General features: G+C 37.6%; 3 protein-coding genes across 5 annotated transcripts; 1 reads left to right on the top strand and 2 right to left on the bottom strand.

The window, feature by feature from the left end:
• Window positions 1-85,621: 85,621 nt before the first annotated feature.
• Window positions 85,622-96,707, top strand: LOC106055907 (exosome complex component MTR3-like). Its single transcript, XM_056016509.1, has 9 exons — window positions 85,622-85,811; window positions 89,660-89,717; window positions 90,582-90,660; window positions 91,765-91,939; window positions 92,875-92,935; window positions 94,173-94,258; window positions 94,712-94,780; window positions 95,834-95,944; window positions 96,536-96,707. Exons 1-9 carry the CDS (start codon window positions 85,710-85,712, stop codon window positions 96,635-96,637), a joined length of 843 nt encoding a protein of 280 aa, XP_055872484.1. The 5' UTR covers window positions 85,622-85,709; the 3' UTR covers window positions 96,638-96,707.
• Window positions 96,708-106,627: 9,920 nt separating this feature from the next.
• On the bottom strand, window positions 106,628-233,311 carry LOC106055885 (regulating synaptic membrane exocytosis protein 2-like). Its single transcript, XM_056015929.1, has 26 exons — window positions 232,839-233,311; window positions 222,147-222,760; window positions 196,781-197,009; window positions 194,427-195,109; window positions 164,377-165,098; window positions 160,274-160,539; window positions 157,885-157,902; window positions 146,709-146,823; window positions 141,684-141,701; window positions 134,678-134,785; window positions 133,700-133,823; window positions 132,957-133,009; window positions 132,130-132,254; window positions 130,702-130,832; window positions 129,264-129,429; window positions 127,786-127,893; window positions 126,255-126,378; window positions 120,559-120,763; window positions 118,168-118,307; window positions 115,221-115,487; window positions 114,069-114,198; window positions 112,738-112,973; window positions 110,561-110,699; window positions 109,958-110,175; window positions 108,501-108,640; window positions 106,628-107,595 (listed from the first exon to the last, which is right to left on the bottom strand). The coding sequence occupies exons 2-26, from the start codon at window positions 222,275-222,277 to the stop codon at window positions 107,377-107,379; spliced, it is 4,815 nt and encodes a 1,604-aa protein (XP_055871904.1). The 5' UTR covers window positions 222,278-222,760; window positions 232,839-233,311; the 3' UTR covers window positions 106,628-107,376.
• A 16,632-nt stretch (window positions 233,312-249,943) lies between these two features.
• Window positions 249,944-288,098, bottom strand: LOC129923769 (uncharacterized). Of its 3 annotated transcripts, none has more exons than XM_056016377.1 (3): window positions 287,994-288,098; window positions 252,768-252,927; window positions 249,944-251,088 (listed from the first exon to the last, which is right to left on the bottom strand). In XM_056016377.1, the coding sequence occupies exons 1-3, from the start codon at window positions 288,057-288,059 to the stop codon at window positions 250,658-250,660; spliced, it is 657 nt and encodes a 218-aa protein (XP_055872352.1). In that variant the 5' UTR covers window positions 288,060-288,098; the 3' UTR covers window positions 249,944-250,657. The 3 variants fall into 3 exon arrangements, with proteins under 3 accessions (XP_055872352.1, XP_055872354.1, XP_055872353.1); XM_056016379.1 differs by lacking the exon at window positions 287,994-288,098 and adding an exon at window positions 254,266-254,532 and having other exon boundaries at window positions 249,945-251,088; XM_056016378.1 differs by lacking the exon at window positions 287,994-288,098 and adding an exon at window positions 286,179-286,483 and having other exon boundaries at window positions 249,947-251,088.
• Between the last annotated feature and the right edge of the window lie 260 nt (window positions 288,099-288,358).

Below are 288,358 nucleotides of genomic sequence, written 5' to 3'. Positions count from 1 at the left end.
CGAAGTTGTCAAGGTCTAGAATCTAGAATATCTAGATATCTAATGTTTTCAGGAGTATTTCTTAGATCAAGATTCTGGGTATTTAAAAAAAAAAACATTATGGGAAACTGTTAATTATAGTTGGCTGCTTGTTTGATTCCATGTTATATTATTATTATTTTTTTATTCATCCAAATTTGATACTACTGTATTCTAGACTATATAGATCTAGTATTATATACAGTTAATACAGGTCTAGATGATATAGAGTCTAGATCTATAGACCTAAGACTATTCTTCCAATGTTAAAGCTAGATATTTGTTTTTATAATAGATCTAGATTTAATATCGTATAGAATGTAGACAGGCTAGACTCTAGTACTAGATCTAGAAAAAATGACTAGATCTAGTCTAGATCTAGATCTAGTAGAGTGTCTCTAGTAAACTCTAGTCGAGTCTAGTAGTCTTAACTCTAGACTAGTAGATAAGACTCATTAATTATTAAAATTAAATGATTAATCATTAGATTAATAGTATTTTTAAGAGTCATTATTATTAGATCTAGATCTATATAATAATATATAAATAATAATAATAAGCCTAGAACTCAGAAGTAGAAGTAGAATCTTAAACTTAATCAAGTAAGTTACGATCTTATCATTATGATCTTACTTACTTAATTAATACTTATTCTTAGTCACTTAGTTGACTTAGTGAAGTGTACTCAGGACTCAGTGGGTCACTTAAATAGATCATACTCAAGATTTTACTGATCTAGATCTAGAATCTAGACTCTAGACTTCTAGACTAATAATAGATCTATTAATAATAATTAAAATACAAACATTTTGAAAAATAGATAATTAGCATTACTATTACTAGTAAGTAGTAGTAGTAGTATTAGTATATTACATTAATAATTAGATATTATATTTATATCTTAAATATCTAAGTTGTCTAATCTAGGACTAGATCTATCTGAATCTATTAGTAAGACACTGTGAGTGTGACTAGTGACTATCATCAATCATTTTGATTTTACTTCTGTTGTCACTGTAAAAAGTGATTTTAAAGTGTAATCACCTTTGAATATAGATCTATTCATTTTTTAATGCAGGTAAGTAGGTAAGAGATTGAGAAATTAACTAATTCGACTCGACATTGTCACACTATAACTCTACTCCTAGATCTAGATTCTAGATCTAAAATTACTACTATTACTGTATATATCTCTACTACTCTACTAGATCATATCTAGATTATGATAAGATCTATATTTTTATTCTACTAATTTAGTAATTATAAGTGTAACTAAGTCTAGACTCCTAGACTGAGTGACCCTCTAGTCACGCTAGTCAAATGCTCCTTCTTCAAAAGAGCTATAGAAGAGTCTAGTAAAGTATTAGTATACTAAAGAAGAGCATGGAATGGGTTGCTTGAGTCAGCCAGTAAAACCAGTGACTTGGCAGAATTTAAGTCATGTATGATGCATAGGACATAATTACAAGGTGGCCACACTTTGTCATCGGTGAATATATAACAATCAATAACAATGAGATGCCCTTGTACCTTAGCGAACTAATCTCCATATGTCCCTCAGAGAGCTCTGCGCTCAACAGACTCATCGCTTCTAGTGGTGCCACATTTTTCCCTCAAAAGCTACGGTCTGCGTGCTTTTTCAGTGCACGGCCCAAAGGTTTGAAACTCACTCCCCATGGATCTCAGACAGACAACATGCTACACTACTTTCAAGAAGAACATTAAGACCTACCTGTTTAAAACTTTTTTAGATTAGTTTCTAGTACTCAGTCTAGTCTAGGTATATAGTCATGCATGATGCGTAGGACATACTCATCTTCTTGTTTGAAGTCACCTCTGTATTATATAATATAAAAGATAAGAATTTTCTATATAGATCAAGGTCTAGTAAAGTGGAGTCTAGTGATGAGTTAGATCTAGAATAGATTCTAGATATAGATATCTCTAGAATCTAATCTAGCTCTAGATAATAGTAGATCGAGATGATAGTGCTAGTACCAGATTCTATGATAATCTAGATCTAAAAGAATCTAGATCCAGTACTCAGTCTAATCTAGAGTACTCTAAACTAGGTCTATAGTCTACAGTGATTTTCATCTAATGAACTGGTTAAGCCCTGCTGCAGCAATTTTTACGTTTAATTTTTAAAGCTCTGTTATGGTTAGTCCTAGAAAAAAAATGCAAACATCTTTAAACTAGTCACCCATTTGCAACAAACAAACACTTCAAAGTTATTGTATTTAAAAAATGTTATTTTCTTCAATTTTCTTTTTTTATATCAATTTCTTTTTACAACTCAAGACAGACAGGTCAGTGTTACTTTTCCCACTCTCAATTCACGATAGCTTCCTTCTCTGTTTATAACGGATGCCACAACCATTCCATTCGAGACAAGTTTTACCTATACTTTAACTTACCTAGTTGATCCAAAAGAAAAAGGGTATCATAGCAAAGTGCAGGATAGGCCACTATCCCATTTGCATATATTTTGCACGGCACATGCCAAACTTCGACTCACTGTGGCCTAACTGCAGGTAAGATGAGGAGACCGTGTCCCATATTCTTTCCAACTGCCCATAGGAAACCACAAGTTTTTATGACCCTAGTAATGACATACATGCACTATGCATAACAGCAGGGTTTCAAGCCTTCACTCAAATGGAGTTTGATGATGATGATAATGAAAAAAAAATGTTTTTGGGAAGGTTGAACTTGTTTCTGTTTCACCAAATCAGGAATTCTAGGACAGTCTGTGCAAGATCAGAATGAATGTCCTGCAGAGCAAACATAAATAAAGTAATATCTGACGACAACAATGAAAACTTATGGTCATACATTAAATTTAAAAAAATGGAAACCACAGGAGTATCCCATTAAAGAACGAAGATAACTTTATCTTTAGATAAAATATCATGATAATAAAATTAAACATTCATTCTTAATAAATATTTTGCATCAGCTTTCTCAACTCCAGGAGACATAGATAGATTATTAAATTTAAATTAAGTAGAAAACATCGGGAATATAAATGTACAAGAATAGTGATCCAAAAACTATTAGCTAGCATAAAATCAAAAAAAGCTTCTCAACCTGATGGTATTTCAGCTAGATTGCTCAAGAACTAAGCCACCATCTAGCACCAATGTTTAAAATACTTTTTCATGTATTACTAAGTCAGGGCAGGGTACAGAGGGACTGAAAAGAAGCTAATGTCACTACCTTATTTAAAAAAGGAGAAAAATCTGATCTGGGAAAGTACAGACCAGTATCACTTACCAGCATCACATGTTTTATATCCTACCTAAATACACAGCTTGCATCATATGACAAACTTTTTCATGAAAAATGCCTTTCTGAAACACACACAATTCTTAAAGACAATCTGCACCCACTGTTACATCAGACCTGGATGAATTGGTTGTCTCCTCTCCATTATGGCTAAAACAAAGATTTTAAAACTCCTTTGTTGCAAGGTCATTTGTCATCACCGAGAAGTATCTAGACGTCTAATTCATAAAGCACTGGTTATGTTTGTGTGAGTATTTGTTATGTTTCATGTGTGAATGCTGTTCATGTTTGCATCAATACAAGTGTGGACTTGTGCTAGTACCAATACTTGATTTTAAAAATGTTTTACATTGTATCACCAACACACGAGCATACACACACATACACCTCCTAAAATCTCCTAAAATTTTGTCAAGGAAATTTCTACTAACCCTGAATATTGTAATTGTTATAGCAGTAATGTGGAGGTGGACAATTGTAGTCAATATGAATTTAATTTTTCTGACCAATAAAATTATATTATCTTATTCTGAACATATTTTAAATATTATTGACCATCTTAACGAAGCAATGGTGAATTTATATTTTTGAAACCGCTACTTTTTAAATTCTCTTTTCTATTCTGTAGTTGGTTTCATAAATTAATAACAAAAATATTTTAGATTATTTTAGATTACTCAAATTTGTTTAACCGTAAGTCTTAAAAATGCATGCATACATATTCATTGTTTTTTATGGTATAAATTGAGTCACTCAGAATCTTGTATAAATAAAAATTTATCACTGTTTACACTTTTTTTCAAAACTCCATGACATTTTATTTATGTGAAATGAAAACCTCAACCTCGATTTTCCAATAAAGCTTATAAATTATCCAGATTGTTTCCACTAAATTGGTTGTTTTAACAAAGGATGCCAGTGGCCATTACAGTTCTTTATTGAAGACATGTTGTCAACCTCTAGTCTATGCTATGTAAAACAGTTTGGCTACATAACATAATTTCTTCATTTATTTATTGACGAAATGAGCTCAAGAGTAAAAAGAGTAAAGGATTACCTCATACTAATTCTTTTAATGAACGTTTTTTATCAGTTTATCTCTCCTATGCCTAATCTTACTCATTGTTATTTTTCCTGCTAATTACTTATAAATTTAATACATTGTCTGTTTTTGTGTTCAGTGCATGCTGCAATGGATTGAATGCTTAAAAAACTGGAGTCGGCACTCATTGGTTGGCCTTATTAACAAAGTGAGGTAAGGACAACTTGACATCTTAACACTATTTACATTTTAAGTGTACATTCTAACCTCGATGGGTTTCACATCATATGACAATTAGTTATTTTAACTTTATGTATATGCACACTCATATACATACATATATATATACATATATATATGTATGTATGTATGTATACATGTTTATTACCTTATTTTGGTCTTTTCTTTCTCTCTCTGTTTTGGCTGCATTAAAGCTTTGATTATAGGTAGTTTTAATTTCATTTTTTTTTAATGAGTATACTAAAAGCTTTCACTTTGCTTTAATAATGTCTTTGACATTGATGTAACTAGCATGGCAACATTCATACACTATTTGTAGCCTTAGAGAATTGTTGCTCACAATGTAAATAATTCATGTCTTTACAGTCTTCAGCTGGTCATTAATTTGACAGCAAAACTGCAAAAGCTACCAGCAAGTGACAGAATCCTTATTATAGGCATACCATCATTTAGCTTATATTGTGACAATCTTAATATCTCATAAATTTATGACAGTTCTCCTTTAAAATCTGTGTCTGATCCAAGACTGTTTGTCTTAATCCTGTGAATTCCCATAAGAGCATAGGGCCGCAACCACCCAGTAACTTTGTCTTCACTGATGACTGACCTTTTTGCTTGGGCCTTACAACTTTCCTCTTTCCTTGCAGATTCCAATCAACCGGACTGTCTGCTATGCACTAAATGTTTCTGTAATGTAAATAAAGCCTTGCTCTGGTCTAAGCTAAGTGTGGGAAATAGCTAAGTTTGAAATAATCCATTAGAGCATTGCTGGGGCTTAAACACCCCACCCCCAGATATCTGACATGTTATAGAGAATATTACGGAATTGTATACAATTTCTAGAAATTAAAATATCTTGGAATACTATATAGTATAACAACATTTAGTTCTTTGTTAAAGATGTTTAGAATAGATGATTGTAGCTTAAAACAGTCTTTAAGTTTACTCTAGTATTGTTTGTTTGTATATCCCAACACCTGTGTGAGTTCTCAAACTTATTTAATCACAAAAAGAACTCGTTTTAGAAATGATTAGAAAAAATAAATTAAATAAAAAAAAAATAATGCTAATGATGCATTATTTTATTTGACAAACTGTGACACTGGGTGTTTTTTTTTATCTTGACCACTTTTAAACAAAATATTATTGTTAAGAATCCCTTAAATTTTTTTTCTTTTTAAAAAATGTATACACATTATCATATCCTACGTTTCAAATACTTTCTTATTATTTTATCACCAATTGAACTGTCGTCCACTTTTTTTTTTGTATTAAGTTTCTAGATGCTGTTTTTTAAAAGAAAATTGTATGGCTGAGGTAGGCTCATCTAAATATATTCTGTCTGCTGTTGTGTTTTCCTATGTTTTTTTTTTAAATTTCTTTCTTGTGCAATTTGAGCCTTAGGGCTGGTATTGGGAGACAAAAATTAACCAAGCAGATATTGAAAGTAGCAGTTTTCATGGCCTGCTGTCTGCACAATTAGTGTGAACCAATGAGCTTCTTTTTATTACGTTACGTTTATTCTTGCTGCAGCAGTGCATAACAAGAGAAAAGGGAAACCTCACTATAGTAATATAAAGGGAAAAAAGAAACATCTTGTGATTTCCTGCTCTTGAGAATGAATTTTGTGAATGGACCAATGAGAAATTTCCATTCTAGATCTTCTAAAAACTAGGTTTCGAAAAAAAACTATACAAAGGGATGCAATCTAGTAGGAAGGAGTACAGTTGACTCTTGATAATCCGACACGCTGACACAGTAATTCGGTGCAACGCAGAAGTAAATTGATGTAATTAATGTTGATTGTGGGTGTGTGGTGGCCCAGTGGTAAAGTGCTTGGCTTCTGAACCGATGGGTCTCGGGTTTAAATCCTGGTGAAATCTAGGTAACTGACTTTAGTTTGGGGAAAATTAAAGAAAGTCAGTCATTGTTTTGGGCACATGATACCCTGATTAACTGTAGGCCACAAAAACAGATAACTTTTACATCATCTGCCCATAGATGACAAAGTCTGAAAGGGGAGCTAATGTATACTGTAATACATGTATTTGTTGAATGTAGGTGGGCTTATTGTAATTTAGTACAGTATCTGAAGGCTGAAATCGAAGGTTTTGCATTTTGACCTTTAGTTAAATTCTTTGAAGTAAAGCTAACCTTGGTAATCCAAATTTTTTGCTTATCTGACACCCCTCTTGGCCCCGACACTGTCAGGCTATCAAGAATCAACTGTAGTAGAGCCGGTTCAAGTAAAATTATCACTTCGGCTTAACTAACATATTTGCATAATTCTTCGTCGTAATTTGTATTTGTGCAGTAAGTCTTTAGAATTTCGAGGATTATTGGGAAAGAATTGGAAAACGTCTTCAGGCTCAAGAACAATGCATGACTTTTTTTGGAATTAAGTTTCTTTTGTTCCACTCACAAAAAAAAAATAAAAATTTTTTTTGTCTTTTTTTTTGTTGGATTTTTCAATTTTTTTATTTTGGTTTTATTTTCTTTCTCTTCATTTTTTGGTTTGATTTTTAATTTTATTGTTTCTTCTCCCACGCTTGTTTGTGTGCGTTTGTTCCTTTCTTTTTTTAATAGTTTTGTGTAGTTCTTGCTTCCCATGGAGCTCTTCGTATAAAACAAAAAACTTGAAAAGTCTTGCATGTCCACAGTGCAGTAGCTCCAGTTTAAACTCAGGCTACATCACAACCCCCCCCCCCCCCCCCCCCCCCCCCGCAGAGTGTTTTTTAATCATATGGAGATGTTTCTCTCTGATTACTTTAAATAGAGCAACCTTTTGGTGTATCTGGCGTACAAATTAATATTAAGTGTTGATGATCTATGTATATATATTTTTTTTAAGTATACTTTTTTTTGGGTTCACTTTTGTTGTTTTCACAACTATTCTGGTTCTAGCTTAAAATTGTATCCTCACAGACCTATATATATATTATGTCTGTGACTATCACTATCTGTATGGCAGAAATAATAGAGTTTCGCTTTATAACAGTCCGGCAGTTAAAAATTGTATTTATAAAACAACATATAGGCAACTAACTCAACTGGTAATAAAGCAAAGGGAAAACGAAGATCGGCTGCTACTCTTTGGGATATTTAGTTGGCAACAGTGATCTTTCAGCTTAGCGTCCTTGACATTGCGTATGTATCTTTCATCATCTCAACCAGCCATCCTCATTTCTCTTACACTTTTCTTTAGGGTCCCCTATCGCCTACCCTTCTTTTGTATGACACTGTAATTTGTGGCTTGAAGTCCGGGTCATAATAATCAAAAGTTTTAACAAATACAAAAACAAAATTTAAATAAAATACTCTGAAAGACACAAAGATAAAGGCACATTCCTCGTCCCATATGCTAGGACAAATTTGTACAAACACTCCTTCTTTCCTAGTACTATTAGAGCATGGAATGGGTTGCCTGAGCTAGCCAGGAAAACCAGTGACTTGGCAGAATTTAAGTCATTGGTTAATATGCATGACTAAATGCATGACGCGTAGGACGTAATCATCTTCTTTTTTTTGAAGTAACGTCTGTATTATATAAGATAAGATAAGAAGATTGCTGTGATTAACACAAATCGCTAAAATTTCGCCTCCGTTCTCGAAAATGCATATTAGAAAACAAAAGTTAATACCTCGCTACTTGGCGCTACTTGGCGTGCGGATTTTACTCGAAGAAGAGTTACAGGTAAGACGGGCGGTAACTCTTTTTTTTTTTTTTATCTTTGACCATAGACATAAATAAATATAGACTGGCCGATCAAAGAGTTTTATGAAACGAAAATTTGTGACTTGCAATTTTGTGTACTTTATTAAAAGTTAAGTATTCATATCTATTTCAGCCATAACCTATATAAGTATTACAATGTTTTCACTAGTGTTTTGTTTTATCTCTAAGAATGAAGATCATGCAATTTTTCATAATTCGGAAATCCGAATACAATAGATATACATGTTTTCAAGTTACATGAAGGTACTTCCTTCGGCCAGTCTATAGTTATTTATGTCTATGTCTTTGACATGAGTTAAAATCAAAATGGAAGGAGCTAGAGCTAACGTTTACGTCTGCACGTAAAAATCAATTTATTGCAAAGAAATCAGCTCAAAGCAACTGTCAGTGAATGGGGATTATTACAATTAGTCAAGTCATTCCAAAATAAACACGCCACTGCAAAGCTGTTAAAAAGCTAATTCTTCTGAGCTTTCTGTAGAATGCATTATTAAATACCAGTGTCCTACGTCAGTGCCAGTTAGTAATATAAATTTGAAATTAAAAAAAACAACAACAAATTCTTCTTTTTTAGATATTTATTCCATTTGGATTGGATTAGATCGGGTCGGATCTAATCGGATCTGGATTTGATCGAAACCGGGTAGAATGGGGTATGAAATCAAATTGGTTTTGATCGCATGGGGATCGTCATTGAGAAACAAAAAGACAGTATGGTGGGGATTGAAACTACGATGTCCGCGTGTTATTAGCGCGAAACTCTATGGACCTCTCTGCCAGTTTCGGGAATTTCCAGACTTCCATCCACCTAACTTTTCCCTTCCACCACCCATGAAGAGAGGGTAAGGTTAAAATTAGGAATTTAAAAAAAAATAAACCAAACTGGCCATTTTTTTTTAACCCAGCAGCTGCTAATGTATCAGATGCATATGCCAGACAAGCAGATAATGGCCAGTCTATCACTATTAAAACGAATTGTTTATAGCATATATCAGGCAAGCATGCTGGGCTTATGGGGAAAGGGGGTGAAGGTAGGGTTTTATTTAAAGACTTAATGAATGTCTATGGCGTTCAATCTTTGAAAATGTTCGGTTTTAAAATTCTTCCGAATAAAATTAACTTCAATTTTTTTTTTTATCGTTTGCTTCTCATTTTTTCCCCTCTAATTACGTAAGACAGCGGTTCTCAACCTTTTAAGTTCGGCGACCCCTTTTTACAATCCCCCACTCTGCCGCGACACCCCCCCCCCCACACACACACATACAGCAATAGAAGAATAGACAAAAACAATCCGTATTTTCGATGGTCTTAGGCGACCCCTGGCAAATGGTCTATCGACTCCCCAAGGGGGGTCGCGACCCACAGGTTGAGAACCCCTGACGTAAGACAACGGGGTTATTGCGAATACTTTTGTTTTTGTTTTTTTTTCTACTCGGACTGTGAACCATTGGCTGTGGGAGACTTAAGTGGGTTTAGTGTTGAACAAGACACGCTCATCTTTCAAGGCAGTGCTGCTGTGTGTGTATGTAGGGAGAGTTAGCTCGAGAAGTCCACACTGAGGAATTGGTGGTTCAACGCTCTGTGAGGGGGGGTTATACGTTGTGAGGGGGTCTTTGTGATTTCGGATAAGAGGATTTACAGCCATCATTGTGTGTGATCTTCAGGAACCTGGTCAAGATTTGAGTGGGTTTTAATTTTTTGGAAGAAGAATGTACTTATTTTTTTGTAAATCTATCTATCTATCTATCTATCTATCTATCTATCTATCTATCTATCTATCTATCTATCTATCTATCTATCTGTCTGTCTGTCTGTCTGTCTGTCTGTCTATCTTTCTTTCTTTCTTTCTATACATCCATCCGTCTGTCTGTCGATATTGAGTATGATAAGTCGTTAGTTACCGGTATATTCTTTGTTGGTTAGTGTCAGAGTCGGTGTTCTCACTCGTACTTAGCAGGCATGCGCAGTCTTCAAACTCGCCCTTAATCGCTATCCTCGACAAGGAACTTTAGGCTCGTAGCGTATTCTATGTCTACAAATAGAATGTGTCGGCCTTCACACAATACACGACACACGCTCATTCAAAAAGAAATGTGCTGTACACGACCCACACACACGTAGCACTCAAAGAATGAAGGGGATGTCGCTAGGAGCAGCACTTGAAAGTCACTTCCACCATTGACCAAAGTCTTAATTAGGCGGTTAGCTTGGGCTTGCACTACACGCGGCCTCGTCTTGGTTACTTAGGCTCTGTTCACTGTACCTATATATATGAAGTCAATTGTAAGGAGCGTGTATGTTGACATATGTATGTGTGTCCCGAGTAGAAATCAAAACCGTCTGACCAATCTTGATAAAAGCTGACATGAAGGTCCCTTAGATGACAACGGAGACCGTGGTGAATGTTAAATGTCCCTCCCACTACAGGAGGACCCTAAAAAATGATCTCTATTGAAGAATGAACGTTTTAAACAAAATCGTGTAAACCCTTTTTCCAGACTATTTTACATTAGCTATGAATAGGTCGACTAAACGAGTAAACCCCGCTGTCATTGTCTCTCCTTTTCGTGTGGAAATTAAGAAGTGTCATGGGAACATCTCGCCATGTTTGACACAGATCTAAATCCAATGCACTAGATCAGCGATACACAAAGGGCCACGGGTCATATCAGGCTAGTATCTATTTGTTAAGGCTTCCGCTCGGTGTTAATTCTATGAACTATAACCAGTGTAGATCTACGTCTGACTGGAAGTAACGCTGAACTCAAACTACTTCAATAACACCGGCGAAAGGCCGAAACAATCAAAATATGTAGTCGACGCTGATGTTGTTCTAAAAATATATTTAATCATCAAGAAGGGAATCGTCCGATGTCAGCTATGTCCGTAAATCCGTATGTCTATTGTACTGCTCTCCACGAAGCGTCTTCTTTGTAGCGTCACTTAGAGCGTTCCTGTTTTTTAAAGATCTGTCACGTCACTTGTCGCTAAGTAAAACTTTCCCCTTATTCCCGAAACAAATAACTAAATCCTAATCATGTCATAACACTATATATGAACAAGTTGTGTGTATTGGGAAGTGTTGGCAATACATAAACTAGTAGATGTGATAGTGCAACAAATACTAATTATTTCGTAATGTCGCAATTTGTCCATTCCTACTTTCTTCCTAATCTAAAGAAGGTGGAAAGTGGTTAAAAGCTGGACAACTAAAAAAAAAAATGAACACTCCCCAAAACTCTCCTTTAGAAGAAAAACTATAAGGAGAACCACGTGATCTGGACACCACTGCACTGTTCTTTTCAGATATACAACTACCGGTCAAAAACACTCCAACATTAAAATGAGATCAAAGAAGAAGACATTCTTCATGCTAAAATTTTGCAGATTAATCGCCATCTCTGTTGTTGTGGTGTCTTCCAGTCGTTTTGAACGCGAATGCTGTGGGTTCGATCCCCATAATGAGAAATGGAAATTTGGACGCTTAGTTCATTTAACTATTTGAGCATAAAGTATAATTATATTTAGTGAGGACATCTTTTTGAACAATTGCAAATATTGGTGCAAGCGCCACTCTTTTAAAAGTTGACCTCGACCTCAAGGAAGGGGTCAAGTAACAGACGTATATTGCGTCTTGGGCGGATCATTAATATAGCCCAAATTGCGATGTTGGCACAAGCCTATATGCAATGGAATGTTTCGCCCCGTCTTTTTCGTTGAGCTGTTGGTGTTTCATCTGACCTCTGGCTATTCTTACTCTTTGACTTATCACCTCTCGCTTGATGTCCCCCCTCTCTCTCGGGCTACCGGTACGTATTTAGACCGACTCAGGCCCGTTGGGTAGGATCAATGGTCAGCCATTGCAGGCTTACGTTTGAATTAGGTTAATGGTTCCTTGAGCATTAGTGGCACAATGTCATTGTGGCTCAGCAATGTTCCCTGCTTACTTTTCGTTTCGTTTGTCTGCGTTAGGAAAACGTGAACTGTGACCTTTACAGGCCTAGCTGAACAAGTATTATGGGAAGCATTATCTTTACCCAAGTTTTAACTTGGCAGTGGCGGCTTAAAAAAAAACTCGGATATAGTCTTGTTTCTGTTCTATACAGTATCTCCCACATTCACCTATACCTTAGTCTGTTGGGGCATCACACATGATCTGTTAACCTTCTTTCTCCATTCCTCTCTGTCTTTCGATTAGAATCTCTTTCAGAGATAGGCCCGTCTATTCTTTGATATTGCCTTTTCATCGCTTTCTCTGCTTCTTCTTCTTTTCCTGGTTCTGTTCCCTGGAGGGAAGGTCTTTGCGAGGACCTCGTGTTATGCGCATACAGTTTAAGGTTTCGTTTTCTGACGTCACCTGGTGCCAATGGCCATTGTGTTCCTGTTTCGAATTTCCTTATTTGTGATGCTGTCTTTGCAAGTGATACCAAGGATCCTTCCATGGAGTCTCTATTCTATGGCTAGGATATTCTCCTAATTCCTCAGATTGCGTCCAATATTCGCAAGCCTGCTAGAATGTCGCCATGGCCATGGGGCGCATAAGTCGGACTTAATTTTTTTCCATGTTGTTTGACCTATCTTACTACCTTCTCTGTTGTAAAGATGAGAGGCCGAGAGCCCTGCGGGTCACTCATGTTTATATGTTTTAGCACCTCCTTCGCAGGAAGACCGCCAATGGAAAGGCAGTTGTTGTAAGAAACCGGATTATTCTAGCTAGAAATAAATAAAATGATGTAGCTGTTACATTGGGTCCACCTTTAAGTATGTATTAACTTGACTAAAGTATTATTCCTTGTTAAGTTAATGAAGACCCGGACCAGTATGGAACCACGGCGTTTAAATGGCGTCCTTCGCTGTTGTCTCCATTCATTATGCTCAGCCCGAGCTCAATGAGAAGCCTAGGTTGTGCTTTTATAGAAGTCAATCGATTTTCGCCCCACATCACCCCTAAGTATTTTCCCTGCTTATTACAAGAATATACATTTTAAATTGAGCGCTGGCTCTTTTCCGCCCGGCAACATTATTTACTAGAAGAGCGCACGGCTCATTCCTTGAGTTTTTTTTTTGAGCTGTCTTCCTTTTTTTTTTCATTATCTTTTATCTTGATGCGTATCTATTCGGTTGGGGGAGCATTGGTTATTGCCTTGTACGGGTGAGTATTAGAGCGTGATTGTGGATGCCTGGTTGATCATTTCGTGAACCGTGCATATTTTTTTTTACACCATTCTTGAATCGTACACGTGTCCTTGAACCAGCCTAAATTTATCGTTTTTTTTTTTTTAAATTAAAACTTGCGTTCGAAAGGAATAAAAGTCGATAATATATCATTATAGGCTTTTCTGCCTTCTCATTTTATGTGGGAGGGTTCAGATGGCTAAGACTATACCTGAGATGACCTGCAAAGTAGTTTCCAGTTCATGCAGCTCTCTGTATAGTTTCTCTTCGAGATGGGTGTTTTTGGGTCAGTGTGTTGTTCGTGTCTCTCGATAGAGTTAGCATCTTTGAAGGACATGTTTGACATACTCTTGTGACCAAAGGAAATGTATGCTGTCTCTTCCTAAGTGTCCTGAACGTCGAAGGCGTCCTTATAGGAAACTTTGAAGGTCCTTAAGATTCCTTCATCTATCCTTTTATCTTATGACAGTCTTTCTCCATTCTTGTCTTTTGCCTTGGATAGAAATCTCTTTCAATGACAGTCCCGTCCATTCTTTAATGTTGTCTTCCTATCGCTTTCTCTGTCTGCCTCTTCTTCTTTTTCCCGGTACTGTTATCTTATCATCTTATCTTATATAATGCAGACGTTACTTCAAAAAAAAAAGAAGATGATTACGTCCTACGCGTCATGCATTCAGTCATGCATATTAACCAATGACATAAATTCTGCCAAGTCACTGGTTTTCCTGGCTAGCTCAGGCAACCCATTCCATGCTCTAAGTAGCACTAGGGAAGAAGGAGTATTTGTACAAATTTGTCCTAGCATATGGAACGAGGAATGTACCTTTTTCTTTGTGTCTTTCTGAGTCTTTTATTAAATTTAGATTTTATATTTGAAGATCATGGTTGAGTGTTTTATGTATAATTGCTACTTTACTTTTGAGTTTTCTACCCTGAAGGCTTTCTAAATGTAGTGATTTTACTAAAGATGTTAATCTAGTCAAATGTGAATATTTGTTTGTTATGAATCTCACTGCTCTGTTTTGTGTCTGATGCAGTTTCTTAATGTTTTCTTGAGTTGAGGGGTCCCGAAGGAAGATTTTGCGAGTCCTGGGGACCTTGTGATACGGCCATAAAATTTAGCTTGCGTTTTTTTGACAGTGTTCAGCTGGTCAGCGTGGGGTCCAGTAGCCGTCATGATCTCATCGTTTCTGAATACTGATACAATTTATCAGCAACACATAAATAGAGACAGACAATGTTTGGGCCTCAGTTGGAAATTGTATAATTTGTACCTTACAAAATGGGTTGACTTAACTTACGAAGTTTGATTCGAATACTGGTACATGGTTTTCACTTTTAACGTCGTTTATGAAAGCATTTATTGATTCTGAATGAAAACAAAACATCTACCAATTATATCTTTGATACATTTAAAAACAAATAAGAATTAGTTCACGATGACAACCATATTTTTTTAAGTAATTGTAAACTATTGAAAAACATCTTTGTTTCTACATTTTTAAGGTTTTTAGATAATCATTATTTTGGTGTGAAATTACTTTTGTTTTTTCGGCCATAGTATTCCCAATTGTACTACACTAGGGGAGGATACAGAATGGGGAACCTTTTTTTTTTCCTTTCCGTTTCCGGAAATGCAATTTGTTCTTGAAATTTCTAAGAGATTGAACGGGGCAACAACCTCTCCAGTTTTTTTTTCTTTTGTTCCAACGTCTGCGATAAAATGGCTGTGATTTGGTCATTTGTGTCGAACTAATGGCGGGCTCAATTTTCTATCATGCTTCTGATTGTTGTACATTGATTTCACGTTTTTTTTTATCCCCCCACCCCCCCCTCCCCTTTTTTTTTTTTAAATCCTGTTCGAAAGAAAAGGTTTGCTTTGCGTTTAGCAACACAAACAAACATTTGTGTTTTGTCGCGTTAGGCTTTTGTCCAGAACTTGCTGGCCGTTTTGTCATCCTCGGATCACTCCTGTGTTTGGCCGTCTTAACGAATGTGAATATACTGCTAAATATACGTCTTCTAGATCTAACTTCGCCCAGGAGTAGATGTAGGAGTAGATGTCATTGTGTGTGACTATTTGGGAGCCAGTGCCGGCAGTACATTTCTGATGTATTTGATTATCAGTGAGGATTTATTCTTTTTTTTTTTTTTTAAATTTTTATAATGAAAACATTTATTGTGTTTTGTTAATTCTACATATCAGATTTGTGCAATCAGGTTATTCAGTATTCTAAAGGGAAGCATGGTTTGCGATGCGGCCACACACCATGAGATTAGAAACAGGAATACTGCAGCGATTGGACCCCATGATGACCTGCTAACTGTCGTTAAAAGAAAAACGCAAGTTAAAAATCTATGGCCATATGACAAGATCTTCGGGGCTCGCAAAGACCTTCCTTCAGGGAACAGTACCAGGAAAAAGAAGTAGAGGCAGACAGAGAAAGCGATAGGAAGACAACGTAAAAGAACGGACGGGCCTGCCATTGAAAGAGGTTCCAACTAAGGCTAGAGACGGAGAGGAATGGAGAAAGACGTTCGACGAATCTGGCATGGTGCCCCAACGGTCCAACAGACTTAGGGATTGGTGAAGGTAAAAAAGCGGGAACTTTTCTTCGTCGTATTGATAGAACCCGAGCCTCGCAGTGAGTGTCCGCTAAGGGTCGAGCTTGCGCTTAACTGGTTGGTCGTTGTGCTGGCCACGTGACACCCTCGTTAACCGTAGGCCACAGAAGCAGATGACCTTTACATCGTCTGTCCTATAGACCAAGATGTCTGAAAGGGCAACTTCACTTGCGCTTTATTATGACATTGACCTAAAGGAAAGATGATACCCAGAGGCGAAGAATAAGGGGGCAGGTTCTACACTGATCCCTTCTGGCAGGAGGCCCTAAATCAACTAGATGGTCATTTAATGACACAGTCATGACAAGACACACCTCATTGAGCCCCGCCTGGGTGTCCCCCCCCCCATCCCAGCGTGCACGAAGGATGAGCCCATAAGGGATTTTTACGTATTCTTGTACCCCCACCGCCACTAAACGTGAGAGAGTATTAACTCTTTCTCTCCGAACTGACGATACCAGCGTTGATTCCAGCAGAATGTGGTAAATAATTACGGAGAGAAAGAGTTAACGAGTTTGAATCCTATAGTAGTGAGAAAGCTAAACGCACGAACTGGCGCTAAACAAAAATAAGTAGTAACAATATTTCTAATCGTGCAGATTTATTATTGTTGGACATGGTCTATTACACATTTAATTACACGACTGATCCAAACGTATTGATACAACTACGCTTAAACTTTGTTTTGTTTTTTTGTTTTGTTTTGTTTTTGTAAGATTTTAAAATATTTTCTTGATTTTCGTGTATTGGGCGTGACTCCGGGAAAACAAAAAAGTTTGAGAAACACCGGCGGACTACACTGCCTATATTTGAGCGAGCCTAGCCCCTGGCGTGCGGTAGAGATGATTAAGTTAGTGACAATAGATGCTGTGTGTGATCCAGGCATCGTCCAATGTAAAGTACCGCGTGAAGGGGTCTAATTGCGATGCTGTCTTCTAGCGGTGGTAAAAGAAGGCGAGGCCTTTGTAAGAGTGCATCTCTTGTGTGTGTATAGAAAGTGGAAATGTTGTTGTTCATACCCCGCAGGCCGCTAATGACGTACTGCATATTAGGTTGTTGTTAGTAGTCCAACTTGGTTGTTAGTCTCTTGCTTTATGTCTACTCAGCCGTGACCAAGCGTTTCAAACTTTTTTTGAATAGGTTTTAATCAGATTTCTTTTCTAAAATAGCCAACTTGATCTACGAATCTAGAGACAGTTTTTAATTTCAGATTGAAGGCTTTCTCTTTGTTTGTTTGTTTGTTTGTGTGCGTGTGTGTGTGTGTAAATTTTAAGACTTATGTTTGAAATTAAACTTTACTTTGGCAGGCTTTTGTTTGTTATGACTTTTGCCTCCTCCCCCTTTTTTAAAAAAAATCTTGATGGAAAGCCTATTTCATATTATTTGAAGTGATTGTTTCCCCCCTCGAGTTTGACAGAATGAGTAAGTCCGGTAACTCTTACGATGGACAATCTAATGCGTACATAATCTACATTAGTGGAATGTAATGTTTCGACAGTTTCTGTTTATAGCTTTCAATGATCTTTTGTTCAGACGTTGTTCCTTCTTCTTCGTTTGTTACAACATCAAAGGGGGGGGGGCAAGTTGGCCACTCGAGAGAACACTGGGTTGCATGGTCTGACAGAGAATGAAACCTCTTGGCCTCTCTTACATCTGTGTGTGACAGCGGACATAGGGAAGTGAATACGTCCAGGTACTTTCAGAAGTTCCATTTGGTGACCCTTTTTTTTTTTAATGAAGAAATAATCAAACTCTTCTTTACCAATTATAATAACTTAATCCCCAAGTTGAAATCATGAAAAGAATTTTAGTAGACTATACTTTCTACATATAGAAAGCAAAGTTCCTCTTTTAGACCTTTCGATCTGTTGAAGTAAAATGCACATATGGTGGGGACAACACATTCCATCCATCCATCCCAGTGGCGCTACAGCCCATGGAGGGCTCTGGCCTGCTTCAACACATCCTTCCATTCAGATCTCTCCTGGGCCTTTCGTCTCCACGCCCTGACCCCAAGCTGCTTCAGATCTGCTTCCACATCATCAATCCATCGCATTCGGGGTCTGCCTTTTGGTTTTTGTCTGTATACGATTTTCGCTCCTCTGTTGTCTGACATTCTTAGCACGTTCCATGTCGCAAAACAAAAATCATGTCCTTTTCCAGGCCTATGTGGGGGACAACACATTAGAATTTTAATATCCACGTTTAGATTTAACATCTGTGTGGGACAACGTAGTAGGGAAATGAATACGACCCTGGTACTTTCAGAAGTTCAGTTTGGTGACCCAATGTCCAGTTCATGCCGGGTACCCTATGTTTTTATGAAGAAATAACCAAACTCTTCTTTACCAATTATAATAACTTAATCCTCAAGTTGAAATAATAATAATAATCTTTATTGTCCTTCACGAGATATGTCTTACAATTTGTGCATTACACCAAACAAAACATTGTAACTAGAAAAAAAAATGTACATTCACACCAGATTCACTCATAATTTACATTTGAAAAGTTTATACCAGATTGTTTCTATTTAATAATTTGATTGCCAGGGGAACAACAGACTATCTGTGTCTGTCTTTGCTATCGGTGTCTTGTATCTCTTTTGTGATGCAATTCATGAAAAGAATTAGTACACTATATATGGAAGAATGATACACACTATAAATTTTAGTTCAATATTCACGTTTAGATACCCCGAAATAAGCTTGTCTCCCTTACTTGTAGGTTCTTTAACTCTTTCTCTCCGTAATTATTTACCACATTCTTGTGGAATCAACGTTGGTATCGTTAGTTAGGAGAGAAAGAGTTAACTCAAAAATTGATAGTTCTCTAATTTTGTGTTACCGGAAACCAATTATCTCCTCTTGGATTGTCAACTCTTCTGTGTAGAAACTGGAAGCTTCCAGACGACAAAATGTAAACTATCTGTTTAAAATTTCTCTGGCAACTTTGACGCTTACATCACGTGACAATATGTATTGACGAACATCGCTGGTGTTCGTTTCTGAAACACTAACGTGTAAGCGTTCACCTCAGTTTAATTTGTGTGTGCCAGCTAGTTATAGTCAGGACTCACGTTTCTATAGTGAAATGTTGTATGCTTTCTAAATCTGGGTTGGTCTGAGGTGTGTCCAGATATAGCGTCCCGACAGCTGTCCTTCTTCGTGACTCTGGCTATTTTTACTTGGCTATTAACTCGACTAGACTCTAGACTCCAGTAAGTGGCTGCATAAGTGTAGGGTCGTGTTCACCGCTTTCTTCTTTCAGGACGACATCTTGGAACTAGGAGAGATAATTATTTTCATATAGCATTCTCCCCGTAAGATCATATTACCGCCCTTCTGTTTGAGTCTCTTAGTAGTTAAAGATTTTTGTCTAGATTTATTACTGTTTCTTTTTTTTTTTTTTTCTTCTAATTTGTGTGTTATATGAAATATTGAAATAATGTTAAAAAATAATGGCCCTGCATATTATTTTTTCTATGTGATGAGGTGTTATGCTCTTTATATGTGTGTGTTTCTATGGTGACGGCCGGAAGAGGTTAGCGATTGGTTGTGAATGATGCAAGATAGGTGGCATTGTAGTCAGCTGTCTCAGGACAGACGACTCCTGAACGTGAGACGGAAATGAAGTGTTCTTGTAGTGAGTTAGATTTTGTTCAAAATGCCATTTATATTATTACTTAGGTCTGCTATATTTATTTACATTTCATACATATCAAGTTGATTTTGTCTGTAGTTTAATGGGGTTCTATTTAGCATTGTTATTCAAGCCATTTCAGGTTTTACTAGCTAAGATGCAATGCGCCTACATTGGTTGCCTATCGGCAGGCTGGTGCACTATGTCTATACAATACATTTTTGTACTTTGTTTTTGAGTTTTTAATATGGTGGTTGCTGGCTGGAATAAAAAAAAATCCTTAGATGTTTCTATCACCGGGACTCTTTTTGACATCCTAGTTACACTGGACTACTTGAGCAAACAAAAAGTCAGTCCAAAAAAAAATTATGACATTTTTCTACAAGTATTTGACTGCTGTTTGTTTCTGTCCTGCTTTGGTTGTGGGCGGGGTGGTAGGAGGATAGGTGCCCAGAGGGATTGTGGGACGATCATTCGTTTTGGTGCAATTACTAATAGGCGCCAAGACAAAAGAGTTATTAACCGGGTTTCCTTTGCACTTCTTGGCTTCGAGGCACGACCGCCTTGCGGGTAGACAGTTCAAATTCACACAAGGAAGATACCATATAAAGATTTCAAATTAAAACAAAAACCTCCATTTTCTTGAGAGATCAAAGGGGTTGGGTTTTAACGTGTGAAAAAATATAGTCACGTCATCTTATGGTCTCTTCATTGTTGGCGACATCCTATTGTGGTCCTTAATATTTAGCCACATCATAAGTGTTTAATATTTAGACATATAATAGTATTGTCTTTATGTTTATCCTTATCATATTGTGGTCTTTTTATATTCGGTCTTGCCATATTGTGGTCTTTTCGTATTCGGCCTTTCATATTGTTGTCTTTTCATATTCGGCCTTTAATATTTAGGTCTTTTCATGTTTGGCTTTTCGTATTGTGGTCTTTTCATATTTGGCCTTTCATATTGTGGTCTTTTCATATTCAGCCTTTCATATTGTGGTCTTTTCATATTCAGCCTTTCATATTGTGGTCTTTTCATATTCAGCCTTTCATATTGTGGTCTTTTCGTATTCGGCCTTTCATATTGCGTTTTTTTTATATTCGGCCTTTCATATTGTGCTCTTTTAATATTCAGCATTGTCATATCGTGGTCTTTTCGTATTCGGCCATTCATTTTGTGGTCTTTTCATATTTAGCCACAGCACTGTGTTATTTCCCTGCTACAAAGTCATCTTTTAATCTTTGAACCTTGCTGGGTACTGATTGCTAAAGTGCCTAGATGCTTTAGTGAAAGTTCCTTGCTTGAATCCTGGTCTAATTACCTTTTTTTTTTAAATGAGTTTTCTGGGGCTACCACGTGACTTGATTGGCCATCCCACATCGTGGAGCGAAAGCAGTGTTGAATAATAATTTTTTTTTCCGATTAATTTACTGCCATGTTGGCCAGATCTAAAATGTCACTGGCCTATATATTGTGCTTCTGTCTTACTAGTGGATCGCGTGCTAATTCGAGAATAGAAAACAAAGGAAAAGGAAAAGCCACAAGCTCTGACAGCAAAGATGGACGGCAGCCCTAGTGTTCAGACATTTGATCTTCTTTCCGCCTGTCGGACGAAATATCCGCGATAAATAATAATGAAATACTAGAGTTCTTTCTAGAAGTCCTTTTTTTTTTTTGGAGCTTATGTTTCCATCCTCTCTGTCTGTCTGTCTCTCTTTGCATTTTTTTTTTCGGTGTTTAGTAGACTCTGTTTTCAGCCAACAATTGTTTCATAGGGTTGCTATGAGCAGTTTTGGTGGTGGCTTTTTTTTTTATATAAATAAACCCTGCCTCATCCTCCAATTAAGTTTAAAAAAAAATGTTCCCAACCCGCACACACACACGTAGCACTTACCCATATACTAAATTGATGCTGTAATATTATAGCCGCGGGGTTCTTTTTGTCAAAACGAAAGTAATTACCTTGTTGACTTTTCAAAAACACAGTTAATTACTTCCCTTTATTAAAAAAAAATTTGGATCTTTGAAAGAAAAACAACAAATTCAAGGTTGGGTGAGATATTTAAATGTGTCAAGATTGGGCAATTTTACGTTAGACAGTCAGTGCTTCCAAACTTTCAGAAATTGGATCTTTGAAAGAAAAACAACCAATCCAAGGTTGGGTGACATATTTGAATGTGTAAAGATTGGACAATTTTACGTTAGACACAGTCAGTGCTTCCAAATGTTCAGAAATGTGTTTCCGTATGCTTAGCTCTGGTGAATCAATAGAAATGATGTCACTCTGGAGGCGAAATGTTCAAATGTTTGTTTTGTTCACATGTTGTTAGAGAACGCAACTTATTCACATAGTTCGTTTCGACACAAATAAAAAAAAAAATTTTTCAATGTCAACTTAGTGTGTCCGCATACAATAACATGTAGTTGAAATTAAAAAGAGAGAGAGACAGAGACACAGAGAGAGAGAGAGAGAGAGAGAGACAAAGACGGCAAGAGAGAGAGAGACAGAAAAAGAGAGAGAGAGAGACATATATATATACAGAGAGGGGTGAGAGAGACAGAGAGTGAGAGGGAAAAAGAGAGAGAGAGAGCCCACAAAATTTAAATTTTGCACTTGACGGTACATTTGCATCATTTCGCAGCGAAACGCTTCAAAGAAAGTTGCTTCCGTAGACACAACATTTGACACAGTCGTGCTGTCCCGAATCCGAAGCATTATAATTTTTTAAAAATAATTCCTCTAGAACTCTGCTCCACCAACAATGCCTTGCTTCCACTCAGACCTTCATCCCTCGCTAAGCTGTTGTGTATTCTACGCTTCCGATGTCCTGCTTCCGCCGCCCCAGACCAAACCTACGGAATGGCCGGGGTGGGGGGGGGGGGGTGTACAGATAGCGGCCAGGGTTCGAAATTCGACACCATCGCGACGACAGTCCGAAGCGCATACCACACCACCAGGCGGCCGTGTGTTAAAAGTGCTCGTTTCAATTTTTTTGATATTGATTTGTTATGACAGCCTCGAACTAGTGCACACGGACAGTAGGTTGTTATTGGTATTACGTTTAGCCACCCCAATCAGATCTAAATGATGGGCCCACAAAAATGATGGTGGGGGAGGGGGTGGGATAAAGAGAGAGGACTATGAAGTAACGCAGCGGTTCTCAACCTTTTAAGCTCGGCGACCCCCTTTTTACAATCCCCACTCTGCGGCGACCCCCATCCACACAGCAATAGAAGAAGAGACAAAAACAATCTACATCTTTGATGGTCTTAGGCGACCCCTGGCCAATCGTCAATCGACTCCTAAGGGGGGTCGCGACCCACAGGTTGAGAACCCCTGAAGTAAAGCAATCACTGGAAGGCCTAGTTTTTGTTGTGTTCGCCAAAGATGTTTTCAAAACACTAATTGAAACGGATGACCCACATTTCAACATACACCTCAGCCTGGGACAGTGGACGCAGTAATGAGAGCTAATTGGCTAGGCAGAAAACGTAAATGAATGGATGTTTTGGTAGAACTGTTATGTTCGAAGCTGTTCAACTGTCAGCATGGGAAAGGGGGGGGGAATAGTTTGAACACCGGGGATTCCCGTTTCTATTTTGGTCCACATCCACAGAGCTGATCGCTGTTTTGTTCCATACTTGAGATATGAACAATGGGCTGGGAGAGAATCAATGTCGTTTTGTCTTCTTTTACTGCACTGTTACATAACATGAAAAGGGGGTTCCGGGTTCGAATCCTGGTGAAGACTGGGATTTTTTATTTCGGGTTCTTTGGGCGCTTCTATGTCTACCCAGTCCTTGAGGATACATGACATTAGTTGGGGAAAGTTGAAGGCGTTTGGTCGTTGTGCTGGCCACATGACATTCTCGTGAACCGTTGGCCACAGAAACAGATGACCTATACATCATCTGCGCTATAGATCGCAAGGTCCGAAAAGGGGACTTTTTTCTTTTACTGGTTAAAGCACAGCTTATATTGAGTGAATGACATTATCATTTTGAATCAAACATGCAATTAATTTCAATAGATCTAGAATAATTAAAAAATAAATTTGTGCGTTTGGAGTTATTTTTATGATATGTTAATGTTTAGTGCAACTCCCATGATTCTAGAATGCTCGGTGCGCTATGGTCCGTTCACTTTTGTGATGAGTGGGCGGAGGGAAGGGGGTGGGAGAGAGGAGGAGGGTATCTGGGAAAGATTCCTTGCTGCTTTACCAAAATCTTCTTTTTAAATTATAAATAGTTGCTCTAGTCTGAATTGAATTTTGGGGTCTCGAGAACTTCAGATAGAAGGCCGACGCGTTAGCCACTGAGCTATACAGTTACTTAGTGTAGAAGGTTTATAGTCTAAAGAGGCTACAGTTTCAAATTTTTAGCGAACGACCTACACAAGGTTTATCTTCCCTTAGCTTAGTACATTTCTATATAAAACAAAATTAATTTATTACGACTAATTAAGTAATTGGTTAATTTTTTTTTTAATTGCGTGCATGTGTTTTCGCAGTTTCAACTTGATGATCCGCGAACGGGAAGTAGTCGAACTAACGTGTAGCCTACGAGAATGAGTTGATAGAAGCGTTGTACAATGTAACGGATACTAGATACTACATTGTTGAGTGTATTACACTTGTGAGTTTCTAGACCAGGGGGTCTCAAACCTGTGGGTCGCGACCCCTTGAGGGGGTCGATTGACGATTTGTCAAGGGTCGCCAAAGACCATCGAAAATATGGATTGTATTTAGTGTTTTCTTCTATTGCTGTGAATGTTATTGGGGGGGGGGGGGGGGGGGGGTCGCGGCAGAGTTGGGGATAGTAAAAAGGGGTCGCCAAGCTTAAAAGGTTGAGAACCGCTGTTCTGGACTGTACTATCAGCCACAAGATGGACAGGTACCAACAGGAACAAAGACTTAATAACTAAATTCACTCAGAATGAAACTTCAAACAATGTTTAATACAGAATGGGCCACAGTCGAGTCCGTCACTAACAATGATGTTAACCCCTTGAAGGTCGATCAGTTACTGATCTTTAAAAGTCTATCCTAACCTTTAACCCCAAAGTCTATGTCGTCACTATCAAATGTACGTTCACTGTCGGTCTAACAAAGTGCGCAACTCAACTAACTAAACTAGCTATCTAACAAAAAAAAATATCTCTTTAGTCTTTGAACGATTAAGGATTTTTTTAAAACTATTGTACTAGAATGTTACAACGTTGGCTGAAATTTAGTGGGGAAATAAGAAAACAGTGAAATTTTGGCTGCCTGGATATGCGGTTTGCGCTCAAGACTGTCGTCCCGATTATTCCTGCCATCCCTCGCCGTCCTGTTGGAGTCTGGGCTAGGATGTAACAGTCATCGTGTTGTGAAGAAACATCTGACACACAAGTAAAACGAACAAACATTCGGGTGGTTTAACGTACATTTAGAATGTTGAACATTTTGATTGTTGAACATTTAGAATATGGAGCAATTTTTTTTTTTACACTAGATATAGAAAAAAATAAAGGTCTACTCATTTTTATTGTGTGTTTTAGAAATATGATCAAACTAACTTCCTCTTAAAATCACCTGTTGCCGACACTGAAAAAGCCACTTTATGTCTACAGTGTGACAGAGCCTCCCGTATGCCGACACTGTGACAGAGCCCCCCGTATGCCGACACTCTGACAGAGACCGCTTATGCCGACACTCTGACAGAGCCCCCTTATGCCGACACTGTGACAGAGACCCCTTATTTCGACACTGTGACAGAGCCCCCTTATGCCGACACTGTGACAGAGACCCCTTATTTCGACACTGTGACAGAGCCCCCTTATGCCGACACTGTGACAGAGCCCCCGTTATTTCGACACTGTGACAGAGACCCCTTATTCCGACACTGTGACAGAGCCCCCTTATTCCGACACTGTGACAGAGCCCCCTTATACCGACACTGTGACAGAGCCCCCTTATGCCAACACTGTGACAGAGCCCCCATATGCCGACACTGTGACAGAGCCCCCTTATGCCGACACTGTGACAGAGCCCCCTTATGCCGACACTGTGACAGAGCCCCCTTATGCCGACACTGTGACAGAGCCCCCTTATGCCGACACTGTGACAGATGCACTTGTGTTAAGAAAGTCTATTCCCTGGCCAAAGTCGGGCATTGATGTATGTGTGCCTGTGTTTGACAAAGGCACTTCTGTCATAAAATTCTATTCCCATTCAACTCTGGTCTAATAAAATACTTTCAATGACCATACTTTTTGTTAGTCAACTAGTCGTCTGCTAGAAGATGCTCGCCTCCTTTCAGTTGAACCAATTTGATCGCGACCTATATTATTGGTCGTCAAGTATGGCCTCCCCGTGTCGTGTCGCTCTTGGGGCTGTACCGAGGCCAACCGTTATAAAAGGCCTAAACGCTGACCTACAACCTCACAATCTGTGAGCAGTTTAGACCGATATCTCGTTGCCGCGCCGTACAGACCTGTGACGTGGCAACGAACTATTGGTCTAAACTGCCCACAAGTTGTGACGTTGCAGGTCAGTGTTGAGGCCTTTTATAATGAATGGTCTCGGCTGTACGTGGTAGGAGCAGCCATGTGAAAGCGCGTCAAGGGCAATAACTGAACTACGAAACGCTTCACGCGCGACCACATTTGGAGAGGGAACAGGGACTCGTGGTTTGAACATCATGTAGGGACGTATAATCCGATTTAGTACATACTGGTAGGCCCACCACAAGAGTGTTAAAACATCTTTAAGTGGGGCAATGAAAACTTTTATTTGAGCGGTGTTTTATTTTAATTTTTTTTTTTTTTTACGTCGCTCTGGGTTTGAAATATGTTCCCCAGAGGCTTTCATTGAGGATGAGAAAGTATATTTAAAAGAAAAAAATTTCATCATGCTTTCAACGCTTGGTATTTTACCCTAGAGTTGGTTTTTTTTCCGTCCACCCCTTGTGTTTTTTTAATATCCATTTTTAAATCCCTACTATTGACTCAAACTAAAAAAAAAAAATTGACTATTTTTCATTTTCCTTTCGAGCTGAAATTTCCCACTTTATTAAAATTCCATCTTTTTAATATCTGGACATTACTATGTCAGAGGTGTATCTTATAAAATGTGAACGAGTGTCATCGAGTGTGTGTGTGTGATTGTATTGGCCGATGATTTCTGATGAAACCTTCATGTTGAATTGAGACAGACTTTATAAAGGGAATGGGCGGCTGGTGAAAGGGAGAATGAAGGACTCTTGTTTATTTTAGTTTTGAAAGAGTTTTATTTTAGTCCGATTATTTTTTACACTTGTGTCTCTACATATTTCTATGTATTGTAATTGAAAGCTGCATATGTTCTCAATCAAAGTTTTAAGTTTTTATGTTTTATTTTAAAGTTTTATTTAAGAGGTCTTTTTTAAAACAATACCACTACAACGCTTTCGTCCGAACTAGCTGTCTGGAGGTACAACCCAACCACGGCCAGCAGCCAGTAACCACGAAAAGGGCTAATTGCATCTTTGTCGACATATTGCCGTAATGGTTTGGGCATGTGCTCAGGTATTGCAGAGATTCGAGGGCTATAGATCGGCATGGGCCTCGTCAGAGAAACAATGCTCTCCGCATTTTCTGTCCCGCTCTTCTGTTATTCTGATATCCACCCACTGTTTAGTACATACTTCTAAACGGCCTGTTTCTGAAATAGCCTTCAACAGCCAAACCAAGATTCACGTCTGCTCGTGGGACACTTTTGCAAGCTGCATTTTGATGTGAAACTTTGATTCTTAACAGACGTCAGGAGCATAAAAAAACAGTAGCGCTGCAATGAAAAATAGACAACTAAATCTAGATGCCTTTTCCCCCGACAACTCCATGTAAATTGGTGATGTCATGCGATCCATTTGGACCAAACCAGAATGTCAAGAGTGGGACCGTGATACAAGGGAGGCGCCAGATACCCACATTTCTAAGGACCGTGAAAGTTCTCCAGTATGGAAACTCTCTTGACACATTTGTTGTATTTTGTAACAGAATACTGTAGCCTTTCACCAGTGGTCGTTTTGCAATATTGTCTCCATCTGAATCGCCGACACTGTGACAGAGCCATGTGTTGCGGACACACTGACAAAGCCACATGTTGCCGACACACTGACAGAGCCACTTGTTGCTGACATTGTGGCAGAGCCACGTGTTGTCGACACACTGACAGAGCCACGTGTCGCTGACACTGTGACAGAGCCACTTGTTGCTGACATTGTGACAGAGCCACGTGTTGTCGACACACTGACAGAGCCACGTGTCGCTGACACTGTGACAAAGCCATATGTTGCCGACACACTGACAGAGCCAATTGTTGCTGTCATTGTGGCAGAGCCACGTGTTGTCGACACACTGACAGAGCCACGTGTCGCTGACACTGTGACAAAGCCACATGTTGTCGACACACTGACAGAGCCACTTGTTGCTGACATTGTGGCAGAGCCACGTGTTGTCGACACACTGACAGAGCCACATGTTGCCGTCACACTGACAGAGCCACTTGTTGTCGACACACTGACAGAGCCACTTGTCGACACACTGACAGAGCCACGTGTTGTCGACACACTGACAGAGCCACTTGTTGTCGACACACTGACAGAGCCACTTGTTGCTGACATTGTGGCAGAGCCACGTGTTGTCGACACACTGACAGAAACACATGTTGCCGACACACTGACAGAGCCACTTGTTGCTGACATTGTGACAAAGCCACGTGTTGTCGACACACTGACAGAGCCACATGTTGCCGACACACTGACAGAGCCACTTGTTGTCGACACACTGACAGAGCCACGTGTTGTCGACACACTGACAGAGCCACGTGTTGTCGACACACTGACAGAGCCACGTGTCGCTGGCACTGTGACAAAGCCACATGTTGCCGACACACTGACAGAGAGAGACACGTGTCATGAAATTGTATTCCCTGGCCAAAGTTGAATATTGATATCTGTGTGTGTGTGTCACTTTAAAACTGCTGCTAGCTAAATTGTGCATCTCTAGCTGTGGGGCATCAATTACACGTTGTTTCTCTCTCATTCAGCTTTCTAAATTGTATGCTATCTTATAAGTAGAAGGGCCTTGACTGAATAATGTTTGTGTACTGTGGTTGCCATGATATAGATCGATGACATGGCGTTTATGGAAATAAATTATACAAACTGGATGTAATTGGAGAAGAGATGGATGACTCCTGCCTAACCTCGAGAAGTTTGTGTTGGTAGGTTTACCTGCACTTGGTTAATCGCTGTTTTATGGGGGGAGGGGGGGGGACGACGACACACGGTGGTTCATTGAAAAAGTGCGCGTGTGCCTAACCAGAAATACTAAGTTCGAATCTTTGTGGGTAGTGTAGTTTACAGCATTGGTCTGATGACAAAACTAAAAATTGTTTGTGCTATTCACACCGTACACCCTTGTAAATAGTTAGCGTAAAAAAAAAACAAGAAAATCATTCAAAAATACTTCAAATAAAATACCAAAATGTTGCGGTACGGTTACTATGTGTGGTCAGCCGTGACACACGGTCAAGTGTTTGGGTACCTGGGAGTTGCGGGAAGTAATGAGTGTGTTGTAAACAAGAAGAGAGGAAGTCATCTAGTATGGGTTGGTCTGTATATAATGTTTGCCGTGTATATATGTTATGTTGAAATGCTTCACAATTAAAACGCAGTTTATACTTAAAAGGACTTGTTTCTTCACACAAAACTTATACTAGTGCAACTATATCAATTAGTTACAATTGGTTTCTATTATCCACTGCCGTGACTTCATTCTGTGCGATAAGAAATATTTTTACCTATTGTTTTTGTTTAGCTTTTAGCTTTCTGAATGCGCTATGATCCTATCTCTTGTCTGGACCATTTGTGAAAGGGGAGGGAAGAAGATTGTATCTTTGGGAATGTCTATACTCTATATCAGGGGTTCTCAACCTGTGGATCGCGACCCCTTTGGGGGTCGATTGACGATTTGCCAGGGGTCGCCTAAGACCATCGAAAATATGGATTGTTTTTGTCTATTCTTCTATTGTTCTGTGTGTGTGTGGGGGGGGGGGGGTTCGCGTCAGAGTGGGGGATTGTAAAAAGGGGTCGCCGAGCCTAAAAGGCTGAGAACCGCTGCTCTATATGATCGTTTTTTAAATGCATAAAAACATGTTCACCCTAAGCTCGGGTCCTCAAGGGGACTAATTCAACTTGTACCGCCACATCTGTCAAGTACGATTTCTTTCTCTTGTTGATGATAACCAAACAAAATAATTAATTACCAATAGTTAATTAATTTACTGGTACATTTTTTTTTATATTGATTCTTGTGTTGTCCGGTAAGAGAAATAATTGTGCGAAATTTCAGCTTAATCCGAGATTGGGTGTGGGAAAAATAACTTTTCATATACACACTTTTCGTCATATAGAGTGAGTTGATATAAGGCTTATAAGCTTTGTTGACTCTATCTCTCCGAACAGACGATACCAACGTTGATTCCACCAGAATGTGGTAAATAATTACGGAGAAAAAGAGTTAAAATTGTGTGTAAAGTCACATCGTCTATCCTACTAGAACTTAGGAGTTTCAGGATTTGAATTTTAAAGAGTACATTGTCAACGGTGGTCTCTAGCTCTGTCAAATGCAACTCCTTGCATTGGAGGCGCCTTGTCTGAGAAACCAGTCTGCATGTTGTGTGAGCGCGAGTGTGTGTGTTTATACTTCTCACCTCTCTAGTTGTCTCCCATTTCCCAGAACCAAGAGCTCCTTGGAGTGTCCGTTCCCTCGTGGACACGGGAGATCGATATCGCCCGGTTTTTTCAAAAACACCACACCCTCACCCCTAACTCCTGGCTGGGATTAACACTATCAAAATCACTTAACAATACGATAGAAACAATCAGCGCCATTTAAACACGTAGAATTGTGTTTTTGTGTGTTTTGAGTCTGCGCGTAGTGATTGAAAGCCTTATCACTCCCCTTTGAGATTTCACCTTACGTGCTGGATAGAGGGGGGTAAAAAAAAGTAGTTCTCTTAAAGACTGACATTTCTTTTAGCGTTTAAACTGTTTCCCGCCACAGTGTGACAACTGTTCGATGTGTGACGTATGCTAAACTCTGCTGCGCGGATGTTGCCAACTTAGGTTGCATCGCTAAGTGGTCGAATAGACCCAGTCTCTGTTGAGGAAACAAAGAGATAAGGTTATGATAACATTTTATTAAGTAATTTTTATTGTAGTCTGGGGGGGGGGGAGGGTATACATTTTCGACTCGACCATTTCAAGTGAACAATTTCAAATAGAACCAGTCAAATAGAACCATTCCAGTAGAACCAGTAAAAAAGAACCATTTTAATAGAACCAGTCCAATAGAACCATTTTAATAGAACCAGTCCAATAGAACCATTTTAATAGAACCAGTCCAGTAGAACCAGTCAAATAGAACCATTCCAATAGAACCAGTGCAGTCGAACCAGTCAAATAGAATCATTCCAATAGAACCAGTCAAATAGAACCATTCCAATAGAACCAGTGCAGTCGAACCAGTCAAATAGAATCATTCCAATAGAACTAGTCAAATAGAATCATTCCAATAGAACCAGTCAAATAGAACCATTCCAATAGAACCAGCGCAGTCGAACCAGTCAAATAGAATCATTCCAATAGAACCAGTCCAGTAGAACCAGTCAAATAGAACCATTTTAATAGAACCAGTCCAGTAGAACCAGTCAAATAGAACCATTTCAATAGAACCAGTCCAGTAGAACCAGTGCAATAGAACCAGTCAAATAGAACCATTTTAATAGAACCAGTCCAGTAGAACCAGTCAAATAGAACCATTTTAATAGAACCAGTCCAGTAGAACCAGTCAAATAGAACCATTTTAATAGAACCAGTCCAGTAGAACCAGTCAAATAGAACCATTCCAATAGAACCAGTCCAGTAGAACCAGTCAAATAGAACCATTTCAATAGAACCAGTCCAGTAGAACCAGTCAAATAGAACCATTTCAATAGAACCAGTCAAATAGAACCATTCCAATAGAACCAGTCCAATTGAACCAGACCAATAGAACCAGTCCAATAAACCAAAAAGAACTATTTTAATAGAACCATTCCAATAAACCAAAAAAACTACTTTAATAGAACCAGTCCAATAAACCAAAAGAACTATTTTAATAGAACCAGTCCAATAAACCAAAAGAACTACTTAAATAGAAGCAGTCCAGTAGAACCGAGGCTTTTGCAGTTTCACTGTGAGTAGATATATGGAGGTGCTGGATAGCACCGAATCGCTGACCGGATATGGACCACGGACCTCAGGTTGGGGGCTCACTGACGTAATCCATTATCAGTAGCCGGGCATTGCCATCCCAACCAAACATTGATATCACGGTGTTGAATCGATTGGTTCACAAGTATTCACCGTCAACATCCAGTGTATCCATTTCTGAGGTTTAGTTTGTTTTTTAAAAAAAAATGTTTCAGTGTGTTATTTCCCTTTGCTCGATCTCGGATTTTCTGAAAATGCTTGTTTGTGGCGTCTGTAAAGCATAGTCTGTAGGATGTCCGAAGTCGTGAGTTTCGGCGATGTGATTCAGTTCAAGAGCTTATTCCTTCATTTCTATGAGTTTGACATATTTAGTCACCAAGCAGACAGATATACTTCTCAACTTTACCTACATTTCATTTTACGATACCTATAAGCCAGTAGGGATGAAAGTATTCAGAAAATGTTCATAATTTCCTTGCCTTGCACTTTTAAGCAGCAATCCATCACTTTCTTTTTCAGAAGGATTAGAATTTGCATGAAACTGCACTAAAGGGGCGGTAAGTTCCATCTTTGTTTAGCTTAGTTCTGGTTCAGGTTTATGGAGTAGACAACTGCAAAAGATAAGCCAAAAGCTAGCTAGATGAAGGGTAGATAATAAAACTCTGATATGTGGCTGCTAATGGTCTAGACTAGAACCCAAGCGCCTGAGTTTGGCGCTAATTTTGCACTGATAACAAGATTTGTAAGTAAAGTACCCCTTTCAGACCTTGCGATCTATAGGGCAGATGATGTTAAGGTCATCTGTTTCTTTGGCCAACGGTTAACGAGCAGGGTGTCATGTGGCCAGCACAACGACCAACCGCCTTTACTTTCCCCAACTTAAGTCAGGTACCCATTAGAGTTGGGTGAACTCAGGGGCGCCCTAAAAATCCCGAAATTTAAAATCTTCACTGAGATTCGAACCCAGAACCCCCAGGTTGGGAAGCAAAGCACTTAACCACTCGGTCACCGCGCTCCCCCATACAAGATTTGTACTATTTTGAATTAATATCAGTTTCTGAAACTCCATTTGAGTAGCTCATTTCTTCTCTTGCAAAAGCCCTGGACAGAAACTCTACTGTTATGTATAATGTAATGTCATCATACTGTTTTTTTTAAACGGTCGTCGCTTTGTGTCACTTTGGGGACAGGTGTCTGTAGACGGGGAAAAAAAAGTGTCTGACTTCGCAGCTCTATTTTTCTTCGTCAGCATTTCTGTTCAACGGGTTCCGGAATTGTTTCATACCGTAGTTTTGGTTCTTGGACCACTCTGCTAAAAGTACAATGGAAACCTGAAACCCCTATGTTCATGCTTTTTGCGACAATATTTCCGACTCATTAGACATTTCGGCGTTTGTTCATTCGCCTGGAAACTAATTGCTGCTACAGTTACAGGACTGTGGTTACAATACTTTTTTTTTTAGACAACGTAAATTGATGACGTCATCGGGGAATCGTTTCTCTATTGTTGAAATTTATTGCTGCCACCATTTGTATGGACTAGCGACGTGGCCCGGCGTCGACAGGGCAACTAAGAGACAAAAGCTTATAATCAATTGTGCTTTATTTTGTGTTCTTTTGTGTGATAACTCTGTATCTCTCTGTTGCTGTGTTCTCAGGGTTTTATTATGTGACATTGTTTTCCAAAGATTAATATTTTATATTAGCAGTAATGGGAATTGACAGAACATTTTTCTCGACTCAAAAAAAAAGTAAAAAAAATTCTTAATATGGTTCGATGTTTCTCAGATTATTTTTTTTTTACCGAAAAGAAAACATCATCCGAAAATATTATATTCACTTTTCGGAAAAATTTGAATTCGAATACTGTTATTGATTTAACTTTTACACATGCGCACACTCTCAGTTTTGATCTAGAAGATTTAGACAAGAACGTTTAAACCTTTAGAAACTAATCCTTTTAAATCTTATATTGCGACGTTATTTGATTTATGCTTTCAATATTGTTTGTCTTCTTACCAGTCTAGAGGAATTGGCTGGAGTGTTTCGTTTTGTGCAGTTGAATCTAGATCTTAATGCCTGGATCTAAATCTAGATTTACGATCCATAGACATAGATACCCTAGCTATCTAGATCTAGTTATAGTCTTCATTGTTCCAAACGCACCCAAGAAGATGCTTTGTACCAGTCATAGGGCGGTACTGATGTAGACCTGCTACATCATTAGTGTTGCTTGGTGTACGCGACAAAGTTACCAGAGAAATTTAAACACAATATTTTTGTATCTGTTGTCTTCTAGTAGCTACGAGTTCTACACAGAAGAATAAATAATGTAATATAAATAACAAAAAAAGAAAATGTTATAGTTTCCGGTACCAAATGTTTCTATATTTTCGAGTTCTGAGTTATAAATAGATACAACAAGCATGAATCAGGGGCTCTGGTCAGTTCACTAAGTCTCTACGTTACAAGCTTGAATCAGGGGGCTCTGGTCAGTTCACTAAGTCTATACGTTACAAGCTTGAATCAGGGGGCTCTGGTCAGTTCACTAAGTCTATACGTTACAAGCTTGAATCAGGGGGCTCTGGTCAGTTCACTAAGTCTATACGTTTCAAGCTTGAATCAGGTGCTCTGGTCAGTTCACTAAGTCTATACGTTTCAAGCTTGAATCAGGGGCTCTGGTCAGTTTACTAAGTCTATACGTTTGAAGCTTGAATCAGGGGCTCTGGTCAGTTCACTAAGTCTATACGTTACAAGCTTGAATCAGGGGGCTCTGGTCAGTTCACTAAGTCTATACGTTTCAAGCTTGAATCAGGTGCTCTGGTCAGTTCACTAAGTCTATACGTTTGAAGTTTGAATCAGGGGCTCTGGTCAGTTTACTAAGTCTATACGTTTGAAGCTTGAATCAGGGGCTCTGGTCAGTTTACTAAGTCTATACGTTTGAAGCTTGAATCAGGGGCTCTGGTCAGTTCACTAAGTCTATACGTTACAAGCTTGAATCAGGGGCTCTGGTCAGTTCACTATGTCTATACGTTTCAAGCTTGAATCAGGGGATCTGGTCAGTTCACTAAGTCTATACGTTTCAAGCTTGAATCAGGGGCTCTGGTCAGTTCACTAAGTCTATACGTTTCAAGCTTGAATCAGGGGCTCTGGTCAGTTCACTAAGTCTATACGTTACAAGCTTGAATCAGGGGGCTCTGGTCAGTTCACTAAGTCTATACGTTACAAGCTTGAATCAGGTGCTCTGGTCAGTTCACTAAGTCTATACGTTTCAAGCTTGAATCAGGGGATCTGGTCAGTTCACTAAGTCTATACGTTTCAAGCTTGAATCAGGGGCTCTGGTCAGTTCACTAAGTCTTTACGTTACAAGCTTGAATCAGGGGCTCTGGTCAGTTCATTAAGTCTATACGTTACAAGCTTGAATCAGGGGCTCTGGTCAGTTCACTAAGTCTATACAATTCAAGCTTGAATCAGGGGCTCTGGTCAGTTCACTAAGTCTATACGTTACAAGCTTGAATCAGGGGCTCTGGTCAGTTCACTAAGTCTATACGTTACAAGCTTGAATCAGGGGGCTCTGGTCAGTTCACTAAGTCTATACGTTACAAGCTTGAATCAGGGGGCTCTGGTCAGTTCACTAAGTCTATACGTTACAAGCTTGAATCAGGGGGCTCTGGTCAGTTCACTAAGTCTATACGTTTCAAGCTTGAATCAGGTGCTCTGGTCAGTTCACTAAGTCTATACGTTTCAAGCTTGAATCAGGGGCTCTGGTCAGTTCATTAAGTCTATACGTTACAAGCTTGAATCAGGGGCTCTGGTCAGTTCACTAAGTCTATACAATTCAAGCTTGAAGCAGGGGCTCTGGTCAGTTCACTAAGTCTATACGTTACAAGCTTGAATCAGGGACTCTGGTCAGTTCACTAAGTCTATACGTTTCAAGCTTGAATCAGGGGCTCTGGTCAGTTCATTAAGTCTATACGTTTCAAGCTTGAATCAGGGGCTCTGATCAGTTCATTAAGTCTATACGTTACAAGCTTGAATCAGGGGCTCTGATCAGTTCACTAAGTCTATACGTTACAAGCTTGAATCAGGGGATCTGGTCAGTTCACTAAGTCTATACGTTTCAAGCTTCATGTTAAGTCTACAACTGAGAATTATAATTGGAAAATTGAATTTTATTGAAGTTCAGCGCGTGTTCTTTATTTCAACTTGAAAAATGAAAATTGCTAGAACGCCAGGTGTACATTCGATGTTTGGTTTAACTTTTGAAACTACCAAGACTTATAACCTTTTGGTTTTCGCGGGTGGTTTTGGAACACATATCCCGTGATAAACGAGGAAGTACTGTAGTCTTAAACGTCGTTGCCCATCTCTGGCTGAAATATTTACTTGGTCTCCCCTTCTTCTTGTGTCCCATGATAAAATGTCTTGAATGTGTCTGTGGACCGTAATGTGTCATTGAATTAGAGACTTCTGATCTCAGGAACACGGAGTCACTGCGGCCAGTCGTCTCAATGGTCATCGACACATCGGTAACGGTCATCGGCACGGGGCTTGTCTTTCATTTCGATCGCATGGAGTAGTGGTCACTGTCTCCCATCAGACGTGGTTATGGGACACAATGTCAGTTGAGCTGGACTTAGGATTACTGCTCTTGGAATTGGGGATATGTCATCACTGGTACTGAAACGCGGAGTTCATCTGCAGATCAGTCCTTTTTAATTAGACGTGAATGCATGGCTTCATTATGGAATTACTATCTAAGCAATGGAGAGATAAAAAGGGTTGAAAACACACTGAGACCTTGACCTTGTAGAATGTCAATATGGCATGACCTTCGCTCTCAGTTTTTTGTGTGTGGACATACAAGGACGTCTCGATCTTTTGTCATAGTTCTGGGGTTTCTTTGGACAACTCTTTTTCTTCGTATCTCTCACTCACAGAAACACTCTCTGTCTCTCTCTCTCACACACGCTTTTTCCTCGCTCATTCATTTTTTATACACGCACTTTCTATTTCTCTGGCAGCACTTCTCTCTCAATTTCTTTCTTTCACTCTCACTTTCTCTCTCTCTCTCTCTCTCTCTTTCTCGATCTCTTTCACCTCTATTCTTCTCCAACTTTATATTTGAATATGTTTGAATGACATCTCTCAATAAGTTTGTATCGATTTCCGCCAGGACCATGCCATCAACACACAAGTACAGTGTCCTTAAATGTTGTCTTGTAGACATCCAGTTGTAAACAGGAAGTGAAATGCACGCATCAAGTAAAGTTTCCCTTTCAGACCTTGCAATCTATGGGGCAATTGATGGACAGGTCGACGAGGGTGTCATGTGGCCAGCGCAATGACCAACCTCCTTTACTTTTCCCCAACTAATGCCAGGTGCCCATTGCTAGGTTGTCTCAGGGGTGCCCTAAAATCCCGAAATTCCATATCACAGTCTTCACCAGGATTCGAACCTGGAACTTACCACTCAGCCACCGAGATTCCAAATGCATTTGTATCTAATTGAACAATTTTGCTTCGTTCAAACTGTCTAATTAACTTTCTGTCTCTTGTTCCACGACAAAAGTGTCTATTACAATAAATAAACCTTTGAGCTATACAAAGCATTCTAGTTATTATGCTTATTTTCTAACTAAGACTATATCAACTCACGGTGACTTTCTGTCAGTCTGGTACACATTTTGAGCACTCCATTTCTCCCACACCCATTCTCCGATTAAGTTGGAACTTTACACAACTATTTGTTGTACCTAGCAGAACACAAATCAATAAAGGTCAAATTAGGCAATAAATTCTACACTATTGAGATATAGATGTACATGTGGAGCTCTTCCCCTTTAGATAAGCTTTGTTATGCTGGTTAAGCCAATGTAGATCTATAACTCTACTTAGAGTCTATAAAGTCCCAATGATAGGCCTATAAATCCAGACTTAGAAGAAGGTGTCCAAAGTGATCGCCCCTTTATTTCAACTCTTTAAGCATGAAAACATGCGGGAATACCCGCTGACGTATCATATAGAATAGGGGTTCTCAACCTTTTAAGCTCGGCGACCCCTTTTTACAATCCCCCACTCTGCCGCGACCCCCCCCCCAATACGCAAATACAGAATTGTAGGGTAGACAATAACAATCCATATTTTCGATGGTCTTAGGCGACCCCTGGCAAATTGTCAATCGACCCCCAATCGACCCCCAAAAGGGTCGCGATCCACAGGTTGAGAACCCCTGATATAGAATGTCTAACAACAGACCAAATTTATTTTTAAGATTATTATATTTGAACGAAATCATAACTGTCAAACCAGAGTTTTTTCCTTTGTGGCCACTTAGCTTGTAATTGTTTTTCCAAAGATATACATAAAGTGTAAACATTTTTTTATTATTATATTTGAACGAAATCATAATTGTCAAACCAGAGTTTTTCCTTTGTGGCCAATTAGCTTGTAATTGTTTTTCCAAAGATATACATAGAGTGTAAAAAATTTTTTTATTATTATATTTGAATGAAATCATAACTGTCAAACCAGAGTTTTTCCTTTGTGGCCACTTAGCTTGTAATTGTTTTTCCAAAGATATACATAAAGTGTAAAATTTCTGGAAAAAAAATAAAAAGATCCGTTTGTTCAACGAGCTATTAATTCTTTTCACAGCTAGATACATCAACTGTTAAATTAATAGGAAAATCTTTAGCGCCTTTTTTTTTTTATTAGTATCAGCTTCCAGGTTCCTCGTTGAAGTTGTGACTTGAATCGAGTTATAGTAAAAATAAAAAAGGGTTTAAGCGTCTTAATCCTGGTATAGTCTAGTCATGTCATAATGATATCATGAAATAATGAACCACCTGCAGGTTTGAAATGTACCCAGAGTCTGCACTAGGTCGTCACACACACGCTTCATCTAGACCAGGGGTTCTCAACCTGTGGATCGCGACCCCTTTGGGGGTCGATTGACGATTTGCCAGGGGTCGCGTGAGACCATCGAAAATTTGGATTGTTTTGTCTATTCTTCTATTGCTGTGTGTGTGTGGGGGGGGGGGGTCGCGGCAGAGTGGGGGATTGTAAAAAGGGGTCGCCGAGCTTAAAAGGTTGAGAACCGCTGATCTAGACAAAACTTAAGAACTGGACTAATTCAGTTCGCCTGTTGTAAGCAGACACACACACACAAACCCAAAATATAACAAGCAGACCTTGTGACTTCTTGGAAAATTCAAAGATTAAGGAATCCCATAATAAATAAGTCTATTTTAATCTTTCCTCCCGAGCTTTTTGTGTGTGTGTGTGTATTTGCCTCATTCTCGGATGTGGCAGCTTGCCATCTTCTAGTGGCTGAGATTCGGTGCTTAAAATAAGATCTATGGAGAAGTAAAGGGAGATAAGAATTGAATGATGTGAGGGGGTGATGTGTGGGAATTTGCCAGCAGGCACAGCGGCTCTCAGCGCTTGGGGTTCAAGAACATGGAATCTTTAAAATGTTTAGGAATGTTAACACAGATGAAAGATTCCAGATCAAATTCTGTTGATGTTGCAGCTGTATTAAAAGTATTATGCCAAGGTTTAAAAAAAAAGTACCAACCATGATGGACTGTACACATTGTTCATATTACTGTGTAAATAACTTTTCACGGAGACTTTCATCTATTTATTTCTTTAAAAGCGAATTTTTTACATCGCCTCTTTTCATGCATATGGCATGCTAATTGCGCATTGGTCTATTTACCAATATATAGCACATAGGGAGGAGTATCTAGGAACAGGTTTCCTTGCTGTTTTTAGGGCGATCAGCAAAAGCTATTCACGAGTTAATTCGCTAAAAATTCATGGTCTTCACAGAGATTTAAACTTGAGTCTTCATGCCTGGTAGCCTAGCGGTTTAGACCACTCAGCCACACAGAATGGGAGATGAACACATTTCCATGCAACACAAAATTAGCCGAAGATAAAACTTTCTTGGTTTGGAGTATTGGATATGAAGCCAAGAAAAGAGAAACGCTGCTAGCAGAAAGGAAACTCTGGAGCTCTTGCAAACTGAATCAAGCCCAATCATTCTTGTGCCTCTTATGTAATCGGCTCTTAAAGGGAGAAAACCACGATTCACACAGTCTCCGTGTGCCGAGATATTGATATTGTGTTCATCTTCGATCAAGACGGAGGAACTTCATAAACTTTGTTGTTTGTTTTTTGGGGAGGGGGGGGTTGCGTCAGTTTCTGGTGGTGAGGAAGTATCAGAGAGGGGAAGAGAGAGAGAGAGAGAATGTTTTCATGATGGCTTCTTATTCGTTCTCATTATTTCTGTTGGAAGGTTCAAACGCGTAGTCCTAAATCTACGATCTCGAGTAACAAAACTTAATACAATACTCTCAAAAACACAAAGATAGAGGCAAAATTCTTATCCAATATACTAGGACTCATTGGTACAAGGGCTCGTTCTTCCCCAGTGTCGTCAGATAATGGAATGGGTTGCCTGGAGAACTGACGACTTAGCAGAGTTAAAGTAAGTGATATAACATGTATGGCTTGATTGAAACTTGAAATGCGTAGGGCGTAATTATCTTCTCTTTTGAAGTAACGTCTGTAATCTATAAGATAAGATGAACTACGCAGTAGTTTCCAGATCTCGCAGCTGTTCGTATAGTTTGTGTTTCATTAGGGTGCCTTTTTTTATTTTGGGATGGGGGGGGGGCGAACTCTTGAAAGATTTTGCAGCTTTGAAGGACATGGTCATCATTATCTAGTTCTACTCCACTAATCCCTATATTTAGCTTCTTTCTCTGATGGCAATAGAACATGCATTTTTATAAATAAGGTGTTACAGTCCATGACATTAACACGGTGTAAATTTTTAAGTTTACCAGGACAAACAGATGTTCAATAGTTTTATTGAAGCCATTTCTAGCGTGTCTTTATTTTAAAGCCTTCCACTCTTTGAGTCCTGCTCAAGATGAGGACATCAAGTTAAAGGAGCTAGATCTAGAGCTTATTTCACAGCCTCAACATTCTGAACACTGATTCTGATGCTTAACACCAGACAACGGTTCCCTCAGAATGGAAGAGCTATATTTAGATAACACACAGCCACAGTTTTTTTTTTCCTGGACTCCGTCAGAAGATAAAAATACAAATTTGAGAAGGAATTCCAATGGCCCCCCTGTATGTCAGTTGGAATTTCATCGCTCCCTCCTGTCACAGTATAAAACCATATATTTAGTGTGAGACTAGTCTGTGATATGCTAGGATGATATCTCTTTCCCAGAAGTAACATTGGTGTTATGTCTGTCTTAAATTTCCATATCCTTCTACTGTACGCGTTTATCTTGCTTCCCCCTCCCCCCCACCCCCACCCTCACCTCAAAACGAACTCCACACCTGTCCCGGAGAAGGATGTGCAAGGTAAGTGTTGACAGGTGGCGCACCATTACGTCTTGGAGTGCGTTACATCCTTCTTGCCTCACCGTAACATCCTTAAGTGTCATCATACCTTTTTTTATCTTTTTCCAAGTAAAGAAATTCCCTTCAAAGTCGGCAAATTTTAAAGTTAACCACGAGCATTTTGCGTTTTCTTAAATATATGTTTTACAACGAGGTCCTGTATATTCCGAAAACTATATCCATCTCCTTGATAGCTGGTATAATAATAAGGCTTATCTTGGTATAAGCAGATATAACTCAAATGTGTAGCTAAATTGTTATTATAGAGGACTATATCCATCTGCTTGATAGCTGGTATAATAATAAGGCTTGTCTTGGTATAAGCCGATGCCGGGGGCCATCATTATAAATGACTGTATCCATTTCCTTCATAGCTGGTATAATTATAAGGCTTGACTTTGTATAAGCCGATATGCATATTTGTTATTATAAAGGACTATATCCATTTGCTTGTTAGCTGGTATAATAATAAGGCTTGTCTTGGTATAAGCAGTTAGGGATAGTTGTAATTATAAAGGACTATATCCATTTGCTTGATAGCTGGTATAATAATAAGGCTTGACTTGGTATAAGCAGATATGAATAATTCCTATTATAAAGGACTATATCCATTTGCTTGATAGCTGGTATAATAATTAGACTTGACTTGCTATAAGCCGATATGGATTGTTTTTATTATAAATGACTAATATCCATATGCTTGATAGCTGGTATAATAATAAGACTTGACTTGGTATAAGCCCATATATACATCAAATGTGTAGTTGAAATTGTTATTATAAAGGTACGGCATTCAAAAAAGAACATTTAGACCCATCTGTTCAAAACGGTAGCCTACTGTGCAATCTTAATTCTCCCGTTCATGTCTGTTATATTATTGTCTTATCTTATTAATTACAGACGTTTTCTTCTTAAACAATTACGTCCTACGCATATCCGTGTGACGTGCATGTTAATTAGAGACTCAAGTCATTGGTTTTCCTGGCTGATTCAGGCAACCCGTTCCATGCTCCAATTGCACTCATAGCGTCTTTAACCTACATGATGTTTGCTAGCAGCGCCATATTTAAATAATATATTATTATTATAATTACTTTCTGTTACATGAATCAATCGAGAGAAACGTATTATTGAATTTTGTATCCGGTATTATATAAAGAAATATTTGAATCAAACGTACAAATATGTAGAAGAGTAGTCATTATACGCGTTGTACAAAGATACAAAGTGAAAAATACAGTGAGTGACTATAACAAATTAATATTTATACTATATAGGCGTATCTCTCCTTAGCTAAAGTACATTTCCTATATTTTCTATATAAAATAAAATCAATTAATTACGACTAATTTATTATTCTTTAATTGATTCATGTGTTGTCATCGAGCACGAGCTTGTATGCAAACATTTGATGACGATTGAATGAGTAGCCTAGAGGTGGACGCAAAAAAAAAATAAATACAAGAAAGAGTTAGTAGAAGCGTTGTTAAAAGAAGATGTACTTCTGATCTGGTATGTAGCCTGCACTGTTGACTTCATGACCTTGATCAAAACCATTCGTTACAGATTGGTGTCGCCAGGTTCTCTTTGCAATACTAACGCACCATCATTATAAACTCTATTCATTAGTTCAACGTGTTGCTTCAATGGTGAAGTGCGTACATCGAAAGATCAAGTGTGTGCATTGAAAGGTTGTGTGATGACATTACCCACGATCGCTCATATTAATGAAATCTAAATTTTGCCTGGCTTATCAAGGAGTAGTATATGGCTCCTTTTGTCTCAGAAGACAGTGGATGCGCCCAAATGAGTCAATGGTTTTTGGTTTAATCTTGAGGCGGGGCAGAATCTGGTGTGGCTAATCAAGCCCATTCTAGAGCGGCAGACTTTGCCACAATTCATACATGTGTATGCCTCTGATTCAGGGCTAGCGGACAGGGCCGCCTTCTTTTTTTTTCCCTCTTGATGAAGGCCGCTTCAATTCTTTTGTTCTCAGCAAGGGTTGTCCAAGCACTCACAGTCTTGTCTCCATGTACTCCGGTCTTTCGCTATGTATTCCCACATACTTTCGCTGATGCCTGTGGCTCTCATGGAGTAGTGGGACTTGAATAAATCTCAAAGTGACCTTGGTTAAAAACTCACACGCCGCCTTCCTCTCCTTTCTGACTGATAGATGTAGGTGTCTGTACTAAAGTATCGACCGTTTCGGTAGGGAACAGAGATTAACTTTTTTTTTGTCTTGGCTTTAAGACTTGCATACAAACTTTAAAAAATATGCTCACAAGTTGAGAACCTTCAATCTAATATACAAACATATCTATCTCTTGAGATGAAATGAAATAAACTGATATTTAAACAAATCTAACTCACAATTAATGCTCTCTCTCTCTCTCTCTCTCTCTTTCTCTCTCTCTCTCTCTCTGTTGTGACACAGTTATTATACGACTTGTGTAGCCAACTGTGACACACGGTCAAGAGAGTATACCTGGCCAGTTGGTGGACTGGAGAGTAGTCACGTGTGTTTTGTCAACATTGAGAAAGAAAAACATCGAGTGGATTTGCTTGTGTATAAATGTTAGCCTTGTGTTCATTATATTACCATTAAATTCTTTGCAATTAAACACTTAAAGGCACTTGTATCACCACAGCCAACTAACACACACACTCCATAAAACCTCGTCACGTTCAATGTCATATACATATATAGTCTCGTTTGTTTAGTATCATTTGCTTATTATAACAAGCCAATTACCAAAAACTTTTTTTTCCCATTCTATTTACTATATAAAAATAAAAAGTCCAACAATACTGATTACAATGACGGGACTATTCATTCTCAAGTTGGAAACGGGTTGAATCGAAATCTATTATTAACAAAACACTTCATAGGGTCTGGAGAATACTTTTTTTTTTTTAAAGTCTTTTTCAAATACCAGGACTTGAAATCGATGCTTCATAAAAAAATTGCGTTTGACATTTTTTTTCTTGCTGCCTGGACATCGTGTGTCATGGCCTTTTCTATCTTGGCCGCCATTAGCATTGGGTTTTAAAAAGGGGGTGGGGTCGGGAGCACTTGTGTCGTTCGTCTATTTAGAGACAAGAGTTATGTTCCTTGTGCCGACGGATGTGATCTCCGTCTTGTTTATTGAATTAGTCATTGTGGAGTTCTGCCAGTTTTTTGTTGTTATGTAATTGTATTTAATGCATGTTCACTCTACATTTAGCTTGACGTCGGTGTGTTTAACCATTCTGGGGGGGGGGGGGGGGGGGGGCTACGTCCAGCCTTGGACTTTTGAAGATCACGTGATCTCGAGTCTTGAGTTGTGAACTTCATCTTGTTGGGACATCATTTTTGTACTTGAATACGTGTTTACAAAGCTTATATCAACTCACTCTGTCTGTCTGTCTTGTAAAATATTTGTACACGTTATTTCTCCCACACCCAATCTCGGATTAAGCGGAAATTTTGCACTATTATTTCTATTACCTGACAACACAAGAATCAATAAAAAAAAAAAGTAATCAATTAGTTAATTATCTATTGATAATTAATTCTTTTGTTTGGTATCTTGAAGAAAGAAGAGATCCTACTTAACAGATGTGGTGGTTCTAAGTTGAATTAGACCCCTTGAGGACTCTTGAGCCCTGAGTGAACATGTTTTTATATGCATTTAAAAAAACGATCATGTAAACATTCACCAAGATACCCCCCTTTCTTCCCTCCCCCTTTCACAACTGGTCCAGACACGTGATAGGATCATAGCGTATTCAGAAAGCTGAAAGCTAAACAGAAACAATTGTTAAAAGTATTTCTAAGCGCACAGATTGATACGTTTAGGCTGAGCATACACATAGTCACATGACATACACCAAACTGATACAATTATACTTCACATAACCTTATTTTTTAAAACTATTTTGTTAAAAAAATATTTTGCTTGTTGTATGTTACTGTAAGTTTCATGCGTCTCGAACCCAAGCCTCCTGCAGCGGGGCAAGGGATGGCAGCCGGCAGGGTTCAAACTCGAGACCATCTTATTGACCGTCTGTCAGGGAGAAAAACCAAACAATTGAGCAGAGAGACAGCTCATAGAACTTGGAACTTATTTCTGTCGGCAGTCCCTCGACGTTCAATAGGCTGATATAGAGCCTGACTTAATGAAACTCGCTTGTATTCAAGATCAGACGAATCACACGCTGCACTATTGAAAACAAAAAACACTCAAATCAGTCTTGATGACAATGTCTCATGATAAGATTGCAGTTGTTGACAATGTTTCGTGATAAGATTGCAGTTGTTGACAATGTTTCGTGATAAGATTGCAGTTGTTGACAATGTTTCGTGATAAGATTGCAGTTGTTGACAATGTTTCGTGATAAGATTGCAGTTGTTGACAATGTTTCGTGATAAGATTGCAGTTGTTGACAATGTTTCGTGATAAGATTGCAGTTGTTGACAATGTTTCGTGATAAGATTGCAGTTGTTGACAATGTTTCGTGATAAGATTGCAGTTGTTGACAATGTTTCGTGATAAGATTGCAGTTGTTGACAATGTTTCGTGATAAGATTGCAGTTGTTGACAATGTTTCGTGATAAGATTGCAGTTGTTGACAAGTTTCGTGATAAGATTGCAGTTGTTGACAATGTTTCGTGATAAGATTGCAGTTGTTGACAATGTTTCGTGATAAGATTGCTGTTGTTGACAATGTTTCGTGATAAGATTGCTGTTGTTGATAATGTTTCATGATAAAATTGCAGTTATGACAATGTTTCATGATAATATTGCACTTGTTGACAATGTTTCATGATAATATTACATTTGTTTACATTGTTTCTAGATAATATTGCAGTTGTTTCATTCTGTGTTTTCGAAAATGATGTTTACATTTTCTGTACAAACTGTACCTAATTGTCGCTTTTTCTGTACCTAATTGTCGCCTTATCTGTACTTAATTGTCACCTTGCCTGACCTAATTGTCGCCTTGCCTGTACCTAATTGTCGCCTTGTCTTTACCTAATTGTCGCCTTGTCTTTACCTAATTGTCGCCTTGCCTGTACCTAATTGTCGCCTTGCCTGTACCTAATTGTCGCCTTGTCTGTACCTAATTGTCGCCTTGCCTGTACCTAATTGTCGCCTTGTCTGTACCTAATTGTCGCCTTGTCTGTACCTAATTGTCGCCTTGCCTGTACCTAATTGTCACCTTGTCTGTACCTAATTGTCACCTTGTCTGTACCTAATTGTCGCCTTGTCTGTACCTAATTGTCGCCTTGTCTGTACCTAATTGTCGCCTTGCCTGTACCTAATTGTCGCCTTGCCTGTACCCAATTGTCGCCTTGCCTGTACCTAATTGTCGCCTTGTCTGTACCTAATTGTCGCCTTGCCTGTACCTAATTGTCACCTTGCCTGTACCTAATTGTCACCTTGTCTGTACCTAATTGTCGCCTTGTCTGTACCTAATTGTTGCCTTGTCTGTACCTAATTGTCGCCTTGCCTGTACCTAATTGTCACCTTGTCTGTACCTAATTGTCGCCTTGCCTGTACCTAATTGTCGCCTTGTCTGTACCTAATTGTCGCCTTGCCTGTACCTAATTGTCACCTTGTCTGTACCTAATTGTCGCCTTGCCTGTACCTAATTGTCACCTTGTCTGTACCTAATTGTCACCTTGTCTGTACCTAATTGTCACCTTGCCTGTACCTAATTGTCACCTTGTCTGTACCTAATTGTCACCTTGTCTGTACCTAATTGTCACCTTGTCTGTACCTAATTGTCACCTTGTCTGTACCTAATTGTCGCCTTGTGTACATAAGAGCTAAGTCATGTTTTAGTTTTGTTTTACGTTTGTAATGTTTCGAACAGTGTCTTCAGCTGGCATTATGTACAGACATGTGACGTGGCAACGAGCTATTGGCCTCCAATGCCCGCAGGCTGCGACGTTGTAAGCCAGTGTTCAGGCCTTCTGTGACGCTTGGTCTCGGTTGACAGCGCAGTATATTAGCTGACAGAAAAGTACCGTTAAGTCTGTTGACATTTTTTTTCAGCAATTACTGTCACGGTCATTGGTCTCGGCCAATCAACACATCCAGCTGTAGGTAACTTGTCAATCACCTGCCACGTCCTAAACCAGGTATTGATTGAAGTTAATGAATAGAGCGAGGGTTCCCTAGCGTCCACCCTACCCACTTGCTCAATTTTTAAGACCTATTGCTAAACGCATAGTATAGTCTAATTATTATTATTTTACGCAAAGAAATGTCGCCGAAATTTTTTTTTACATGAATTCTAATGATAATTGTTTGTTTTTTGCGTATTCAAAAATTATGTTCATTAAATTTAAACAATTATTTTCTCAATTTGTTTTGTTTTCCCCCATATGGTCATTACAATCGTTAGTCAGTTAGTCATTACAGTATGTCGGTATTAGACTAGTGCATTGTGTTTTATGAGACTAGTAGTCAGCTTTTTTTTTTTTTTGCCCGGGGAAGTGGTTACTTAAGGTGACTATGGTGATGGTCCTGCAAACCTATTGTGGTGGCTTCATCCAATATGTACACGTATTTTGTGATGGAGCAACGACCTAGGTTCAAAGTTTGTGGATGAGATGTGGTGATTTTGGGGGGGGGGGGGTGACTAATGTCATGGATGCATTTTGTTGTAAGATCTAGTCCTGTAGTAGTACTTTCTGGGCGTTGCGTGTTTTCAAGTGTGACCCGTAGAAGCTGTGTGCAGGACAAAGTAAAGAACATTCTATTCTTGTAGCCAGTAAATGTTTCTTAGAGAATTTAAAATATAAAAAGTTCTATTGCATAATATACAATATAATGCTAACTTAATCCCGAGCACCAGGGGAGCATAGGGCCGCAACCACACCTCTCCACCGAACTCGGTTATGAGCCTCGCATTTTTCATTCGCTCCCATGGCATTCCAGTAGCCTCTTCTTCGCTGATAACTGACTTCTTCCAGGTTTGCTTGGCCTTGCCCACTTTCCTCTTTCCTTGCGATTTCAATCAAGTGCCTGCCTTGCAACATAGGCAGTTGATTTTCGTTGCTAACCCTCTACTTTCCAGGGAGTTGAAGTTGTCTGTATCAAGGATGTTCGATTCCCGTAGAACGATTGAACCATCTTGTCTGTTATTGATCCTAACTTCGGTTTTCTTTTTTTTTTTTTTTTTTTTTTTTTTTTTTTTTAATTAGAAATCCTGTCTTCTTTGCTACTTCTGAGAGTCTTGCCTGTTCGGCTTAAGCGTTTTGTCTGCGTATGAAGCGGAGGCGGATGCCGTTGGCAAAATTTAAGTTTTTCAGATGTTTGTTAGAGTCAATTTTTGATAGTAGTGCATCAGTACAATTCATTGTAGTCTCCTCTGAACAGCGTTATCTATGGGCAACTTTGTTCTTGTTTGTGATTTTCAATTAATGTTATATCTCTATTTATGACATTCAGCTCGCGTGACATTTGACGTATCTCTAATGACTTCAGTCTGATGTATCTAACTTGTCAGCCATCCTTCAACAGAACATTGTCTTATTGGTAGTCATCTCAAGCTCTGACGTCCTTCCCTTTGACCAGAGAGAGAGAGAGAGAGTTACTTCGAATTCGGGAGGTGTGTGTGTAGATGACTGGTTTGTTTTAAGAAGTTATAAATCTCAGACTGGTTTGTTTTAAGAAGTTATAAATCTCAGACTGGTTTGTTTTAAGAAGTTATACATCTCAGACTGGTTTGTTTTAGGAAGTTATAAATCTCAGACTGGTTTGTTTTAAGAAGTTATAAATCTCAGACTGGTTTGTTTTAAGAAGTTATAAATCTCAGACTGGTTTGTTTTAAGAAGTTATAAATCTCAGACTGGTTTGTTTTAAGAAGTTATAAATCTCAGACTGGTTTGTTTTAAGAAGTTATAAATCTTAGACTGGTTTGTTTTAAGAAGTTATACATCTCAGACTGGTTTGTTTTAAGAAGTTATAAATCTCAGACTGGTTTGTTTTAAGAAGTTTTAAATCTCAGACTGGTTTGTTTTAAGAAGTTTTAAATCTCAGACTGGTTTGTTTTAAGAAGCTTTAAATCTCAGACTGGTTTGTTTTAAGAAGTTATAAATCTCAGACTGGTTTGTTTTAAGAAGTTATAAATCTCAGACTGGTTTGTTTTAAGAAGTTATAAATCTCAGACTGGTTTGTTTTAAGAAGTTTTAAATCTCAGACTGGTTTGTTTTAAGAAGTTTTAAATCTCAGACTGGTTTGTTTTAAGAAGTTTTAAATCTCAGACTGGTTTGTTTTAAGAAGTTTTAAATCTCAGACTGGTTTGTTTTAAGAAGTTATAAATCTCAGACTGGTTTGTTTTAAGAAGTTTTAAATCCCAGACTGGTTTGTTTTAAGAAGTTTTACATCTCAGACTGGTTTGTTTTAAGAAGTTTTAAATCTCAGACTGGTTTGTTTTAAGAAGTTTTACATCTCAGACTGGTTTGTTTTAAGAAGTTTTAAATCTCAGACTGGTTTGTTTTAAGAAGTTATAAATCTCAGACTGGTTTGTTTTAAGAAGTTTTAAATCTCAGACTGGTTTGTTTTAAGAAGTTTTACATCTCAGACTGGTTTGTTTTAAGAAGTTTTAAATCTCAGACTGGTTTGTTTTAAGAAGTTTTAAATCTCAGACTGGTTTGTTTTAAGAAGTTTTACATCTCAGACTGGTTTGTTTTAAGAAGTTTTAAATCTCAGACTGGTTTGTTTTAAGAAGTTATAAATCTCAGACTGGTTTGTTTTAAGAAGTTTTAAATCTCAGACTGGTTTGTTTTAAGAAGTTTTACATCTCAGACTGGTTTGTTTTAAGAAGTTTTAAATCTCAGACTGGTTTGTTTTAAGAAGTTTTACATCTCAGACTGGTTTGTTTTAAGAAGTTTTAAATCTCAGACTGGTTTGTTTTAAGAAGTTTTAAATCTCAGACTGGTTTGTTTTAAGAAGTTTTAAATCTCAGACTGGTTTGTTTTAAGAAGTTTTAAATCTCAGACTGGTTTGTTTTAAGAAGTTTTAAATCTCAGACTGGTTTGTTTTAAGAAGTTATAAATCTCAGACTGGTTTGTTTTAAGAAGTTTTAAATCTCAGACTGGTTTGTTTTAAGAAGTTATAAATCTCAGACTGGTTTGTTTTAAGAAGTTTTAAATCTCAGACTGGTTTGTTTTAAGAAGTTTTAAATCTCAGACTGCTTTGTTTTAAGAAGTTATAAATCTCAGACTGGTTTGTTTTAAGAAGTTTTAAATCTCAGACTGGTTTGTTTTAAGAAGTTTTACATCTCAGACTGGTTTGTTTTAAGAAGTTTTAAATCTCAGACTGGTTTGTTTTAAGAAGTTTTAAATCTCAGACTGGTTTGTTTTAAGAAGTTTTACATCTCAGACTGGTTTGTTTTAAGAAGTTTTAAATCTCAGACTGGTTTGTTTTAAGAAGTTTTACATCTCAGACTGGTTTGTTTTAAGAAGTTTTAAATCTCAGACTGGTTTGTTTTAAGAAGTTTTAAATCTCAGACTGGTTTGTTTTAAGAAGTTTTACATCTCAGACTGGTTTGTTTTAAGAAGTTTTAAATCTCAGACTGGTTTGTTTTAAGAAGTTTTAAATCTCAGACTGGTTTGTTTTAAGAAGTTTTAAATCTCAGACTGGTTTGTTTTAAGAAGTTTTAAATCTCAGACTGGTTTGTTTTAAGAAGTTTTAAATCTCAGACTGGTTTGTTTTAAGAAGTTTTACATCTCAGACTGGTTTGTTTTAAGAAGTTTTAAATCTCAGACTGGTTTGTTTTAAGAAGTTTTAAATCTCAGACTGGTTTGTTTTAAGAAGTTTTAAATCTCAGACTGGTTTGTTTTAAGAAGTTTTAAATCTCAGACTGGTTTGTTTTAAGAAGTTTTAAATCTCAGACTGGTTTGTTTTAAGAAGTTTTACATCTCAGACTGGTTTGTTTTAAGAAGTTTTAAATCTCAGACTGGTTTGTTTTAAGAAGTTTTACATCTCAGACTGGTTTGTTTTAAGAAGTTTTAAATCTCAGACTGGTTTGTTTTAAGAAGTTTTAAATCTCAGACTGGTTTGTTTTAAGAAGTTTTAAATCTCAGACTGGTTTGTTTTAAGAAGTTATAAATCTCAGACTGGTTTGTTTTAAGAAGTTTTAAATCTCAGACTGGTTTGTTTTAAGAAGTTATAAATCTTAGACTGGTTTGTTTTAAGAAGTTATAAATCTCAGACTGGTTTGTTTTAAGAAGTTATACATCTCAGACTGGTTTGTTTTAAGAAGTTTTAAATCTCAGACTGGTTTGTTTTAAGAAGTTATAAATCTCAGACTGGTTTGTTTTAAGAAGTTATAAATCTTAGACTGGTTTGTTTTAAGAAGTTATAAATCTCAGACTGGTTTGTTTTAAGAAGTTTTAAATCTCAGACTGGTTTGTTTTAAGAAGTTTTAAATCTCAGACTGGTTTGTTTTAAGAAGTTTTAAATCTCAGACTGGTTTGTTTTAAGAAGTTTTAAATCTCAGACTGGTTTGTTTTAAGAAGTTTTAAATCTCAGACTGGTTTGTTTTAAGAAGTTTTAAATCTCAGACTGGTTTGTTTTAAGAAGTTTTAAATCTCAGACTGGTTTGTTTTAAGAAGTTTTAAATCTCAGACTGGTTTGTTTTAAGAAGTTTTACATCTCAGACTGGTTTGTTTTAAGAAGTTTTAAATCTCAGACTGGTTTGTTTTAAGAAGTTATAAATCTCAGACTGGTTTGTTTTAAGAAGTTTTACATCTCAGACTGGTTTGTTTTAAGAAGTTATAAATCTCAGACTGGTTTGTTTTAAGAAGTTTTAAATCTCAGACTGGTTTGTTTTAAGAAGTTATAAATCTTAGACTGGTTTGTTTTAAGAAGTTTTAAATCTCAGACTGGTTTGTTTTAAGAAGTTTTAAATCTCAGACTGGTTTGTTTTAAGAAGTTTTACATCTCAGACTGGTTTGTTTTAAGAAGTTTTAAATCTCAGACTGGTTTGTTTTAAGAAGTTTTACATCTCAGACTGGTTTGTTTTAAGAAGTTTTAAATCTCAGACTGGTTTGTTTTAAGAAGTTTTAAATCTCAGACTGGTTTGTTTTAAGAAGTTTTAAATCTCAGACTGGTTTGTTTTAAGAAGTTTTAAATCTCAGACTGGTTTGTTTTAAGAAGTTTTAAATCTCAGACTGGTTTGTTTTAAGAAGTTTTACATCTCAGACTGGTTTGTTTTAAGAAGTTTTACATCTCAGACTGGTTTGTTTTAAGAAGTTTTACATCTCAGACTGGTTTGTTTTAAGAAGTTTTACATCTCAGACTGGTTTGTTTTAAGAAGTTTTACATCTCAGACTGGTTTGTTTTAAGAAGTTTTACATCTCAGACTGGTTTGTTTTAAGAAGTTTTAAATCTCAGACTGGTTTGTTTTAAGAAGTTTTACATCTCAGACTGGTTTGTTTTAAGAAGTTTTACATCTCAGACTGGTTTGTTTTAAGAAGTTTTACATCTCAGACTGGTTTGTTTTAAGAAGTTTTAAATCTCAGACTGGTTTGTTTTAAGAAGTTATAAATCTCAGACTGGTTTGTTTTAAGAAGTTTTAAATCTCAGACTGGTTTGTTTTAAGAAGTTTTAAATCTCAGACTGGTTTGTTTTAAGAAGTTATAAATCTCAGACTGGTTTGTTTTAAGAAGTTATAAATCTCAGACTGGTTTGTTTTAAGAAGTTTTAAATCTCAGACTGGTTTGTTTTAAGAAGTTATAAATCTCAGACTGGTTTGTTTTAAGAAGTTTTAAATCTCAGACTGGTTTGTTTTAAGAAGTTTTACATCTCAGACTGGTTTGTTTTAAGAAGTTATAAATCTCAGACTGGTTTGTTTTAAGAAGTTTTAAATCTCAGACTGGTTTGTTTTAAGAAGTTATAAATCTCAGACTGGTTTGTTTTAAGAAGTTTTAAATCTCAGACTGGTTTGTTTTAAGAAGTTATAAATCTCAGACTGGTTTGTTTTAAGAAGTTTTAAATCTCAGACTGGTTTGTTTTAAGAAGTTTTAAATCTCAGACTGGTTTGTTTTAAGAAGTTATAAATCTCAGACTGGTTTGTTTTAAGAAGTTATAAATCTCAGACTGGTTTGTTTTAAGAAGTTTTAAATCTCAGACTGGTTTGTTTTAAGAAGTTTTAAATCTCAGACTGGTTTGTTTTAAGAAGTTATACATCTCAGACTGGTTTGTTTTAAGAAGTTTTAAATCTCAGACTGGTTTGTTTTAAGAAGTTTTACATCTCAGACTGGTTTGTTTTAAGAAGTTATAAATCTCAGACTGGTTTGTTTTAAGAAGTTTTAAATCTCAGACTGGTTTGTTTTAAGAAGTTTTAAATCTCAGACTGGTTTGTTTTAAGAAGTTATAAATCTCAGACTGGTTTGTTTTAAGAAGTTTTAAATCTCAGACTGGTTTGTTTTAAGAAGTTTTAAATCTCAGACTGGTTTGTTTTAAGAAGTTTTAAATCTCAGACTGGTTTGTTTTAAGAAGTTATACATCTCAGACTGGTTTGTTTTAAGAAGTTTTAAATCTCAGACTGGTTTGTTTTAAGAAGTTATAAATCTCAGACTGGTTTGTTTTAAGAAGTTATAAATCTCAGACTGGTTTGTTTTAAGAAGTTTTAAATCTCAGACTGGTTTGTTTTAAGAAGTTTTAAATCTCAGACTGGTTTGTTTTAAGAAGTTTTAAATCTCAGACTGGTTTGTTTTAAGAAGTTTTAAATCTCAGACTGGTTTGTTTTAAGAAGTTTTAAATCTCAGACTGGTTTGTTTTAAGAAGTTTTAAATCTCAGACTGGTTTGTTTTAAGAAGTTTTAAATCTCAGACTGGTTTGTTTTAAGAAGTTATACATCTCAGACTGGTTTGTTTTAAGAAGTTTTACATCTCAGACTGGTTTGTTTTAAGAAGTTATAAATCTCAGACTGGTTTGTTTTAAGAAGTTTTAAATCTCAGACTGGTTTGTTTTAAGAAGTTTTACATCTCAGACTGGTTTGTTTTAAGAAGTTTTACATCTCAGACTGGTTTGTTTTAAGAAGTTATAAATCTCAGACTGGTTTGTTTTAAGAAGTTTTAAATCTCAGACTGGTTTGTTTTAAGAAGTTTTAAATCTCAGACTGGTTTGTTTTAAGAAGTTTTAAATCTCAGACTGGTTTGTTTTAAGAAGTTTTAAATCTCAGACTGGTTTGTTTTAAGAAGTTATAAATCTCAGACTGGTTTGTTTTAAGAAGTTTTAAATCTCAGACTGGTTTGTTTTAAGAAGTTTTAAATCTCAGACTGGTTTGTTTTAAGAAGTTTTACATCTCAGACTGGTTTGTTTTAAGAAGTTTTAAATCTCAGACTGGTTTGTTTTAAGAAGTTATAAATCTCAGACTGGTTTGTTTTAAGAAGTTTTACATCTCAGACTGGTTTGTTTTAAGAAGTTATAAATCTCAGACTGGTTTGTTTTAAGAAGTTATAAATCTCAGACTGGTTTGTTTTAAGAAGTTATAAATCTCAGACTGGTTTGTTTTAAGAAGTTATACATCTCAGACTGGTTTGTTTTAAGAAGTTTTAAATCTCAGACTGGTTTGTTTTAAGAAGTTTTAAATCTCAGACTGGTTTGTTTTAAGAAGTTTTAAATCTCAGACTGGTTTGTTTTAAGAAGTTATAAATCTCAGACTGGTTTGTTTTAAGAAGTTTTAAATCTCAGACTGGTTTGTTTTAAGAAGTTTTAAATCTCAGACTGGTTTGTTTTAAGAAGTTTTAAATCTCAGACTGGTTTGTTTTAAGAAGTTTTAAATCTCAGACTGGTTTGTTTTAAGAAGTTTTAAATCTCAGACTGGTTTGTTTTAAGAAGTTATAAATCTCAGACTGGTTTGTTTTAAGAAGTTATACATCTCAGACTGGTTTGTTTTAAGAAGTTTTACATCTCAGACTGGTTTGTTTTAAGAAGTTTTAAATCTCAGACTGGTTTGTTTTAAGAAGTTTTAAATCTCAGACTGGTTTGTTTTAAGAAGTTTTAAATCTCATCGAGGCGCGGTCGTTGTGGTGCTAATAACCGGCAGATTTCTTGGATTCGATTGAGTTATAGGATTTGTTTCAGTACTTGAATATTCCATCCGAATAAGCGACTTTTCCGATTAACCGGATCCGTCTGTAGTTCTTTTACATCAATTCAGTGACTCTCCTCCATTTGATGTATCCCTCTCAGCGCTCCTTTCCTCTTTTTTCCGCATGTATCACCTTAATACCCTTTGAGAACTAAGAAGTGTTAATATTGATTTCCGTTGCTCGAAGTTGGCATCTCCTGTCAATATAGGCAGGCAACTTGAAAATAAGACAACAAAACACAGTCTACATCGAAGTTGGCAAGTCGCTGTGCTAAATATAGCCGACAGCCATATTCTGTATGAAGATATGTTTTGTTTCACCCCTTCCCTCCCCTAGGCTCATGTTTTATTCACTGATTGGCGTGGACGTCAAAACTGTAGGAAATGAATAGGAGCGGGGAGGGGGGGAGGTGAAGGCAGCGTTGGGTGGAATACAGGCTGTCATTTTGACGTCATCGCGAGTGTGATAGAAAGATACATGGGGCTACTGTAGTGGCGTATTCTATTTATAGAATGACGTCGGGAAATGTCTTGGAATGCTGGGACTAGGGTTGCACATTACATGAATGTTGAGTTCTTAACGAGACTCTTGCAGGTATTAAGTTAAGACCTTTGCAGCTCCCGGGGGGGGGGGGGGGGGTATTTTGAATGCTCGATAGCTGTTAGTGTTAATTCTGTCATCGTCACAAGGGTGCCGGTGCGAGTTGTTGGCCTTGCGATACATATTCCCCTTCCCTCCTTTTTTTAAAAATCCTTTATTTCTCTCCCTCCCTCCCTCCCCCTCTCTCTCTCTCTCTCTCTCTTGTGGTCGACTAACATTATTTGTAATGCATATAAAGTAGTTTTAGGACACCCGTTCAAGTATACAGCTCATGCAAACTAAGTTTAACTCAATAAAACTAATAAGTATAACTCAATAAAACTAATAAGTATAACTCAATAAAACTAATAAGTATAACTCAATAAAACTACTAAGTTTGCCTAGAGACCCCTGTTGCCGTAGCGGCCTAGCCCATTGCCACAACAGAGCGCCTATTTCTTGACCTTCTTCCCATCGACCGCCTTCTTCAATGGGGGGGGGGGGGGGGCTTTATTATCTACGTCATTATATTAATGTTTAATTCAATAGCAGACTCAAATGACTTGATTCATAGCCCGCACCTGTATAAAGCCTGACCTCCCCCCCCCCCTTTTCTGGTAGATCCAGTTCTGTTGTGCTCACTTCGAGAGCGGTGTGGCGAACTCGTGGTTATTAACTTTTTTTTTCAATGCCCCCCCCCCCCCCCCCCGCCGGCTCGACCGCGCATGCGTCCGGATCCCGAGGTGTCGCCGGTGTATGGTTACATTTTTTCACAGAGCTGATTATGTCCCTCCCCTTGCGCTGACATTTGACAGCCGGGAAGGGAAATGACGTCATCGAATCGGCGGGTCGCCCCGAGGACAATAATCTCTTTTGTCGCCGTGGAGCCTTTTGTTAAAAGATCAAATGTTGCCTTTTGAATTCAAAGCATAGTAAATGAAATTTTAAAAAAAAATATATGGGAAAGGGGGAAGTAAAGGTGGTTTCTTTTTTTTTTCCCCTTGCCTAATCAGTTATTCTGACTAATCAATAGATTGTCTCAAATTGTTGACATTTTAATCAAAGTGCCAATCAAGCGAAAGAAAAAAAAAACCATTAGACTATGTAATTCTGTAAGTCTGTAATTCACTGCTTGGTATTATGTTTAGAATATCAAATTAGTTTCAGGCCTTACTTCCTGCTGTGGACGGTCGTTGACTTTTAGCACCATACTGTTGGTAGACAACTAAACCCGCTGTAGGCGTATTGTATCTTTACTTATAAAGCTTTAAACAACTTTAGTTACTTCTTTGTGAACGAAACTAAATATAACTTTTATTACAATACAGACAGTTTTTAACTTGAGAGGAAATAAATAAATGTAGTAGACTTTAGTAATAATATTACAAAAAAAAGGTATTTTGAACAAAATCTAAATCAGTAAAAAAAAAACACGTCTTTTCAATTTGGCGTTCTCACATTAGACCTACCTTAGTCACGTGACCATACTCCACCAAAACGTGTTGATATAGACGAGGAAAGGTGAGGTTGTTAAGACAGAAAGCTATAAATACTGGCGGGGAGGGAGGGTGTTGGCTACATATTTCCTTGTGGACAATAAAGATTATTATTATTATAATTATTATTATTTGACGAAAACATCGAATATGATGACGTAATTATGGATTTTCGTCTCAAGTCCAATAGCTTGGATTGCCTAACTAGGCCGCAGCCTTTGAAAAATGCCCTCCTGCCTTTCCTATGCGGCACACTACGTCATGTTCGTGTAGTCTTCAGTGTTCGGTCTTAAGATCACTGGAACAAAAGAGGCGGTTCAGTTATTCGGTTCCACCGTTCGTTGCCCTAAAGTCGAATTTCTGGTTGGTACATACATATATGTATGTTAAGAGTTGTGGCGAAGAATTATTCAGACAGTTAAGTGCATGCAGCATTGATTGAACTTTTTATCTTTCATCATTTTCATCATTTCATCTCTTGAGCCCAAACACCCACTTCCGATAAACGGATGTTGCTAATAAGCCCTTTTTTATGTGTATTTTTCTGTTGTCTTTATATGAGAAAAGAGTCCTTGTAATCACAACAAATTTCCGTAAGGATCAATAAAAGCAGTCTTAGTCTTAGTCTTTTTATGAGACCTATCGGCAGTCTGTTTCGTTTTCTTTTTAAAATCTCAATTTTTTTATTTTGCAGCTAGTTTAAATAACATTATGTTTGTCTGAAATGGTTGAGAACCACTGCACTGGAAGTGAGTGCTGTATTCCGAACGATTCTATTCTTCGCATAACCTATGACATCATACTTGTAAAGGAGAAGAGGAAGTCGTCTCCCGGAAACGCCCACACATTCCCAGACTTGTCTTTACCGTCACCCGATGCCTCGTTATAGCATACTTAATTTACTGTTGAACAAATCAGAGACACAAAACTTCACTGTACAGAGCTTATATCAACTCACTCCTTCTGTCTAGTACCTAGTTGGGGACAAGTTATTTCTCCAGCTTCCTGTTCTTGGGTCTTGAAACTTTGCACAATTGTTCATTATCCATAACAAAGCAAGAATCAATTTTAAAAAATAACCAATTAGTTAATTATATAGTGATTGATCACTTTTGTTTGATGTCGAAAAAAAAAAGGTAATGAATCTTACAGTATTATGGTTGTAAATGTGGAGTTTTTCCCCGCAGTGAAGCCTCCTTTTTTTTTTTTACAAAGTATTTTAAAAAATAGAGCGACCCATGTGCTCATACATCACACTACATGAATAACACACTCTCAAGATGTTACATAAACATAGGGAAGTATTAACCTCTGACCCCCCAAGTACTACAAAGTATAAGTATACGCGTACATAGCAAACGGATGGGAATTGAGGAGTGAGTTTTACAGATTGAATAGCAATAAGCGGCTCTGTCCTATCTTCAAAAGAGAAGAGAATGTCGCCCTTCGCATGTCCCTGTGTCGAACTAATCGTGCATGCCACGATTTTATTTAGCTGAGTACTATTGTCTCTGTAAGTACCTTTATGCCTCTACCTAAACCGCATTGAAGAAACACAGTGTTGAATGTAGATTCCTTGAGTTTAATGCCTCAGACTGTCGTCACGGCGCGGTGGCTGAGCGGCAAAGCGATTGGCGTCCGAACAGGGGGTCCCGGGGTTCGACTGTGATTTTTTTATTTCGGGATCTTTGGGCGCCTCTGAGTCCACCCCAGCTCTAATGGGTACCTGACATTAGTTGGGGAAAAGTAAAGGCGGTTGGTCGTTGTGCTGGCCACATGACACCCTCGTTAATCGTAGGCCACTAAACAGATTACCTCTACATCTTCTGCCCTATAGACCACAAGGTCTGAAAGGGGAAAATTTACTTGCTGTCGTCACGATGATACGGAGTTCAAACCCTGCCATCAACTGGCGTCCTGCGGGAGGTTTGGACCAGGATGTTACAATCTTCATTTCTGAAGGAAAGTCTGGAACTTCTAAAACAAGATCTAAATATTTTGTGACAATTACAAACAAAACTTTGACATGGTTTTACACTCGTGAGTGTAAGGTCCGAAATGGGAAACTGTTCACTCTGCTGGTGATTTAGTGTAAATATGATGAACTGGTCAGATGGTATAGGGAATTTTTAAAATACTTTTTAAAAAGTTTTTTCTTCTAAGAACTCTTTTTTTTTTTCCGTTGCCTACACTGAATCAACTTATTGTTAGTTTTCTGCACAAAGTTTGTTTTTGTTTTTTTAATAACTTGTAGACTTTTTTTTTTTGTTTTTTTTTTTTGTTTAGAATTCTCTCACTCATATCTGATTATTATGCTTGCGTATGTTGGGAGGGGGGGGGGGGGGGGCTCTACGCACGTGTGTAGATAACTTCTTGTGGCGGGTGTCAATATCGTCTACGTCACTTATCATGACGTCTCCGGTGACTTTCGCGCCAGGCAGTGCTGTAAATTTACAGTCACGCGTGCTCCCCGTGTATGATGACGTCAAATCGCGTTATATTTCAGTGAAAAAATTATCATCATTCGCGTATACTCTTGGAGCCAAAACCATTTTCACTCAGAAAAGTGCCTGACATACCATTAGTTACTAATCATCCCATTACTCAAGTGATAAACCATTGCGATGAAAATACAGATGTGTTTTGCGTCTGTAATGTCGGTGTTTAACTGCGTCTTTCTTAAGTAACTGATAATCAAACACAGCACGTATTTCCCCTGTCTTATTGATTATAGGAAACTGTGTGAGTTTTCACTGTGCGTTGAATGCTGGCAAATTTATTACTCACCCCAGATGGTGTGTGGTTAGGACATGTTCATTACTCACTAGGAATTCGTGGTCGCCCCACATCGCTTCTCTGAGAGTGTGTGTGCGGTCATCTTGTGTTGTTTTTTTTTTTGTTTGTTTTCGTCCAAGTCGTGATAGTAGAACGATTGGCCCCCGGCTGAAAGGATCAGGATCAAATCCTAATTTATATTATTTTTTTAATGTACCCAATTTCATTTGGGGAAAATATTGTAATTGGTAATTGCGCTTAAAAAGTTAATATCTCATACACTTTTGCAAGAGAACATGCTCAACAGACTAAGTGTCAGATTTACATTACCTGAAATTCATTTAACAAGATTTACACTACCTGAAATTCATTTAACAAGATTTACATTACCTGAAATTCATGTAACAAGATTTACATTACCTGAAATTCATGTAACAAGATTTACATTACCTGAAATTCATGTAACAAGATTTACATTACCTGAAATTCATGTAACAAGATTTACATTACCTGAAATTCATGTAACAAGATTTACATTACCTGAAATTCATTTAACAAGATTTACATTACCTGAAATTTATGTAACAGTGTATAACTATGTGGATGTTAGGGGGTTGTAGTGAGAATGTGTTACTTTTTTTAAATTGAGTGTTTAAAACCGCTTCCTGGGGCTGTGAATAATTTGAACGTAGACTTGTTTAATACATTCAAATATATTGCTAGAGTTTCAGATACGTTATCGACGCTTTCAGTTCATTTTTGTTTTAATTTGTGTACGGTAACAGATGACATTAACATCATCTGCCCTATAGATCGCAAGGTTTGAAAAGGGAACTTTACTTTACTTTACGTTTTACTGTATGTCAGGATGAGGCAGAGTTGGGGAGGGAGTGGTAAGTTCAATGAACTATCACGTGACTTGTGTCCAGTACTTGAACAAGATAATCTTATTTTTTTAAAAAGTGAATACTTGTAAGTATGCTGCAGTTAAGTCCCCCTTTTTCAAGCTATACACCTCTCTCTCCCATTCTTCTTGCCCTAACCATCAAATAATCGACTCACACAGGAAAGCAAAGAACCATAACTCTTAGTAAGTGCCAACTTGGCAGACGTGACCTTGCTGATAAATGAATCTGTGTACTATGTCTTCCAAATTGCACAGAAATTGTTAAGAGACAAGGTGAAACTACGGTAACGTAACGCTTAATGATTTTACCATTTGTCGTACTCGGGAGTTTGTGAAGTGGGAACTTGCCTTTATTGTTGTCGCCCCTCAGAAAATGTGAAATTCGATAAATAGCGTGACTACACGAGAAAAGGTTTCCCACTTCACGTAGCGCTGCTATACAAGCCTGTCAACAGAAGGCGAGGGCTCCAACCTTGTAACGGTAATCCAGTTTCATTTTTGCCAGGCGTGAGGTTTGATTGTTCTTGCCTTCGAGAGCTTTGCTCTAACGTATATTCATTTCGAAACGCCCCTGTGTTAATTAACTGTAGGTATCTCTTGAAGCGAACCTGTCTATGCCATCAGCAGCTCATGTATGTTGTGTTATATACATATTGCCAGTAAAAGACATGCATGTTTTTTTTTTGGTGCTATAGTAGATCAAAGACACTTCTGATATTAAACCACCGGTCAGTAGCATCCTACAGGCCACTAAAATCTTACTGGTCAATACAATCCTACAGGTTACTAAAATCATACAGATAAATACAATCATACAGGTTACTAAAATCAGCATCGTACAGGCCACTAAAATCCTACAGGTCTACAATCCTACAGGTTACTAAAATCCTACAGGTCAATACAATCCTACAGGTTACTAAAATCCTACAGGTCAATACAATCCTACAGGTTACTAAAATCCTACTGGTTACTAAAATCATACAGTTCATTAAAATCCTACAGGTCAAGAAAATCATACAGGTCACCAAAGTCATACAATGAATCTTGAACGAAAATCGTTGAATCTTGTTTGAAAAAATTAAACGTCTGCTATTCGCTTCCGGTTCTCTTTTTTAAAACTTCAATCCCAAGGAAAGGTCTAACTATAGACGTGCCTTTTTAAAATGTGTGTATAGATCTAATAACACTGTCATGTATACACTTGTGGAAGATTTCTTCCCTTTGCATGATGTATCTTGGCTAAAGGGGCCAGTTCAGTATTATTTTTTGTTGTTGCAAAGTCTTATATCATCATTTTTTTTGTCCGGAAGTGGGAAGCAAGTGGATGCCTGTTAGAGGAGAACTCTGCCTTCATCATGCTAACAGATCACGCCATCTTCCAAATCTGTCGGCTACGATGTGGATACTTGCCTTGAACAATGGCGGGTGACAGTGTTGTAGGGGGAGGGGGGTGATTACTCGTGTTGTCAGTAGCAACGACTCTCATTCAAGGGGAAAAAAACAACAAACAAACAGTAATGACTTCCCTTTCATGACATCAACGTTGGCACTGTTCCCACCATGTCAAGGCTTAATTGATACAATCATTCCCGTGTTTTCATTTTAATTTAGCTGTGTAGTACCAGTTTTAATGAGCGCATTAGTTACGCTACAGTAGTGGCAACACATGTGTTTGTTTGACGCTCGTTACACATCTTTGTTTCATTACTTTTTTGTTCAGGGCTGATGAAATAAACTGAGCCCACATCTCCATCAAGTTGTTTCTGAATCAAAAGTCTACACGATTGCTATGTTCAAGAAATCACGCAGCCATTGAGATTATTTTGTTTATATTCAGATTAAAAAAAAATAATGTTTCTATATGTATTGCTTAACTCTTTCTCTCCGTAATTATTTACCACATTCTGGTGGAATCAACGTTGGTATCGTCAGTTAGGAGAGAAAGAGTTAAGGGCATCTTGCATACAGCTGTAGGTCAATAGCGGCAAACCGCAGTTTGCCAACACGTGACATAAATGTAAGCACGGATCACGTTGTAACCAATGACTTAATCTCTGGTGAATAAAAAAAAAAGGCCGCTTTCTCATTATCGAAGTTAAACAAGGCCTGCATTCATACCTAGTTTCTCTACCTGTAGGCGCAGTCATATGGGAGCGGACTAAGGCAACCCACACGCCTACGCAACCCAGACTTTTTTTTTCTCGCTTCTCTTTTGTCTTATCCGTTTTTTTGTATAAAAGTATTATCAGAGTCGGCGGAGAGCGAGGCAACCGCCCCAAGCTTCACGCTTTGGGGGGGGGGGGGGGGGGGGGCGCGATAAGGTGGATCTGTTATTTCGTCAGCCCAACGTATATTCGTGGTCCTAATGTGACACTCGCCCATGGCCCCGCGCACTGCTAAGGCCGCCTCTGATTAGTATGCCCCATCTCTTTTGGGGCCGACGGTGGAAAAAACAGAAACTAAAGAAATAATGTAAAATACAGATAAAACTTTTGTGTGTGTGTGTGTCACGACCCACGAGGTGGACGTTCCCTGATCGTTCCCAAAGAATCAAATCGAGGCCGAACTGGAAACGTTGTTTCTTTGACTTATCCAGGGCCCACCGCAAGTCACGGAGCCGCCCCTGTCGTAGCTATCTCTACTTAGACTTCGTGATACACGCTATTAACTTAAAACCTACCCCTGTAAGTAACAGCATCATATTAATGATAGATTTGTTACTCCGTCTGTCGTTGCGTATTTTCCTCTCACCCCCCCCCCCCCCCATTAAAAAAAACAACAACATAAAAAACTTTTTCTTTTTTGTTGAGGTTTGTCACGTGCTCTATTTCTACCTAGGCCGAGTCATTTCTTTCCAAATTCCCGGTACTCGTCATCGTCTCGGAGTTCCGTCATTCTCTCCCCCCCCCCCCCCCCCATCCCCCCGCACCTTGCCCCTGTTAAAAAGCCAGGCAGGGAAACCCGGCTCGTCACACAACGAGGTAACGTTCGTGCGTGCTACACGAGCCGCTGTTTGACTTGGAGCCGATTCGTCACAGCGCTACTTGGGGGTCCTACAAGCTGTGAAGTCGTTAGACAACGCGCTGTGTTTATATACAAGTAGATCTAGATATATAGATCTAGAGTGTACGGTTCCACTGAGTTAGGACATTTCTGGACTTGTGGGAAAAATAAATAAATACAATTAACATGTCTTTGAGGATTGGTTTATTCTTGACCGCCCTGGTAAGTGACGAATTAATATTAGATCGAAACATTTAGATGTAGTTTTAGTAGAGCTAGTGGTTTTGACTTGAGTTTATTTGTGGATGTGCGTACATAGAAATGAGTGCGAGAACGCTGTCCTTTACAGAGATCTACATTGTATTCTGGTTGTTTTATTTTGCTTATTTAACCCGGGCTCATTGTTTATAACTCTGGTACGTAAATCTCTTGTAAATCTCTTCACTAATTATGTTACAATGAACACGTGATGTTTTTACGTAGAGACCTGCAATGTGTAACTGTAAATGTATCTAGATCTATCACTCACCTGTCTAATGCAGTATTCACAAAGTCTATACCAACTCAATCATTCTGTTTGGTAAATGAATACCGTTTTTTTTTCTCTCATCTCCCATTCTCTGATTAAGTTCAAACTTTTGCACAATTATTCATTGTACCTGACAAAACATAAATCAATTAAAAAAAAAACAACCATTAGTTAATAAATTATTGGTAATTATTTTGTATGATATCGAAATAAGGGAAATAAATGCTATTTATTTTATTGTTTGTGAGAGATGGCTGTATATTTGGATTTAGTCCCCTTATTTCATTTTTTTTCACGTTTTTTCTCCCATTTCCCCTATTCTCGGATCAAGTTTAAATTATGCCTAATTATTCATAGTCGATGACAATACTCGAATCAATCCAAACATTAACCAACAAGTTAATCAGTTAGTTTTAATTAATTATTTTTTTATAGCAGAAAGGGGGCTAAACCTTGACATCTTGAGATAAATGGCAGTTATTAGCAGTTCTTTCCTTTAAAAAAATACCGCATTTGGGGGCGCGGTGGCTTAGCCATTAGGTACTTGACTTCCAAACCTGGAGTCCTGGGTTCGAAGCACGGTGAAATTGAGACGCCTTTAGTCCACATAAACTCTTTGGGGAAAGTAAAGGCGGTTGGTCATTGTGTTGACCACATGGCACCCTGGTTAACCGTTGGCCAAAGAAACAGATGACCTTAATATATCTGTCCCATAGATCGCAAGGTCTGAAAAGGGAACTTTACTACAGGAATCTTATTCTAGAGGGATCACATATTCTCACATGTAGGAGAGAGATGTGAGAGGCGCACTTGTTGGAAATGAAGTCTGCTCAAGGTGTAGTGAGAAATGAAATCTGCTCAAGGTGTAGTGAGAAATGGAGTCTGCTCAAGGTGTAGTGAGAAATGAAGTCTGCTCAAGGTGTAGTGACAAATGAAGTCTGCTCAAGGTGTAGTGAGAAATGAAGTCTGCTCAAGGTGTAGTGAGAAATGAAGTCTGCTCAAGGTGTAGTGAGAAATGAAGTCTGCTCAAGGTGTAGTGAGAAATGAAGTCTGCTCAAGGTGTAGTGAGAAATGAAGTCTGCTCAAGGTGTAGTTAGAAATGAAGTCTGCTCAAGGTGTAGTGAGAAGTGAAGTCTGCTCAAGGTGTAGTGAGAAATGGAGTCTGCTCAAGGTGTAAGTGAAGTCTGCTCAATGTGTAGTGAGAAATGGAGTCTGCTCAAGGTGTAGTGAGAAATGAAGTCTGCTCAAGGTGTAGTGAGACGAAGTCTGCTCAAGGTGTAGTGACAAACTTAGAAGCGGCTCATTCTTATCGGGGCATTGTTAGCAGCCACTCCTCCCGCGGAAAACAAAAATAAGGCGCGAAATGCGTTATCTCGTTTGATAACCAGAAGTGTCGGTGCCAGCCGTTTCAAGAGACCGCCGGAGGAAATGAAATATTGCCGTGACGCTGATGTAGCCTCCTGGCACGAAACGTAGTGACGTCATGGTCGCTAAGCTTATCAGTCTTGCAAGTGGTAATTAAAAAAAAAAAAGAGTTGCGTTCCCTGCCAATTATCTTCCCGTTTGACTCCGGGCCGTGATATTATCTGCTGACGCACTGCTTCAAGTGCTACACGCGAGGGATTCTCAAATGTTTTTCTTACTGAAGTCATTCTGTGTTCACCTGCGACCTAAAGTTTCAACTACCCGACGTCTGTAACGAACTACAGTCGAGTCCAGCTCACCGGGACGCGATAGTTTTGGGCTCTAATAACTGGCTGGTCCGATTAACCTGGACATGTGAGAATTAATTGCATTCTTTGTTTTTGATCTCTGATGCCCGGGACATGTGAGAATTAATGACATACTTAGTTTTGATCTCTGATGCCCGGGACATGTGAGAATTAATGACATACTTAGTTTTGATCTCTGATGCCCGGGACATGTGAGAATTAATGCCATACTTAGTTTTGATCTCTGATGCCCGGGACATGTGAGAATTAATGCCATACTTAGTTTTGATCTCTGATGCCCGGGACATGTGAGAATTAATGCCATACTTAGTTTTGGTCTCTGATGCCCGGGACATGTGAGAATTAAGTTCATTCTTACACACTTTTAAACATTAGAATAGCGGCTCGAGCCTTACGTCCGTGGCTAACTTTTCAAAATGAATACATATAATAACAGAGGGCCAAGAAATGTTTTCTGGAAAATGACGCAAAAAAGATTTGGAAATCGAAAAAGAGGCCAAAAAAAAATTAAAGGGAGAGGGTGCCGAGTGGTTGATGCACGTAGAAAGATATTTTCTTGAACTCCGTGGACAGAGGAATGATTTTCGATCTATCTTGAAAGGTTGAAAGGGGGGGGGGGGAGGCAGTTGGAGACTTCTTCCAGAAAATGTCTGTATTTATCTGGACATAGGAGAAGTGTGTCTGTGTTTGTGTAGCTTGCGTGAGACGGGGTATGACGCCCGCGTAAAGAAGGAAGTCCAGCACATAAGTGTGGTCATTTGGTTAGGACAGATAATAACTGCCATTTTGGCTTTTCACTAGAGAAATGTCTTTGGCACCAAAGTGATAGATTTGTCGGATTCGTTTTTTTTTTGTTTTTTTTTTGTTTTTGTCATGTTTGTTTCCAATGGTGGGACTTTGGAGAGCTTTTAAAGTTAAGTGTTAGATTTTCATCCTAGAGCTCAATCTCAACCAGAACAATGAAGTTATAGAGAACTTTGAAATTATTTGTGAAACTTCTCAATTAAATTGACATGGGGTCTAATAATTTTTTTTCTTCCATTTATTTAAGTTTCGTCTTAAAGTTTCAATGTCATAGTAAAAAAAAAATTAACCCTTTGACACCTTTTCACGATCTAATGGAGCTGAAATGTCACACATTAACTCTTGCAGTCCGACATACATTTTTTTTTTTAACTTTCAGAAAAATCACTTCATTAATCACAGTATGAAGTCCACATTTTCAGTTGCCATCAAAGTCTATCGTTGGGACTCAAGGGAACTAACAATTTTATTGTTTGTTTGTTTTTGTTACCGAGTATCAGTAATATCCGTTTTGCATATGGCCGCCCCCATGCAAAGGTTAGACACAATCTCTAATGTGATATTTTTTCGTATAACTATGTTAATTTAGAGAAGCGTTAAAAACTTATGAAAACTACAGGCTGATATAGAGTGAAATATATTATTCGTAGATAACGGAAAAGGTATATTATCGGGTACTTGTTGACAGTCTGACAGTTAATATGGGACATTCCAATGTCTGATTACTGCCCACGACACTAGCTCCAGCTGGAATAACCTGCCCAGTGTGCAGTCGAACATCCCGGGCTCTCATAGGTCTCACCAGCCACATGAGGAGGCATAAAACCCCAGTGCAAAGCCCTCAGCCCCCTGGATGACAAAAGTGGTCATCATCGAACCACGATGGACGAACTATACTGTGTCTGGCAAATGTCTGATTACGTTTCTCGCAAATGCCTGCCTTTTGTGTCCTTCTTATGTCTGCCTGCTGTGTCTTGCTAATGTCGGCTGACTGTGTCTTGCTAATGTCGGCTGACTTGTGTCTTGCTAATGTCGGCTGACTGTGTCTTGGTAATGTTGGCTGACTTGTGTCTTGCTAATGTCGGCTGACTGTGTCTTGGTAATGTTGGCTGACTGTGTCTTGCTAATGTCGGCTGACTGTGTCTTGCTAATGTCGGCTGACTGTGTCTTGCTAATGTCGGCTGACTTGTGTCTTGCTAATGTCGGCTGACTGTGTCTTGCTAATGTCGGCTGACTGTGGGGGTCTTGCTAATGTTGGCTGACTTGTGTCTTGCTAATGTCGGCTGACTTGTGTCTTGGTGTAATGTCTGCTTACGGTGATTTGATTATTGCCGCAAGAACATTTCCGCACGCTGAGCCTTGCGACTTTTAAGTCCAGATTTTCTGTCATCTTTAACTCATGAAATGGAAAGATAGGTCAACCTATTATTTCACTCAACGTCACGAGGTCAGCAGTGACCTACTTAAGTCGACCTAGTAAATCGGTTGAGTAGTGCCACTCTTGCTAAGCAAACAAAAAAAACAAAAAACATGATCAGCTTACAGTTACATCCTTTACTCGGGAAAGAGCTTCAGTTTTTGTTTCAGCAGACGTCAAACCATCCCATGGTCCGTCTTTTTCTGTGTGCGTGTCTTGAATGAGATATTGTGGTATTCATTTCAACTGTTATTCATGTAATAAAGTAGTGGTCGCGTGTATCGATCTACTTATGTAATTCTTTTTTTTTTACGATATGAATGACCTGCCCTTGGCTATGAGAGGATGAAGATAGACGAAAGGGGGCGCGATTGCAGCACAGCAGAAGTGCATGATGAAATGTAGCGAAGTGCAGTGCTGGCGTCACTTCATGGGCGGCTCCAGTTCCAGACATTACGAGAGTTAATATGTGTTTCTTTACGTGCGGCTCCAGTTCCAGACATTACGAGAGTAATCGGAGAGTTAATATGTGTTCCTTTACCTGCAAGTGTGTTTAATTATAATATAAAATTGCGCAGCAAACCAGCATTGGGCGCCAGCTAGTTGGCGACAATCTGTCCGCCACCACATCAAATGACACTTTGAAACAACGCGGGTAATAATTAATGACTGTGGGAACTACATGTACCTGTTTAATTATTTCCCATCCATCAAATTCTGGCCAGCTTACCCATCGACTTCCCGCTGATCCCTGTTAATTAATTACACGGATGATGAACCCGGGAGATGTCTGTCAAGATTCGCGGGGATCAACCAATTGGATTGGCGGGGACACCAAAGTTGGGAAGGACGTTGACACTCCTCTATCGTCTGCTACAGCTATATGTAATGCAGACGACAGGTAACCTATTGACCTACTTCAAGGCATCTGATTCTATCGATTGTAACGTAACTTGTCCGGTCCGGAGAGGAGTGGACATTTTTTTTTTATCACAATGTTTGGTGGACGAACGATTTATTTCTTTACCTCTGGCGCGCGCGCACACACACACAAATACTACGTGTTAGAAAAGTATTTAGAAATTTAGATATATGTTTATATCTTATCTTATATGATACAGACGTTACTTCATAAAAAAAAAAGATGATTACGTCCTATGCGTCATGCATTTAATCATGCATATTAAGTAATGACCCAATTCTGCCAACTCACTGGTTTTCCTGGCTAGCTCAGGCAACCCATTCCATGCTCTAATAGCGCTAGGGAAGAAAGAGCATTTGTACAAATTTGTCCTAGCATATGGAACGAGGAATGTGCCTTTATCTTTGTGTCTTTCTGATTATTTTATTAAATTTCGTTTTTTGTATTTGAAGATTATGGTTCAGTGTTTTATGTATAATTGCTACTTTACTTTTGAGTCTTCTGTCCTGAAGGCTTTCTAAATTTAGTGATTTTACCAAAGGTGTCACTCTAGTCAAATGTGAATATTCGTTTGTTATGAATCTCACTGGTCTATTTTGTGTCTGTTCCAGTTTCTTAATGTTTTCTTGAGTTTGGCTTATATATATGTGTGTCTGTCTGTCTGAATTCGAGTTCGAAAATTAGTGAGAAAAGGAGTAGGCCCACATCCTGTGGCTACGCAGCCCTAACTGTGACCTATATATTTAGCCACATCCACCGCAGGCATAACCATTGTCCGCCGGTAGTCGATTTAGATTTTCTTTTCGCCGTCTACAGTCTACAGATTATTTTTTTATGTTGAAAACTTTTGATTTCTCTGTCGAAAGAGGAGAGATAGTAAGAAATATGTAGGGAAATATTAAGAGGTTGCCCAGAGTTGTCGTTCTTTGGTGTCGTCTGCTATTTTTAGTTCCATCATTTTTTTTCCCCCCGCTTCTGTGCCTTGTTTGCTGTGACAGTCGTGTTACGGCAAGCTGTCGACCGCATGACCCCATGTCTTGTTAGGGGTTAAACGATTTCATTCTGTCTTATCTGCAGCTTGGCTTATCTCGGAAGTAAATCTGGTCTACAGTCGCTGACATACTCGTTCCGTATTATATATTTGAAACGTCTCATTGCGTTGGGGTGACGAAAGGAAGCCTCTAGACCCGTGATAGCGCACACGCACACACCTGTGGTAGATACCAACAGAGTGAAACCACCTTCTCTCCCCTTCTCTAGCTCCAAACACGCATCGACTTAATAGTCTTGAGGTGAATGGCTTGCTAAGTATTGACGTCACGACCCCCCCCCCCTCCCCCTTTTAAAACACGCACGTTGAACGGACTTGAGAGGACTAATTGAACAGGCCATAAACCTGGCCTTCTCACACGTTCGTGACTTTTGACACCAGCGCCCAATAGCCCCCTCCCCCTCCTCACCCCCCCCCCTTTAAAGTTTGTTACTTCTGTTGTCCGGTAGCGAGGTATTTCCCCAAAACGTGTTGATAAGGCGCCCACTTCAGGCGTCACGTGGGCGCCAAACAAGAACTCTCCATTGCAGAACTAAAGAGAAGTGGGTCTGGAGGGAGTAAAGCAGAGAAAGAGAAGAAAGAGAAAGAGGGCATTCATGATTGGAATTATTGGAAAACAAAACTTACGTCTCTCATTAAACATATAGAATGTAAACCAGTCCTTCGACTGGGCTGCCTGGTCGAGCAGTATGCGCGCTGGACTGTCGTTCGGTCGACTCGATGGTCCCAGGTTCATACCCCGCCCGCTGCAATCCCCCCGTCGCTCTGCGGACTAGGATGTAGATTTGTGGATCATCTTCAACTCGGAAGGAACATCCGAAACATGTCACACACTGTGTCTGGGTGGCCTATGAGCGTGTCCAGTGCCAAGTGAAACATGGAGACACTGACAGCATGCAGTCAATAGTTCTCCGAGCTCTGCACTGACCTAGATCTATAATTAATGTTTTTCTGAAAAGCCTTGCAATTGTTTAAAAGAAAAAAAAAAGCTCAACTTTTAACTATAGTGTTGACAAAGCTTAACAGGGACCACTTGGTTGAATAAAGAAACTCGGCTGTTATTTCAATGGTTTACAACTAGCACTGTAGTATGAGCTACAGTTTAGTGCCTACTTAACTGTAGTGAAATAAATACCAGTAGCTAGACATTATGACCATTCTGTTACTGTTGTCACAATGTTGTGTTTTTCACTCCCTACCCTTCCCCTTCTCTCCTTATATATATATATATATATATATATATATATTTATATATATATATTATTGTTCTTGTGTTGTTGGTGTAAATTATTTAAAGCTTCTTGCCATTTTTTTCTTATTAAAAAATATTGAAGAAGTTTTCATTTCTGCTTTTAACCAGTAAGCAACCACTAGTTTGTTTTTTTCACAATCCTTTTTTTTTTCTTTCTCCCCAGCGCCCCCCCCCCTTTTTTTTTTTTCAAACTTGTAATTCTTACGATTTGATTAGAAATGTAATTATAGCCAGATTCTTAATATACTCAATCTTTTTGTTTCAAGACCAATAGCTTTTCTCATAATGCCGAAGGCAAGAGTATGTTGTTTTATGTCCCCTTTATAACCTTTCTTGAGAAAAATATTTTAGAGAGAGTACATTAAAAGACATTCGTTTTGATATTTAGTTACTAGAAGTCTTTGCGGCTTATTTGTTTCATGTCATATTTAGTCACTTATAAGCCTACCTTCATCTGTAGCTAAATTCATTTTTTAGTAGCGTTACATTTTTTGAGAAGGTATAATATCTATTTCTCTATTTATTGTTCTGCTACTCAGCTAGAGATTCGGAGACTGAGGGTTATAGTAAAAAAAAATATTTTCCTCCATTGTTACGTTTTATTTTGTCATCTGTATACCTGTGTCTATAAAAAAAAATAACATGTTTATTTGTCTCTTTAGGCCCCAGAGAGATCCAGTGACTTAACTGATGAGGTCATGGACGGCACAGTAGCCGTGGAAGATTTTCTAAACACCGGGAGGACAGGGCGACGCAATGCAGTGCCAGATATAACAGAGGTGAAGGTTGGGACCATGTCATCGGCAGGGATGGACATTGCCTTTGATAAACTAAATGTCACAGGTGAGTTTTAACAGTTAAGATTGGCTAGACCCACATTCGTTTCTTACCTGACTTCACCTGACAGAATTTTTTTTTCTACCTCCCAAAACCTGAAATGCAAAAAAGTGGGGGGGGGGGGGGGGGGGGAATACATTGAGTGAACCCTAACTGAAGATGACAGGTAAGATTTGAACTGTGGTCATTTGGTATAAAGTCTGAACCTAAGACTTAAATGCTATGCTCTTCGAAGAAAAATGCCAATCTCTTAGCAGACAAGATTCATGCGGTGTGAGTTTGGTTCATCAACCGAACCTTTTCCACAAATATAAGATTCATGCGGTGTGAGTTTGGTTCATCAGCCGAACCTTTTCCACAAATATAAGATTCATGCGGTGTGAGTTTGGTTCATCAACCGAACCTTTTCCACAAATATAAGATTCATGCGGTGTGAGTTTGGTTCATCAACCGAACCTTTTCCACAAATATAAGATTCATGCGGTGTGAGTTTGGTTCATCAACCGAACCTTTTCCACAAATATAAGATTCATGTGGTGTGAGTTTGGTTCATCAACCGAACCTTTTCCACAAATATAAGATTCATGCAGTGTGAGTTTTGGTTCATCAATCGAACCTTTTCCACAAATATCATGACAGAGTATATGTTTTATTCTCAATAACTAAAGCGTTTGTTATGAGGAGCTGATACAGACAGCAGTGCTTTACAATAGGTGTCTAGTCTTAAAGACTTGATAAAGCTTTAAAGAAAATTAAAATTTCATGATCAAAAAATTAATTGTACCAGTATTCAGTCATTACCAAATGCCCATATCTACATTTAATGGGATGCTGTGACACAAAGAACTTCCTGGCATACTCTCTGCACATTGATATGTATTATTACTGTTGAGCTTTAGCCAGTTTTTTTAAAAAATGTTTTGAGCTTTAGCTAGTTTTTAATGTCTTAATTTTAGCCAATTTCATATGTATAGTTCGTCCATCGTGGTTCGATGATGACCACTGTGTCATCCAGGGGGCTGAGGGCTTTGCACTGGGGTTTTATGCCTCCTCATGTGGCTGGTGAGACCTATGTGAGCCCGGAATGTTCGGCTGCACACTGGGCAGGTTATTCCAGCTGGAGCTAGTGTCATTACTGAAAGGGATGCAACTCAAATAAAATTGTCAAAGAACTTTCGATTTTGTTTATTTGGACATACCATAATAAAGGGTTTCTTTTATTGAATTATTCTTTTGACTGTATCTTTGACTTGAGCACTTTATTTTATGTTCATCTAGATGTGGACAATAAAACTCCAAGTCCCTCAACTTCATCAAGTTCTGACAGCCAGAGCAAATCATAGCATTCTAAACTTGGAACAGACTGTACAACAGATGGAGTCTCCACATCTATTTCTGCGTGTGCGCTAACAAACTCAAACATGGATAACTTGTGCGTCTCTAGTACTGAAAGGTTGGCCGATCTGCAATATGATCTTTGCGCGTGCGTGTGTTTCATCTTCTAGGACGGACGCCCGCACCGCAAGATGAACGACAGCCTCTTGCCTTGTTTTCATGTCATCACTTCCTCCCCTGCTTCTCTTGTCTCACCCCCCACAGAATGGCAATATGCACTTTGTGTGCATGTGGGAGGGTCAGACAGGGATCGTGCATAATAAAACTCTTCATTTTTGACCTCGCATCTTGTGATTCTGCCACCTGTGTAACTCTGATATGATAGGGGAAAAGATTACTTTCTAAGCCACCAATGTTTTTCATTTTTATACTTGCCAACTAAAAAGTCACACATATATATATATATATATATTCTGTCACTTTGTATAAAGATAAACTCTGACACTACTATTTTTTTCATGTTTTTTTTTTTTACGTACTTGCCAACTAAAAGTCATACTTGATCGAGCCTCCATTGTTGTTTGAAACTGACTGTAGTCTAGCCAATACAAACTATATTTCGTCACTCAAGTGGACATAGGATTACTGTACAAACTCAAATGCCTTACTACATTTATGCTTTGGCGCAATTAAGTTTGTTCCTCACTAGCCTATGTAGAATAGTCTTACATTACATTGTTGCATGTCAAGATATAAAATCATTACAAAAAAAAAAAAGTTTATAATTTAGTGTTATGTATTAGGAACTTTATTTTCTGATGCATTTCGATACTACAAGCTGTATACAAGACCAATGCATACTAGGAAATCAATTACTGTGATTATTTTCAATTCGTATCGAACATTCAACTATCAGTGTCTTTAGTTAATGTTGCCGGTACAGTTTTATTCTAACGTAGAGCTAAATAAACCGCACACTTTTGTAAAGGTGTTTAAACTAGTGGTCCGCAAAGAAGGACATTTTTTTGTGTGCTATGTGAATATCAGAGAGAAATGTACTGTATGATGGCTTGGAACATTCCTTGAAATAAATTATCAAATGTTTATGTCCTACACATGTTCAGTAGAGCTCAATGTCATAAATGTGCTCCCCTCTTACAGCATTATGACCTTGTTTAGTCATATTTATTTGACAGAACCTTTGGCTGGGTATACAATTAGAGAACTAGATTTCCAAACATTGTTTTTGCAGTAAGCCTGGAGTTGGTAGTTAAGTTCAAGGCAATATGTAGTTATTAGATTTAGATCACTGGTATTAGGTTATTTTTAGTTCAGTTATAATAATGTATTTATAACTGCTTCCTGCCCGAGAAACATTCATTGTAATGTTTTATATAGAGTAACTTACATGTTAGGAAAACATTTTTTTACTGTCATTTTTTTTCTAGTCAATTAAAATTTTTATCAAGATAATTATTTGAACTACTAAACAATAAAACATTTTTCTTTCCTTGTTAAAATAAACTTGAGGTCCATTTATTTTTAGGGATCTCTTCTTTGACAAGCACATGTTTTGCAGATATTTAGTTATGTTTTTTTTTTAAATTACATTTTGCAAACAGTTAAAGTGTATTTATTTATAGTGTATTAAAAGACATTGTGGGTATAGATCTGTACATTTGTATCACCATTGGTGTCATCTAGAGAATCTAGATGAGATCAACACTCTAGAGCTAATTAATTATTTATTTTTTTTATTTTTCAATTGCCGTTACCTCCATATTTCTAAAAATTTGACACATTGCAATGCTCCAACTGCAAAGTATCTTACTTGCATCTATAAATCACCAATGTGTGTGAACTAGATACCTCCGAAATGAAACTTGAGTGCTTAACATCAGTTTTGTACAAAACATTGAAACTCAAGTGTTGGTAAAGAACTTGCGATGTTTGAATTATTAAAACAATGTTGACAACATGTAAGTTTCTCTAATGGTAAAGAAAAATGTCTGTAAACTATTGAAGAAATAATGAACTAGAGAAATTTCATTGAAAAATTTTACCTCCTCAAATGTATATTTAGCTGTCTTTAACTGTTTGATGCACAAAACTCTAGTTCAGTGGTTCCCAAACTTTTTTGTCTCGTAGACCCCCTGCCATGTTTTCTGGTTTTCGGTAGACCCCCTACTCAACTTGCAAATTTTTGCAAATTCATCAACATTATTTTTAAACAAATTTCTAACTGTAGTGCGTTGAAGAGTGAAATAGTAATTTAAAACTACACAACTACGGATATAATGTTTTATACACAAATCTGTTTTTCTATTAATTAGTCTTTCTAACATTAAATAATTAATTAATTAATGAATATGCTTTAAGTATCATTGTAAAAGGTTTCGCAAAGAGCAGTTTCTCGTGTCTTTCTTGATCTTTCACGTGTGGCTCAAATATTAAATCTGCGGAGGGGCAAAGGCGAGTAACTGGAGCCTAAACCAGGTCTCGTCGGTCAACCTTAAGAAAATATAAGGAGACGGCAACATTACCGCCATCTATCCCTGGGCCGTCCCCTCTTCTTCTTTCCTTGTGGGTTCCAGGCTAGGGCTTGCCATGTTATGCTGGATGCAGGCTGGCAAAGGGTGTGACCTATCCATTTCCAGCGTCTCTGAAGGATATCTACTTCAATGGGCTGCTGCTTTGTTCTTTGCAACTGTTCCTCATTCGAGATCTTGTCTGGCCAGCGGATTATAAGAATCTTCCTCAGGCAGCTATTGATGAATACCTGGATTTTTTTCATGGTGGTGATGGTGGTTCTCCAGGTCTCTTCTCCATAAAGTAGTATCGGCTTAACAATGGTGTTACATAGCCTAATCTTGGTGGTGGTGCTTTTTCCCTAGATCCCCAGGTGTTCTTCAGCTAATGGAAGGCTGCTTGAGCTTTACAATAGCACCGCGATTTGGAAGCAGATGCCAAGCACATGGGCAAGACGTGGAGACAGTTGGAGAGTCTCGCCCAGAACCGAGATGCCTGGAAAAGCTGGTTGGTGGCCTATGCTCAGAAAGGACCACAGGCATAGATGAGATGAGATAAGATGGTGACCATTAGACAGTTTGTAGCACACAGCACTACACCTTGTCTGACCAAACTGTATTAATATCTTTTGCAAAGATTTACATAAGAAGGTTTTAATTTTATAACTCAGACCACCGAAGCGACCTTAAACTGTATTGTCGCTTAAAGAAATTCTTTTAATAGTAACAGATGTAGGTTTTTGTAAAAAGGTAACAATTATCGACCTTTGTTTTTTTTTTCCGTATTTTGCTATAAGTAAAGACATCTTGTAAGACGCTCACAAAACAAAATCTTCTCTATATGATGTCGAACAGAGATTTTGTGGGTCTATTCTGAACTTTGAGTGTTTGAAAGTTGTTCAAATCTTAATTTTTGTCAGGGTGGCATTGTCTCAGATGATCCTCCAGCGTAACTGGTTTCATATCGTCATAAAAGTCACTTAGGCAACTGTTGTTTGACAAGGAAGGAAGGAATCCCAATTTTAAATAATTAACGCTGTACAGTCTACATTCTTTTTTTTTTTAAATATTAGTTACATGTAGACAAAATTAAGCTATTTAAATAAGTATTGAAATTGAATACAAGAATGTTTCGTTTCAATAGCAGGATAAATATTGAAAGGATTAACTAGGGTACAAATCATATATTAGTGTATGAAATAATTACACTAATGGAATGTGAAAATTAAGTTACGACCTGCTTAAATGAAATCTATTACCGTAGACCCCCGTGGACATCTCATAGACCCCCAATTTATTTTTTTACTTTCGTAGACCCCTTGGGGTCTATATGGACCACTTTGGGAATCACTGCTCTAGTTGATGCTATGAACATCATGTTGACAAATAACTGACTCGTGGGGGATTTTAGTTTGAACTTCTGGCTTTGCTGGAAGATAAGGTTTTGATGAACCGTTTTACCTGGCAAAGATTTCTGTTTTGAACTAATCTTTATTTGGTAATGCTTTCTTTTTTTTTTTTTTTTTTTAATTCACATTTGAAAACAAAATTTCCAATGTGCATTATTTGAACGATAGTAAGAATAAACTCTTGAATGTTTTAATTAAATGTTTATAGTATACTTGGATTGGCTCTTATTGCTGTGGAATGCTTTGCTATTAGGGTGGCTGCCTAGGCCTAGTTGAGTCGTATACGCTTGCGACTGTCATACAATGGTCCTGGGTTTGAGCCCTATCCTCCTTCACCATCCCCTGCCGTCCCTGTTGGATGTGAAGCCTAGGATGTAGTAATCTTAAAATTTGATGGAACACCTGAAACAAAGAAAACAGACAAAAAATGACATTGGTTCAATTTTTTTTTTTTTTTTGCCATTGTTTAAATGTTTTTAATTATTTATTTATCATTTTAACCAAAGTTTATATGTTTTAATGTTGAACTAAAGCAACTGAATGTAATCTCAGACTTCAGATCTAACATGAAAGTAAACTTCCTTGGCCACCTCTTCAATCTGAGTTTTATACTGTGCCATTGCCCTAACAGCTTTTTCTTCTCCCTTTAATTTGTATTTTTGTTAAACTTCTGAAAGGTGTACACATTGATCAATAAAATATTTGTTATTGCTTTGTTATTTTGAGTGAAATCTCAGTTTTGATGCATGGATATTTTGTGTTGTTTTTTAAGTAGCAATCTATTTTTATTTTGAAATAATCTAGATCTAGTTCTAAATGGAATCTCTGAATTATTGAGTTCATTGAAACCACTTAATGTTAATGGTACTAAGATTTTTTTCCTTATTGACTGCTATATCTGGGCAAGTAGGCCTGAGTATAGCCTGCCGTGGAAGTCACTTTCTCCTTGATTTTACATTTATTAGGCCAATGTTTTGATTAACCCTTAAAGTGCTGAGCTTTTTTTATAATGAGTGCATACACAATGGAATTACAATATTAATGTTTAAAGGCTAAAGCTACCACACACGTTTTAAGGGTTAAGGATTTATTTTTTGTATCCAGTTTCCGAAATAAAAAGGAGTTATTACAAAATCATGACTTTTTTTCATAGGTTCCAGGAATGTAAACTTGGAAATGTTTGACGCAGAAAAAAAAAATATTAACACTTTCACCTAATGTTTTCACTTTGGGATATATTTACTGTCACTTTGTTAATATTATTTTAACTATTTTGACATCCCGACACTAATGTAGGGACAAGATGAAACTTTCCTCAGGGAACAATCTCATCATTTTGTGTTCTAGAAAAACTTAAAGCAAAACATACAATTGAAAAGTATTTTCTATACATTAACTAGGATGGCAATGCTTTGAGCTCAGTCTATGTAAGTCAAAGCTCTTAGCTTTTTATTTAATTATCTGATAGCACAAATTTACTCTGTTTGTATGGACCATTGTTGTTATCATATATCTCTAGCTCATGAATTCCAATTTTTGCTGGATTGAGTTAATTAGTGAGCCTCCTCTACAAAAATATAAAGAAATTGTAACATTTTGTCACAAATTTTGTGGAAATCTTCCAGAATCATTGGTCTGTTATAAATAAATAATTTTGCTGCTTTTGCTTTAAAAATAATAATAGGTCCAATAAATTTGCATGAATAGATCTAGATATAAAAACTAAAATTGAACGAATGTGTTTTTGTATATAATTGTTTTTTTTTCTCCTGTTTTAACTTATTTTTTTTAGAGTTCGGCTTAGGTCTCTTACCATTGTATTCCCCTTGACCACAGCCAATCAATCATGTGCAATCAACCAACCAACCAGAATCTTCTATTTTCAGTCACCGAATGGATATAATTATCTCTATATATATAATGTATATGTATATTGCAATGCTTTTAATTTTAATAAATGTTTTCCTAAAAAAGAAAAGATTTACATTTAAAGAATTAACATGTTGGAAATAAAACTTTTAATTTGCTTACGTTGTTTGAGTTATTGCATTTTTTTTACAAAGCTTATGTCAACTTACTCTATTTGTATGTCTCTCTGGTAAAACGTTTGTACACGTTATTTCTCCCACACTCTCGGATCAAGTTGAAATTTTGCACAATTATTTCTTATACCTGACAAAACAAGAATTGATTAAAAAAAAAATTAACGAATTGGTTAATTAATTATTGGTAATTAATTTTTTTTTTTTTTGGTATCTCGAACAAGTCCATAAAAGAGATAGCACAATAATTGTATAAGCTCTGTCTTAGTAAAAAATAAAAAGAGATGTCTTCATCATGGCCATCAGGAAAGTTCTGCCAAACAAACTATTTATAATTTCACCAAAAAATCTGGCGGGAAGGGTTTTAAATGTGGAACAGGTAAATTTAGAATTTCTGAAGCAGTTAATGTGCAGCATACAAAAAATCCTTGCACAACTTTAGATAATTTAGAAATCTTTCTTTTCGATTTGTGTAGTATATTTTCAGGATCGATATAAATATATATATATATAATTTTAAAATCTTTAACAAAATTATATTTAAAAACTTAATGAACACAATAATTTTATATACAGAGTTAATTTTTTTTTGATTTTATCTTATCTAATCTAATACAGACGTTACTTCAAAAAGAAGATGATTACGTCCTACGCGTCATGCATTTAGTCATGCATATTAACCAATGACTTAAATTCTGCCAAGTCACTGGTTTTCCTGGCTAGCTCAGGCAACCCATTCCATGCTCTAATAGCACTAGGGAAGAAGGAGTATTTGTACAAATTTGTCCTAGCATATGGGACGAGGAATGTGCCTTTATCTTTGTGTCTTTCAGAGTATTTTATTAAATTTTGTTTTTGTATTTGAAGATTATGGTTCAGTGTTTTATGTATGATTGCTACTTTACTTTTGAGCCTTCTGTCCTGAAGGCTTTCTAAATTTAGTGATTTTACTAAAGGTGTTACTCTAGTCAAATGTGAATATTCGTTTGTTATGAATCGCACTGCTCTATTTTGTGTCTGTTCTAGTTTCTTAATGTTTTCTTGAGTTGAGGGGTCCCAAACAGAGGATGCATATTCTATTATTGGCCTAACCAAGGTTAAATAACATTTTAGTTTTATGTTCTTATTTGATTTATAGAAATTTCTTTTAATAAATCCTAATGCTTTGTTTGATTTTTTTGTTGTTTCATCAATATGTGGATTCCTTGACAGTTTTTCATTTATTATAACACCTAGGTATTTTGCGTTTTTAGTCTGTGTTACTGGTTTGCCATGAATAAGATAAGTGGAATTAATTTGTTTGAGTTTTTTTGTTACTCTTAACAACTGACATTTTTCTGGGTGGAAAGACATGCTCCAATTTGATTCCCATTTCTGTAATTCATCTAATTCTCTTTGTAAAATATCTGTGTCTTGTGTTGTTTTTATTGTTCTATATATTATGCAATCGTCTGCAAATAATCTGACTTTTGTTCCTGAAGTAATGCAATTTGGTAAATCATTTATGTAAATTAAAAATAGTAGTGGACCCAAGACTGTTCCTTGAGGTACACCTGAGTTTACTGTTGTCGGTGTTGATTTAGAGCCATTTATTATTACAGTATTTTATAAGTAGAGTTAACAGACATAGAAGTACAAGAAAAGGGAATTCAAAAACTATTAGCAAACATAAAATTAAATAAAGCATCTGGCCCTGATGGTATTCCAGCTAGATTACTCAAAGAACTAAGCAGTGTTCAAAATACTTTTTCAGGCATCTCTTAACCAGAGCAGAGTACCAAGGAACTGGAAAGAAGCTAATGTAACCCATCTATTTAAAAAAGGAGAAAAATCTGACCCAGGAAACTACAGGCCAGTATTACTTTCCAGCATCACATAATCAACAAACTACATAATAATATTTCTGCCAAACACTCTTAAGGTTAAGATTATAATCGCCCAAGAAGAGCGCAAAAGGTCGATTGTTGATGCGAATAATTTGGACTCCTTGATGCTTTCCCTTCAAGTTTACACCATTGTATTTGTAGCCCTGGACACGACAATCGGCGATGTCCTGACCAACGTTCACCAGCGCAGCAAGAAGCGCCATGACAAACCCTTTCCTGTTAACTTGTCAACATTAGGATACGTCCAAAAAACTCAATATAAGAGACATCAGCTCTTTGTGGCTAACATCAGGTGTGCAGTCAAGAATGACGGAAAAATATTTTGCAAGTTTGATTTTATCAATAATGTTCCCTTTTACTTCTGATGCCATAATGTTCATAAGCTCGTTTTGAATCCTATGCCCGATGTAATGGCCGTGAGCCTCGGCGTTCTTAATTCTTCGAAGATGTACTTGCATGGTTGGGTCGACTTCGACTATCACCGTTGTTCGTTTGTTTCTCTGTTCTCCCATGATATGCGGTGTTGTTTTCTTAGAGGTACTGTACAATCGCTAGAATTTTTTTAAGACTGCGCGCTACAGCAGTTTTACTTTTCTAATTTTTCTTGCATCACGTTATTCGTTGTGCTACCATTTGACATTCTCAGAGCTAAATCCAACCACAAAGTCACACACTTAACGGGATGTACAGAAACCTCGTGCTGCTGAAGTTTATATCATGTTAAGAGCTTACATAGAAATAGTTTTTGGTATTATAAAGATGCCTGGAAAGATATTGAGTATATATGAGAACTGTTCTGGTTTTCGAAGCATATCCCAGTACAGCAGATGTTCAGTAGACTCGAGAACCTCTTGTTTTCAATAAGGAGGAGTATCCTTACCGATCAAATTATGTGTCAAAGCCAAGTGCTATGTATTAGCTTTGCAACTTGATTATGGCGACCTAGGTAGGCATATTCCGATAGGGCTGAACATCCTGCCATTGTGTGTTCAATTGACTCACCCATATTTTCGGCATTAGTCAACAATATTGAGTCCTAGGATATGTTTCTCGTATTATATTTTTGTCCTAATTAATCTGTCTTGTATTGCTGTAACAAAGCCTTCAGTTTTAGGGGAGAGAAGCAGCCTGGTCAATGTTTTCCCCATCTAATAATGCCGGGAATTTTCCATGAAGTGTTTTTTCTTACCAATGGCGAATCTCTTTTGGTGGAGGATTTGTGGTTAAACATCGAAATTTGGTTCGTAGTATTTTCGATAGTCTGTAGGCCTAAATGTCATGTAGGTCGGTCCGGATGGCCCAGCTATTTATTGCAGTGATGAGGTTACTGCCAGACAGTTAAGTGTTGAGGATTTTATTTAATCTTTGCTTATATTTACAGTCCTTTTTAATTTTTTATGGTTTATTGTGGCATTCTGGTTTATTACAAGATATTTATAAAGAGAGGCTGAGTTTAAATGCCCTCGATGCCTTCAAATGCAATGTGGGTGTTGGCTGCCTCGCACTTTTAGGCTACAATGTTTATACCATAGGGTCTACTTATCCAGGCCAAAAGAAACATCGTCACGTACGTTTTAATTATGGTGTATAACTTTGCGTGTTTTCTGCATATAGATTTAAATCATTTCTGTATAATAGGCGAGATTTACTTTTTCTAAATTTAGTGTCTACCTTATCGTCCGTACGTAGTGCAATGGAGTAATTTAGATAGTGGGTTAAACTCAGATGTAGATTTATTTTCCAGTTATCCAGACTCTCGCGGAACTGAATCAATTGCTTTTTTTTTTAGTCGATGTAGCACATGTTAAGTTTCTTTTTTTTTTTTTTCTATTAGGTTGGTGCAATATAGTATCATATATGGTTAGATGTAGGCCTACTTTACAGCCCATCGACTCTTCAATGCAACCTTGTTGTTCCTCTGCTAGTAGCTTATGGGCAGAACAAATGTATACATTTTTTATTATCATTATTTTTATTACTATTAATACTATTACTATTAATTATTATTTTGATTAATTATTATTTTAAACAAATTTCAAACTCCAAATGACCTGTAAAAGGAAATATAAAGTACTAAGCTCTTAATGAGTTCTCTTAAGAAACTGAACAATTTAGAAACTCCCAATTGACATAAAAAAAAAATTTTTTAAACTTATGAGTTGTCAAGGGAAATGTGAACTAAATTCTAAGCCTCAAATATATGTGCTATTTAAAGAATCAAAAAGAAGCAGAGTGTCATATGTGGCAAGCACAATGACCAATAGCTTATAATGTTTTACTGCTATAAAGTTGTAATTCTTTTACTGTTATTAAGTTTATATGTTTTTATTGCTTTTTAATTATAGTTTCACTGCCAATATAAATAAATGTTTTACTGCAATAAAGGTTTTAATGTTTACTGTAGGCTACAGACACATTAAATGACATGTATATCATCTGCCTTACTTGTCCACCATTATAACTTGAGTTAAGCCCCACTCACTATGTCACTCTAGAAGTAGATTTTCAAAAATTCTACAATTCTAGATATAGAAATAGAAGATCTACACTAGAATTTACATAGAAAGTATAGTCTACTCAGTCTTATCCAGATCTAGACTAGTACGAGAGCACTAAATTTACTGCTTTTAATAAGTTTGAAAGTTACTGGTATTATAAAGTTTAATTTTTTTCACTGCTGTTATAACGTTTGAATAATTTACTGATATTATACAGTTTTAATCTTATCTTATATAATACAGACGTTACTTAAAAAAAGAAGGTGATTACGTCCTACGCGTCATGCATTTAGTCATGCATATTAACCAATGACTTAAACTCTGCCAAGTCACTGGTTTTCAATGTTTCATTGCTATTAGAAAGTTTTAATGTTTCATTGCTATTATAAAATGAAATGCTTTACTGCAATAATAAAGTTTTAATTATTTACTGTTATTGATACAGTTTTAATGTTTTCTGCTATTATAAAGTTTGAATCTTTCACTGCTATCCTACAAATTGGGTACTAGGAAATAGTTGGGGAAAAGTAAAATTGGTTGTTCAATGTGCTACCCACACGACACCCTTGTTAACTGTGGACCACAAAACAAATGACCTTTTCATCATCTTTAGTTTTTTTTTTTACTTGAGACCATTAAAAATAAAGTTAAGACCCACCTACAGCTTCATTCTATAATAAGATTTTTAAACAAGCAAATTATAAAAATTCCGTTAAAAAAAAAAGATGGGCCTCAGCTCTGGAAGAAAAGCGTGTCATACGAAAAATGCGAATGCCTCTCGAGAATGTGGCTCAACAATCACAAGAAAAAGTGTTCAACACTCTAAATCTAGATATAGAAAATAGATATAGATCTACACCGAAAGAAAGATACCAACAGAATTACAAATAGGTTTGAATAGCCAAATATTGAAAGGGAAACAACTCTATTGAAAAATAAATAAAATGTTGAAAACATAGAGATCTACAATGCTAGATTTAGTCTAGATCATGCAATCGAGTGTTTGACTTGTTAATGCTGTTTGTTAAATTTATCTCTAGAGATTAGTTTTATAACTCAACCTGTTGTTATAGATCTATATCTATTTTCTATATCTAGATTTAGAGTGTTGAACAAAGTTAGAATTTAACATGCCAACAGATACACGTCGCATAACTGGTCCTGAGACTTCGCGCAGCCCCTACGATTACTGTCAGATTGAAATTTCCAAAGAAGAGAATCAGAATGAATTGGTAAAGCAAATTTAAAAGTGAAGTATTAAAATATCTAGATCTACTTATTACAAAGCTTATTTTATATCAAATCACTCCGTCTGTTAAAAAGTTTGTACACATTAATTCTCTGATACCCAATCAGTCAGTGCACTGTCGGTAGTGACTTAACTACATTACTAGACTCTAGTGTCAGATGAAATTTCACTCAATTATTTATTTACCTGACAACACAGAGAATCAATTAAAAAAATTAACCTATTAGTTAAAATTGGTCATTAATTATTTTGTTTGGTTTTGTGAACTAGGGAAAGTAATTGTACTTGACTGAAGTGGTGGTATAAATATAAGCTGAATTATTATATTATTATTAATATTATTATAATATATGCTGAATTAGTCCCCTTTATAGGGCATCATTAGAAAGTAAAGCAAACAGTATAATAACTATACAATCTTCTCTAGTCATAAGTGATAAGTACCTCATTTGCAGAATGGTTATCACGTCTGCCTGAGGAGGCATGAGCCATGAGTTTGAATTCAGGTCATTTCCCTTTTTTTTTCTTTGTAAAATGCTTTTAAAAACCAGTTCCATCAAAATTTATTCAGATATCCCTTTCTTTCTTCCCCCCCCCCCCCCCCCCCCCCAATTTTCACAACTGGTTATGTGATTAGATCATTGCATATTTTAAAGCTAAAAGCATGAAATAGCACTAAAAAAAACTTCTATTGGTATTGGTAATTGTTAATTCTAATTGCACAGATCTATTGTTTTTTTTTTAAAGTATTTTTCATGTTTTTTTTTTTCAAGATTTATTTATGTTGTTAGGTAAAAGAAATAATTGAGCAAAATTTCAGATGACAGCTTGATCTGAGATTGGGTGTCAAAGAAATAATGTGAACAAAAAACCTCCAGCTGTTATGCTCCAATCAGAACTATGCCATCACATGCCAGTTCCCACTTTACAGCATTAACATCATTTCCAGATTACCCATAAAAATTATCACCCTTTACATTTAATATCAATAAACCATATCAGTGGTGACACTTAATCTTCTATCTAGATTAGATCTAGAGCTAGATTTTAGATCTAGTCACATTTAGTGTCCACTTATTGGGGAATTGTATTTTTTGTAAAAAAGCAAAAAGGGTTTTGTGGAACTAGTCTAGTCTAGATCTAGATTGTAGATCTATAAATATAAAGGTTGCTGAATCTTTAATCTAGAACTCATCTCTATGTCAAATTCATTGCGTATAAATTAGTATATCATATAAAAATTTATAATCTAATCTTTATTTAGACCTAGATTTATTAGAATACATCCAGAAATATCTATAATTATTGAAAATTAATGGTACAGATTTGACATTTTAAGTCTAATAAGTTAGTAAAAAATAGAAAATTAACAATTATATACATATATATATATATATATATATATATATATATATATATATCATATCTAGCTAGGTTATTTAGATCTTTTATTTTTAACTCATAACAAGGATGCCAAGCTTATAAAATCAATGTGGCATACTAACCAAGCTGGGGTTGACTAAGAAGTCCATATTTTTTTTAAATTTGTAAGTGCAATTAGTGATAGATTACTCAAAATAGGATTTTTGTGGGCTTATGAAACTAAATTTCGGTACAAAAATGAAGAGAAAGTTAATTACAGTTATAACAGGCTGATCAAAAGTCAACCTCCCAGGTGGACCCCTCTTGGAATGTCAAGGGCAAACGACAACAATGCTTTGTAACTTATATATCATCATCATCAAACTCCATTAGAGTGAGGGTTTGAGAGGCTCAAATCCTCTCTTGCAAAAGCCCTGGACAGAAACCCTGCTGTCTTGCGTAGTGCATAAATGTCGCCATACACGTCAATAATTTTTGGTTCTCCTGACCTGTCGAGACGGAGTCTGGGGCAGTCAAACAGAATATGAGGCACAGTTTCCTCTTCTTTCCCGCAGCGGGGGCACCTTGAATCAAAATTTGGCCATAGCCGCAAGAAATATGAGCCAACAGGACAGTGGCCTGTCCTGCACAGTGCTATAATAGCTTGCTCAGGCCTGGACAGCCTCCACCACAGGGAAGTGCAGTCAGGGCGCCTCATGCGCTCCCAGACTCCACAGGCTTTTTGGGACTTGTCCCAGCACTCAAACCACTTTTCCATTTCTGTTTTTTGTATTATAGCCAGGGCTTGATGAAAGCTTACAGCCTGTTCAGTGGGTGGAATTTGCCCTCCTTGGTGGGCCAAAGAGTCTACAATTGTGACTCGGTACCCACTGCATTTTTACATTGGTGCCATAGTGTTGTTTAATGTTATGTGAAGCCATGATGACAGTGTTGATATTGGGGGGCCATGGTCCAGGGTTTTGTAACTTATATATAGGCTATGTCATTTAACTTTAGATAATATGGGACAGATACATACAAGAGAAAATTAATTACTAGGGTAATAGAACAGAATCATCCCAAATCAATCTCTGAGGTCCTGGCAAAGCCATGTTGGTTTGTTAAAGGTTAAATAAAATATAATGGAAGTTCCTTCAGAAATGAATATTATTACAATGTAGCCCAAAGCGTCCTGCAGGATGGCAGGGGAGATAAAAGCTGGCAATGGTTTGAACTCATGACCACTATGATGATATATATATATATATATATGTAAGTGCATACATGACACTGCAAGACAGCTATCCCAGGAGAAATAACATTTAGTTTTTTTGGTGTATTATACATCTAGAATTTTGTTAAAAAATGTATGTAGGATTTTTTTTGCTATAATATAAGGTATATGTATAGAAAAATATGTATATTATATATAATATAATTATTTATATAATTAATATATATTTTATTCTTATAATAATAATAATAATAATAATAATCTTTATTGTCCGTATGGAAATTTGTCTTACAATTTGTGCATTACACCAAACAAAAAACATTATAACTATAAGAAACTAAAGTGTACATTCACACCAGACTCACTCATAATTTACTTGTAACAAAGTTTATACCAGATTGTTTTTATTTAATGATTTGATTGCCAGGGGAACAAAAGAGTGTTTGTGTCTGTTTGTCTTTGCTTTCGGTGTCTTGTATCTCTTTTGTGATGGTAAAATCACAAAATCCTGACACAAAGGGTGATTCTTTATTTCGAGGATCTTGTTAGCTTTTTTATAGATGTTTGTCTCAAACAACTGCCCAAATGGGGTTTGTTTTTTGCCAATGATTTTACTAATAATACAATATAGTTCAATATACAATTATTTTATTTTATTCTTTTAATAATACAATTTACAAAATATAATATCAAATAAGTAAAGATATAAATTCCTACACATGCCATAATCATTATGATCTTGGTCAGTATGGCTATATTTTTTTACCTTTACCTATCCCTTAGTTCATTGGACCGTTGGGGCACCATGCAAGATTTGTTGACCGTCTTTCTCCATTCCTCTCTGTCTTTTGCCTTAATTAGAACCTCTTTCAATGGCAGGCCCGTCCATTCTTTTATATTGTCTTCCCATTGCTTTCCATGTCTGCCTCTTCTTCTTTTTCCTGGTACTGTTCCCTGAAGGAAGGTCATTGCAAGCCCCAAAGACTTTGTAATATGGCCATAGATTTTTAGCTTGCGTTTTTTTAAGATAGTTAGCAGGTCATCATGGGGTCCAATCGCTGCAGTAACCCTGTCTCTAATCTCTTGGTCAGTCTGGCTACATCAGGCCACCTTTTTTATGCAAGAATGCCATTAAATGAAGAGAATGTTCTAGAATGTGTTTGTTGTTGTCCAGTTTGATTTTTTGTTTCTTAAATAGATGATTCTTAGTTTGTAAAATAATTTCTTTTATTAAGATCAAAAGTGATAAGAAACGCAAGGATGGAAGATTAGCAGCACAGCTAAGACCAATATGTACGTATTTATTTGTTGAAATTAAATAATGTTAACTTATTTTTAAAGAGTATTAAGATAATTATATTTTTTTTTTAGCATAGCATTGTCATTTTGAGTTCCATATCTTTTATCTTGAGAGTATAACATTTCTGGGCATACTTCTTTATGGCAGTAAGAGCTGGGCAACTTACATGCGTCAAGAACACAGATTAAATAGCTTCCACCTATGCTGCCTGCGATGCATAATGTGCATCTCCTGGAGGGATCGTGCCACCAACCAGGAAGTTTTGACACTGGCCAACATGCACAGCATCTATGCTCTCTTTCAACAGAGAAGACTACGCTGGCTCGGTCATGTCACTCGCATGCCAGATGGAAGAATCCCTAAAGACATCCTATATGCTGAGCTTGCACAGGGAGTCAGACCCAAGGGCTGCCTTAGACTAACCTACAGAGATGTCTGCAAGCGAGACATGAGAGCCACGGACATCGACCAGAGTATGTGGGAGGAGATAGCCCAAGACCGGACAGCATGGAGACAGACTGTACGTGCTGGTATGACCTTCGCCAAATGCAAGAGAAATGAAGCTGCGTCAGCCAAGAGAAAGAAAAAAAAATCTGCCCTGTCAGCTAGCCCTAGGACAGATGAATATACATGCACAAACTGTGGCAAACTCTGCCGCTCCAGAATCGGCTTGATCAGTCACTCCAGATCCTGCCCCATCTCAAGAGGTAACCAAAGCCAGTGACCCATCTGGGCGCATCCATTGTCTTCCAAGACAGAAGAAGCCATAACATTTTGTTATCGACTTTTTAAAGTGTTTTTTTTTTTCAATTATATACATCAAAAGCTCACATAACTTTTACAATCTCATTGTTTAGTTCTGAAAGCCAATGTTATAAGTCAAGCAAGAGGTTCTAGTTACATTGAAATGGGTCAAACAAAAGTCATATGTGCAGTGTAAGTAACAGTATCTTTCTTTGTACTAGTCTCTGAGTTTAGATGTCAGGTAAAAAGTAAGTAAAGTAACCCTTTTTCAGGCCTTGTGATCTATCAAGCAGTTGATTTAAAGGTCTATGACCAGCACACTTACCAACCACCTTTACTTTCCCTGAATAATGTCAGGTACCATTAGTGCTCCGGTGTCCTAAAAATACTCCAATTCACCTGTCTTCACTTGTATTTTAACTGAAGACCCTTTGGTTTGGATGTCAATCGCTTTACCATTCAGCCACCACGCCCCCCCCCTTTTCCAAATTTAGATAATCTTAAAAAAAGCAAATTAAAATAATAAAATAGTCCTTTCCTTTTAATAGGCTATTTTGGAAGTAACTATTAGGAGAGGGAATGGTCAAGGCACATCTTCATACAGCACTTGTAAGTTTACACTTGCCTTAAACAGGAAAACAAGTCTAAGCCCTCATATTTCTTGAAAATTAAGGGCTATATAAAAAGGCAGCTTATTGAGTATCGCTCCAGAATAGGGCTCTACAGTCACTTGAAAAAGTGATCCAGGAGATGATCCGTAGTCGTTCTACAACTGAAGAAGGCCAACTTTGTTTTCCATGCGCCTCTGTCCATTGCTTGGATGACCTTATAGAACTTCCTTTCCGTGCAAAAGTTAGTTTTAGTTGGCTGTAGTTACACCACAATTTCAACATTTAGGAAAGTAAATCTGGTTATGTTTGTTTATCCCCTTACCATTACAGTAGCTACACATTTGTAGTGAGGTGAGGGAGAGGGTTTTCCATGCTGCCTTTACACATCAGTGTTTCCTAACTAGGAATAAGCATGTTCCCAAAGGTATTAGACTTGGGTGACTGACAGGAAGAAGAAAGGGTACATAAAAAGAAACAGTCCACCCAAGGATGTCTGTTAAAGGTTTTAAAAAAAAAAGAAATAGTTTAACAATGTACACAAAAGCTGGTAAAATGTGACTTGAAGCGAACTTTTTTGTTAATTATACAATTAAAAAAAAATTTTTTTTTGTTTTAGTCCAGTGTTACAGGTTGTCTTATGTTCAAACAAGATCAAAGGTATTTTTTCAATTTCTTTTTTTTTCAGCTATGGTCCTAGAGAAGTGATGCGGAGGGAAGACTTCAGTTTAAAGGGTCAGCTGACATGTGATTTCAAATTCACCACATTTTCCTGTCGTCAAAGGCGGCAGCACCAGCAGGACAACCAAGAAAAAGACTTGTCAGTACAGATGCTAGAGGCGTTGGAGCCGGCAGTCTGTTTGGTATGACATTCAGTACACTACTTTCTAATGATGCTGAGACTTTTAAAGAGTTCTCCTGATGGGATGCCCAATATACTGCCCACTAGCTGCTGTAATGCAGTGCTTCTTCCTACAGTGCATGATATAATTAAAGAGGCTTGGTTCTATGAGGCATCATTTTTTTGTTTCCCATGACATGGGTGTGGGAAATACATATGGCTGAAATAGGTTGGGCAACATTGGTTTCAGGTTTCAAAGTCTCAGATTTGCTTATTGCACTCCTGCTCAGTATCTTTTGTTAGACATGCAAGTTAGAGGCGTCTGGAAGAAGATTTACATTTATACACGTAATAAGTCCAACTCTGGGGAAATCTTGCATAAGTAATTCTTAGTTTCCATCCTATTTTGACTATGTTGAGTTCACAGTGAAACTTTTTACAACTTCATCCGTCCTTTAGAATTAAGTATGTTTTAAAAAGTAAAAAAAAAAGCACCCTTTCAGACCTTGTGATCTATAGGGCAGATGTTAAAGTCATCAGTTTCTTTGGCCAATGGTTAACAGGCAGTGTGTCATATGGCCAGCACAGCAACCAACTGCTTTTATTTTTCTTTAACTTAGGTACCCATTAGAGCTGGGTGAACTCAGGGTTGCCTTAAAAATCCCAAAATTCAAAATCCCAGTCTTCAAAGAGATTTGAAGCCAGGACCCCAGAATCGGAAGTCAAGTGCTTAACCACTTAGTCACTGTGCAAATTCCCATTTTTGATCAGTAAATTGTGATAGTCCATGACCTATACAGATTTTTTATGGCTAACTCAATTTTAAACCTTTAGTTTATAATGTAAGCCCTTAGAGAACATAGCAGACTTATAGCTTAGCTAAATAAACCCATAATGTTCTTCTTGAATGTAGTCAAGCATGTTCTCATTTTGGTCGCATTCTTTCTTTGTCCTCAGCACAAATACCCAAAGTCACAGATCAATATTTATGCCACAGTTTTACAAAATGACGGTTCAGGTAAAACATTGTTTCTCATTGTCATGAGCTTCTCTCTTAGACTAAAGCTTTTGTTGATGAAAAATTTTACACTGTCATTGATGCCCAACAAGGCTGCCAGCTCATGTGATATGCACTTTGGGCTCTCAAAATGATGGTTTTTAGTTTGAACTTGCCTGCTACCATCCCCGGCCGCCCTGCATAAGGTTTGGGCCAGGGCGTAATAATCTTTTTTTTTTTGGAAGGAGTGTCTGAAACTTTTAAATCATTCATTGAAATCAATCAAATGTTAACTAATGCCTTAGACATGTATGTCACAGCTCTTAGAAACAGAAATGGTGATGCTAATATTTTAAAAAAATTCAGTGTATTAATAATAATAATGATAAAATTAATTTTTGGTATTAGAAAGTATAATTTGTGCTACCGGTATATAAAATTAGACTGCATTCTCCTATAAAGCTACGGTCTGCTGGCTTTTTCAGTGCACGGACCAAAGGTTTGGAACTCACTCCCCATTGATCTCAGACAGACAACATGCTATACCACTTTTAAGAAGAACTTTAAGACCTACTTGTTTAAAACTTTTTTAGATTAGTTTTTTATATCTCACTGTCATGTTTGTGTTTGTAATGTTATTACAGCGCCTTGAGCCTACGTTTTGTTTGTTAACAGCGCTTTATAAATAAAATTATTATTATTATTATTATAACTCTATACCAAAAGTAATGTTTTCTGATAACAAACAAAAATGTTATTGAAGTATAATCATAACAGGGTTAGAATGTACAAAGTGAAAAGTGAACATTAGAACGTGGTAAAATAATTGTGGAGATAAAGAGTTAATTAAGACAACTCCAGATTTATGGGCATAGAAATTGGCAAAGCTGATTTCTTACTAGATCTTATCTTATATAATATAGACGTTACTTCAAAAAAGAAGATGATTACGTCCTACGCGTCATGCATATTAACCAATGACTTAAATTCTGCCACGTCACTGGTTTTCCTGGCTAGCTCAGGCAACCCATTCCATGCTCTAATAGCGCCAGATGCTAAACAATAGGGGAAAAAAAAAGTTTCAAATGTAGTTTCTGTTTGCTAAAGAATGTTGAAGCAAGTTTGCAAGGTCTGAAAGGGGACACTTTACTTTACTTTTACTAATAATTTAGCCTTTTCTGTGATGCTAAAAACAAATAACTATAAATATAAACTATAAATAACTTATAATCATATCTTGTACTCTCTATATTTCCAGCTCTCTCTGCAGCAATCATGTGTGCTTCTGTGGCTTTAGCGACAGCTGGAATTGAAATGTATGATCTAGTACTCGCATCTTCTTTGGTACTCTTTTTTTTTTCTTTCTTTTTTTTTTAAAGGTTCAATTTTTTGTTGTCATAGTTTGGTGTCAGTCACATGAGAATCCAAATTGCAATCTTTGTAGTACATATCCTATGCAAAAAGAAAATAATTTACCTAAAACATTAGATTTCATTGATTTTTAAAGATTATCATTTTCAGTATTTCACGTCTCGAGAGACGATCTTTTTCCTTTTGCAACTTCAGAGATGGAGTGACCTCTCCATTGCCGGGGGAAAGCCTGGGCAGTAAATTTGTGAGTGCTGGGCTGCCCACACGTCAGCACACGCGTCGCTTCCATACTGACCGGGTCCAAATGGATGGCGAGCCATCACAATTTGGGGACAGGTGGCTGCCGAAGATTAAGGATGAGTGCAGTGCTTCAGATGACACTGTATGACAAGGCATAAATAATTAAGGCCAAATTTTGTATTACAGGGAGTGTTGAACACGGTCCTACTTGTTGATCCAACCCTACAGGAGGAAGAAAACATAGCCAATGAAACAGTAAGTGTTGATTTAGATCCCAAAGTATTAAGAGTTCACTCTAACAGAACTGAAGGGAAAGCAGCATAAGAAGACAGTGTCAATGTTTTTACAGTGAGAGTTGCACCACTATATCAGAACATATACTGAGTTTAAAGTCCAGCTTTATTTTCTTCTTAATTACTGTCAATCTCCATAAAATAAAACAAGTGTGATAATGGTGCTATGTGGTTATTACGCTGTAGTCAAGATGTAGATCTTCTGACAACAAAAATTCTAGCATAATAAAAGCCAATTTGAATAAAATTTACAGTTCAAAAAAGTAGTTTTAGAATTTGGAATAATGTAATAGCACAAACTTGAATTATAGAATAAATTGGCACAAAAAAATGGATATAATGACAAACTGAGGGAATACATCTACCCTGGCAGAATTGAAGTAAAGATTGATTTGTTTGTTTGTAAAATGTTTGACATGTTTCGAATGTTCCTTCAGAGTTGAAGATAGTTTACTTCCTAGTCCAAACCTCCCGCAGGACGACGGGGGATGGAAACGGGCAGGGTTTGAACCCTCGACCGTTGATAAATCCGAACGACAGTCCAGCGCGCAAACCGCACGACCAGGCAGCCATCCAACTGACTATCCAACTTAATTGTCTTCCGTTTTATATAGAATGCTCTAAAATGAACCTGTTGAAGAGCCAGAAAAGAGAAGCTTGCAAATAAAAAGCTCCTTTTGTCTTGTATGATTTATTTGTTTAGCTCTACTAGAAGATTTCAGTTGATTCTGCCATAATAGTCTCACTTCATTTGTTATTAGTGACGAGCATTTCATTACATGGCAGTGAGTATTATTAGAAAAATCCTGCACTGAGACTTCAGTTAAGACTAAGACAAGTCAGAAATATCCTAATAGCAGGCTATATTTTACTAGATCTTAAAATACAATGACAATTTTAGTAAGACAACACTACATCCGTGTTTTGAGTACTTTCTCACTGATGTTACCGAATCAGAAAAGTTATTAACAAATTCACCACACCTTCTGAAAACGTTGTTTTTTTTTACTCCTAGGGCAAGTCACCACAGAATGCAGGGACCATGACATTAGCATTTCTTCCATCCCTGAATCAGGTCTCCGCCATGACCTCAGATGGGCAATTTTTATTTGACATGATCAACAAGGTAGGTCGCATGCAATCAACAGCTTTTAGATTTCGTAATTCATCACCTTAACTTTTTTTTTCTAATCTTAGATATTGTTTCAAATTTAAGTACTACAAACAGCTCTTAATTTTTTAGTAGTTCACTCACAATTAATCTCATATGTATACACTTAAATGAAGATTAAATAATATTAAATGGCTAGAAGACCCAGCTTTGACATAGATATTTTGCTTATCTGATACAGATAAAGCTGTTTCCTGTTGGAGGTTAATTTATAATTATCTTTTTGTTGCTTGCACATTTCTTCAACAGTAAATTTTCATTTCTTCAACTAAAGTAGCTTTTCTCAGGGTCGCTGCATTGGTTTTGTCCTTTTTAGTAGTGTGTGTGTCCAGACATTTTCCTCTCTGCAAGCTCTGACTTCTATAAAGTGATTTCAGGCCTGTGTTACACATTCATTCATTGTGCCCAGTGGGTGTAATGGAACCAAGACAACCAAAGAGCCCAAAAACACTTTATAATACCTATATGTATATAATCTCTCTCTCTCTCTCTCTCTATATATATATATATATTTGTTACATTCTTGGCAACTGTTAATCATTCCAGAGTATGCAACAGTGTATAGAGAACTGCCAGAAACTCTATCCAGTGTTACAACAGTGCTTAGTAGAAGATGTCAAAGAAAAAGCCAATCTCACTCATGCATAAAAAAATATATTGAATTCATTATCATGACCAATTGAATAAAATGTTTTGTTGTAGACATTGCTCAAATCAATCTTGATTTATTTTGTTATTTCTAATTTAATTGCTAGATTTAAAAAAATGTTAAGTTCCCTTTTCAGACTTTGGGATCTATAGGGCAGATGATATAAAGGTCATCCGTTTCTGTGGCCCACATTTAACAAAGGTGTCAAGTGGCCAGCACCATGACCAACTGCCTTTACATTTCCCTAACTAATGTCAGGTACCCATTAGAGCTGGGTGGACTCAGAGGTTCCCTAAAAATCCCAGGATTTGAAACCGTGACCTCCAGTTCAAAAGTGCCTCTAAGACCTACTTCATGATAATTAGCCAACAAACCAAAATAGATGAGAGGATATGAGAACTGATGTACAAACTATCAAGTAGGATAGCGCTAAACCCAGGTATGCTATTCTGCCTCAATGTGGCACTCGGGTGGAATCATTTGCTAGAGGAAGTGATTAGGCTAAATGAAAAGCAACTTTAGACTTCTGTGGTGGTTTTTAAGGGAATATGAAAGTTTTCCCATTGCAGAGTCATAAAAGAGCTTCCATGACCCTGTGTTAATCTAGTCGCAGTTCCTCGCTGGCGAGTCTGTGTATGGTTAGCTTGGTAAAACAGGAAAATGTCAGGATTTCCCATAATGCTAAGCCTTTGGCCATGTATTCGAGTCCATGCCACCTGGAAATAGTGTTATATTTAGACATTAACTTGGACCTCTTCCAGACAGGGCTGTTGGTTCAATCAGGCTTGCACGCCTTGATTTTGAATAGCCTTTGGCTCAACTCGTTTGACAACAGTACTAAAAGAATAAATAACAGGAGTCGGCTATGTATTATCCAGTCATGTATTAGAATCAGTAGACAGGATCAGAGTCCAAAAAATGTCTAATAAACAAAAACATAAATGTAAAAAGTGATATTATAAGGAACAAAATTGATGGTAAATAAATAAAGTCATGGAAAAAAAAAAGATGAATTTAAAAAAGAGTCAGTCATATAATCTTGTCATGCTTCTACTTAATCATATAATCTTATCATACTTTTATTCTAGTTACATCACAGTCTGGAGCTTAGGAAAAAAAAAATCTCATTTAAACCTTTTTTTGAGGGGTCTAGCTTAAAAAACTAACAAGACAGATAACTCTTAGAGTAAAAAAAAATAGCTGACAGATAAAGTAGAGAGAAATAAACTCATGCAAAACTAAAACCTATTCAATTAGAAACATATATGGACTTGAATTCATTTTTTTGTTTGTACATGGACAAAAAATTAACCAAAGCTATTAGTATAAATGCTACTTGAAAACACATTTTTTAAAAAATCAGTTCTACTAAAAACTACTAGATTCAATTATAAAACAAACATGAAAAACACCAACTTGCAGAGATTTTTTTTTTTTTTTCAATCAAAAAGTTCATGGTGATAAACAGTTACTCCTCCCAAAGAGACACACTACAAGCCCTCAGTGTTTCATCACATGTATGTACACAAACACACAACACTACAAGGCCCTGAACTCTGCTGTTCATCACACCTCAAGGTAAGAGCAGGTGCGCATCCTCACACACAAAGCTGGTCTAAAGGGGATAAAACATAAAAAACTATGTACAGATTGACTTGTCAACAAAAACCAAACAGACATGAAAGTGAAGGATATAGGTTATTGGTAACTTGAAAAATTGTTACATTTTTTGACACTGCTCTGTTGAAAAAACTAAATATAAAGAAGCATGAGTAATTTTCTAAAAAGTTATGGACTAATCGACCTGGCCAGTGAAATTTAGAACATTAAAACATATCTAGAAAGGAAAGAGACTAACTAGTCCACAGAGAACATGACTACAATTTGCTCACATAACTAGTTCAAGAAATTTTTAGATGTCAGGTGTTCATGGCATGTTTGATGGACCATATTTTATACAAACACACTCACAAAGATGTTTCCATAAAAAATTTAATATAAAGTAGGCTTAATTTGTTTTACTTGTTTCGGATGTTCCTTCAAAATTGAAGATGATTACAAAGCTTCCCCCAGGATGGCAGTGGCCAGGGCTCCAACCAGGGAACCATCAAAATGACAGCCCAGAGAGCATACCACATGATATGGCAGCCATCCATGTTATCATAACAATTCAGAAAACTGACTAGAAGAAAAAACAACAAACAAAAAAAGACAACTAAAACATTCTTGCTACAATAAAGTGTTGTGTGAAACTCTTGACCTTTTAAAGAGCATGTACAACGGTTTAAATTTTTAATCTATCCAACTCGAATGAGCTGCTCCCTCTAACTATGAAATGTACACACACAGGTAAAACTCCATTATTGTGTCAGAATTATATACAAGGCTGCTTCCAGCTGTTTTGCTCAACCAAACAACACTAGAACATACATGAAGTTATCACAGAGCAGATGAAACTTCACAAGGAGATGCTTTGATAACACTTTGATTGTGGGCTGTGCGTCCAGGGACACAAAACAAAATGAAAAAAAAACAAAACAAAACAATTTGCGTTCATACAAAATGAACAGAAGAGAGAAATCATGAATAGAAAACAAAACCAAACACTCACACATTTCAATCCTGACACACACATACATAGGCTTACTTTGTGAACCATGACAAGCAAGAAATGAGGCCAGAAACAGTTTCAATGATGAGCTCAAAGTACCCGCAGAGATCATTCAAAGATTCTTTTTTTTTCTAGAGGTAAGTTTAGACTTTTACTGCAAGCACTCTTATTTGGTCTTTTAATTTCTGTGTACTTGACCATTTTGAAGGACTTGTTAGTGATTTTGGGTCTTTGACTGAATTGATGTATCTATATAATTTCTGACACCAGTTAAGTTATTGCTTGATGCCTAGTACTATTCTACAGTTTAGGCTTTATTCATTCCACAGAGAGCAAAAGGACTGGGGGTTATTGCCCCTATTAAGAGGATAGGGTGTTTGTCCCTATTTAAGGGGAAGTAACCAACATCAATGTAACAATTTACTCTCAAGACTAAGTAATCTAACTATATTCAAACGAAGATCAATCTAATAAAAGTGTATAGTTTATTGATTATTATTATTTCCTAATACGTACAAGCTGCCTACAGATCACATAGAATTAGATTTGGGGCTTTGATAATCTATTTAATACCTTTGAACTATTGCACCATTTGAAGGCAATATCTTGACTACTGGGCACAGACTAGGACTTCTGCTAATTAAAGGGTCAAGGTGATCAAAGTGAGCATGACCATGAATCATAAACATTCCTGTAAGGCCAAAATATATTACAAAGAAAATGTGAAAGTAGAAACTGATAGGCATGCATTGACCTTTTCCCAGCTGTCTAAAGGAAAGAAATATCTAGAGTTAAAACAGACACAGAGTCTAGAGAACACAGAGCAGCTAGAACATCATACAATACATCTTGTAGGCATGGAAATAGTAGTTGCATAAGAGAGAAAAAAAATGGTGAAAGCTTGTCTTCTCAAATGGTTTGTTTTTGTTTTGACATGTTTGGGATGTTCCTTCCGAATTGAAGATTGTTACATCCGAGCCCAAACCTGGTGCAGGATGATGGAGGATGTCAGCCTAGTGGGCAGGGTTTTGAACCCAAGACCATTGAGACAAGCACACAAACAGGCAGCCATCCACTTCAGAAGGAGGTCAAAACTAAGACTTGTTTTTCTTTAGTTTGGAGGAGGGAGGTCACTCAAAAAAATCTCGACCACATTTTTAAAGCGAATGGTGTACATGAAAAATGATGGGACATTACTGAGTAACTACTGGGTCCAAACAGGACATCTCAGTGCTAGGGACTTGCAAGTTAGTTGGAAAGGAAGGCAAAGGGAGGTAACTATGATAAGGGTGAAAGAAAAGTGATGAAAAGGTGTGCTGTAATTAAGTACAAAATTGTAATTATGCTTTACGTCTGCTTCTCAAAGAAATGACGCAACAATACGTGTTGTCATACAACATTTGACTCCATTTTTTTCCCCCTCAACATTCAATCAAGGTTGTTTTTTTTTTTAAAAAAGGAAGAAAAACATTAAGAATGCAGTCATTTCATGGAATTGGTTGGTTTTAAGTAGCAAATGTCTTTTTACAAAAGCATTACTGAAAATAAAATGACATTATCAGCATAGTGAGAACATTTAAAGGGTTAAAAAAAAAAAAAAAGACCCAGTGTTCAAGTACATTGACTAATCTATGTGAATTATTTCTACCCGCTGAATCATCCAGTTAGTCACATCACAAGTACACAGGAAGGTGTAGCAAGAAGAGATGCAACAGATTCACATCATGCTTGTTATGTACACACAACAGGTACATAATATCAAGAAAAAAACTCTTGGAATAAATTGAGGATATTAATAATAGTAATAATAGTACACATGCTAAAGGTAGGTAGAATACTAAAATACATGGGAAAATGAACTTTAAAAAAAATATTATTATTTAAAAAAAAAAAAAGATATCTTCTCGGCTCCTACAAACATTCAATATTTATAAATATGTATTGATTAAGAATGTTTAAAAAAAAATGTATGTCTGACTACTGTAAGTAGACAGTGATAACACTTGACTATATAGCATAGAGAAAAAAAATGAGAGATGGAACTCACACCTGCAGCAAGATGAAAGAGGCATATATTTGTATGTACATGTTAACTACCCTTGTGGACAGCATTAGTTACAGACATGGGCAAACAAAAGAAGAATTTTCAGAAACACTAGTCTCTAAGTGTCTGGAAAAAAAAACAGCAACTTGCAGCTATAAAATAACTTGGATTTAAAGCTTAAGAAAAACTGGCAACAACAAAAACACTTTCCAGACTGGCAAATCAAAGATTGGAATGTACAAAACTCCTCTCTTTTTTTTTTTGTTGACTATTCATCACATAGGATTGTTGCCACAAATATACCACCATCTTCAATCATGATTGACTTACACACATGCGCACACACACACACTGAAGTAAAGAAATGACAAATAACTAGGCACCAGAGAAATGGTATCATTTCATAAATAAATTACAAGTAGAAAAATGGCTAATTATGCATTTCTAATAAATATATCAAGAATAACAAACAAACAAAAAAGCCTTCAAAAAAAATGTCTTCCTCTGATGACAGATAAAGTAATTAAGTCAGTTTAGAAATGATGAAAATACAAACCAGTTAACATTTGCATTGAATGTATACATCAATAATAAACTACTACAGCTATGCCTCAAGGCGTAATGATCAACCATACAAAAAATACACCAAATATTCTAATTAGAAAAAACATTGGCGCTTTTACAAATGAAAGAAAAGTTGAGAAAAATAGAATTTAAAAATGGCCAAAAGAAAAATAGTAAGGAACTGTCAAAGTGCCATAAACTGGCAGAAATAACATTTCTTTCACCTACGAATTACAGTACTCAAAGAAAGTAGCATTTTGAAAAAGTTTATCTCAGTATCAAAAATTTGAAAAAGTTTATATCAGCATCAAAGTTAGATACAAGTTTTTGTGTAATGAGGAAAAAATGAACATTGACTTCATTATAATATTCTGGATCTGATAACATGTCAATAAAGAGTAGCAAGTTTTGTTAGTTTTTTTTTACAATTTAATTATATATTTTTTTAGCTGCAAAAAAAAAAATTAAAAAAAATGAAATTGTTCTCCATAATCAAAGATGGAGCCCAATTTCAAAATAATGTTTTAAAAATTGTCGTAAAATGTGAGCTATTGGTAGACATGCAGTCAGCTAAATAAAAGGCAAATTGACAAGAAGTGAATCTTAGAGGTCTTAACCTGCGCTGCACTAATCCAATGAAGGGACTTGAAAACTATGTGGTTTTCTTTCTATATAATCCTAAATCAATAAGCAAGAAAAAAAATCAATACAAAATACAATCAATTCAATGCTCTGATAATATATTTCAGTTTTATTCGGTTAGTAGTTCAAAAATTTTTATTTAAGCAGTAGAAATATAGTTCTTTATGAGACAAAATAAAAAAACTGAACATTTTAAGTTCATGTCTTTACCGCATCAACCAGGTATACTTGACTCACAACTTATCAAGCAAATGTAATCACAGACAACTACACTTCTACAGACTAACTAATGAATAGGATACACTAGTCAATGTCATGTCAAATACATAGGACAAAGATCAACATGTTGACACAAAAAGCTGATTCAGTTCTCAATAAACAGTTGTGCAAGCTGATTCAGTTCTGTGCAGAGAAATGTTCAAAAGGCTACTCCTCAACATAAAAGACGGCTCTGAGTAAATGCATGGCTAAAATCTAAATCTCCAATAGCGATATGAATATTAAGAAGCAGCCCATTCTCTTAAATTGTCTAGCGGGTTCCGAGGGTCGGAGGGGAGGGAAGCATTGCTATGAAGTGAGACAGAAGACAAAATTGAAAAAAAAAACAAACAAAAAACAAATGAACAAAAAATCCACACAAAAGCTGCCTCTCTACAAGTGTTTTTTTTTTGTTTGCTCATATCACAGCCTTTTTGCTGGTACATGACTTGGGTCAAAAAGTACATGACTTGGGTCAAAAAGTACACGACTTGAATGACATAGTATATGACAGACAATACTGAGTACAAAAGGACATGTAGAGAAATTCTAAATGACGCCTCGAATACACTATCAAACATGACATAGAGATAGGAGGAGCGCTAAAGGAGACATGCCACTGAAATGTTTTAACCATCATGTTCTGATTTAGTTTCAAACTATTGAATCTGTATTTGATGTTGACATAGTGCATGGAGCAGACCACATTGAAGAAAGAACATGTCAAGCTTTTTATTTTCTTCATTTGAGTCCAAACAAACCGCGCTATATTTTGATGACATTACTTAAAAAACAAATGCCTTATTATTTCAAAGTTTCCTCAAAAATAAACATCTAACTATGTTTCAAATAATAAACAGTATACACTTAATCAACAGAAAATTTGTATTTTAACAGTAGTCATGATCTAAATTTAGTCAGTATTTGAGTTTGAGCAGCTGCTTGACTATTGAACATAACTTACTACTCTAGTCTGTTCTGTTTGACTAAAACAAGATTTATTCAACAAAGTGTCCACCTATTTTGTTTACTAACAACTTTCTGCAGTCTCTAGAACTATTACATCATCAATTTCTGTCCTGAAACGTAACAATTTGGCTTCTAGATTATTGCTATAGAAATATATTCTAACACTTGCATCATGTTTGTTATTTCACAAGGACAGTTCTTTTAGAAAAACACTTTTACTTCCAATCCAATATTGTCAATAGAATGACAAAGCAGAATCTGAGCCCCAGAACTTTGTGCTTAACTGATGATCAAAGTTTTTTTTTGTTTTACATGTTTGTAGGAGTTCCTGCAGATTATTACAAAACTCTTGAAAGGCAGTAAGGGATGGTGGCAGGTAGGGTTTGAACCCAGGACAAAAGAGACGACAGCCCAGAATGTATAACCACATGACCAGGCAGCCATCCGATTAAAAGTGTGACCAGCCAGTCAATGAACATCATTCCCAACTTTAAATACATATAAAACTTTTAAAAACCAAAAATGCTGAATTCTTGCTTGTACAAATTTCTTTTTGCATTAGCATCAGACTCAGAAGTGGTAACTCTTTAAGAGCAATCTAAATGTGCAATACTCAATAGAAACAACTTAATTGAATCAAATTATGAAACAACTTAAGGATGCATTTACAATACGAAAAAAGAAATTGTCAAGTATCTCTTGAGTCAATGAATACAGACATTGGGGAAGATTGCATTGTATTGGTAAGTGTCTACATTTCTATATAATCGTTAGTTTAGCTAATGAATGCTATATTACATATAAGGAACATGTTACGCAACTGTGACAAGTATTATTGCTAAGTCAGAATGTCAAGCACTAAATGAACAGAATTGAAGAGCCCAGACAGCGGAGGTAATGTTTCCCCTTGGCCTTTATTCAATGGCTTCAATATATAATCAAACTATTATACACTTCAGTATTAACATCTCACTATCCATTGAAACAGCAAGTAAAATGGTTTGTGTGGTGGAAAGTAGCCTTAGAGGATGGGCATAGGTGTTGAGATCTGTTTTCAAAATGATACATGTCTGAAGGTTTTTAATCTTTTAAAACAGTGGCCCTATATCCTTTTTTTCTTCGAAAAAAAAAAAAGCTACACCCTAAGGGGCTTAAGACTAAGAACTTATCAATAGAATCAATAATGAACCATAATGGCTTAACAAAAACAAATCCTTTTTAAACCTTGCTGTGAGAAAACCACAAGCCAACAAACATTGATAGAAGACATATCACCAATAGAAGACACATAACCAATCAAAGACATGTCACCAATAGTAGACATATCAATTGAAGACTCACCACTGATAGAAGATACATCCCCAATAGAAGACATACCACCAACAATAGAAGACACATCACCAAGAGAAAACATGTCACAGATACATCACAGATAGAAGATACATCACCAATAGAAAACATGTCACAGATAGAAGACACACCACCGATAGAAGACACACCACCGATAGAAGACACACCACCAATATTCTCACTGAGAACCTAGCTGACTCTTAGCATTAACTAATATTGAAAAATGTTCTCTTTATAATCCTAGATCACAAGTACTCTCTATTACACAATGTAATCAAAATTATTTTCCTTGATCAATCAACTTTTTTTACTGTACAAATATAGGTCTCCATATTTCTTGGGATGTTTAAAGTGCAGATCTCATTATTGACAACTACTCCCAAGAAGTGTATCATATAAAAACTACAACTCTCTGTCTCTAATCAACACTTGCAAGACCAGCATCAAGGATTCAGATTTATGCAACAATCTGGTCTTGGCTTAGACCAATGACCACTGGGTGTTTTGTTGTCATATCACACAGCATTAACCACTACTTAATACAAAATGATACTTTATACTGTGTAGTAATAGTGATGCCTCTAGCTTAAAGGACTACCTCAAAACAAACAAGTAAATATTTAAAAAATCACTTTAAAAAAAAAAAAAAAGCTTATCTAGGGGGAAAAGTTGTTTCCCTTTTCAAAATATCAACAAAATAATTAATTACCAATAGCTAATTGACTAATATGTAAATTTTTAAATTGATACATGTTTTGTTAGGTATAATAAATAATTGTTAAAGCTTCACTTGATCCAAGAATGATTATGGGAGAAATAACGTGTACAATTACCTAAGGGGATGAAACCCCAAATGTTTAAACATATCTCTGAATACTGAAGAATTAACTTCCCATGTCGGTATCAAACAAAAAATTTAATTATCAGAAATTTATTGACTACTTTTTTTCAATGATTCATGTATTGTCTTTGCCAATGAATAATTGTGCAAAGTTTCAACTTGATCTAAGATAGGGTGGGTGAAATATTGTAATCACACTTTTTAACCAGCAAAACAAACAGAGTGAGTTGATAAAAGCTTTGTAAAAAATCCAATAAAACCAACTTCTCCATTGTTTGACAGTTCCATGAATAGAAATAAAGAAATACTGCATTCTTGTAAAAACTCAATGCTAGTAATCTCATGAGGGAGACTAATCTAAGATTTAAATGAATGCTGGAATAGGCTACTATTAAACCATCAGATAGAAGTTAAGAATCAGTAAAAACTGTGTTCTAGCCAGCTTTTAAAAATCAGAAAAAAATGTGTTCTAGCCAGCTTTTAAAAATCAGAAAATAATTTGCATCAATCTCATTTGCTTTAGCACAATAGAGACCAAATTCGATCACAAAAAAACCAACTGTATTGTATTTAACATGCTGGCCATGCTGAACAACTTTTTGAGTCAGTGCCAAAGAAAATAATTTTAAAAAGTAATCATTTTTTAAGATAAAACCTTTTGATAGTCTGATCATTGCTGGATTCTGTTTTCCTTAAAGTTAGATTTATTACAAGTCAGTTAGGTTAGGTTTATTAAGTTAGTTATTACAAGTCTGTTTCTATATAAGCTACTTAAACCTATATAAAAATGAAAGCAATATCTGACTTTGAATGATATTAAAGGTTTATATTTCATATCAAAATAAGTAAACACAATGATAAGAGGCTAACAGACACTAGATGAAAAGAAAAATGTCCATAATTAAAAAAGTATGTTAAATATGTCAGCAGTAAAACACATTTTGGGTTTTGGTACATAAACCTACTCAAATGAGGTTTTCAAACCTAAACCTCTATCAACGAGTTCTGAGAGACTACAGAGATCTTACAAACTGTTAATCCTACTTGGAGAAATCAAACTAAATTGGCTATTTTGTTTTCTAAGCTATATATTAAGTAAACCACCCACAGTTGACCCATGAGTTTATTTTTTTTTACCAGCAACAGACAATGCACAATAATTTGATATTGATCAAGAAAACCCCAGAAAAACATAGTTTTGTCAAATATTTCATATTTAGGCCTTATCTTATATAATACAGACATTACTTAAAAAAAGAAGATGATTATGTCCTACGCGTCATGCCTTATAGTATAAAGTCTAAAATAAAGCTATCAGTTCTTTAAATTACACACATTTGTCTTATCAAGAGTACAAATAACATTTTCTATTCTATTTATCAAATAGATTCTAGAATTTAAAAAAATGGACAAAAAAAAAAAGCTATAGAGAAATTGAATTAAAAAAAATACATGGTAGCTATGTCCTCCCTAATAATGTTTCCAGCGAGGTGGTGGAGCCGAGCCCTGCCTGTGACAATCCTGTTGTAGATGAATGATGTCCGAAGAGGGATGATGTAGGAAAAAGTTTATACCATCCAATGACAATGTTGCTGAGGTCAAGGTCATCGAGTAAAATCTGAGCAACGCCCATAAAAACTTTTTTGTCCATCCTGCCATAATCTCCCCAAACTGTAACCTGGAAGGAGTTGACACATGATGATTAGAAGTTGACAAGTGATGATTAGACAGTCGACACATGATGATTAGACAGTCGACACGTGATGATTAGACAGTCGACACATGATGATTAGACAGTCGACAAGGAATGATTAGATAGCCAACAAGTAATGATTAGACAGTGGACAAGTAATGAGTAGACAGTAGACAAGTGATGATTAGACAATCAACAAACTGAACAATTTTTTTTTCAATGATCACTGAGAGAAAAGCTAATAGGTCAGACCTTGTGGGACAGATAATCTGCTTCTATGGCTGACAGTTAACTAAGGTGTCATGTGACCAGCACGACCCCCCTTAACTTTCCACCAATACATAACTAATGTTGGGTCAACTCAAAGGCATCCTAAAAGCCAAGCCCCAATAGCCAAGCTTTAACAAATGAAAATACTAGGTCTAAATGCTGCTCATCAGGTGACCATTTTAAGATATAAAACTTTAAAAAAAGAACAAATATGCAATTAGAACAGTCAGTTCTTCTAAAGAAATTAGTCCTATTTTATTAAACAAGGCAATCCAGGGAATGCAGAGCACTATTATTTGAAAACGATTTAAAAAAAAATTATTTTTGTTTTCTGGGAGGGGAGGAATACAATTTAGAAGAAGGGGAGATAAAACAAAGGTATTAAATTCAATGCTGTGCTATAAAGTTGTCCAATTCTCTGATTTTCAAATTCAAGGAACTTAAACTTTATAACAGCATTATATAAATAAATAGTATATATGTTTCCAGATTTTTTCCATAAGTCAAAATATTTACATTTAAACCATCATCCTAGGATTTCAATAGTAACTGATCATCTTAAAACAAAAAAAGTAATTTATTATAAGCATAAATAAACAAAGAATTTAAAAAATTCATACCTGCAATATTCTGTTGTGATAAGGCTCACTAAAAAACAACTGTTGTTGGTAAAGAGGATCTAATGTGCGTCTGGCGGTTGTGGTCTTTTGTTTTTCAACACAATGTTTGCCTTCAATCAGGTACACTTTAACATAGGGAGCTAGGACAGAGAGAGAAACATAACTAGTTTAACATAGGGAGCTAGGACACAGAGAGAGAAATATAACTAGTTTAACATAGGGAGCTAGGACACAGAGAGACATAACTAGTTTAACATAGGGAGCTAGGACACAGAGAGACATAACTAGTTAAGCATAGGGTGCTAGGACAGAGAGAGACATAACTAGTTAAACATAGAGAGCTAGGACAGAGAGAGACATAACTAGTTAAACATAGAGAGCTTAAACACAGAGAGACATAACTAGTTTAACATAGGGAGCTAGGACACAGAGAGACATAACTAGTTAAGCATAGGGAGCTAGGACAGAGAGAGACATAACTAGTTAAGCATAGGGAGCTAGGACAGAGAGAGACATAACTAGTTAAACATAGAGAGCTAGGACACAGAGAGACATAACTAGTTTAACATAGAGAGCTTAAACACAGAGAGACATAACTAGTTAAACATAGAGAGCTAGGACAGAGAGAGACATAACTAGTTAAGCATAGGGAGCTAGGACAGAGAGAGACATAACTAGTTAAACATAGAGAGCTAGGACAGAGAGAGACATAACTAGTTAAACATAGAGAGCTAGGACAGAGAGAGACATAACTAGTTAAACATAGAGAGCTTAAACACAGAGAGACATAACTAGTTTAACATAGGGAGCTAGGACACAGAGAGACATAACTAGTTTAACATAGGGAGCTAGGACACAGAGAGAAATATAATGTTTAGCATAGGGAGCTAGGACACAGAGAGAGAAATATAACTAGTTTAACATAGGGAGCTAGGACAGAGAGAGAGAGAATAAGTAAACAAGAGTAAGCATTCTTGTTTGTATTTTATTATGCATCTTTAGTTTGATTTGTTTCATGCATGTATTATAGTTTGTTTTAAGACTTTTATATAAAAAATATATAAAAAATACCTTCCCATTACAGTATAAATGTTTACAATGCTTAATTGATTTATAACAAAACACAATAACATTCTGTTATAAACATTATATTAAATTAGTACATTTTAAAAATAATCACAACTATACCCTTTAGACTAGCGTTTCCCAAACTTTTTCATTAACTTTGCACATTCTAAGTATTTATCAGAATTTTTTTGCTTATTTTTAGAGAGATTAATTCAGGTGGTGGCCAACTGGTTAATTATTCCGGTAGTTTGTGGAACACCTATTCAAGTCTCGCGGAACACTAGGGTTCTGAGGAACACTGTTTGGGAAACACTGCTTTAGACAGATAAGCTCAACAATATGGAAACATAAGTAGACCAGCGGCTAATTCAGAAAATCAGAAAGTTTACCTGGTAAAACTCTTGCACCAGGTTTTGACATAAGTCCACGAGCTCGTATAACTTCCACTTCAAGGTGACCTTTGCGGTCATAAAGGCCAAGTTGGATTTCCCCAAGGCAAGGCGCTCCTAAAACTTGGCGACCAACTAACTGTGAAGGCCCTAGTCCATCCACAAACTCACCAAACTGACCCTCAGGGCCCAGCCGCATGCCAGTTGGAAGCCAAAGCCTACAAAATAGAGGGAAAAAAATTAACTCATGGTCAAATTAAAAAAAATATTTCTTTAAAAAGGTTCAGAGACCCATTAACAAAACTAAAGTGCATAGCACAAATATAAATGGCTGCCTGCCTGACTAAGTGCTTTAGGCAGGCTGCCTGACTGTGCTATGTGCTTTAGACAGGCTGCCTGTGTTTTGGACTGGCAAAAAAATCTAATCTTAATTATAATCTGACTACTAAAGAACCAGTCATTTAAAATATCTTTTTTTGAGTGCTTTTTAAAAGAATATTTAGTCAAGTGCCATTGTTTTATAAGAGCTTAAAATAAACTCCCTTGGCTGAAAAAAAATAAATTTAAGTCGATATATAACAGCCATGACTGTGTCCTACTTACACGCTGGATGAGTCACTGCTTATACTGCCTATACTGCCATCTGTCGAGTCTTTGCTTGCCTGCTTGGACATTCCCCCTCGCAGATCTACAGGCCCTATCTCTTCACTGCGCTGGAACGAGCTGCGTTTTTTACCCCCTCCTGTTAGTCGACGAAAGAAAAAGAACAACAAAAAAAAGGGCTGCTATTTGAAAGTTACACAATTTGTTACAGCACAGCTATGGTAGTGTGACTCCCTACTTCAGCTTTTATTTACACACATTGTAATCACATTATCACTTCAACTTGATGGATTCTTTCCTTTATACATTATCAGAACTATTTAAGTTATTCAACAAATGTCAAAGTTTAAAAAAAAAAGAAAAGATATATTGGTGTGTTACTGGAATGACATAGGATCAGATGAAGAAAGCTGCTCAAAACCGAGTTCGGTGGAGAGATGTGATTGCGGCCCTATGCTCTTCCCAGTAAAATAAATATGCATTCTTCGCTAGTGGTCTCTGTACTCCTATTGAAAGCTGAGGCTGAAGAATTCAAACCTTTGAGAGTAAATGCTACAGAAAAATGCTGGGAAAAGAAGACTAATAAGTTTGTACTTTTATAAGTCAACACTCTGGCTAACAATAAAAAAATTGGAAGAACTCCTAAATATTGTAAAGAGACAAAAGCTGAGCTGGTTTGGTCATATTGTAAGACATGACTCACTGTCTAAAGTCATCCTTCAAGACACAGTGGAGGGAGCATGAAGAAAGGGTCGTCCAAAGAAAAGCTGGCGGACTATGTAAAAGAATGGACCGACGTCTCCCTTGATATTTTGCTAAGAACAGCTGGTGCCCGGGAAAAGTGGTGGGGTTCGGTGTTGCAATTAGCCACAAAACACTTATGACGAAAGTCAAGGAACAGATGAGATGATCTATGTAGGTTTTTTAGGGAGTGCATTTATAAGTATTCTAAGTTAATCAACTAAAGGTAAGAGCACAAGTCTCTTAACTTGAAGCTTTTGGTAATTATCTTATTACATTCATAACTGTTGGCAGCACACACAGAAGAAAGAAAAACTATAAAAACACATTTGTGATGAGTGAATGCTAAGTTTTCAAATAAAATTTAAAAAAAAACAACATAAGCAAACATTCTCCATCTAATTGAAATCAAATTCTGTTATTGAGAGTATCAGAACATGTAACACCAGATAGTAACACTCTAGCTGTCTCCTCACATTTGCATCTAAGAATAACATTCAGAAAATGAGTTTTGAAAAAAAAAAAAGTTTATGCTTTCATCGCTTTTTTTTTAAAAAAGAATTTCAAACATTAAAAAAATTACAACTACATGCAAAAGTTTGACCCAATGGACTGAGAGGACCAATATGTTTGAAATGGTAAGGACTAGTCTTAAATGTGTCTTGTAAACAGACATGGGGTAAACTATCATTTTGTTTGGAAGTTCATTATTTATATAGACTTTTCTATTTATAAACTATGAAAAAATTATGTATTTTGAATATGCCCTATTTTAAAACTGGAAAAATATTATTATTTTTGCATATGCCCTATTTTAAAACTGAATCATCCACATCAATAAACAAACAAAAAAAATGCTTTTGCTTTAATCTTTTATAATTTTCTATTTTTGTTAAATTATTTTTTTTTTTTTTTTTACGATTTTGTTCAATTTTATAGAATTTTAAGTAAATAAAAAATGAAGTTATGTCCCTTGTTCAAATCTATTTGTATTTTTGCTTGTATGTTAAAGTTTCTATTCTTAGTTGGTCAGCAATTAAAAAAAGGAAACTTGTGCAGCAACTTTTAAATAGCTGAACTACAACAATAACATTTACAACTTAATTTTTAAAATAATTTGTTGACATAAAAAAAATCCAGACTCCACCAAGTCCATTGAATCAAAGAGAGTCTGTAATGCGTCCGATTATCTTCAAGTAATAAATAAAAAGCTATTGTAGACAAATATCTACATAACAACGAAAGCCTTAGAACAAAGTAAACTAATTCATCTCAGCATCTAAGGCAATAGTTTCATTTTTTTTTTGCAACAATTGAAATTCTTCCTTACTAATAAGTTAAATTATTTTTAATTTTAGCTTTAATCTTTTTTTTTTCTCAACAAGATTTAATCGTTCCTCAAATGAGTTTTATTATGTAGATATATGTATATACACCTGCCAACTGTGAAGCACTGCTACTACGTCTATTCAGGCCTACTAGTGCTGCCATTTTGTGCCCTATGCTGGGTCTCCTTTTCCTACCCTCAGTCACACTGGTGGTCACAGCCGAATCAGAGACACTGCCATCATTCTGATCAAACCCTTGACTGTCACTGGCTGAGCTTTTGCTGACAGCCTGCTGCCTCCTTTGGGGTATGGTTGTCCGGCTCTCCATTTTGGAAGCAAATTCACTGATGAAAAAAATGAGACAAAGAAATTTCTAACCTCTTGATTACATTGATTGTTCTTACTAATAAATGTTTGACTTATTTTGATTGCCAGCATTTAGAGCCTAATGATAATGGCTGCTGATCATGTAGAATATACTTTTGGACTGTCATAATTGTTTGATTACTGTTTGCCATCCCTGGGTAACATCTTGCAGCTAGTAATGTTTGAGTTAGGATGTAATGTTTGAGTTAGGATGTAATGTTTGAGTTAGGATGTAATGTTTGAGTTAGGATGTAATGTTTGAGTTTCAAATTTTATAAAACAAAAAAAAAAAACCATAAAGTAGTTAAGTAAAGTCAATGGAAAACTTTCCATTGAAGCATAAAAGACCTTAATCCTGGTGAAGACTGGGATTTTAAATTTCAGGATCTTTAGGGAGCCTCTGAGCTCTAATGAGTAGCTGACATTAGTTTGGAAAAAGTAAAGGCTGTATTGCGTTATGATAGCCACAAGACAGCTTTGTTAACCATAGGCCACAGAAACAGAAGACCTTCATATAATGTACCCTATAGATTGCAAGGTATGAAAGTGGGAACTTTACAAGTCTCCACAAGGACTGAAAACCTGAACCCTCTGCTCTATCACTTTAAACCACTCAGTGGTGCAGTGGTAAATACACAATTTTTTCTAAACAGCCATGAAAGAAACTGCTATTCATAAAGATGGTAAGGTTTGAGTTTAACACCCAATACAAGCTCTTTTGTATTACTCCAATCTCCATACTGATCACTTTGGCTTTCAGTAAACAAGAATATGAAGTCTATTGCTTTAATAGATCACAACAAAACTTATATGAAGTGTAATTGTATATCAATTAGTTTGGGTCAGTCATGTGATTCAATTTGTTACAGATCTAGACTAGAGAAATAACATGTAATAACTTTTAACCAAACAGACAGATATACAGAGAGAGTTATTGACAGCTTTGTAAAAACAGACACAAACTTCACATGTAATGTTTCATAGAAATTGTGATATGAATTTATCTTTTGTGTACTTAAAATGTATTTTTTAGGTGCACTTGTGTAATAAGCAAGAACATAAGACAAATTTACCTGAGTTTTCTCCTGGGTCTCTCTGATTGGGTGGACCTGACGCTGATTGTGCTAACCTTGCTGACCTCAGACATATCACTGGTTTCTGACACATCACTTGCAACATCATCCGACATGTCAGGACTGAATTCTAAAGTTTTACAAAAAGAAAAAATGGTGAAGAAATATAAAAATAAAGACTTTGGTACCTACAGTAATAACATTATTTACAAATTTAAAAAAATGATTTTCTATATTAAATATTATTTAATAATATATAACAGTAATTTGTCATTTAAAATGTAAAAAAAAAATGAAATGTGGACTTAAATTATAAGGCCATAACATAATATTGCCAATACTTAAAAAGGATTTAGTATCAAGAGCAAAAAAAATAGTACAAAAGAATAAAAACCTGATGCATCAAGAAATGGACCGCCATTACTTAAATTGAAACTTTTTAAAAAAGACTATATATAGAAATGGAAGACCTAAAAGTGACTTGTGATTTACCTTGTCTAGGGGACAATTAAATGTGAACTGGCTACAGCAAAAAAACTCTTTTTCATGTAAATTTGTTATTTCATAAATAATAAAATAGTGGATGAAAAGATTTATTTATCTATTTAATATTACTATCATAATAGTCCAAACTCTTAAGAGACCTCACCCCTGAACTAAAGAAAAACTAAAGAGCTGGATTCAACTATTAGCTAATGATTTAATTGTGAGTAGCAGGTCTTGGATTTTCAATAAACAATGCTAAGTGATAGAAGAAAATATTGTGCCTAAGACCTTCATACCTCAATGCTTTGAAGCATTTAGTTTTCATTTTTGTATAAACGTTAAGTCAAAAGACATATCAACATAAATTTTCGCCCTTTCAGATCTTGTAATGTATAGGGGCAGATAATGGAAAGATCATCTGTTTCTGTGGCCCACAGTTAACGAGGGTGTCGTGTGGCCAGCACAACCACCAACCACCTTTCTCCAACAAATGTCAGGTACCCATTATAACTGGGTGCACTCAGAAGTGCCCAAAGATCCCATAATATAAAATCCCAGTCTTTACCTGGATTTGAACGTGGGACCCCCAGTTTGAAAGTCAAGTGCTTTAACCACTCAGTCACCATACTGACATATATATAAACTTTTGTGACATCGATGATTTACCTTTATGTCTTCTAGATCTATGGTGGGCCCTCTCTGTGTCCCGTCCTCTCTCATAGTTACGCTCCAACGCTCTTTCACGCATTCTCTCTACCCTGTCATGTGAGATGCTACGATCATGTCCCCTGTCTCCCAAGTCACCATGGCGATCACGGCGTCTGGTAGACCTGGAATCACCCTCTGGGTGCATGAGCGGTGTCCCCTGCCCTTGTTGCGCCAGCTTCATTTTCATCTTCATAATTCTTGCTCTTTCTTCGAGGTCTTGCGTCACTGAGAAAGTAACAAAGAAACAAATAAGATTTATCTCAATGAATACCAGAGTGCATTTTCTAAGATTCTACAGCAACAATAAACAAAATTAAAGCATAAGAAAGAGGCAGGAAAGCCACATAATAAACAAATGTTTGAGAGTTTACAAAATACATTTAATGGTAAAGAATGTCTTCCCTAACATATTGTTATAAGCCTGGTGGTGGCACAGATGGGGGTAGTGGTGTGTGTGTGTAGTCAGCCGACGCAAATCGCCCCAGGCCAGCGCTAGACGAGCGGTCAAGCGGTCAACTGTGACGAGTTACGACGGTCGGCCGAGACGAGTGTCAACATGATGGTTTGGGAAGGATCAACGTCGTGAACAGAGCTCAGGAGTGTCACGAGGGATGTAGTCATCTGACCACCCAGAATGGTCGAGCGACGTTCTGTCCGGTTCTAGAAGGCCAGCAGGGACCCTATATAAAGAGCGAATTTATCATAGACCAGTCAGTCACAACTTCCCGATGTACAGTTCGCTACAACGGCTCAGTACAAGTCCGAGGCGAGACAGAGAGACCAGTGCAAGAGTTGATACGGCGGAGAGATATTTGTACAGTCTTGTGTTACGTGCTGCCAATTGTACAGTATTGGCTGTTATTTATTGACATTAAACTATTACGTTATTTTGAAGCCCAGAGTTGTCAAGTTCTTTAAGTTGGTGGTGTCGTTTGGTGCAATTTGCAGTGAGCCAGGATAGGGAGATTTGTAACAATATCATGTGTTTTAACTCTTTAAAGTAAAATGTAGTTTAAAAAATGCATGTCTTGTCATGCTATGTTTAATTTCTAGGAAAAAGTTTGTACCCAATAAGGAAGGACTCTTTCCCAAACATATATTTTTTTATTCTCAATACCAGAAAGTTTTTAAATAGTAATACCAGAAATAGTTTTTAAATAGTAATACCAGAAATAGTTTTTAAATAGTAATACCAGAAATAGTTATTAACAGTAATACCAGAAAGGTTTTAATAGTAATACCAGAAAGGTTTTAATAGTAATACCAGAAAGGTTTTAATAGTAATACCAGAAAGGTTTTAATAGTAATACCAGAAATAGTTATTAACAGTAATACCAGAAAGGTTTTAATAGTAATACCAGAAATAGTTATTAACAGTAATACCAGAAAGGTTTTAATAGTAATACCAGAAATAGTTATTAACAGTAATACCAGAAAGGTTTTAACAGTAATACCAGAAATAGTTATTAACAGTAATACCAGAAATAGTTATTAACAGTAATACCAGAAATAGTTATTAACAGTAATACCAGAAAGGTTTTAATAGGTTTCGTTAACATAACATAGAGGAACATATCACATGATCAAATATTCATGGGCAAAGAAATTGACTAAAAGCGATGATTGTAATTAAGTATAACAGTAAATGTTGATTTATCACAGCTCCAGTTGTTTTGTAATACTGACAAGGCTGACCATCACAGCTCCAGTTGTTTTGTAATACTTTAAAGGCTGACCATCGCAGCTCCTGTTGTTTTGTAATACTGACAAGGCAGACCATCACAGCCCCTGTTGTTTTGTAATACTGACAAGGCTGACCATCCCAGCTCCTGTTGTTTTGTAATACTGACAAGGCTGACCATCACAGCTCCTGTTGTTTTGTAATACTGACAAGGCTGACCATCACAGCTCCAGTTGTTTTTGTAATATTGACAGGGCTGACCATCACAGCTCCAGTTGTTTTTGTAATATTGACAGCGCTGACCATCACAGCTCCAGTTGTTTTGTAATACTGACAGGGCTGACCATCACAGCACCAGTTGTTTTGTAATACTGAAAAGGCTGACCATCGCAGCTCCAGTTGTATTGTAATACTTACAAAGCTGACCATCGCAGTTTATGTTCTGGCCAGTAATGCTTGCTGAACATTTTTTCATTGTACTTAAATCAAATTGAATTTATAAGCACCTTATTCTAAAAGAAAACTTTCTATCAAATATGTTATGGTGAAACAAATGAATAATTCCTTTCAGAACAGATAAGCAGAATGTAATAAAAGTCTGGATTCAAACAAGACTTAATTTTAAATCAGTATTCAAAGGAAAGGTCCATTGCCCAGCAATAGGTGTCCGTGTGATTGTAAATAATTCCAAGTTTGACTACCAGCTTTTGCATTTCTGCTAAATTAAGTAACATTTTTTTTAAAACCAAGATGACATTAATTTATTTAAATTATGTAGAATATAGAGGCCAGCCTTTAAAATGGGGCATAGTGGATGAGTGGCAGAGTGCTTAGCTTTTGAGCGAAGGGAGTATCAGGTTCAAATCTTGGTGAATACTGGTATTTTGAATTTGGGATTGTTTGGACGTACCTGAATCAAGCAAACTCTTATTGGTAGCTGACATGAGTTGGGGAATGTAAAGGCAGTTGGTTGTTATGCTGGCCACATGACACCCTCATTAGCCATCCGCCATCTAAATAGATGACTTTACATTATAGATTGCAAGGTCTGAAATGGGTACTTTCCTTTTTTTTTTAAACTGTTAAAATAAATGAATCAAACAGTATTGGCCAGTTATAATAAGATGATGATGATAAGAAATTTTGAGATTATTGTATTCTATTAAATTAATCAGAAATATCAAAAGCCTGTATTCTTCACAACACAAGGGCTAACAAACATACCTCTGTCCCTGCTGGCTTTCTGAGCTTCTAGTGGTATGGCGGGAAGCTGTCTCTTCTTAGGTGAGGGGGTGCTGGAGGGAGTTCCTCCCAGGGATCTGGATGATGAGGGTGGGAATGACCGAGGAGATGTGCCAAGTTGTCTGGGGGTGAAAAAAATATCTTTATATTATTTTCTTACCATTTGGCACGGTATCAATTTATTTTTAAAGTTGTTATGATAACATAATAATGAGTCAAAGTAAAATATGATGTTTGCATCTATGTATATAGGCCTAATCATGGCCACATTTTTATATGCTAGTGAGTCATGGACACTGACTGCAGAGCTAGTGAGGAGGATCCTAGCAATGAAACGGTATCAATTTATTTTTAAAGTTGTTATGATAACATAATAATGAGTCAAAGTAAAATATGATGTTTGCATCTATGTATATAGGCCTAATCATGGCCACATTTTTATATGCTAGTGAGTCATGGACGCTGACTGCAGAGCTAGTGAGGAGGATCCTAGCAATGGAACTGAAATGCTACAGAAGGATTCTAGGTATTACATTCAAAGACCGCATCACAAGCCAAGAGATTAGAGACAGGGTTGCTGCAGCGATTGGACCCTATGATGACCTGCTAACTACTGTAAAAAAACGCAAGCTAAAAATCTATGGCCATATTACAAGATTCTTGGGGGCTCGCAAAGATCTTCCTTCAGGGAACAGTACCAGGAAAAAAAGGAAGAAGAGGCAGACAGAGAAAGCGATGGGAGGACAACATAAAAAAATGAAAGCGGTCCAACTAAGGCAAAAGAGGAATGGAGAAAGATGGTCAATGAATCTTGCATGGTGCCCCAACAGTCCAACACACTAAGGGATAGGTAAAGGCAGAGCTTTTTTTTTGTGACAGTACGCACTGGTATGAAATACTGGCACCTTTTTCAATGTGGGGAAAAAATTATTACTTTTCTTGTATTTCTATTATTAATTTATTAGTAATTAAAAGTCAGGCAATACATCACTGAGTACGGGTACCTAATCACTGAGTACGGGCACCTAATCACTGAGTACGAGCACCTAATCACTGAGTACGGGCACCTAATCACTGAGTACGGGCACCTAATCACTGAGTACCGGCACCTAATCACTGAGTACGGGCACCTAATCACTGAGTACCTGCACCTATTTTTTTTTACAAAAAAAGCACTGGATAAAGGTAAATATAATCAAGTCTAGAGCTAGCTGTAATTATGTATAGGCTGTGTAGCTACTTGGCTACCAAATAAGTGCTCTTGGGATTGAATTAGTACGTAGACCAATAATATTTAATTCAGATAGAGATTGACTGGAGCTGAATTCTGTTTGCTAAGTGCACAAAAGAAGCAATGAAACCTCTCGAATACTGGCTTTCCCACATGTCCCAAAGGTGAAGATTATCAAATGGTAGAACTAGCTGTGATCCATAGATTTCAGACTGTGTCCAACATTATTATAGAAAATAATGGATAGAATTACTTTCGTAACACTCTAGAAAGTGATTCAGAGAAAAGGATTTGTCAAGAGACCTTTTATCAATAATTATCATATTTTCTTTTCACTTAGACACTACTTTTGTGCACAGGTCATTGACAATGACAGAAAGTTTGACACAAACTAATTCTAAAGACATAGTATAGTTTTATGAAAACAATTTTTTTTCTCTTTGCAAGCAGACTTAGAATAAAAGAAAGTGAAACATTTAATTAAAAGTTATTTACTTGATAATAAGACTCCATTTATCAAAATGGTGTGTCACATTTAAAAGACTTTTCTGAGTGAATTTAAATCAAATGACTTCAAAGTTGGGTCAAGTCATCATGCTATTGACTTTCAAAATGATTGGCTCTCAATGAAATGACATAAATCTTGATTTTCTGATTTTTTTCACTGAATCTACCCAGTCCTCATGATATTTAAAATTACTGAGGGTTAGCAAATGTTGTTGAGCTCTAAGTCAAGCAAAATTCATTAGTTGTAAAAAAACAACTATTTGTCTTCAGACTGTATAAAAGGAAAAAAAAACATCATTAGAGCAATAGTCTTTGTTTACACTAAGCAAAAAGCTTTGAGTGTAGAGGCATTTCATATATTAGATTTCAGTATTCACAATGATGTTGGGACTATCTCAAATTTGTTTTCATGTTAGATGTGAAATTTAAAAGCCTTGTCATAGGAGAACTATTGCTCATCTTATAGCTATGAGATGAAAGCGTGGGCATTAGCTATGGTCAGAAAGTTGCTACCCACTCAGCTATTTCTCTCTATCCCTTTGCATAGAAATCATTTGATAAGGAATTTTAGTTAAACGCATATACTGTTTGTTGAACATCAACATCAATCCTACCCTAACTACTGTTACAAGTACCTCATATCAGGGGGAGACAGTGACCTGGAGGCATCCATCATGTGCATGTGAGCTGGTGATCTTGATCGGGACCTGGAATTCTTTGCAGATCCTTCTCGAGAAGGTGATCTTGACCTCTGACCAGCTCCACCCAGGTCTGGGACTTCCAGTTTATCTGCTGCTGACTGGTGGCGCTGTCTGGTACTGAGTTCATCCCTGGCCACAACTGAAATTAGACAAATTAGTTTATAGATATATAATATATGGCAAAAATAATTTTTACCTCAATGCACATAGAAAACAAAAAAAAGGACATTTTAAAAAATTATTACAGAATTAAAATATTTTCATAAGTTATATGGAATAAAGATTCTTTCCAATATTTTACACACATTAAAATAAACAATAAAAAATTTTCCAAATGTTGTGTGCCTTTCTTAAACATTTGTATAAAATAAAGTACTACTATGAAACAGGATTCAGCATTTTATTTAAGAATTTTAACAAACATTGAAGAAAAATGTATTGTTAATTAAATAATTTTTGCATAAATTCTCCTATAATTGTTAGAATGTACACAAAAAGCAAGTTGAACCAATAGAGACAATTTTTCTGATTACTGGTAGAACAAATAGCTTGCAACCAATAACTAGAATCTAATATTGTGTCATTGCCTATAACAGTGACTCGAGACTCACGTGTAGTGAGTCCACAATATTTGGGAAACACTGAACTATGACTAAGTCTTTTTTTTTTCTACCAGGCATTAACTAACTAAATTCTACAAACTAAACAATTATGTTGAAAACCATACTATGAACTATTATTAAACAATATACTGCTCAATAAGAGAAAACAAAATAATGAAAAAAAAGATCTCTACAAAAATGTCCAAAGTTGACAACTCTTTTTCTTTAAAGCTTGGTAAATTACAGTCCATTCAAAATGGGTTTTAAACTAAATAACAAGCATAATCTTCAATGACCTTAGCTTCCATGAGGATGTGTTTGGCAGAATTAATTGAAACCACAATTCCAAATTTTTATCAGTGAACAATGGCTTATTTAATCAGTCTTCTTTTCTTTTTTTTTATTTTTTTTTTATGCAATAGAAGTAAGAAGAGACCTGAAACTCCAGTCAGTCTACATTTTATTTAGAAGCTTATTTAAATATTGTCACTGAAAACCAATCAAAGGTTTTTAATAATGAGCAAAATCTGACTCATAATACATATTTTCCACAGTGCAAATTGTAGAATTGGTCATGTTATTTCCATACTAGTGACCTAGACCTAGACCAGTATAATAGAATCAGAAATGATGATTATATTAAAATATAGGCTAGTGTTTTCGAGTCCATTAACACTATAGAGAGTTTAGTCTAAGTCATGCTGACACTGACCACTATAAAGAGAGAGCACAACAAGCCACAATACTTCCACAGACTGACAAGTTGTAACAAAAGCTTAGAGGATTTGTTCTATCAGAACTCTAGATTGATCACAGCACAATATTGTAAGCAGAGAAGCCAAACACCTCTAGAGAATGTAATGTCACTGGACATCAAGAAGACCAATAAAACAAGCTGCTAAAAATGACATAGCAAATCACTTTCTACATTTTTGTATTCACAAGAGAATAACATAATTACACAAAGCTATTTTCATTGCCCTGTAATTAATTTTCACAACATTTTGTATAATTTTTTAAAGTGTTAAGACTTGTTCACAATGACTAAGACACTAGAACATATAATTTAAAAAGAGCCTTCAAATCATAGTGTCTATTACATATTACATGATCAGCATTAAAGCAACTAATTTGGAAGGGACACATCTTAATTTCTAATAACAAATTGTTACAAAAATATTTCAAAACTCAGAATTGGTTTAACATTGACATTTGTGTTACAAAGAATAACAAACTAAATGAGTCAAGTTAAAACCCGGGAAAAATGCCCAAATGCGTTTTTTTTTTAATGTACACAATTTAAAGAAGAACAATACCTGGTAAAGGTAATGTGCATAATATAATATTTTTTGTTGGTATTCTGTTGTGTGGGCTAAAATCTAAATGTGTATCAAAACATTTCTACTTTTTTATCTCTTCACTATGCTATGAGCTCAATATATTTCAGATCCATTAATTGTTCATTATACAATAAATATACACCTATACTAATTATAGTTTATATATCTATTCAAATCTTTGACCTAAGATAAAAAGTCTTTCATTTACACATAACACAATTGCCTATTAAAAAAAATTATTTTGGCTTTCCATATTTATTTAAAAAGGTACTTATAAAACAATAGCTTAAACAAGATAATCTTTTAAGAACTTACAAAAAAACAATATCTACACTTAAGTAATAGACTGACAAACATATTGAAAGTATTTTTTCAAAACATCTAAATGTAAATATTAGAACATATTTGCCAAGTACTAAAATATATAACATAAATAGTCAACCGCCAACTCAAGTAGACTAACTATATAAATAAGTGAGGTAAAAGAAGATCCAAGTTAAGATGTGGTTCATACAGTAGGAAATAAAGGATAAATTGAATGGTGTGGGTAGCAAGGGGTTAAAGTGCTTGTGTCCTAATGTGCACAAAACTGCCTCTCTACTGCACTGATCATATCATTGAAGGTTGGATGCACACTCACACGAGACATGACTCTACACAAGGCACATACATACATCTAGATATCACTGCACAAGGTTTGTATTGTATACTGCAAACAAGGAAATTTCTAACACTCTAAAGAAATATTAAATATATATGGGGTAACAATCAATAATTGGCAAATATCATATCAGTCTACAGGCTGTGGAGGCAAAATAAATGTAGCAACTACATCCAGAGAGGACTGCGGTGAAATCAGCGAATAGTGCAGGTTCAAGGCTATTTTACTGATAGATATATAGGGTAGGCATACACAATTTGTTTTTTTTTAGAGGGCAGCTATACCTGTGCTGCTACGGCTTCTATGAGTTGCTGTGGTTGCTGTGGATGAATCCGCATCCTGTCGAGCACTACTGGTATCCGACAAGTCCTCTGAGCCCATGGTGGTTGGACTGCAAGAACTTCCCAAGGAGCTCACACTAGCAGTGCCGTCCCCTCGACTACTCCCTTGACCACCTAAATTAAATTGAGCAGTTCAACTACATGTGCCTAGCACTTGGATGATTCAAGCAAGTGCCGCTTGTTATTTATAAACATCAAAACCTTACAGGGGATGTATAATAATATGGTGAGGAATGAAAAGAATGAAAACATCTATAGGAAATCACATAGCCAATGACACAATACTATTTGCACAAATAGTTTGTATTTCTTTGAATACTAAATACCCATTAATTGTGCATATCTCCATCAAGATTGCAATGTTTGAATGACTTACAAGAAGCTTATATTTCAATGTATTAGGTATTTAAAGGTTTTAGGTTTCAACAAATATTTCAAATACTGTTTAAGCTATTTATATCAGCTTAACCCAACTGACATATTCAAAAATATAGTATATAGTAAAAAAAAAACATTCAGTTTGTCCCAACTTCTGAGGCTTCAATGAATTTAATAAACTTCAATTTAAATTGATGAAGTCAGACTTGTTTAAAGACAACATTTGCACAAAACACACACATTATGATGATCCAGACCAGTGGTTCTCAACCATTTTCAGCTTGAGAAATTCAATAATTTTTTTTCATTTCATATATAACATATATATATAACAATGAGATGCCCTTGTACCTTAGCGAACTGATTACTCCATATGTCCCCCAGAGAGCCCTGCGCTTAATGGACTCAACGCTTTTAGTAGTGCCACGTTTCTCCCTCAAAAGCTACGGTCTGCGTGCTTTTTCAGTTCACGGACCAAAGGTTTGGAACTCACTCCCCATTGATCTCAGACAGACAACATGCTACACTACTTTTAAGAAGAACATTAAGACCTATCTGTTTAAAACTTTTTTAGATTAACTGTCATTTTAGCTCTCATGTTTATGTTTGTAATGTTGTTACAGCGCCTTGAGCCTACATTTTGTTTGTTAACAGCGCTTTATAAATAAAATTATTATTATAAGTAGCCTGCCACTCAGATATGTTCTAACTAAAATGTCAATATGATCTAAGAAGATCATATAAAAAAATTTTTATTGTCTTTTCTTATAACAATACTGACAATCCTTTAAAAAAGATCGTAGACTAAAACTTCTTGTTTTCCACAACAAAACTGTATGGGCTGAGTATTGGCTAATCAAAATAAAGTAACACTAGATCCAATTAAGATGAGATGTAGGAAAGACATTGTAAAGTGGAGCAGCTCTATCAGCCATTATGTAATTATATGCAGAATTGCTGTAGATATGATCATTTCACAAAGCTATGTTTTATATTATGGTTGAAAAGAATGTTTTCAAAAACGTTTATGATAGAGTGCATATTTTAATTTGAGAAATTAAGAAAGAGAAACACTTTCTTTTTCAACATATGGGAAGCATGGTCCAAAGGCTTAGTACGCTTGAACATGGCTTGTCTTGGCTACCTATGAAGGGGGGCTAGAGGTTTGGCACCCGACTCGAGCAGAGTTGTGTTAACTGAGTGCCTAAAGGCAGCATTCTAAACCTTCTCCAAGATACACCTCCCCACATTGGTCCACAAAAGAAATTGGACCACAGCGCTCTGAGCATGCTCTAAGCATGAAAGTAATGCTCTATAAAAGTTACAATTTATTCATATCAAACCTGATTTATTGTGAAAAATTAACATTTCCTCTTTCCTTAAGCCACAATTACTAAATAGTGAATGAATATGAATTGCTCTATTTTCAATAAATATTTTATACTATCAAAACACATTAGATGGAAAATGTGGGACCCTAAAAAAAATAATCATACAGAAAAAATGCCTTCAAGGGTGATGCATTATAATGCTCAGTCATGTGGATACAAGAAAGCAGAACTAGCAGAACTGTGTGGTGTTGTAAAGCCAATGGGCATTTTGCATAAATTCTGCATTTCCTCAGAAACAAAAATGTAATTGTTGCCCTTGTGTGTATTAGAATCATTAAAATTGTACTTAAAATGAGTAATGGTACTAAGAGTGATATAAATCAGAACCCATCTTACAATGAATCAATTGAGATTCAAAATTCATTTGCCATAATAAGCGTACAACTCCCAGAGCTTTCTATCGTTTAAAGTTATCTTCATCACTGTTCTTTAAGATATGAAGTGTTCTAGTGATGATATACAAACTACAAACTTTATTTGATTATTATAAGTCATTTTTCTGTTTTAATTTTGGTATAGCAGTATCTCCCAAGCTTCTCACATTCTGAGTATTTAGCGGAACACTTTGCTCATTCATTTTTTTTTGTTGAGAGATTAATTCACATGGTGGTCTACTAGTTAATTATTCCAGTAGTTCGTGAAATACCAGGGTTCCAAGGAAAACAGTTTGGGATACACTGATGTAGAATATTCTTGTTTTCGCTACTATGTCTTGGCATCTTAACAACATTTTATTAAATAAATTAAATCATTAAAATCAATACTTACGATAATTGGGGAACTCACTAGCTGCTGAATTCCCAATTTTTTCCTTGAAGTTTTCTCCCATAAGTCAAAATTAGAATAAGTGTATATCATTTTTTAAAAAGTTTGTTGGTATTTTATTTCAAGAATATTTTGCTAATTCTGTAACTAACCTGGTACAACACCTATGCTGTCATCAAAGTCCAATTCTGACATGTCACTGTCGCTAAGCCCCCTGCTGCTAACTGGTGGTGAAAGGTGGTCTTTTCGTACATCATATGGATCTTGACTAGTTTTCTGGAGGCATAAACAAAGAAAAGAATTGATATCTTAAACAAAGAAAATACAGTAACTGAACGTTATTAAGGTTCCCTTTAAAATCCTTGCCATCTCAAATACAAGTAAAAAAAGGTCCAGTTTACTTACAAATGAGTCCAAATTAGATGTAAAACAAATGCTAGTTTACTTACAAATGAAAGTATGTTATATAATCCTGACAAAATGTCCAGTACTGAATGAATTTGTTACTCTGTTTATTCCATATTTTATAATCCTTTTATTAGGTTTGGTTTACGCACTTTTTTTTTTTTTTAATAGTATGATATTTTTAAGTTGTTTTAAATAGTTGTCATGTAAAGTATGCACTTGGGACTATCATCAAAATGATCCACAGTTCAAACCTGCCCCAAAGCCATTGCCTGCTGTCTTGCAGTATAATAATCTTCATTTTAAAGAAATGCTAGAAACTTGTAAAGCAAAGAAAAAAAAGTTATCTTTTCTGTGAATAAAAAATTATACTTAAATACTGAAAGGGAAACTTTTCTAGCCATGAAAGCCACAAAGTGTATGGCCCTGTGAAAAAATGGCCAGGTGGATGGGATAGTTTACCATTGTGGATGGGAAGGTGGAAGGGATAGTTTACAATTGTGGATGGGATAGTGGATGGGATAGTTTACAATTGTGGATGGGATAGTGGATGGGATAGTTTACAATTGTGGATGGGATAGTGGATGGGATAGTTTACAATTGTGGATGGGATAGTGGATGGGATAGTTTACAATTGTGGATGGGATAGTGGATGGGATAGTTTACAATTGTGGATGGGATAGTGGATGGGATAGTTTACAATTGTGGATGGGATAGTGGATTGGATAGTTTACCATTGTGAATTGGATGGTGCATGGGATAGTTTACCATTGTATTTTTGCTAGAACATGTTGAGGAAGCCCACTGGAAGAAATGTTTCTTTTCCCATTAGCCTATCCTTCTACCCTAACAGATGTTTCCATGAATGAGGTCGCCAAAATGAGATCGGGAAAGTACCCTCATCCAGAAGTGTTCACCACACAGTCTACTCTCTCAGTTTCTTGGACTTCACAACGGGATGGAAACCACGGTCTGTAAAATGTTTTACACGTTTCCAATGTTCCTTTAGAGTCGAAGATAATTTAGATCCTAACCTAAACCTCCTTCAGGATGATGGGGGGGGGGGGGGGGATTGATGGCTGTGGGCATGGTATGAACCTGGGACCATCGAGACAACAGAATGATAGTCCAGTGTGCATACTGCGCACCCAGGCAACCATTGCATTGTCATACATACCTGATACCCCCCCTCTCCCGAATATATTGAAAATATTACCATTCACAATTAAGTTTCTTAACAAAAATAAACTCCTGCACAACTTGTTTATTTATACTTACTGTGCGTGGTGAGGAAGCTGGCAGTGGAATGCTTGCGTTGTCGTGGTGATCAAGTTGATACCAGTAAGGTTCGTCATTAAGATTGGCTGTAGTTAAGTCTATTAACACCTGCAGACATAAAGGCAATTGAAATGAAGTTCTCATGACACAATAAGTTAATGGACAAACGTTTTTTAGTATAAAAAAGATTGTAAAACTATTACTACTGACAGCTATCTAGAAAAACAAGTTTTTTAATACTGAAGTTGGAAAATGTACTATGGGTGAGAAACATTGATAGATAAATGCATTTTTTATGGGGTTTGTATTCATATATGAGAAAAATCTTCTACTATATAAGATTTAAGTGACATAAATTTTTAAAATAAGGATAATATTAAAATTTTATTCAATTGTCTGAGCTGTCTGCATTATGGACCAACAACAAAAGATATACAGATTTCCAAAGATTTTCTATCATGGAAAGAGAGAATCACATTAAGTTTTCAAGTGAAAATACATTATGGTCAGGTGCATATTTTAGTTAATAGTCTTAATGGTGCATTATCAAACATTTCAAATGCATGTATTTTTTAATATCACAATAGTTAAGCATAAATGTCCCATTTGTAGGACTCTTATGGTTATTTATTTCCATGATCTCTTGTAGTTTCAGCTCCTTAAGATGTTTACCCCATTTAGATCGCAGAAATTTTACTACAGCTGCTTTTGTTCCATTCGCCACCATCACCATAAAAAGTAAAGTAAAGTACCTTCTATCAGACCTTGGGATCTATTGGGCAGATGATGTAAAGGTCATCTGTTTTTGTGGCCTACGGTTAACCATCACCATAAAAAGTAAACCAAAGTACCTCCTATCAGACCTTGGGATCTATTGGGCAGATGATGTAAAGGTCATCTGTTTCTGTGGCCTAAGGTTAACCATCACCATAAAGGAATAGTAAATATTAGGACAGATGTATTTTATGTCTGGGCCCATTTATCAGTCTCCAGTGGACTAATGTAAACTATTATCTTCTTCTTATCTTATATAATACAGACATTACTTCAAAAAAGAAGATGATTACGTCCTACGCGTTATGCATTTAGTCATGCATGTTAACCAATGACTTAAATTCTGCCAAGTCACTGGTTTTCCTGGCTAGCTCAGGCAACCCATTCCATGCTCTAATAGCACTAGGGAAGAAGGAGTATTTGTAAAAATTTGTCCTAGCATATGGGACGAGGAATGTGCCTTTATCTTTGTGTCTTTCAGAGTATTTTATTAAATTTTGTTTTTGAATTTAAAGATTATGGTTCAGTGTTTTATGTATAGTTGCTACTTTACTTTTGAGTCTTCTGTCCTGAAGGCTTTCTAAATTTAGTGATTTTTACTAAAGGTGTTACTCTGGTTAAGTGTGAATATTCGTTTGTTATGAATCTCACTGCTCTATTTTGTGTCTTGTACTAGTATTATTAAACTACGACCTGACAATTACCTCTCCCAGAAACTCAGAGGCTCCAACTCGGTCATAATCCCAAACTGTAATCTCCAGCAGCCGTTCATGCATATCTGACTCTTTCACTGGACAATATATGAACGTCTGGTTCCAAGTGGGGTCAATAGTGCTGGCTACTGTCTTTGTTCGCCTTTTGCTCTTTTCACTATTTATTATTTAAAAAAACAACAACATATCAGTTATACATTAGGATAAAAAAGAATGATTATGTATGTAATCTCTGACGATAATAAATAAGAAACACAAAGTCATAAAGACTACTTTGTAACTGTACTAATATTATATGATATTACGACATTGTTTGTTGTTTATGTTTTGTGCAAAAGCAAAAAAATAAAAATAAAAAGAGAGTTATATATGTCTACCTTGATAAAGACAGTCTCGTTATTATCATTATTAATTAGTAACGTCTACAGTAATTTATTATTAATCTGTGACAACAGAACAGTAACAGCTTTTAAAAAAGAAGTTTCTCAGATTTAGCTTTTTGGAAATCTGTTGTTTCTCTTTAAAAGAGTATTATCAACAAAAAAAAATTATTATTTCATCAAATAATAGGAATATGCTTTCTTAAATATCCAGAAGTCTTCATTCCCCTTCAGTTGTTTATAAAATTATACTGTTCATTTAAAAAAATGTTTTTATTACGTCATCCCATGAAACAGTGCTGTAAAAAATTCAAAGATGATTGGGACAGAGGTCAAATAAAAGAGTGCTTGGGAGAATTTAATGTAAAACAAATAAATTTGCAAAAGATGACTTCATCATTGTGATTAAAATTATACAAATATTTTTGCCACTTAAGCACACACAAGTGTCTTGAAAGGGAAAAAGAATGAGATTAGAATTTGTTCTATAAAATGTAACTTTTAAGTTAAGCCCTTGGATCTAAAGTTCTTCTTTTATTTATATATCAGAATCAACTACTAGACAAAGTAGGACGGCAAGTATAGTCATCTTCAGTCTACATATACATGTATAAACAAATGCAAGTATTCATATATGAGAATTTCTTGCGTGTATATATATATATTTATATATTTTTATTATTATTATTCCGACTCAACATGAGCAAATTTTTTGTTTTAAACTGAAGGGGCACTTAAGAAATTTTCTATCATAATCACCAGGTACAATGACATTTAGAACTAATAGAACATAACAGCAACTCTTCAGTTTGGTAGTCATTTCCCATTTTCTCATTTTTGCCCCAAAAATGTTTCCAGGATGAGCTCAAGAAAATATCTCTCATGCTTCCTTAACAAATCATTCAACTAAGTGAGGCCTGGTCACCATGTACGTAAGTATCAAGAAAATATCCACTCAAACCACAAGAATTGCAATTAAACTGTTAATTAAAACATTTATCAGTGTGTAACAAGTTGGTAAAGCTTTTCAGAGATACTGGTTATCTTACCTTCTGTCTGGCAGCATATACATTTTACAATAAGGGTTACGGAACTTTCCATTCTCAGTCAAGGGGAGATCAATGGCACTAATAATTGAGACTATGAGCTGATAACTCTGCACATCATACCATAGTTTAACCTTGTAAATAAATAAATATTTAGACACCTTTAAGAAAGTCGTCAATTTGTTTGTAATGAAAAGCAAACATTGTCATTTTTTAAAATTTTATATTATCATTGTGCTTTAAAAAAAATTTTTTCTAAAAAAAAAAATTCATAGTTGAGTACTCTTAATTATTCCCCTTTGAACTTCTTTTTAATCTTTAGAAGATTTATATGTGTATGTATGCCAACTGGCAAAGATATCTGAATAATAGCTAAAGCACCCAGTGTTGATATGCCATAACAATAATCTAATAATTAACTAAGCATCCTACAAAAGTTTATGATTTAGCAAAAGGTGTTATTGTGTTTATTGCTTTGTTTGCTTTTTACATGTTTCAGATGTTCCTTCAGAATCAAAGATTATAAAATCCTAACCCAAATCTCCTGCAGAATGGCAGGAGAAGGCAGGGGCAGAACCGAACCAAGGACCATCAAGACAACAGTCCAGACTGCATACCAAACAACCAGCCAGCTGTTATTAGGATAGTATTTTGGCATGGCTCTGTAAAAACATTTATTGCAACCAGTCCAACTTCTGGCCTTCAGGTGTGGCTCAGATACTGAGTCTGAAGGAACTGTTTTCACTAGCAGGAGAAGAGGAAAGGCGAGAAACTGGTGCCTAAACCAGTAAGCTTTGGGCAGGAGGGACTCAATAGCCATTGCTGGCTACCCACCTAGGAGAAGGAAAACTCTGAATTCAAACCTCTGCTGCCTTGCAGCTATACCCAATCATCGGAAAGAATTCTGGAGTCAAGGCTTCAGGAGTCAACCCTGAGGTAAATCAGGTGCCAGCAAGCCTAGGCAGTTTAAAGCACTCAATGCTACACACTGGCAGAGCCTGCGACACCCCAAACTATATCGGCACTTTCCATTTCTTTAACCGAGTCTAGAGGGGTTAACTGACGTGTTGGCAACATTATTCCAAACATCCCTAATGCCCAGGCTTTCATCCCATTTCAATGAGATGATCCATTGCCGCTTCGCAATTGAAGATGGCCATTAATAAAGACATATTTCTTTTTAATGTTTTGGCAAACAAGAGATTAACGGAGAGCAATGTCTGAGTATAAAAAAATGTAACAGTAAGCAGGATGATGAAAACTGATGAAGTTTATCTCAAAGGTCTTTACATCAATAAAAATCTGATAGAAATATGTTTTGCATTTTTAAGCAACATCTTTTGACCAACAAAATAAATAAAACTAACATTAAAACTTTAAAGGCATCATGACTGAGGTGAAAAATCTGAATGGACATTAACAAATGCTGACCTGCAACTTTCCTGTGATTGGAGGAGAAAGCGGCCTTGAGCGCAATCTTGACCTTGGCTGAGGTTCTGGAACCACAGTCCTCCGAGACCTTTGATTATCTGGTATTGCCTCTTTGAGACCATAATCTAGAGAACATATGTACATGTTTTCAAGTCTTATACAACTTTTATAAAATGTAAATTATCAAGAGCCTCTAAGCATAATGCTATCTCCAATAACCTACAACATTATTTAACATAGTCCAGTAATTTTTACATAATACATACAGAGGCATATTTAACAAGATGTTCAAATCTCAATTTTTGTAATATAATCTCCCAAAATAGCCTTTCTTTAGCAAGAACAACTTACAATTAAAATATTTTTTAAACTATTAAATATGTCATTACTATCAGGGAAAAATGCAACCAAAGAAAGATGAGACATCCAGCACTCAAAATTTACCAAGTGCAAGAATACAGGTGCTGATTATTATTATTGCTTTTATTGGCCTCCTTCAGTCGTAGAACGACTATGGTTCATCTCAGGGCACACTTCCTCATGTGGCTGTGGAGCCCTATTTTGGAAGCTTTCATCTCACTTATTCAAAGCCCTAACAGGTGCTGATAAGTGTACTAAAATTGCCACATAACCACATGCACCAGCACAACCTGAGTTCCACTAACTCCTCACCCCTCTTTTCCTCAAGGGTGCTTAATAATTTATGTATATTAAATGTTAATTATACTAAAATATAAAAAGCTTAAATAGTGAAAACGCTGTAATTCTGTCTTTTAAATCAGAGATAATTGAAAAATTTCATTAAAAAATAAATCTAAGCTACTCACCTCTGGCATGGTCAGTGAATGAAGGCTGCACACTAGGTGGTGTCTCACCATGCCTGGGAAAACAAAACACACACATTAAACAAGATCACCACCTTCGCCTACCCCTTAGTCTGTTGAACCATTGCGACACCTACAAAATCTGTCTTCTGCCTTGGATAATTTTTTTTTTCAACGACATGCCTGTCCATTCTTTTATGTTGTGTTCCCATCACTTTCTCTGTCTGCCTCTTCTTCTTTTTCCTGGTAATGTTCCCTGAAGGAAGGTCTTTGCGACCCCTGAGGATCTTGTGATATGGCCATAGAGTTTAAGTTGCATTTTTGACAGTAGTTAGGTCATCATTGGGTCCAATTGCTGTATTAATCCTGTTTCTGATCTTTTCATTATGATGCAGCCTTTGTAAAGTAATACTATGGATCTTTCTATAGCATCACAATTCGATAACTATGATCCTTTTCTCTAGATGTGCAGTTAGCATCCAGGAATATAAGAATGATCAGTGACCAGGGAGTGCATCAGTCTTATTTTAGTGTCTAGGGCTATGCATTTGTCTTTCCAGATTGTTTTAAGTTTCGCAAATGCTGCTGTGGACTGTGCAAATGTCACTTTTATAGCCCTGTTGGATATTGGTCATAATTTGTGTTTTTTTCTGCATTGATTTGCATATCGTTATATGCAATTAACTATATAGTTTTAAAAGCTAACACTAAATTTAAATATATATTTATAACACGAACAAACATACTTGACATTCCGATGTACTATCAGTTCAACCTGGGGCTCTTGTTTGGACTCTAAAATAATATCATAAACTTCTTCAAACGTTGCACCTTGAAGTGATCGACCATTCCATTCCACTACTTCATCACCTGAAAGTTTTTAAAAATGTTTTGTTTTTTTTATTTAAAAGATATTAAGAAACTCCAAAAATACTTTTTAATACAAAAAAAAACATTAAATAGTACAATATTAGGTTTAAATGTTATAATTCTGGATCAAGCATATTACATCTTTATTAAGTTTTTTTGAAATTTTAACATTCCTTCAGAAATTAAGAACATTACATCCTAGCCTAAACCTGCTGCAGGGCGGCTAGAGATGGCAGAGCAAGATGGAAGGAGGGAACTGAATGCCATTGTAATGAGTTGAAGCAAATACCACACAACAAAAGACAAGACATAAAACCAAATTTATATATTGACGATATTAAATGAATATTGTGCTTTTAGGAATTATTATTAGATAAGTATGCCAGAGAAATATCACTAGACATAAACAAAGCAAGGTTGGTGTTGGGAAAGGTAAAGAAGATAGTTGAATAGTTTTAGTCAAAGCAAATTGATAAAATCCAGACTTCTGATTTTATAGTCAATTTAGACTAATTTTTAAAATCTAAGGACTGGATTATGTTGAAACTTTTAGATGCCAACTAGAAACACAAGGCAAGCACTGTTTGGTATGCTCTCTGGACTGTTGTTTGGTGGTCTAAATGGTCCTGGGTTTAAACCCTACATGCTGCCATTTCTCGTTGCCTGCTGTTGCCGTGCCAGGATGTAATTTTCTTCAGATCTGAAGGAACATCATGAACAGATCCTGAAGTTAATTCCAAAAACACAAAATAAACAAAAGTGTACACCACTACTAAAACCACTACAAATATAGCGATGTAAGTCATATCTCTATTATTATCATCCAAATAAAAATAAAATGAACACTGACTGACCTGGTCTTAAATGACCTACTGTGTCTGCTATACTTCCTTTCTTGACTTTTGTAATAAAGGCACCTAATTTTCCTGTTTCTGATACTTTACCCCCTATAACTTTTAATCCTAAAAAAAAAATGAATGTAAACTTGTAAGGAATAATGAAAGATAATACACAATCAAGGCATTAAACCAATTTATGATGTTATTAGGTAAAATTCTTTTTACATTTTAACTAAAGTTAATAAAAGTGCTGAACAATCTGCAAAAGTACAGTGATGCTTAAACAAACTAACAATACAAAATGAAAATGCAATCACCATCAATACTATAAACTTTTATTTTTCAATGGTAAGCTAAATATGTAAAACACAGTATGTTAACATTTCTATACTAGAGTAGGTATACTGAAGGTAATTTGCTGCTCAGTAAAATTTCAATTATTTTTTAAAACACTAAAATGTTTTACAATGAGGTTCTAAATCTAGATTTTTCTAGATAATTTAAATGCAATTAGATAAAAGTAATATTTAATTATGCCCATGTCAGCTAATAAATTTTAACTAAAAATTCTACTAAAATATTTGAACAGAAAATGGCCAAAAAAAAAAAAAGAAGCAATAAAAAGTAAGCCAAACAATTTTATATTCAACAATAAGAACAACATACAAAATTATTATGGCATAGAAGAGACTTATTATTTTAATTATTTAGTTGATTTCAACAATCTATATATTTTTGAAGGGAAAACCCAGAAAAGGGAAAAGGGTCAGATTATTATTTTTGCATTCTCTCAGTTGGACAAACAATAAAACATCCCTGTAGTTGTAGGCTTTTAATAGGTAGTTCGATAAAAAATTCAAACTCACAATATACTAATAAAACCTATATGGTTGAATAGGGCTTGAAAAAATATTTCCAACCATACTAAATTTATCTTTGTATGACAAGTGGAAGGGGAGATATTAATTTTTATTTGAGAGGGGGAAGTCTTGATTTTTTAGATCCATGTCATTTCTGTTCACTACCGGAAGTTGAATCAAACTGGGAAATAGGTCAAGAGTATTTTTTTGTTTGTGCTGCCAATTTATCTAATTTTGTGACAAGAATGATCCTCAATTTTTTTCTAATTTTGTTTTGAGTTTCTCTTTATTGCATGTAACATTGAATCAATTTTGAATGTATTGATAGGATTAATAATTATTATTTAAAGAAATATAAGTGTACTCTTAATGAATATATAGTAAAACACTATTTGTAATTGAAAAGTACTTATGTTTGTTAAAAATTCATTTTGAAAGATTTAAATCTTGAAAGAGAATTTTTTTTTTATTTAAGTGTCTGGTATCTATACTTTTAAAGTATGAATTAATTATTATGCTGAAAATATTATTTAAAAAATTGAAAAGTAATGCTTTGATTTTAAGTAATTTTTGAAGAATGAAGTAAATAATTTTTAAATCTATATCAAATCTGCAACACAAGTTAATGAAGAACATAATTAATATTATGAAAAGAATAGATGCATTCTAAATATTAATACCTAATGCATGATTTTATATAAGAAAAATGTCTAGATATTCTATTTTATGGGTTGATTATTAATCAAAATAGATTTTTTTTATTGCAACAAATGTTTGTTGTTTTTTTGGAAATAAAATAGCATATTTACAATCATAACAGACATCAGCAAATCAATCAAATAAAATTAAAATACATTTAAGGAAATGTAAAATATTATCACAATTAAAGAATAATTATAATCTCAGCATCATCCATAATTTTTCTAATAGGCTATGGGTAATCTCACAGATTCTTAGATTATTTGCTGTTGTAAACAATATATTTTCTTTAAGAATAGGCACACCAACATCTTTCAAAGCAGCTTTTATTTCATTTGCCATTTCATTTCTTGCTCATCTGTCCACACTAAATTAATTAATCCATAATAATTTCCCCACATCTTTTTCTTGGTAAACAAAAAGAAAATTTATCTCTTGCTCATCTCTTTTTTAGTGCAATAATAATTTCCCCACATCTTTTTCTTGGTAAACAAAAAGAAAATTTATGTCTTGCTCATTTCTTTTTTAGTGCAAAGATAATGCAAGCGTTGTTGCCATTGACTTTTGTCTTACCATCTAAAAATAGCCATTTTAGCATTTGGTGCTTTTCATGATAATAAATTAAAAAACCTAAGATTCTTTCAGCCCAAGTATTGTGGTGAAGCACATTTTTTTATACATACTAATGGGCCTGATAAATCCCTTTGTAATGAGAAACTCATTAATATGCCCAGTGTATACTGAGGTATAGTTTGATTTAAAAATTGAGTGGAGTTTACTAACAGTAGAGATATCATGATTTGATAATTAATTTAGAGGACAACTAAAAGCATTAATCTGAGAGTTAAATAGAAACTCTGGTGCATCTAGCAATTTTTAATGCAGTGTAAAGTGTCCTTGATGTTTCACCTAAATGTGAAAAACAAACCTTAGTATTGCCTTTAAAAATGTAATTCAATTTCTTATATTTTTGTATTTAACAATAATAGCTATATAATATTTTAATCAAAAAATCTTAAAATTAATAGTAATAAAATATAATAATAATAATAGTAAAAAAAATTATAGTGAAATAATAATAACCTAACTAGAGTAGTTGATAATTATATGATGCAAACAAAGCTTAAATTCTATGAACATTACAAATGACTAGTGGTACAAACTTATTTAAAAGATTAAGAATTTTTTAAAATTGTATAGATTACATTAAATCATATATTGTATTGAATTGGAATAATTAGAAAATTATTTAACCTTATGTAAAAATAATTAATTTTATATTTAGATTAATCAATTGCTTTTAAAAAGAAATTATTCAAATCATAGATGGTTATAAATAGGGGGCCGATTGAGATAGATTTAAATACGTACTGACAGTGATGGATGTATATATATGTTTTAGCAAAGCTCTTGTTTTCATGGATAATTTTGTTTCTGCCAACTTGTCCAAAAATATAGTGTTCAGTGCTGAAAAATGTCAACTATCGATAATTGGTCACATATTTGAGTGAATCGAGAGGACTTCACTCGAAGACGTTTTTCTAATTAAATCTGATTGAAAATATGCTTCTAAGTTATCAATTACGAATCTTTAAGTAATTACCCAGATGAGCCTCTTTTAAAAAGGATGAAACACGGATTATTTCAATTGACAAACATAAAAACAAAAATATGCAGTCATTTGATCTTCATTTTAATAAAAACAAGCCAACACTGGAATAATCGGGACATGCCATTTGAAAATATTAACATTCTAGAGCACATTGAGCACAAATTTTGTACAAAAAAAAAATAAAAATGTAATTTTACTATGAAATTCAAAATACCAACGTTTATGGACCTATGCAGGTTTTATATGAAAAATGGAATACTACTTCCGGTGTTTATACGCGGATTTCGAACTCACTACTTTTAACTCAAGAGTGCCAGTGGTTTAAATTAGTTCAATCTCATTTGTAAACTTATCATTTATCTTATGAAATACACTAGCCTAGGCTGTGACTATGAAAGAATTAGTATTTGTACAAATTTGTCTTAGATCTAGATTTACACGAAATGCGCTTTTACTTTTATCTTTGATTCTCTTTCACGACTTTGTGACATTGTCACACTTTGTGTCGAAGTCTGTCTAGTCTACTGACTACTCTAGACTCTAGTCTTTTCAAACCGAGTATTTTTAATTTTATTAGGTTTTGTGTTAGTATTTGAAGATTTAGATTATGGTTCAGTGTTTTAATAATTGCTACTTTACTTTTTATTCTTTATCTAGATTCCATCTAATCTAGGACTTTGTTAAACATGACAGATCCATTTTAGAGTCGAGCTTTACAAATCTAGATCTAGCTCCTATCGCAGTATGAGAACTAGAGCTATGATTACTATGAATGGTGCGATCCAGTAGCGATGTTACGTCTGCTACATTTTTTTTTAACTTCCTATAAGAAGAGCTAACCATGTCTTGTGTAGAACGAGACCGAGAGGGTGATGACTTTTTTGCTTAGGATTTAAGGATTTTTTTTTAATCGGAAAAAGGAGCTATTGGGTAAAAAAAATAATTTAATCGGTAGTCTATTAATTTACTAAACGTTAGATAGAAATCTAGATCTATTTCCATCCCATAATTTTAAAAGCCTTCCGTTTATAACTGGAATTTCTCACAGGACGTAGAATCTAGACCTCTTTAAATTTTAATCCATTTTTATTGTCATTAACAATAATATAGTATTATAGACATGCTCCAAATCTTAGAACTAGTAGACAATAGTAGTATTATTATTATATGGCTACATTGATGAACTGTAAAGATTTAATAGTTCATTAAATGACTCATTATCTTCGAGTTCGAAGATAAATGAAGTTGTGCAGTAGCCTATATCACGTGATACACATACTCTGTTGTGTGCGCGACTTGCTTTTCTTTGAATTTCAATTTACAAACGCGGACTTTCAATTGTAAAAAAGGGAAATAAGCGCTACAGATCTGCATCCAATGTTCCGCTCAAGTATTATGTTATTAAATGTTGAAACGGATTGTTTTTGTATCTGTAACAGCGGAACAAACTTTGAGAAATAGGCTTTACTGGTTTAAATTAATGCTTTTTTATGAACTTGTACATGAATGAATTTATACACATTTATTCTTTCCCTTTTCTGTTTTAGTCCTTTTTTCACCCAAACTAATTGCATGAGACACATTTTTAATAAAGAGTGCACATTTGGGGTCTGTGTTCTATTTTGGGAAACTCATCTATCTATGTTTTTGTCAGAAAATCCCAGCTATGACGTCATCGTATTTGGTTGCTGGGACGACATGTCTAAAATGTACTCGAACAGTAGCGCCGCCCACTCCCCTTTCATAATTTATCTTATGTCTCGGTTGGGAAAATTTGTAGCTATGTGTGGTGTACTAAGAGTTGGCAGGAATAAAATGAATGAAAGCGTACTATGTATTATTTGCCAAACCAAATCGTCATAGTGAAAAAAAATATTACAAATAAAATATAATTTATGCAAAAAGTATTCAAAGTGATATTCACCATATTTATACAAAATTTAGAAAAAATTACTTGAAATGCAAAATGTACATTAAAGAGGAAGGAAGGAAAAACACATTTTGTAAGAATTGATTTCAATAACTGGTCGCTGTTTTAAAGTGAATAGCAATTAAAATTATTTATTTATCTATTTATTACTTTAGTGAGATTGGAAACAAGAGTAAAAGTAAAGCTTCCCTTTTCAGACCTTGCGACCTATAGGGCAGATGATGTTAAGGTTATCTGTTTCTTTGGCCAACGGTTAACGAGCAGTTTTTCATGTGGCTAGAACAAAGACCAACCTTTCCCAAACTTAAGAGTTGGGTGAACTCTGGGGCGCCCTATAAAACCCCGAAATTCAAAATTCCGGTCTTCACCAAGATTTGAACCCAAGCCCCAAGGTTCGGAAGCCAAGCGCTTAATCGCTCGGCCACCGCGCCTCCTTAAACAAGAGAGGGATGGAATAGATCTCAACGTCTGCCAACAAAACGCAATGTCTACCAAGCGGTGGTTCTCAAAACTCTCCTGTGTCTCTCTGATAACTGGATGCTTAAAAAAGAAAACAGTTACGGCTTCTCGAGCATTTCTTTCAGAGATGCACGTGTTCCATCATAGGCTCACGATGGCAAGACAAACCCTACAAGTGACGGCATTCTGTAGGCAGTAAAGGCCTTTCCTGTTATTGCACAGCTGCGTCGAGGGGGATACATATCCCGCAGGAATGGATGACCAGAAGACAGACGTCCGAAAAGCACACAATGAACACGATGACTTGATGATGTAAAGGCAGATCGACAAAGCTAAGAGTCTGGGAATGGAGGCGCAAAGCCCTAAGACAGATCAGAATAAAAAGATGAGCTAGAACAGGTGAGTGCCTTATGGGCTGTAGTACCACTGGGATGGATGGGGAAAATCTTGGCGAGTGTAAAGAAGGACCGCTAATAGAGGAGCCCTACGAGAATTTAAAGACCATCCCAGGCATAGCGAGCTCACACATACATAGGGAACATCTGGGAGCCAATGGCTTCAAACAGAGGCAGCCGGAACATTCTAACAAAGAGAGACACATTTTGATATCAAAAGGCAACTGAAGGGAGGAAGAAAGACGATGACGTGGAACAGGGCATTCAAATCTATTCCCAGAAGACAATGGCTTTGTCTGTGTCATGCTAGTTATGGCAAAATATGTAGATCACAACTGAGTCTACGTAGCCACGTGAAACACTGCACTGTTTCTTATTCTTTGAAATAAAAGACAAGCCTTGTATCAAATTGTTTTTAAGTTGGTTTAAACACAACGGTATTCCACAGCTAAGTTTTTCTTGTTTACCCGGGTACAACATTTTGAGAACCACTGTCCCACAATTTGCAAAATGGAATAGAGGAGGACATAGAAATAATGTATCATTTTGTGCAAACAACGGCTTGCACAAATGTGGCACCTCCTTATTATGCAAACGAGAAAATAGAAAGGCTTGTTACTATATCTAAGTCGGATAGTGTTGAATTCTTTTCTTTAAATAATTAATTAAACTTTACCGCTGAGCTAAATGAGAATGCATTAAAATGTCAAGTTTAAACACACAATTTTGGTTAGTTCATGCTCATTTCAAAACACGTATAAAAAATATGTAAATTGTTAAAGTCATTGACCTTGGCACACTTTATATATAGGCTAGTATATGCTGGGGTACGAGTGATAGACTTACAGTTCTTGTTCAGTGAATAAAAATACAAAAGTAAAAAAAAATTGTGCGTGATTTGGGAGGTGTTTCATTAAAAATTCAGGCGTGACAGTTGAAACAAATGTTAAAGATATAAAAAAATATATTTAAAAAATCATGCGAATAAAAATAAATATTTTTGACAAAAAATAAATCTATTTAAAAAAAAATGTATTATAAAAAAAAGTATAAATATAAAATGTACCTAATGCTTCTGAGCGGCCTAAAAAAATGAGAAAAGAAAAAAAAAAAAAGAATTAAAAATAAATAAATTAAAAGAACAAAGACGATCATAAATTAAGCCCCCTTTCTTTTTTTGGAGACCAAGAATTTAATTATAATCATTTTAAAATAATTTTTTTAAGCTTGCGATCCGGAAAATCTGTAGAATAACCCATTAGATGTGTAACCAGTAGTGTCCACGTGGTCGGCTTTTCATCCGTGAAGAAACAGGGGGAGCATGCATTTATGGAAACACACATCATAAGACAATTGAACAATTTAATTTGTTTGGCCACAAAACACAAGCGCTATAAATTCAAAATCATATGTAATAACAATATACACATAATCACGATGAAAATAAAGGAATGATAATAATAGTAAAATTGGTATTATAAACTATAACAACAATAATTAACAATAATACCGCAACTATCAGATCCCGCGATTCACAAACAGTGAAATGGCTATCTAGCACCTAATTACAATCCAAGCCATCAACGTAGCAACACATAATACAGGGGCGTAGCTAGGAATTTTCCATCGTTTGGGGGCCCGGGGGGGGGTGGGGTGGGGGCTTGACCTTTTGGGGGGTCCCCTGCTTTTTAAGTAATTATTAATTTCTAATGTAAAAAAAACACTAATTTGGGCCCCCCCATCAAGTGGGGGCCCGGGGGGATTTTCAAATTCTCCCCCCTCCTCCCCCACCCTAGCTACGCCACTGACACGATATGAAAATTGATTTATATTAAACACATCTATGTAGAATAAGTAGATCTCCTAATGTTTCCAGCACTTAATAATTGGCGGGGGGCAAACATTTAGGGGGTCAGTGAATGTTGATGTTTCTAACTTTTCCCTGACTACCCCACTTTTACTTTTATTTGGAAACACACAAACCGAACTACGGAGCTTGCTGGGTTCTTTATAAAAATCTTGGCTTTTCTTTAATCCTATTTTCATAATTCGCTGTTACCAAAATATGCAAATTAAATAATTTTATTTTTCTAAACGGAGAAAAATGAATGTAATTTACAAGAACTCTTTTATAATATGACAGGCTTTTAGATTTATTTTTTATTAAGTGGATTTTTATTTAAATATCTAGAAATTTAAATAAAAATGTAAAGACCGCTTCATAAGCTAAGAGATTAGAGACAGGGCTACTGCAGCGATTGGACCCCACGATGACATGCCAACTATCGTTAAAAAAAAACGAAAGCTAAACATCTATGACCATATTACAAGGTCTTCGGGGCTCGCAAAAACCTTCCGTCAGGGAACCAGGAAAAAGAAGAAGAGGCAGACAGAGAAAGCGATGGGAAGACGGCATAAAAGAATGGACGGGCCTGCCACTGAAAGAGGTTCTAACTAAGAGAAATGAAGAAAGATGGTCGCCAAATCCTACATGGTGTCCCAACGGTCCAACAGACTAAGGGATAGGTAAAGGAAAAGGATTTTTATTAAAGCTTTCGAAATAGTGTAGGGGCCTCCAGAAAAATTTCTGCTCCGAGGTATCCACATACTTAAATCCGGCCCTTGGAAGCCCTATAGCCCTAATTAACGTTGCATAATTTAATTATTTGATCAAAATTAAAACAATATGAAAAAAAAGTGACTGGAAGATCATTAAGGGAAAGCTGAACAAGAGATTGTAATCACGGCGTCACATTCATCAATTCTATAAGTTCAAACCAAAACAAAACAAGTTTAAAATCAATTATTTTGTATATTTGCTGATCCATTGAGCTCTGCGCCTGACGCCTGACAATGTGTAGATGTAACACAACTGATCTGTGCTTGTCCCAAAACTGTGTCCCCTCCCCCCCCCCCCCCCCAAAGCGAGTGTATCGATCTGGTCAGCGCGCATGACCTACTTTTTAAATACTTCATCATTTCGAGCGAGGGGCGGGTTTTGGGGGGGGGGGGGGGGGATAAAGGGAAATTTGTAAACGGGAAAGGGATGGGGGTCATGATTAGATTAATTGTTTCGCACTTATGTTGGGAGGATTTTTTTTTTTTGAGAGTCTATCAGAGGAATAGACACATGTTTGAAAATGTTCCAGTCCAGTGATGCTCAATCTTATACGGCTTGCGGGCCATTTTAATTTCTAACACTCGTGTTGCGGGCCATATTAACAAAAAGATACCAAAAATGAAATAGAGAATAAACCATTTTAAATAATTATATTACAACTGCGTGGCTCCAATAGGCCTACTTACACCATAATTCAATTACGTAACAAGGGTTTCAGATGTCTTATAACTGAAAAAAGTTCTCTACTAAAATAAGTGCTTGTGAACAATGTGATCATACCATCAATTTTTTTCGCAAATGTGCAAGGCTTAAGTAGACAACCTGGCATAGAAATCTACTGTCATATGTGTTCAAAATTTCTCAAGATGGAAATCTGGATTTGTAAGTCAATTAGTTCCAGCGGCAATAGTAATTATTTCGGAATCTGCTGCTCTGTCATTTAGTTTTGAATGGAGATTTTCACCAACATCGTCTATTTGACTCGTTTTGCTATTGTCATGCCAAAAAGACTGACAGCTTCATTTTTTTTTCAGGCCGATTTAATTCCATCATTGCTAGCAAGCACCTTTTTATGCTTCATTTCTCTTGGTAATGTGAGATACTCTGTAGCGTCCATTACAGTCGACTCATTCTCTTGACTTCTTAGTAAATATTTTCGTCAATCGCTCAACTCTAGACGTAACTTTGCAATCTTGTCTTGGCGACTCAACCATTGATGCTACAATATTTTTGTAATGCCTTTTATGCTATGTTTCTTAAAAAACAGTCACATTTTACAGATCAAACATGTTGGCTTATTTTGTTCCACCAACAAAAAAAAGAAAAAGATCTGTCCACTTTTCCTGGAAGTTTCAACTTCCAATTTTCATTTCTTCAGCTCTCCCATTTCATTAACGTGCAAATGTTACACGAAACGGCACCAATCATGTTGATGTCAAAAGTACACGAACCAAAATGATGCAGAAAAGATGTGCAGTGTTACACACATGAGATGTCAAGAACACGGCTAGCTCTTGACAGCCGCGGTATTGTCAATTCTTGTTGCCGAATAAAACAAAACCTTGTGTTCTTGTAGAAAAGACAATTAACATGAATATTATAAGAAAATAGATTAGAATGAAATCCATCAAAGAAAAAGCTAGAGTCCTATCACAGAAAAAAAATAAAATTTTCAACATTTTTCCCCCCTACATTTTGTGCCGATGTTTCGGCGGGCCGGTCCAAACCACGTCGCGGGCCGGATCTGGCCCGCGGGCCGTAGTTTGGGCATCACTGTTCCAGTCTATAGGCTAAGCTCATTTATAGCAAAGGTAAAGAGGGCGAGTTTGTTTACTTTCTGTATGTGCCAAGAGTGCTTGGCGCTTTAACATAATTATCTCCCTGTATAGTACACAATGTCCAGAGGGGACACCTAGGGACGTAGCTAGGAATTTTCCATTGTTTGCAGGCCCGGGGGGCTTGACCTCTTTGGGAGCCCTGCATTTTTGCGTAATATTTAATTTTTAATGAAAAAAAAAACCCCACTCATCTGGGGGCCCGTTGGGGATTTTAAAACCTTGCAATAAGTGAAGTACTCCTTTCAGACTTTGCAATAAGTGAAGTACTTCTTTCAGACTTTGCAATTAGTGAAGTACTCCTATCAGACTTTGCAATAAGTAAAATGCTCCTTTCAGACCTTAAAATAAATGAAGTGCTCCTTTCAAACCTTGCAATAAGTGAAGTGTTCCTTTCAGACCTTGCAATAAGTGAAGTGCTCCTTTCAGACCTTAAAATAAGGGAAGTACTCCTTTCAGACCTTGCAATAAGTAAAGTACTCCTTTCAGACTTTGCAATAAGTAAAGTGCTCCTTTCAGACCTTCAATAAGTGAAGTGCTCCTTTCAGACCTTGCAATAAGTGAAGTACTCCTTTCAGACCTTGCAAAAAGTGAAGTACTCCTTTCAGACTTTGCAATAAGTAAAGTGCTCCTTTCAAACTTTGCAATAAGTGAAGTACTCCTTTCAGACTTTGCAATAAGTGAAGTACTCCTTTCAGACTTTGCAATAAGTAAAGTACTCCTTTCAGACTTTGCAATAAGTGAAGTACTCCTTTCAGACTTTGCAATAAGTAAAGTACTCCTTTCAGACTTTGCAATAAGTGAAGTGCTCCTTTCAGATCTTGCATAAGTGAAGTACTCCTGTCAGACCTTGCAATAAGTAAAGTACTCCTTTCAGACTTTGCAATAAGTGAAGTACTCCTGTCAGACCTTGCAATAAGTAAAGTACTCCTTTCAGACTTTGCAATAAGTAAAGTGCTCCTTTCAGACCTTGCAATAAGTAAAGTGCTCCTTTCAGACCTTGCAATAAGTGAAGTACTCCTTTCAGACCTTGCAATAAGTGAAGTACTCCTTTCAGACCTTCAATAAGTAAAGTACTCCTTTCAGACTTTGCAATCAGTGAAGTACTCCTTTCAGACCTTAAAATAAATAAAGTGCTCCTTTCAGACCTTGCAATAAGTAAAGTGCTCCTTTCAGACCTTGCAATAAGTGAAGTGCTCCTTTCAGACCTTCAATAAGTAAAGTACTCCTTTCAGACTTTGCAATCAGTGAAGTACTCCTTTCAGGGTTTGCAATGAGAGAAGTACTCCTTTCAGACCTTGAGATCACTTTGATGCAAAATGCATATTTTTTTGTGGCCGATAGTTAAGGAGGATGTCATGTGGCCAGCACAGCGTCCGACCGACTTCACTTTACCAACATATGTAGTGTAAAGGGCGCAGTAGCCAATCTATCGGACTAATTCAATTGGATTAGTAATTCGTCGAAGCATCAATTCATTGGACCGCTTAATAGTTGGGCCGCTAATTTTAATAAACCGCTAAATAGTTGAACCACTAATTCACTGGACAGCTATATAGTTGGGCCACTAATTCATTGAACCGCTAAATAGTTGTAGCACTAATTCATTAGACCACTAATCCAGCTGGCTACTCACCTAATATGGCGATGGAATCTCTTTTTTCTTCTCCACCCTCTAACACAGTCTTCTTGAGGATCATGTGACCTATCCATTTGGAGCCGTCTGCTGACAACTGCCAGGTCACCGGATGCTTTAATTTGAAATTGTAAAAATAGTGTCATGACCTTCTTTAGCTTTTTTTTTAAAAAATACATATTACATAATCTGACAATAAAATATACCATTGGGTTTACAAACTGCTTCAACTATAAACATTATAATAAACTATTTGATCGAAATGTTTAATTAAAGTTTTGTTTAGATTTATGCGAGATTTGCTTTACCAAAAGCAGATGTGACGCAGAGTGACACCTCCTGACAAAGCCAGTCAAATCGAAGTTAATCTAGTAGGCCTACAGTCCACAGTTTTGTGCCCCTAATTATAACATTTATAAACTAGGTCTAGAATTATTCTTTTTTCTAATCAGATATTAGGTTATCTGAAAAAGTATCTTCTCTATTTCTTTTAGTTTTATAAGTTTTCTAGAATAAAAAGTATGCAAACCTAACACACCCAGGACAATGTGGTTATATTTTCGGTAATACATTAATATTACTAACGTTTTTGAATCAGTGATGCAACTAGAGTTAACTATCGGTACTGAAGATTTAAAAAGCTGGGGGTTGATTTAAATAGTAGAATAATTCTTGCAAATATTCAAATCTCTAGCATGGCTGTATTAGATTGGAATCAAGAAACAAAGACAAAATCTAAACATGACTTTATAGAATAATAATTAAATACTTATAAATTATTCTAAGATTAATACATAATAACCAATGTCATAAGAAAATAATAATAATATAACAATATTACTCATAAACAATTTCTGGCTTTAAAATGTTCTTAAAATACACACGCAGTACACATTGACATTCCACGACATGGCAAACCAAAAGAATTAATTGTCAACAAAAGTAATTATAAATGAATGATGCAAATATAAGACACCAAAAACATTTAATAATTTTATAGAAGTAAACATATCAGGGGAGGTAAGGGACAACTAATTTTAAAATACTCTATTATATAAAGGTAATAAGCTTAAAAGCATGCAAGACCAGTGGTTATATTTTTATAAATTGTTATTGTACCTGTAATTTTTTTTTACATTTTTTTGTTATAACATTAATATTTTTGTTCATTAAATATGTATAGATCTACTTAGAATCATTTCCCAATTCTCTACTTATATAAAAGCTTGAAAATAGAGGTGCATTTCTATACCAGCAATTATATGAAAACTACGGTGTTGCAATTGTAATAATGTTTTACCACCTCTCTCTAAAGTGAAAATGTTCAAAAGGAATCATAAATTAAAGTATATTAATAAAAGATCATAAGTAGAAAAGAGTCATATATAAGTTGGGAATGCAATAGTAAAATATTTGGGATAGTGAATTTCACTTTATAACAATAAACCATTGCATGATACACCAGTAACTATACCAAAGTATTGTTAGACTTTACGAAATAATTCAGACAGACGGTGATCAACAAACAACAAAATTATTGCAACAACTAAGGCAGAAATAAAATATAAACTACAACGATGAGCGTACACTACATATTATTGCAACAAAAAAAACTGCAGAAATATATATTACAACAATCAGTGAATGCAAAATTACATCAAAAGTCAAGCAAAAGCGAAGATAGATTAATAGGGTGCTAAAAATCATATGACACCGTTTACTATTGTACATTAGAGATTTTCAAAGATGGCGATTTTAAAAAAGCTATAAATAGCTATATTGTTGGTGCATCCGGTGTGCAGAATAAAGTAAGCTGGGTTTTTTTAAAGTATGTGATAACTTTTAGCAACACAGAATCAAATTTTCTAAGCTCTGCAAATTTTTTTGTTGCTTTTTTTTTTCTTATTTAGTTGGCAACATTGAAGTTCACTTCTGCGTCCTTGACATTGTTTAGTTTGTCGTGAAAATACCCAGTATTTAGTGTTGTGGGATGCGTGGTTGAGAGGCTAAGTACGCTTGAGCTTGGCTTGGCTTGGCTCCCTAGGAAGAGGGCTCGAAGTTCGACCCCCGACTCGAACAGAGATGTGTTCACTGAGCGTCCAAAGGCAGCACGGGAAAAAAAAAACTTGATTGGACATGCTCTGAGCATGCTACAAGCATGACAGTAGCGCTGTATAAAAGCTATACTTTGAGCTGTTCTTTTTATTGGAACCGAAGATTCTATACCAAGGTAACACGAATTCACGGAACGATAGACATCCCAAGAAAGCATCTTGCTAGCTTATGTCCTTGCGCTCTCTATACCAAGGTAACACGAATTCACGGAAAGGATAGATATCCCAAGAAAGCATCTTGCTAGGCTATGTCCTTGCGCTCTCTATACCAAGGTAACACGAATTCACGGAAAGGATAGATATCCCAAGAAAGCATCTTGCTAGGCTATGTCCTTGCGCTCTCTATACCAAGGTAACACGAATTCACGGAAAAGATAGACATCCCAAGAAAGCATCTTGCTAGGCTATGTCCTTGCGCTCTCTATACCAAGGTAACACGAATTCACGGAAAGATAGACATCCCAAGAAAGCATCTTGCTAGGCTATGTCCTTGCGCTCTCTATACCAAGGTAACACGAATTCACGGAAAGTATAGACATCCCAAGAAAGCATCTTGCTAGTCTATGTTCTTGCACTGGCAGACACAGCAAACTGCACGCCTAATTAAAACATTTGTGGTAACATCATGACCATCTTAATCATTAAAGATCGTAGGATGTTACCATGTTATGATGTGTCATATATGGATTGTGTATTTTGTAAATTCAGGGTGTCATAAGGCCAGCACAACGACCAACCGCCTTTACTTTCCCCAACTATATCAGGTACCCATTACATTTGGGTGGACTCAGGGGCGGCCTAAAAATCCCGAAATTCAAAATCAGTCTTCACTGAGATTCGAACCCAGGACTTCACTCGGCCACCGAGCCCCCGATTACGTTATAAGTCACGTGAAATTACATTTGCATTTTTTTTTTTTTGTAAATGCAGATTTAAAAAGTCTTTTCTTTTTATCGATGACAATTTTGTAAATATTTGTTTTTAATTTAATATTGCAGTACCGTATAGTCTAGTTGGAAAAACTTTATTTACTTTAAGAACCAAAGCTAGAAATGTCCATGTTTGACATTTCAGTACTTGCCAACTTTTATGTTTTGTTTTTAATGTTATTAAGGAATTTAGGGTTAGGGCTTGAATCTACAATTTTTACTATAAAGTGCGGAATAAACATTAAAGCACATAAATTGACATTAACGCAATCTTACCCTGAAAAAGTTCATAAAAGGTCAATATAAACAGGGGAGATCAATTTGTTTTATTTGTAACTTTTTCAACAAGTCGCCCGGTTAAATGCATCTAAACACGTACACAAATGTACGGGAAGCGTGGTCGAGAGGCCAAGTGCGCTTGAACTTGGCTTGGCTTGGCTACCTAGAAGGGGGCTCGAGGTTCGACACCCGACTGCACGGTAAAACCTTCTCCTAGATACCCCCTCCCCCCCCCCCCACCGGTCCACAAATGAGATTGGACCAAAAGCGCTCTGAGCATGCTATAAGCATGAAAGTAGCGCTATATAAAAGCTATAATAATAATAAATGGAATCATTTGTAATAAGGAATACATTATCAATAAAAACCTGAAAATTTGCTTTCACCTTGATAGGTGGTTATGCAATATTAGAAGTATCGAAGGTATCGGACATGTTTGTTTTCTCCGCCATCTTTGTTTACATCCTCCTACTTTCGAAATGAAGTTTGCCTAGGCTTGCGAGCTCAAAGTGTGTGACGTGTGATCGTCCTGCGCGGCCTCACCTCGTTGAACGACCTGCCCGCAGCGTACGACAACGCGACGGACGAGGCGACGGGGCATTGGATACAACTCAATGAAAACCCGCCAGTGGTTATCAATGTAAATCTTGAGCTCAAGGCACACAGATCTAGTAGGCTTCTCATCCGTAAAGAAAAACTATCTGACACTGTGGTGCCAAAATCTAGGAGGCTAGATCTTCTCTTATCTATGAAGGGTTCAGACAAGTAATCCTTTACCGGCTATACCTGAGATGTACCGCGCAGTGGTTTCCTTACCGGGCAGTTCTCCATATAGTTTTTCTTCTGTAGGGGAGTTTCGGGGCCTCTCGGTAGAGTACAGGGGCGGAGTGTATGTCAAAATCGGACTGGGCTTTGTTTATCATCCGGCCCAAAATTATAGCCCTATATCATATGATGGGTATCCAATTATAGGCCTAGCTGTTCTCAAAATCATTGTTAAATTTGATAATGTATCGATAACTGTACGCATATATACAGTATAAGAAATATACAGGCCTTGGGTTACTTTTTAATCTCAAAGTGTGTAGACCCTAAAAGGATGAAGCCTGCAAGTAGCACTGTCTGCAGATATAGGCCATTACCGAAAAAAATGTTAAGAATAAATTTGTATTACACTGTCGAGTCTGTAAAAGATTTTTTAAAGCAAAGCGCTCAAAGGGTCCTTTTTTTTTTTTGTAAGAGAATATCATAGTGGCATGCATGCGGCCTTTTGGTGGCCTTACCGGCCCATTTTGGATATCAGCCCACCTGGCATTTGCCTGAATGCCCATATAGCCAGTTCGCCCCTGGTAGAGTATGCAGCTTTGTAGGACATGATCAGCATTCTCTTATGATGCTCCACAAGGGCAAATTTCGACAGTCCCAATTTTCAGCTTTCTGAACATATGCTGCCTTATTCTGTTGTGTCCTGTTCTCATGTTGGTCGTGTCAGCACAGCTTGTAATAGGCACAGCTTGTAATAGGCACAGCTTATAGCCTAATAGGCACAGCTTGTAATAGGCACAGCTTGTAATAGGCATTGCTTTCCTCGAAATGGGGGCTGAGAGCTGATCCATTTCTATTTTACTCTTTACTATTTTCTTCATTTCTTCCGGGTAGATCTTTTTAATTGACCTCTTTAGTCATAGGGGAAGTTGGAAAAAAAATGCAACTGTAGACCTAACAAATACAACGCAAAACTTAAAGAGGACGGTCATGTTATCGCTTTCTTCTTCCTAGACTCAATAAAATTTGTATTTTTTTGAGAGAACGTGTTTCAGCGAGACTATTTGTTATAGAAGGCCTCAACACTGACCCGCATCGTCATAACCTGTGGGCAGTTTAGACCAATAGCTCATACAGACCTGCTTTTGGATGAGAGAGAGAGATACCTGGCCCATGTGCGGCATTAGGGCTGTCCTTGTACGGGGGCAAGGCGACATCAAAACCCACTGCCCGCTTCCTCCTCCGTGCTCTAAGGGAGTAATTCTCAGCATGGTTCGTTACTAATGGGGTTTCTGAATCGTACAGACCTGCGACGTGGCAACGAGCTAATGGTCTAAACAACCCACAGGTTGTGACGTCACAGGTCAGTGTTCATGCCTTCAATAACGATTGGTCTCGGTTTCATCCTGGCTAAGGAACGTCCGTAATTTCTCATCTTATCTTATACATTAAAGACGCCCCTTCTAGACGGAGGATTATTACGTGTGTTAATCTAGTCTAGACTTAAACTCTGCTAGTTCAACAGGTTTTCCTGGCTGATTCAGCCGAGCCACCACACTCCACGCTCTAATGGCAAAATACGATAATGATATGTCCGCAAACTTCATACGAAGTTCGTTTATAACTTTGGGAAGTGCCAGTTCGGCGGAGTAATTCTCTGTTGGTGGCCCTATCTCGGCATTCTGCTCCTATGATCCTTCTCAGCCTTTCTACCTCCATGACTTCCACGTCGCGCATGCGTAGGTCGCCTATGGGAAAATGATTGCATTGAGGTGGTGGATCCTAAGTCTCCAAGCTGATCTATTTGTGGGCCCAGACTTCTTCACCTTCACACAGCCTTCAGTCTGTTGGGCCGTTGGGGCACCACACAGGATTTGTAGACTAAGAAATTATAATGGTTCTATGTGTCGTTAGTATATATTGTATCTTAGAATTTCTAGAAAATGTTATGTAGAAGGTCATTTCATTATTTGACTTAGAAAGTTGATAGCAACATTTGCATAGAGCATAGACAGGGTTTTAAAAAAAGCTTAGCTACAATTATTGCACTTAAAAAAATATTTTTATAACAAACATTCTTTCAAGATTAGATTTTTATCTTGTATTCTTTTAAAGGCCCCCAATCAAGACGTTTGCTTACCGATATTTTTCAAAGGCAATATAATATTTCTTTATATTTTTTTTTCATGATTTAGATTTGGTGAAAATTATCTGAATAAATGCCACTTTAGTTCATTTACGTATTTATAAAGTGGATATAAATCCCTTACTTTAATGGTCTTAAAAATGAAAGATTTCTTGAGAATCCTTACGCAAAGGGAGAGCATGGAATAGGTCGAAATGGTTTAGAACTGAACTTACTTTATTTCTAAACCATATAGTGTCTTGAGTTTTTACCCATAATTCATCGGTTCTGTGCAAGTATGTCCCCTTTACGTTCAAGTCAAAACATTGTTTGATTGTTATCCTACAACAGTTTACAATAAAAGTTGCATGTCGGGATTGTTCAGCCAAGCGTTTTCTCTTTCTATTGACGCATTTCCATGTAAGTGTGTCACCCAAAACGAGGTTTCATTTCAATATCAATTAGGTTCATTGCAATCGAGGGAGGTTCTGCCCAAGGCAGAGGGAGGAATGGAGAAGGACGGTCAACAGATCTTGTGTGGTGCGATAGAATGTCAGGAAACAGTGGAGCGAGCATTGTATATTTCATTGCAATCGAGGGATGTTCTGTCCAAGGCAGAGGGAGGAATGGAGAAGGACTGTCAACAGATCTTGTGTGGTGCGAAAGAATGTCAGGAAACAGTGGAGCGAACATTGTATACCGGCAAAAAACCAAAAGGCAGGCGTTCCTAAGGCAGACCATGATTCCCATGGGATTGATGATGTGGAGCATGGGCTGACAGGGTGTCAAAATTGGCCCGGGCTTTTCTATAAAATTCGGCCCACAAATTCTCTATCATGTGATGGGCATCCGTGTCTAGGTGTATCGGTCCTTAAAAATCATTGTTAAGTTTGATAATGTATCGATATGCATGCATACAGTGAGCTCTATATCTTAATAAGCAATATAGCCTCTTTTTAAATCAGCAATTATGAAGGCCCTAAAAGGATCAAGCCTACTAGTAGCACTGTCTACATTCTACATTTTATTTTCGGAAAATGTGTTTGATTAAAATAGTATTACACTGCAATGTCTATGAAAGATTTGTTTAAACACGACGCTCAGAGGGCCTTTTATAAAAATAAGAAGAAGAATATTATAAAACCTTTAACAATTTGAAATGTGCCATAGTGGCTTCGACCAGGCCATTTCGGTGGCCCTACCGGCCCATTTGGGTACCGGCCCACCGGGCATTTGCCCAAATGCCCATATAGCCAGTCCGCCCCTGATGTGGAGACAGCCTGTGCTCTCAGTAAGCTGTGTACAACTTCATTATGCTTGGTTAGTTGTTGATACAGAAGATGTTTCATATTATGTTATATGAAAGATGTAAGAATAGAATGATACTAGATCAAGATCAATACGACTATCAAGAAGGATCCACGTGACTAGATCTTGACCAATCAGCTGCTAAAACGTTTCGTACTGACGATCGTAGAAAACACGCAGTTAATTTATTGTGTCAAAGAAGGCTTCGGGGCCATCTATTTTTTTTTTATGTTTGAAATATTTGACACATATTTGGCTATTGAGTAAAAGACAGAATGTTCATATACAATATACACTAAAATTACTCATTTTGAATCTGAACCGTATATCAACTCAGTGAGCCATATTTAAAAAAAAAAAGATTAAAATAATTATACGACGAGTTTTGGTTTAATTTTTTGCATTCCACAGAGTACCTGGCCATTTCGGACTTTCCCAGTAACGATTTTTTTTTTCCAGATTTAAATACTCTTTATGTTTTACCAAGCAGAAGAATTATAAATATTTCGCAGAGCGCATGCGCAACTTTCCCATTCCCATTCCCTTCCCCTCCCCCACCCCCATACAGAACCCATCCTCCCCCTGTTTACTGAATTTTATTGTGTTGCGTTTCCTAACTAATTACCTCATATTAGTCGCTATTAATTCTGCTTCTGCGCGAACACTGCCGCCGGGATGGAAAAAGAAAAAAAAAGGGGGGGGGGGATATCGTAAACAAAATGCTCTCCCTTTAATGTCGTACTTGAAAGGTCAATATGAACACAATGTCTATGTTTTGATATTGCGTTTAACTTTTCACGGTTGAATGGAGGGTCAATATGAACACAATGTCTATATTTTGATATTGCGTTTAACTTTTCACGGTTGAATGGAGTGTAAACTTTGTGCTTCGTAATGTCAACAATCATATGATTTTTTTTTTTACATTTAACTAACGATTTTATTGCAGATTTTATTATTTCTTTTTTCATCTTTTAAAGAACATTCCGTTGCTTGAAGATACATGTTTGAATTCAATTAAAATATACAAAACTTTCAAGAGTCCAGGAACGCTAACAATATGAAACATCATGGCATGACACGTCATTTATGAAAACAACTTGCAGAGAAGAACAAAAATGTACATGCGAAATAGAAAAAAGGGGAAATAACAACATGACTTATGAGACATGTTAAAATCATATGCAATAAAATAGCTGTCATTAGAGACGCTGATATTGCGTTTTGATTAGAAATGTATAATTCTAGGCATAAATACAGTGATATTATCCCAGCGTATGCTGGAGATTCATGGAATTTTTATATTAACACAAAATTCACCCGAATTTTTATTTTTTTTGGACCCGTTTTACAGTCCGCGATTTGAGAATATAGATATACCCCAGGTTACAAGGACGTTACAATTTATCCATGACTCACTTTTGTTTATGAGTTACTACAATCTCTCAATTAGCTTTCAGTGTGTTTCTAAATCAAAACAGCTTTTATTGTTATGGGCATTACGGGCGAACTTTGACACGTTCTATCACGTGACAACAATAATGATCCCCTCCCCAGTCCCCAAAAGAAAACGAATAAAGATTTCAAAAATTTATCCCCATGTTTAAAAGTAAAGTTCCCCCTTTCATACCTTGTGGTCTATAGGGCAGGTGATGTAAAGGTCATCTGTTTCTGTGGCCCACTAGGGTGTCATGTGGCCAGCACAACAACCAACCGCCTTTATTTTTCTCCGACTAATGCCATCTACCCATCAGAGCTGGGTGGACTTAGATTTGCCCAAAGAATCCCAAAATTAAAAATATCATTCTTTACCAGGATTGAAACCCTGGATCCCCGGGTATTTAGTTGGAGTAAAGTAACATCCCTTTGGAGGTTTTCATCTACACATGGGTGCCCTCCCTTTATAGAACACATTTTGTGTGTGTAGAGGTGTGTATCTAGCTTCGATATTATATTCACAAATTAAGCACGGTTTATATTTGTATCTTTAGGAAACTTTCCCATAGTCTAAATTTTATCATAGTTTTATAAAATATAACTGTTTTCGTGTGTGTGTGCACACGTGCAATCTTACTATCAAAGTTTAGAAACACAGCCAGTTGTTGCAAGAAGAAAAATTGACCAAAGCACAGTGCAGCAAATGATTTTAAAAAGAATAAAATAATACTATAAAGAATACAGGCACCACATAACAAAGGTTTGAAAGCCCATGCGCGAAGAATGCAAGAGAAAAATAAAAAGGAGGGGGTGGGGAGCTAGAATCGCTTCATTCAGCTTAGCGGATATGAAAGCATGTTTCTGATATCCTGGGAATAGCTTCTTCATGTCTATTCTGACTCGACACCAAATAGAGGCAACGCTTCTGCTTTTGTTTTTTTTTTTTAGCACAGCAATAACCAAAAAACGATTAATGAAATTTTTTATATATCGAGTAAGTAACATTTCCATCTTTATCAGCATTTTCTTTCTTTCTCTTTTTTTTTTGTTTTATAAATCTAAATTTACGATTGGTTAATCAAAAATAATTTTAATGTCACCATTTGGCGATTTTAATGCTTTTTAGAACCCTGGAAAAGCAAAACGTAAGCTAATAGTGTATTTAGCTCTATAATAATTACATAAAAACGGAAAAATATCACCAGCAGACGATAAAATAAGTTATGGAACATTTTTGATGGCTAGCGTTAAATTTTCTAATTAACGACATTGCATTGAATAAGAATATAGTAGTCTATCTTGATTTCAAAGGAATTTAGAGGAGCCTTCTTAGGAAAATATTGACATTCTTTTATTTGTTTTGTGTAAAATTCGAAATTCGGAGATAATATAATAGCAACTAAATATCTTTTACAATAAATGATCTCAAATTTTAAAAAAAATGAATTCACTTTCCTAGCAAGTGTTCTTCAAAGCTCAGTTGTGCTTGTAGTATCCACATTTATGTAAATTATACGAAGTTTAACTATGTTGTTTCAAAAAAGGTCATTATATGAACTAACGAAACTTGTATATTATCTACATCATACTAATAAGGAAAGTTAAGCAAAGTGACATCCACCAGTACCGCAGAAAAAAATAATGAACAAAAAAAAAAAAAACAACGTGCATTTTGAACTGTCAATGAACTTTTTCATTTTGTGTGTTAATATTTTAACAACCAAAATCTAAAGTTTGAGAGGGAAATCTGGGGAGGAGGATCCATGACAGGGATTGACAAACATTTAAGGGAAGGGGGGCAATACAGATACTATGTCCATGAAGCTTTTCAAACTATACATTTATTCGATTTTACAAAATTTTAAATATTTTCTACATATTTTTAACAAGATTAATGATTGTTGTTTTCTGAAAATTCTAGTATTGATTCAAAAAAAAATCTGACCTAACTTTTATTAATATTATTTATATGTTTGATCTTAATGAAGTTTTGTTCTAGATGAATATTTAATAATTTTTTTTTTTTTTGCATATTTTTTAACCTATTGAATAATAAGACTTCATTCAATTTTTAGGCCTTAATGTGCTCGGTTAATTAAAAGATCAAACATAAAATGAATATGAAAAAAAAACAAAAAAACGAAACGAACTAAAAATAGGTGGTGGACTTGTAGCAGAGTGGCAATAGAAAAATATCAAAAAAATTGAATTTCATTTACCTCCTGCAAATTCGTAACCTACGAAACAAATAAAAATTAAAGAAAACAAATAAAGGATGGCAAATCTAAGATTTCTATAAACTCAAATCTTAGGGTTTTTTTTTTACATTGGTGATAAAGATAAAGCCTATTTTATGAATACTTAATTTTAAATAATCAGAATATACAAATATAAAACTTTATAATTTATGGATCTAGAATTGTATTTAGTGGGCTAAATAAAATGTTTGCTTAAGATGAAAACATTTTGACAACTGATAGGACATTCGGTAGTGGGATCTAAGGTTTTATTTATATATATACACACACACCCATATTGACCTGAGCTCTAATATAATCAATCTGAGACTTTCCTAAAACGCCGAAACATGGTTAATGTTCGTTTTACCTACAACTTTATTGTAGCTATTTGGGTGTGGACCACTACACAAACAGGTATAGTCATTCGATGGAGCATAAAAAAAAAGAAGTCATCCCCTTAACAGGCCGCAGTAACAACGACTTGGTGACAGTACAATATAGGCTAAACCACGTGACTTTGTTTGACAGCCTCTATCCCACCTAATAAAGTTAATTAGGTTATGATGCTGCTTGAGATGTGTACTGGCCGTTCAGTAACATTATATAGACGTGTTATTTTAAAAACAAATTCTCGCCTTGTGTCAGGAGTTGTATAGGATAACACTATATTGATAAAAGAGCTTAAAAATAATCTTAGTTTTCCATGTCTGATTCAGGCAACTCGCTCCAGCTCTAAAAGCATTAGAGAAGAGCTTTGTATGAATTTGTCATAAACTATGGAATTGGAAATAATACAGTTCAGTAAAACGCTGCAACAGGTAACTTTTTGACCTCGCGCAGGGGCTTTCTTCTCTCTAGTTGACCAATTGCTGCCTGGTCGTGCGGTATGTCGTTCGGACTTCTCGATGGTCCCTGTTTTTTTTTACCCAGTCCTCGGCCATCCCCCCTTCCTCCTGTGAGAGTTTCGGACAATGATGTAAATTCTATTTAGCTCTGAGTAAATAGTTCCCCTGTCGGACAATGATGAAAATTCTATTTAGCTCTGAGTAAATAGTTCCCCTGTCGGACAATGATGTAAATTCTATTTAGCTCTGAGTAAATAGTTCCCCTGTCAGACAATGATGTAAATTCTATTTAGCTCTGAGTAAATAGTTCCACTGTCGGACAATGATGTAAATTTTATTTAGCTCTGAGTTTAAATGTCAGACCTTGCGATCTATAGGGCAGATGATGTAAAGGTTATCTGTTTCTGTGGCCCACGGTTTCAAGTGTCCAGCACAAAGGCCAACCGCTTTTAGTTTCCCCCAACTAAAGTCGGCTAGGCCACCCCATTAGAGTTGGGTGTACCCAGGGGCGCCCTAAAAACCCGGAAATTAAAAATCAGTCTTCACTGAGATTCGAACACAGGACCCCACTCGGCCACAGCGCCCCCGATTACGCTACAATGTGAAATTACATTTGCATAGTTAGTTTTCCCCAAGTAAAGTGTGTTAGGTCTACCCATTAGAGTTGGGTGTACCCAGGGGCGCCCTAAAAATCCCGAAATTAAAAATCAGTCTTCACTGGGATTCGAACACAGGACCCCACTCGGCCACAGCGCCCCCGATTACGCTACAACGGGAAATTACATTTACATAGTTAATTTTCCCCAACTAAAGACAGGCACCCATTAGAGGCCAATTAGAGCTGGGTGGACTCAGAGGCACCCTAAAGATCCCGAAATAAAATAAAAAATCCCAGCCCCGGTTCGGAAGCCAACACATTTACTGGTAAGCCACTACGCGCCTCCTCAGTTCTGAAGGAACATCCAAAACATGTGACGAACATTTACAAACAACCAGGCATTAACATTTCATTTTCTACTGTCACTGCGAAGATTGAAACGATGATGAAGGGAAATACTTTTGTATTAATGTTTTTTTTACTCTTTTATATACAAAACTAGCAGCGTGGTATAACACTACATATAGGCCTATATAAATAGATGTAAACAAAAAGCATTATTAATCATTTAACGTTCCATAACCATTTTATTCGTTGCTTTTTTTCGGTGGTAGTTTTTTAACTTTTTAACTATTTCCGGTTGGTAAAAATGCAGTTTTTTTTCCTTATATAATAATTGACTAATAGTCTTTTTGTGGCACAGCCAAAAAGGGAAACTAGATTATTGTGTTGTCCTTTAACGGTATCCAAATAGGAATTATGGTTATAAGGCCCTATTATTATTATTATTATTATTTGTCATTGCTGTGTCAGAAATGAACTTTCCCCCCCCCCCTCCGCCAAAAAAAAAAATTAAAAAAAGAAAAACAAACACATTTTGGGGCATTGCAGTGTCAAAGAACTTTGCCCCAAAGAATCTATCTACCTTTATCTGTCGCTTGGACAACACATCGTCCACGGTGTTCAGGGTCTGGTTACTACTGGAAGAGAGGCCCGTGTCGTTTCCGCTGTCTTTGACCTGCGGCTCGGAGGATCCGCTCTCCGTCTCCAGGCTGGTGCCGCGCCCCGTATCGTACAAGGTGGGCTTGTGGCTGTGGTGTTGGCTATCGTACCAAGTGGGCCACTCTTGTTTTGGCCGGCTTTGGCTGGACCGAAAGGACCGCTGGCTACCATTGCCGCTATCTAGCTCCCCTATAGAGTGATACAGTATGAGTAGTGGAGGTCAGAGGTCAACAGAGCACACGTACAAAAAAAAAAATAATTCATAAACTCATATGAGTACACGCTGCAGCTCAGAGATGCAAAAAAAAAATAATAATATATACAAAAGCAACATATTGATACATAAAATATAGATCTATATTGCCGATGGCGATTTCTAGATTAAAACTGACCAAATAATCCAACCCGTGTTTGAATAAAGTCTAGAATCTTGTTCCTAATTAATTTATCTTAATGAAAGCTTCCAATGCGGTATTTTTTTTAAAAAGTGTATATTGTTTCTTTAGTTTTCACGAAACAGAATTTGAATTGTTAATTTTAATTCGGCCAGGAGAAAATTCTGCCAATTTAGATTTTTTATTTTTATTTTGGCAGAGAAAGACTGCTGCCACTTAAGCCTTAGAAAAAGGAAATGAATTTTTTTTTTTCAAGCGATATCGAAAACAAAATGTATCAGAAAAAAATAATTTGAAAATGTATTGTTGTTTGGCGTTACAATGTCACTACTATAGGAATAATCCTTTGCTTTATTTATCGCACCCATAATTCATAAGCCTGAAGACCAAAATAGAGTGTTTTACCACTTACTATTAATTCTGTTGTTTTTATCTCTTTACATACAGCAATGATACAGTAGATCAAATAAGACGATTTCGAGTGTCGCTAATACGCTAATCTGAATTGTTAAAATACTAATAGTTAACTCTCTTAAAAAGGACCTGACCAAAAAAAATGTAAGCATAAAATAAAGAAAAAATAAAAATTGCTTTAATAGTTTTTGATTACAGCTGATAATGTTTAATGCTTTTATTGACTTGCCTACATCATCGACAAGGGGCAAGGCAGAACACAATAATTATAAATCTACTTGTAAAACACTAAGTCATCTAAGGCTGGGTACCCCTGTGTTAATAAACCATCAGAATTATCTTTGCATAGTAGGCCATCTTTAGTAGAAGAAGATACAATTTGAAATGTAATTAATAAAAAAAAAGGTTTCTTTAAAAATGTATGCCTATCACCATATCCTTTAATTAAAGTAAATTAAGCTTATAATAAATGATTTCTATATTGTGTAATGCTATGTACCCTAATCAATCAGATTTATTTAAATACTTATTTTTATTAAACATATAATGAGTAAATAGTCGCATGAATTATTATTGCAATGCGAGTTATTGGAACCTTTCAACAGCAGGAAAAATTGTTTATCACTTTTAGTTTTGATAAATATTTTTTCAATGGAAAAGGTCCGAAAAATTTAGACTTTGATCTGAAAATGTAAAATGATTTTAAAAATATGATATTTAGCGCGATTTTACAAAGGGGCACTCCAGCCTGCTAGAATGAATATACAAAAAAACCTACTCTATCAATGTTCTCCCATACAGAGAATATGGCTTAGTAACAGAAAGACATGCAATTTGAAAACAAAATGTAAAAAAAAAAAATGCAGATCAAAAGCCACACCTCGGCGCCCCTGCTTCTTCGCTCCCCAACCAATTATCTTACCTTTTTGTCCCTTGGGGAGCGGGAAACGCGGGGCGCCACACTAGAGTTCACAATTTTTTTCGCACCACTTTGCACTCACCGACAAAAATTTCTTAATTTTGGCAGCTAGTATCTCATCTTTCTTCCAGCGTTCATCTTGGTGAGTGTGGCTGTCACCAATATAGTACGCATTCTTGTTCACGGACAAGGCTTTTAGTTGGCAGGGGGAGGGGGGAGAGTGTTATAAGCGATAAGTAAAGAAATAAATACATGGCATGAATCATACAGTCCAAAACAATCATTGTACATTTGCTTACACTAACTTCACATAGGGGAACAAAGAGTTGCGAACATATTTCATTGGGTCAATAGAAATCAATACATCAGGCTTACTATTAGTAATTATGATGATATTATTACTTTAAAATTTCAATACATGGGCGTATTTTGACATGATAAGGTGGAGTTAGCGTTTTCGACTACAAGAGCTTAAGAGGGTGTGGTCGGGCCAGCACATAGGCTAACCATATTTGCATACTGCTAATTGCAGGTAAACTACTAATTTGAGTTTAGCGATAAAATGTTTTAATGCAAATATACTAAACCTTTTCTAGAACTAATGGACTATGCGAACCATCTCCTACCACTGATACTTTTTTCCTAATGTATACATTTACACCCATCCTTTTAAGGAAGTAGGTATCAGCTTCCCCGTCTCTCTTTATTAAGTAGATCTAGATGTTCATGTCTGATTCCCCATTCCTGTTCCCTGAGTAGATCTAACTAAATGTTCGTCTGATTCCCCATCCCTGTTCTCTAAGTAGATCTAATTAAATGTTCATGTCTGATTCCCCTTCCCTGTTCTCTAAGTAGATCTAATTAAATGTTCATGTCTGATTCCCCTTCCCTGTTCTCTAAGTAGATCTAATTAAATGTTCATGTCTGATTCCCCATCCCTGTTCTCTAAGTAGATCTAATTAAATGTTCATGTCTGATTCCCCTTCCCTGTTCTCTAAGTAGATCTAATTAAATGTTCATGTCTGATTCCCCATCCCTGTTCTCTAAGTAGATCTAATTAAATGTTCATGTCTGATTCCCCATCCCTGTTCTCTAAGTAGATCTAATTAAATGTTCATGTCTGATTCCCCTTCCCTGTTCTCTAAGTAGATCTAATTAAATGTTCATGTCTGATTCCCCTTCCCTGTTCTCTAAGTAGATCTAATTAAATGTTCATGTCTGATTCCCCATCCCTGTTCTCTAAGTAGATCTAATTAAATGTTCATGTCTGATTCCCCTTCCCTGTTCTCTAAGTAGATCTAATTAAATGTTCATGTCTGATTCCCCTTCCCTGTTCTCTAAGTAGATCTAAATGTTCATGTCTGATTCCCCATCCCTGTTCTCTGAGTTCCCGTTCATGCCTGAGTTTCCAATCCCCATCCAGTGCTGCCCAAATATTTGTGTCATCATCGTGACCCACGGGGGAGAGCAATCACGAAGACCACAACCCCCCACCCGAAGACAATCTGTAGATCGATACTACTAGGAAATGAACTCTATTTGATAAGATGCAACTTCCGGGTCAACAGTCGTTGAAGCGCTTTGTGTGAGTTTAAATTATTTCTAAAGCATCTAATGACACAGAATCACGTCAGCTAATATGAGTTGAAAAGTGTAACGTGGTGGCCATGTTTTTTTTAAATTATTTAATTTAAATCTTTTTATAAAAAAGTGTTCCATTCAAAGTGTAGATTGTTTTGTCTATCCTCGGAAAAAAATTAAATTGTAGTTTTATATCTAGTTTTTAAAACAGCTGACGATGGTAGCAGTTGTTTTATTGTGCTCCCATCCATTTTGTTCTCCACTACACCTATCGCCTCATGTGCCACTACACATTGTCACGCTTCCGTAAGCTAAGTGAATAAAAAATTTCCATTTTCTCTATATTTGTTTTTTAAATTAATACTGAAGTTTCAAAATAAAAAAAATAAAAAAAAAAAAAAAAGATATCTTAAAGTTCATCTCGAAAGAGTATCAAAAAGTGGCGACTTCCAACATTCCGATCTCCAAGAAAGAGAGAGAGAGAATGCGGCTTTTAAACTTTTGAAAAATAATTTTCCTTTCAGAATAGTTTCATAGATGCATTATATAAAGCAGTATAATTAAAAAAAAAAAACAACCTTAAAGAAACATTAGGAAAGGGGGGGAACATATGCCTCCCTTTACCAAAGCAACCATAGTAAAGAAAACCATCTGGCGTCCATAACAACGGAAAGTGTATCTATGGCACCGGAAGCTACTAATGCTGGAGTTACGTACCTTTTTCACTGACGCTCTCGCTCTCTAGATCCACTTCTTCTTCGCAACTGGAGCATTCGGGCGAGGACTGCAGTTCGTCTTCGCTACTGCTTAGACTGTGCTGACGCTGTTTCTTACCGCGCTTGTGTTTATGAGGTTTGGGCGGAGGTGGCCGGACGCAGTCCGAAGGGTCCGAGCTGAGGGAGTCGTTCCTGAGCATCGTCTCCATTTTTTTGCGGTTGTTCCTAGTGCGCCCCCCTCCGGCCGAGCTCGGGTCCAAGTGTTGCTTTTTGTCGCCGGCGTCTTTGGAGGAGGTGTCGCGGACGTCGTCCGCCTGATTGTCGCTGGCGTGCTCGATAAGTATCCGGTGGCGAGAGAACTGGGTGTCCTCCTGAGAGTCCTGAGGCCCGAACCTGTCCCTGTCGCGCTCTCGGCTCGGCGACCTCCGCTGCTCCTTACCCGTACGGTCCCTGTGGTGGCGGCTGCCCCCTCTCCTGTCCAGCCGCCCTCCGTCAATGTCTTGCTCGAAGCCGCCCTGCTGCTGTTGCTGCAGGTCGTTAAGGCGCTCGCGTGATCCTCTGTAGCTATCCTTATCGGAATACTCGCGGCGGCCGTTGACCGGGCTCTGCCGGTATCTGTCGGCCTGCTGCTCGCCGCCGCGCCCGTCCTTCCGTCGATCTTTGCCGTCTCTCCTTCTGTCTTGCTGGTCTCTGTCTTCGTGTCTTCGCTCGTGCTGTGGGTCCCTGTAGACATAAAGAATAAGTGTTCACGAAAGGTTGCCGGACAAATTCGTTTCAAATAGGTCTTAATGGCATTTAGCTGACAGAGCCGGATTTAAGTTAGTAGAGGCCTTGATAAATTATCTTACTGGAGCTCCTGTCCTCTTATGAATGCTTTAATAAAATGTTCTTATTGCATAAATACGTTTATCTGAAAGTCTAAAGGCTGCAAATAAACCTTCTCCCAGAACCCCCCCCCCACATACACACACACATTTTTCCCCCCACAAGTCCACAAAAGAGATTGACTTGAGCAGTGAGCGTGATATAATCATGACAGGTAAACTATACAAAAGCAAGAAAAGACATATACATAATGTAGCCTAGGCTATGTTTCTAATAAAAGTTTTATTATGGTCGCCCTACGCCCATAGTGCAAAATGTTTTTAAAAAATACAATTTCATTCATAAGCAGTCATCACTGTGTATACTATCTATTCATTCACACGCAGTCATCACTGTGTGTACTATCTATTCATTCACACGCAATCAGCACTGTGTGTACTATCTATTCATTCACACGCAGTCATCACTGTGTGTACTATCTATTAATTCACACGCAGTCATCACTCATCACTGTGTATACTATCTTCATGTTCCACAATATTTGCATTAACTATTATAATAGTGGTGGCTGTGTGGTCAAGTGCTTGGATTACTAACCGAGACGACTCGAGTTTAAATCCCGGTGAATGCTTACTGTAACATCTCTATTACTGGTTAATTTTAAGATGTTACTTTGGGATCTTGTGCGCGTGTCTTGTGTCCTAAGTAAGACTACAAACCTAATATTCACCAATCAACACTCTTATCAGCAGACAATATACATTTATTAATATAAAATAATCATGGGCGTAGCCAGGATTTTTTTTCGGGGAGGGTTTTGGGGGGGGGCCCTACCTACCCCCCCCCCCCCGCGGAAAAAATTATATTTATATATATATGTGTGTGTGTGTGTGTACATAATTAATTTTTATTGCATTCTGACCTTTTGTTTATTTTAGACTCCCCGCCCTTGCTAGCAAGGGGGTCTGGGGGAGTTCGCAGCGCTCCCCCAGCGCGGGGCGAAGCCCCGCCGCCGAGCACTGTTTCTGGTATTGAAAGCCAACAAAATGCATATTCTGAGGTATCTACAGCGCATTATCTTGCTATTCAAAAGTTTTATTTCAAAAACCTAATGTGCTTTTCTTACTGACTTAGACCCTCCCGCGCCGTTGGGCGCATTTTCCGGCAAGCTGTTTCCGCAACTCTTATTTTGCGTAATTCATTTTGTCGGAAAACATGTCCCGCAAAACCTCATGCGACGCTCTGTCACAACCTTACTAAGGATTCGACTCCCAGTTCGGCATATGATTTCTTTGATTTAGACCCGATCTCTATGACTGACTCCTAAAATCTGTCGTAGCCATCTTTGTTGAGACACATTTAATGATGTTCAATTTCGGCAGAAGACTATTCACACTTAATTAATGGAGCCCAAGCCACTGGTAGAAATGTGTAACCTTTCTTGACTACGCTCTTGGAATTAAATGCCTGTATTTCGCTTTAGATTTTATATCGAAAAGGAAAGTTTTTTCGTCAAATCATCTGTTGAGGGATTTTAAACTAAAAAATCTCTGGGTTTTTTTTTGTTTTGATTTAATTCAAAACCCCATTTAGCTACGATCATAGAATTTGGTGACTGTAGTTTGCTTTAAAATAATATTGAAGAGAGAGGTTTTCAACTCTAAACGCTCTGTAGGGGAATTTTAATTAAACTCAAAACCATCTGGAGGGGTTTTAAACTTTAAAGAAAAAGCCATCTGGAGGAGGGAGATTTAAACTCAAAACCCCTTTGGCTACGCTCATAGATTTTATAGTGTGTAATTTGCTTTTTTTTTTTTTTATATCGAAGAGGTACTTTTTAGCTTCAAACCCCAACTGGAAGGGGGAGTGGGGTTAAACTCAAAACCCCTTTGGCTACGCTCATAGATTTTATAGTGTGTAATTTGCTTTTTTTTTATATTGAAGAGGTACTTTTTAGCTTCAAACCCCAACTGGAAGAGGGAGGGGGGTTAAACTCAAACCCCCTTTGGCTACGCTCATAGAATTTTTAGTGTGTAATTTGCTTTTTTTATATTGAAGATGGGGTTATCGTAAATTTTGGATGGGTTTTTTAAATCAAAATCTTCCTCAACTGTGCTGTTGGAATTTCGGGATTGTTGTTTGCATTTTTGTGTTTTGTTTTATAGAAGAGGGGGATTTAACTGCAAAAACCTCTGGTAGGGGGTTTAAAATTCAAAACCCCCTGTAGGGGGTTTTAAACTCAAAGCCCCCTGGTAGAGGGATTTGTATCTCAAAACCCCCTGATAGTGGTTTTTAAAATCTCAAAACCCCCTGGTAGGGGGATTTAAACTCAAAACCCCCTGGTAGAGGGTTTTTAACTCAAAACTGCCTCGGCTGTGCTGTGGTAAGTGATGATTTAGTATTAAAATCTCACCTAAAATAAACAAAATGAAAGCAAAAATCAGTCACTTAATTCCGTCCCCCCCCCCCCCGCAGGGGGGGGGGGATTTCATTTCGGGGGGGGTTTGAACCCCAAGAACCCCCCCCTGGCTACGCCCATGAAAATAATGCACAGTCAAATCCAGCCATAAGGCACAATGAAAGAATAAACAATAGCTTCCAGAATAAGTTACAATCTATAACTCATAAGTCCAAAGTATGAATACATTTCACAAAGACCAGTAATACAAATCTCAATACAATACCAAGTAACAACTAACTTTTCACCGCGTGGTCAGATTCGGACCGAGACTTTTCACGTGAGATTAACACGAGCTGATGTACTGAGCATCATTCATTTCACGTCACAGTGATTCTCAAACAATTCTGTGACACATTTTCAATGTCAGCTTCTTTTCTGAAGCCTCTAGAGTCCACCCAGTACTAATTGACACGTGCAGAAAGCAAGTTGCGTTTGGCCTTTGTGCTTGTCTAAAGATACTTTAGTTACCTTTACAAACATCTGCTCCTTGGAAAGGAAGGCCATATAGATTTTAAAGTGAAAATTTTACTTTTAAAACAATATATTTGCAAGTCTTTCAAATTCTGTTTGTTGGTTTTACATGTTTCCATGTTATATGCCTGTGAGTGTTGGACGCTGACTGCAGAGCTAGAGAGGAGGATCCTAACAATGGCATTGAGATGCTACAGAAGGATCCTAGGTATCACATTCAAAGACCGCATCACAAACCAAGAGATTAGAGACAGGGGTTACTGCAGCGATTGGACCCCATGATGACCTGCTAACAATCGTAACAAAAAAAAAACGCAAGTTAAAAAATTTATGGCCATATTACAAGATCTTCTGTGCTCAGGGAACAGTACTAGGAAAAAGAAGAAGAGGCAGACAGAGAAAGCGATGGGAGGACATAAAAGAATGGACGGACCTGCCATTGAAAGAGATTCTAACTAAGGGAAAAGACAGAGAGGAATGGAGAAAGACAGTCGACATCAGACTAAGGGATAGGTAAAAAGGTAAAAGGTGAACATGTTCCTAATGTTCCTTTAGAATTGAAGATTATTACATACGAGACAAACGTCCAGTAGGACAGCGGGGGATGGCAGTTGGCAGGATTCGAACCCTCGACCGTCGAGCGCATAACAACCCTCACCTTTCGTTCGTTAGTTATTATGCAATTATTATTTTATAGTTACTTAAATTTTAAATTTCATTTTCGGAGTATCCACGATAGCTCTTAAACACATTCAGCACCTCTTTGTTACGCTTTCGGTTTTTAATATCCCTTTAAGCCTACATTCTTTAAGCCTTAAAATACAGTGCCAAACCAAAGAAGAGAAAGCAATATGGACAAGTGTGGAGGCGACAAAATGGAACGCAAATTAAACACACACACACACACAAAAGAAATTGGAAGGTAATTCGACATTAATGGATAAACTAAGCAATGTCAAGGACGTCACATTGAAAGATCACTGTTGCCAACTTATAAATAATTAGTTTGTGCTACAATCGCAAGACTTGAAAATATATGTTACACTGCTAAAAAGTAAAGTAAGACAAGTTCCCCTTTCAGACCTTGCGATCTATAGGGAAGATGATGTAAGGGTAATCTGTTTCTATGGCCTACGGTTTTACTAGGATGTCATGAGGCCAGCACAACGACCTTTATTTTCCCCAACTAATTTTAGGTACCTATTAGAGCTGGCTGGACTCCGATGCGCCCTAAAGATTCTAGAATTAAAAATCTCAGTCTTCACCAGGGTTCGAACTCGGGACCTCAATTCGGAAGCCAATCGCTTTACCGCTCAGCCACCGCGCCTCCTATAAGTGCTAAAAAGCGCCAAAAAATAGTGTTAACCTTTAAAACCATTTTCTACATTCTGTACACCAGTTTCAATTTTATAGTTATCCAGTTGCGATTTTATTGTTATCCAGTTGCAATTTTATTGTTATATTTATCCAATTGCAATTTCATAGTTATCCAGTTGCTATTTCATAGTTATCCAGTTGCAATTTCATAGTTATCCAGTGCAATTTGATTGTTATCTAGTTGCAATTTGATTGTTATCTAGTTGCAATTTGATTGTTATCCAGTTGCAATTTGGTTGTTATCCAGTTGCAATGTCATTGTTATCAGCCGTAGATGAAAATCTCTAATAAATAAGTAAAAAAATCTAGATCTAGTTGGTCAAGGCTTAAAAAGTCATAACAAAAGCAGTGCATGTTAATAGTATGATCCTCATTATTCCTCGTTATCATAAATATTATTACTTAAATCTCACGACCCCCAGATTGGCGCTTCGAAACATCGACCTCGTCACTGTCTCATGGAGACGTCGCCTGGTGTCAACATTGTTGTTTTTAATTTCTTTTTGTCCAATATTATTTTTTTTTCCTATTCGAATACGGCTGACCTTGACCTCTTCCTTTCCAAGTGTCAATAATCAATAAATTAGCAGACGAGCACGAAGAAGGGGAAGTAAGAGCGTCAAGATAGAAAGATACATCAGTTTTGGAGTTGCAGTAATAACTGGTTCTAATAATCTAATTATGGATAAAATTATAAAACATGAAACGGCAAAATGTAGAGGAATAATAATAATAATTAATAAACGCCTTTCAAATTATTAACAGTAAATGGTTAGATCTATATTTAGTGGTATGGTACTAATTAACGCAAACACCCCTTCCCCTTTCCGTTGTTGATGAAAAGTTGATTTGTAGCTCCAGAGAGCTACTTAAATGAATTATAACAATCTCCGTTACATTCTCTGTATAGGACTTTAAATAAACTGACTTCTTATTGCAAAGCTTAACTCACTCTGTCGGTCTGTTTGTCTCTCTGTCTGTCTGGTAAAAAGTGTGTAAACGTTATTTCTAGCACGCCCATTCTCGGGTTAAGTTGAAACTTCGCACGATTATTCATTCACATAGACATGCCACGAAACAATAAAAAAAAAACGTAACCAATTACTCAATAAATTACTGTAATCGATTATTTTGTTTGATACCAACAAGGGAAACTAATCCTTAAGTATTCACATATATGGCTAAATTTTGTTTAGTCCATTTAAATAATTGTTAACGCTATTTCTCCCTCACGCATTCTCCAATCAAGTTGATACTTTAAACCAGTGATGCCCAACCTAATTCGACCTGCGGGCCATTTTAATTTCCGACACTCGTGTCGCGGGCCATATGACCGAAAAGGTACAAAAACGAAATGAAATTGACCTGAAACAATTTTTTTTAGACACGTGTGTCTCTAGTACTTACACTAATTAATGGGATAGTGGAAGTTGGTATTTGTTTTCACGTCTCCACTTAAAATAGGAATATCATTGTAGCTCCCTTTACCACCGACTCATTTTCTTGTCTCTTTTTGGTAAATATTCCCATTGATCCTCCAATCTCTAGGCGTAATTTAACAATCTTTATTCACAGCTCAAGGCAAGAATGGCGTCATATTTGTTTTATAATGCCGTCTATATGTTGTTGTTTTTTTAAAGAAAAAAAAACAGCTACATTTTCTTTACAAATCAAATATCTTGGATTTTTATCATGTATCCCCCAAAAAGTAAAGATCCATTCGCTTTCCCTAGTAGATCCTAAATTCAGAGTCTACTTGTAGTTTCCTCGGCTCTCCCATTTCATAAACGTACACATGTTAATATCAGAAAAAGTGAGGGCGCAAAAGTAGGTAAAGATACATTTTTCAATCTTTTTTTTTTTTTTTTTTGGAGGGAGGGGATTTTTTACACTGTCACTTTGTGTCCACGGTTCGGCGGGCCGGATGGAACCCCGTCGCGGGCCGGATCTGGCCCACGGGCCGTATTTTGGGCATCACTGTTTTTAAACAATTATTTATTGAGCCTAACAAAACGTGAATCAATAAACAACAACAACAACAAAAAAAAACAATTAGCCAATTAATTATTGGTAATTAAGTTTGTTTTGATATGGAATAAGAGAAATAACTTGTACATTATTGATAGATTATATATAGCTCCTCTTTCGTGATGGAAGATTTTTCATATCCTATCGACTAGAAGATGACCGTAAAGTCCAATCATCGAAGCCGGCCGCATACGTGACATGGGTGGGTTTGGTCAGTTGCAGATGGGCCTGCTTCTTCTCTCAGCTTTTTGTTGGTTCGTCGCTCTTTCACCGTGGCCACCCTTCTTGCTTCAAATCTCGAGACTCCGAGTCACAGCTTCACACCATGAGGAGCGATCAAGATCTAGTGTTTCCCAGCCGTGAATGTCGATAGATATAGATATGTGTATTCATAGATATAGTTTTAAATGCGGAGTTTCTCTTATTTAGATAAGCTTTTTATATATAAAAAAAGGATTTTTATATTTTGCTTGTTTTTGAACAAACTTTGATATAATAATACTACTAATAAGGCTTGTCTTCCAGTACGAAGATTAGTGAGGAATGCAGTATTTCCCGTGGCTGCGCAGTAACGTGAATGAAATTATATTTAAATAAAATCTCACACGTCACTTCCGTGTCACGTCTCTGGCATTGTTTTCTTTTCCACTATCACCCACGTGACTAGTGACTAGTGGCGTAGCTAGGATCGGGGGGGGGGGGACAGAATTTGAAAATCCCCCCGGGCCCCTACTTGAGGGGGACTCCCAAATGAGCGTTCGAAATCGTTTTATTTTACATTAAATATTAAATATTACGCAATATGCAGACCCCCCCCCCCCACCAAAGAGGACTAGCCCCATGCCCTCCCCTCCCCCCCCCAAATGATGGCAAAATTCCAATCTACGCCACTGTACGTGACATTAACATGCATAATGAAAGACCGTCTCGTGGTTTCATCAGAAACTCTGCACTACCAAAAAACAAAACAACATGAAAACACATACATATACACTCACACCTTTTTTAGACTTTACATTTTATTCATAACAATATAGAAGCTAATTTGTTTCATAGGATGCACTATACAGAAGATCATGGGGCCAGCACAATGATCCATGGGCTAGAGCGCTTCCTTTACACGTTTATTCATAACAATATAGAAGCTAATTTGTTTCATAGGGTACACTATACAGAAGATCATGGGGCCAGCACAATGATCCATGGGCTACAGCGCTTCCTTCACACGTTGTCAGTTCTCCCACTTCCCATTCTCAGATCAAGTAGAAATTTGCACAATTATTCAAAGTCGAAAAACCAATGCATGAATCAATAAAATTTTGTATCTAAGATCAGGAATGTTCAGATCCCAAGACCCCAGTATGCGAAACTCCCCGTAGTTGTGACCAAGCAGGTCAGAACAATAATGTTTGTTTGTAAAATGTTTTACATGTTTCGGATGTTCCTTCAGAGTTGAAGATAATTACTTCCTAGTCCAAACCTCCCGCAGGACGACGGGGGATGGGAGCGGGCAGGGTTTGAACCCTGGACCATCGATAAATCCGAACGACAGTCCAGCGCGCAAACCGCACGACCAGGCAGCCATCCAATATACCAATATACAAATAGCGCAGCTTAAAACCGGGCCCAGCATTGTGTAAAAAAAAAAAAACCAAAAACTTGACCTCTGTAACTAGTGGACGGGTATAATTTATCTATATGCTTGACTGACCATGCCAATGTGTTATCTTTTTTGACTGACCACCCAATACTATTGCGTGCGTTTGCGAAAGGAAATAAACAATGCGTGATGGTTAACACGAACAACTATACACACTACACTACGACTACATGTGTAGGCTCACTAGGTATATCTGACCAGGTCGTTGGTCTGAAATTCATGAACACATACATTCGACCACTATAGAAGGCAGATGAGAGATTTACATTAGTAACCAGTTAAATATATACTAACATATTTTACAATGACCCTCCTACACACATCCTATACAGTTGGTGGCATCGTACATACACACAGACACACTCATGCTCTACAGATTTTTATAAATACTGTTAAGCTTGAACAAATCAATCAGTAACAGAGTTTAAACAACAAGGTATATAAAAGGAAAAAAATTAACACTAACCAACATAGGTATATTATTTAACAGTTTCGGAAAATGTTCAACAACACAAGCTATTTACATGACACTTAGGTATCCGGCTCCGGCTCAATATCAAATTTTACAAATCCGGTCATATCCGGCTCCGGCCGGATATAAAAAAGTACTATCCGGTGCACCCCTAATATATATATATATATATATATATAGAGAGAGAGAGATAGAGAGAGAGAGATAGATAGATAGATAGATAGATAGATAGATAGATAGATAGATAGATAGATAGATAGATAGATAGATAGATAGATAGATAGATAGATTTGGCCCTCAGACTAAAGAAAGTTGGCAGCACTGTATTAAATTATTTAGTTCAAGAAAATTTTAACTCTATTAGTTTAGAGCCTAACGCCCCGTTAAACACTAAGAGACTGTCTATGACAGGTAAGTTGGAGCAGTCTATAACAGGTAAGTTGGAGCAGTCTATGACAGGTAAGTTGGAGCAGTCTATGACAGGTAAGTTGGAGCAGTCTATGACAGGTAAGTTGGAGCAGTCTATGACAGGTAAGTTGGAGCAGTCTATGACAGGTAAGTTGGAGCAGTCTATGACAGGTAAGTTGGAGCAGTCTATGACAGGTAAGTTGGAGCAGTCTATGACAGGTAAGTTGGAGCAGTCTATGACAGGTAAGTTGGAGCAGTCTATGACAGGTAAGTTGGAGCAGTCTATGACAGATACGTTGGAGCAGTCTATGACAGGTAAGTTGGAGCAGTCTATGACAGGTAAGTTGGAGCAGTCTATGACAGGTAAGTTGGAGCAGTCTATGACAGGTAAGTTGGAGCAGTCTATGACAGGTAAGTTGGAGCAGTCTATGGCAGGTAAGTTGGAGCAGTCTACGACAGGTAAAGAAGTGTTTCACTCCCCCTTTCTCACCTCCCCACTTCTCACCCCCCCCTTTCCTGAATCCACACGAGGATTGTAACGTCCACTCAAGTGGTCCTCATTTTGAGAACCCTCGGCTTAGAGTGACTGAAGGTTTGGTGGTGAAGACAGAATAAACAGAGGCTTCTCATCGCCGATGACGTCATGCGCTCGGACCGGTCTTAGGGTGGGGTGGGGGGGGGACGAACAAGCTTAGATGACCACAGGGAACCCGGGCCGACTGGAAGTGAGCACACAGGGAGCCCGGGCCGACTGGAAGTGAGCATGGCAAAGATGCGTAGCTAAGAATAGCCGAATGACGTCAGGGGACACAACTGTATTAGGAAACAGAGAGAGTACGAGAGAAATAGAAGGCGTGCGACGAAAATCAAAATGAGTACGAGAGAGAGAAAGGAGAGAGAGAAATGAGAGAGTGAGAGAGAGAAATGAGATAGAGAGAGAGATGGAGAGAGTGAGAGAGAGTGAGAGAGAGAAATGAGAGAGATGGAGAGAGTGAGAGAGAGAAATGAGAGAGAGATGGAGAGAGTGAGAGAGAGAAATGAGAGAGAGAGATGGAGAGAGAGAGAGAGAGAGAGAGAAATGAGAGAGAGATGGAGAGAGAGAGAAATGAGAGAGAGAGATGGAGAGAGTGAGAGAGAGAAATGAGAGAGAGAGAGATGGAGAGAGAGAGAGAAATGAGAGAGAGAGATGGAGAGAGAGAGAGAAATGAGAGAGAGAGATGGAGAGAGTGAGAGAGAGATGGAGAGAGTGAGAGGGAGAAATGAGAGAGATGGAGAGAGAAAGAAAAGGAAAGCGTGTGAGAGAGAGGGAGATAAACAAGGAAAGTAAGAGAGGTTAAGAGGCAAAATAAGAAAGAGTAAGATTGAAAGAGAGAGAGAGAGAAGGTAAGAATGAGAGAAGGAGACAGAATGAGACAGTGAGAGAGAGAGAGAATGACAAAGAGGATGAGATAGACGGAAAAACAGCGTAAGAGAGAGAACGATGGAGAGAAAGCAAGATAGAGAGACAGAGGAGTAAGAAAGATTGCATTAAAAAGTGAAAGAGAAAGACTGAAAAAAGCAAAGCAAGAAAATGAAGTGAAGAAGAAGAAGAGAGAGAGAAGGAGAGAGAGAGAGAAAGAGAGAGAGAGAGACAGTGCAGAAGATTAGATTGAAGAGATGGAGAAAATAGCCTCAGCAGACAAGACGTGGGAGTGCCTAGGTCACTGACTTATTGATCGGTCTCTAGTTTTACTGTTGCTTGACGGGGCGCTGTGTATATCTCTCACTCTACCGTCCCTAAAAATAGTGCGGTTGCATAAGTTGTTTTACGGTGCTGACCATAAGGGCCCTCGGTACAGTCAGTTAGTATGTCTTACGAAGGAGCTTATATTGTAAGTAGGACCCGGGGCTACAACTCCATTGTACTGGTTATTCATGCATTTCTATTATTCATTTCTGGGAACTATTCGCCAAGACAATCATTACAGATATAGGGATCTTACTAAATGGTGAATGGTGGCAAATCTACAGATGTAAAAGGCGGCACCAGGGGCCAAATTTGTAATGAAAGAAAATGGTGAATTAATATAACGAAATGTGACCCTTCTCCGGACAATGATCTCAGTGTCAAGACAGACCCAATAACTGCTGAGGAGGTTACCATGGCCATTGCAGTGCTAAAGAATAACAAAGCACCAGGGCTAGACATGATATCAGCAGAAATGCTGAAACACGGGAGACACTGCATTGTTAACAGAATGACTGATCTGTTAAATCTCTGTTGGCGAACTTCAATAGTCCCCGAGGACTGGCAAAGGGAAATGGTTGAAAAGCTTCAAAAAAAAAAAGGGGCAACTTGGCAGACTGCAACAATTGGAGTGGCATTACTCTCCTCTCTGTCCCTGGCCAAGTCTTTAGCAGCAATGCAGTGCCAAGTGAGCTAAGCATCAGACCACCCAGATCTCCAAAAGAAGGTCTTTCTGATCTCCGAAGAAGATCTTTCTGATAACCAAAAGAAGGTATTTCTGATCTCCAAAAGAAGATCTTTCTGATAACCAAAAGAAGGTCTTTCTAATCTCCAAAAGAAGATCTTTCTGATAACCAAAAAGAAGATCTTTCTAATCTCCAAAAGAAGATCTTTCTGATAACCAAAAGAAGGTCTTTCTAAACTCCAAAAAAAGATCTTTCTGATAATCAAAAGAAGGTCTTTCTAATCTCCAAAAGAAGATCATTCTGATAACCAAAAGAAGGTCTTTCTAATCTCCAAAAGAAGATCTTTCTGATCTCTAAAAGAAGATCATTCTGATCTCTAAAAGAAGATCTTTCTGATCTCCAAAAGTAGATCTTTCTGATCTGTAGGTGCTTTTATATATTTAATATGTATGCATCATTCATTGTTTCACCACTTGGCTTCACATGTGTATTTACGCTTACGTTTACGGCTTGGTTGCTACCTACTCACTGAAGCTTCTCTATGAAATGTCTTTATGTTGTTCGCTTGTCTCTATTGAGATATATACAGTTAAAATAGAGCCATTGTCTAATATGTGCCTAACTGCTATCTGTATCGGCTCTGTTAAAATTGTTAGAGAAGACGGGTGGTTAGCGTGCTAGCGAATGCTACAGATCAGAGAGATCGTTATTGTGGAAGATTTGGAAGGTCTAATGGTTAGTTCGCTTGGCCCTTGGTGGCAAGTGCATGATTGCGATTTCATTTGATTTATCTAGATCTCAGGGTGCGTCAAAAAAAATGTATACACACTTTGAACTGACATAGACAATTTATTTCCCGTTCTACAACGCTAAATTTCTGTGAGAAAGTAATGTCATGTTTCTTCCACAAGTTGCAGCAGTGGCAAGGAAGTAACTGCAACATGGCGGACGTGCGTTTGAGTTTTGAAGAGCGGACGTACGAGCATACCTGGATCCCAATGTGCCAGGCCAGTGGATAGGACGCAGGGGACCAATCGAGTTTCCTGCACGCTCTCTAGACCTCACGTCACTGGATTTCTTCTTATGGGGCACAGTTAAAGATGAGGTATACAAACGTCACCTGGACACACTGTGGAATGAGATTCAGGCGGTGTGCGCAGAAATCTCAGTGGACACTTTGGTACGATGTACGGAATCAGTGTTGACTCGTACTCAGCAATGTATTTAAGCTGAAGGCCACCAGTTTGAACATTTTTTACATTAATCACATTTATTTTTCCAATCAGACATTAAGCTTACCGTGTCCAGAAATTTAGCTTTGTAGAACGGGAAATAAATTGTCTATGACAGTTTGAAGTGTGTATACATTTTTTTGACTCACCCTATATATATTTCAAAATCTTACAAAACTAAATCAATTGTCAGTCGGGACTGGTAAACATATCATAGACCCAATCTAGGATCAAGCTGAAATTTTGCACAATTATTTCTTTTACCTGACAAAACAAGAATCAATAAACAACATTAACCAATTAGCTAATTAATTACTGGTAATTAATTATTTTGTTTTGTATCTCGAAGAAGGGAAAGAAATTGTGCTTGACTATTGTGGTGGTATAAGTTGAATTAGCCCCCCTTATTACCATGTAGGTCGCCGCTTTAAAGTTTGAAGCTCCCGAGTTCATAAAAAAATATAAAACCGCATCCTTAAAAATTGCAATGTAAACAACCGAACAATTACTATGATTATGAAAATACCCTCAACCGGGATTTCAAATAACTCGAAACAAAAGAAATAGTTAAAACTATAAACAAGAACAAGGTTACAAAGACAGTTTGTGTGGAACTCAAAATCCAAGAAAAACATACAAAATACTTTTAAACAAACAAAAAAAAACAACAATACCTCCTTTGTACAACTTATAGAGCCATTGTTTTTTTGTCTTCAAAATGAATGAATGTTAGATTGAAAAACAATGGAACATTTTGTACCCCCCCCCCCCCCTCCACTTTCTCCCAGAGAACGAATCCTGGTTAAGCGAATGCATAGATCATAGATTTATATATATTGATAGAAACCTGCATGACGCGTAGGACGTAATCATCTTCTTTTTTTTTTTGAAGTAACATCTGTATTATATAAGATTGATATAAACTTGGTGGTGATACAGATGGAGGTAGTGTGTTTTTAGACTAAGCAAATCGCCCCAGCCCAGCGCTAGACGAGCGGTCAACCGTGACCAGTGGCAGTGCACGCCAGTTCCACAAGGACGTGTGTTGTAAATATTACGCTCGCAAGTCACGGCGAATTTGATCAACCAGAATGGTCAAGCGACGTTCCATCCGGATCTAGAAGGCCTGTAGGGACCCAATATAAGAGCGAATGTATTGGAGTCAAAGGGCTTAACGTGACCTCGCAATGTGACCAGTACGATAGGCGAAGTCAGAACCAGCACGGTGTGTGTAGATGGTCTGGGACAGAGGCAAGGTTTTTGTACAGTCAGTGTTATATTTTTGCTAATTTTACAGTATTGGCTGTGATGCGTTTGAAATTAAACTGTTACTGTTACTTTGGAGCTCTGAGTTGTCAAGTTTCCTTGGTGAAGAAGAGGAATGATATACAATTTAAAGTACTCTCGTTCTTTGCTAATATGACATACTTACAGATCTATTCATATTGAACAAGAGACATCAACAAAAATGCTGCCCAAGACATTAAATTACTAATAATTACACATTATATGCATGTCCGCGCTATTTTGCATGGAAATTTCGCGCTATTTTGTCGGCGCTATTTTGTCAGCGCTTTTTTTGTCCACGCTATTTTGTCGGCGCTATTTTGACGGGTGACCAGAGAAAAGTGCAACATTAAAGTACTACAGAAATGATACTTATATGTTGTATTTCATGATATTTCTAAGGCTAAATCAAGATAGTATCATTGACTTGAAATCATGCGCAGGGTTCTCCATGAGATCTAAACTCTAAAAGCTTTCTAACAGCGTGGGAGAGACTAGCGAAATGAATACTAATTAGGTGCCAAATCAATCTACAGGATTATCAGGACCAGCTTTCAGTAAGTGGAGGCCCCGCGGCTGAATTTTGTGTATTGCCCTACACTTTTTTCGATAGCTTTGAAAAAAATCCACTTTTTAATAATAATACTTATATCTAAAAGTATGCCATACTTGAGAAGAAAGAAATTAGCACTTGTAAAATTAATCTCATGAACATACTTTAAAAAAAAATATTAATATGCCTATTTTAGTCCAAAAAATTTTTTTTTGAATTAGTGGAGGGTCATGCCCTGGGCTTACGCACTGCCGTAAATCCTGAAATACATTTAGGCTTTATTATTATTATAGCTTTTATATAGCGCTACTTTCATGCTTATGAGCGCTTTTGGTCCAATCTCATCTGTGGACCGGTGGGGGGGAGGGGGTATCTAGGAGTTGGTTTTCCGTGCTGCCTTTAGGCGCTCAGTAAACACAACTCTGCCCGAGTCGGGTGTCGAACCTCGAGCCCCCTTCTAGGTAGCCAAGCCAAGCCAAGTTCAAACGCTTTATTACGAACACGCTAAAAGCGGACACTTCGTAACCACGGCAGTTTCGCCAATCGTAAGACATATAAAAGTGTCGGTAAGAATACATTGAAATAATACAGGAAGTGGATGATAAATGTTGATTTCTCTGTTGTGGGGTCTCTCTTGGTGAGGCCAGGGCTGTAGCCCCAGCTAACTCTTCTAAAGCTAATCCTGAATGTAATGAAACATAACAACAATTAAATGCTTACTGGTTTATATACAAACGCTTTCGCGTGGAAAATTGGGTCACGCGAGATAATAGGAAACGTTAATCTGACAACAAAATAACACTAATAACAAAACACATTTCCACTGCCAGCTGACGCAAACACCAAATGACAGAGCATCTCAAATGGTGACGTACTCTTCCCCTCTCCAAGCCTCTGAACCAAAACATTTTTTGGCTGGGGGGGGGGGGGGGGGGGCTAATAATTTTTCCACCACTGTTTCATTGGGCCGCCCGCATTACTGGGGATTAAATTGTCGAGTTTATTTGAGCCGAACTTTTGCGACTTCATTATGCGCTTCGGGCAGAGGTTCCGAGCGTTCAGATAACACCGTGTAACGGGCCTGGTTTGACCCGCGGGTCGTAGTTTGGGCATCACAGTACCACAACATTAAATGACAAATTATAAACACAAAAAACTTGGGATATTGTATGTGTGTGTGTGTCTTTTTAATGATAATTATTTAAAAAAAACATGTAAAAAGCATATTTAAAGGGAAGAACTCCGCACTTCCGCACTATATCTACCATTAATGTACAAGTTATTTCCCATATTCGATGTCAAACAAAATAATTAATTACCAATAATTAACTGACTCATTTTTTTTTTGTTTGTTTATTGATTCATGTTTTGTGAGGTACAACAAAGAATTGTTTTAAGTATCAACCTGATCGGGGAATGCGTGAGGGAGAAATAGCGTTAACAATTATTTGAGGGGATTGAACCCAACACATTTAGCCATATCTGCGAATACTGAAGGAATAGTTTCCCTTGCTGGTATCAAACAAAATAATTAATTACCAGACTATTGGGTTACTTTTTTTGTTATTGATTGATGTGCTGTCTATGCCAATGAATAATGGAGCGAGGTTTCCGAGAATGGGTGTGAGAGAAATAGCGTGTACACACTTTTTATCAGACAGACAGACAGACAGAGTGAGTTGATATAAGCTTTGTTAAAATGTAAAAACAACTAGTTAAAATAAATTGATAATACAATTCTAAACAAACGGTGTATCTTCATCATCTTCCCCTATCTCTTACTCTGTTGGAGCCTTGGGTGCTCGATAATAGGATATTCTCAAAGCCCTCTTTACCCTTATTTCATAAAACACCTCCGCCTTTACCTTCAGCATTTTTTTTGGACAGTTGGGGCACTGTACAAGATTTGTCGACCGTCTTTCTCTATACCTCTCTGAATTTCGACTTTCAATGGTCCATTCTCTTACGTTGTTTTCCCATCGCTTTCTCAGCCTCTTCAGCTTTTTCCTGGTACTGTTCCCTGAAGGAAGGTCTTTGCGAGCCCTGAACACCTTCTAATATGGCCATAGAGTTTTAGTTGTTTTTTTTTTAGTTCGCGTTTTATTTTTACAATAGTTAGCAGGTCATCGTGGAGTCCTATCGCTGTAATAAACCTGTCACCAATCTCTTCGTTTATGATGAGTCTTTAATTGTAATACCTAGGATCTTCCTGCAGCATCTCAATTCCATTGCTAGGATCCTCCTGTCTAGTTCTGCAGTCAGCATCCAAGACTCGCCAAAAAAATCTGTTAAATCTTTAAAAGGCTGACAATGTTAAACCACATCAGTATAAAAACAGAAGAGAAACTTTGGAACTCTATTCACCTAGTAATACAGCTCTCCATTTACTTTGTATTTGTCCCATGAGTCGAGTCAAAGACTTTTGGAACTCTTATGCCCATGAATGTTTGTCTCCATCGGCGTATCTGAACGACTTTCTTCCAAGCAGATCAAATTCTGTAAACTTTTACATCTCTTTTACCGATGTCTTGTATCCCAAGACGCTCCGGTAAGAGAGGAGGCCTAAGGCTAAGCACACCGGGGAAACTCCACCATATTCCGTCTCTGTACTACATCCGCCGTGCAAGGGTCTGCCTTAAAAACGAACCCTAGAGGAAAGGTGTGTGAATAGTGACATGTTTGTTTGGCTTTTTTTCCCATCTCCCACCAGTGCAATGGACTAGATCAAGAGAATTTTGTTTTGCTTCCCCATTGGAATAATCGCCGCCTCTAACGACCGCTTCCACACGAGAGTCACGTTAAGAAACTCCATTCACTTGCGTTACTTGCAGTACAAAGTACAGAAAGAAGGATTTAAGTATTAGATGACTTCATATTTCAAACAAGCAATAGAAAAAGAATACGTTTTAAAACAATAACTTATCTAAGGGAAAGAACCACTTAGAACTGCCATTTATCTTAAAATTACGGGATATATCTCCCTTTCTGCTATATAAAACAAAATGTAGGCCTATTAATTAGTACTAAACGATTTACTTATTTGTTAACGTTTTGATTGGTTCGTGTGTTGTTATCGGCTATGAATAATTTTGCAAAATTTCAACTTAATCCGAGAATGGGAAGTGGGAGAATATACGTATATAGATATATATCTTTTTTTATATTTATATATATATATCGGCATCACTCATTAAGTAGCATTGTTCTCCATATTCCGAAGAAAAAATTTAATCATCAACAATTAATTAACTAATTGGTATTTTTTTTTTTTATTGATTCATGTCTTGTCAGGTTTAATGAAAAATAGTGTAAACTTGATCCGAGAATGGAAAATGGGAGAAAAAACATTTTTAAACCTTTTACCAGACAGACAGACTGACTGACAGACAGAGTGAGTTGATATATGCTTTGTAAAAAGTATCATTATTGAATTATTTGCATTATTGAATGCATACCTAACAAATATATACGTGATTGACTGAACCAGCAATGGTCGTTGTATTTGATGATAGAAACTGATCAAGCAGTGATCTATGTTTTGCAGCGTTTTCAGTCCTAGCTGAGTAAAGTGTCACCATATATCTTAATTTTAGAACCACTGCTCCAGGAACTCTGATTTACTATTGGCCTGGCGCTCATGACACGCGGTGAGCGATAATTATTGGAGCATATAACGACGCGATTAGCTACTGGTATAATTGTTTTGAACTGAGAGGGGGGGGGGAGGTGGAGAGAGGTGGCGGCCGGGGCGGGGGGGGGGGGGTGACAGAATGAAACGATAGCTCTAGTTATTATTAATTATCTCTGATATTTGTGTTTAGGCAACAGCGGCTGTTCTACGCGGCTGGCAAACAAAAATATACATTCAAGTGCTGTTATGACCATGTTGATGAGACCGTTTTACAAGATGTATTTAAAATTGCTTTTGTATACATGTATGCTAATAGCATGCTCAGAGCGCTATCGTCCAATCTCTTTTGTGGACCAGTGGGGGGAAAGGGTATCTGGGAGAAGGTTTCCATGCTGTCTGTAGGCGCTCAGCTAAAACAACTCTGCTAGAGTCGGGATTCGAGCTCGATCCCCCCTTGATAGGCAGCCAAACCTTTTTTACCACTCAGCCACATGTCTCATTTTATCGTGTGATTTCGTTATAACGAACTAGATGAAATCTTTAATGTCAAGCATGTTGTAATCAGAGACAGACGAACAGTGCAGACACCCAAGACTAACCTTAAAAAAAATAAACACCACCACCACAAACAACAACAACAACAACAACATTTTAAACTCAAAAAATGTGTACACTAAATATGAAAATGAGGGGGAAAGGGGGCATAAGTGGTTGAGTGGTAAAGCGGCTCCCAAATCGAGAGTATCTAGAGTTCGAATCTCGGTGAAGACTGAGATTTTAAGTTTCGGAATTTTCGGAACGCCCCTAAGTGCACATAACTCTACTGGGTACCTGACATTAGTTAGAGAAAGTAAAGGCGGTTAGTCAATGTGTTGGTCACATAAAACCCTCGTTAACCGTAGACCATAGAAACAGATGAACTCAAAACGTTTTTGACTCAGGGACCCCTTTATATCAAAACTTGCCCGCGGACCCCAAAGTGAAAAAGCTATTTAAATGCATAGTATATAGATCTAGAAAGAAAAATTAATTACATGATCGACTCAAAATAATTGAAGCAATTTCACTCAATATAAGCTTTGTTTTTTTTTTGTTTTTTTTATATTTCCTTGTATTTTTTCCCAAGTATATTCTAATTCTTATTGTTACAAAGCTTATATCAACTCACTCCGTCCGGTACACATTTTAAACACGGAATTTCTCTCAATTTAGAACTTTTATTGTTTCTTGAAAAAAAAAAATCAATCAAGAAATTGCTCAATTATTCAATTAATTAGAAGGAATATTTAAAATTGTTTGATAATGAAAAAGGCAAATAAATCTTACAGAATTGAGATATAAAGCTGTAAATGTACAGTTTTTCCCCTAGGATAACACCCCCCCTCTTCTTTTTAAAGACCTTTATATATATTGCTTGTTTGGAAAGATTTACTTGACTGAATACAGTAGGGTTTCAACAAACTACGGCCCGCGGTTCTATCCGGTCCCATCAAGCTTCTGCCCAAGGTACATGACGAATGCGCAGAGGATCAATTCCACTGCACTAGGCAATCTTTCGCGGTGATGTGGCGCATGACACGTGCATGCATGGGCGCCCCTTCCTCCCGCTCCCCCTCCCGGGCTGTCCGATTGCATGCATGAGCGCCCCCCAGTTTGAAGACAATATGACAACGACACCCTCACACCAGGCAGACTTTAAAAGTTTAATAAGAAATTGATCACGAGGTCGGGCAGACGATGTTATACAGCGCCATCTCTCGACAACTCCAAGCAACAAGATGGTACATGCTGTCAAGCAGTGCTCCTGTGTCTGTGGGTCCATGGAACGCAACACGGAGAACGCCAAATGTTCTCTTTTCTTTGTTGGAGACTCATTAATTTCCGAGTATTGACTCCAGGGCCGGCCTTAGGCCACTGCAACTTATGCGACCGCAGTGGGCCCCGCACTTTCATTGGCCCCGCGCTAATTCTAGGTGTAAATTATTAAATTAAACCATTATAACTTATATATGATAACAGGGTTTCCGCGACCTTCTGATTTTTCAAACCTCCTTGAAATCTCCTGAAATTGCAAAATATACACAAAAAGTCCTGGAAATCTCCTAAAAACTCATAAAAATCTCCTGAAATTATTAAAATCTCCTAAAAACTCATAAAAATCTCCTGAAATTATTAAAATCTCCTAAAAACTCATAAAAATCTCCTGAAATTATTAAAATCTCCTAAAAACTCATAAAAATCTCCTGAAATTATTAAAATCTCCTAAAAACTCATAAAAATCTCCTGAAATTATTAAAATCTCCTAAAAACTCATAAAAATCTCCTGAAATTATTAAAATCTCCTAAAAACTCATAAAAATCTCCTGAAATTATTAAAATCTCCTAAAAACTCATAAAAATCTCCTGAAATTATTAAAATCTCCTAAAAACTCATAAAAATCTCCTGAAATTATTAAAATCTCCTAAAAACTCATAAAAATCTCCTGAAATTATTAAAATCTCCTAAAAACTCATAAAAATCTCCTGAAATTATTAAAATCTCCTAAAAACTCATAAAAATCTCCTGAAATTATTAAAATCTCCTAAAAACTCATAAAAATCTCCTGAAAAATTGACAAAAGTGTCATTTTGAGGTGCCAATAGTTAGCGCGATAAAAAGAATCGGCATTGCCAGCTTTCATATAATAGAAATTTATTGTAAAGACGAATGTATTTTCTAAAACAAAATCTAAATTTCGAAATTATCCTTATCCCTACCAAGACTGGGCCCCGCGCAATCCGTTTCGCATAGGGCCCAACATTCGTTAGGACCGGCCCTGATTGACTCCCCAGCTCATTCATGAATATTTTAAATTGTTTCTGTTACGTCTTCATATTGGATGAGACTCTTTAGACATGAAAACGACAAATCACAGTTTATAAATACTTTACTCTTTATTAATACTGAAAACACTTTCTTGCTCATATTCCTCCATTTTGGTTCTTCCTTTCTTTCAACACGCAATCGCACCATTTCACTCACACTAAGATGCGCACGTAACACCCCCCCTGTTTAACAAGTTCGATGCACATCGAACATCCAAAATACAAATCACTGAATATTATTATCAGACTATTCCAAGTTAAAAAAAATCGGTAACATATAAAACCATAATGTAATAACTACACAAAATCAAACACAATGTCATGTTAATACCAATACAATCCCAACATAAAATAACAATTATATTCATCACAATAATAACTGTTATTATGAGCAATTGAAACCACTTCTGTTAAAATTTATCTATAAGTAATCATATTTCTATCAATACAACTCCCCACTCATAATTGTATGCCTGTACAAAACACCATCATTCCAGTCGTAATCAAATAGTTAACAAACAAAGTCTATCTTGCTCCATGCATATTGTAACAACAATATTCAATTCATTACACATATATTTATTCATTGTAGAATATAACAATAAATAATGTCCATCATTCCTACCTTTTCTAATCATATCTATATAATTCTAACATTATTGACATGCCATCCTTTCCGCTTCCCTCCTTTGCAATGATGTCCCATTGTGATTCTACTACCTAATGATCTAGCTGTACTGTTTTCTAGGCTGCTAATATCCCTCTCTTTTCTCGTATACGCCTCTTCACTATTGTACCTTGAATCCTTAATTCTAATTAACTGTTGACACTGTGTTCTAATATGCCCCCTTTTCCCACAATTAAAGCATAAGATGTATGGATTTGTACGTCTGTATGTGGGCTTATATCGCTTTCCCTGTACCACTGATTGCCTTACTTTACTTTGATTTGGACCCATTCCTATTGCATTGCTTTCTACCTTATCTGTTAATTCTTTCTTCTCGTGCTCTCTGCTACCCATGTCATCTGATGTATGAGATCTTATGTCTTCTTCCACATCCCCATTTCTACCTCGCGTAGACTTTATCCCATAATATTTCTTCATATTCTTAATCTCCCTTACTGAACATATTTTCACCCCATGAATATTCCCAATAATTAAATCTATCTCACCCTGATCTACAACACAAGCTTCCACTGTCCCCTTAACATACGGTGTGTCTATACTAACTTTAGCAATCGGTAATTGTACAATATTCCCATTAAACATAACACACTTCCTAGATTCGCCTGTATATTCATGGTCTTCCACTAAATTCTTATTCACTCCAATAATAGTGCTCCCAGTATCCCTGATGGTCTTGGCTGCCTTGTTCCCTACGAATGTCTGAAAAATCTCCAATGTTCCAGTATCAGATGACAATGATAAGCCTTGCTCTATTCTACCTTTCTCCCAGTCCTTTCTTTCCTGTCTGTTTCCTTGATATCTTCCGTTGCGGCTATCATTTTGTCTTTCATATGTACCACTTCTATACTGTCTATCCTGTGTCTCCCTTGTTCTGTGACAGTTATTCTGTGTCTCACATGTTCTGTTAAAGGCAACTATTTCTTCTATATCACTGCCTCTAGATAATTTCTTCTCGGGATGTGCCACTTTATAAGCCCTTATCAGTCTTACTATGTCTTCTATGGATTTCGGTTTCCTCTCCAACAGAAATATTTTTAATTCCTCCTGACACTCGTACATCACTTTGTCCAGCATGAGAAATGTCTTAAGACTGTCAAAGGTTTTTTCTACCTCAGCGGTTTCTATCCAGTTATCGAAATGGCTGCTCATTTTGTCCAAGAAGGTCTGCGGGTCATCCTCTGGTTCTATCTCACAATTAACAAACTGTTGGCGATAGAAAGCTTCTGTTTTCCCGAAAGTTCTAAGTAGTTGTTCTTTCACAATGCTGTAGTTACCCTGGTTCATACATATTTTTGAAGGCACCTCCGCTGTAAATGATCTCGACAATAAGAATGTCCATTTGTCTTCAGGGTACTCCAGTTCTCTCATTTCTATCTCGAACTTCTTCAAAAAAATGTCTATGTCCATTTTGTCTTCGTTGAATATCAAACCTTTATATTTTGCCAGTTTATTCCCTGTAAAGTCACTCTTTCTTTTATCATTCTCTTTTCCTTGGTCTGTTTTTAACTTTTTCTCTGCTGTCTCTTTTTCAAATGCTAATCTTTCTCTTTCAATGGCGACCAATTCATTTTTCTTTTCCCTTTCAATTGCTACTATCTCCTTATCCTTTTCTCTTTCTCTTTTGTCCTCCTTATCTAATCTCTCCTTTTCTTTGTCTCTTTCCATCGCTAATCTCTCCTTTTCTTTGTCTCTTTCCATCGCTAATCTCTCCTTTTCTTTGTCTCTTTCCATCGCTAATCTCTCCTTTTCTTTGTCTCTTTCCATCGCTAATCTCTCCTTTTCTTTTTCCCTTTCTCTTTTGTCCTCCTTATCTAATCTCTCCTTTTCTTTGTCTCTTTCCATCGCTAATCTCTCCCTCTCCATTAACCTTTCTTGTACGTATTTTCTTAGTTCTGCCCCTTCAAGCTCCAACAACCTTCCCTCTTCCTTCAACGCTGCTACCTCAGCCTTGTCCGCCATAGTTGATTACTAATAATATCGAATCGAATGTTCTCCTGTCTCTAGATCTAGACTATACTATCTCTACTGTCTGCTGACAGGAGATCCCCTGTGAATAGAGGGATACGTGGGTTACCTTTGCGTTGGGCGCCACTTGTTACGTCTTCATATTGGATGAGACTCTTTAGACATGAAAACGACAAATCACAGTTTATAAATACTTTACTCTTTATTAATACTGAAAACACTTTCTTGCTCATATTCCTCCATTTTGGTTCTTCCTTTCTTTCAACACGCAATCGCACCATTTCACTCACACTAAGATGCGCACGTAACAGTTTCTTAACTAGTCATAGGAGGCACGGTGGCCGAGTGGTAAAGCGCTCGGCTCCTGAACCGGTGGTCCCGGGTTCAAATCCTAGTGATTCGGGATCTTTAGTGCGTCTCTGAGCCCACCCGGCTCTAATAGGAGGTACTTGACATTAGTTGGGGAAAAGTAAAGGCGGTTGGTTGTTGCGCTGACCACATGACACTCCCGTTAACGTGGGCCACAGAAACAGATGACCTTTACATCATCTGCTCTATGGATCCGAAGGTCTGAAAGGGAAATTTTACTTTTTAACTTAACTAGTCATTCATGTTTTACTAGTTCTGACTCCCCTGCCCTCATTGGGATCATAACAGATCATTTTCTATTATTTATCTACTTATAATTCTATGGCAACAACTTTCACAATGTGTCTAGGTTTCCCGAGGCAACAACCTTCACAATGTGTCTAGGTTTCCCGAGGCAACAACCTTCACAATGTGTCTAGGTTTCCCGAGGCGACAACCTTCACAATGTGTCTAGGTTTCCCGAGGCAACAACCTTCACAATGTGTCTAGGTTTCCCGAGGCAACAACCTTCACAATGTGTCTAGGTTTCCCGAGGCAACAACCTTCACAATGTGTCTAGGTTTCCTGAGGCAACAACTTTCACAATGTGTCTAGGTTTCCCGAGGCAACAACTTTCACAATGTGTCTAGGTTTCCCGAGGCAACAACCTTCACAATGTGTCTAGGTTTCCCGAGGCAACAACTTTCACAATGTGTCTAGGTTTCCCGAGGCAACAACCTTCACAATGTGTCTAGGTTTCCCGAGGCAACAACCTTCACAATGTGTCTAGGTTTCCTGAGGCAACAACTTTCACAATGTGTCTAGGTTTCCCGAGGCAACAACTTTCACAATGTGTCTAGGTTTCCCGAGGCAACAACCTTCACAATGTGTCTAGGTTTCCCGAGGCAACAACCTTCACAATGTGTCTAGGTTTCCCGAGGCAACAACCTTCACAATGTGTCTAGGTTTCCCGAGGCAACAACTTTCACAATGTGTCTAGGTTTCCCGAGGCAACAACTTTCACAATGTGTCTAGGTTTCCCGAGGCAACAACTTTCACAATGTGTTTAGGTTTCCCGAGGTTCCGCTGTAGTTATCGAAATAAAACAATAAAACCACTAGATCCATAAACAGAAACTTTAATGATCTTTTCGGCATATATCACAAGCTGGACTCCCCTTTCGACAACAAACACACTTCCGGTCATTCGCGCATTTGTAAAAATAGATTATACATACATACGCGCATTCATCCGTGACATCTCGCCCCTCCTAAAATTATAATCAAATTTTACAAAGATACCTAAATAACGCGATTATAAAACAATAAAACCACTAGATCCAAACACAGAAACTTTAATGATCTTTTCGGCACATATCACACGCTGGACACCCCTTGTGACAAAAAAAAAAACACACTTCCGGTCATTCGCGCATTTGTAAAAATAGATTATACATACTTACGCGCATTCATCCGTGACAACAGATATATCAGGGCTACAAGCAAGAACATTATTTGAGGGCAACTGACGGTAGTGAAAGTGAATGTCACACAAAGAATTGAACGCCACAGAAACAATTCCAGCCCAATCTACTAAACGCCATAAAAACAATCATCAATCAGTCTACTAAATGCCATAAAAGCAATCCTCAATCAGTCTACTAAACGCCATACAAACAATCCTTAATCAGTCCATTAAACACCATACAAACAATCCTCAATCAATCAACTAAACGCCTTACAAACAATTCCCACCCAATCTGCTAAACCTGGTTAGAGCGAATGAAATAAATCTGCTCAGAGTTTTCTAAAATTCTAATAAACTAAACAATGTCAAGGCCACTAAATTGAACGTCTAAACTCACAAACAAAAGAGCTTCAAAAAATGTGTGTCTGCAATGCGCCCAATTATCACGTCACCACAGAACTATATATAGGTATGTGCGTGTAACTTACTAAAAGCATTCCTCATCAACACTGCCTTTCATTTGCACACCTGATGCACCAAAAAGCTTGCGATTTTTTTTCCCGCCATGTATGAAAATCAAACACTAGATCTGTCTATGATCCAGTCATATGTATAGATGTCTATGGATCCAGAGGGAAAATTCCTAGCTACACCGCTGAATATATAGTTATGTGACTAATGCATAGGAATCTATATATATAGGTCTGTGAGTTGATCAATCGCGGATAAGAATTTGGTTCCGTTTTCCAGTCTAGATATAATTTATATAGGTCGGTGATCTAGACCAAATTTAATTTTTGAAGATTATATTTCGAAAAATTCTAACGGTCAAAATATAGTTTTCTCAGTGAGGGCCAGGGGCGGACATTTGGAGTCAAAATCGGTACGGGAAGTTCTATACAATCCGGCTCATAAATTGTATATCATATGATCGGCTTCAAATTCTAGGTCTACCTATCCTCGAAGTCATTATGTTAAGTTTGATAATGTATCGATAACTGTACCAATGCATACAGAAGATAGAGTTAACTCTTTCTTTCCTAATCGACGATACCATCGTTGATTTTGACATTATTAAATTAAATTAATGTATAATTTTTTTTTAACTTGACATTGAATTATATAAAAAGAGCCTGCATTCCCCCTTAATTCTATACCAAATACAACATTTTCCGATAACAAACAACAAAGCTATTGAAGCTGAATTTTGAGTGAAATAGTGATGAGCAAACGAAGAATTCCTTCGAAACGTGGAAAAATAATTACGGAGAGAAAGAGTTAATACTATATCCTTTTTAAGAAATATAGGCATTATGTTGATTTTTAATTCACAAAGTGTGTAGGCCATAAAAGAATGAAGCCTACAAGTTTCAATGTCTACGGATGTAGGCTATTACATTATTTCGGAAAACGTGTTAAATTTAGTAAGTATTAGACTGCAGAGCCGGTATAAGATTTTGTTTACGCGACGCTCAGAGGGCCCCTTTTATAAGAGAATATTATAAAAACTATTTACAATTTAATACGTGACATAGTGACATCCATAAGGCCCTACCGGCCCACCGGGCTTTTGCCCGAACGCCCATATAGCCAGTCCACCACTGGTGAGGCCAATTAGCTAGTAATTATTTTCCTAAACTGACAAATTTCTAGAAAAAAATTAGAGCCGTTTTCGAGAGCCGTGTCCATCTTCCATTTTTTTTTGCCAGTGAGTTTGTAAGCTGAACAGAGGAATTGTTTTAAAAAAAAACATGCCTTTATATTTTTGGAACCTACACTGGCGTTAAAGACGAGTGGCGAAAACCGTTTTGCTACCTATCGAGGGGGCTCGAGTTCAAATCCAGATTCGTGTTTGCTGAGCACCTAAAGGCAGCATGGAATACTTCCAGACACACCCCCTTCCAGTTCCACAAAAGAGATTGAACAAATAAGCATTCGCAGGACAGATACACTCTACATAAAAAAAAAAAGCTAATCGAAAGGGAAAGAACTCCGTCCTTAAAACTAAATCTACCAAAAATGTACAAGTTATTTCCCAAATTCGATATCAAACAAAAACATTAATCACCAGTAATTAATTGATTGATTGAGTATTTTTGTTTATTGACTCATATTTTGTTAGGTACAATAAATAATTGTTTAAAGCATCAACTTGATCGGAGAATGCATGAAGGAGAAATAGCGTTAACAATAATTTAAGGGGTCTATGTCAATGAATGATTGTGCAGAGTCTCAGCTCGATCCGAGAATGGGTGTGGGAGAAATAGCGTGTACACACTTTTTACCAGACTGACAGACAGACCGACAGACAGACCGACAGACAGAGTGAGTTGATATAAGCTTTGTAAAAATAAGCTTCTGATCACTCGCATTGCTACAACCTAATTAGTCATACCGTCGTTTCCAAAATATGTATTTGTAAACATTTTTACTATTGGGGACAAATGGGTTAATTAGAATGTATTCATGCTAACTTAGACCTATCTATAGATCTAGATTGAACAGTAGATCAGGCGATATCAAGAACCAGTACATAATCACAAATGGAAACAAATGGGTCAGTCCAAAATTTATTCTTGCTACGTTATAATTACATATATATCTAAATTGATCAGTTGATTAGCAGATATTGAGAATCCCTGAGCCAGAACAACAGGAGCCACAAAGGCCAAACAAGTTTGTTCATGTTCTGCTGGCATGATTAATGGCGTCGTTGAATATTCACACACACAATATCGCGTTTTTTTTATTGCGTTACTACTACTTTCCCCAGTATCAGCAGCACATTGTAATACTAAATGTAAGATCGTAGTAGAGGCGTGGAGAAGTTTGCATCTGAGTCGACCAAGTGACCAGGGACCGCATCAGGATCCCAGCAATGGAATTGAGATGCTACAGAAGGATTCTATATTTCACATTCAAAGACAGCATCACAAACCAAGAGATCAGAGACATGGTTACAGCCATATTGCAGCCATATTACAAGATCTTCGGAGCTCGCAAGGACCTACCTTCGGGGAACAGTAGGCCTACCAGGAGAAAGAAGAAGAGGCAGACAGAGAAAGCGATAAGAGGACAACATAAAAGAATGGACGGGCCTGCCTTTGAAAACGGTTCTAAGTAGGAGAAAGGCGATCGACGAATCTTGCGTGGTGCCCCAACGGTCCAACAGACTAAGGGATAGGTGAAGGTAAAAGGTAAAAGACCAATTGCTGGATTAATATATACACAGCATAAGATATAGCTTAGGACCCCACTTGCTTGGCGGTTCCCCCAAAATATGCTTCCAAATATATTTTATATCATTTTCTTCTTCTTCTTCTTCTTCGTTCTAATTGTAATGTTGGAGTGTTGACCAATACATGAGATGAACTGCGCAGTGGTTTCCAAATCAGGGAGCTCTCCATATAGTTTTCTTTCTATTGGGGTGATTTGGGGCCAATATCTTATACGGGCTTCTTGGTAAAGAGAGCAGTTTTGTTATATCATTTGAAGAAAAAGATTTTTTTAAATGCCTTATGTTGATTACAAGAAGCCCCATAACTCAAATAGTTTAACGCCTTGTCAAGTCTTAAGTCCGGCCCTGCGTTGAACTAGATAGTAAAACTAAACATGATAACAGAAAGGAGGAGAGAGTCTCAGAGAGGGGGTGGAAGACACAAAGAGAGAAGGAAGTAAAGAGAAAAAAAGAGACATAAAGAAAGGGATAGATAGAGAGATAAAAAAGACATAAAGAGAGGTGCATATGGAGAAAAGAGACATAAAGAGAGGGACAAAGAGAGAAAAAGAGAGATTGGAAAAAAATACGTATAACGACAGGCCTGGAGAAAAAAATAGGGACTATTTATGCATATAGTATTTCTTTACAAAGGGTTAAAGTGCAAAGGTCAAAAGTACTCACCTATGCCTATCCTTAAGATCCGTATCCTGCTCATTGCGGCTATTTCCATGTGGCGTCATTTTCTTATCCTCCAAGTGGCCCCCTTTGTTTGAGGTGGGGGGCGCCCTCTCACCTTCTCTCTGAGCCTTGTGGCGGTCCCTTTCCGAGGGGTGTTGGGAGTCCAGGGCCCCGTACCTGCGGTCTGTCTCCGTCAGTCGGCTCTCACTGTGAAACCGGTGCTTGGCCGACCCCCTCTCTTTACCTCTGCCCCTGTCCTGGTCACGTGTTTTGTCCTGGTCAGCAGCGGAGGCGGGCCCAGAACCGGCCTGGGACCCTCCCGCCGACGAAGGCGCTGACTGCTGGGAGGCGCTTCCGGAATCGTGACCGCGGTTCATGGCATCCGACATGGAGAACTGTCTTTTCAGTTCTTTCCCCTGAAGACTTCCGGCACGGCTGATACTCCTCTGCCGGTCCATGTTCTCCTTCTCAGAGCCCTGGCTCCCATCGTGGCCCTGCTTGTCCATCATTTTAGCCCGCTTCTCGTTGGAGGGGCTGGTGTCGGCCTTGGTGGACCCTGTGTCGCTTCCAGAGGCGATGTCCCCCACGTCCAGCGCGACGGGTCTGGCCATTCCCCCATGATACCACGCCCCTGTCTTGGCCATGAGCTCCTGCTTTCGTTTGCACAGATTGCACGCCCATAATTGCTGAAAGAAACAAAACGAAACTTAGCATTGAGTTTAAATTGGCAAGAAAGGCAAATACACTTCAAGGGGACAGTCGGTAGAATACATAACTAAAGCTAAGTGTGGGGCCCCTAACTGGCACTCGGGGGCCGCTTGGTTCCGTCCGAACTATGACTCCCGATGCCGCCACTGTGGAGAGATCGTAGAAACAGTGTCGCATATCTTGTACAAGTCTCTCTAGCTCCAGGAGCTAAGGGTGGTCGTGTCTGGACAGTCACTCGACTTGTATGAGAGCTATGAGGCCTTACGCCTTACGGCCCAGTTTCTTGCCAGAGAACTACGGGAGAACTAGTCCTGCTCTGTTCCCAATCGAAGTTCATCTCAAGCACCCAGGACCGGACTTACCAATTGAGGGGCCCAATTTAATGAATGCTTCTCGTGAGGTTCAACAGTGCGAATCTTGGGGTTGTTGGTAGACAAAGACGCGATTCTACAGGGTGGAGATGCGGGGTATTATTTATTTCTACTGTAGTCAAAGTGGGGCCCAGGCTCACTGGGTTTTAATTAAGTTGTCAAGCCAAAAGTAAGTGATATGGAGTCTCATTCCATGGCAATGTGTGAGGTGTACAGCTAGCATATGGACGCATCTTATCTTATCTTATCTTATATAATACAGACGTTACTTCAAAAAAGAAGATGATTACGTCCTACGCGTCATGCATTTAGTCATGCATATTAACCAATGACTTAAATTCTGCCAAGTCACTGGTTTTCCTGGCTAGCTCAGGCAACCCATTCCATGCTCTAATAGCACTAGGGAAGAAGGAGTATTTGTACAAGTTTGTCCTAGCATATGGGATGAGAAATGTCTCTTTATCTTTGTGTCTTTCAGAGTATTTTATTAAATTTTGTTTTTGTATTTGAAGATTATGGTTCAGTGTTTTGTGTATGATTGCTACTTTACTTTTGAGCCTTCTGTCCTGAAGGCTTTCTAAATTTAGTGATTTTACTAAATGTGTTACTCTAGTCAAATGTGAATATTCGTTTGTTATGAATCTCACTGCTCTATTTTGTGTCTGTTCCAGTTTCTTAATGTTTTCTTGAGTTGAGGGGTCCCATACGGAGGATGCATATTCTATTATTGGCCTAACCAAGGTTAAATAACATTTTAGTTTTATGTTCTTATTTGATTTAGAGAAATTTCTTTTAATTGTCTTTCGAGACAGGAGCCGTATATACAATTTATATAAGAGGAAGAAGAAAAGTTGGAAAGACAGACAGACGGATAGACGAAATGATAGATAGATAGATAGATAGATAGATAGATAGATAGATAGATAGATAGATAGATAGATAGATAGATAGATAGATAGATGGTTTGGTGCTTCGGGGTGCTTCACCTTCTGGTCCTACACCCCTGCAGGACTTTCTACACTCCTCAATCCCTATTATCCTAATACACCTACGCAATGTCGTTAATCTTTAAATAAGTCTTTGACTATATTTAACAAAATATGCATATTGAGCATACCTTTAAAACACTGAGTCATTTTAATTAAATAGCAAATACGAAAACAAAAGTCATAAAGGAACAAGAACATTACTTATGTCGATAAACCTAGATCTAGATCTATGAAATAAGGATTATATATTATTGTTGTTGTATAAATGTTTTCTAATCAAAACTATTACCTGTACTTTTTCCTTGCCCGGCCCTGGCTTGCCCTGCATTCGGCCCCCACACCTGGCGCAAGATTTTTTCAGACAGAATTGACAGCTGTGGCCGACGCCATCTGCGAATTTGGTTTTATGACAAATTTCACAGACCGCACCTTCGTCCAAAATCTGGCCAGTCTTCTTGGTTTCCTCGCTGAGTTTCTTCACACTCTCCTGATAGGTCGTGAACTCGTCTTGCATTTGCCTGGTAAGATAAGCAAGAAATTAAACGTGAATAAGTCAATGACTTGACATAGATTTACTTCTTATGTTATATCTAAATCTAAACAGAGGAAAACGAATTTATGAAAAAAAAAATTATATATATTTTTTCAAATAATTCAAGATTCATTTTTCGGCAAAGAAGTATTCTCACCTATGATAATTAGGTGGCTATCTTTTTTCCCCCCTACTAATACTACTAGTACTAAACCATTTTTTTTCGTGGGTAGTCTCCTAAAGAGGAGTGTCTAATACAGTGATTCCCAAAATGTATCCTTAACACTTCGCAGATTCAGCGTATTTAGAGGAACACTTTGCTTATTTTTGGAGAGACTAATTCATATGGTGGCCTATTACTTAATTATTCCTCGTCCCATATGCTGGGACAAATTTGTACAAACACTCCTTCTTCCCTAGTGCTATTAGAGCATGGAATGGGTTGCCTGAGCTAGCCACGAAAACCAGTGACTTGGCAGAATTTAGGCCATTGGTTAATATGCATGACTAAATACATGACGCGTAGGACGTAATCATCTTCTTTTTTGAAGTAACGTCTGGATTATATAAGATAAGATATTCCAGTAGTCCATGGAACATCTATTTAGGCCTTGAGGAACACTAGGGTTCCACGGAACACAGTTTGGGAAACGCTGGTCTAATGTAGGCTATTACTGCTGTCAATACTTTCAATATTAATAATTAAAAGCTTAATTAATGCGGCTTTTTCTTTTTAATTTAAGACCTGCAAATGACAGTCGCTTCAATCCTAATGCAAAGTGAATAGCTAGCTTACTAACTAATTTACTAACTTTTATTTTGCTATAGGGTCGGGAATGATTGTCAATCTCATGTTTTACATTTACAAATAGAAGTTGCATTTACAAAGAACAATTGATAAGAGAAATTTAAAAAATATAAAATAATATTAAATGCTACAAAATAAGAGAAATGAGATTAAAATTAAAAGTATTCCTATTTCTGTCTTGACAAATATGGCACGCTTTAAGATTTTAAAAATTTTCCTATAGGCCTAAATTTGACAGTTTATGTATATCTTTGTGGAAAAAAAAAATTGCTTGCTAATTGACCACACTGGGAAAAATTTGACTTATCATTTTTCAAATTATAATCTTTGTAAAATTAAATTTTGCTCTGAAGGTCTAGACATTCTTTACATTCTAAAGTCGCTCTTTGCAGACGTCATCAGCTTCATATCATTTTATTATTATTATTATAGCTTTTATATAGCGCTACTTTCATGCTTATAGCATGCTCAGAGCGCTTTGGTCCAATCTCATTTGTGGACCAGTGGGGGAGGGGGGTATCTAGGAGTTGGTTTTCCGTGCTGCCTCTAGGCGCTCAGTAAACGCAACTCTGCGGGAGTCGAACCTCGAGCCATCTTCTAGGTAGCCCAGACAAGCCAAGTTCAAGCGCACTTAGCCTGTCGACCACGCTTCCCGCCATAAAAGAGAAATGGTCTTTAAAAAAGAAACAACTTTTTTTTAATATGTTATCTTGGTTGATGAACAGTCGTAGTCTTGTACTGTCGTTGATCCGGCCCTAATTTAGACTCATTGCTTATGACAACCTTGCTAGTGGATCAGTATAATCACATGCTTATAATCGTCCTTGGTATCGTCTTAATGTAACGATACATCTCCCTTGCATGAACACGAGGTATCGTAATTATCAGTTATATTCGATTACATCTCGTTAAAAAATAGTTATCTTGCTCTGTTAGTAAAGAAGAAAAAAAAAACAACGAAACAATTTTTTTTCAAAACATTATTTCTCTCCTCGTACCAGCAGCGTAAATGCTTAAATCGATTCCCGCGTTATTGATTTGGGAGACTATCGCAGCAGAAGCTAGCACACGCAGATTAAAACGAGGTCAGGTGAACATAAATTAATAAGCAGATGTAGCTATTGAACAAAAAGTTAAACTTAGTGGAGGAATGAAAGAATGTAAAAGAAGCGAAACATAAAATGTGGATGAATGGAGCTCCACGCTCTGTGAGCTTACACTAGATAGTCAAAATGGCAGCTGTTAAAGTGGCAACGAAAATTACGCAGAATGATTTAAGAAACAAAAGGTTTAAATGGGTTATATGAATTTCTCTTTGTTCTTATAACGCCGAAGATACGACTAAGATGGTACTTATAAAGAAGCATGTAGAAAGAATATAGGGCTTGTCTTTGAGTCCGAATCACAATGAGGAGTGCAGTCCTTCACATGGTTACGTATCGCCAGATTCTATATACTTATTTTGCCACATCCATTGCAGACATAGCTGATGTCCACCAGTGGTCGAATTAAATTCTTTTTTTTTTTGCCGTTTAGGTTGGCAGTGGACTTTTTTTTTGTCTCAAATGCGTATCCCGCGGCCTTTGTAAGTGACCTCAACCTGAAGCCGCCTGCAGCCAAGTGCTCTCTTCTACGTCAGTTAAAGAAAGTTGGAACCTAAGATGGTCTTTAAAGCGGAGAAATTCCAGCTACCGTCGCCTCCGTGGAAACGTCCGCCAAGGGAAGTGGTTAGGCCAAGAACGGCTGCACACATAGCTCTCAGTGGGCTACCACAAGTACAATCTAGCGAGTGTACATTGCACATAGTAGGAATGTAACAAAGGCTCGCTAAAAACCAGTCCAAACCACCACCGCTTTGTTCCCTAACGGGGCCATACGAGCCGTGATGGTCCCCGCACGGGTGCGGTGGGACATTATAGGCATACGAAGGGCCTCAAGTTGGCTCGGCCTCCGGCCACGCGCGGGCGGGGGAACCCGTGGCGTTGGCTCAAGGGACGTGTCCAGCGACACACCGGGTGTGAATACATGATCACTTTGGATAAGACGGGACTTCGGACAGAGGAATCGGTGAAGAGCCAATTCCTCATCCTGGCCACGGATAAAAGCTTTTCCCTGGTCAAATGGTCCATAAAAGGGATTCGGAAAATCTCGGACCATAAGGACATCTGATTCAGGTCTTTAACTCTTTCTCTCCTGATCGACGATACCATCGTTGATTTGACCTCATTAAATTAAATTTATGTTTAATTTTATAAACTCTATTTTGCATTATATTGTAGTAACTCCAGTGGCGGACTGAAAGGGTTAATGTGTGTGCGGCCTACCGATACACACGACTCAGGCCAATCACACAGGTCAACGTGTCAATAGACAAGGGACAGTAATGCTAACAACCGCAAGTATGACCTGTGTTGTGGTCATGTGATCAAGATCCTTCACGGTCGAGAGACAATGTGTAAAGCAAGGACAGTCGTGTCCAGAACAGCGAAGCAGTAAGGACCGTGTGGTACCTTTGAGTCTTCGAGAATGTAGCTGTACGAGCTAGAGAGACTTGTAGTGTTAGTTTGGCAGTTCTGTTAAGTACAAGAAAGCATTTCAAGTTAGTTGTAGCCAATTGTGTTGAATTGGCTGTCGATGTAATTAAAACGCCACTTTGTTTATTGAAGCTCTTGTTGTCAAGTTGATGTTTTAGATGTTTTGTGTTGTTGGGCAGTGTATGCAGAAGGCCTGATTGGGAAGATCGTAACAATATAAAAAGAGCCTGCATTCCCCTTTAATTCTATAGCAAATAAATCATTTTCTGATAACAAACAACAAAGCTGTTTGAGCTTGATCGTAACAGGGGGACTGAAATGTAATGGTCAAAATGAAGAATTCCATCGAAACGTGGACAAATAATTACGGAGAGAAAGAGTTAAAGCGTTTTCATCGGGGCACATCTGTTACGACGACATCCTTTCAGCTCACCAAAAATAAAATGCCTTTGGCATACGTTTGTCCCCCACTCGGGATAAGCTTTCAGGCACCTCCGTTGTAGAGATTTACATCTTTAGTTAGTAGTCTTTGTTATATCAAAGGGATGGTAAAGCTCGTGGGCGTTAGGCGGAAACTTAAAGACCAAAAGTAGTTTACACACACACACCTTCTCTCTCTCACACACATATCACACACTCGCGAACAAACAAACACACATACGCTCGCACTTCACACACTCAATCCCACACTACACTCACACTAACACACACTCGCAAACACACTCTCACACTTAGAGACTTCCTTTTTCCCGCTCACGTTTAGTCATTTCATCATGGACCGGCGCTCCAACACACACGCGCGCAAAAAGACACGCGAACTCATGATAAAGAAGTAATCATAGAATACAGCTTATAGGGAATCGATCTGCAGCTAGTTGGCACAAACAAGTGATTCTTGTACGAGGAGGAAGTGTCAGCAACGGCAGACAGAGGCTTAGTCAATGCCATCATTAGACTCGCCTTTTTTTTTCTCTCTCGCCTTGTCTTTCACGGAGTGATGCTGATTTCTGCTGAATCCTGCATTTTCGTGGCCTTCCGTTCCTTTACTTCGCCGCCCATGCCTTCCCTCTCCCGACCCCACCTCTTCAAACAAAATTCTTCATGGCTGTGCCTGAGCAGAGGAGGGGGTTAGAAGTACGCGGAGCCTAGGGCGGCTGTTATACGCGGGGCCAGGGGGGGGCAGTGATACGCGTGGCCAAGGCGGCTGTCATACGCGGGGCCAGAGGCGACTGTCATATGCGGGGCCAGAGGCGACTGTGATACGCGGCGCCACGGGCGACTGTGATAGCCGGGCCAGGGCGACTGTCATACGCGGAGCCACGGGCGGCTGTGATACGCGGGGCGAGGGGCGACTGTCATACGCCGGGCCAGGGCGCCTGTCATACGCGGCGCCACGGGCGGCTGTGATACGCGGGGCGAGGGGCGACTGTCATACGCGGGGCCAGGGGCGACTGTCATACGCGGGGCCAAGGCGCCTGTCATACGCGGCGCCACGGGCGGCTGTGATACGCGGGGCCAGGTGCGACTGTCGACGTGGTCTCACGGGTGGCTGTGATGCGTGGGGCCAGGCGCGCCTTGAGCCATAGGCGTAGACTATATATACCGTACCACTGCAAGCTAACGGGCTTGTGTCCGCCTTATTATTGTTACAAAGTATAGTACATGTCGTAAGTACGTTCTGGGCATACAGACAAAATGATATCCACTTAAACCATGGGAACGCTTTTTGAAACCATTAAAAGTCAACTTCCTGCTTGACAGTCAAAAGTTTGGCGACAAACAAATCACTTTTAAAACTATCGATTGCCAACGACGTATAGATATTTAAATGTGTGCAACGCTGAAGACATTGCAGCACTTCTAACCTCTTCAGAGTTAATCACAAGAAATAATGGTACAGAGAGAGAGAGAGAGAGAGAAACTATTCAGAGAATAGAGAAAGAGAGACAGAGAAAGAAAGACAGAGAGAGAGAGAAAGAGAAAGAAAAAGAGAAAAAGACAGAGAGAGAGAGAGAGAAAGAAAGAGAGAGAAAGAAAGAGAGACAAATAGAGAAAGAAAGAGAGAGAGAAAGTAAGAAAGAAAGAGAAAGTAAGAAAGAGAAAGTAAGAAAGAAAGAGAAAAAAAGAAAGAGAAAGAAAGAAAGAGAGAGAGAGAAAGAAAAAGCGACAGAGAAGAAGAAAAAGAGACAGATACAAAGGAAAAAGAGAGAGAGAAAAGAAAGAAAGAAAGAGAAAGATAGAGAAAGAGAGAAAGGGCGATAAAAGAAAGAAAGAGAGAGCCAGAAATAGGGAGAAAGTAAAAGAGGGAGAAGGTAAGAGAAAGATGAAAAAGGTGAGTGAGAAGAGATATAATAGAAGGGATAGAGATCGAGAGAAGAAAAAATAAAGAGGAAACTATAAAAAAAAGACAGAAGGAAAGAGAGGTGGCTGACGTACAGAGAGAGAGAGAGAAAGAAGGAATAAAAGTTGTAGTTAAAGCTGCGAGACTTGAAATACTTTAATAATTGGAGATATTTCCTACATATCTAGATCTACATTGTTTTATAACAAGCCTTCTATTAGTCACCTGCAGGCTTATTCCCACACCTTAAATAGCCTCTCCGCCACGGACCCCTCCCCACTTATTTTCTCGAGTTACACCAGCACATCTTCCTGACAGGCGCCCAGTAATCGATACACTCGATTTTTTGTAGACACAGCTCTGTTTTGGGATAATGTTTGTCTGTGTGTCTGATATTGTGTGTCAGTGTCTGACAAAAAGTATGTGCAATGTGTCTGTGTGTGACAATGTGTGTCTGTGTGTGACAATGTGTGTCCGTGTGTGACAATTCGTGTCTGTGTGTGACAATATGTGTCTGTGTGTTACAATGTGTGTCTGTGTGTGATAATGTGTGTCTGTATGTGACAATAAGTATTTGACACAAAAGTATATGACAATGTAAAATGTTTGTAAAATGTTTTACATGTTTCGGATGTTCCTTCAGAGTTGAAGATAGTTTACTTCCTAGTCCAAACCTCCCGCAGGACGACGGGGGATGGGAGCGGGCAGGATTTGAACCCTCGACCATCGATAAATCCGAACGACAGTCCAGCGCGCAAACCTCACGACCAGGCAGCCATCCTTCTTGTGTGCCTGACAAGAAGAGTGTCACAATGTGTGTGAAAATGTGTGTCTGTGTATGACAATGTGCATATGTATGTGAAAATGTGTGTCTGACAAAACGTGTGTGACTATTCGGTCTGACAAGAAGCGTATGACAGTGTTTGTGAAATAGTGTGTCTGTGATTGACAATGTGTGACAGTGTGTGAAAATGTGCATCAATGTATGTGTAACAATAAATATGTGACATAGAATGTATTTTAAATAATGTGTTTGAAAATTTAAAGACAGCATCACAAACCAAGAGATTAGAGACAGGGTTACTGGACCCCATGATTGATAACCTGCTAAGGTAAACAAAAAAACGCAAGCTAAAAATCTATGGCCATATTACAAGATCTTTGGGGCTCGCAAAGAACTTCCTTAATAATAATAATAATAATAATATTAAATCAACTGAGGAGCCAAATGGATACAATTGGACAATATCTGGGAAACAATCATTCCGCGAAAATACTTAACAAAATGAAGACAATACTAAGAACAACTGGAATCAAATTGACGGACTGTGATAGCCACGCACGACTCTTATGTTTGAAAGATACTCTGAGACAGAAAGCTAAACTAAAGGGAGCTAGGTTAAAGCGCTACCACGAAACCACCAAAAAGAAAGGAGCATAACGCTTTATTTCAGCACACGAGAAAACAGTTCTTCCGTAAACTAGCTGATAATGGTGCTGACAAAATTCAAACCATTGATAGCACTAAACACGGCGCGTTTACCGACTATTGGGCGGCGCTTTGGTCCGACCCGCTACATTACAATGTGCAGGCTGACTGGATCGAGGAAATCCAAACTAAAAACAACCTAATACCAGAAATGTCTGATGAGGATTTCACAGCTGAGGAAGTCTCCGCAGCTATTTCAAAAACCCACAAGTGGACTGCTCCTGGACCGGACAATATACACAACTTTTGGCTGAAAAAACTTACAGCCGTACATGCACCACTAACATCAAGTTTTAACGAGCTAATATCAGAACCGTCTTCAATGCTGTTAGAACTCACTGAAGGGAGAACATCTCTCCTCCCCAAAAAAGGTGATCCGAACCAACCATCAAACTATCGCCCTATCACTTGTCTGTCAGTGGTGTATAAACTATTAACTTCACTTTTAAAAAGTAAAATGTATAAATTTTGTTCTGCCCATAAGCTACTAGCAGATGAACAACAAGGTTGCATTGAAGAGTCGATGGGCTGTAAAGTACAGCTAACTATAGATGGTATTATATTGCATCAAGCTAATAGAAGAAAGAGAAATTTACACATGTGTTACATCGACTACAAAAAAGCTTTCGATTCAGTTCCGCATGATTGGCTATTAAAAACCCTGGACATCCATAGAATCAACCCAAGAATAAAACAACTATTGAAAGTCTGTATGAATAATTGGAAGATAAACCTGCACCTAAATCGTGATAAACTAGGTTCTGTGCACATAAGAAGAGGTATATACCAGGGTGACTCACTATCTCCACTCTGGTTCTGCCTAGCGATTAATCCTCTATCTACATTACTCCAAGACTCTACAAACGGTTTTAGGGTTGACACTAAATGTACAAAATGTGTGTCCCACTTATTATACATGGATGATCTAAAGCTATATGCAGAAACCGAGCAAAAATTACACACCTTAATCAAAACGGTAAAATGTTTTAGTGACGATATCTGTATGTCTTTTGGCCTGGATAAGTGTGGCATCATAAGCATTAAAAAGGGCAAGGCAACGAACACCAACATTGAATTTGAAGGCATCGAGGAATTGAACTCCGCCTCTATTTATAAATATCTTGGAATAAACCAGAATGTCAAGATAAACCATAAGAAATTAAAAGAGGACTTTCTTGGCAAATATAGGCAAAGAGTTAATAAAATCCTCAACACCAAACTGTCTGGCAGTAATCTCATCACTGCAATAAACAGCTGGGCCGTCCCTGTGCTCCTTTACACGTTCGGTGTGATCAAATGGACTGACACCGACCTACATGACATTGACAGACTCACTAGAAAATTACTAACCAAGTTTCGATGCCTACACCCCAAGTCCTCCACCATAAGTTTATACCTGCCCAGGAAGGATGGGGGTCGTGGATTGCAGAACATCTTCAAATTGTGTAAGATGCAAGTTTTAAAAATACGATCAAAACTGCTCGCCTCCAGCAACAAATTAGTTTCCTTCCTACGGAAATACGACTCCGATGCAACCCCTCTGAACCTACACAATGCTGATGTCAATATCGGTTTGGACGACGTAGGGCATGAGATTCGCCAATGGGAAGAAAAAACACTCCACGGAAAATTTCCGGCTTCATTACATGGGGACAACATCGACAAGGCTGCTTCCTCAACATGGCTCAAAGCAGGTCATCTCTACCCTGAAACAGAAGGCTTTGTTACAGCAATACAGGACAGAGTAATCAGGACAAAAAATTACGAGAAGCATATCCTGAAACTCAATGTTGTCGACAAATGCCGAAAATGTGGAAATGTGGGCGAGTCGATTGAACACATTATGGCAGGATGTCCAGCCCTATCAGAATCAGCCTACCTAGGTCGCCATAACCAAGTTGCAAAGTTAATACACCAACACTTGGCTTTGACGTACAAATTGATCGGTAAGGACACTCCCCCTTATTATAAATACTCTCCGCAAGAGGTTCTCGAGTCTACTGATCATCTGCTGTACTGGGATAGGCCTATTCTGACCGACAAAACGGTAGATTTCAATCGCCCGGATCTGCTGTTCATCGATAAAAAAGAAAAAACCGCTACCATTATCGATATCGCCTTACCACTGTCTCATAATTTAAGAAAAACTGAGATAGAAAAACAAAGAAAATATGGGAACCTAGGCTTGGAGATTAAGCGTCTATGGAAATTGTCCAAAATAACAATATACCCCATTGTTATATCAACCGAGGGGATAATAACAACTGACCTCACAGACACCTTCAAGGCCCTTAACATTCCTAGGAACATCTTCGTTGCCTGTCAGAGGACGGTACTGCTGCAGACCTGCCACATCACCAAAAAATTCCTCAGTGGAAACTGTTAAAGGGACTACGATGAATTTTGTTTCTCTTTAGCGAAACTCGACCCTGGCAGCGCCAGAGAATGACTACTCGTTCATTTCTAACATAATAATAATAATTTTATTTATAAAGCGCTGTTAACAAACAAATTGTAGGCTCAATGCGCTGTAATAACATTACAAACAAAAACACGAGAACTAACATGACAAACTAATCTAAAAAAAGTTTTAAAAAGGTAGGTCTTAATGTTCTTCTTTAAAGTGGAGTAGCATGTTGTTTGTCTAAGACCAATGGGGAGTGAGTTCCAAACCTTTGGTCCGTGCACTGAGAAAGCCCGCAGACTGTCGCTTTTGAAGGAGAAACGTGGCGCAGGGCTCTCCGAGGGACATGTGGAGTGATCAGTTCGCTCAGGTACAAGGGCATTTCATTGTTATGTATACACTGATGACAAAGTGTGTCCACCTTGAAGTCGATTCTTCCTTTCACGGGAAGCCAAAGGAGAGTGCGCTAGAGCCGGGGTCGGCAACCTGCGGCTCGCGAGCCACATACGGCTCTTTGGGTGTGAAGCTTCGGCTCTTAAGTTCTATGCGCAAATATTATTTATTTTATCGAAACATTTTTAAAAAATAGTTCTGAATCATTTAACGAAAATTAGGCGCCGATTCTATCTCTGAGCCTCTTGTACTCACTTTTCAACACAACCCTCCTCCATGAATTTGTTTGTTCAAATGTTTGTTAGTGAAGTATAAGTTAGTAGTGTAAGTAAATGTTTAACTTCTTTAGTTACAACCGAAATAAAAAAAAAATAATTATCTAATAATGCCATATGTATATTATATAATTTGTTGTGAAAACACTAATTATATATGAATAAATATATTCGTTTTTTTTTTCTCCATTAAATATTGTGTGAGTACTATTTATTGTTGGTAAGAAAAAAATGTAAATGTTGTGGCTCTTTAAAAACTTTAAAATTTTGTAAATTCTAATTTTTGGCTCTTTCAACTCAAAAGGTTGCCGACCCCTGCGCTAGAGCGTAGTAGCAGTCAGGTAGGATCCAAGCCACTCCAGGATGATTCCTGCTAAACCAAAAGTGGCAGAGAATCTGGTCATGATAATTTCATGGTCCAGCGTATCAAAGGCTGCGGACAAGTCCAGCATGGAAAGTATTGATATGTGGCCTATGTCGGAATTGTGAAGTAAGTCGTATAATACCCTTATCAATGCTGTCTCTCTGCTACGGCACTTCCTATAAGCAGAGTGAAATTCTTCCAAGAGACAGCACTGTTCAAGATGAGAAAGAGTTTGCGCTAACACGATGCGCTCCAGAAGCTTTGACAGGAAGGGAAGATTTGATATGGGGCGATAGTTTTTTTTAAGACATTCCAGACTGGATTTCTTTAATAAGGGCCTGACAAGGGCATGCTTAAATTGCTGTGGTACAATGCCTGAAGTCAGTCAAGAGTTCACAATGTTAGTAATTGTGGGTGCAAGCTCATCTAAACATTCAAGGAGCAATGAATTTGGAATGGGATATCAGGTCACATGATTTATTTTGCATTTTAAAAATAATACTCTTGACATAATCTTCCGAGACACGCTGAAACCCGCCAAAAGGAGAATTTTGAAAGATTGGAGAGTGGTCAAGCTGTGATGAGAGGGGTGGCATATCATTTATCTGCTCAATCTTGCCAATGAAGAATCAATTGAAGGAATCAGGAAGTTCAGATACTGGGATAGATGACGGCAAACGTTCGTTATTTGCTGTCCCTAACATTTGCAGCGGTGATCCTGAATAGCTCCTTTGAAGAATCAGAAGTTTCGATTTTTTGTCGTCTCTAATCATACGGTTAACCTTGTTTTTTTCTTTGATGTAGATTTGTCGATGTATCGTCAGACCTGTCTTTTGAAATGTACGTTCGGCACGTCGGCGAATAAGTTTGGCAGTCTTTATGTCTTCCGTCATCCAGGGTGCAGATGGCCTAACTGAGACTGTACGAGTGACAAGAGGTGCATGACTATCCAGCAACTTTTTCAAGCAAGAATTGTAACTCCTAAGAACGTCTGTGTTGCTCTGTTGCAACTGCAAAGAGGTCACGTCCATTTTGAAGGAGGCAATGTCTATGGCTTTAAGTTTACAGGAAGTCACGTTTTTCTTTGGCCTTTTTTTTTTTTTTTATAGGCGCATTTCAAAGTATACAAGAAAATGGTGTTCTCGGTTGGTAACATCTCAGGGAACTGTACCAGGAAAAGAAGAAGAAGCAGACAGAAAACGACGGGAAGACAAAATAAAAGAATGGACGGGTGTGACCTTGTATTAGGATAGGTCATAAGACCAGTGACCTGTACTGTACTGGCAAGTTAGTCCATTGATTTTTTGTGGTCCCAATTATATTGTCTATGGCCATTCTAGGCTAATAACTATAGCCTCTAGATGTACAAAACTACTGAGACAGACAAGTAATAAGTCTAAGATTTCAGTTGCAACAAAAAAAAGGAGTTTATTTACAAACAAAAGAAAAAGATAAATGGCAATAAAGGCTCACAAAAGAAAATGACATAATGAAACAAAGCAAAGTAGCAAGACAGTTTCCGGTCAATATAATTAAAGAACCACCAACATAGAGGCACAATAATGTCTTATTCCGAAAAACCAAAACGATGGTTTACAATATTATCATACATGCATTAACAATGAAATTACGTCATTCATGAGACACACTACTGTCTCGTCTCTAAACAAAAGATGTCTTTAAAAAAACAAAAATAGGAGAGGATAAGAGACTAAGTAGACCTATACCATTTACATAAACCAACTTAGTACTAACAAATAAATAAAGTCTACTTAGCTCATCATCGAAATACTCTTCCCACGACAGTGGCACACTCCTCTTGAGTAACACAGCAATAGTACAACAACACAAGTATTAGTTCAACATTATAGAGATTTAGTTCAAACTACACTGGTCAGTTGAAAGACTCAAGAGAGAGAGTGGCAATTGTAAACAGTTAACAGGGACTTAAATCAAGTAATAAAGGGGACTAACTCTAATGAAAAAAATAAAGGTAGCCACCTATATTGTCCCTCTTGTCACAACGCGCCTGACATTGAAAATGGCTCTAACTAAGGCGAAAGAAAGAGAGGAATGGAGAAAGACGGTCGAAAAAATCTTGCATGGTGCCCCAAAGGTCCGACTAAGGGATAGGTAAAGGTAAAGACCAGGTCAGAAATAGAAATATGGTTATCGTTAGCTCATTATCTTATTTTCACATCACCAACTGTCTTTCAAAGAAGAAAATAAGTACGCCCTACTCACGTGTTCATCTAGTCGTATATGGTAATTAGAGACAGAGTTAGGTCATTGATATTCCTGGCTGAATCAGGCAACCCATCCCATGCTTTAGTTTGACTTATAGGGAAGATAGGGCCCTTGTACAGATTGTCCTAGCATACTGAATAAGAAATGTGCTTTATGTGTGTGTCTTTCTGGGTATTTTATTTGGTTGTGTTTTATGGGTTTATGGTTCAATGTTCTGTTTATTACTAAATCCGGAAATGTCTCTATAATTGAGTGATTTTGCTAATGGTGTTATACTAATCAAATGTGACTTTATTATTATAAATCTTACGGCTTTATTTTGTTCTAGTTTCTTTGTGTTTTTTAATTCTTTCTAGCGGCCCCCGAAAGGGGAAAGTCGCTATTAGTTTTGTGTGGTCTGTCTGTCCGTCGTCCGTCCGTCCATCCCCGTTTAGATCTCGTAACCTTGAAAACTGACATCATGATATTTTAGACCTTTCAAAGTTCTGATGCAATGGCTACTTTTTTCTTTTCTGAAAGTGAAAATATTAATTTATAAAATCAACTATACAAGCAGTTTCTTCATAAAATTACACCATTTTTACAACTATTCACTATTAATAGTAATAAACACATGAGGCGATTTAGTGAGGGCGATGACCATTTACCATATTTTGAACACATTAAAGCAAACGATTTTAAACATTTTGTCCCCAAAAAATATTTTTTTTTTTTACAAATGTATTGCTAAGTTAAGTGCGTTCTATCGTTCTAACTACTACATTTACAAAAAAAAAATGGTTACTATTTTTTTTCAAAGAGAAAAAATCTATTTGATATGCATATAAGTGGAACATAATTTAAAACAACAATTAATAAGTAGTTTTTCATATTCTCTAGTGAACTGCCATGTGGGGTTCATAAATAAAACACCCATTTTTTTTTTAAATGAGGCTTTGAATAGGAGATTGGCCCTATACAAAACAATTAGATCAATAATATAATCATTATATGAAATCAGTTAAGCCAAGTTCACAACTAACTTCACATTCACTTTCACCTATCTCCTGGTCTGCTGGACCGTCGTGGCACCACACAAGATCTGTCAACCTTCTTTCTCCATTCCTCTTTGTCATTTGCCTTTCAAAGAATTTCATTCTGATATTCTTTCTGAAAATATTGAAACCTGCCTTTTCACCTGCCTGGCTGGACCACTTCGGGGGCCGATTTTGAGTTTGTGTTTTCACACAAACTGTCTTTGTAACATTGTTTTTTTTTTTCGTTGAGATGTCACAAACAGAGAACGCATATTGTACTATTCTGATATACAAGATATCTCGTAAGTTCAAGTTGAAGGCACTATTTATTTAGATTGAAAACCATAGCAACGCCAATGTGAACTTTCAACTTGTAGTAACATTTTGAGGTAAGCATCTTTAATGAGGTCATCCAGTTGGTCAATGAAAATTTACTTCATTATTCTTTTGTTAAAATCTTTCCCTCAAAAAAAAAAAGTCGGCCCTGATTGGTCGATTTCTTTATTGACTCAATCCCGTTTACTAGTTTATTTTTAGACTTGGAGGGAAAATAGTCCGCAAGGCCACTTTTTTTTTTTTTTCCCCTTATGCGTAGTGATTTCTGCAGGCACATGAATTCACAACAGCTATTTACGGAGCCGCTAAATAGAGGTTGAGGATATTTGTGTGTGTGTGTGCGCGCGCCTGCGTGCTTGAGCTCATAGTGAGGAGGGGGGGGTGCGAGAAAATGGAAGTCTGTGACGTCACAGCAGACGTACCCAAGTTGGCAGCAGAGGATTTAACGGAAATCAGTAGCAGCACACTTAGTGTCGTGCTCCGCGGGCAGGGGGGCGTGAGGTGGGGGGCGAAGGTTTTGGGCTGGGAAGGGGGAAGGAGACAGGTCACCGGACAGGCTCGTTGGTTGAAAGTAGAGGTGTCTGGGTTTAAAAAAATGTTAAAATACGTTAAGCGAAAACACCCAAAAAAAAAGGGGGGGGGGGGAGCGAGAATAGGCCTATATATATATATATATGGTCAACTCGCGACTGGTCGCCCCCACCTCCGTTACATAGATGTAATAAAACGTGACCTCAAATCAGTGAACATCAATACTGACCATTGGGAAGACATAGCTCTAGACCGCAACAGGTGGAGAGAGGCAGTGACCAAGAAAGCTATGGACAGTGAAAGTACATGGGTCTCAGCCCAGGAAGAAAAACGCACAATCCGAAAAACGGCCAGCTCCTCTACCACCGAAGCAAAAGCAAAATATAAATCTTTTAGTAATATCGTGATAGAACAGCGAAAATACGCGAGTACGATTTGGCGTCTAAAAATACGCATTTCCCCCGCAAAAGAAAAAAATTTAATAAAAACAAAAATCGTAGTTCCTGCTAATCACATATATAGATCAGTGCGTTCATGCCTGGAAATAGACTATTCTTATGTATCTACCATGAGATATCGCTTTTGGTTTTCGCGCGCGCTGACGCGCGAAGATTTAAATGTTGTTGTTTTTTGTGGTTTTTTTTATCTTACTGCTCTAACTAAAGCGGAGTTCCTTTCAATGTGTCAGTTTATATGAAGTCTTCAAAATGATTTGGAATTAGATCTAGATCTAGAACTAGAGATATTTTACGATGTCAGGCACATATAATGTACGTACATCTGGATCTAGATTTAGAATTTGGATCTATCTATAGATCTAAAATGATAGATCTAGATTATTCTAGATCTAGATGTGACCAGGTGTGTAAACACTAATCACTTGTATAAAGGATGTAAATAATAAAGACGCTTTGTTGAGGAAATCTACAAATATTAACTCTTTCTCTCCGTAATTAGTTTTTCCATGTTTCGACAGAATTCTCCATTTTACTCAGTAGTATTTGTTATGGTTACGCTTCAATAACTTCGTCGTTTGTTTATCAGAAAATGTTTTATTTGGCACAGAATTAAAGGGGAATGTATGCTCTTTATATATAACACAAATTTTAAGTTTAAAAAAAATTAAACATTAATTTAATTTAATGAGGTCTAAACAACGATGATGTCCAGCTGGATTGTGATATCCAGCTGGGTTGTGATGTCCAGCTGGGTTGTGATGTCCAGCTGGGTTGTGATGTCCAGCTGGGTTGTGATGTCCAGCTGGGTTGTGATGTCCAGCTGAGTTGTGATGTCCAGCTGGGTTGTGATGTTCAGCTGGGTTGTGATGTCCAGCTGGGTTGTGATGTCCAGCTGAGTTGTGATGTCCAGCTGGGTTTTCCAAGAACGAATTTATGTTATCTTTTTTTTCCCCAACATTATCGTTATTATTCATGATCAAAATTAGTCTGTCTAAGTGACCAACAGGGATATCCAGTAGCTTCTTGGCAAGAGGTTGTTTTAGCATGAAAGTCACTCCCAATTGCTCGTGCTTCTCAGTCCTCTTCCAAACCAGAAGAGGGTAAAGCCAGCCTCCTCTCAGTAAGAGACCCTTGCGACCCTATCCAAGCGTACCTCACAAAGGGCAGCTGGGTTACGTCTATCTAATGCCACCAGTTCAGATTTCCGTTGAGGGCATTCACTTTTATTGCTGTCCTGTAGTAGCAGGCGACTTTTAGAGGTATCCTTTTATCGATACACATTGGAGACCAAAAGAAAATCCGCTGCCGAGGACAGACGTAGACAGCGAAAAGCAAATCTAAATCGACCACTGGCGGACAATGGTTATGCCTGCGCCAGATGTGGCTAGGTACGTGGGTCAACACTGGGGCTTTGTAGCCACGTGAAATGCTGCACTCCTCATTAATCTTCGGACTCGAAGACAAGTCTTATTATTATTTAATGATCAATTAAATTGTTCATAGGTATATGCCCACTGCCCTTCAGGAATTCATCATTGCTGAAGGGGGGCGCGCGTATGTTAAGCGCCTGGCTTCCGAACCTGGGGTCCTGGGTTCGAATATCGGTGAAGACTGGAATTTTTAATTACGGGATTTTTAGGGCGCCTGAATTTAGTTGGGGAAATTAAAATTGCACTGGCTACATGTCACCCTGTTGATGAACCGTTGGCAAAAAAAAACAAAAAACAACGGATGACCTTAACATCATCTGCCCTATCGACCGCACGGTTTGAAAGGGAAACTTTACTTACTTTACAGATGCGGGGGGAAGGAGCAAATGCAAGTGGACCCTAATGAGATACATTACTGTTGCTCATCGCGAAGCATTAAGTCCCTGCAAGTTGAACGTCGATCCCAGGTAATAATTTGAAAAAATAGAGTTCATGACATTTATCTTCTTTGTTCTAAACTGTGTGATCAATTTAGTTGTTATATCTTCTTTGTTCTAAACTGTGTGATCAATGTAGTTGTTATATCTTCTTTGTTCTAAACTGTGTGATCAATGTAGTTGTTATATCTTCTTTGTTCTAAACTGTGTGATCAATGTATTTGTTATATCTTCTTTGTTCTAAACTGTGTGATCAATGTAGTTGTTATATCTTCTTTGTTCTAAACTGTGTGATCAATGAAGTTGTTATATCTTCTTTGTTCTAAACTGTGTGATCAATGTAGTTGTTATATCTTCTTTGTTCTAAACTGTGTGATCAATGTAGTTGTTATATCTTCTTTGTTCTAAACTGTGTGATCAATGTAGTTGTTATATCTTCTTTGTTCTAAACTGTGTGATCAATGTAGTTGTTATATCTTCTTTGTTCTAAACTGTGTGATCAAGTAGTTGTAATATCTTCTTTGTTCTAAACTGTGTGATCAATGTAGTTGTTATATCTTCTTTGTTCTAAACTGTGTGATCAATGTAGTTGTTATATCTTCTATGTTCTAAACTGTGTGATCAATGTAGTTGTTATATCTTCTTTGTTCTAAACTGTGTGATCAATGTAGTTGTTATATCTTCTTTGTTCTGAACTGTGTGATCAATGTAGTTGTTATATCTTCTTTGTTCTAAACTGTATGATCAATGTAGTTGTTATATCTTCTTTGTTCTAAACTGTGTGATCAATGTAGTTGTTATATCTTCTTTGTTCTAAACTGTGTTATCAATGAAGTTATTAGGCGAGTAAGCAATATTAACTAATGATCATAGTAAAGGTGTCTATTATGTATATTGATTTTTTTTTTTTTTTAGTGTTATAATTATTATTATACATTGTAGATATGATTATTGCAGTACAATGAGGTTGAAATATCCTAATAATTATCATACCATCTGTTTATTTTTATTCTTGTGTTGAAATGTTTGTTTAGGTGGGTTGTAACTCGCAATAAAAATACTATATTTTAAAACATTATTTTAAATAGTGATATATCCCCCTCCTTAATGTGCGTTCCAAAGAGAGAAAAAAAAAGTTTTTGTCAGAAACTTCGTTTTTATAACAAGGAAAAGATATCAGAATAACTGAAAGCAATGCAAGATTAACTCCCCTGAAATCAAACTATTAAAAATAGACATGTATATAGTAAAATAAGATAGCATCACTATATATGAGAAAGAAGAATGAACTGAAATAAAGTTGGAGGTCATAGTATGTGCATTATAGACAAAAGAGAGAAGAAAAAAAAAGCACGAGAGGAGAGACGTGTGAGAGAAAGAGAGAGAGAGAGAGAGAGGGCGCATGAGAACCCAAGACTTAATATGAGAGAAACAGAAAACTTGAATGGGCTCCAACCTGGCACATGGGATAAAAAGTAGAAAAAAAAAAAAGAGCAAAAGCCTGATCAATAATCATCGCCTGATTCCAGCCAGCGTGCTGGTTAGAGGCTTCTAGTTTTTGTTTTTTCTTTAAAGCCAACACACTTACACATACACACACACGCACACGCGCTTATTCTCTAGCGCATGCGCACGCAAAACCTCCCTAGAGCTCTCGGCCAACACAGTGAACTTGCTTTTTTTTTTTTTTTAAAGTTGAGTATTTATCTCAAGATCTGTGTTTTTCGATAATTGCTTGGAAATAATGCTTTTAGTTTCTAATATATAATATGCTTTGCTGTGAAGGTCCCTAAGTAAAGACTTATAATACAGTGATGTCCAAACTACTGCCTGCGGGTCATATCCGACCTGTGGCACGATGATGGCCGCAGGGCAGGCTTTAGGCATAGGAAAACTAGGCAGCTATCTAGACCTCTGATAATAGGGGGTCTCCCACAGGACTCAAGAAAGTATTTTTTTTAATAGAGAAAAATTGCGATACTTGGATAGAATCTCAGACAGCAGAACTCTATGGCTCTATATCTACTAGCCTCGTTCTCAACATAGCAGAACTCCCTGGCTCTATACCTACTAGCCTCGCTCTCAACATAGCAGAACTCTATGGCTCTATATCTACTAGTCTCGTTCTCAACATAGCAGAACTCTATGGCTCTATATCTACTAGCCTCGCTCTCAACATAGCAGAACTCTATGGCTCTATATCTACTAGCCTCGTTCTCAACATAGCAGAACTCTCTGGCTCTATATCTACTAGCCTCGTTCTCAACACAGCAGAACTATATGGCTCTATATCTACTAGCCTCGTTCTCAACATAGCAGAACTCTATGGCTCTATATCTACTAGCCTCGTTCTCAACATAGCAGAACTCTCTGGCTCTATATCTACTAGCCTCGTTCTCAAATAGCAGAACTCTATGGCTCTATATCTACTAGCCTCGTTCTCAACATAGCAGAACTCCCTGGCTCTATACCTACTAGCCTCGCTCTCAACATAGCAGAACTCTAGCAGAATAGCAGAACTCTATGGCTCTATATCTACTAGCCTCGCTCTAAGTCTGTACTATGATTCAAGGTTTATATCATCGAATTTTTAGATCTACTTGTTAGACTACAGATGTTAGAAGACCATTGTTGTTGTTTTTATCCTTATGTTGAAAAGTCGAAACGTTCTTTCTAGTCTGGTGTTCATGAATCGTCCATTATGTACATCTGTGCCATCGACGCTATATGAATTTGACTTATTTGTTGATTTAGATATAGATACTGGACGGTTTTAAATTCATTGCATGTTTTTCGGTCTTAAGTTTTTAATTTTCTATTTTATTTGGGGGCTATCTTATTCACTTCGCCTAGGGCCTCTAACGACCTCAGGCCGGCCCTGATGTCCAGGCCGTCGATATGTCTGGGTACAATGAGTAATGAAGAGTTAGAGGATCGATTCCATTGAACTATTGAAATAGAGAATGTCTCGTTGCGAAGTGGCACATGGACCCTGACAAGTGTCGGTAATGTATATGGCACCTAGATCAAAGATGCGGTAAAAAAAAAAAAGTTTTTTGAAACTGGATCCCAATTGGGCCCCATGATGACTTGCTGACCACAATAAAAAAAAAAAAACGCAAAACTGAAATGTTTTGGCTTTAAAGAAAAGTTTGAGAATCACTGGACCTTAAGATCAAGTCAACAATTAGTTTCGAATTCTATTTCTTGTAAGGCAAGCCAACAAAAGTCACTAGACTTATGTTTAAAAACTCATCAAATCGAACAAATGTATTTTGTATTTCGAAACATGATAACAAAACTCGCTCGAAATCAGAGGCGTAGGCATGTGCTGGTGGTGCGGGCAGCATGGGGGGCATCAAGTGGTAAGGAGCATCAAACCAAGGATAAACTTTCTCAGTAAAAACAATACATTTTACATATATATATATATATATAAAAAACACTACTTTATTTGAAATTTTAACTACAAATTTAATTATTTTGCTACTTTGTTAATTTCCTATGTTCTTTGTTAAATGTAAGCTGTAGACCTGGTTGTATCAAATTTTATAGATTTGTTTTCTAAATCTCTACGGCAACACACACTCCCACGTGTGTTTGGTGCTCTATTGCTCAATACGCTGGTTTCATCGAGATCTAGAGCTTATAAATATAGCCAAAATCTAGGTAAGATAAGATAAGATAAGATAAGATAAGATAATCTTTATTGGATCTTCTTCTTCTTCTTCTTTGTTCTCATTGTTATGTTGGAGTGTTCAAATGACTAGACCAATACATGAGATGAACTGCGCAGTGGTTTCCAAAATCAGGGAGCTCTCCATAGAGTTCTCTTTCTATTGGGGTGTTTCGGGGCCAGTGTCTTGTACGGGCCTCTTGGTAAAGAGAGCAAGTTTTGGAGGACGTGGTCGGCATTCTCTGGTGACACTCCACGTGGGCAGATTTCAGTGGTTCCAATTTTGAGCTTCCGGTACATGTGTTGTCGCATTCTGTTGTGTCCGGTCCTGAGTCGAAAGATTAGACGTTGATCTTGTCGGGATAGCTTATAGTAAGCTTTATTGGTCTAATCAAATGGAAATTCAATTTGACTACAATTGACCACCTCAGCGTAACTACTGTACTAATAACATTGTAGATGCAAATACGAACAACATTCACACACGAAACACAAACACACACACACAACCAGCGTTTTATGAATCAGACTTCTATCAGGGGCGAACAGGCTATATGGGCGTTCGGGCCAATGCCCGGTGGGCCGGAACCCAAATGGGGCTAAAGGGTCACTATCACACGTATGAAATTGTTTAAAAAGTTTTATAAAGTGACCCTTTCAGAATCTTTTTTTTTTATATTTTACAGACTCGACAGTATAGTACTACGTTAACTCTAACAGATTTTCGAACTCAATGTACTAGCCTACATCCGTAGACATTGATACTTGCAGGCTTCATCCTTTTAGGTTATTAACATTTACAGATCTGTGTACTTCTCGATGACGTCAGATGACCTTGTAACACTCTGACCGAAAGTGGGATAAAGGAGTTTTTAAATCTTTCTGTTTTAGCTTGCATTGTAAACCCAGAGTTAGGAGAAAACACCTGCATACGGAAACTCTGTGTTGATAACTTGCACGCTTAGTTTTTAAATCTCCCTGTATCATTCTCTTTTTATTTTACTATGATTCGTTTTAGTTTCAATTATTTGGGGGGAGGGGGGAGCATCATGAGTAGCTGCCGCACTAGGTATCCTATACCCTAGCTACTTCACTGCTTGAAAAATACACTAAAATAAAAGGCTCAAAATAAAACGATCTAGAGTACTTGTCATATTTTTTTTAGGCCCAAAATTATAAACGTGATACTTTCTTAAATATTTGTACAAATTATAATTTGACATAAAAATAACATGCAGGGTAAACAAACAACCCAGATTTAGGAGAAAAAACCCTACATATTGAAAGGCTGTTGATAACTTACACGCTTGGATGGCGTATACTGTTGCTTGTGTTTTACATGGACCTTTAGTTAAACATACACGCATCACACAAAAACACACACACCCAGAAAAGTATAAACATACACACATCACACAAAAAACACACACACCCTGAAAAGGTACACACACGTGCATAATAAAAGCAACAAAGGGACACTCACACACTTTGACACACACACAAGCACACAGTTAAGGATGGCCACCACTTGAATTATTGATCGAGGAGACGCTTGCTTGTCCTTCCTCCTTGCTCACAGTCAACTTGACACACAAACACACACACGCGCGCATTTACTATCGCACACACTTAACTCAATTAGCCTCGTACTCTTCTCGTGTGTGGGGGTACACAGATCTACTTTATCCCCGAAGCTTTTAAGAATAGGCCTAAACACTGCAAAATTTGTAAAAAATATTTTTATAACCAGAATTTGTACAAAGCTTATATCACTCACTCGTGGGGCTGAGTGGTTAAGCGCTTGGCTTCCGAACCTGGGGTCCTGGGTTCGAATCTCGGTGAAGGCTGGGATTTTTAATTTCGGGATTTGTTGGGCGCCCCTGAGTCCACCCAACTCCAATGGGTACCCTGACTTTAGTCGGGGAAAGTAAAGGCGGTTGGTCGTTGTGCTGGCCACATGACACCCTGCTCGTTAACCGTTGGCCATAGAAACAAATGACCTTAACATCATCTGCCCCATAGATCGCAAGGTCTGAAAGGGAAACTTTACTTTTTATATCACTCACTCTGTCTATCTTTCCATCTGTCTGTCTGGTAAAAAGTGTGTACATCTTATTTCTCCCACACCCATTCTTGGATCAAGTTGAAGCTTCGCATAATTATTCATTGAGAGACAAGACATGAATCAATAATAAAAAGTAACCAATCAGACTATTCATTACTGGTAGTTAGTTGTTTTGTTTTATAGTAATAAGGGAAACTACTTCTTCAGTATTCACAGATGTGGCTAAATTTGATGGGTTTAGTCCCCTTAAATAATTCCTCCCTGACGTATTCTCAGATCAAGTTGATACTTTAAACAATTATTTATTGCACCTAACAAAACATGAATCACTTAACAACAAGGTTACAAAAGACAGTTTGTGTGGGAACACAAACTTAAAATCGGCCCCCCGAAGTGGTCCACCCAGGCAGGCTTCAAATGAAATTATATTTCAAAGACGAATGAGAGATAAGAATGGAGAAAGAAGGTTAACAGATCTTGTGTAGTGCCCCAACGGTCCCGCAGATCAAAGGATAGGTGAAAGTGAATGTAAAGTTAGATGTGAACCCTTTTAGACCTTGTGGTCTATAGGGCAGATAATGTAAAGTTCATCTGTTTTTGTGGCCTACAGTTAACGAGGGTGTCATGTAGCCAGCACAACGACCAAACGCCTTTACTTTTCCCCAACTAATGTCAGGTACCCATTAGAGCTGAGTGGACTCAGAGGGGACCAAAGATTCCAAAGTTGAAAATCTCAGTCTTCACCAGGATTCGAACCCGGGACCCCCGGTTCGGAAACCAAGCGCTTTACCGCTCAGCCACCGCGCCTCCCCTGGCTTAACTGATGTCTTATAATTGATCTAATTGTTTTTAAAAGGCTCAATCTCTTATTCGAATCCTTTTAAAAAAAAAAAAAAAAAAAAAAAAAAAAAAAAAAGGAAAAACACAATTTAAAAAAATGCACGAAAATGATGTTTACAAGATTACTATTTGTGTTAATTTAGGTCTAACTTATAATGCATACTAATTAGCTTTTTCTCTTTAAAAAAACTGCTCGCATAACTGATTTAAAAAATTAGATTTTTCGCTTTCAGAAAAAAAAAAGTAGCCGTTGCATCAGAACTTTGAATGGTCTAAAATATTGTGATGTCGGATTTTCAATATCTTTTGTAGTTTACGAGATCTAAACGGGACGAACGGACAGATGGACAGACATTTGCACAAAACTAATAGCGTCTTTTCCCCTTCCGCTAAAAATACTTAATTTGGTCAATTAATTATCGGTATTTGATTGCTTTGTTTGATATCGAATAATTGAAATAACTAGTACATTATTGGTAGATATAGTTTTCAGGACGGAGTTCTTCCCTTTTAGATAAGCTTAGTTGTTTTTTTTTTAAGGATTGTGTTTATTTTGCTTGTTTATCTACTACTAATAACCCGAAACAAACTATAAAGATGTTATCGAAACACATTTATATGCTTAACTCTCTCTCACCATAAATCTGAAACTATAATACACACTACGAAATCAGCAATAGTATCGTCAGTTAGGAGAGAAGGAGTTAAACCATTGCTTGGTTATACCGTTGATGTTGCATGTAACACCGAATTACAGCTCCCTATATCTAGAGACTATTATATTTTCAACACTAATGACAGAGCCGGAATAAGACTGTGCAGGCATCGATGCAAAATTTTTGTGGAGGTCCCTACACTTTTCTGAAAGCTTTCATAAAAATCCACTTAACTCCTTCTCTCCTAACTGACGATACCAACTTTGATTCCACTAGAACAGCATTTCTCAACCTTTTAAACTCGGCGACCCCTTTTTACAACCCCCCACTCTTCCGCGACCCCCACCCACCCACATTTACACAGCAATAGAAGAATTGACAAAAACAATCCATTTATCGACGGTCTTAGGCGACCCCTGGCAAATCGTCAATCGACCCCCAAAGGGGTCGCGATCCACAGGTTGAGAACCCCTGCACTAGAATGTGGTAAATAATTACGGAGAGAAAGAGTTAATAATAGCATAGTTAATGACATGTCAAACTGACCTGAGACTTAAAATATGTGATTATGACCTTCCTTCTACTTTAAAACATTTAGACCACCGACCCAAAAATAAAATGTGGTACTGACCTGCAACCTCTTAACATGTGGTACTGACTTCCGAACTAATGATATACAATACTGACCTTCGACCTATTAACATTAGATACTGACCTTTGACCTAATAGTATGAGATACTGCCCCCCCCCCCCTACCTAATAAGCTAGCCTCCGACCTAATAACGTGATACTGACCTCGGAACTAATGACAAGTAATACTGACCTGATGACCTCATGCTCCTTCTCCTCTTCCTCCCTCTGTCGCCGGAGAACGTCCTCTATCACCTTCCTCTCTTCCTCCGTCAGGTGGCTTAAATCCGGCATGGGCGGAAGAGAGGGGCGCCTGGAAGTCATCGTGCTAGCTATGGTGGCGTCGCCGCTGGTTTTCCTCTGAGGTCCGTTCTTGGGCTCCTCACCTGGCAAAGGTACTATCCTCTTGACCCAAGAATCCAGACTTTTTTGCCTGACGCAGCCTTTCCCGCTAATTTTCGTAGCACTCTTGAGATCGATCGTGTTTGAAAATGTATATTAGTATGCAGCGCCCCAGACGATACGAATCAGACCATCAGCTGCATCAATAGATCGACGTCTTCAAGTTTCTGTGGGGAAAATTGTTTATGCAGTAGACAAAGGTCAGTAACTGTTCATCCTTTTTTTGATCATAAGAGTTGTCTAATCTTTACGTTAAATTACAAGATGACAGAATTACTCGTTGAATGGCGGTTAACATTCGTAGCTGTGGCTGCTGGTGATTCGGTCGACCTTGTCCTATGGTATGATGCAAGATTGGGTGCGTCGATGAACTGGATACCATCATTGTAACCTCATAGGCTCAATCTTGAAAGGAAAAAAAACAACAAAAACCTGATTGTAAAGTTCTGTTTCAAGGTAAGTAACTTCAGAAAGAAAGCAGACGGTTAGAAAATAGTGAGAAACATGACATTAGGAAAGTTAAAGAGACATGACATTAGGAAAGTTAAAGACACATGACATTTAAAAATTGTAATAGACATGACATCAAGAAAGTGTAAGAGACATGACATTAGGAAAGTGTAAGAGACATGACATTAGGAAAGTTAAAGACACATGACATTTGTAAATTTAAAAAGACAGGACATTAGGAAAGTGTAAAAGACATGACTTTAGGAAAGTCAAAGACACATGACATTTAAAAATTGTAATAGACATGACATCAGGAAAGTGTAAGAGACATGACATCAGGAAAGTGTAAGAGACATGACATCAGGAAAGTGTAAGAGATATGACATCAGGAAAGTGTAAGAGACATGACATCAGGAAAGTGTAAGAGATATGACATCAGGAAAGTGTAAGAGACATGACATCAGGAAAGTGTAAGAGACATGACATCAGGAAAGTGTAAGAGATATGACATCAGGAAAGTGTAAGAGACATGACATCAGGAAAGTGTAAGAGACATGACATCAGGAAAGTGTAAGAGATATGACATCAGGAAAGTGTAAGAGACATGACATCAGGAAAGTGTAAGAGATATGACATCAGGAAAGTGTAAGAGACATGACATCAGGAAAGTGTAAGAGATATGACATCAGGAAAGTGTAAGAGACATGACATCAGGAAAGTGTAAGAGACATGACATCAGGAAAGTGTAAGAGACATGACATCAGGAAAGTGTAAGAGACATGACATCAGGAAAGTGTAAGAGACTTGACATCAGGAAAGTGTAAGAGACATGACATTAGGAAAGTTAAAGACACATGACATGGGCAAATTTTAAGAGACAGGACATTAGGAAAGTGTAAGAGACATGACATTAGGAAAGTTAAAGACACATGACATGGGCAAATTTTAATAGACATGACATCAGGAAAGTGTAAGAGACATGACATTAGGTAAGTGCAGCAGGCTGGACATTTGTAAGGTGTAAGAGTCATGACGATTGGAAGGTGTAAGAGACATGACATTAGAAAAGTGTAAGAGACATAACATTAGTTTCAATGCAATATTATTATAACTGGTGATGATGCGGATAGTGATAATTACACTGGTCAGCGCTAGTTTCGGCGCTCTTTCACCCTGGCCACTCTTCTTGCTTCAATTCTCGAGACTCCAAGACTGAAGCCAGTGGCAGAGAATTGTTTGTAGGCTTCCAGACAACCAAATGTTTGTAGTCCCTTAATGGTATTGAAAGCAAAGTCGTTTCTTTCAAAAACGTCTTCTAAAATATTATTATCTATTTCCCCTTTAACCCTCTCCCCCCACTCGCTAATAATCCTTCATTACGCATGCGTTTCTTTGAATGACAGAGTCTATGTCGATGACACTGTAAACTATCTATAAAGTGACACTGTAAACTGTCTATAACGTGACACTGTAAACTATCTATAACGCGACACTGTAAACTATCTATAACGCGACACTGTAAACTATCAATAACGTGACACTGTAAACTATCTATAACGCGACACTGTAAACTATCTATAACGCGACACTGTAAACTACCTATAACGCGACAATGTAAACCATCTATAACGCCTTGTATCTTAGTATTCTTTTAATATTTGTTTATTTTATTGTACTATTTTCAGATTATCTATTATTTATGTTGTTGAGTTTAGCTCAGAGCAGTGTTCGAGCCACCAGAGGCAGCCCAGTGGCCGCTTTAATCCCTTGCAAAGGGAGGGCTATATAATATCAGTACCTCTTAAAATGTAAAAGAATGCAACAGGCAGAACACTTTTGACCATTGGGTTGTTTAACATGAAGCGACGTTCCAAAATTTCGTAGATAACAACTCATGTCAAAAAATACTAGCTGTTAACCCTTAAGGCGCGTGTGGTAGTTTAGCCTCCATTGTTTATGCACTAATTGTAAAACAGCTCAGCATTTTAAGGGTTAAATAGTATTTTATTATATGGGATTGTTTTTATATGAATGGCCAATGGCATCTTAGTTGGATCCAGTGTACAGATCACTAATTAGTAGTTCAGAAAGTGAACGGATGGAGCTGGCCTAACAGATCTTATCCAACACTGATGCCAGATCAAATTTGATAAATCAAAGATGAAAGGTCAAAGTTGATAAGGCACACCAATAAAAAAAAGTGTGATGGCTGGTCAATGCTCAAAGACCTTCCTTTTTTTTCCCCAGCTGATGATCTGACCTTTGTGAACTCATAAATGCCACCCAGGTCCAAGGTTAAGCCCCAAATATCAACAGTATTCAAACTCGAGTCTCAAACTAAGAGCCAAGAGCCCAACTACGTGACCATCTCTGCCCCTCACTAAAATATGAACACTAAGCTGTAGATTTGTGGCCACGCTGGTGAAAGAGAACTCTCCCGTGTAAGAAAATAAAAAATACAAAGTTTCTCAAATTGCTGGAATAAAGTAACTTCCGTTGGCCAAACACACGCGGAGATGGAATTACACATTGTATACATACAAACATAAGCAAGTTGACAAACACACACATCAATGGAATAATCAGTGGGGGGGGTCTGTGGCCCAACCGTGCCACCCCCGTTGATGCAGATCGATTCTTCTCTTTGCTTGGTGGACGGAACGCTGCACGACAGAAGAATAGAGAGAGAGAGAGAAAGAGAGAGAGGGGGGAAAAGGAGACAGAGAGAGAAAAGGGAGAGGGATGGCGTCCTATTGATTAGTGAAGTCTAGGCCTTTCGGACACGCGCTTCGAGTCAGGGATACTTGCGGGAGGGTGGGGGAGAGAGAGTGGTTATAGATTGTCTAGCAGAAGATAAAACAAAAAGTTGTAGGCATCGATTTGGGCCAAAGGAGTGCACTATGTCAACCATGATGCAAGTGTCTATGGCAAACAGTGTCTCTTTTTTTTTTTTCCAGTAGGACTGCCTGGATGAGTTCAATAGCCCTCACTTAACTCCCATATAAATCTAATAACCAAAAATCAAACTGGTATTCTCAGAGTTAATTTGGATGTGAAAACGAGGCTAAGCGCATAAAGTGAGCAAATCAGAGATTTAGCGAGCGCAGTAGGTGTAATTGAAATAAACGATAACTTTATTTATTGCTGGCATATGTTCGAATTTCTTCAAAATTAGCAATGGTGAAATCGTCTAAGTATCGTACTGGTGATCTGAGTTTGCGGGATTTTTCAGTGCTTAGGGTTGGCATCATGGGCGTAGCCAGGGGGGGGGGGGGGTTCTTGGGGTTCAACCCCCCCCCCCCCCGAAATGAAATCCCCCCCCCCTTGGGGGGGGGGAGTCGGAATTTAGTGACTGATTTTTTACTTTGATTTTGTTTATTTTAGGTGAGATTTTAATACTAAACCATCACTTGCCCTAGCACAACCAAAGGGGTTTTGAGTTTAAAACCCCTACCCGTGGGGTTCGAGTTTAAAAACCCCTACCAGGGGGGTTTGAGTTTAAAAACCCCTACCAGGGGGTTCGAGTTTAAAAACCCCTACCAGGGGGGTTCGAGTTTAAAAACCCCTACCAGGGGGGTTCGAGTTTAAAACCCCCTACCAGGGGTTTTGAGTTTTAAACCCCCTACCTGGGGTTTTTGCAGTTAACTCCCCCTCTTCTATAAAACAAAACAAAAAAAAATGCAAACGAAAATCCCCTAATTCCAAGAGAACAGTTAAGGAAGATTTTGATTTTAAAACCCCGTCTAAAATTTACGATAAACCCCCTCTTTAATATAAAAAAAAGCTTATTACGCACTCAAAATGTTATGAGCGTAGCTAACTGGGTTTTGACTCAGTTTTGAGTTTAAACCCCACTTCAGTGGAGTTTGAAGCTAAAAAGTACCTCTTCAATATAAATAAAAGAAAATTACTCACTCTAAAATCTATGAGCGTAGTCAAAGGGGTTTTGAGTTTAAAGCCCCCGCCATCTTCAGTGTAAGAAAAAAAGCAAATTACGCACTCAAAATGCTATGAGCGTTGCCGAAAGGGGTTTTGAGTTTAAACCCCCATTCAGAGAGGTTTGGTGCTAAAAATACATCTTCAATATAAAAAAAAAGCAAATTACACACTAAAATTATTTGAGCGTAGCCAAGCCAATCAGGGGTTTTGAGTTTCTTCTACAGATGCCTTTTTTTTTAAAGTTTAAAACCCCTCTAGATGGTTTTGACTCTAAGATCCCCCTACAGAGCATTTTGAGGTGGAAAACCTCCAACAGAAGATTTTGACGATAAAACTTCTCTTTTCGATATAAAATCTAAAGCAAACTACAGTCACTTAATTCCAAGAGCGTATTCAAGAGAGGTTACACATTTTTACCAGTGGCAGGGCTCCATTAATAAACTGCAGTGAATAGTCATCTACCGAAATCGAAAAACACTAAATGTAGCTCAACAAAGATGGCTAAGACAGATTTTAGAAGTCAGTTATAGAGATCGGCTCTAAATCAAGGAAATCCTATGCAGAACTGGGAGTCGACCCCTTAGTAAGATTGTGAGAGAACGACGCATGAGGTTTGCGGGACATGTTCTCCGACAAAATGAATTACGCATAAGAAGAGTTGCAATGATATCCTAGTACAACATGACGCCACTCATTCATGGAGGTCCTCATGGTAGGTGGGAAGAGGCTTCAGACATTACCAGTGACAGATTTTTATGGAAACTGCTTGACGGCAAATGCTCCGAACGGCGTGGGAGGGTCTAAGTCAGTAAGAATAGCACATTAGGTTTTTGAAATAAAACTTTTTAATAGCATTAAAATGGACTGTAGATACCTCAGAATATGCCTAACCCTAGGAGCTCCCCCAGACCCCTTTGCTGTTAATGGCGGGGAGTCCACAATTTTATGGAAACAGCTTGATGGCAAATGCGCCGAACGACGAGGGAGGGTCTAAGTCAGTAAGAATAGCACAGAAGGTTTTTGAAATAGAACTTTTTAATTGCAGGAAAATGCACTGTAGATACCTCAGAATATGCATTTTGTTGGTTTTCAATATCAGAAATAGTGCTTGGCGGCGGGGCTTCGCCCCGCGCTGGGGGAGCTCCTAGCGCTCCCCCAGACCCCTTTGCTGGTAATGTCGGGAACCTATTCTAGGGCACAATAAACGTCTTCCGAAAGAATGAAGGGTCAGAATGTAATAAAGATTATGTACACATACACACATAAATACATAAAAAAAAATTTCGCGGGGGGGGGGGGGATGTCGGGGGGGGGGGAAGAAAAAAATTCACCCCCCAAAACCCCCCCCGAAAAAAAATCCTGGCTACGCCCATGGTTGGCATAGACCAAAAGTTAAGATTTCGCTTTCCATTGAGCTCAGTCAGACTTCATGATTCACTACATTACAGAACATTAAGATCTAGCTGTTCGAAACTTTATGTAAATTAGTTTGTCCTTTTATAAACTCTCGTGCTTATGTCTGTGATTTAACACAGCGCCTTGAGTTCACATTATATTTGTTTTCAGCACTATAGAAATGAAATTAATAATATTATTATTAAATGAAATATGTGTGTTTGTGTATAGGCAGTATAAGCTGATGCAATACACGTGTGACTAAGATGTTATTTTTAGATAAAATGAAACAAATGTTTCGATTGGGAGATGTTATTTTTAGATAAAATGAAACAAATGTTTAGACTGGGAGTGACGGGCTGATGAAAGAGATTCTCAAACTTTTTTTGACCCGGGGACTTCTTAATATAGTCACAACTCGCAAACGGACACCGTAAGTGAAAGAGCTACGTATAAATAAAAAAAAAAAGTTGTGAAGGATTGTTTATTTAGATTGTAATTTTTAATTAAAATAAAATTATAAAAAATAATGACTTGGCCGAGGCTGATATGATTTGATGAGTGTATTTATGCTCGGCTCAACGAGAAAATAATTTCTAATCGGTTTCTTTATTTGTGATAAATTTCATTAACTCTTTCTTTCCGTAATTATTTACCACATTCTGTTGGAATCAACGCTGGTATCGTCTGTTAGGAGAGAAAGAGTTAAGGCAATGAATCCACGTTTTTTTAACAAAATATAAAGAAAGAAACACAGTCAAAAACCTCTTTAGAATGACCCTTAATGCAGGATATACATTTTGAATATGATTTGTGAACCAGACTTTGCGGTATTCTTGTCTACACATCGGTTTAAGTTCTTCATTTGTGAATATTTTAATAAGCTGCTCCTGCACTTGTATGTCTGTGATTGGGATCTGAGTTTGTCCACAGGCAAAATGGTTCACTAGAATAGTACGTAATAGACATATTAAACAGCAGCGATGGGCCAGTTTATTATTGTTTCAAATTATCTGATCGGATAAACTGACTTTTGGTTCAGATATACACAAAGAAAAGCATGACAACTTGAAAAATGTCCTCCTCAACGAAGTACGCATGGATGACGAAATAACTCAAGCAACGCCAACACTCTAAGTCAGGGGTTCTCAGCCTGTGGATCGCGATCCCTATGAGGTCAAATGACGTTTTGCCGGGGGTCGCGGCAACGTGAAAAATTGTAAAAAGGAGTTGCAGAGCTAAAAGGTTGAGAACCGCTGCTCTAAGTTGAATTCATGAGTGAATTTAATTACTCACTGACCATTAACGAATCACTCATTTTCAACTCCTTTTCCAAGGGGGGTAATTCAAATACTACAATAGCGTCAATCTCCTTTGTCTCTCTAGCGAAGACAAATAAAGGCACCATCAACTTCAAGAACTTTGACAACTTTAAGTTTAAAATAGCGTGATACTTTAGTAACTACAAGAAACTAACAACCAAATACTGCACAATTGGCAGCAAGAAAAGTCTTGCTGTTAACCATTGTACTGTACTGAACCAATGCTCTACTAGTCTTATCTTTATTTAGGCGCCCAGAAAGCTTCTGCAAATACTGCACAATTGGCAGCAAGAAAAGTCTGGCTGTATAACCATTGTACTGTACTGAACCAATGCTCTTCTAGTCTTCTCTATATATAGGCGCCCCTAAAGCTTCTGCAAATACTTCACAATTGTAGCAAGAAAAGTCTGGCTGTATAACCTTTGTTCTGTACTGAACCAATGCTCTACTAGTCTTATCTTTATATAGGCGCCCCGAAAGCTTCTGGAATGGTGCGGGTCTATACGGAGGTACGGTCAATAGCCAGACCTTTCGAGAAGATCACCACATCGGGCGCAATCTGCACGTCAGTACGTTGTCGTAGGGTCATTCCTCGTCACGCTTGTCCGATCGCGATACGCTGGTCTAGTCACACGTGTCGGCTGATCACGCAGGGCGCCCTCTACCAGCGTCGTCAGTTCATTTCTAACGATACGCATTAGAAGGGGGGGGGGAGAAAAAAAAGGGGAGGTGTCTGTTTCACTCTTTAGCAGCTACCTTAATTTTACCCAATTAACTTACTAACTAAGATTCTCCCGCGCGTTTTGGCCATTGGGCGGTAAGCTGTCTCCACAAAGATCTGTCACTGACAAAGTCTGAAGTCACTTACCTACCTGGTGTCCACTGCTCTAAGCGTCCTCCGGTGCCTAAATTTTCTGGCGCCCAAATTTTAGGGTGACTAAATCTACAAGGTCCTAAATCATCGGTGCCGAAATTTCCAGTGCCTATATTTCCTACTTTGACCTTCTACATGCCCTGAAAAAGCCCGCAAACCGTAACTTTTGAGGGGAAAAGGCGGTGGTTCAAAGCGTTGGGTCCATGGAGCGCAAAGCTCGCAAATGGACTAAATCAAGAACAAAAGTAAAATTTCAACTTAATTCACGCCCAATAATTTATCATACATCTTTGTTTAGTAACAAAATAAATTTAATATTTATTCACAAATGTCCACACCTTTTCAATAATAACGTAGTAAGTTACAAATAGAACTTTTGTTCCAATGATGTACCTCCGTGGTGTACAAATCCAATCCACTTCTACGTCTTACCACCATTTTCACTTATTATCCATATCCCTTCCCAGACTTGGCCCCGCATAGGGCCCCACAATGGTTAAGTCCGGCCCTGCTAATTAGGGACGGGTGAATACAGAGTATATTTCTTGTTTTCCTCCACCCTCTTTTTTTTTCGCTGCTAAAGTTACGTGGGGTAACTGTAGTCCGACTTGCAGAAATAAAAGAGTGAGCTAAAAGGTGGTCGACGTAAACAGAGGCGCCCCACGGCAACGCTTCAAAGACCAACTTAGGCGCCAAACTTGCCTTAGCTGACATAGAAGAGAGGACCTGGTTGCATGCGGCCTCAGAACGAGACATCTGGAGGTCACTCACAAAGGCCGCGGGATACACATTTGAGACCAAAAGAAAATCTAAATCGACCACCTGCGGACAATAGCAATGCTTGCCCTGGGTTTGGCAAAATATGTAGGTCACAGCTGGGACTGCGCAGCCACGGGAAATACAGCACTCCTCACTAATCTTTGGACTCGAAGACAAGCCTTATCATTATTAGACGGACTCTATAGTATCAATGAAATACTGTCAGATACTCACAAAGTCAAAGGAAGAACAAGTAAGAGATGTAGACATATTCATTACTTGACAATGTCTCACACTTCAAACACTCCCCCAGCAGACCTTTCAAGTAATTAGTTTTAATCACTAATTAAGAAGCAGACCACCAAATGTCGAACCCATGAACATCATTCAAATTTATAATAATGTTTTAAAGAAGCAATGTATAAAAAAAATCTTTCTTAAAACAAAAACAAAACAAACTTATGTAAGGGAAAGAAGTTCACACTTCAACTATATCTCTAAAACATGATAATTTAGGAAGCGTGGTCGGGAGGCTAAGTAGGCTTGAACTTGGCTTGGTTACCTATGCAGGGGGGTTCGAGGTTCGACACCCGACTCGAGCAGAGCTGTGTTTATTGAGCGCCTAAAGGCAGCACGGAAAACCTTCTCCCAGATACCTTCTCCCTCCACTGGTCCCCAAATGAGATTGGACCATAGCGCTCTGAGCATGCTACAAGATATCTATAATTTATTTATTTAATGTAGAAGTTATTTCTGCTATTTGAAACCCAACAAAACAATTAATTGACCAATTGGTTAATTTTCTAATTGATTCATGTTTCGTTAGATATAATAAATAATTGTTTAAAGTTTCAACTTGATCAGAGAATGGGTGTGGAAGGAATAACGTATTCAATTATGTAATTGGACGAAACCTTACATATTTAGACGTATCTGTGAATACTGAATGGTTAATTTCCCTTGTTGGTATCAAACAAAATAATTAATTATTAGTAATTAATTGATTAATTTGTATTTTTTTTATTGATTCATCTCTTTTATTTGATCCGATAATAGGTGTGGGAGAAACGTGTACAACCAGACAGACAGACAGACAGACAGACAGACTGATAGAAAGAGTGAGTACATTTAAACGTTGTAAAAATTCTCTAATTAAGTCACATTAAGTCACACCAGATTCTGACCCGATTCAGAAGAAAGAAACCAACTCCCGTAACTTAACTGGATGCCCCTCTCATCTTACAAGACAGTATGAACCACACAACGAAGGGTTAAGATTCCCCCCCCCCCTTTTTTTTTTACAGCATAAAGTGTAAACATTGGGTGAGAATTTATTCTTTATGTTCACTATTTGCCCCTATCAAACACATCTGCAGTACTGGTTGTGTTCAGACGTCTAACAATTCAACACACACAACCAAGGCGCGCGAAAAAAAAATCAATGTAACACATTAGTGGTACAGCAATCGCTCAACTGATATCGTTAATAAATAAGAAACACACCACCCGCCATCTTGGTTCAACACGGAACCACAGCGGTCATCGCTAGACCACCCTCTGCCCTGTCCGTTGGATATTTGTGTGTGGGTGCCTATCACAACAACTGGTGGTAATCCAATTTCTGGTTTTAAAATCAACTATCCCCTTAATAAATATTACCACAAACGATTAAAATCGTAGACTTTTGACCTCTGTTACTAAATATAGACAATTAGATCAAAGGGCAGTAACAACACATACTTACTCAGCACTGTTATAAAAGAAAAAAGCTATGTGTATAACTCCAAGTTAGCTCCTGCGCATATTTAACTAAGCACATAATGGCATTATTAACACATCTGTTATGAAGGTGAACACTAGTTTATTACTGTCCAGGCTCTAAGTGATGAAATATCACAACATATCCAGTCATTCCGTGACGATGCCCAACTGCCATTGATTTGTCTCCCTTCTCAAAGACCGTATCCTCGCAATGACTCGATGTTAAATATTCCATCTTTTGGCAGCGCAAGGCTGCAGTGCACGATCGGGGTGACGATCCATGCCTCTTTTCTCCTCTAAACGATCCTAGCAGTACTCACGCGCACACACATTGGGAATAATGAGTATTTCTGCAACACAATGGAAAATAATTACTGCTCTTTGGAGCACAGTGCGGTATGAAACGCGGAAATACGAGAGCGTCCCATACCTCTCTTCCTCTGTGACTGGAGACTAACTCGCGCCAGTGAAGTAATAATAAAAAGAGTAAGAGAGAGAGAGAGAGAGAGAAGGGAAGAGAGAGGGATACTGAGAGAGAGAGAGGCGATGAGGATGGGTGAAGTGAGGGCGGCCCCAGGTCCATAAATACCAGCCGAGACTACACTGGGTGTTATCGATGAGTTTCCGTGCGCGAGGACACTCCAGGGGTGAGTCGGGGCAGATGTGACACTGGTACAAGGGGATGCACGTGAGTTGTCGCGATCGCTACTTTTACGACATTCCTAGAGCCTCCTCACATTACAGTGCTCGATAATAGGATATTTTACATGCCCCCTTTACCCTTATTTCATAAAACACCTCCGCCTTTACCTTCACCTATCCCTTGGTCTGTTGGGGCACCGTAAAAGATTTGTCGACCGTCTTTCTCCATTCCTCTCTGTCTTTTGCCTTGAATGTCCGGCCAGTCCATTCTTTTATGTTTCTTTTATGTTGTCTTCCCATCGCTTTCACTGCCCGCCTCTTCTTCTTTTTTTTTCCTGGTTATGTTCCTTGCAGGAAGGTCTTTGCAAGCCCCGAAGATATAGCCATAGAGTTTTAGTTTACGTCCATTCTTTTATGTTGTCTTCCCATCGCTTTCACTGCCCGACTCTTCTTTTTTTTTCCTGGTAATGTTCCCTGCAGGAAGGTCTTTGCAAGCCCCGAGTTTTAGTTCACGTCATCGTGGGGTCCAATCGTTGAAATAGCCCAGTCTCTAATCTCTTCGTTTGTACCTACCGATAATTTGTAACATTTTCAATAGCATTCAATTTTCAAAGTTCAAAGCGCATCTCTCTCTTTCTATTGCCTCCTTCAGTCATGTCATGGAAATGAGATGCTGCATAATAATACACTGCATATACTTAATAGTGAAACCTATATTCAGTTTTCTTTATAAAGAAGTTTTGCTTAAGTTTTTTTTTTCCAAACTTTACATTAAGAATATAATACACCAATACCAGTTTTGTTGTACTAGATGCTTGTAGCTACAGACCAAAGCCCTAGTGTCAGCAAAAGTGTGTGGCAGAGTGGCATAACCCTCTAGGCTGCCTATCAAGAGCTGGTTCGAGTTCAAATCCTTTCGAAATACTTTTTTCCCCCTTTGATATAGATCTAGATAAAGTTTAAGTTTTTAATTTTTTTTTTTAACATTGAGTCATTCAAATTTGCGGCCATCTGAAGAGAGAGAGAGAGAGAGATAGGAAAGAGAGAAGAGAGAGGGGGAGAGAGAGGAAAGAGAGGAGAGAAGATAAAAGAGAGAGTATATACAGATCGTGAAAAAAAAAAGGAACTGCTGCAAAGAAAAACTGTAAAGAGAAACACAATATATAGTTCGTGCATCGTGGTTCGATGATGACCATTGTTACAATGCTTGTATCTACTCACTTTATCCGTCTCTAAATCTGGTTAAAAGTGTCTAATGGATATCCAATGTTACAATGGTTATATCAACTCACTTTATCTGTCTCTAAATCTGGTAGATAGTGTGTACACGTTATTTCTCCGAGCTGAAATTACGCATAATTATTTTTTTTTACCCGACAACACAAGAATCAATTTAAAAAACAACAATTAGCTGATTAATTATTAATAATAAACAATTATGTTTGGTATATTTAACAAGGGAAATACATTCTACTTGACTGATGTGGTGGTATTATTTGAATTAGTCCCCTTTATATTTCAACGCATCAAAGTAAGTTTGAAACAAACTATACATGTACAATCAGTAGCGGTCATAGGGGGTGGCAAGTGGAGCAACCGCCCCAGGCCCCGCGCCTAATGGGGGGCCCCGCGATAGGAGATTTCCTTGTCACCGTCAGGTTCGAAAACCAGTTCTCATAAATTAGGACTTTTTGCCCAATATTTCCTGCCATCTATATTATACTAATTAGATCCAATTATCATGTATATATATAAGCTCTTAACACGACATTTTTGGTTTCGAAATACCGTTCAGTCGCTACAAAGACAGCATCTTATGACCTGTATATTCTAAGCGGCTATTACTGTTTAACAGTTCACCTTGGCATAGGGAAAAAAACACATAGCCGGAAGCCACCAATCAAAATCGTTTATTTCGTAAATAAAGAGTCATACGTGTACAGTAGGCCTACTGTTATGTCGCATTACAGTATAAAAAGAATTGGTAACGTATACAGTAAGTATACTGTTAATTTAGTCCGCCATAGCAAAAAATGGACGAGGGTGTGTGAGAAAGATTCCTTGTTTGGTACTAGAAATAGTATAGTTATTTCGGCCAATCAGCATCCAGAAAGTTTGGCGATAATGTATTTATTCCCCCCCCCCCCCATAGGCTAATGTGCATATAGATTTGGCGGCCGTGAGAAAAGCCGTGTTTCAGTTGAAAAAGAAACGCGGACGAATTTTTTTCATGAGAAAGTCGGATCTGCGAAAGTCAACGGACCACTGTAGCTCCTATCATACACTTTGTTCTTATACCAAAGACTAAAGTTGTCTGGCACGACAGCTACTGGAGGCCCATTAGCGAACGAAAGCTGCTGCGACTGGAAACTTAATAATACTATTCATCAGCACGAGGTTTCTGTCAATCACGTGAAAATGTTTGTAAAATGTTTTGAATGTTTCGGGTGTTCTTTCATAGTTGAAAATAATCTACTTCCTAGGACAAATCTTTCGCATGACGACGTGGGATGGCAGCGGGCTGGGTATGAACCCGGGACTATCGAGACAACCGAACAACAGCCCAGCGCGCATACCGCTCGGCCATGCAGCTACCCATAGTAATAAACATGTGTCAGCGTGGTTGGATTACGCTCTTGAGAATGTCCAATGGCAGCGCAATGAACGGCTTGATGCTAGAACAAAGTAGAAAAGAAAAACCTACGTTGGCCCGCAGTCTGAGCAAAAAAAATGATTAGCAATTGTTCAGTACATTGTAAAAAGCATTTCCGTGGGAGAGGTCAGTTTTTTTTAGGCTTGGTTGAGATGCTTGACAAATTTGGACAGGAGAAATTTTCTTTCTTCGACGAATTAAGAACCCCGAGGCTCACGGATATAGGATTCAAAACGAGGCTATGGACTGAAGGCATATCGTCCCGTCGTCCTTGACTGCACGCTTGATGTTAGCCACAAAGGGCAGATGTCTTTTACGTAGAGTTTTGTGGACGTATCTGATCCAGGAGTTAAGATGGAGAACACTTGCCTTTATGTAGTTACAAGGCCGATAGAAAAGTACTTAAGCGATAGAGGCGGACGATCCCGATATATATAGTCTACCTTTAGGCCTACGGCTCAGGGCCCCGCATTTGACTTTCGCCCAGGGCCCCGCGCACTGCTAAGGCCGCCCATGTGTACTATGTTCTGTAGTCATAGGCACCTACCTAGCATAGTAGTTATAATGTCGGCTTGAGCCTTAAAGAGGCGTCCCCCCCCCTCTTTTTTTTCTAAATGCTTTAAAAACAGATTACTGTAGAATGCATCCAGATATCACTTTCTCCTTCCCCCCCCCCCCCAATTCTCCCAACTGGTCCAGATAAATGATAGGGTCATAGCGTATTGAGAAAGATAAAAGTATGAAATAGCGCTTAACAAAAACAATTGGTAAAAATGTTTATAATCACACATACTTATTGTTGTTGGTCTAGATCTATTACAAATTCAATGACATGACTGATTTAAACTAATTGATACAATTACACTTTGTATAGGCTTTGTTTTTTTAGTTGCTTTTTAAGTTGTAGTTGTTGTTTTTTTATCATGTAAATTTAAGGGTGCAACAAACCAGGCAATACAACAAGGCGAAGGTCAAAATGATGAGACCATAATTTAAATGAAACTTTATGATGATGATTCATTGTAAACCTTGCGGCTTCAGATTTGTCCCATCACTCAACTACATAGTCTTCTTCTAATCTTATCTTATATAATACAGACGTTAATTCAAAAAAAGAAGATGATTACGTCCTGCGCGTCATGCATTCAGTCATGCATATTAACCAATGACTTAAATTCTGCCAAGTCACTGGTTTTCCTGGCTAGCTCAGGCAACCCATTCCATGCTCTAATAGCACTGAGGAAGAAGGAGCATTTGTACAAATTTGTCCTAGCAGATGGGACGAGGAATGTGTCTTTATCTTTGTGTCTTTCTGAGTATTTTATTAAATTTTGTTTTATGTATAATTGCTACTTTACTTTTGAGTCTTTTGTCCTGAAGGCTTTCTAAATCTAGTGATTTCACTAAAGGTGTTACTCTAGTCAAATGTGAATATTCGTTTGTTATGAATCTCACTGCTCTATTTTGTGTCTGTTCTAGTTTCTTAATGTTTTCTTGAGTTGAGGGGTCCCAAACAGAGGATGCATATTCTATTATTGGCCTAACCAAGGTTAAATAACATTTTAGTTTTATGTTCTTATTTGAATTATAGAAATTTCTTTTAATAAACCCTAATGCTTTGTTTGATTTTTTGATAGTTTCATCAATAATGGGATTCCATGACAGTTTTTCATTTATTATAACACCTAGGTATTTTGCGTTTTTAGTCTGTGTTACTGGTTTGCCATGAATAAGATAAGTGGAATTAATTTGTTTTAGTTTTTTTGGTACTCTTAATAACTGACATTTTTCTGGGTGGAAAGACATGCTCCAATTTGATTCCCATTTCTGTAATTCATCTAATTCTCTTTGTAAAATATCTGTGTCTTGTGTTATTTTTATTGTTCTATATATTACGCAATCGTCTGAGATAAATCTGAATTTTGTTCCTGAGCTAAAGTCAAAGTAGCTCTATCTAGTAAGTCTACTTGCCAATTTGCTTTAAAGTCGCTGAAGTATGACATCCATTTAAATAGTGCAAAGACTTCGCTCGCCAGAAAATGCCTAAGTTGGCATCGAACCACAGCAGAAATATCACAGTTACCGAATGGAGCCGAAGTCGGTCATAATGCAATCGATTTCCTGTCAACCAATCGGAAAGCCAGAAGGGGGGTGACGTCAAGAGTCCGCTGACGCTGCGCACTACACACAAGTCGTCTCCCTTTTGTTTTTTTCCCCCTCTATTTTGTATATATACATGTGTGTGTAAGTGTTTGTTCGTGTGTGTCATTGTGTTGGGGAATGGGCGGATATTTTGGCTATGTGGGAGTTTTTCAGTGTACCCACTGGTGAGTTGTTTTCACTAGATCTGTGTTTTCAAACTTTTCCAAAAGAACCGCTGATCTTCTGCACTTTTTATTTTCTTAAATCAAGATACTTTAAACAGACTTAGCTAACATAATCTTCAATTTACACCGAAATAAATTCAATAAACATTCAAATATTAACATTCAGGACAGAGATATGAAGATGGGTATATTTTGGGGATAAAATACCTAGATTGGGTTTTTCTTCAATGAGTGAAGCACTGGAGTTTATGGAAGAGATGACGGTTGCTAAGAGGAAGTAAAATAAGAAGAGAATTATGGGTAGAGCCGCCGGGGGATGGGGTGGGGGGTGAAGCAGGGGGCTATATGAGGATGGCTTTTTGTGTTGTTGTTGATTGCCCACTGTGGGGATGTCGAGCAGAATGTATCGCATGCCCATAAGACCGCACGCCGCCACGCCAGCTACTTACACACACACTCACACACACATGCACAGACACATTGGGGCTACCGGTAATAGGATACACAATGCATGCTGGAAGGAGCGGTTCTCGTCTCTGGCATATCGAAGGAGTCTTGGACGAAGTCATAAAGTTGGCAACCACAAAGCGATCCTCCACATTTTTTACCAACGTTACATCACCTCATTTGGGGGGCGCGGTGGCTGAGTGGTTAAGCGCTTGGCTTTCCAACCTGGGGTCCTGGGCTCGAATCTCGGTGAAAACTTGGATTTTTAATTTCGGGATTTTTAGGGCGTCTCTGAGTCCACCCAGCTCTAATGGATGCCTGACTAAAGTCGGAGATAGTGAAGGCGGTTGGTCGTTGTGCTGGCCACATGACACCCTGCTCATTAACCGTTGGACAAAGAAACAGATGACCTAACATCATCTGCCATATAGACCTCAAGGCCTGAAAAGGAAACTTTACATCAGCTTATTTAATGTGTATCAGTGCTGGATGAGGGGACCATGGGGTGACAGTGAAATGTCCCTCTCTAATATTTGCTCTTTGGCGTAGGTCCAGGATTAGCAAACACCTGAACGGACCTAGGAGGACACAGATGAGGACGATACCTGGTCGTGTGGTACGCGCTCTGGACGGACTGTCGTCTCGATGGTCCCGGGTGTTATAGGTTTAGTTTAATCGGGAATTTGACGAGACTATAAATAGACTATTTTAGACGGAACTAGGGAATTATGGGATATTAACTGAATAATGAATGATGGGATAACTTGACGGTTACAGACAGAAGAACGACTCACTCCTCTTTAATGGCGAGACATCAACTTTAGTAGAATTGTTGACATTTGGACTGTGCCCTTTCGTTTTGGATTAAATATTATTTATCAAGTTATATACCGTTTTATCAAGTCAATTCTACAAGTTACTATATGTTGTTTTGGTTGAAAGCGAACTCCATGATTTATTAAGAAAGATTTCTTTATAGACCTAGATCTACTTTATAATTATTACTAAAACAACCACAACATATTTCACTGCGAGAGGTTTAGGCTAAGATTTAATAATTTTTCAACTCTAATGGAACATCCGGAACGTTAAACAACAAGGAAAAAAAAATAGGGCTACAAAGTTAATTGTGTGAAAACAGCCCCCGAAATTGTGTGTGAAAACAGCCCCCGAAGTTGTGTTTGAAAGCATCCCCCGAAGTTGTGTGTGAAAACATCACCCGAAGTTATGTGTGAAAACATCCCCCGAAGTTATGTGTGAAAACATCACCCGAAGTTGTGTTTGAAAACATCACCCGAAGTTGTGTGTGAAAACATCCCCCAAATATGTGTGAAAACAGCCCCCGAAGTTTTGTTTGAAAGCATCCCCCGAAGTTGTGTGTGAAAACATCACCCGAAGTTATGTGTGAAAACATCCCCCGAAGTTGTGTGTGAAAACATCACCCGAAGTTATGTGTGAAAACATCCCCCGAAGTTATGTGTGAAAACATCACCCGAAGTTGTGTTTGAAAACATCACCCGAAGTTGTGTGTGAAAACATCCCCCAAATATGTGTGAAAACAGCCCCCGAAGTTTTGTTTGAAAGCATCCCCCGAAGTTGTGTGTGAAAACATCACCCGAAGTTATGTGTGAAAACATCCCCCGAAGTTATGTGTGAAAACATCACCCGAAGTTGTGTTTGAAAACATCACCCGAAGTTGTGTGTGAAAACATCCCCCGAAGTTATGTGTGAAAACATCCCTCGAAGTTATGTGTGAAAACATCCCCCGAAGTTGTGTTTGAAAACATCACCCGAAGTTGTGTGTGAAAACATCCCCCGAAGTTATGTGTGAAAACATCCCCCGAAGTTATGTGTGAAAACATCCCCCGAAGTTGTGTGTGAAAACATCCCCCGAAGTTATGTGTGAAAACATCACCCGAAGTTATGTGTGAAAACATCCCCCGAAGTTATGTGTGAAAACATCCCCCGAAGTTGTGTTTGAAAACATCACCCGAAGTTGTGTGTGAAAACATCCCCCGAAGTTATGTGTGAAAACATCCCCCGAAGTTGTGTTTGAAAACATCACCCGAAGTTGTGTGTGAAAACATCCCCCGAAGTTATGTGTGAAAACATCCCCCGAAGTTATGTGTGAAAACATCCCCCGAAGTTATGTGTGAAAACATCCCCCGAAGTTATGTGTGAAAACATCACCCGAAGTTATGTGTGAAAACATCACCCGAAGTTATGTGTGAAAACATCCCCCGAAGTTATGTGTGAAAACATCCCCCGAAGTTATGTGTGAAAACATCACCCGAAGTTATGTGTGAAAACATCACCCGAAGTTATGTGTGAAAACATCCCCCGAAGTTATGTGTGAAAACATCACCCGAAGTTATGTGTGAAAACATCACCCGAAGTTGTGTTTGAAAACATCACCCGAAGTTATGTGTGAAAACATCACCCGAAGTTATGTGTGAAAACATCACCCGAAGTTATGTGTGAAAACATCACCCGAAGTTATGTGTGAAAACATCACCCAAAGTTATGTGTGAAAACATCACCCGAAGTTGTGTTTGAAAACATCACCCGAAGTTATGTGTGAAAACATCACCCGAAGTTGTGTTTGAAAACATCACCCGAAGTTATGTGTGAAAACATCACCCGAAGTTATGTGTGAAAACATCACCCGAAGTTATGTGTGAAAACATCCCCCGAAGTTATGTGTGAAAACATCACCCGAAGTTATGTGTGAAAACATCACCCGAAGTTATGTGTGAAAACATCACCCGAAGTTGTGTTTGAAAACATCACCCGAAGTTATGTGTGAAAACATCACCCGAAGTTATGTGTGAAAACATCACCCGAAGTTATGTGTGAAAACATCACCCGAAGTTGTACACTCAGGCAGGTAAAAAGGCAGGTATCAACTTTTTCAGCAAGAATATCAGAAGCTTTGATTTAAAAAAAAAATAATTGCATAATTTAGACAATAGTTATAATAGTAAAAAAAATTGTACACAATCCCATGATGTACTCAACTGCGAGGGTGTCTTTAAATCTATTACAACTCACTGCTAGGATACACGGAAGAAAATTCATTATAATTATCATGAGTTTAATACGCTTAAATCAAATCAACTTAATGATATATCAAGGCTTGTCATCGAAGGCAAAGATTGAGGATTGCAGCATTTCATGTGGAACATAGTCCCAGCTGTGACCTACATAGCGTTGGATGTCTGCCGGTGGTCGGTTTAGGTTCTCTATCCGCCATCTGCAGCAGTAGATTTTCTTTCGGTCTGTCCCGCGGCCTGTGTAAGGAATCTCCAGCTGTTCGTAAGCCGCCAGCTACCAGGTGCTCTCTTCTAAGTCTGTTAAAGCAAGCTTGCGCCTAAGATGGTCTTTAACTCTTTCTCTCCGTAATTATTTTCCTCGTTTTCGATAGTATTATTCGTTTAGCTCATTTATATTTCACTGTCCTGTTCTCATTAAACTCCAATAACGTTTTTGTTTATCATCAGAAAGTGTTACATTTGGTATTTAATTGTAGGAGAAAGCATGCTCTTTTTGCACAATACAAATTTAAGTTCATAAATTCAAAAATAAATTTAGTTTAATGGTATCAAATCAACGTTGGCATCGTCAATTAGGAGAGAAAGAATTAAAGCGTTTTCGGTGGCACCTCTGTTGCGCTGGCCACCTTTCAGATCACGAAAAAAAAAACACTGCGTTTATCATAGGGGAGATGTACCCTGCCCAGCGCAGTTGTCGAACTATAGGCAGTATCTATTACTCTCTATATACTGTCCATACCAGCACTCGCAAGTACATCGTTATTTGAAGTGTGGTAACAGAATGCGACAACACATGTACCGGAAGCTCAAAATTGAAACCAGTGAAGTCGGCCCATGTGGAGTATCACCAGAGAATGCCGACCACGTCCTCCAAAACTGCTCTCTTTACCAAGAGGCCCGTATAAGACACTGGCCCCAAATCACCCCAATAGAAAGAAAACAATATGGAGAGCTCCCTGATTTGGAAACCACTGCGCAGTTCATCTCATATATTGGTCTACTCATCTGAACACTCCAACATAACAATGAGAACGAAGAAGAATAATGAAATGTGGTAGAACGTATACTTCTTTGGTGAAGGCGTTCAAAATCACATTTTTTTTTTTACCGAATATCTACTTTATGCAAATTACTGTTACCTGGATTGGAACTTTGAAGGATCTGTCTGCCTCATGTTTCCATGCACATGTCATGTGGCCTGGACACCGCAGACTTCTGTCTGCCTACTGGTCAGACGATTGTGTGATATCAAGCGTGACGCTATACACTTGTGACTAGCCCGATCTTTCTCTTCTGCTTTACACACTGGAGCGGGTTAAATAATTTAGAAACGAAAGAGGAAATTGAAAGAGTGGATGGAATCAGGGGAGGAAATTAAGTGTTTTAAAAATGTGACTTGACACATTCCCCCCCCCCCACCTCAAAAAAAAAAAAAGATAAAATTAAGTGGTTTAATAATGTGACTTAAAATCAATTAATTTACCCCAAAATTATAACATTAAGTGTTTTAATAATGTGACTTGACATCGATCAATACACCTTAAGAATATATAATAATTTTTTTAAATAATGTGACATGAAATCAATTAATGCACCCAAAAGATAAAGTTAAGTGTTTTAATAATGTGACATGACATCAATTAATGCATCCCAAAAGATAAAGTTAAATGCTTTAAAAATGTGACATGACATCAATTAATGCATCCCAAAAGATAAAGTTAAGTGCTTTAATAATGTGACTTGACATCAATTAATGCATCCCAAAAGATAAAGTTAAATGCTTTAAAAATGTGACATGACATCAATTAATGCATCCCAAAAGATAAAGTTAAGTGCTTTAATAATGTGACTTGACATCAATTAATGCACCCAAAGAAGATGAAATTACGTGTTTTAATAATGTGACATGAAATCAATTAATGCACCCAAAAGATGAAGTTAAGTGTTTTAATAATGTGACATGACATCAATTAATGCACCCAAAGAAGATGAAATTAAGCGTTTTAATAATGTGACATGACATCAATTAATGCACCCAAAGAAGAATAAATTACGTGTTTTAATAATGTGACACGACATCAATTAATGCACCCCAGAGCGCCGTTGATTTAAATACCAGAAACGTGGGGAGATTACAATAAGATGGGGAGAATGGGAGCAAGAAAGTTCACATTTCGACAAGGAACTATTTCCAGAACAAGGCGAAAAAAATCCTAAGGGAGGGAACGAGATAAACTCAAAGTATGGAGTATTTATACAGTTGCGTCCCTTTGACCCAATCAAAACAAAGTATACATTTATCAGGTCTTTGGATGACCCTTTCTTTGCACTCTATCTCTTCCCTTTTTGTTTTTTACTGTACCTTGAAGAAAGACTTCTAGTGTCCTTGTCCCTATGCCCTAATGTTATGGAGTGTGTGTGTGTGTTTACCAGGTGATGATGAAGCAAAGGAGTATTCATTGTTAATCTTGTAGTATGATGCAAGATAATGGGTTCTGTCATAAGCTATGTTAAGTACGAGAGATGACTCGAGGATGTCTAGAGGGTAAGGACGTGGTTTTATGGTGAGTTGATTTGTTTAAATATCAGTTTATTTCCTTTCATCTCAAGTTGAATATTTGTATTTATTGTAATAAAAGTTATAGCCTATTCATAGACATAAATAAATATAGACTGGCCGATTAAAGAGTTTTATGAAACGAAAATTTGTGATTTGCAATTTTGTGTACTTTATTATACAGCATTTATGAGCAGTATTACAGTTAAGTATTCATATCTATTTCAGCCACACACCTGTATATATTGTAAATAAGGAGGAAGTGTAGTTTTGTTTAATCTCTAAGAATGAAGATTGCGCAATTTTTCATAATTCGGAAATCCGAATACAATAGATATACATGTTTTCAAGTTACATGAAGTTACTTCCTTCGGCCAGTCTATATTTATTTATGTCTATGAGCCTATTTAATTGCCGTGCACACCGCCATCCGAGATAGTGCAGAAGGTGCGCACTATTAGTGACTAGACTAGGAAGGATGTTGACATTAGAAAGAAGAGAACGATTTCCTCCCAAGTCAAGGCAGATGTTTTTAAATGTATGTGATGTCTTCGTGCAAATAAACACCTATACCTCGTTGAGTTGCCTCCCTTAGTTTATTACAATACAATACGTCTACATTGGTTTGAGCTGTCTACTAGCGATCAGTTATTTTTTAAGTCAACGACTGATTACAATTCAAAACGTTAGTCTATTTAGCATATCGTCCGCCACCGAAGCGGAATCCTGGCTTTAAGGCACCACAGTCAGTTTATAATTTTCTCAGCCAATGGACCTCATTCACCAATCGTAAATAAACACATTTAGCCACGTTGATAAAACAATGAAAAATACGTATCACGTGACAACCACTAAGGATTACATAATTTGTATAGAAGATATATAGAATCACGTGGCTAAATGTTGTTTGTTTACGATTGGTGAATGAGGTCCATTGAAATGAGTTCGACTCCATCAAAATAAACGCGTCATTTTTTTTTTTTTTTGTGCGCACAGAAAACAAACGTTGAGAGTTGATTTCTTTGAAGTCCGCGGTGAATATTTTTGAATAAGTTTAATTTTTAGGAAAAATTTGGGGCCAAAAAAAACTATTCGGTGCAGCCATCTCCCATCCATTATGATATTATACAATGTTTTTTTTTTTATATGTTTGTGTATCGTAATTTTTTTTTTATTTCTGTTTTTTTTTTTCATATTTTTTTTCTTTTCTTTTTTTTTTTCTTTAAGTTTGTTTTTTGGTTCTTTTTAGTTCTTTTTTTTCTTCTTTAAGTTTGTTTTTTTGGTTCTTTTTAGTTCTTTAAGTTTGTTGTTTTGTTCTTTTTAGTTCTTTTTTTTCTTCTTTAAGTTTGTTGTTTTGTTCTTTTTAGTTCTTTTTTTCCCTTAAGTTTGTTGTTTTGTTCTTTTTAGTTCTTTTTTTTTCCCTTAAGTTTGTTGTTTTGTTCTTTTTAGTTCTTTTTTTTTCTTTAATTTTTTTTTTCTTTTTTTTTCCTTTATGCTTTATTTTGTTTTTTTTTATTTTCTAAGTATCTGTTGTTTTTTTCTATTTTCTTTGTAGCTGTTTATTGGTGTAGTATATTTCATGTATTGTATATTTGTATATTTTTGTTGTTTGTTTGTATTGAGCTTTGTTTTTGTTTCTATTTGTTTTTTATTATGCTTGTTACGTAGGGCGTAAAACGTTACTATCTTCTTTTTTGAAGGCACGTCTTTAATTTCTTTTAGATAGGTGGACCCAAGAAATCCGTAGACGTAACAACGTTCCTTTTTTTTGAACGAACGTCTTCGATGTATATATGAGATAAAATTTGATGAAAACGGCTTTAATTTAAAATATAGATGAATGAATGATCCTAGAAACTCTTAGGCGTAGCTTATCTTCTTTTTTAAAGGAGCGTCTTTAATTAATATAATAGTTCGAAAGCGTCTCTAATTTATATACGATAAGAATCCAAAAAACGTGGAGGCCCTACCCAAGATATTCCTTCGTAGCTACCTTTTTTTTTGTAGGAAGGTCTTTAATTAATATAATATAACAATAGGGGGTCCCAAGAAATCCGTAGTCGTAAATATGTTCTTTTTTTTTTTGAACAAACGTCTTAAATGTATAAGAGATAAAATTTGTAGAACAGGGCTTTAATTTATATAAGAATAGATAAATAGGTTAACCCAAGAAATGTTTAGGCGTAACTATCTTCTTTTTTTGAAGGAATGTCTTTAATAATATGATACGAAATTCGTAGGACGTAACCATCTTTTTTTTTAAGGGAACGTCTGTTATATATAAGAAATAAATATGGTGTTACTTTATTCTTGTATGTCTGTTTGTATTTGTTGTTGTACTATTTTTTTTAAACACATAATTGCACCACACGCATCAAACAGACACCCGCATTGAACGAAACACACCAGACCTGGCTCCGGTTCCTACACTAGGCTCTACAGACTATTCACTTGACGAAGACAAGTTTTTCACTCACTATATTAGGACACGACGCCAATACTAACCACACCAGCAAGCACCACAACGAACACGGTAGACGCACATCCCCTGACGTAGCACTAGGCCCCGCGGGAGGCATGGGGGAGATTGGGGAAATTAAGCTCCTGAACATATGGGTTTTTAGGTTTAGCTCCCGAGGGAAGCAGTGGAGAGACTAGTAGGGGAGAGTTTTAGTTTTAGCTATCCCTGAACCCCCAACTCAAATTATATATAATGCTAACCATATAATAGGCCTACTAGTGGGAAGCGTGGTCGAGAGGCTTAGTACGCTTGAACTTGGCTTAGCTTGGCTGCCTATGAAGGGGGGCTCGAGTGGGGGAGATTGGGAAAATTAAGCTCCTGAACATATGGGTTTTTAGGTTTAGCTCCCGAGGGAAGCAGTGGAGAGACTAGTAGGGGACATTTTTAGTTTTAGCTATCCCTGAACCCCCAACCCAAATTATATATAATGCTAACCATATATTGTTGTAACCCTGCCTTGCACTAACCTAGAGTTACAACAATATATATAATACTAATGGGAAGCGTGGTCAAGAAGATAAGTCCATTTTAGACTTCGCTTAGCTTGGCTGCCTATGAAGGGGGCACGAGGTTTGACACCCGTCTCGAGCAGAGTTGTGTTTACTGAGCGCCTAAAGGGCAGCACAGGAAACATTCTCCCAGATACCCCCTCTCTCCCACTGGTCCACAAATGAGATTGGACCATAGCGCTCTGAGCATGCTGTAAGCCTGAATGTAGCGCTGTATAAAAACTATAATTTAATATTGTAATAACTTAAGTGAGGCAACTCAACGAGACATAGACGTTTTTTTTACACGACATCACAGGGACACAAAACAGAATCTATCATAGGCACAATCTCTCCATATTAGCTCTCTATTTCCGCCAAAGTCGAGAGCCAATATGGAGAGACAGTGCTACGAGAAGATGTTGTTTTGTGTAACAGTGATGTCCTGTAAATAAAAGTCTATGTCTCGATGAGTTGCCTCACTTAAGTTATTACAGTATGTAAATATTGTTATAGCCTTGCCATGCACACCGCCATCCAAGATAGTGCAGAAGGTGCGCACTATTAGTGACTAGACTGATAAGGATGTTGACATTAGAGAAGAGAGAACAAGTTCCTCCCGCACTTATAGTGCGCACCTTCTGCAGCACCTTTCTGCACTATCTTGGATGGCGGTGTGCATGGCGGGGTTATAACAGTATTGTTGTACATCTAAGGCAGGCACTCAACGAGAGGCAAGAGTTTTGATTTCTATTCGGTACATACGTATACTTGGCAGAATATAAGTCATTGGTTTACATGCACAGATGATGCATGACGCGTAACGTCTATATTTTATAAGATAAGATAGAATACGCCTTATTTTCTGCTTTATAAAATACAAGGTTCGATAGATACACAAGTACAAGATAAATAATATAGATTAATGTAATAATTATATTATAAGTTAGATATGTAAGATAATACAAGATAAATTAGTTGGCCTTATTACAAAAGGTAATGTACAACCCAAAGTTAAGTAATGTAAAACACATGATATTTTACAATACCTTATTTTGTGTTGTACATGACCTATCATCATGTGTTTTACATTACCTTATTTTGTGTTGTAAATGACCTATCATCATGTGTTTTACATTACCTTATTTTGTGTTGTACATGACCTATCATCATGTGTTTTACATTACCTTATTTTGTGTTGTACATGACCTATCATCATGTGTTTTACATTACCTTATTTTGTGTTGTAAATGACCTATCATCATGTGTTTTACATTACCTTATTTTGTGTTGTACATGACCTATCATCATGTGTTTTACATTACCTTATTTTGTGTTGTACATGACCTATCATCATGTGTTTTACATTACCTTATTTTGTGTTGTACATGACCTATCATCATGTGTTTTACATTACCTTATTTTGTGTTGTAAATGACCTATCATCATGTGTTTTACATTACCTTATTTTGTGTTGTACATGACCTATCATCATGTGTTTTACATTACCTTATTTTGTGTTGTAAATGACCTATCATCATGTGTTTTACATTACCTTATTTTGTGTTGTAAATGACCTATCATCATGTGTTTTACATTACCTTATTTTGTGTTGTACATGACCTATCATCATGTGTTTTACATTACCTTATTTTGTGTTGTAAATGACCTATCATCACGTGTTTTACATTGCCTATAATCATGTGTTTTACATTACCTTATTTTGTGTTGTACATGACCTATCATCATGTGTTTTACATTGCCTAATTTTGTGTTTTACATTGCCTATCATCATGTGTTTTACATTACCTAATTATGTGTTGTACATGATCTATCATCATGTGTTTTACATTGCCTATCATCATGTGTTTTACATTGCCTATCATCATGTGTTTTACATTGCCTATCATCATGTGTTTTACATTACCTAATTTTGTGTTGTACATGACCTATCATCATGTGTTTTACATTACCTAATTATGTGTTTTACATTGCCTATCATTATGTGTTTTACATTACCTAATTTTGTGTTTTACATTGCCTATTATCATGTGTTTTACATTACCTAATTTTGTGTTTTACATTGCCTATCATCATGTGTTTTTCATTACCTAATTTTGTGTTGTACATGACCTATCATCATATGTTTTATATTACTTAATTCTGTGTTTTACATGACCTATCATGTGTTTTACATTGCCTATCATCATGTGTTTTACATTGCCTATCATCATGTGTTTTACATTGCCTATCAACTCGCGTTTTACATTGCCTATCAACTCGCGTTTTACATTACCTATCATCATGTGTTTTACATTGCCTATCATCGTGTGTTTTACATTGCCTATCAACTCGCGTTTTACATTGCCTATCAACTCGCGTTTTACATTGCCTATCATCATGTGTTTTACATGACCTATCATCATGTGTTTTACATTGCCTATCATCATGTGTTTTACATTGCCTATCAACTCGCGTTTTACATTGCCTATCATCATGTGTTTTACATTGCCTATCATCATGTGTTTTACATTGCCTATCAACTCGCGTTTTACATTGCCTATCATATCGCCACTGCTAAAAGTTGATATTTGACACAGAAAAGCATCAGCTGAGACAATATTTTTTTTTCTGGGGAAATCTAAACAGAAAAAAAAAAAATAAGATAGTTTTTCACTGGGTGAACATATTATTTAATAAGATAATATCACAAGTAATATAGTTAGCGTTGTCAATGAAGGTCTTTCTCTCTGCCACGCTCTCTCCATCTCTCTTTCTCGCACACTCTTTCTCTCTTTTTCTATAATACTCTTTTTTTTTCACTCTTTTCCTCTTTATCTATTATTTTTTCTCTCTATCATTATCTTCTAGCTCCGACTTTCTCTCCTTCTCACGTTATCTTTCAAGTTAAACGTTCTCTTTCTTCTCTCTCTCTCTCTCTCTCTCTCTCTCTTTAATTGCTATATACATCATTTACATTTATACATATGGTTTGAAATTGTAGTTAAAATATATATATATATATATTAAGTTCTTCATTAGATTAAGATTTTACTCACAAAATCAAAAGAAACAACTTTATTTACAACTTTATATAAAACTTTAAATACAACTTTATATACAACATTGAAAACATTGAGTTCGTATATCCAGTTCCTTGTAAAATATAATACTGGTTACGTCACTGTGGTCAAGTGTCCAGCTAGGAAGTTGTGCCACCTCTGAGAAACCAGGTATACCTCTCACAGCCTTCATCACCTCTGTATTAGAGGCGAAGGTGTCGACGTAGAGGCCCCGAAATCTTGCAGCGCGGGCTAGCGAAGTGGCTAGAGAGAGACAAGTTTCCAGAACGTCGGGAGACATGCATTCTGGGCGGACGATGATTAAGGCGTCCGCGTTACGGACGCCTCTGTTGAACCTACTTTTGTGAAGGATGATGTAAGCAATGATGTTCTGGTTGACGTCCTCCTCAAGGACATACTTGTCCGCCAGTGTCATTTTTTTCTTGAAGTTCGCTTCATCTGGATAGGTCTCAAGTCCAAAACCTGTTGGGATGAATCGGTAAACTGTTTAGTAACAAGAAAAACACTTTTAAAAATATTGTTATGACTTTGCCATGCGCACCGCCATCTAAGATAGTGCAGAAAGAAGGTGCGCACTATCTGTGACTAAGCAAGTCGGATGTTGACATTAAGAGACTAACGATTTCCGCCCAAGGAGAGAGCCAATATGGAGATGCTGTACTCAAGGCAGATGCCCTTTGTGTTTGTCATGTCTCTATGTAAATAAACGTTTATGTCCTCGTTGAGTTGCCTCACTTAAGTTATTACAATATATTGTTGTAACCCTGCCTTGCACCAGTGCTTGTGGTGCGTACGCGCGCACTATTGAACCAGAACAGGAAGACGCTAGGATAGAGAAAAAGAACAGTGTATCAAGTGGTTAAGGAGAGTCTGAACTAAGGAGCCGTATTGCGTGCTGCCTGAAGGCTGTAGCGTGCCGAATAGGAAAGGCAGGGGGCATTTTCCAAAGGCTTCAGCCTATTTGGACTAGCCAAGCCATTGGACTCGAGACAAAAAATACACCTTCTCAACACAATCGTCATTCCAACTGCTACATATACATGTGAGACATGGAAGTCATCTGTCAAAATTGAGAAAAGACTAAATGTGGCTCAACAGATATGGCTGAGACGGATTTTGGGAGTCAGTTACACAGATCGGGTCTCAAACAAGGAAATCCTATGCCAAACTGGGAGTCGAACACTTAGTGAGGTTGTGACTGAGAGTCACATGAGGTTTTCGGGACATGTTCTACGTCAAAGTGAATTACGCACATGGAAGCCAAAACGAGAAAAGCGCAAACAGGGACGTCCTCGTATTACTTGGCGACACACCTTCATGGAGAACCTCAGAACAGTGGACAGGAGGTGGGAGGAGGCTTCAGACATTGCCAATGACAGATCTTTATGGAGACAGCTTGCCGCCCAATGCACCGAACGACGCGGGAGGACCTAAGTCTAAGTCTAAGTTTGTGTTAGAAGTAAGAAGTAAGAAGGCTGTAGTGGGGACCTGGAGCGAAGCGGGGAAGGCTGTCGTTGGTCCGTATTCAGGTTGCTGGGGAAAGGACTGGTAGAATCAGGAACACGACTCCTTGAATGTAGAAGGCTGTTATGTGTTTGTCTAATTGTCCTAGTAAATAAACACACACTTGAATGTCTGCCTGATCGTGCGGTTTGCGCACTGGACTGTCGTTCGGACTTATCAATGGTCCCGGGTTCAAACCCTGCCCGCTCCCATCCCTAGTCGTCCTGCGGGAGGCTTGGACTAGGAAGTAAACTATCTTCAACTCTGAAGGAACATCCGAAACATGAAAAACATTTAACAAACAAATATTTGTTTACTGTAAAACTGCTTTGAGTTGCATGCCATAGATTTACTACAGTACTAAAGACTGAGGATTGTCAATTGTAGACCGTGGATTGCGGACTGAATTTTGTGCTTGTGAATTGTGGACTGTGAATTGTGGACTAAGGACTGTAGACCACGGATTGTAAACTGAGGACCATAGACCGTGGATTGTGAACTGTAAATTGTGGACCGTGGATAGTGGACTAAGAAAGGTAGATTGTGGATTGTGGAACTTGGATAGTGAGCTATTAACGATCATGCATCCCGGACACAAATGGGGCTCATTTTGAAAACGAGGCAATTTTAAATTTTACCTTTATCGAAGACTTCCGGAAGTTGAATAAGGCTATACACGTCGGTGAGTTCGCTGTCCACCAAGTCTCTAATGATGACCTTTGGTCCATTCTTCAATTTCAGCTTCTTGTGGGTCTGCGCTGACGTAGAGTGTCGCAGCATGGCTGGAAGGAATCTGATCTATAATGATTAAATATGACAATATGTTGTGTATGGTTCTAAGGCCCTAAATAATAATAATAGTAATAATAATAATAATAATAGTAATCTTTTTCCATAAGGAAATTTGCATTGCACCGAACAAAACATTATAACTATAGAAAACCAAAATATACATTCACACCAGACTCACTCAGAATTTACATGCTGGCCACATGACACCCTAGTTTACAGAAACAGATGACTTTAGATCATCTGCTCAGTATACCGCATGGTCTGAAAGGGGAACTTTACTTACTTTTTTTTTTTTTTACAATAAAATGCTTAATACAACTAAGGGAGGCAAATGACACTATTCTGTTTAAATACGTGAAATGCTGAATTGTCTCTCTTTGAATTCGTAGCAACAGAAGTAGCACAATGAGATACAAGGATACCAAAGCAGCCAACAAAACAATTACATTCCTTATGAAGGCAAAGTCGAACGGGAAATCTATTTTTATGAATGAATTGAAGTTGAGGCCTGACGGTAGAGTTTCGAGTGTTCCTTGAAATACTATGAAATAATCCTGATGTAGGCGAAGTCAGAAACTTGTGAAACCAAACAAAACTTCTCATGTTTGCTTGCGAATACAGAAGGGAAATAAGAGAATATTTCTTTAAAAAAAATATTTTTTTTTGTTTAAAAAAAAAAGGCTTATAATTATGTATAGTTATATCAATTAGTTTGGATCAGTCATGTAATTAAATTTGTAATAGATCTAGACTAACAATAACAAAAAAAGATTTATGAAAATAAAAAATAAAAAAGCGAGAACGACTTGAATTCGAACTCTAGGTACAACCCTTCCCAGGCTTCTCTAGCCAACACGGTAACCCAGCGGTTCTCAACCTTTTATGCTCGGCGACCCCTTTTTACAGTCCCCCACTTAGCCGCGACCCCCCCCCCCCCACACGCACACACACAGCAATAGAAGAATAGACAATAACAATCCATTTTTTCAATGGTCTTTGGCGACCCCTGGCAAATCGTTAATCGACCCCCAAGGGGGTCGCGACACACAGTTTGAGAACCCCTGCGGTAACCACTCTGCTAGTGGAGAGCTTATAAACATGGAAGATTGCATAGTTATCTGTTGTTTCTATAGTCTCGTCCTTTTTTTTTTTTTTTTTTTTGTGCTTACTAAGACTCAGACGACAATGTGTAAAGGGGAATAATTCACCTTATGCCACCACTTCAGTCAAGTACAAATTCGAGAGTTAATTATTTAACTGAGATTTTGTACTTAGTAAAGTACCGGTATGAATAAAATGCAAAGACGAATTTATTTTCTAATACAAAATTATCCTAATCCCTACCCAGACCGGGCCCAGCGCAATCAGTTTCGCATAGGGCCCCGCAATCTGTAGGACCGGCCCTGGCTACAAGTATTTCTCCTTTGCTCTATAATTCTGAGCAGACAACTAGCTTCGTGTGCGACTCCGCCATACTAGCGACACAGTCTTGAGTTATACGGCACGTAATTGCTCATGTATTGTAATGTATGCAAGTCAAATTTCGCTCAAAGTATTCGTAATCCTTTAAACCAGAATTGAACACTTTATTTCTCATGTAAATAACTTGTATAACTGAAAAGATACGGAACTACAATGGATTCTGTAACATTACTTTAGAAAAAACAACCGTTAGCATAAATGTAAAAAGAAATATACAGGAAATTACCACTCTTACTGCAGTAGTGCACCCCACCCGTTGTTTTACTATTAATAGTTTATAGTTGTAAGAATGGGAAAACAGCTTGCATATTTAATTTTAAAAATTAAACATTTCGCCTTCAGAAAAGAAAAAAAGTAGCCGTTACACTTGAACTTTGAAAAATCTAAAAATACCATTATATCGGATTTTCAATGTATTTTCTAGTTTTTAGCGATCTAAACGAATCGGACGGAAGGACAGACAGACAGACGGACAGACAGACCACTCTACAGCCGCTAATAAATAAAAGTAAATAAAACTATGACCTCTGATGTCTGACCAGCCATAAATTATTTCTGGACATTTTTTTCTTTATTCATAGTCATGCGTTGTGACTTGTGACTGTGTTGTGACAGAATCACAAAGATAGACTCGATCACGAAATCATGAATCATGACAAAAACAAACAAAACAAACATTACGAGAACATAGGCGGAGCTAGGATGGTGCGAGGGGGGGGGGCGGACCATACCGGGTGACATTATTCAAGGGATCACACCAACGTGAAACCGACTTTCTTCTAAATACAAAGACAAACAAACGTAAACAACTACTAACTCAGTAAGGGTCTAAATCTGAAATCCTTTCGGCGGAGGGTGGGGGGAGTGGAGGGGGCGGATGTCTTAAGGCGTTTCGTGCTAGAGGGGGGGGGCGAGGGGGGTTAAAGGCGTTCTATGTTAGAGTAATGGTGTTAAGTCTTTTAATTCTTGAAGGGAACCTAAGGCGTTCCATGCTAGAGGGGGCGTTATGGTGTTTAATGCTAGAGAGAAAGGGGGCTTTAAGGCGTTCTATGCTAGAGTAGTGGTGTTAAGTCTTTTAATTCTTGAAGGGGGGCCGAAGGCGTTCCATGCTAGAGGGGGCTTTATGGTGTTTAATGCTAGAGAGAAAGGGGCTTTAAGGCATTCTATGCTAGAGAGGGGGCTTTGATGTTATCAATGATAGAAGGGGACTTTAAGGCGTTCCATTCTATCTAGAGGGGGCTTATGGCGTTCTATGCTAGAGCGAAAGAGGGTTTTAAGGCGTTCCATGCTAGAGAGGGGGCTTTGAGGCTATCAATGATAGAAGGGTACTTAAAGGCGTTCCATGCTAGAGGTGGGGCTTTGAGGCTATCAATGATAGAAGGGTACTTAAAGGCGTTCCATGATAGAGAGGGGTTAAGGAGTTCCATACTAGGGGGAAGTGGCTTTAAAACAAATTCCTTGATATGGGGTTGGGGAGCGCTTTAAGAAGTTCCATGCTAAAGGAGAGGGGGGCACAATAAGGCGTTCCATGCTACGGGAGGGGGAGGGCGCTTTAAGGCGTTCTATGTTACGGGGAGGGGCTTTAAGGCGTTCCATTCTAGAGAAAGTGGAGCTCATTTCAAAAAGGAATTTCAGTGTGCATATGTGTGTGTTCGTGCGTACATAAGTGTGTGTCTCTGTGTGTGAGAGAGAGAGAGAGAAAGAGAGAGAGATTGGACTGAAGCATTTGACCTTTTCGAGCTATGTGGATTACAAATATTTATAAAGTTAGCGATTTGAGACACAATTAGATTGGAATCGTGACGAAATAGTTTGGCACTTTTCCCGCGTCGTGTTCTTACTGTCGCTCTTCAAAGTCATTCCAACCATTTAATTGTTTGACATCTTGTGTGTCACTGAATTCATAACGAACTTGTTCTCACACATCGTCTGCCTAAACAGTGAGGTCAAGGTCGTTTTGTGTCTAAATGTGGCTTCGTCTGGAATCTTCGAATACTCTCAGTGCTCTCTCTCTCTCTCGCTACTAGTACACAACGGCTCAAACAATGTTTTCCTTTTTTTTAAATTTTAATTCATTTCTTTTTTTTTCCAGAATATTCTGAGAATGAGGTCAGGGCTTTCTAGTTTATGTCATACTGAACTCAAAACATCCTTTAATCTTCTGGTTGTTTCCTCGATTGGATTGTCTGCCCCTGCGCTATTCTGGAATGGGGTGGTTTTCTTTGTCTTCTTCAGTCTGTTATTTTAAAATGCTTGCTCCTGTTTGGCTGTGTTGTTTTTAATTGTATGACGTGTTTCTAGATCTATGTCTTTTTCTACTAGATCTATGTCTTTTTCTATTAGATCTAGATTTGTCTTTTTCTAATAGATCTTTGTCTAATTCTGCTATATCTATGTCATTTTCTATTAGATCTATGTCTTTTTCTTTTAGATCTCTGTCTTTTTCTGTTAGATCTATATCTTTTCTACTAGATCTATGTCTTTTTCTACTAGATCTATGTCTTTTTCTACTAGATCTATGTCTTTTTCTATTAGATCTAGATTTGTCTTTTTCTAATAGATCTTTGTCTTTTTCTGTTAGATCTATATCTTTTCTACTAGATCTATGTCTTTTTCTACTAGATCTATGTCTTTTTCTACTAGATCTATGTCTTTTTCTATTAGATCTAGATTTGCCTTTTTCTAATAGATCTAATTCTAATTTTGCTATATCTATGTCTTTTTCTACTAGATCTATGTCTTTTTCTGTTAGATCTATGTCTTTTTCTACTAGATCTATGTCTTTTTCTACTAGATCTATGTCTTTTTCTACTAGATCTGTCTTTTTCTACTAGATCTATGTCTTTTTCTACTAGATCTATGTCTTTTTCTACTAGATCTATGTCTTTTTCTATTAGATCTAGATTTGTCTTTTTCTAATAGATCTAATTCTAATTTTGCTATATCTATGTCTTTTTCTACTAGATCTATGTCTTTTTCTGTTAGATCTATGTCTTTTTCTACTAGATCTATGTCTTTTTCTACTAGATCTATGTCTTTTTCTACTAGATCTGTCTTTTTCTACTAGATCTATGTCTTTTTCTACTAGATCTATGTCTTTTTCTACTAGATCTATGTCTTTTTCTGTTAGATCTATGTCTTTTCTACTAGATCTATGTCTTTTCTACTAGATCTATGTCTTTTTCTACTAGATCTATGTCTTTTTCTATTAGATTTTTTCTACTAGATCTATGTCTTTTTCTATTAGATTTTTTCTACTAGATCTTTCCTTTTTTTTTAAATATATTTTTTTTTCTGATTCAAATAATGTTTATCGTAACGCTCAGCGTCAGATATTATGGCTCGATAAATTGATTTATATTACTCAGGTTTGTCTAAACGTATAGAGCTACAGTTCTTCGTGTAAAGATGGCAATGTTATTCAACTGTAACTCTGCTAGCAAGCGACACAATCAATTTGTGGGATTTATTAGACTAGCAGACAAGAGCTTAATTAATAAGAATGTTCAAACCAAAAGCAGAAATGCCACTACAATGTCATCGGGACCCATTGGATCGGCATGCTTACCTTAGTGGTAGACTTCACGCTGCTTCTTTTGTTATGTTGTTCAATTCCAGCTAGTAAATAAATAAAGATATTTTTTATCCGAATCTGGTGATTAAATATTCTTATGTATCTTCGCGAGTGTGGTAAAATATGCAGCTTTATCTTTCTGTAATTTATATGGAATGCACATTTCTTAAATGTTAATTAAATACCTTTGTTATGGTTCCATCACTAATTATCTCCCATTGATTTATTGTGTTTATGTACGTCCACAAAGGGAGACAAAAAGATATTCATTTTATTCTCTACGAATTTTACCAAAAGCAATATCGAAAAATTAGAAATAAATTATGTTTTTATGCAAAATAAATAGGGATACGAACGTAAGAATGCCAACTGAAAATACTTTTCTACCTTTTAAATTTCGTTTAGTCCAGAAGATTCATTCAAAGATTCCTTAAAATGCAACATCTATTATTTTAAAGGTACGATTGTATCTCTGCTATTGGATTACAATATTCAGAATTACCAAAGCATCAATGTACACATATTGAATTTTAACAGACAATATCTTTAAATTTCTCTAATTATCATTCACAACTGGCTATAATTAACATAATGATTTAGAGCTTATGAAAGGCATACATATTTGCTAGATATCTATGCAGAGTTTGTAAATTTCTAAGTCAGTCTATGAGTCAAACTAAACTGCATTTGTCGATTATATTTAGGGTGTTTGTAACCGAGCTTTTATAAGGTCACACTGTCCAGTCAAAATCTTGTACAAGTCATTTCTCCAACTTCCCACAAGAGCCATAATTAATTCACCGTCTCCCGGTCTCGTCCCATGCGCCATATTAAATGCCCAGGCTCTTGTCCTATGAGCCATATTCAATGCCCAGGCTCTCGTCCTAAGAGCCATATTCAATGCCCAGGCTCTCGTCCAATGAGCCGTATTAAATGCCCAGGCTCTCGTCCTATGAGCCATATTCAATGCCCAGGCTCTCGTCCTATGAGCCATATTCAATGCCCAGGCTCTAGTCTCGCTCTATGAGCCATAGCCTTCTTACGACTGAATGAGGCTTACAAATGTCTCTATGACATTTAAGTCAGTGTTTCTCACATTCTTTGACCGAGAAGAAAGTCACAAATATATTCCAGATTACTGTCCATGTGAGCTACTTTTGTTACTTCGGCATGGAATTCACTAAAATTAAGTCACGAGTAATACCAGTCAATGTGTATGAATATGTGTCATTTGTAAGGTAAATACTTCAAAACTCTTTACTTCACGAAGAACCGCTGTCCCAATGATATATTTTTGCGTGTCAGAATGGGGAGATAATCTAATGTCTACCAAATCTCTGGTGAGGGTTTATCTTTCTTTTCCAAACACATTTTTTTTTAAAAAACTTAAATGTCTACGTCTCTTGGCGATCGAATTACTGAGGAAATGTCAGTGTGACATTACTTAGTCCTTCATTAACAGTACGCTAGTTTTAATTGTGTGTACCAAATGTACACATTGTTACTTTCATTTGTACACAGTTTTTGTTGGGCTTTGGATTGATTACAAGTTTGGGATTCTTAAGGATGAGATGCTACACGAATCTCAATGTGCACAGAGTTGAAGGTCAAAGAAAACACAGATAAAGATATTTGGGTTCTCAGGCGGTGTACATGGCGCTTAAAGATGATTAGCTAATTTGTAAATAGTTTGCGAGCAGGGTGCCGCCTCTGTGTCCAATTATGTTGTTCTCTATTTATAGCTCTGACTGGAGCTTTGTGCGTATGTAGGTGTATTTGTCTGTGTATGTGTGTGTATTGTGTATTGATGGCTGCCTGGTCGGGAGATATGCGCTCTGGTCTCGATGGTCCCGGGTTCGAACCCTGCCCGATGCCATTCACGTCGGCTTGCGGGAGGTTTGGCTAGGGATCAATTCTCTACAAATTTGAATTAAAATGCGAAACATGTCTAACAACAGAAAACAAATGCTTCGTATGTGTATATTGCTTTGTCTGTGTGTCTGTATTGCTATGTATACGTGTGTACTGCTTGGTGTATGTGTGTGTGTGTGTTGCTATTTGTATGTGTGTCTGTGTATGTTCGTTTCCATGTGTGTATAGCCTTGTGTATATGTCTATTGCTTGATGTTTTTTTTTTGTGTTTGTTAAGAAAACATGTAGGGTCGAGATGACCCTTACAGCAGACGGAGATTGGTCTGGATTTAGTTTCATTGGCTGTTGTCTTAATCATGTTAGTAGAATACAAAGTGTCGAGGTTTTTTTAATTAGACAAACAATTGGACAAAAAGAGTGAATACCCGGTCCTTCCCCCCCCCCCTCCTTTTTCTTGATCACCTGTAGGGTCAAAGTGCAACACTGGCTGGGGAGGTGACAAGAGAGAAATTGGGGGGGGGGGTGGAACAGTAAGAGGAAGAAGTCTGGAGAACGTTGGTCACCTACTGGGGTGGGGGGGAGGTGTGCTTCCTAGAACTTATAAATATATATCAATACCATTTCAGACCTTGCGATCTATAGGGTAGAAAATGTTAAGGTCATCTGTTTCTTTGGCCGACGGTTAACGAGGGTGTCATGTGGCCAGCACAACGACCAACCGCCTTTACTTTTCGGTTCTTAAAAAAAAATTACAAAAGATGAATTTTCTGAGAGATTTGAGCATCTCAGAACCATCAAAACCATTCTAGCCTTCATAGCAAATACCCTCAACACAAATAGTAATGAAATCCACATGGAGCCATTTGGTTGAAAAGCAAGTTGGAAGAGTTGGCGATCCAGAAATGTATGTACGTAAAGCAACTAAAGTGGACAGCTTTCACAGAAATGTCACGAGATGAGGCACGTATATTCGACGCATGGAACTGTTTTCCAGACTGCTACGGTGAATTGAAACGGGTGGTAACTGGAGTGCTAACTATCTTCAGATCGACATATTCGTGCCAGCAAGTGTTTCTCTTGAGTGAATATAATTAAAAGTAAAGTAAGAAGCCAAACAAACAAATGAAAATTTACAGTCGTGTTTGAAACTAAAATTCAAGGAAAACCAAGAAAATAATATACAAAAACATAATAAGATTAGCAGCAATGTATGCAAGTGAGACCTGGACACTGACTAAGACACCTGATCATTTACTTAATACTTGGGAACGAAAAATTCTTAGGAAAATCTAATCTATGGTGCCATATAGGATGAAACCATGAGATATATCAATTGTATGACATATTCGTGCGAGCAACATCTTTTTTGAAGAAACGTCTGTATTATATAAGATAAGATAAGGTATGAAGACCCACCAATAGTGACCGATAGAAAATGGGACAGACTACGTTGGGCTGGTCACCTTGAAAGAATGTCAGATAACAGAAAAGCGAAAATCGTATACAGGCAAAAACCAAAAGGCAGGCGACCCAAAGGCAGACCCCGAATGCGATGGATTGATGATGTAGAAGCAGATCTGCAACAGCTTGGGGTAAGGGCGTGGAGACGAAAGGCCCAGGAGAGATCTGAATGGAAGGATGTGTTGAAGCAGGCCAGAGCCCTCCTTGGGCTGTAGCACCACTGGGATGGATGGATGGATGTTTGAAACTAAAAAAACAAAGTTATGAGCCAAATGTATCCAAACTTTCTACAACCAAAGCCATCGCTCCCATTGAATTTGTTTGCTCAAGTGTTTTGTTATTGAAGTACAAGTTAAGGCTGTATGTAAATGTTTAATTTCTTTAACTTATTTACTTACAAAACAAGTAATTCTCTAATAATGCCATACATATATATATATATATATATACATATATATATATATATATATATATATACATACATATATATATATATATATATATACATACATATATATACATATATATATATATTATCTAATTTGTGATGAAAAACACTAGTCATATAGAAATAAATAGATATTTTTTTCCTTATGTATAAATATATTTGTTTTTATTTATCAAAGAACTTTATTTATGCGAGTACTATTTATAGTTAGCAAGAAAAATTTTTGCGGCTCTTTAGAAACTTTGAAATTGTGTAAATTGGAATTTTAGGCTCTTGCGACTCAGAAGGTTGCCGACCCCTGCCCTAGTCCCTGGCCCAATCCCAATGTATGTATATAAGGACTTTCATGTGGGCATTATATAAGCTATAGGTTGGAGTATATATCTCAATTTTGCATCAATTTCGTATCACATATTTTTTTTTACTGCCAACTCAAGGAAGAGCGCTTTTTTTTTTTAAGTTCAGTAAGTTCTCTCTGCCAGAACCCAAGACTTCTGACCTAAACTCTGAGCTGTTAATGACTCAACCTATCCCAACTGTAGCGTTTGTCTGCGTACACAGATTTAATGATTTATCTCCAGAGATAAAATTATGAAATACGTATTCCGTTTGCGTCAGTTTGGGTTGCACAGCGTCGCTCACAACACGCATGTTGCACTGGGTTCAAGATACCTGAGTGATACGTGTATTAGTTACAGCAGTGGTGCACCCAACCTTTTCCCAGCCCGGGGGCCACATACGTTTCCGTGACTGGTTTCAGAAGCCGCAGTGATGAGTTGATTGGAGTAGAGCCTCTGCGGTTTCATTATGTGGTCAGTCGTGTAGATGGGTCGGATATAACCCGAGGGTAAAGGTTGGACATGATTGGGTTACAGTGTGTTAAGCGCTTCCGCGGTGTCTAGTACTTGAAAATACAACCAAACTCCAATAGAGGTAACATCGAACTCAATGCTGGAACAGGAACACCAACGAAAGGCCAGCAATCGATAAAGGGAGTCGACGCTAGTGTTGAACAACAAAAAACACTTTTAATACTCAAGAAGGGAACTGTCGAATGTCACCTACTTCTAGCCGTCTATATAATGGTTCTTATTCCTACTGTGCTACGAAAAGCGTCTTACTTATAGCGTCTCCTAGAATGTTCCTACTTTTTAAAGTTATATCACGTCATCGTCGCTAAGTAAAACTTTACTCCTATTGCCGAAACAAATAACTAATTCTTAATCGTGTCATAACAAGTGTTATAACAAGTGCATAGTGCTGCAGGCCTGCAGTCTCATGAATTTTTTCAAGGTTTTGTCATGCTTTCCCCCTGACATCCTCCTAAGTGACCAATTTACGTTCTACCCCCCCCCCCAACCCTCTTTTTAGCCAGCTAATGGAACTGAGGGGAGTGCAGTAAGCTCTCCAAGCGGGGTCCGGATCGGAGCCCCGGGATCAAACATTGTACTGGAGTCTAAAACAAACTATTCTTCCCAGTTATAAAAGTCAAATAACTTAACAAGTGAAACAGAGATGAAGGCGGCATTGGCCAATATTTAAATTCGAGAGACATTCAATTTACATATAGAGCAAAAAAAGTCTTTAAAGTTAGTAAGAGCATCTTTCAGCCCTGGTTATTAGTGTGCTTTGAATAAAATGTGCGTCATGAGCATGTAGATAAAGACTTAGGTTGATGAAAGTGTAAAGTGTCTTGGGAAAGTCTCGCGTTTCTCTGTTTCGTTGCTGAAAGGTGATTGGGTAGAAACAACTTTTAAAATGTTTTAAATGTCTGGTCCTTGATTTTTTATCGTTTGCAATAGAAGATTTTTTAAATACAAGTAAGCAGACGATATGTACTTTCAAATACAAGTAAGCAGACGATATGTACTGTTAAATACAAGTAAGCAGACGATATGTTCTTTCAAATACAAGTAAGCAGACGATATGTTCTTTTAAATACAAGTAAGCGGACGATATGTACTTTCAAATACAAGTAAGCAGACGATATGTTCTTTTAAATACAAGTAAGAAGACGATATGTACTTTTAAATACAAGTAAGCAGACGATATGTTCTTTTAAATACAAGTAAGAAGACGATATGTACTTTTAAATACAAGTAAGCAGACGATATGTACTTTCAAATACAAGTAAGCAGACGATATGTACTTTTAAATACAAGTAAGCAGACGATATGTACTTTCAAATACAAGTAAGCAGACGATATGTACTTTTAAATACAAGTAAGAAGACTATATGTAGCCTAGTTTTAAATAGAATGAAGAGGGCGATATGTAATTTAAAATACTACTAAGCAGACACTGAGTCATTTTTAAATACAAGAAGACGATACATTGTCTAGTAATGATACTGGGCCTGAGATGTACCTTGGAGATCCCCACCTTCCAGGCCCTAATCTCTCAAAATTTCCCAATGGTGATTTCCAATGATGATAATCTTTGATTATCGATCTTTTAAATGTGATCCTTTTGAAGGTAAACTAGTTAAAGGTAATAAAAATGCCAAAAAAAATTTGTTTAGTCAACGGTTCAAATAAATATTAAAATAAGAATAGAATAGGTGGCTAGGTTTACAAATATTTGAAACGTCATAATTTCATTTTTAATGTATAAATTTAAAAGGGTAAAAATTCAAGGGAGACGAGCATAGCACAGGAGAAGGGGGGTGTAAGACGGACTGTGTGAAATTATTCACGTAGACCTGAGGTAATGGCGTCACAGGGGATAAAACTCCACCAATTCTTTTATCAGTCTGTTACCTCCCTTGCAAAGATAACTGGATACTATTTATGGGACATTTTTGTCCGAACTATGTGCAAGCACTCCTGCTGAGTCTAGGATTCCGATCTCTAGCTTACTGGTTTATCAATTTATCATTATTATTATTATAACCATTACAATAATTATTATTACTATTAATACTGGTATCATTATTACAGCTATTACTATCATTTTAGATTGGACAGGACTGTAAGCGTTATGTGGATTTTTATTAAATTATCAATTCATAGAAAATAAATTCAGCAAGTATTTAACCATGAAGTCAAAATTGTATGGTTTACTAAAATGTCAAGCAGACGAGCATATAAAATATTACAGGACATGTACATACAGTCCCTCATCCGAAATCGTAAGACAAAACCTTCATTCCCAACCAAGGGCGGTTTAAAAAATTTTTGACAAAGCAAAGCTTACATCAACTTATTCTGTCTGTCTGTCTGTCAGATAAAAAGTTTGTTCACGTTATTTCTCACACATCCATTCTCGGATCAAGTTAAAGTTGAAACTTTGCGCAAATATCTTATCTTATAAAAAACAGACGTTACTTCAAAAAGGAAGATGATTACGTCGTACGCGTGTTCCCAAGTCAATCTAAATATTCATTAGCATAGACAAGACATAAATCAATTTAAAAAATTATTGACCAGTCAATTAAGTATTGGTAACTAATTAGTTTGTTTGATACCAACAAGGGAAACTAATCTTTCAGTATTCACAGGTATGGCTAAATATGTAGAATTGGGTCTCCTTATATTATTACTTGATTATTTCTCCCACACCCGTTCTCCGATTAAGTTGACATTTTAAGCAGTTATTAATCGTACCTTATCAAACCTTAATCAATTAAAAAAGCAACCAACTAGTCCATTAATTATTGGTAATTAATTTTTTTGTTTAATACGGCAAATAACTTATACATTATAGAGAGACATGGTTGTAAGTGCGGAGTTCTTCCCATATTTATAGATTTTTAAAAATATTTTATTTAATTTCGTTAGATTTTCTTTTCATAACAAATGGTAGCAAATATATTCAAAAATTTAAAAGATGTTCCATGTATTTAACTTTTTTTTTTTAAAACGACCTAAATTTATAAAATGATAGATAATATATAAAAAGTGTAGGTGTTTGGGGGGGGGAGCAGATTAACACCTCCCCCACCCCCTGAAAATGTGTATGCAAGAGGTGATGTAAATGGTTTAAAATGAATTACAGAAAACCCAAGTTCCTTTTTACAATACCTACATGTTAGTCATAACCTGGAAGTTGATCTCAAAAACGGCTTTAACGATGTTTCTAGAAATTTAACAGTTGAGAAAAGTCTAGTTTGATCGTTAACAATTTTTTTCAAGGGAAAAAATTAATTTGGCTAGAGATCTAGATCTTGGTCTATATCCAACATAGGATTTGAAAGGACTTTCGCGAATTTTCGAATGCTAAGCTTTTCTGACTGAAATGTTTCATTTGGCGTATCGTCTTCTAAGTCTAGATCTAAATTCTTATCATTGGAGTATTATAAAGATCTATATCTTATCTTATACAGACGTTACTTCAACAAAAGAAGATGATTTCGTCATACGCGTCATGCATTTAGTCCTGCATATTAACCAATGACCTAAATTCTGCCAAGTCGCTGGTGTTCCTGGCTAGCTCGGGCAACCCATATATATCTGCTTAACCAGGATTGTGTTGTTTTGTAAAATGTTTGACATGCTTCGGATGTTCCTTCAGAGTTGAAGATAATTACTTCCTAGCGCAAACCTCCGGCAGGACGACGTGGGATTGGGAACGGGCAGGGTTTGAACCCGGGACCATCGATCAATCTGAACGACAGTCCAGCGCGCAAACCGCACGACCAGGCAGCCATCCATTCTTTCTCGGGGATAATGTGGGAGGGGGCGGGGTTATAATTAAAAAAAAAGTTCCGTTCTTTCTTAACCTAACATTCATTAATTTGAGTATGTTTTATGTTTTGCTTGTTTAAAATAAAGTGGGTTAGTGCCCTTGAGTCTCTGTAGTATTATTCATTATTATTCTATTTATTTGAAAGATTTTCGGTCATGTAACGTGTCTACAAATGATTTCTGAATTTTTTTTGACCTATCGTTGACCTATGTTATATTTATCTATTTATGTACGCGTAAAGAAAGTTTGTCCAGTGGGGTAGTGGTGTAGTGACACAATAAAAGAGTGGTAAACAACATAACATTGAGTAGCAATCATTATTTTAAAAAAAAAAAAAAAAAAAAATTAGCACAAATTTTGAAATATTTCTATACATGGATGACCTTTTCCCTTTCCCGGGTTGTGCATGTGGTGTGTGGTGTTTTTGTAAGTCAAATGGACCTCATTCACCAATCGTAAACAAACAACATTTAGTCACGTGATCTTATTGATAAAACAATGGAAAAAAACTCACGTGACAACCATCATGAATTAAACATGAGATCGTAAATTATAATGAAGAGATAGAGCACCACGTGGCTAAATGTTGTTTGTTTACGATTGGTGAATGAGGTCCATTAAAAAAAATAAAAAGACTATTGCTGTATTAATTCTGGCCTCGTCGTCAGGAGGTACAGACGTAAATAATAAAATATTAAATTACACCAGAATTCACAGAGTAGACTTGCGTAGCACCAAAACAAAAATATGTTTGCACATGGAGCTCTTCCATTCGCTTTCTATTGAAACAATGGCGACTGTTCATCTATTTCCATCAACAAAATGGCGACTGTTCATCTATTTCCATCAACAAAATGGCGACTGTTCATCTATTTCCTTCAACAAAATGGCGACTGTTCATCTATTTCCATCAACAAAATGGCGACTGTTCATCTATTTCCATCAACAAAATGGCGACTGTTCATCTATTTCCTTCAACAAAATGGCGACTGTTCATCTATTTCCATCAACAAAATGGCGACTGTTCATCTATTTCCATCAACAAAATGGCGACTGTTCATCTATTTCCATCAACAAAATGGCGACTGTTCATCTATTTCCATCAACAAAATGGCGACTGTTCATCTATTTCCATCAACAAAATGGCGACTGTTCATCTATTTCCATCAACAAAATGGCGACTGTTCATCTATTTCCTTCAACAAAATGGCGACTGTTCTTCTATTTCCATCAACAAAATGGCGACTGTACTTCTATTTCCATTAACAAAATGGCGACTGTACTTCTATTTCCATCAACAAAATGGCGACTGTACTTCTATTTCCATCAACAAAATGGCGACTGTACTTCTATTTCCATCAACAAAATGGCGACTGTACTTCTATTTCCATTAACAAAATGGCGACTGTACTTCTATTTCCATCAACAAAATGGCGACTGTACTTCTATTTCCATCAACAAAATGGCGACTGTACTTCTATTTCCATCAACAAAATGGCGACTGTACTTCTATTTCCATCAACAAAATGGCGACTGTACTTCTATTTCCATTAACAAAATGGCGACTGTACTTACACTACATGGGAGTATAGATTGGTATTTACACTACAGGGGAGTATAGATTGGTACTTACACTACAGGGGAGTTAAGATTGGTACTTACACTACAGGGGAGTTAAGATTGGTACTTACACTACAGGGGAGTATAGATTGGTACTTACACTACAAGGGAGTATAGATTGGTACTTACACTACAGGGGAGTATAGATTGGTACTTACACTACAGGGAAGTATAGATTGGTACTTACACTACAGGGAAGTATAGATTGGTACTTACACTACAGGGAAATATAGATTGGTACTTACACTACAGGGAAGTATAGATTGGTACTTACACTACAGGGGAGTATAGATTGGTACTTACACTACAGGGAAGTATAGATTGGTACTTACACTACAGGGAAGTATAGATTGGTACTTACATTACAGGGGACTATAGAACTAATCAATGACCGTAAGAATGAACTTTCAGTTACTTAGAAAGTCAGGCTGATTGTTTCGTCGACTATAGTCTCTCCCCCCCTCCCCCACCACAACTTCTTTTTCCACTTTGTGTCTTCATCATGTTAATGTCTCTCTTTTTCTGTTCTCTTATTTCTCTCTCTCTCTCTCTCTCTCTCTCTCTCTTTGTTCTATTACTCTCTACTTTTGTGATCTCTTTTTCTCTCTCTTTGTTCTCATATTTCTCTTTCTCTTTCTCTCTCTCTCTTTCTCTCTCTCTCTCTCTCTTATTTCTTTGTGTGCTTTACTTCTCTCTCTCTATTTGTTCTCTTTCTCTCTGGTGTTATTACTCTTTCTCCCCATTGCGTATCGTTTTCTCTCTCTCTCTCTCTCTCTCTCTCTTTCTTTTAACTTTCTGTCTTTCTGCATGTTTCTCTCAACTTCAATATCACAGACATTTAATGGATGCAAACTATTTTTAGATTCTGACTCGCATTGTAACACACTTCATTGTAACACACTTCATTGTAACACACTTCATTGTAACAGATGCAGACTTATCAATGGGCGTTAGGAATCCTTACTGCACACCGAAGATTCTCACACGCCGTGCTTCCTGACCCCAAACCCAATGCATTCTCCTTTGATCCAGATTGACTTTGTTTCAACATAAATTTGGCCCTGGAGACGGGGGGGCCTTAATTAGTTTCTACGAGCAAAACAATATCAAATAGCAAGAAAGTTATTCCAGCCATTCTCAAACTGCAATTCACATCTCACTGTGTCCCTCAATCACGAGAGCTAGAGGAAACAGTAGGTGTCATGACTGTCGTCTAGTCACAGAATTCCGAGACTCTAGTCACTAAAATTTGTACTTTAAACCCTCAATAAAAAGGACTTTGTGGAGCAGTCAGGCTAGCCAATGAGAGACCTGAGCTGTGGAACATTTGTTGCTGACCTAAATACGTCACATTCTGCACTCGATACGTCGAGATCTGTAAGCAACAGAAAGTGAAACTGATGACCCTAAGTCTACGTGCCGTGTATCGCCGTTGACACAGCTGTTCGTGACATGCGTGCTAACCCATTTTTCATGGATAACAAAAAGATATGTATTGGTCAGTTCTATCTCTCGTTATTCATTCCGTTGAAGCTGACCACTCGGCCCTCCCACTATGACTCGTCGCTTGTCCAGCTTTGAAATTTACAACTGTATTTATAAACCAAAGTTTCCCTTTCTGACCATGTTTGTTTGTAAAATGTTTTACATGTTTCGGATGTTCCTTCAGAGTTGAAGATAATTACTTCCTAGTCCAAACCTTCCGCAGGATGACGGGGGATGGGAGCGGGCAGGGTTTGAACCCTGGACCATCGATAAATCTGAACGACAGTCCAGCGCGCAAACCGCACGACCAGGCAGCCATCCAGATCATGTGATCTATAGGGCAGATAATGTAAAGGCCATCTGTTTCTGTGGCCGACGGTTCAAGAAGGTGCCATGTGGTCAGTACGACGATCAGCCGCTTTTATATTTCCCCAACTAATGTTAGAACTGGGCGGACTCAGAGGCGGCAAGCTATTGGTCTATTCTGCCCATAGGTTGCGACGTCTAAGTTCAGTGTTGAGGCTTTCTATAACGATTGGTTTCGTCTGAACACTGACCTACAACGTCACAACCTATGGGCAGTGGAGACCAATAGCTAGTTGCCACGTCACAAGTCTGTACGACGTGGCTAAGAACTATTGGTCTCCACTGCCCACAAGCTGCGACTTCGGAAGAAAGTGATGATACCTTCTAAAACGATTGGTATCGACTGGCCTCGACGTTTGTTGTTTTAAGGTGATGTGAAAGTTTAAGAATGTTTAGAGAGAATGTTCAGCGATAAAGTTTAGACTAAAAATTAAAGAGAAAGTTTGGAGAGAATGTTCAGAGAAAATGTTCAGAGAGAATGATCAGAGATACACTGCTCAGAGAGACTATTCACAAAAGAATGCTCCCAAAGACTGCTTCAGAAACTGCTCTCTGCGACTAGTCACAGACTGCTCAAATACTGCTCCCTACAGAAACTGCTCTCTACGACTAGTCACAGACTGCTCAAATACTGCTCTCTACGACTAGTCAGAGACTGCTCAAATATTGCTCCCTAAGACTGCTTACAGAAACTGCTCTCTACGACTAGTCACAGACTGCTCAAATACTGCTCTCTACGACTAGTCACAGACTGCTCAAATACTGCTCTCTACGACTAGTCAGAGACTGCTCAAATACTGCTCCCTAAGACTGCTTACAGAAACTGCTCTCTACGACTAGTCACAGACTGCTCAAATACTGCTCCCTAAGAATGCTTACAATAACTGCTCTCTGCAACTAGTCACAGACTGCTCAAATACTGCTCCCTAAGAATGCTTACAAAAAATGCTCTCTACGACTAGTCACAGACTGCTCAAATACTGCTCCCTAAGAATGCTTACAATAACTGCTCTCTACGCCTAGTCAGAGACTGCTCAAATACTGCTTCCAAAGACTATTTCCAGAAACTGCTCTCTACGCCTAGTGAGAGACTGCTCAAATACTGCTCCCAAAGACTGCTTACATAAACTACTCTCTACGCCTAGTCAGAGACTGCTCAAATACTGCCCCCAAAGACTGCTTACATAAACTACTCTCTACGCCTAGTCAGAGACTGCTCAAATACTGTTGTGACTCTTGTGACGATACGAAACTTGCATACATAAGTTCATTTTAGTTTTTCCCAGCAAACCGTGAGAAACTTTATTTTTAACTTAAAACAATTATTTTCCTGTCCACCCACAGCTAATTTCTCACGGGACGAATCTCCACGTAAAACATTAACTAGCCTCTCTAGGGCTAACTTTTAATTTTGACCGCCGTGCAGGTGACCGCACACACCAGTCCCTTCACGCTGCTGCCTAATAACTTTTCACACCTATACCCCCCCCCCCGCAGGATACACATCGCTCTAAGAATAGCATTGCACTTGGGCTGGACAAATGCATATTCACCTTAGTCCCTACTCTCACGGTACAGGCCATAAATCGGACATGACGCCTGACGTGTCCAGTACATAGATACATGTGAGAAAATCAGCTAGCTATCTTCCCCACCCGTTAAGCAAAATGCCCCAACTATATATAGAGAGACCAAACATTCTAAGTTAGGCCCGCTAGGATTAATACAGTCTCCTCTGTTAGGAAGTTTAGTTGTGAGGTTTCATTAGGGACAAACGGCCTGGTTGCTACCCCTGATTGCTACCCCTGATTGCTACCCCTGGTTGCTACACACGATTGCTACAACTACCAGATCTCCATAGAAAGCTGTAACCGAGGCAGACCACACCAGATACACCCCCCCCCCCAATTACATACCTGTTAGCTAGAAGGCATTGCCTACTGTCCTTGGCCCTAACATATTGCCCAGTGTCCACAGTGCCCTATACTGCCCAGTATCATCTGCCCAGTGCCCGGCCCAAACTGTCCACTGCCCAATAGTTATTGCCTAATGCCGACAGATTAGAGCAACCTTCGCAGCAGAAGATAAACTGGTGTTGAGTTAGCACGGCTCTCTACGAGCTAGAGATCACAGCTGAGAGATCGTCCCACTACAACTTAGTCTGCAGCACCAACCATCTCTATTGCTAAACAGGCAGCGGCCTCACCCTAGAGCCAGCTTGCCTACAGCATAGAGAATATCCCGAGCCGACGTCCTAAGACAGAGCCGGATGACTCATCCTTCTGAGTGCCAGTCTTACGACCGCCAGAAGACGACCCAGGAGCTAGCAGCTAAGAAAAATAAGTAGCAGACTTAGGAACATTCTTCTCCTCCAATCACTCAATAATTAGCAATCCATGATGAACAGTTATTTTAGATATTAGCACCTTCATTTCTTTTATTTTCTTAATTATAATTTTATTTGATCACTTTCCTTTGTAAACTTTCATTCATTAAATTATTTTTATTTATGAACTTATAATATTGGTCTGTTCTTACTGTTAGTTGCGGTGTGCCTGTACAAAATCTTATATGTGAGCGGGATAAAATTAATAAAATTTCCCCTAGACATAAATAAACAAGCCAAATAATAACTAATTAACATCTCGTCACATATAAATGGGGTCTTGTCACGGGATCTGTAACTAGAATCCTTTATTAGACAGGCACAGGCATACAGCAGTAGAACTTTCCTAAATATAATATACTTTCATTATCTTAAAGTAACGGATTGCAAACGGAGTGAAGAGTGTTGCTAGAGTCTTTATTTTATATCTATTTTACTTTAGATGTTATCACGTATTAACTTAGTATAATATTATTATTTGTGGTTATTTTAAGTTGCATCACTGTACTTAATATTGTATTATTATCACGGGCAACGTGGTTGTTTCATACGGGCTTCATAGAACGCTCTTACTTCAGTAATATCCCTCCTTGTAGTCTTAGTAGTTTCCAATTTTATTTCATTCATACGTAAATAATGGCCAGCAATACTAGGTCCAAAACTGACTCTGACAGAAAACTAAAAATACAAGAGCTGACAGAGACAGCGGCATTGTTAGAGTTAGAGGGGCCTAGCCGCTCTGACTACATCCGACAAAAGTTGGATGAGTGGGAGAAGCGGGAATTCGAGTTAGCAATAGAGAGGGAGAAAAACGAAAGTGATAGACTCAAAAATGAGTACGAATTAGCTAGAGACAAAGAGAAAAATGAACATGAAAGACTTAAAAATGAGCAGGAGCTAGCTAGAGATAAAGAGAAGTATGAGCACGAGTTAGCCATGGAGCGGGAGAGACAGGCAGCCGAAAGAGCTAAAATAGCTCAAGAGAATGAGACGGCTCGCACAGTCGCTGATTCTCAGCCTGCTAGCCCAGCCTCCAGCCAAGGGTCCTCAAGCAGCTCACCCAACATCCCATTCGAGCCCTTCGATGAGAAGAGCGAAAGTGTTGAGGTTTACTTAACACGATTCGAAGAGGTGGCACGCTATTATAGCTTGCCCAAGGATAGGTGGTGTTTCAGACTAGCTCAATGCCTTAGAGGCAAAGCATATGAGGCTTACACAAAGCTCCCCTCATACCAACGGGAGGATTTTGAAGCCCTAAAAGAGGCACTATTGGTTCAATTTGAGCTAACCTCTGATTCATACCATAAGAAGTTTCGAGGGTCCCGCCTTGAGCGCAAAGAAACTTATGTCAATCTTTGCGACAGGCTGGACAAATACCTCGGAAAATGGCTAGCCCTCAGCAAAATGCCCGAAACGTTTGAAGGTCTTAGAAACCTTATTCTGGCTGAGCAGCTTCGAGACTGCTTAACGCAGGAAACTCGAATATATGTCAATGAGCAACAGGCGACTGACCCTTCTGACATTGCAATTGCTGCTGACCGATACATAGCTGCCAGACGAGACCAGAAAGCTAAGACACCCGTAACAGAACCACAATCTAGCGAAACCTCCCCTGCCCAGCCCACACCTCACAACCAAAATCAAAACAACCAGGCACGTGTCCCATCACAACACCCATCCCACCAGTCGAACCGCCCTCCCCATCAATCACGCCAGAATAATTCCTATCACCCCTCTCACCGTGACTCACATAACACGCGTGACGACAGGAGGACTCGACAACAACAAACCCCACACGTCGTATCGGCCCTGACGACTGTTAGACGGCCCAAGACTGGTAACCCGGTAGGCCCAGAAATCCCGTATATACCTCCTCACCCCTCTACATCACCCCCAGGTGTAGAGCAGGCCCTAATAAACGGCGTTCAAACTTATATCATGTTTGATACAGCCTGCTCTTTTACTTCCATAATAAAGGAAGCGCTGATTGATTCGGCAGATCTCACCGGTGAAACGGTAGAGATCCAAACCATCGACAAAACTACACCTCCAATGGTCTTGCCCATAGCGAGGGTTCATGTAGAATGTCGATACGTGCACGGGACCATAAACGCTGCTGTTATGGAATCACCCGTGTACGACTTTATCCTTGGCTCCCAATACGTACCATTAGGAAATGTCAAGAAGCCATATTTTTCCCTGCCAGTCGGTAGAACGACTAGACAGAAGGATGGCCCAAATCAGTCAAACACTGGGCGCCATCACTCAACACCTCAGTTCAACCGAACTAAGGATATTAAACCCCTAATTCCTGACATTGACAGTGTCAGACGGCGTTGGTATGGTCAACAATCTTGGCCCCCACGTATAAATATGATACCTGCATGGAATCACAAAAGTGGTAGCCACCACCGATTCCCGCCCAGTCCATCATGTTGCAACTCTACCCCATCACCCCTCACCGCCTCAGGTAGGACGCACAGGTACCCAAACAAACCTGACCTCAACCACAGGTCAAGTTATTCTCCACCCAAACACAACAGTCCACGGTGGGATCGAAATTAGAATTTAAACGGATACCTGGACGCCCAATCTTCCTTACGACTCGTTCCTCGAATTCAGATTCATTTTTTTTTCCTTAGGACAATTAGACTGGACAACGACAAAGCTCAAATAAAACTTATATGCAAGTACTAATAGTATTCTGCGAATACTTTTTAAGTGGGTGGGTATGTGACGATACGAAACTTGCATACATAAGTTCATTTTAGTTTTTCCCAGCAAACCGTGAGAAACTTTATTTTTAACTTAAAACAATTATTTTCCTGTCCACCCACAGCTAATTTCTTGTAGGATTTATCCCCCCTCGCACGTTTCTCACGGGACGAATCTCCACGTAAAACATTAACTAGCCTCTCTAGGGCTAACTTTTAATTTTGACCGCCGTGCAGGTGACCGCACACACCAGTCCCTTCACGCTGCTGCCTAATAACTTTTCACACCTATACCCCCCCCCCCCCCCCCCCGCAGGATACACATCGCTCTAAGAATAGCATTGCACTTGGGCTGGACAAATGCATATTCACCTTAGTCCCTACTCTCACGGTACAGGCCATAAATCGGACATGACGCCTGACGTGTCCAGTACATAGATACATGTGAGAAAATCAGCTAGCTATCTTCCCCACCCGTTAAGCAAAATGCCCCAACTATATATAGAGAGACCAAACATTCTAAGTTAGGCCCGCTAGGATTAATACAGTCTCCTCTGTTAGGAAGTTTAGTTGTGAGGTTTCATTAGGGACAAACGGCCTGGTTGCTACCCCTGATTGCTACCCCTGATTGCTACCCCTGGTTGCTACACACGATTGCTACAACTACCAGATCTCCATAGAAAGCTGTAACCGAGGCAGACCACACCAGATACACCCCCCCCCCAATTACATACCTGTTAGCTAGAAGGCATTGCCTACTGTCCTTGGCCCTAACATATTGCCCAGTGTCCACAGTGCCCTATACTGCCCAGTATCATCTGCCCAGTGCCCGGCCCAAACTGTCCACTGCCCAATAGTTATTGCCTAATGCCGACAGATTAGAGCAACCTTCGCAGCAGAAGATAAACTGGTGTTGAGTTAGCACGGCTCTCTACGAGCTAGAGATCACAGCTGAGAGATCGTCCCACTACAACTTAGTCTGCAGCACCAACCATCTCTATTGCTAAACAGGCAGCGGCCTCACCCTAGAGCCAGCTTGCCTACAGCATAGAGAATATCCCGAGCCGACGTCCTAAGACAGAGCCGGATGACTCATCCTTCTGAGTGCCAGTCTTACGACCGCCAGAAGACGACCCAGGAGCTAGCAGCTAAGAAAAATAAGTAGCAGACTTAGGAAAATTCTTCTCCTCCAATCACTCAATAATTAGCAATCCATGATGAACAGTTATTTTAGATATTAGCACCTTCATTTCTTTTATTTTCTTAATTATAATTTTATTTGATCACTTTCCTTTGTAAACTTTCATTCATTAAATTATTTTTATTTATGAACTTATAATATTGGTCTGTTCTTACTGTTAGTTGCGGTGTGCCTGTACAAAATCTTATATGTGAGCGGGATAAAATTAATAAAATTTCCCCTAGACATAAATAAACAAGCCAAATAATAACTAATTAACATCTCGTCACAACTCTGAAGCTTGCCTTTGGTCAATATAGACTCAATGTTTTCACTTCCTCTTTGTACATTTCCCATAAGGCACGACTCCCATAATCCTTATAAAAATCAAACTCTGTTGTTAAAAAGGTCCAGACCTACATCTTTACAAAATCATTCTTTCAAATTCTTGTATTGGTTAACATACAGCTCAGCTCGTGTGTTTCCAATCACAACAAGGAAATTCCTCTTCTAGATTCTTCCTTTCCAATCGTGACGTGGTGACCATTGTGTTTACAAACAATTGCGACACGTGGACTAAGGTAGATTGACCCGTTGAAGGTGAATGACCTCACCTGAACCTCGGTGAAGTCGTCGTTCTGACCTACGCAGACTAGAGAAATTCCGCATATTTTTTTCCACACCTCATTTTTAAATGCGTAGTGATAAAACGAGGTGGCTGGGCGTCTCACTTCGGCAACGAGTGTCGTGGGTTCAGATCAAGGAGAATATCGATCGGTATAAGTACCCTTTATCTAAGTAAACACACACAGACAAGCAGGGCCGGAGATGAGAATGTTGACGCCCTTTGTGATCGTACACGTAGGACGCTGCTCAATCTGGACATAAAGTAGGCACAAAAAAATGTACATGCTTATAGAAATTAGAAAGCCCTGGTGTTATGGAGTATGTTTGTGTGTGTTTCTATGGTGACGGTGGGAAGAGGTTAGCGATTGGTCGTGAAAGATGCAACATAGGTGGCGTTGTCATTATTTGGTCAGAGACGACTCCAGAGCGTGTGACTGAAAGGTTGTGTTATTATAGTGAGTTAAATTTTGTTAAAAAATATTATTACTTAAGTCTACAACTTTTTTTATTTTTTTTTTATTTCATATTAATTTGATTTTGTCTTTATTATAAATAAAAGTTATATTTAGTAATTGTTGGCAAGGAAGTTATTCAGGTTTTTCAATGTATTAGTTAACATACATTACCCCTACAACGGTTTAGTTGTCTACCAGAAGATTGGTGTTACAAGTCAACCACCGGTAACAACACCTGGCTCTCTTGTGTGGATTCTTGAAATAACTGGTGCAAATGTCTATGTCGACAGTTATAGGCCTATAACATCATAGGCGTAGATTAGTTGGTGTGTTTTCAAACAGGAGAATACGAAAACAAAATTTAATAAAATACTCTGAAAGACACAAAGATAAAGGCACATTCCTCGTCCCATATGCTAGGACAAATTTGTACAAATACTCCTTCTTCCCTAGTGCTATTAGAGCATGGAATGGGTTGCCTGAGCTAGCCAGGAAAACCAGTGACTTGGCAGAATTTAAGTCATTGGTTAATATGCATGACTAAATGCATGACGCGTAGGACGTAATCATCTTCTTTTTTGAAGTAACGTCTGTATTATATAAGATAAGATAAGAGAATACTAATTATTTAACGATACTTAAAAACAAGTAAATTTTCAAAATACTGTATAAACAAGCCCGCTTATATTGAGTAAAATTGCACAAATGATTCTGAATCAATCGTGTAATTAATTTATAGGGAGGGAAAAAACAAACTTAACTATGCCTAGGTTAGATGTCCAAAAAGGAAAAAAAAAACGTCTAGTTTACTAGTTGACCTTTTTATGAGTGCCATCCTGGAGCACTATTCTTGTTTTGTCGGAGTGCGACTGTGCGTGATTACTGTCACGGGTCGAAGGCTGTCGATTTAGTATATTTTTCATATATATATAGTTCGTCCATCGTGGTTCGGTGATGACCACTTTGTTATCCAGGGGGCTGAGGGCTTTGCAGTGGGGTTTTATGCCTCCTCGTGTGGCTGGTAAGACCCATGTGAGCCATATAAACCAGAATGAATTACGGCTAATTGATTAACTAATTGGTTAATGTTTGGATTGATACTTGATTTGTCATTGACAATAAGTAATTGTGGGAAGTTTCAACTTGATCAGAGAATAGGATTATGAGAAATAAGGCGTATAAGATTGTTACTAGACAGAGCGGCTTGATTTAAGCTTGGTGAAATAACAGTTCCATCACAATCCTTATTTGGCACCCCACTCTGTCATATGACATCACACTCCTCTGTATGACATCGCACCTTTTTATGTGACATTATACTCCCCCATATGACATAAAACTGCACTACATCACACACCTCTATATGACATCACACTCCTCTATATGACATCACACTCCTCTATATGACATCACACTCCTCTATATGACATCACACTAATCTATATGACACCACTCTCCACTTTATGACATTACACTCCTCTATATGACATCACACTCCTCTATATGACATCACACTTCTCGATATGACATCACACTCCTCTATATGGCATCACACTCCTCTATATGACATCACACTAATCTATATGACATTACACTCCTCTATATGACATCACACTCCTCTATATGACATCATACTTCTCTATATGACATCACACTCCTCTATATGACATCATACTTCTCTATATGACATCACACTACTCTATATGACATCACACTCCTCTATATGACATCATTCTCCTCTACATGACATCACACTCCTCCAGATGACATCACACAACTCTATATGGCATAACACTTCGGCATTAGAAATCACATTTCTCTGAGCGACATCATCACACTCCGCCATATGATTTTATACTCCTCTATATGACATCACACTCCTCTATGTGATATCATACTCCTGTATGAGACATCACACTCCGTCGTATGACATTACACTCACCTATATGACATCACACTCCATCATATGACATTACCCTGCGCCATATGACATCACAATCCTCTATATGACACCAAACTCCTCCATTTAACACCAAACTCCACCATTTGACACAACACTGCACCACATCACATCCACTAAAGCAGTGATGCCCAACCTAATTCGACCTGCGGGCCATTTTTATTTCCGACACTCGTGTTTGTGTGGCTTCATTTCTCTACTTAAAATATCAGCAACATTGGGCTTCACTTCTGTGCTTAGAATATGAGCAACATTGTAGCTAGCTATACATCCGAGTCATTTTCCTGTCTCTTTAGGTTTAGTTTAACAATCTTTTATTCGCGGCTCAAACCAAGAATGCCGTCATATTTGTTTCATAATGTCGTTTATATGTTGTTGTTTTTTTTAAATAGTCACACTTTCCTAATGAGACTAATATATTGGCCTACTATCATGTTCCACAAACAAGTAAAGAACCGTGTCAAATTTCCTGGTAGAAAACGTACATTCTACACTCAGATATCTATTTCATAAACGCACAAATGTTAAATGTCATGGAACTCATCATCAGGAGAAAAATTGAGGACCCTAACGCAAGTAAAGATACATTTTTACAATTTGTTTTGGAAAAAGGGGGGATTTTCTACACTTTTCGGCGGGCCGGATGGACTCACATGGCGGGCCGGATCCGGCCCGTGGGCCGTACTTTGGGCATCACTGCACTAAAGGATAACGTATTCCGCCGCATGTTATTTCTCGACAACGTGGTAATCAAATGATGTCTCAACATATTGACACATTTTGTTTCAGCAGTGGAAATTTTTTGCTTGTCACAAACAACCCATTCCATGATCAGTCCACGAACATCCTTGATTGACCCTGACACACACACACACACGCTCATACATCCACACCTGCTCAATTACTCACACTCAAAATGCACTCATTTACACTTAGAAGCAAACACACACACACAGACTTCGTGGTAGTCACTCCCATTGTTGTCATTTTAATAACAAAGTTCAGATTTACAGCTACTCCCATGAGCAACCAAAACAAAAAGTTGATAGTTTATAGTCGATACCAGAGGCGTAGTCAGGCGGGGCAAATGGGACATAACTCCTCGGGCGCAACCCTCAGGGGGGGGGGGCGCCACGCACTGAGAGGCGCCACATTTTTTTTTTGTAGATATTTTAGTTAGATAATACATTCTAAGTTTATTTATACTATAGCATTGTAAAATGCATTTTAATTCAAAGGCTATATTTTTATCTGATGTTTATGGAAAACGGGGGGGGGGGGAGGGAGGCGCCAATAAAGTACCTTGCCCCGAGCGCACGTTTTGCACACTACGTCTCTGGTCGATACAAAGGTCACGGCGATCAAGGAATGCTGACCTCGTTTCTTAGTAATGGCATGTAAATGTCAATCCTGATGATTTCTTTATATTAGGGAAGGGGGCGACCACAGCGGGTCAAATGCAATAGGACTCGCGGGGCGGGGGGGAGGGGGCTCGAAATAGGGAGATTCTTGTGTCACTGTCATCCCATTAGGCCCGCAGCCAGAACTATTTGGGCCCCAGACAACTGGCTACTCGTGGACCCCCCTGCCTTCCGCCCACATGCCAGAAACCTTCAAATATGTATAGTTGTATACATGATGCATAAAAAAGGCATGTTGGGTCTCCTCCTGCCACAATTGGATCCCAGGACTAGACTCCTGTTTGTCCCCGCCCGACGAGCCTGAATCAATCACTAAATTTAGAAAGCCTTCAGGACAGAAGACTCCAAAGTAAAGTACCAACTATACATAAAACACTGAACCATAATCTTCAAATACAAAAACAAAATTTAGTAATCATCTTCTTTTTTGAAGTAACGTCTGTATCTTATAGATAAGAAGATAAGAATCTGAAAAATATACGGGTCCCCACAAGTGGCACTCGCCCATTAGTCCTCACGTATTTGCTAAGCTGCCTCTGAGAGTTTGTGAAGAGATAATATTAAATATAGACTTTACTAATCAACATTTTAAAAAAATACTCTGTGCCAAATACAAAAATGAGACTATATAAAAAAAAGAAAACATAAAAACAAGCGATATATTGTTATTATTTTTTTATAGAAACAAAAGGACGAATGATTTTGTGCGCGGAAAACACATTGTAACCAAATCGTTCATCTCTATATGGAAATAGATCGGACGTTTGATAACAGAGACTTGGGGGGGGGGGGGGGGGGGGGGAGGCGGTAGAGTGACGTGTTTGTTGATTCAGGAAGTTATGTAACTCTCTCTCTCTCTCTTTGCGTTCCCTTGTCTGTCACTCTCTCTCTACCTCCCCTTCTCTCTCCCCCACCTATGTCTCTCTCTCTCTCGCCTTGCGCTGTGATGCCTGTTGACAATGAGCACTTTTATTTTAGCTGTTCTAACCATTAAACACACCCGAAGTGACGCGACAGCTACACTGAACAGAAATGTGAAATAAAAAACAACAACAAGATTACTTAATTACCAACTGATTGGTTAAATTTTTTTTGATTCATATATTGTCATCTACTAAGAATAATTAAGCAAAATTTCAACTTGATCCGAGAATGGGAAGTGGGAGAAAAAAACTAAACTTAATAAGAAGAATAGCTCCACATATACAGCCACGTCACTCAAGAAGCATTATTTATTTCCCTTTTTCGATACCAATAATACTAATAGATAAATAACTACCAATAATTAACTAATTGGTTTAATATTTTGATTGGCTCATGATTTGTTAGTTACAAGAAATAATTGTGTAAAGTTTCAACTAGATCTGAGAATGGGTGTGGGAGAAATGACGTGTAAACAAGATTGTTCCAGCCAGACAGATTGAGTTGATATAAGCCTTGTAAGTAGAATTAAGTATAGATCTATATCAGGACATCAGACTTATCTTATAATACAGACGTTACTTCAAAAAAAGAAGATGATTACGTCCTACGCGTCATGCATTTAATCATGTATATTAACCACCAATTGTTTCGACAATTGCTATTGCTACATAATGTTAAGTACTTTTATAGATTTCTTTAATTTTTTAAACATTTCTAGTAAGTGTATGAACATATTTTATACATAAAACCTAACAGAAATCAAAGGAACAAACCTCGAGTCACACACTCATAAATCTCGAGTCACAGACTCACTAATTTCGAGTCACAGACTAACAAACCTAGAGTCACAGAATCACAAACCTCAAGTCACATCAAGTCACAGACTCACAAATCTCGAGTCACAGAATCACAAATCTCGAGTCACAGACTCACAAATCTCGAGTCACAGAATCACAAACCTAGAGTCACAGAATCACAAACCTCGATTCACAAAAATCAAACACCTTGAGTCACAGGCTCCCACGTCTGCGTTTGTTTTGTTTTCATTGTTTCGGATATTCTTTCAGAACTTTATTACATCCTTGCCCTAACCGTAGTGGATGGCGGAGAACAGGTTTCAAACCCTGGACCATCGAGACGGCAGTCCAAAGCTCGTACCACAAAACCAGGCAACCATCTGTGATAACTCGATTCAGTGACTCGATCGTAAATTCAGCCTCACATCGGTTAAGCCAGTAACTCACAATGAAATGGAATTGTTGGTCTGTATTGTTTAATGCTATTATTCGATGATTGGGTAATTATGTACAGTTATAGAGTATGAGCCTTGTCACTTAATACAATTCACATCACTTATATGTCTCACACAATTACATCATCAATAGAATCGAATTCTTTGTATGTCTTTGACATTTATTATTGTGTATTATTGTTATTGCCGGTTACAAAAAACTCCGATTGGTCTCGGCTCTGATCCACTTAGCAAACTATGACGTCATCTACTACATCTTTTTTTTCCACGCCTGCTAATCAGAATCGCTTTGAGTCTTGAGTTATTTCCCTTTGCGTTCACGCACTTTAAAAAACAGATAATTTTGAACGCATTGCGTAGAAAGGTGCAATCAATCCGTCAGCAGTGTAACTTAACCCAGAGGGAATAGGTTGACCCATTTTCTCGACTTAACCTATTTTTTTCTCCTAGCTCATCTTAAGAAGCAAACAAAATATGTCCGTTATTAGAAACTGTAGAGTAGAGTGTTGCACAAACTACTGCCCGCGGTCCATATCCGACCCTCGAAGCAGTACTGCCCACGGCGTATGATGAAGCCACATTCACCACTCAAATATCAATGCATGGATTGACATAAGAAAGTAGTTCTGAAACTGTGGTCCGCGGACCCTTAGAGGTCCGCGATACGACAGAAAGGGGTCCGCAGAAAGATGAAAATATATTTAAAATAACGTCTTCTATAAAAGCCAGTTTATCCGATAATACCGATTGGATTTTTTGAATAATAATGATCTTGTCCGTACTATTGTTTAATATGTCTATTACGTACTTTTCTATATCGACTTAAACCAAAGATTTGAAAACATTCTTGACTTGGATACTGCGACTGGGTTATTAGCGCGTGGACAATCCCAATCCCAGATATATAAGCTGCCCTGTCAGCTAGCCCTAGGACAGATGCATATACACGCACGAACTGTGGCAAACTGCCGCTCCAGAATTGGCTTGATCAGTCAGCTGACACACTCGTCAAGAGTGGGAGAACCAATTCACAAATAAACTCTGCACTCTATCCAGAAGAAACGAAGAAATTGATTGTAAATAAAATAAATGAGAAATGGACGAGCTCTCATCCAAATCACAAGAAAGATGACGCTTACTATAAGCTATCCCGACAAGACCAACGTCTAATCTTTCGACCGGACGCAACAGAATGCGACAACACATGTACCGGAAGCTCAAAATTGGAACCAGTGAAATCTGCCCATGTGGAGTATCACCAGAGAATGCCGACCACGTCCTCCAAAACTGCTCTCTTTACCAAGAGGCCCGAATAAGACACTGGCCCCAAAACACCCCAAATAAAAACAAAACTCTATGGAGAGCTCCACGATTTGGAAACCACTGCGCAGTTCATCTCATGTATTGCTCTAGTCATCTGAACACTCCAACATAACAATGAGAACAAAGAAGAAGAAGAAAGTCACTCCAGATTCTGTCCTGTGTCAAGATGAAACCAATGCCAATGACCCTCTGAGCTCATCCATTGTCTTCCGAGACAGAAGGAGCCATATATATATAATCCCAACCACCTCATTTAGACCCCACTTTAAGTTGTACAAATCTCCACACTTATTCTCAACGAAAGTGAATTACTCTAGCTAAATTAATGAAATCATTCGTAAAGCTTTTTTTAAATGCATGTCCACCAAAAAAAATAATTCTCGCCTTCTTCACCCCGGCCCCCTTTCCTCCACATTCCCATAAAGAAAAAGCGCCTGATTGTAATATTTGCCACGGTTGTTATATAGACTACAGGTCACGTCTGCTCATAATCTAAAGCGACAAGGTCAATTTAAGACATGTCTGAAGACTGCATTGTTTCTTGGCCCCAGAAAGAATATCACCAAACAACAACGACAACAAGAACTGGGTTAGGTGACAGTTCGTATTATAGTAAGTAACATAACAACAGGCACGGCCCTGGGCGCCAGGGAGGAACACTAGTACTGCTTTATTCTCACATGTACAGTCATGGTACAGCTGAACACAGCAACGTAGCAGTGGCGTAGCTAGGATGGGGGAGGGTGGTCCAAATTTGACCCTTCCGGGACCCCACTTAAGGGGGGTCGCCCAAATGAGTGTCCGAAATGTGTTTTAACAATACATATAAAGCCATTATCTCATGTTATGCAGTCAAATGTCAAAATGCAAAGGCCCCTAAAGAGGTCAAGCCCCTGGGCCCCAAAATCCCTAGCTACGCCACTGCAAAGGAGGAACAGAACAAGTCAATGATGTCCTAAAGATTTATCTCAATAGACGATCTCGATAGATGGTGGGCGTTTTAATGTCAATGAAATCAAACATTGAGTTAGATAGAATAATAAATACAGTCAATCTATCAATCAATTTATCATTATATATATCGGTCAATTATCTATCTATCTATCTAATTTTATTTATCTATGTATCTATCTATCTATCTATCTATCTATCTATCTATCTATCTATCTTTCTATCTATCTATTAAGATAGATAGATAGATACTAGCCAGATATTATCCGCGGGTCTTAATTTGCGTGTCATTGATCTGGTCACTGATATAGTGTATTTGAAACAATAAAACAAAACTGTTATAAATAAAGTGAATGCGTGAATCTAAAATGTGAATAAAAAGTAAATTGTTAGGTTTATTTATTTTTTATTTTTTCTGTAGATGTAGAATGTGAGGAATATTCATGCCATAGTCTTCAATACCAAACATTTTGTTAGTATGTTCAAAGGCCTTCAAAACATTTTTGACCTGGTCAGATTGACATCGCATGACGTTTGTTTGCACATATAGACATTCAAATACACTGTAGATGTGTTTTTAAAAAAAATAGCGTTTCTTAATGATAATAAAATTAAATTAAATGAAAACTTTGTGTGTGTATGTATGTGTATGTGTGTATTTGTATGCGCGCGCGTGTTGTTTTTTTTTTTAGCTAAAGATTCTCTAATTTCCTCCGCTCATCAAGCACAGACACTTAATAATATTTGTTAAGTTATTCCTTTGGTTGTATCTGCAATCTTTGACGACCAAAGAAAACATAATGTTGAATATTTGTAAATCTAGCAGTCCCGCACTGACTAAACTTATCGCTATACATTGGTTTATTCCACCGACTCCCCTCCCTCCTCCCCCTTTTATTATGTTAATTAGCCCTACAAATAAAAATTTAAAAAATGCCTTTGGTAACATCGACTGCCTGCCCTTCAGTTTTGACCGAAACACTTCTTGCTAACACGGCACATTCTAAATGTGTTAATGTGTACATACAAGGAGGCGTCAACGATCTAGTTCGTGTAACAAGAATACCAACCTTGCCAGTGCTGCCCTCTGGAAGTTATACAAACTTGAAACTATTGAAACTATCTCCTTTAGTTTCTGTCTGTTTCCCAGGCAAGCAGCACTTCGAAATGTACGGAATCACTTCTTCTTGTAATCTCAGAATCGGAAAGTGTGTGTGTTGTTTTTTTTTTAAACCATATAGTCGACGTAACTTTGATGCCATTAGATTCCCATAAATAGATGTCCTAGTTAACATACAATCACAACAAACGGACATTTTTTGTGTGTAATCGAATCAACAATTGACAGCATCGATACTTACTAGAACTTTTCATTTAATGCCAAAAAAAAATAGAGAGATCGCTCATGCGTTGAAATTGAATGTGTGTTTGTGTCTAAGTATATATGTGTGTTTTGGTGTGTATCTAGGATTTAAGTACTAACTGTACTGAGATCTCGACTGTAAACATTGAGGTATCGTGTATCTGGGTATTCCTTTGTAGGATCTTGGGGGAAAACAAAACAAAAAGGGCACCGGCGTGGATAAAGATAGTTTTATATAGTGGCCACGATCTTATATATATATATAGGGCCATTGTATGATATATACACAGAAGGAAACTAAACAGATTCTCCATACATATGGACGACACAAACACAGGAGACACAAACACTTAGTAGATAGAAGACACACACATCGATAGGACACATATGTATGACTTGAGACACATGAATAGAGTCTGCTTACACAGAGCAGAAATGAAATTATAGAAGGTACGCTGGAGACTTATCACAGAGATAAAGGGGACACGTAGAAACAGGATAGGCTTAGATAGAAAACACATAGTTGCCACACACACATATATATGTGAAACATAGTTGACACACATATATATATATATGTAAAACATAGTTGGCACACACACACATATATATGTGAAACATAGTTGGCACACACACACATTTATATGTGAAACATAGTTGGCACACACACACATTTATATGTAAAACATAGTTGACACATATATATATATATATATATGTGAAACATAGTTGGCACACACACATATATATAAGTGAAACATAGTTGGCACACACACATATATAAGTGAAACATAGTTGCCACACACACATTTATATGTGAAACATAGTTGGCACACACACATATATAAGTGAAACATAGTTGCCACACACACATTTATATGTGAAACATAGTTGGCACACACACATATATATGTGAAACATAGTTGCCACACACACATATATCGGTAAAACATAGTTGCCACACACCCATATATATATATAAGTGAAACATAGTTGACACACACACATATATATAAGTGAAACATAGTTGGCACACACACATATATATATAAGTGAAACATAGTTGCCACACACACATATATATAAGTGAAACATAGTTGGCACACACACATATATATATAAGTGAAACATAGTTGGCACACACACATATATATATAAGTGAAACATAGTTGGCACACACACACATATATATAAGTGAAACATAGTTGGCACACACACATATATATATAAGTGAAACATAGTTGGCACACACACATATATATATAAGTGAAACATAGTTGGCACACACACATATATATATAAGTGAAACATAGTTGGCACACACACATATATATATAAGTGAAACATAGTTGGCACACACACATATATATGTGAAACATAGTTGGCACACACACATATATATGTGAAACATAGTTGCCACACACACATATATAGGTGAAACACAGTTGCCACACACAGACATATAAATGAAACATAGTTGTCACACACACACATATAAATGAAACATAGTTGCCACACTCACATATATAGGTGAATCAAAGTTGCCACACACAAATACCAAACGAGGCAGCCTCCTAAGGGACTTCATGGACGGCCAGTTCAAGCTCCTACTTGGTATGTGTAAGAAGGACGCAATCCTACGGAGAGAAGAAGGCGAGATTTTTTTTTTATGGACATGCTTTTAAAAAAAAGCTTTACGAATGATTTATCATATCTTATCTTATATAATACAGACTTTACTTCAAAAAAGAAGATGATTACGTCCTACGCGTCATGCATTCAGTCATGCATATTAACCAATGACTTAAATTCTGCCAAGTCACTGGTTTTACCTGGCTAGCTCAGGCAACCCATTCCATGCTCTAATAGCACTAGGGAAGAAGGAGT

The sequence above is a fragment of the Biomphalaria glabrata genome, chromosome 17 (genome assembly GCF_947242115.1).
Source record: "Biomphalaria glabrata chromosome 17, xgBioGlab47.1, whole genome shotgun sequence".
Lineage (NCBI taxonomy): Eukaryota > Metazoa > Mollusca > Gastropoda > Planorbidae > Biomphalaria > Biomphalaria glabrata.
The sequence above is the reverse complement of the archived record's forward strand: the minus strand, read 5'-3'. Positions and strand labels throughout refer to the sequence as shown.

Bases quoted from the DNA above. Each gene is read 5' to 3' on its own strand.
- LOC106055907 (XM_056016509.1), top strand. From the start codon at position 85,710: ATGCCAACAGATACACGTCGCATAACTGGTCCTGAGACTTCGCGCAGC. The intron at 90,661-91,764 runs GTAAGTAACAGT...TTTTTTTTTCAG, and splicing joins ACAAAAGTCATATGTGCAGT to CTATGGTCCTAGAGAAGTGA. The intron at 94,259-94,711 runs GTACTCTTTTTT...TTTGTATTACAG, and splicing joins TAGTACTCGCATCTTCTTTG to GGAGTGTTGAACACGGTCCT.
- LOC106055885 (XM_056015929.1), bottom strand. From the start codon at position 222,277: ATGACTTCCAGGCGCCCCTCTCTTCCGCCCATGCCGGATTTAAGCCAC. The intron at 129,430-130,701 runs GTAAGATAACCA...AATAATAAATAG, and splicing joins TATATGCTGCCAGACAGAAG to TGAAAAGAGCAAAAGGCGAA. The intron at 126,379-127,785 runs GTAAGTATAAAT...TTATGCCTCCAG, and splicing joins CAGCTTCCTCACCACGCACA to AAAACTAGTCAAGATCCATA.
- LOC129923769 (XM_056016377.1), bottom strand. From the start codon at position 288,059: ATGAAGTCCCTTAGGAGGCTGCCTCGTTTGGTATTTGTGTGTGGCAAC. The intron at 252,928-287,993 runs GTGAGTGTGGCA...TAATCATTATAG, and splicing joins ACTTTGATTCACCTATATAT to ATCAGATTCCTTCCAGCCAT. The intron at 251,089-252,767 runs GTAAAATTTAAA...TCATCCCAACAG, and splicing joins TCCGGAAGTCTTCGATAAAG to GTTTTGGACTTGAGACCTAT.